Raw genomic sequence first — 255,206 nt, 5'->3', positions numbered from 1 at the left:
AGATGGGCACCCAGTCTGTCCTGCTCAGGAGAGCCCCACCCCCACCAAGTTTCCTGCTGCCCCACCTACCCCTCTTCCACCTTTTCATGAAAGGAAATGCCTCCACTGTCCTGTGCTGAGGGAGACACCCAGCACTGTTGCTGTAGGAGGAGACGGGAAGCACACTATTTTGTTGGTTTGGTTGGTTTTTACAGAGTTACGCTAAATAGCTTAGAATGGCCTGAAACTGGTTTTATAGCACAGGCTGGCCCTAAACACTATCCTCTTGCCTCCCTAGCCTGGGATTACAAGCTTGTGCCACCATGCCTGGCAGGATTCTGTGATTTTGTTTTCAGACAATCTCATTCTCTAGTCCAGGCTGACCTTGAATTCATGGCAGTCTTCCTGCCTCAGCTTCCCAAGTGCTGGAGTTACAGGTGAGGGCCACCATGCTTTGCTCCACAAGTTTTGAGAACTCAAAGCAGTTCAGTTTTCCATTCTTCAGACACATGGTGCTGCCAGGAGTGACTTCTGGGGAAGCCGCTGAGCCAGAGTTCTTCAGCCAGTGTCAGAGATGCAGCCCAGGGGCCGAAATCGCCCTTCCTCCTCCTCCTCCTCCTCCTGTTCGGCGGCTTTCGCTGCAAATCCCAGGACTCTCCACTGCAGACTGCAGCTTCTAAGCATTTGCTTGCTATCTCTGGGTCCCCACCTGGCCCTGCTCAGCCACAGTCTGGAACCCAGTCTGGAGGTCAGACCCATCCTCTGTCACTGCTCTCAGCAGAAGAATCAGACCCGCATTGCACTGCCATGTCTGTCTCATGGATCAGGCTCAAGTTGCCACCACCCGAAACAGGCAGCAGCAGAAGGGTCCTCCTGAGTGGCCCACAGGCAGAGAACGGCTGTCCCGTCCGCAGGGGCTCTACCGGCAAGGCATGTGGGCCCTCTGAAAAGGGTCCAATACAGCCCCAGTACCCACAGAAAACAGCCCCAATACCACCTTCCCACTGGATACTTCTGCTTTAGAGTCCCTTCTACCCTAAAGAAATCACAGAGGTAGTGCTAAAGGATGGAAGGAGGCAGGCAGAACGGCACAAGGGTGAGTGTGTGGGCCCTAGTCTAACACACCTAGTGCTGTGTAACCTTGAGAAAGTTCCCCAATTTCTCAGGGAGGCTTGATGACATGGATCCCAACATGTCCTCAGAGCTGATCTCTGCTATCCTACTGAATTGTTACTGCAAGCTGTGTGGCTGTGTATACCTGAAATCGTGGTGTGTGCCTCGGCTGAGGCAGGGGGATTGCCTCAAGTTTGAGGCCAAGCCTGATTATAATGTGAGACTCAAAAGACAGAAAGGGGGAGGGACAATGCAATCGGGATTGAGTGTCAAGCCTCGAAGCTGGCCCCTCAGCACTTGCTGTGCTGGCTGCCACTGAATGCCCTTCCTGCTCACTGTCTGTACCTTGTGTCCCCACCTCCTGGAAGAAACCACTAATCTCATCCAGGACAATTTCTGGAGAAAGAAACAAGGGAAGGAACAGCTGGGTCTTTTCACCAAACTAGCTGGTTACCTTGCTCAGCCATTGTTCATGGTGTATGGAGGCCCAACTGACTGGCTGTCCACAACCACCAGCCATCAGGTGAGGCAAGGCTTGAACTCCCATTTTATCCCCCATTTGTTCAGAAGATGAGGGTGGCTTTTCCCTTCGAGTGTTCTGCATTATCTGATGCCTTCAGAACCTCCAAGAGCAAAACCAGCCAGAGCCCCTTCTGGGTGGACAATGGAGAGCAATTGTACCCTTCCAGAGCCCTGGCTGTGGGGGCACTGGGGGTGCTGATGGGGAGAGGTCCTGGACTGCTGTAGAAATGGCCTTGGCCGAGATAGGTAGCTCCCATCCTGACCCAGACATGCATCTGTTTGCTACCCTAGTATCCTTAGCCTAAATTACCCCAGCAGGCATGGCAGCCCCAAGTCCCTGTCACAGATAACCAGAGAAATTAGCATCGTGGATCCAGGGCCTGAGAGCAAGCTCCAACCCAGATGGCCATGAGGCATTCTGCTTCCCAGATGGATGGCCCAGGCCTCTGTGTTCAGGTGTCCTCTGCTGTCCTCCCCATGCCCAGCCAGCACTGCCCAGCATCTCATAGTGACCCTCTTCTACAGTAACCAGAAGAGCAGGATTAGCAGAAATAGTTCTCTGTGCAGGTGAGAAACAGGACAGCAGAGCTGACACCCGTGTCACAGACTCCATGCTCCAAGAACAGCACTGTGTCTACCCACTGAATGTGCCAGGAGCCATAGCCGGGTAGTCATAGCCAGCCATCAGTCAGTTCATGATGTCAGTAACCTTCCACAAATACCTAAGCCTAAACATCTGTGGTGTGTACCTCCATGGGTGTCTAGGCAAGAAAAGTGGATGGATGGAGCATGTGGGAAGGAGCCAGGCTAGGCAAGGCAGGCATTGCCTAAGAGATCTGTTCTGGCAAGGAAAGGGGCATCATGGGGAGGTTCAAAGAGCTCAGAAGCTCCAAGGCTGGAGAGATCAGGGCAGAGGACCTGGCTATGGCTTGCTTTCCTTCTTCAGGTGGAGGCCTGTGGAAAGGCAGCAGGCTCTGAGCTCTACTATTTGAGAAGTCCTTCTAGGGCCCTGTTCTGCACCATGGAAACATCCGAAGTAGGAATAGGAGCATGGCCTCAATTTCCAGCCAATCCACCTCTGTTGCAGCATGTGTTGAGGGTAGTACCAGGGTAGCTTCTGCAATGTATACTGCTGAGTTTCAAGAAAGCGGTCATAGTGGCTTGGCCTGTCAGTAGTGTGTGGTGGCCCAAGGGTGCCTTGGACCAGATAACAGAGATGCATTTTCCAAGTCCCCTGAGATGGGTGATCACCCCTGCAAGGAGCCATCACCAGTCTCCATGTGTGCATTCCATGGTTAGTCAATCTGAAGGCCTTCCTTCCTAGTGGGGAAAATGCATGATTCCTGTTTGTGAGAGGTCTGAAGTGATGCTAGGTGGTGTCTATCTGTTGGACAGCATACACAAGGTCTTGGGTTGGGATCCATCCCTAGAAATTCTCTCTCTCTCTCTCTCTCTCTCTCTCTCTCTCTCTCTCTCTCTCTCTCTCTCTCTCTCTCATGCACACATAGAGCAAATGAGGGTTTTTTTAGGGACAAATACTCATTTTTTTTCTAATGGCATAACATGTAACCTCCATTAAAGAGTCTCCTAATCACTCAGAGCTTTGACTTGGTCCACCTGTTTTTACAAAAAAGAAAGAAAGGGAAGGAAGGAAGGAAGGAAGGAAGGAAGGAAGGAAGGGAGGGAGGGAGGGAGGGAGAGAGAAAGGAAGGAAAGAAAGAAAGAGAAAGGAAAGAAAGAAAGAAAGAAAGAAAGAAAGAAAGAAAGAAAGAAAGAAGGAAGGAAGGAAGGAAGGAAGGAAGGAAGGAAGGAAGGAAGGAAGGAAGGAAGGAAAGAAGGAAGGAAAGCCAAAAAAAAAAAAAAAAAAAAAAACCACTGTCAGTGTATTCCCTCAAAGCCCAAATATCAATGTGGGCAAGTTCCTTTTTCTTTGGGAAACTCTGTGGACACATGATTGACATATAGGAAAGAACACAGCTCATAAGCACATGGCTTGCTAAATTGTCAAAAACCAACATTCTACATCAGCGACACCCAGAAGAAAAGACTGTCAGCTGCCAGAGTCCCGTCCATCCCTCAGTTCTCACTTCTGCTGTGATACCCATGAGCTTGGTCCTCTACCAGGCTTTGAAGTCTTTCCTGGCTCCTTCAGCACAGGGCTGACAAGGGCCGTACAAAAGGAAAAGAATCAGGCAGAGTACAGTCAAGGCAGGCTGGAAGTCCCCTGTGCAGGATGTCAGGCCCCTGGGCCAAGTGGGACTTACCTTCCATGGGGCTTGGCCTTCTCACCCAGGTAGCCCCAAGAGGGACCTCCTGAGAGCCGACTACAGAAAGCCAACACCACAGCTCCCTAGGAAAAAGGGTTTTGGAGCCATGTGCCCATTTGGTAGACCAGAGAAAGTGAACATAAAGAAGGTTGTATTGTGCCTGTAGTGCATAAGGATTTGAATGTGGGATTGAGCCCCACCACCACCCACTGCCACTCACATACCCACTCACACACACATGCATACAAAGTTTTATATTTTTAACTTGAACTTAAGAGAGTCACATTCCAACAAGCCTATATCCCAGGTCCCTTTGCAGCACCCAGCCAACAAGCTTGCTCTTGCCCTGTCCTCCCAACCATAATTGCCACCATCTGTCCAGAGTAGAACCTCCTGCTTCCAGAGGTGCCTTCTGATCACTGAAGAGTGACTAGGTCACCAGCAGTAGAAAGTCCCTTGACTGTCATTCACAAGACATCTCCTCTTTGGTCAAGGACACCCCAATCCTGGCTCCAGCTCAGCTATGGATTCCATTGAGCTCACTCTTCCCCTCCATGGATGCCAGTGCCTCAGACTGTGACACATGTGAGTGTCTTCACTACTGCTGGACTGGGTGGCTGTGAGCCCCTGGGGCAAAGTCACTACCATTTGCTTCAGCCATGGATTTTGGCAGCATGCAAGACAGGCACAGGGCCATGGGGACACTTGGCCGAGAGCAGTGTGCAAGGCCTGTCCTCGTGGGCAGTGGCTTTGGCCACCTACTTGGCCAGCATCTCCCTGACTCCTGATGGCAGGAAGCAGCTGCTGGATACAAGATGTATCTGGGAGAAACTTGGTTGCTGACACCCTTTCAACCTGGCTGAGGGCAGAGCAGATTTCTAAGGGGTATCCAGATCTTCAGAGCTAGGACCAGCACCAGGAAAGGAGCTACTGGTTATTCTTCAGATGCTCCCACCCCATCAAAGCCTCACAGAATTTCTGTGGACAAGCTCCCAGAAGGGGTCCCAACCCAGGATGGGTCAGGGGCCAATCTTTGAAAACTACTGCTCTCCAAGCCTGCTTGATTGCAGGAGTCCTTCCTTGCAGGTTGGCAAAGGGTTCTACTAACTGTAGCTTACATAAAGGAGGCAGAAACAGGAGGATCTTGAGTTTGGGCCCTGCCTGGGCTACAGGGTGAGCCCCTATCACAAACCAGGCACCCTAAAAAACAAAACATAAAGGAGGACTCACATTCCCTGGCTTCAAGTTGGTTAGATGACCAGTCTAAAGCTAGTCATCCAGACCCCATGTTCTTGGCTAACAGATACACACAGGGACAGGTGGATTCGAAATGGGTGCACACTCATTGGTGTGTCCCCACAGCAGGGAGATTTAAAGGAATGGTGACGTTTGCCTGGTGGTTCACACCTTGAGTATGAGTGGGTCCTGTGGCAGGGATACCGTCCCCAAGGACATATTGCACCATGTCCTAAGCAGCTGCCACAGACTACTCACTGGCTGATGAGAAAACAGGTGTATTTGGGAGGCTCATTAAACAAGGGTCCGTTAGGAGCAGAGGGTGGCCTGTGACAAGCTGGGCCCTTGCTCTTACAACTGCAGGCAAGCAAGTTCTGCCAGCAGCGCAAATAAACTCCAAGTGGATTCTTTGTCATCGGCCCTCAGAGGAGAGGAGAACACGGCGTGGTCACACCCTGGTGGTGGTATGGGAGAGGCTCGGCCACTCAAACTCCTGACCCCCAGGAACTAAGATCACAAGTATGTGTTTATCAGGTGAGTAAGAGTGTGGTCGCTTATGATGTGGCACAGAAAATAGTACACTCCATCTGCTACACAAAACATGAACCTCCACCTTGTTTCAGAGCAGATAGAATTAGCACAAGATAAATCATAGGCCTAATGTAAACTTACAGAAAACAACAAAGACCCTGAGCACAGACTCAGTTGGACTGGTGGAGACCATGATGGGCACCATGGGCAGGTGGAGACCATGACGGGCACCATTCGAGGAAGGGAAAGGAAAGCACCAGTATGTGCAGTGGAGCTCAGACCACATCATGATGTGTCAAGTGGCGGCAGCCCCGACACCAGGACCTCTGACGGCATCCCCAGTCCCTTCTGGTCCCCTGCTTCCAGTACAGGTCCCACTTCAGTGCAGTCCTGATCTGGTTACTTTCCACCTTTGTGCATAGCAGTCAACAGCCACTTCCTGGTAGTGTTGCTCAGTGGTGGAGTGCCTGCCAATAGCCACCTCCCAGCCAAGGCTGTAGGAGGAATCCTGGACTAGGTTCTGTGACACACAAGAGCAAGGATTCCATGGTGATTCCAATGGGCTACATTTCTGTGAAAAACATAACTTTGCTCTTTGTGATGATCTCTAAAAAAACGTTGGAAGTTTTCTGTCTTGGTTAGGGTTTACTATTGCTGGGAGGAAGCACCATGACCACAGCCACTCTTATAAAGGAAAACATTTAATTGGGGTGGCTCGCTTACAGTTTCAGAGATTCTGTCCATTGTCATCACACAGGGAGCATGGCAGTGTGCAGGCCCATGTGGTGCTGGAGCAAGAGTGCTACATCTTGCAGGCAACAGGAAGTCAACTGACTGTCACACTGAGGGAAGCTTGAGAAAAAGACCTCAAAGCCCGCCCCCACAGTGACACACTTCCTCCAACAAGACCACGCCTCCTAACAGTGCCACTCCTCTATTTTCTTTCAAACCACCACATTTGCTTAGCATTCTAGTCAACCTTCCTCTCTGTATTTTAGTTTTAAACATATTTATATGTTGCTGTGGCTTCAGAGAAGCTGTTCTGGAGTAGTGTGTTTCATTGAGTTTGACTATATTTAGTTACTTAGGAACAGGATCTTGCTATGTAGACCAACTTGGTCTTCAACTTGTGATGTTCCTGCTTCAGCTTCCCAAGTGTAGGGATCTAGTTGTGTATCACCACATTGACTAATTTTTGTTTGTTTGTTTGTTTGTTGAGACAACACTCGCATACATAAAAAATAATAAAATAAAAAATAAACTTAAAAAATAGAAAACTAACTTAAAACCTAATCTTCCACAATGGGAAGGCCCAGAGACATGCTCTTCACTAATCCTATAAGGCAGAAAATGGTACTGGGGCACCAGCACATTGAAAGAGCATTGTTGACTATACAAGCTTAATCAACTCCATTAATCTAGCTGATGCCTTTTTCTCGGTACCTGTCCATAAGGACCACCGGAAGCAATTTGCTTGTAGATGGCAAGACCAGCAGCACACCTTTACAATTCTACCTCAAGGTTATATTGACTCTTCATCCCTGTTTCATAACTTGCTCAAAGGGATCCTGATCTCTTCTAAAGATGTCATATTGGTCCACTATATAGATGACATTATGCTGATTGGACCAAGTGAGCAGGAGGTAGCAACCACTTTGGACTTGTTGATAACATATGCACCAGAGGATGGCTGTACTGACTAGTTTTTTGTCAACTTGACACAAGACAGAGCCTCAGTTGAGAAAATGCCTCTGTAAGACCAGGCTGCATGCAAGCCTGTAGGGCATTTTCTTAAGGAAGCAGCTCTCCTCCATGTCCTCTGCATCAGCTCCTGCCTCTAGGTTCCTTCCCTGTCTGAGTTCCTGTACCGGCTTTCCTTTAATGATGAAATGTGATGTGGAAATGTAAGCCAAAGGAACCCTTTCCTCCCCAAGTTGCTTTGGTCATGGTGTTTCACCACAGCAATAGTAACACTAAGACAATGGGAAATAAATCCAACCAAAATTCAAGGCCTCTTCCTCAGTGTAAGTTCTAGGAGTCCTGTGCTGTGGGGCTTACAGAGATATTCCTTAAGATGAAGGATAAGTTATTGCACCTGGGCCCTCCCACCACTGTTAGGATCCTGCCCTCACTCCTCCATGTCTGCCATCTTACATCATGAGCGGGCACTGGTGATTACATACCTGCCTTATAGTCACCCAATCCCCACCTTAGAAAAAGCCAGATGCGTACCCCCACCCTCTCTCTGTACCTTCTGTTTCCTCTCTTCTCTGCTCCGCTCCCTCCCCCATCTTTCTCTCTCACCAGGCCTGGTCCCCTTCCCCCCAGCCCCTTTTCCCTCCTATAAAGCTCTAAAAACTAGCATTGGGTTCTGCCGTGACTTTTCTGCCAGTAGCCAGACCACCAACCAGCACGGTTTAACTATCATTTGGTGCCATGAAATCAGATAGGAAACTGTGTGCTCAGTGTCCGGGGCTGAATGTCTGAAGCCTAACTGAGGACCTGCGACTGCCCTGCCCACGACGCATTTGCCTGCCACCACGGTACTGCATTGGGACTATGCTCCCAAAGGCCACCTGAGCAGCCACTGCTGCATCTCGCCCTCACCGCCAATGCTGCCAGCCGCAGCTCCTACCACCACTGAGTCTCCCCAAGATTAGTGAGTCCCTGCTGCTGTAGCCTGCACTGGCAACAGTACATTCTCTCCCTTGATGAAGGGGTCAATGTTGTCAGACTCCCAGGGTGGTGGTGGGGATCCACGTGCTGCATATGCTCCCAGCCTTTACCCTTGATGAAGCGGGATGGGGGGTAACTTGTGCTGATTCATAGATCCTTCTCCTACCTCAGGGATGCCTGGGATTGGAGTCTGATCCCAGTTTATTTTAATTTTTTATTTTTCTCTCTCAGCTGCAGCCATGGGACATAGGGGCGGATACCAGTAAATTTGGCCGCATAATGGCTTCATGGGAATTAGCTTACGTAACTTCTGTCAGCAGACAGGCAAATGAAAAGAGTTACCTTATCCCCAAGCTTCCTACTGAAGCTCTGAACCCTTCTCCCTCCCCTACGGCCCCCTACCACTTTCCACTCTCCAGTAGTGGGCAGGCTTTAACTCACCTCACCTTAACTCCTGAACGAGTGGGGGGTTCTCCAGTGTTGGGTGGGCCACTTCTGCTGACTCTCACCCTAACTCACCGTAACTCCTCCCACTCATTCTCAAGCTGCCCTGAGAAGCACAGGTGGGTGGGTCTGGAAGCAGGCTAGGATACATACAAATAAATTTACAATCAAAACCTTCATGGGGATCATAGTAATCAGGATGGCTCTTTAGCCAGAGATCAGTTTACACCCTGCCTCCTGGCGGGTCTTCCTAAAGCTGTCCTCAAGCCAGCAGACATCAAGGAAGAAAAAAAATTCAAGACACAGAGTAAAATCTGTCTCTTGTTCCCCCAGACCTCCCTGGCATAGGACTAAAACTTAAGTATCTGGAGAGCAAGGCTCCTGACCCCACAGGTGAAAGTTTCATCTGTGGCATTTAAGGTATACCCAGGGAGAGATAAAAAGCCCGAGAACAAAATTGCCAAGTGCTGGCACATGCTGACTCCCAAAAGCCGTCGGGTTCCTGTTTTAAGTGAAAAAGAGAAAAGGCCACTCTGGCTAATGTGTGCCCTGCCAGGCCAGGCCATCATTTGAGCCTTGTTCAGAGGGCCACCTAGAAAGACAACCGGTCAGCTGACTGCACCCAGGCACCAAGATGGCATGGGAACATCAAGCTAAGACCTCCAGCAGACCTAGGCTTGGCCACAGGCTCACAGGGAACCCAGAATGCTGCATGGAAGTGATCTGTTTCTTTCTTTCTGGACACCAGAGCCACTGACCTGGTCCTGGGAGTTTTGGGGTTCCATCTCTCCTCATTTCCCTATTGTCGGGGTAGGGAGGACAGCCTTACCCACCTCCCCAGACTTAATTGCACTTTCAGGGTAACTTAATGGGAAAAGATTTTCCAGCTAAGACAGGAGCTTTCATTTCATTGCTCCCTCCATGGGCCTCACTCCAGACCTGTCAGCAGTGCTTCTCCTCCTCATGACACAGACAGGGCCCTGACCTCTGCCTTGTCCCCAATTACAAAGAAATAAGTTCTCATGCACCACAAGCTTTTCTCTTCCCAGTTCCCTCTCCTAACTCACTGCTCAGCTAATGGTACAGGACCACCACAGAACTAGAGTCCAGGGATCATCAAATAAGAAACTGTAACAGCTAAAAGTATTTACACCCCCAGACCCAAAGTGTCTGGGTTCTACAAACACAGACTTGAATATAACCACCTATTACTGTTAAATGCTCTCAACAATTGGTCACCTGTGTCTCCTGGATGCTAAACTAGTAAAGGAAACAGGTGCCTTAAAATAATCTGTCTTTGATAAAGCTTAAAAACATGTTCCAATCTTGCTGCCTCTCTCATTAACACTAACCAAAACTAACCAAGCTGAGTACTAAACACTACAAATGGTCACTAACTTCTCATGGCTGCTTCTTAACATGTTCAACATTTTTCCCAAGCTTCAGAAACCAGCTTAAATCCATCTGGACAGGTCGGATCTACTTCAGGCTTTTCCTGTCTTATCAGCATCCTGTCAGACACAAAAGAGGCAGGGTGCCAAGCCAAGAGGGATGCACAGCTCCAGGGCAGCAGGACAGCCCCTTCCCAGGATGCCTGTCTACCTCAGAAGACCCCCCATCTCTATCCCCCCCAAAAGCCAACCAATGCCCACCAAGTCAGCTGGAAGCAGTTTTTGGGAGAAACAATGCCCCATACCCACTTATTTGCCATCTTCTATAAAAACAAAGAGTCCAAGATGATAGGAATTCCAACCACGCCTCCATGGTTGTGCATGCCTGGCAGGATGCTTAGTCATCTCCACCTAGTCATTTCCGGGTCATAAGTCCTGCGTGACCCATGCCCCATGGTTACGTGTCATGTAGTCATGTGGACATGACCATGTGATCTGTGCGCATGTGTGGAATAGCCACGTGGGCCTGTGTGTGCAGGTGCGTCCTGGCCTTTTAAGGCATGCTCCATGTTCTCCCGCTCTCTTTCTCTCACGTGTCTTTCCACAGGCCTGATCACATCTATCCTTTTCTCTTTGTCTTGATAAAACTCTTGTTAGTGGATTCTGTTGTGTGTTGTGACTTTTCCTTGGTGGCAAGAGCACCACAAAAAAACCACCAATCGCTATGAAAGAAGTGCAGCAGTTAGTGGGCCTATTTGGATTCTGGAGACAGCACAGTCCTTACTTGGGTGTGTTACTCCAGCCCATATACTAAGTGACTTAGAAAACTGCTAGCTTTGTGTGGGGCCTGGAACAGGAGAAGGCTCTGCAACAGGTCCAGGCTGCTGTGCAGACTGCTCTACCACTTGGACCATATGATCCCGCAGATCCTATCATACTTGAGGTGTCATTGGCAGATGAAGATGCTCTTTGGAGCCTTTGGCAGTCCATATAGGTGAATCACAGAACAGACCTTTGGGATTTTGGAGCAAGGCTCTACCATCATCTGCAAATAACAATTCTTGGCCTGCTATGGGCCTTTGTGGAAACTGAACATTTGACAATGGGCCACCAAGTTACCACATGACCTGAGCCCATCATGGTATTATCAGATCCACCAACCCATAGAGTAGGACCTGCACATCAGTAATCCAGTATCAAATAGAAGTGATATATATGTGATCAAGCTCAGGGAGGTCCTGAGGACATGAGTAAGTTACAAGAAACAATAGGCCAAAATGCCTCCTATTACTGCCAAGCATGCACCTCTAACCTTATTGTGTGTGCCCCACGATCAGTTGACTAAGGAAGAGAAGATTAGGGCATAGTTTCCTGCTGGTTCTGTACAATATGTGGATAACACCAAGAAGTGGACAGCATTACAACCCCTTTCTGGGATAACCCTGAAAGATGCCAGTGAAGGGGAAGGGCAGAACTTCAGGCAGTACACATGGTCATATATTTTGTTTGGGAGGAGAAATAGCCAGATGTGGGATTGTCCACTGACTCATGGGCTGTAGCCAATGGATTGACAGGATAGGCAGAGACCTGGAAAGAGCATGATTAAAAAATGGGTGGGAAAGACATTTGGAGAAGTTTGTGGATGGATCTCTCCAAATGGATGAAGGATGTAAAGACACTCATGTCCGATGTAAATGCTCATCAAAAGGTGACTTCAGTAGAGGAATAGATCTGATGTACTATTCTATAAACCACCAACCTCTTTCCTTGGTCATCCCTGTCATTGCCCAATGGACCCATGTATAAAGTGGCCGTGGTGGAAAAGATGGAAGTTGGTTATTCATGGACTCAAGAACATAGACTTCCACTCACCAAGGCAGATCTGGCTGCAACTGCTGCTAAATGTCAGGTCTGCCAGCAAGAGAGACCAACATTGAGCCCCCAATATGGCACCATTCCCCCAGGTGACCAGCCAGCAGTCTGGTGGCGGGTTGATTCCATTGACCAATTTCTCTATGGAAAGAATAATGTTTTGTCCTTACTGGAGTAGATACTTATTCTGGTGTGGATTTGCCTTTCCTGCATATAATGCTTCTGCCAAAACCACCATCCATGGACTTACAGAATGCCTGATCCACTGACATGGTATTCCCCACAGTATTACTTCTGACCAAGGGACTCAGTTCACAGCCAGAGTAGTGCAGCAGTGAGTCCACAATCATGGCATCCACTGGTCTTACCATGTTTTGCACCATCCTGGGGCAGCTGGCCTGAGAGAATGACAAAAAGGCCTTTGGAAGACATAGTTACAACACCAATTGGATGGCAGTAGCCCAGAAGGTTGAAACAGGATTCTCCAGAAGGTGTATATGCTTTGAATCAATGTCAAATATATGATATGGTGTTGTGGGATATTTGTACACTGTGTGAAGATGCATTGCTGTGATCTCTGTAATAAAAGGCTGAATGGCCAATAGATTGGCAGGAGGTATAGGTGGGACTTCTAGGCAGAGAGAGAACTCTGTGAAGAAGAAAGGCGGAGTTGCCACCAGACATGGAGTGCTGTGGGATGTTCTGTATGTTAAATGTGTTGCTCTGATTGGTTAATAAATAAAATGCTGATTGGCCAGTAGCCAGGCAGGAAGTACAGGTGGGACAAGCAGAGAAGAGAATTCTGGGAAGTGGAAGGCTGAGGCAGAGAGACACTGCCAGCAGCCACCATGAAATGTGAGATGTAAGGTACTGGTAAGCCACAAGCCACATGGCAACTTATAGACTAATAGGTATGAGTTAATTTAAGATATAATAACTAGATAACAAGAAGCCTGCTGCAGCCATACAGTTTATAAGTAATGTAAGCCTCTGTGTGTTTACTTGCTTGGGTCTGAGGGCCACAGGAGCCAGGTAGGAACAGGATAACTTCAGCTACACATGGAGGAAGCAGGATGGGCAGTACAGAGATGAGGTAATGAACGATGTTAAGGATGAGTTTTCATAATTAATAATAAGTCTCTTTGTTATTTGTGAGCTGGCAATGCCAACAAGAAAGTACTGCTACAGTATGGTTTCTCATAGCCAGGATCCATGAGTCCAGGAATCAAGGGATAGAAATGGGATGGGTTCCACTCACTATTACTCTAAGTTACCCACTAGGAAATTTTTTGCTTCCTGATCCTGAGACCTTAAGTTCTGCTAGCCTAGATGTTTTCTTTCCAGATGAGTGATCACTCATGCCAGGGACACAACAAACATTCCATTGAACTGGATGCTCAGACTTTCCTCTCATCATTTTGGGTTTCTGGTACTTTAGATGTTCTTATCGAAAATGCTAAGAAAGGGATGACAGTGTTGGAAGGATGGTTGATTCAGATTATCAAGGAGAAATTATATTTCTTCCTCACAATGGAAGTAAGAAAGATTGTGTCTGGAGTGCAGATCCTTTGGGGGCATCTCTTGGTGCTACCATGTACTGTGATTAAAGTCAATGTGAAGCTACAACAACCTAACTGAGGCAGGATGACCAAGGGCTCAGACCCCTCAGGAATGAAGGTATAGGCCACTCCTCCAGGAAAATAACTGAGACATACCTAGCTAAATTCTTATTTAGGGTGGAGGAAATACAGAATGCATAGAAGGGGAAGGTAGTTATATCAGTTAAGACCATGTGACCAGTTGCAGAAATGAGGATTATAATTAGCATGAGTATTTCTGCATTATTTTTTAAGAATGTGTTTGTGCCAGGTGTTGGTGGTACATGCCTTTAATCCCAGCACTGAGGAGGTAGAGGTAGGCATTCCAGGATAGCCATGGAGAAACCCTTTCTCAAACAAACAAATAAACAAACAAAACAAAACAAAGAATATGTTTGTGCAGATGTTTGTGTTTGGTTTCCTCTGTCTTTATCTTATAATGTAGCATCAATTGAGATAATATCATTGCTTATCATATTTAAGTTGAGACACTAAAAGAATGTCCCTCAAGATGCATTGCCGTCTATTCTAAGATATATATTGCATTTGCAGCTGTACATGGGATAGTTATGTCATCTTAGGCATAGCTAGGACATGGTTATTGTTTACATTTGGAAATTAAACGTAACATCAAGAGGTATGATTATGCCAAGTTGGCAAGGGGTGGGCTTGTGATGGCTAATCTTGTTTGTCAACTAGACCTTATCTGGAATCAACTGAACCCCTGGCATCTTGGTATACCTGTGAGAGATCACTCTTGATTGGATCATGTGAGGTGGGCAGACCCACCCTCAGTCTGGATGATTCAAGGTTGAAAGACTTACTCTAAATCTGGGCCACACTTTTTGGTGGCAGCCAATATAAAAGAACATGGAAGAAGGGAACTATTTGCCTGCTTGCCTTCACTCCTTCTGGAAAGTTCATACAACCTGGTGCTGCAGCATTCCTTCAGTGATATTAAAATCAACTTTTTCAGGTTTCCAAAGTACCAGCAGCTCTCCAAGAATACCAGGCCTTCAATACCATACTGGGACTTCTGAGATATCTAGTCTTGTAAACTGAGTGACTACCAGATTCTTGGCTTTTCCAGGCTGAGACAGCCATGGTTGGACTACTTAGACCATACTATATACACCAACTGAATAAATTTCCCTCTAATAGCATACCCCACATGGCCTGAGAACAGAAAAAGGAGGACTGAGACATCTACTGGCATGAGGAATGCTCCCAGAAAGGCTGGGTGGGATGGAAGTAGCATGAATTTATGTGTAAAAGCCTGTACCCACCCTGCCCCCTAAAATCTGTGTGATTTGTTGAGGGATGTTTGTAAAAGTGTCTGTCAAGTCCAGACTCCTCCAAGGCACAATAAATGGTTGCTGTTTTTCTTAGCACTTATATACACCACATTTCTTACTTTTTCTAAATCAAATTCAATCTGTCTGGAGCCCCTATTTGTCAAGTTACAGAGACCCATGCTATATTCCTATTGTGGTAATTTGAATAGGTATAGACCCCATAGACTCAGGTGTTTGAGTGATTGACCCATATTGGGTGGCACTATTAGGGGGTGTGGCCTTATTGGAGGAAATGTGTCACTGTGGAGGTGGGCTTTGAGGTCTTATATGCTCAAGTCTGGCCAGTGTGACACAGTTGCTTCTGCTGCCTATGGATCAAGATGTAGGACTCTCAACTACTTTCTAGCACCATGTCTGCCTGCAGGCTGCCATGTCCCATCATGATGATAATGGACTAAACCTCTGAAACTGTAAGCCAGCCCCCAATTAAACGTTTTCCTTTATAAGAGTTGCCATGGTCTTGGTATCTCTTCACAGCAATAGAAACTCTAAGACACTTGTCATGGCCTTTTCTGCCTGGAGCTATTCAAGGATATCATGACCTTGCCACACACACAGTACACATGGCCCTACTTTCTAGCAAAGGTATCCTGGTTGGGCTCCTGCTTGGACTAGAGAGGTCACAAGAAGACAGTATTGCTGTGTCACAGCAGTTATTGTGCAGGCTACCAAAGACAAAACACCTCACCCCATGCCACTCACAGGTGTGTTCTAGATCTCCTCATCTTTCTGGAGCCAGCTCCTTGTGCTCAGTCTACCTTCTCCTAGCTAGCTGTTCAGTGCAATCCTACCAATGATGCCATGCTGACAACACTTCTCTGAGGACTTCTGCCTGAAGAAGTCACTCACTTTCCCCTGACCTTAAAGGAGCTCACAGGCCTGACCTCTGCAATCTTCAATCCCCAAGTTACATGGCTCAGGAAATCATCTTGTCATGTGTCCATAAGTGACAATTCCAATAGTAGAGGAAAAGGTGGCCTCCCTGGTCCTGGAGAGCTACTCCATCCCTGCTATTCTGATTCCTTATGCATGAACCTGTAGTCACATCAGCATACCTGCTGGGTTGGCTTGGCAGGAACTGTATCAGCAGCAGGCAGAGAGCCACTGCCCAGGTAGAGCTGGCCTTGCTTAGCTTCAGTTGTCTGCTTCCCAGACAACAGCTGCTTTTTCTTGTTTTTCCACACATCCTTTTGAAACAAAATCCAACATGCTCTTTCCAGCCCCTTGCTTGTCCTTGCAAGCTGCTCATGTGGGTGCTAGGCACAGACATTTTCCCTATAGATCATAGGGATTCTGCTAGCCTAGATCCAACTAAGAGCAGGTGTTGTTTTTTTGTTTGTTTTGTTTTGTTTTTTGCTCTTTACTCTTTTTTGGGGGCCTTCTACCCAACTCCCAAATAAATCACACACAGAGGCTTATTCTTAATTGTAAATGCCAGACCTTAGCTTGGCTTGTTTCTTGCCAGCTTTACCTAACTTAAAAGTATCCTATCTAGTTTTTGCCTTTGAGCTTTTACCTTTCTCTATTTTTGTATTCCTTTCATTATTTCTTACTCTGTGGCTTGCTGGGAAGACCAGCAGTACCTTTGCTGATAGATATCACTTGGTCTCATCTAATCAAACCTGATCCATATTAACCCTGAAGGAATCCACAGCCTCTCATCTCCTGTGGGAACAAAACTCCAAAGCATTTTTTATTTCCATTTGACAAATATATTTTTTGACTTTATTTTATTTTATTTTTTTATTTTTTGACTTTTTAAAAGTTAAGGCTTTCCTAAAGTACATAAGCTGATTTATTTCAATAGTCCCTCTTTCAGTTCAAGGTCTTTTTGCAGCTGTCCTTTGCTTTTCAACAATCAAAAAATTCAAAATCAATCCAATAACATACAGGATCCAGACTCCCTGTGTATTTCACATCTTATATGGCTTTTTTCTTTTATATTACTTTTACTCTCTCTTTAAAGACTTTATTATTTTTTAACCATTCATTTTTTTTTCTATGACTATACCTTTTTCTTTTCTTAAGCCTACACATATTGTTAAAATACACTGCAACCTGTTTAGAGGTTTTTCAGTCTGGACCTCTTTTACTGTGTGTCTTTCAGCCTGCTAACCTACACCTGGATCCTCCACAAGCAACCTTCAGCTGACTTTGCCCACTTCTTGGGTTGTGAAAACCAAGCATGAATTTGGAGGCCAGTCAGAGGTTTGTCTGACCAGGAACTACATTCAACCCTCCTAGAGCTCTAGAATACCAATGCTTGCATTGTGGTAGGCATTTTTACTTAGTTTTTTTGTTCTTACTTAATGCACTCGCTACTCAATGGCTCACTGTCTAGTAGAAACTGCCCAGCCAAAACTCTTAAAGGAGTCATATCTCCTTTTTTTTTTTTTTTAAGCTTTCTCAAGTATTATGGAAATTCAAGTGCCACATTGGTATGCCAAAATGCTGTTGGGGTTTTTACTCTTTTGGGGGGCCTGCCACCCAGCTCCAGAATAATTCACACATAGAGGTTTATTCTTGATTATTAATGACCAGCCTTAGCTTGGCTTGTTTCTTGCCAGCTTTCTTTAACTTTAAATTAACCCATCTATCTTTTGCCTCTGGGCTTTTCCCATTTTCTTACTTCTGTAAATCTTACTCTTACTCTGTGTCTTGCTGTGTAGCTAGGTGGCTGGCCTCTGGCATCCTTCTCCTTCTCTCATTCTTTCTTTTCTCCTCCCAGATTTCTCCTTCTACATATTCTCTCTGCCTGCCAGCCCCACCCATTCTTTCTCTTGCCTTGCTATTGGCGGTTCGATTCTTTGTTAGACCATCAGGTGCTTTAGACAGGCACAGTAACAGAGTTACAGAGTTAAACAAATGCAACATAAACAAAAGTAACACACCTTAAAATGATATTCTGCAACAAGAAAGGGCTGTTCTAGAGTCTGAGGATGGGAAGGCACAGGATGATCCATGCCTCTGATGGACTCTGGCCTGGTAAGGCAAATTGTTTGTCCGCATGTACACAGTGTGCTGGTGAGTGACAGACAGCTTGTGCCTCTGACTTTTTGCACTAGGTGGAAATACCACCCTCACCTCCAAGCTTGGGAAGGCATAGCGCCCCCTAGCTCTCTGCCATGATGTTAGCATAGCACTCACTTTATTGTTTTGGAAGACCTGAGAGGCAGGCAGAGCTGACTCTTGAGGGAACTCAGTATTGGGCTGTCAGCAGAAGCTGCTCCCGCTCCTTTCCTCAGGATTTCTTGTGGAAACTCTATCACCCTGGAGAAAGAGTGGTGGCCCTGCCCCTCCTGCTGGGTGCCGGCCGGTAGCCAGCCCTGGTTTTCAATAGTCTGCTGCTAAATGGGACCCAGATGTTCCTTAGGAATCTGATGTCAACAGCACTCCACAGGCAGTTGGTCCTTCCTGCTGTGGGTGGACAGAAGCCTCAGACACCCACACCCAGCAGAGCTTTGGATGGGGGGCACTTCTGGTGTAGCCAGTTGGGGGATTATTAGCTGGCCAAACTTATGGGTGATTGTCAGGTTTGTGGAATAACTGGACCAGATGATGGGTAGAGTCTCAAGCAAAGTGCTGGCATTCTAGGGATGTACAGCAGGCCCAGACAGCCTGACTCCTTGTGTTGTTAAATGTGTTTTTAATCTGAGGCCTGGTCTCCCTCAGGCTCCAGAGGGTCAGACTGGGGGAAGGAACGACCAGGAGCTGAGGCTGGTGCCGTGTCCTCCTGTTGGGCACCATACACACTCTCCCTTCTGCCCGTGTGTACTTGGAGCCAGGCATTCTAACAGCATCCAATCAGATCCCCCTGGATGCCAGCAAAGCCCACCGTCCTTGAGAGCAACTTGTAACACAGTGGTCTCAAAAGCAGAAACTGGGCAGGGGTTAGGAGGAGCCACAGTTGAGATCTGGGTCTGGCTGATTCCGAGGCATGGATTCTTTCTCCCAGACTCTGGCAGGCATGGCTCTGGGAAAGGAGATATAAACTAGAGGCTCTGTCCTGGAGGGATGCCAACATGGGATGGAGAAAAAGGAGAGAAGGAGCCAAAAGAAGGCTGGAGGGGCCAGGAGCCATCTCAGGGGGATTGGTGATGGGAACAGGGACAGGATCTCACTGACAACTTGGAGGCAGTGGCTCTGGAGGAGGCAAGGCATGCTGACTCATAGCAATATGTCTGCCCGGGCTGGTTCCTGGGCAGAAAAGAAGATTGCAAAAAAGGACATTTTAAGGGCAACTGTGATATTTAAATAGGACTGTATTTTATATACAAATAGTGTGTCAACATTACGATCTCTTTCATTGACATCTAAATTGTAGCTATGTAAGAGAATGTCTTGTTCTTAGAAAACACAGCTGAAACTAAGGCTGATGACTCACAAGGCTTTGACTTAATCTCCAATGACTCCACAAATAACACTCATCAAAGTGCAGACACACTGAGATACAGAAAACGGCAACCTGCTGACAGCTGGGGAATTCAGATGAGAGATAGAGACGGACTCATTGCATTATTAGTGCAACTCTGTTCTAAGTTGGAAAACTCTCCAAGGGGAAGGGGAGAAAGAAGTGATCTCAGGTAGAGAAGTCCAGAAGCAGGCAGCTGGCAGGTCCTGCCTCACAGAGGAAAGGGCCCTGCAGCCGACAGGGCAGGAGACAGGCTGCAGAAGACAGGCCTTGTGAGGGGTGAGCAGGTGGCTGAAGAACAGGGCAGAGGAGCTGCCAGGCTCGGGGTACAGGAGAGCTGAGGGGATTGGCAGCCATCCTTCCAAGATCTCCCTGGTGCCTGCATGGAGCCCCGACCCCTGCCTCCAAGTACAGCAGGTGTGAGAAGAGTCCTGTTAGGGTGGGAGCAGCCTTTCCTGGGAAGGCAGAAAGGATTGACAGGGACAGAGGTGACAAGGGGCAGGGGGGCCTCTTGCTCCTGTCACAGGTCTCACTGCCACGTGCCATTATCTGCTCCCCCTTCTCCCCCCCCCCCCCCCCCCCCCGCAAGCTCCCAAATGCAAAGACTCTTTGTCCCTTCTTTTTTTATTGCTTTATCCCAGCACTGGCCAAGGGCTTGACAGTGGTGCCTGGAGTCTGCAGGGTGACCCTGGGCAGAGTGTCCTTGGGCAGGGTGTCCCTGGGCAGTACTTTGTGGGACAGTAAGGCAAGAATCTTCCCTAGGTCACTCCCCTGAACTTCCTCTCTCATGCCCCTGAGCACCCCTATCACCAGCCTTAAGGCATCTTCCCTCTTTGTGTCCAAATCTCCCTACCTTTTGTGTGTATTTTATTTTATTTTCTAGACAAGGTTTCTCTGTGTGGAGTCGGCTGTCCTGGAACTAGTTATGTAGACCAGGCTGGCCTTGAACCCTTCATTCTCCTTCTTCCATCTCCCCAGCTCTAGGACTACAGATGCTGGCTATCAGGCCTGACTTCAAATTTCTTTTGATTCTAAGGATACAAGTCACTGGCTGGTGGCACACTGACAACCATCCCAGCTAACCACCTCTGCAGCAATTATATTTCTGAGTTTTTAGGGAGCCGCATTTCAACCCACAGAGAGCAGAATGAGAGAAGGAGGAGGGTGTCAGTGCAGCTCGGGCTGGGACAGTGGTGTGGGCTGGGACAGTGGTGTGGAGTGGGACAGTGGTGTGGAGTGGGACAGTGGTGTGGGCTGGGACAGTGGTGTGGAGTGGGACAGTGGTGTGGAGTGGGACAGTGGTGTGGGCTGGGACAGTGGTGTGGGCTGGGACAGTGGTGGTGTGGGCTGGGACAGTGGTGTGGAGTGGGGACAGTGGTGTGCAGTGGGACAGTGGTGTGGGCTGGGACAGTGGTGGTGTGGGCTGGGACAGTGGTGTGGGCTGGGACAGTGGTGTGGAGTGGGGACAGTGGTGTGCAGTGGGACAGTGGTGTGGGCTGGGACAGTGGTGTGGGCTGGGACAGTGGTGTGCAGTGGGACAGTGGTGTGGGCTGGGACAGTGGTGTGCAGTGGGACAGTGGTGTGGAGTGGGACAGTGGTGTGGAGTGGGACAGTGGTGTGGGCTGGGACAGTGGTGTGGAGTGGGACAGTGGTGTGGGCTGGGACAGTGGTGTGGAGTGGGACAGTGGTGTGGAGTGGGACAGTGGTGTGGGCTGGGACAGTGGTGTGGAGTGGGACAGTGGTGTGGAGTGGGACAGTGGTGTGGGCTGGGACAGTGGTGTGGAGTGGGACAGTGGTGTGGAGTGGGACAGTGGTGGGCTGGGACAGTGGTGTGGAGTGGGACAGTGGTGTGGAGTGGGACAGTGGTGTGCAGTGGGACAGTGGTGTGGGGTGGGACAGTGGTGTGCAGTGGGACAGTGGTATGGAGTGGGACAGTGGTGTGCAGTGGGATAGTGGTGTGGGGTGGGACAGTGGTGTGCAGTGGGACAGTGGTGTGGGCTGGCTCATGGCTTCTGAACCGTTGCTGTGAGCAGAGTGCCTGCAGACACAACTTAAGGGAGGAGTTTTCAGGTCATCATGGTGGGGGAGACACCAGAAGCTGGTTGGTCCACAGCAGCAGGGCCATGTGACAGGCTGCTCACATCACAGGGGCCAGGGAACAGAGGGAGGCAGGAGCTGGGTGCTGTTCCCTCTTTTGTTTTAGTGTGTGTGTGTGTGTGTGTGTGTGTGTGTGTGTGTGTGTATTACACCTACTTGTGTGTATGTGTGTATTACACTTACTTGTGTGTGTGCACGTGCATGCGTGTGTGTGTGTGTGTGTGTGTGTGTGTGTGTGTGTGTGTGTGTGTGGTGTGTGTGTTGGTTGGAAGATATCTTGCAGGAGTCAGGTTTTTTTTCACCATCTAAGTCCCTGGGATCAAACTTGTGGTCATCAGGCTTAGCACACATACCTGCTGAGCCCTCTCTTGGGCCTGTTTGTTTAAGACACTGTACCCACATACTTGTGCCTCAGCCTCCTAAGCACTAGGATTCTAGGCATGTGGTGCCAAGACAGGCCTTAGTGGCTGAGTGTGGGCTCCAGAGGTTCTCTCTTGACTTGTGTTTGTTTGAGTAAGATCAGCTCCCGTAGGGCCATAGATGTGAAGGCTTGGTCAGGAGTGGTGCTACTTGACAGGGATTTTAAATTGTGTTCTGTGGTTCTCAGCCTTCCTAACGCTGCAACCCTTTAATACAGTTCCTCATGCTGTGGTGACCCCCAACCATAAAGTTATTTTTGTTGCTACGTCATAATGGTAATTTTGCTACTGTTATAAATTGTAATGTAAATGTATGATTTGCAAGGTATCTGATACGCACCCTCTGTAAAAGAGGTCGCAACCCACAGGTTGAGAACCACTAGATTAGGAGGTGTGGCCTTGGAGGCAGTGTGCTACTGGAAATGAGCTTTGGGGTTTCAAATGCTCAAGCCAGGCCCAGTGTCTCTTTCTGCCTCCTGGCTGCAGACCTGGATGTAGAACTCGCAGCTACTCTCCAGCATCATGTCCGTCCACGTGCAACCATACTTCCTGCCATGATGATGATGAACTAAGCCTCTTAACTGTAAGCCAGCCCCAATTAAATGTTTTCCTTTATAAGAGTTGTAGTGATCCTGGTGTCTCTCCACTTCACAGCAGTAGAACACTGACTAAGAAAATCTACTTCTGCCTCCTAAATCTGCACCATAGAATCTGCTGCTGGGGAGCAAGTGTTCAGAACATGAGCCTCAGGGGTGAGGCATGCTAGGTTTAACATCAACAGCTGGGCAGTGGGTAAACTGACCCTGAGGCTGTTTGTGGGTAGAGGACACACCCATGCTGTGTGGTCCAGGACACTGAGCTAAGTCAGAGGAAGAGGTGGGACTCAGCGAATCCCTTTGGCAAGAGGCAGGACAGCTCAAAATAAAAAGAAAGTGCTTGGTAGTGGGAAATGGGGTCTCATTCTTACAGAAGAGAAGTTGGTAGCTTTACACACTCCTCTGCTGTGCCTGGGATCCTGCTTCATGTGGGCGCTGACTATAGACTGTCCAGTGTGGTCTCCACATGCCTGCTGAGGTCTCTTTGGAAGGACTGGCCACACAGCTATCCCTGCATGAAGTTAAAGGTCTGTGACCCAGGGCCCCAGAGCTGGGGAAAGGCTCTGTTTACACAGACCTGTCTGTGGGTGCCATCTGGTTGAGCTGGCTGCCAGTGGACCCCATCACTGACCCAGGCTGAATCACTCTTCCAGTTTCGTTTCTTTTGCTATGATTATATATATATATATATCTTGACAAGAAGCAATTTAGGGAAGAAAGAGTTTATTTCAGCTTCAAATGTCTGTTTATAATCCATCATGCTGGGAGTCACAGTGGCAGGAACTTGGAGCAGCTGGTTACATCACATCCACAGTTAAGAGCAGTGAGAAATGAATGCATGTATGCTTCCTGCCCAGCTAGCTGGCTTGCTTGTTCACCTATGCTCTGCTTGATTTCTGCATTCTGATACAGTCGGGTCTCTCACTGTGGGCTGGGTCTTTCCACAGCAATTAATTTAATTAAGACCAGCTCCCACAGGCATGGCCACAGGCCAACCCAATATAGAAAACCCTTCATTGAGGCTCCCTTCCCAGGTGAATCTAGGCTGTGTCAAGTTAACAGTTAAAGCTGACCATCACAACCCTTTGTAGAGGACTGGCAGCTTGCCCTTGCACGCTTTGCTTCCCTCATTTGTACAAAGGATACTCGTGGCCGTAAGATAATGCAAGGCAGACCATTGTAACAGTGGGAGCTTGGATTGTCTCAAGATAGAACTGGGGTAAGTCTGTTTCCTTACTTCCTAGTCTGTGAAATGGGCATGGTGTTGACAATGGCCCTGACACTGCCCAGCACTGTGCTGTGAGGCACTATGACATTAATAATGGTCCTTTGTGATCTCCAAGGGCAACATCATCATTAATATCAGCCATGATTAGCCATGAACTTGAACCATTTAAGAACGAAGCCTGAGGGTGGTAGCTACCCTCAGGAACCCCAACCTGGCAGTTCTGCTATCCCGGACCACTGCCAGGTCTAGGTGGTGGGGTGGGGGAAGGATAAATAAGCCCTCTCTCCAGGGGGAGCTCAGATCTGGGTTGTCCCCTCCTACTAGGTTCCTCCTCTTCTAGGGAAGCCTTGTCCCACCCCAACAAAATGATGAGAAACCCTGCCCTGGTCAATGATATGCCGGAGCTTTTCCCAGGGCAAGGAAGATCATCAAAACAAGCAGGGGTGTATTAGTTGTTTTCTAGTGCTCAGACAAACACTATGACCAAAAGCAATTTAAGGCAAAAAGTATCTATTTCAATTTAGATTACAGTTCATCTGGAAGTCAGGGCAGGAACTGAAGCAGAAGCTCTTCTTACTGTTTACTCTCCCTAGCTCTCAGCCTGCTTTCTTATACAACCCAGGACCATCTGCCCAGGAGTGGCACCGCCCACAGTGGGAGGGACCATCTCACGTCAATCACTAATCAAGAAAATATCCCCACAGACTTGCCTACAGGCCGATCTGATGGAGGCATCTTCTCAGTTGATTCCCTCTTCCCAGAGGACTCTAGCTTTCGTCAAAGTTGACACAAAACTAACCAGCAGGGTGAAAGATCATAATGGCTTAGAGACTAAGTCAGGATAATACGGAGTTCAAGTCCATGCTGGGCTGCAAAGGCAAGACCCTATTTCAAACAACTTCGCACACACACAGGGTAGTGGGGAGGGCCATTCAGCCAGCAGCCATGAGGAGCTGCAGGACACATGCTGTCTAAATGTACTTCAGCATCCTAGAACAGAAGGACCTATGGGAAACCTGTACAAGTTTGGTTCATTAGTGATGTGAGCTGAAAACAGGAATAGGGTGTGAGAGCCACAGATCTAAGTGTATCCTCAAAATTTAAGTATTTACTTAAAAATGCACACTTTGATAAATCAAGTGATCACGAAAGGCTGGTATTTCAGGAATAGCAACAGTTTAGAGATTTTAATTTTATTTTTGTTAGATTTTTTCTTTTTTATATTTTTAAAATCTTATTTTATGTGTATGAGTGTTTTGCCTGCATATATATACATATATATGTGTGTGTGTATATGTATTTATGTATATACATATATATGCACTGTGCATATGCCTGGTGCCCAAGGAGGTCAGAAGAGGCCTTTGGATTACCTGGAACTGGAGTTACAGGTGGTTGTGAGCTGCCATGTGGATACTGGGAATTGAACCTGGGTCCTTTGCAAGAGCAGCAAGTGCCCTTAACCACTGAGTCATCTCTCCAGCCCCCAAGGTTTTTATCTTTATACCTTAAGAAAAAAAAAAAAAGTATTGTTCTTTTGTCTGGAAAGATAGCTCAATGCTGAGGCGCATGTGTTCTCACAGAGGACCTGAGTTCAGTTCCTGGAAGCCATGCACCCCACACTGTCCTAACAGCACCACATATGAGTCCAGCTCCTGGGGCTACACCTGCATCTACCCGCTGCACATACGCGTAATTAAAAATAAAATAAAAGAGAGGAAGAAGGCAGACAGGGAGGCGGGGAGGAAACAGCAAACAGGAAACAGCCATACAGCTCAGAAGCAAACAGACATGACTGGCAAGCCATGACAGCTGGGTAGATACAGGGCATCCTGGGCCGTTTCTTAGGGAACAGTCTCAGAGGAGCAGAATGCTGGGATCCCCTTAGGCCTGAATCCTCGACCCTGACTCAGGACCCACTGTGTCAGTTTCTTTCCAAATACCTAACAAAGCAATTTAAGGAGGCGGGTATCCTGGTTGATGATTCAGGGGATAAAGTCCATCCTGGCAGAGGAGACATGACAGAGCAGCTAGCTCTTGCCCTGGGGTGGGAGGGCCCCAAGGCCTCTTGGTCACATTGCTGCCAATCAGAAGCACAGGCAGGGCAGGAAGCAAGGCTGCCTGTGACTCTACAGCTCCCCCCTCTGTTCAGCTGCCCTAAAGGCTCCCTCCTCGTCTCCCATTCAGCAAGAAGGCTGAATTCATTGCAGCCTGTTTGGCCTGGCCCTGTCTGTCCTTAAAACATGTTGTCCCCAACTACCATAGCCTCTCTCTGTCTGTCTCTGTCTCTGTCTCTGTCTGTCTCTGTCTCTCTGTCTGTCTCTCTCTTTCTCTGTCTCTCTCTGTCTCTCTCTCTCTCTCTCTCTCTCTCTCTCTCTCTCTTTCCCCTTCTCTCTCTCTCCCTCCCTCTCTGCCATTTCCAAATAGGCATTCTCTCTGTGTGTCTTATGTTTTTGTGTGCAAGTGCTGCCTACTGGTATGTGTTAGGATTCTGCTGCGCTCCAGCTGCATGACTGCACATGCACAGTTCAGGCACTAGACAAGGGGTCTTGTGTCTTACGTCATCAGTGTGCACTGGTGATTACATACACACCGCATGGTCATGCGATCTGTGCATGCATGGCATAGCTCTGTAAGCCCCCCTGCGCCTTAAAGAGCCATGACTTAGACCCTATCTTCTCTCTCTGTTCTGTTCTCTCTTCTCCCTCCCCCCCCACCATCTTTCTCTTTCTCTCTGCACGTGCTCCTTCCCCAGGCCTGGTTCTCTTGTCTCCCACCCTCAATAAAGCTCTGATACTGATAATGGGTATAGTGGTGACCGTGACCTTTCCACCCGGTAACCAGCACCGGTAACCAGTGCCGCTTATCATTCTTACAGTATGTATGTGCACTATGTGTATGCAGGATCTTGGGAGGCTAGAAGAAGGCATCAGATTCTGTGGAAATGGAGCTGCAGACAGTTGTGAGCCTCCATGTGGGTGCTGGAAACTGAATCTGAGTCCTCTGCAAGAGCAACAAGTGCTCTTAATCACCAAGCCAGCTCTCCAGCCTCTCTCACCCCTACCAATTGTTTCTTATTGTTTCTTTGTGCCATTGTCCTTCCTGCAAGAGGGAAATTCCTCATACAAAACAGACCTCCCTCCAATCACATTGACAATCAACATGAATTATTACACCAGCCATGCATAGAGATCAGAGACCAAGTTTCAAAGTTGCCTTGAGCCTGAGGATAGAGTTTGGGGATATTTGTGAAGCAGAATGTGAGCTGAAAAGGAAATGATGTGGCCAGTTGCCTGTGCATGTATACTCAAACCTCACAGCTCTCATAGGTCACTGATTCAGAAAATGGTGGCATTTATGTGAGGTGAGGTAGAGGTCCCCCATGGGACACTTGGTACAGGCGTAAGTGAAATGTTGATGTTTTCAACAGAGGCATCCTTCACTCCAACCCCTCAACATTAACCACCACAGATGCCCTAGAAAAGGATAAAGCATAACCATTCTGGTGTGACTAGCTTCTCAACTAAAATTTGGGGCTTAATATCCAAGAATGGGAGAGCAGTCATTGCTAAATAGAAGAATAAGCTCATGTAATTGGTATAACAGCCATCTAAGCTGGGTGTTCTTATTCCCATTTTACAGATGCATACACTGTGGCTCAGAGGGGGCTAAAGCAACCTGTTGGTAGTTGAAGGACAACCCTGCAGTCTTGGGAGGATTTGGCTCAGGTTCAGCTACTGCTTCTTCCTGTGTGTCCTGAACAATGTCTTTACCCTAAGTCTATGGGTCCTTTTAGCGCTAAACTTCTGCATTCACACAAGAAGTCTGAGGTGCCACCGCTTCAGAGATCCAGAGCCTTCTGTCACCAGCCAAGGATTACTCTAGGGTCTGTAGGAGTCTAAGTCTTTGTTAGTGGGAGCCTGGTCTCCATCACTCCCACCTACCCTGACCTCAGCCATGCCTGGCCACACTCCATTCTCACTTCCCTACAAGTCTCCACAGACTTCATCCTCCTACTCAGCATCCTATGGCCCCTGACCAGGCTCCTGGAGGGGAAGGTGGTCAGCTGTCTCAGCTGCAACTGTTGCAGGAGTGGCGTGGAAAGGAGTGGACGCTGCTGTGCTGAGTGTGGATCAAGAGGGTGGGGGGGGCAGAAGCTGCCAGGCTGTGCGTGGATCAAGAGGTCAAGAGGTCCTGAGAATGCTCACTGGTTTCTAGGTGTCTTGTCTCCACCTGGGCCATCTGTCTTCTCCTGCCTGTCTCTGACCTGAGCTGAAGACTGAGACAAAACACCTCCTTCACCTACCACCCCAGTTCAGCCACCAACACCTCCTTATGGGTTTGGGTAATCCCCAAGGAATATGGCTGTCTGGCTCCCTGGAGCACCTATGATGTCCACTCACCCAGCACAGAGCTTTCCTGTTGCCACATCTAGGACACAGATGAGGAGTCAGAACACCTCAGGCCACATTTGGGGAGGAGACTCCACAGAAGAAACCACACTCTCAAGGGCCAGCATGATCAGGAAGAGCTGCTCACTCATGCAAAGTAATTTGGACTGTAGTGTAGGCAGAGTTTTCCTGCCTGGCCCACAGTCAAGACAAATCTCTGTTACCCGCTGCCAGTCCCACAGTCGATCAGACCCAACCAAGTACGCACACAGAGACTTATATTGTTTACAAACTGTATGGCTGTGGCAGGCTTCTTGCTATCTAGTTCTTATATCTTAAATCAACCCATTTCTATTAGTCTATAAGTTGCCACTTGGTTCGTGGCTTACCTATACCTTACATCTTCCTTGTCATGGCGGTGGCTGGCAGTGTCTCCCTGCCCCAGCCTTCCACCTCCCAGAATTCTCTTCTCTCTTGTTCCACCTATACTTCCTGCCTGGCCACTGGCCAAACAGCATTTTATTTACACAGAGCGATATCCACAGCATTGTAGCCTAAGTAAGTGGGGAGCCATTGAAAGTCATTGCATAAAAGAGGGTTTATGGCCCATTGGAAAACTCTTTAGCTGGGTTGTGGAGCTGGGCTTGAGGGGGAGGGGCAGAAGGGCCACGAGAACAAGCCCATTCTCCATCTCCTGTTCCCAAATCTAGCTGAAAAGTTGAAAGCAGGATTCCTTGGCACATAGTAGGTGCTGGATAAGCATTTCTTAGCTGATTTCTGTTTGCTTAAGTCGCTGTAACGGCCAGGACACTTGGGCTGAGGATACCTTATTCAAATGCTTAGGACCGGAAACACTCCAAGTTTTAGATCTGGAATATTCTGTAAATACATGATGAGGTATCTTCAGGGAGGGTTCAAGTGTAAACATGGAATTAATTTGTTTCATGCACACCTGAAATGCATAGCCCGAGGTGGCTCTTATACAATGTGTTTAATAACTCCATGAAGCAAAGTGCTATTTCATCTCCCACTTGCGGCATGTAGTGGTCCCAGAGTTGCAGACATAGAGCATTTGGAGTGCCTGTGCTGGAGAAGGTGGGGTTGAAGCACCTGACCCTTCACCTGTCTGCATCACCAGGCCTTGCTGGAACAGCCACCTCTGCTGACTGTGGAACCACTCTTTAGCCAACATGACAGGGAAGTACAATGAGAAGCCAGCATTAAGGTAGGAGGGTCCAGGTGATGGCCTGTATTCCTGGAAGCCAACCCACCTTCCACCTGGCCAGCTGGGACAGAGGATGCAGTTTTCTGGGGTCCTGAGGGGTGGGGGGGCCTAACTGGAGAGGGCCCTGATCTCCACTTACAGAATGGAAGGAAGTCAGAGTGGAGGTTTGGAGTTGCTATCGCTGAAAGGAATCAGGCAGAATGATTTCTCATCACCTGCCCTGTGGAGCTGGGGACAGTGCAGTGCTCAGAGAGTGAGACCAGAGCAGACAGTGAGAAAGTCACCAGAAAACCCCAGACCAAATGGCTTGGGTGTCTGGCCAAAAGAGAAATGCTCCTCCTGAGACAATACCCCATGGGGTGCTGCTTTCTCCAAAGGAGCCACCTGGCCACCCAAGTCTTCCTGATCATGCAGGGTAGAGGATGATCGAGTGTAGCTTGTGGGGGAAGGGGTTGTGCTGGTTAATTTGTCAACTTAATACAAACTAGTCTCACCTGGCGAAAGGGAACCTCAAGTTGAGGAATTGCCTCCACCAGACTGCCCTCTAGACATGTCTGTGGGGCACATTCATTATTAGTGATTGATGTGGGAGGGCCCACTGTGGGCCAGCTAAGACATGTGTGTTGTACCGAAGTATATGGGTCTGAACTGTGTCTTCTTCTCTTTTTAAGTTTTGTATGGGTGTTTTGTTTACAAGTATGTCTGTGTACCATGGGTGTGCCTGGTACCCACAAGGTGTCAGAGTCCTGAGTCTGGAGTTATAGAAAGTTATGAGCTGCCATGTGGGTGCTGGAGATCAAACCTGGGTCCTCTGGAAGAGTAGCCAATGCCTTTAACATCCAGCGCCGCCCCCTCCTCGCACGTGTTCTTGATAACACTTTTACATCCCCTGAGCCTGGCTGTTCCTCTAGGTGAAGTGAGGATTCAGTAAGGCAAACGGGGGTATCCCTTGTTCCGCAGCAGCTGCCTTTGTTCTCTATTGGTTGTTGATTAAAAACCATGACCAAAAGAAACTCGGTCATGCAGGTAAGCCAAGGCAGGAGCCTTGGAGGCAGGAACTGAGGCAGAGATGATGGGGGAACTCTGTGCACTGGCTTGATCCACATGACTTTCTCAGGTTACTTTCCTACATACCCCAGGACCACCTGCCCAGGAGTGGTACCACCCCCAGTGGGCTGGACCCTCCCACATCAATCATCAATCAAGAAAATGCCCCCCAGATTGCCTATAAGCCAATCTGATGGAGGCATTTTCTCAACTGAGATTCCTCTTCCCAGATGGCCCCAGCTTGTGTCAAATTGATAAAAAGCTAGGTAGGCATCACTGCAGATATCTGTGAGGCCATGACCTCTCACGTCTGGCAAGCCCTCTATTTCTGTCCCAGCCTCTTTTTATTTTGAGACAGGGTATCGCTAAATTACTCATGTGGCCTCTGAGCTTATAAGCATCCTCTCTTAGTTTCCCAAGGAGGTGAGATTGTAGGAATATACTCACACCTTCTTTGGACCAGGACAATCCTGAGCTCCCTGCCTCATACTCAGTCCCTGTTCCTCAGGCAGGTGTATGGAAAGCCTGACCCTCCTCTGGCCACAGCAACCAGGGCAGGGATGGGCACTTGACTCAGGCCGGCCGTGGCTTCAGTTCTAAGACCGTTGCTTTGAATTGTGGGGAAGGGAAACTGCTTTGGGCAGATGCTGGCAAAGGAACAGATGAGCCTGCCTCCTGGCAGCTGCTCCCTGATGCTTGCTTCTTGGCCCCTCATCTGCAGGCCAGTGTGAAGTAGGACTGCAGAGTCTCAGCCACAGCACCTGCACCATGAGTCTGTGCCTTCCAGACAGCAAGCCGGATGCTGCTGGGAAGTGTTCAGTGGGTTCATAGCCAGATCTTTTGAGTCTTGGAACAGGAAGCAGAGGTGAGGTAGCAGGGAGGAAGGGCCAGTCTCTGGTTATGCAAGGAACTCTGAGGGCATGAGACAGTACCCAAGTCCTGCTGCCAATCTGATGGAGGCAATTCCTCAGTGGAGGTCCCCTCTTGTGGGGTATGCCTGGGTTTGTATCAGGCTGCTAACACTACCCAGCCCAGGATAAAGCTCCTATTTGAACTTCCTCTTTTCATTTTGCTTGTCACTTCAGGAGTTGTGATTGCTTTACTCTCAAATTACAGAAACCTGACCACAGGGGTTTACACAGGAGCTATATTTGTCACTTAATAAGTCCTTTTATTGTTAGTTCAGCTGTCAGAAATGTCTAAGAAGCCACCAGGCTTCCCCCCTCCTCTCTGCTCTCCTTAGTGGCTTAGCTTTTATGTGCACGGGCATCTTCTTCCTATTGCAAAAAGGCTGCTGCAGCTCCAGCCATCACTTCAACATACTAGAGAGGAAGAAGGAAACGAGAAAGAAACAGGAGGCATGTCATCCTGTACTCTAGGGCCTGGATAGATGGTTCTGTGGTTAAGAGCACTGGCTGCTCTTGGAGAGGACCTGGGTTCAATTCCCAGTATCCACGTGGTAGTTCATATACCTGCTTGTAACTCCAGTTCCAGGGGATCTGATGCCCTCTTCTGACCTCTGAGGGCACCAGGCACGCATGTGGTACACAGACATACAGACAAAACACTCATACACATAAAATAAATCTTTAAAACTTTTTAAGTGTAAGCTTTTCAGACTTCCTCCCACCAGCCCCCAGCAAAACCCCACTTCAATCTTGTTTAAGTTGAATGATCTCACATAGGTACATGGGAAGCCAAGAAAGTTATATGAAATAGGGGATTGATACCATTGGCTCAGACCGCAGGCCCTCTCCCCAGCTGTCTTCTAGGGATATTTTTAATGTACTGACTTGTACATGGTATTAGCCTAGGCTGGTATTTTTTAGTCAAGGGTGATTTGGCAAATTGGGTAGATTTTTAAAATATGTGTGTACATGTATATGTGTGTGTGTGTGAGTGTGTGTGTGTACATGTATATGTATGTGTGTGTGTACATGTATATGTATGTGTGTGTGTGTGTGTGTGTGTGTGTGTGTGTGAGTGTGTGTGTGTACATGTATATGTATGTGTGTGTGTATATGTATGTGTGTGTGTGTGTGTGCGCGAGTGCGCAGAGAGAAAGGGGGAGGAGAGGGAGAGGAGAGACATGCATGTCAGAGAACATGTGTGACGGGCAGAAGGCAACCTTGACTGTTGAGCCACATCTCCCACCTGTTGGAGACTGGGTCTCTTGTTTTCTCCCTGAGTGAGCCAGGTCAGCTGACCAGCTTTGGGGGTTCTGTTGTCTTCACCTCTGTTTTTACTGTGGGAGTGATGGGGTTATCCATGTGTGCTACCATGTCTGGATTTATGTGGGTTCTGGGGTTCCAAACTCAAGTCCACACATTTGTGTGGCAAGTAATTTACCCACTGAACCATCTCCTCAGCCCCTGGGCACATTAAAAAAAAATAAAACCTTTTAAAATAAAATGTATTTACTTAGTGTGGAGGGTGGGTAGGTTTGATTCTTTCTCTTTTTTTCTGTGGGGGGTGTTGTTTTTGAAACAGGGTCTTATGAATCCAAAGCTAGCCTCAAGTTCACTGTTTAGCTGAGGATGACCTGGAATTTCTAATCCTCCTGCCTCTGCTCCCACATGCTAAGATTACAGGCATGAACCACCAGGCCCAGTTAATGTGGTGCTGAGGGTCAAATTCAGGGCCGTGTGTGTGGCAGGCAAGGGCTCTACAGCTGAGTGCTAGCCCGTACTGTAGATTCTAAAGGTTGAGATTTAACTGATAGCATTTTACTATTTATACATTCACTGTAGAATATTTTTAAATTACTTTTTTGTTCACACTTGACCCCTGGAGCTTCAATCACCCCCTTCACCGCTTGTCTTGGACCGATTCATTCATACAGCCCCATCAGCCCCATCAGCCCCATCAGCCCCATCAGCCCCATCAGACCCATTTCTTTTTCTTTTTGGGTTTTGGGGTTTTTGTTTGTTTGTTTGTTTGTTTTTGTTTTGTTTTTTGAGACAGGGTTTCTCTGTGTAGCTTTGTGCCTTTCCTGGAATTCACTTTGTAGACCAGGCTGGCCTTGAACTCACAGAGATCCGCCTGCCTCTGCCACTCGAGTGCTGGGATTAAAGGCGTGCGCCACCACCGCCCTGCTAAGCCCCCATTTCTATAGGAATGAAAGATCTGAAAGGAAGGGATGGGAGCTAAGAGTAGACAAAGGTCCTTGGGAACTGGGAGGTTTGTCACTTGGATTAGACGGGAAGAAATACCGAGGAACCCAGCTGATTTAGGTCAGGAATATAAAGTCGAGTTCTCAGACTGCCTGTCATTCTATGCTCTTTTGCTAATCAACCAGTCAACCCAGATAGTCAAGGTTGTTAAATGTTTGCAGGGGTTTGGGAATGGTCTTAATGGAAGCTTCTGTTCCCCATCCCCGACTGCCACAGCCCTGCGCAACCAACTTGTAATTTAAAAAGAAGAAAAATCCTTCCTTTTCACTTATCAAACACACGGTGCTTTAAACACTTGGTGGTGGCAGCGGTAGCATGGATGTGAGGTCATGTGTTCAGTCAGTGATACTGTTTCTGTCTCCTCCAGCCTGTGCTTTTAAACATGTCTCTTGGCGACGAGTAGTTGTCATTATTGGCTGCTCAACAGCAGATCATGAAGGGCTTGGGTGGAAGGGAGGGGTAGAACAGAGTCTCATTCCAGAGCCCGGGTTGACCTCAAACTGGCAATCCTCCTGCCTCTGCCACTCCACCCAGCTTAAAAACTGTTAAGTGAAATTATGTGCAAGCTTCCTGGGGCTGGGAAGTAAGCCCTTGACCGCACAAACACATGGACACAGTGTGACGGGGTCACACCGTGATCTCTGTCACAGAACATCTGTCCCAATTCTAATTCCACATCTGAATCCCTCTGGAACTCTGTGGCAGTTTGAGTGACTGTGGTGTGCTTCTCAGAGCTGACGGGGGGAGGGGGGGGGAACGACGACACACACACAGCAGACAGAGGACCTGCCCCCCCCCCCCAACCAGTCCTGCTGGCAAAGAAAGATCACAAGATTCAGAGTTTCTCCTTTGTTCACCCTCCTCGACCAGCTGTTGTTTTCCTTTCCTGTTTAGAATGTGGAACTTTTTATGTCACCTCTATGCAGGGGCCACGCTAATCGCATTGTTTAGGCTTTAGGGTCTATGCTGCCAACTCAAGCCCTGATTGGCCGGTTTTTGACTGAGGTAAAATTTAGTGAAATGTTATGGACCTTTAGTACAAGTCAAAGAGTTCTGACAAACATGCACTTGTACAATTAACACTTTAGTTGGTTAATTTTCTCTTTGGGAAGGAGGGATAAATGTTAATTTGGGATAAAGCCCACATATGCCTGAATTTTTTTCTTTTGATTTCTAGGAAAACTTTTTGTGGTAAAATGTATATTGTAGCCGGGCGGTAGTGGTGCATGCCTTTAATCCCAGCACTCGGGAGGCAGAGCCAGGCGGTCTACAAAGTGAGTTCCAGGAAAGATGCAAAGCTACACAGAGAAACCCTGTCTTGAAAAACAAAAAACAAACAAACAAAAAACAAACAAACAAGTACATTGTAGAAAATATGCCATTGCTGACATCCAGCACTTTCTCATGCAACCACTATCTAGCTCTAGAACATTCTCATCAGCCCAAAAGCAAGCCATACACGTAAGTAGTCAGTTCCCAATCCCTTGACTTTTTGTTTCTTTGGTTTTTGTTTTCTTTTTTTTTTTTCTGTTGATGGCATTTCACATAAATAGCGCACACAGTACTGTCCCTTTGTCCTTGGCCTTCAGTTTTCTACCCAGCACAATGATTCCAAGGCAATGTTCGTCAGAACTTCACTTCTTCTTATGGCTCAGTAACACTCCATCAGACGGATGGCTATACCTTAGTCCATGAATCTGCTCTTTCAATGATAGCCTTCTGAGTTGTTTCTACCTCTTAGCTATTGGGAAAGTTCACGTGTGAATTTCACTTGGCCATTGATTTTCAATTCCGAAAAGGGTATTATTTCATTTAAGCAGTTCCAGTGTGGAGTGGCATGGTGTGGCATGGTGTGGCATCGAGGTAACTGTGGCATGGAGGCCTGCGGGTGCACTGCCCTCACTGGTGAAACTGTCGAGGAAAAATGTCCACGGCGCTGATGCTGTGCCAGGTCAGTACTCTGTTCTTGAGCTGACAGTTTTGCTGGGTGCTCAGGAAGGGAAATACACACAAATGAAGAACAGGAAGGAGGGGTCCATGCCTTTCCAGTTGTCAGAATCACAGACTTTGGCAGCATTGCATGTAAAAGGCTTTAATTCTGGGTTTTTGTCCAAAGCTCTGGCCATTTGACACACAGTGGCTTCTCAGTGGCTGGTTAGCATCTAGGCTGGAACGTGCAACAGTTATAAAGTGACAGCTGCCCACTGAGGAGTCTGGTGACAGCTGATACCACACTGGCTGCAGTGGGCAGACTGTAGGAGGGGATAGAAGGAGCTAGAGGGGAAGTCTGGCCTCACCAGGAGAAGTGCTGCCCACAGTGTGTATGTCTGGTAGCAGGGAGTTCCACTACCTCTCTGTCCTCAGACCTTTCAAAACAATCCCTTCCTCAAGCCCCAGAAGTCAAGCAATTCAAGAGCTCCAAGAGGTGGCAATCCTGGCTACCCATTCACTCTGGGAATGTCGTTTGTTCAGAACACAACTACAGTAGGACCTGGGATAGGCGCATGGGGGCTAGCAGCATCCTAGCTCAGCAGGTGTGTGTTGCAAGTCTTTCTCTGTCCTGCCAGCCAGCTCCCAGATCATGACATGAAGACTTCTTATTAATTATGAAAGCATGGCCGATAGCTTAGACTTGTTTCTGACTAGCCCTTACAACTTAAATTAAGCCATTTCTTTTAATCTGCTTCTTTTACATGGCTCAGTTACCTTTATTTTGTAATGCCCACGCTGCTTACTCTGTGTCCTGGTGACTCCTCCCTTCTTCTTCCCAGTGTCCTTTGTGCCAGGAAATCCAGCCTCACTATTGGCTGTTCAGCTGTTTATTAAACCAATCCTGGTGACACATCTTCACAGTGTACAAAAAGATTATTCCACATCATGGGTGTTGGCCAGCAGGAACTGTGCAGGCAACCTCCTCCATTCCTGTGGCTTTGGGCCTCCACAAACAGCTTCTTTTCTCATTGACCACCTCAGGATAGTCAATTGCATACAGTAGGCCACTGCAAAGTCACTTAGTTTCCTCAACTAAAGAACAACATTACTCAAAGGCTCTACTGTTTAGGCTAAAGAGACAATTGGTTAGTTGGTCTGAAGTATTTAGGAGGAGACCACCTGCCATCAGTAAAAAGAAAGAAAAGTATTCTTCTGCTGGCAAAGTGGGGCAGACACGCCTTACTACAGATGTAGTAACTTCCTAGGCAGGGCTAGATGAAGGAAGCTCGGTGGTAAGGCCCTTGCCTAGCATGTCCAAGACCCTGGGTTCCATCTTAGCACAGCAAATAAAAAATAGTAATAATTAACTTCCTGGCCACCCTGAGGCTCCTCTAGAAGCCCATAAATGGGAGAGATGTAAGAAGGAACAGTGTCCCCAGATGTTCGTATGTCATGGGCCATCTTGAATAGAAGATTATCTCTGCATTCTGGCTACTCTGAGTACACATGGCCTGTAGCTCACCTGGGGGACATCCTAACTACAGACTCCCTAGGTTGTAATCATTGTGTAAGTGAGATCATGTAATCATTCATTCATATACTGATCTGGAACCATTTATGGATCATCCACTGTGTTTTGTCCTTTAACCTCTTTATATATCAGCTTACAGTCCCATGAAATGGTGATGATGATGATGATGACGACGACGACGACGATGATAACGATGATGGAGTCATCGTGAGTTTTTAATGACTTGCTGTCATCAAGTACTTAGAAGAGTATAAAGAAGGCCTGTAGAGATAGTTTGGAGGGTGAAGGTGCTATTCATCCAAGCCTAGAGACCTGAGTTTGAGTTCTGGAACCCCATATAGGTAGAAGGAGTGAGAAAGTGGTCCCTTTGACTTCCATATGCACATCTTGTCATGTGGGCACATCACACACACACACACACACACACACACACACACACACACACACACACAATATACACTAATAATAAATGAGTATTTCAGTGGGAGGAGGAGGAGGAGGAGGCCCAGTACTGCATCAGCACTCTCTTCTGGTTTGGAAAAGGCTGAATGAGAAGAGACACTGTTGAGGATGAGATCAAGGGTTTCCTTCTGGAGTGGAAGATTTCCAATCTGAAGTGTCTATTAAACATCAAAGTGGAGATTGTAGATCAGGAACTCTGATACACATGCCTGGAAGTCAAGGGCTGGTGTGTATTGGAGATAGAATCTGTGGGCAAGTAGCATTTAAAGTCAGTTGCTATTTAAAGTCATGAAACTGATTGTGATTCCCAGTGGAGTGGACATGGAGAGTAGACCCATCCTGAAAAGCATCCTGGGATGGCCTGAGGTTAGGGATTGCAGATCTCAGAGTCAGATGAACAAGGAGTCTGAGCAGGTGCAGTAGAAGAGGACAAACCCTGTGGAGCAGGGTCCTGGAAGTTCAGGAAAGAAGAGCTTTGCAAGAATCAGGGAAAGAAGGCTGTCATGGGATGTGGAAACAGGAAAGTCGAGAGTTCAAGGTCAGCCTCAGCATCATAACAAGCTCAAGGTTAGCCTGAGCTACACGCAACAGTGTCTGAAACAAGACCAAAGAAGGAAAAGGACACACACACACACACACACACACACAGAGAGAGAGAGAGAGAGAGAGAGAGAGAGAGAGAGAGAGAGAGAGAGAGAGAGAGAGAAGCCAATAGTGCATGCCCCTCACGGCCAAGTAACTGCAGGAAGACTGAGTAGTGACCACAGGTTCTGTAGGAATGGTGGATACCAGTGATGTATTAGAGTGTGTTTAATAGAGAAAAGGAAGCCAGGCAGTGGTGGTGCATGCCTTTAAGGTGGGTGGATCTCTGTGAGTTCAAGGCCAGCCTGGTCTACAATGTGAGTTCCAGGACAGCTAGGACTGTTACACAGAGAAATCCTGTCTTGAAAAACAAAATATGAAAGAGAGAGAGGGGGGAGAGAGGGAGAGAGAGAGAAAGAGAGTTTGTGAATTGGAAGCTGCAGTGTGGACATCTCTTTTGAAGATATTACTGGAAAGGAGCTCAAAGAACTTGAGATTCTCCTGCTTCTGTGTCCTAAGTGCTGGGATCACAGGTGTGTGTCATTCCCTCTAAAAATCATTTTTAAAGTATTGAGTAAAGTGGGAAGCTAATTCAAGTGGCTAAGCATACAGGATTTGGTGGGGATCCCAGGTGGACAAGCAGGGGGCCCTGAGGCAACCTACAGCCAGGGAGCCAGGGCATTCTTAGAGGGTCAGGGCACTCTTAAAGGGGTTCCTCTGAGAACAGGAAGCAAGCCTGCCCATGAGAAACTCCCCACCAGGAGTTAAGGAAAGTCCTTCTCAACAAGTTTTTAATTTTTTAATTATTTATTCATTTTATTTTATGTGTGAGTATTTTATCTGCATGTGTATATATGTATTGCACCACATGCATGATTAGCACCCATGGACGTCAGAAGAGGGTATCAGTTCCGGATAGAGCGGTGTGTGCTACATGAGATCCAGTTCCAGATCTATTGGAACTGGAGTTACAAATGGTTGTGAGCCATCAAATTGTGCTGGGAATTGAAGCAAGTGCTCTTAACCTCTGAGCTATCTTTCCAGCACAATCTCAGTAGTTTTGAAGGACCTGAATCAGAAAAAATTCTCAAGCTCTGCAGAGGGAATGTTATTCAGCATTGTTTATTAGAGAAAATGCTACATATAGATTGAAGTTTTCTATGAAGATTTAGTTGGAGCAAAATGTAAGACTAATTATTACCCTACAGACCCTTAGGTATGTTCAAGTTATTTGAGTAGGAAACATACCTGAATTTCTGCAGTGTTACACTTCAAACAGGTTTCTAGGTTTTGCTTATGTCTTGAAACAGTGTTGTGTGTAGCTCCAGCCCCAGGAACTCCCCATATAATATAGACTGCCCTCTCTGGAACTTGCTGCACCCTCTGGCCTCTGCCTCCCAGGTGCTGGGTTACAGGACTGACTCTCACTGGCCAGCCTGCCGAGCCTACTCAGTGAGCTCTAAGCCAATGAGGGACAGTCTCAACAAGAAAATGGTGGATGGTATCTAAGGAACAACATCTGACCTTGTTCTTTAACTTCGGCACAAGCACACACACATGCATGCACACCCATGAACATGGGTGCACACACAGGCATACACACACACACACACACACACACACACACACACACCATCTTCCAGACCCTCAGGAGACCAGACCTGGTCCTGAAATAAGAGAGAGAGCAGTGGGACTGAAGAGTGTGGGGGCTGGGTTGTTTATCTGATGAAGGAGGAGGAAGAGGAAGAAGAAAAAAGAAGAAGAGGAAGAGGAAGAAGAAGGAGAAGCAGCAGCCTCTGTAGCTAATGTTACAGAACAAGAAATGAAAAACAGTACTCCAGGGCCTAGACTTGTTCTTGCTTCCATTATTTTACTTACATATTTAGAAAGACTTAGTCAGTGGCTGGAGAGATGTCTCTGTGTTAAGAGCACTGACTGCCTGGGTTAGATCCCCAGCACCACATAGCAGCTCACAACAATCTATGATTCCATTTCCAACGGATTTGACACCCTCTTCTGGCTTCCATGGGCACCAGCTACACACGTGGTACATACAAGCCAAACATCCACAAACATAATAACAAAATTCATTTTAAAATGCTTGGTCAATATAGAAAGTTGAACTATTGCTTAGCAACAAAATTTACTGAGAAACTTAGATCTGAAAGATCTATGACGAGGGGAACTCTGAAGGGAGGTATGAGGAAGAGAATGACCAAGCTCATGCTGACGCTGCTGAACCAACACAACCCCTAACAGTATCGGTCATTATAAACTGAACACTGTGGGAGAGAGCGTGCCGAATGTAAATGGCCAGAATCTCATTTACTCTCACTGCTTTCCTCAAAGTGAGCTGACAATCACCTCCATTTTCTCAGAGGAAAGCACATTGAAGGGAGAGGTGGACACTCCTCCGCCATATTCAGTGTGGAGGACATCCTTATTTTGGTTTCTCTTCGCATTGGTTAGACTCTGTCACATTGACTGAGTACTTGAGAAAAGCAGCATTAAGGATATGACCGTGGATATTGCCAGCCTGACAGGATCTAGAGCAGTGGTTCTCAACCTCCCCCTCGAAGCAACCTTTTAATCCAGTTCCTTGTACCGTGATCACCCCAACCATAAAATCATTTTCATTGCTACTTCATAACTGCAACTTTGTTTACCGTTATTAATTGTAATGTGAGTATCTGTGTTTTCTGATGGTCTTAGATGACCCCTGTGAAAGGGTCATTTGACCCCTGCCCCCAAAGGGGTCACTACCCACAGGTTGAGAACCACTCATCTAGAGTCACCTCTAGGCCTATCTGTGAGAGAGTTTCCAGATAAGACTAATGAAGGAAAAGACTCACCCTAAATATGGGCTGGGGTCCTGACCAAGAGGAAAGTGGGCTGATCCGCAGTGTTCATCTGTGTCTGTTTCCTGGCTATGGATGCAATGCAGCCAGCAGTCTAAGTTCTCACTGACATGGCTTCCCCGGCATGATTCATGTGCACTCTCAAATCATGACCCAGAATAAACTATTTCTTCCTTCAACTTTTCCTAATACAGGGAGAATTTATTCGGGTTCACAGTTTCAGGGGTTGAGTCAGTCATTGCTGGGTCCTATGTGCTCGGGCAGAGATCATGGTGGTGGCAGAAAAATGTGATGGAGGAAGCTGTTCACCTCATTTTGATGAGAAGCAGAGCACGGGAAAGAGACTCAGGACAAGACAGACTTCCAAACACAGACCCAAGGCTAGGGAGGTGGCTCATTTGGTAAGAGCACTTGTGCAAGGCAAGTGCTGAGGACCTCAGTTTGAATTCCCAGCATGTAAGGAAGAAGCTGAGTGTGACAAGAATCACATACTGGATCACTTTCCCTGTGTACCATCAGCCCCCAGGGGTAAGAGTGCTGTGGGATAATGCTAAATTAGAGAGCATCTTTTCCAGACCCTGATTCAAGATGAGGTTTCATCTTACAGCCTACTGTCCACCTAGAAGGGAAGTTGGGGAGAAACTCAAGGCAGAAACCTGAAGGTAGGAACTCAAGCAGAGGCTGGAGAGAAACGCTGCTCACTGGCTTGCTCCCCAGGGCTTGCTCCCCAGGGCTTGCTCAGCCTGCTTTCTTATGCACCACAGGACCACCTCCCCAGGGGTTGCACAGCTCACAATGGGCTAGGCCTGCCCAAATCAATCATTAATCAAGGAAATACCCAATAGGCTTGCCTACAGGCCAATCTTATGAGGCATTTTCTCATTAAGGTTTCTTCTCAGGTGACTCTAACTCTAACAAACATCTAGTCAATATATACCCCATCCTAAGAAGTCTGTCTGCTTTCCCATAAGCCTCAGCTCCTTTCTGGAAGGTCTGAGGAAGGATGGAAACTTTCCATCTTGGGTGACAGGAGCTTGTAATGGGACCTTTAAGTCTGGATGATGGATAGCTTTACAGACACATCCAAGCTCTGAGTTCAGCACACCCCCGCCCCCAAAGTAGAGACTTGACACATGCCCGCATAGTTGGTGGATCAGAATGCAGGCAAGGCCTGAGCTCCAACACCTCCAGCGCTGCTGCTGGAGAAAAGGGACTGTGAGAGCACACCGTCTGTGTGTGTGCAGAGCTCAAGCCTAGAGATAGGACAGGGTCCACTCTGATCAGGGAAGTGGAAAAACACTGCAAAGCCCAGCGCCTGCCTGTCTCTACAAGGCCCACCCTGGGTTCAAGGGCATCTACAGCAAGAGAAAAGGCTAATCATTTTAAGACCATAGAAGCTCTGAAATGCTATCCACCCTGGCTCTCAAAACCTTTACTGTTGATGCCACCAGCAGTTGCTAAGAGACCAAGCAGGCTCACCGGCGCCACGGAAGGGGATCCCCAGGGTGCCATGCAGAACCAGCCCTGGCAGCTGCCTGGGGCTCTGCCCACATCCTCATCTGTCTTCTGGAGCCAGAGGTCTCAGCCAGCAACCAGTGGCTGTTCTGAGAAACCACTTGCTTGGAGTGTGCTGACTGTGCTCAGCAGTCCCCAGAGAGCAGAGCAGGCTAGAGGAGGACCTCTCTGGACTTGGGCCTTCTTCTCAACAAAAGGGGGAATCACTAAACATCAATTGGCCTCCCAGGGTGATGGCGGGGAGTTAAAGTGATAATGGGCTGGGGAGAGGGCTCAGAATGTAAAAGTGCTTGCCACACAAACCTGGATATATCAGATGGTTCTGGGAGCCAACATGAAGGTGGAAGAGAGAACCAGTTCCACAAAATTGTCTTCTCACCTCCACACACGTGCCACAACACATTTACCACCACCACCACCACCCACCTCCACTACACACACAATTATGAAAAAAAAATTTTATGAAACTGATAACAAGCTGGGCAGTGGTGGTGCATGCAGTCATGTCTGGCTCTCTAGTTCCTTTACTGATTATGATGGCGACGAGGGGGCTCCCACAAATGACTCATTAAGGTCTCTTCAGCTGTTACACTAAAAAAAAAAAAAAAAAAAAACCTTTGGGGGCGGGGGAAAGCTGAGACATGGTTTCTCTAAGAAGCCCTGGCTGTCCTGAAACTTGCTTTGTATATCAGGCTAAGCTTGAACTCACACAGGTGGCCTGCCTCTATCTCCACTGGCTCTTACACCCTTTCCACTTCCTTTTCCACAGCATTCTCTGAGGGAGGGATTTGATGGAGGCATTCCCATTTAGGACTGGGTGATATGCTTGGACTCTTTTGGATGTACACCTAGGAAGTGGATCGTAGTGTAGTTCCAATTTCAGTTCTTTGAGAAGCCTCCATATGGATTCCTATACTGACTACGGTAGTTTGCTTGTTGATTCTTTTTTTTTTTTTTTTTTTTTTTGCTTGTCAGTATTCTCCCTCTTCCTTGCAATGGTTGATTGCTTGGGTGTCTCTTGTAGAACATTCTGGTAGGTCACTCTTTGGAGGTTACTCAACTCTGGTCTTATCCAAAGTCCACTGGCCAAATGACTCAGACCCTGCTGAAGTGGCCTCCCTCGGGCTGTGGTTTCCCAGCAAAATCCTTTTTCAGAGAAATCACCCAAGGAAGTTCACACTGTGATGTGAACAGGCAGAGGCAGGTGGGCTTTAGGTCAGGAGGAGAAACCTGAGGCCTCAGAAGACGCCTTCAGCCTTCACTCTGGGATGGGACACTGGTTGTTGGTTATGGGAGTCTGATGTGCTCTCTACAGAGAGGCACCGCACAAGTAGTGCCTGGTGCTGTGGATATCGCTCTGTGTAAATAAAATTCTGATTGGCCAGTGGCCAGGCAGGAAGTATAGGCAGGACAAGAGAGAAGAGAATTCTGGGAGGTGGAAGGCTGGGGCAGAGAGACACTGCCAGCTACCGCCATGAAAAGCAACATGTAAAGACACTGGTAAGCCACAAGCCATGTGGCAAAGTATAGATTAACAGAAATGGGTTAATTTAAGATAGAAGAAGTAGATAACAAGAAGCCTGCCATGGCCATACAGTTTGTAAGCAATATAAGTTTCTATGTGTTTTCTTGGTTGGGTCTGAGCAACTGTGGGACTGGCTGGTAAGAGAGATTTGTCCTGACTGTGGGCCAGGCAGGAAAACTCTGACTACAGCCTGGTTCACAGTAAATGTCCCCAAATGCTTATTACTCAATGCTTTGTAAACCAAAGAACAGAGAACTGCTTTGGCTAGAACTGTATAGCTGCCTTGGTGTTCGACAGAGACCTTGGAGGGACCTGGGACCAACGTGCACAGAACAGAGCTGGCTGAGGTGGGCACTGAGCTGTCATTCAGGTCATGGCACAAGTTGGAGAGTTGGCCTTTGGGGAGGTTTCTTTCTCTCTCTGCCCCAGCTTCTCTGCAAGCTGTCCATCAGTAGGAGGGTTGAAAACGCTGTCAGGAAGCAGGGGCAGATGCTGGCTTGTCACAGTGATAGGGTTTTGCCTGTGTTCTGCCATATCAGGGCTGTTAGGCAAGCACCCCTCCTGTGAGCTGCACCCCAGCCCTACAGGTTTATTGAGAGATTTCTTCTTGTCAGGTTTCTGACTGCTTCAAACAGCCTCAGATTATGCACTACTTAATAGCTATGTTTGATGATTCATTTTATGTAATTCTGTGTTACATACAAACACTGAATTTTTCCTTAAAACAAGATCCTCCTACCTCAGCCTCCCAAACGCTAGGAATACAGGCCTGGGCCACCACACTCTGCTCCTCTCAGATGCAGAATCCGTGGATGCAGAAGGCCACTGTAATACTTTACCATAACATTTTAGAAAATTACAACAATGACAGCAACATAGTTTATGGTATTTCTGTTGTGTTTGGTTTTGGTACAGGGACTCATTATATAGCCCAGGCTGGTTTGGAACTTGCTGTTAGGCCAAGGCTGCCCTCAAATCCTGATCTCTGTGCCTCTGCCTTTCAGGTGTTGAGATTATAGGTACACATCACCACACTGGGCTCAGCTCGTGATAGTTGACTTATCATCACGTCACAGGCTGAGACGGAAGGGTTCCCAAGAGTTCAAGGCTAACCTGAGCAGTGTATCAAGACCCTGTTTCAAATAAGAAAGAAAAAAATCAGGTAACAACACAAAAATGAAATGTGAGGTAATATACATGTTAGTTATCAGGATTTATAAGTGCCAAGGTGTACATATATTTTGAAAGCACTGTCTGATGTGGGACAGAGAAAAACCAATATTTTTATTTAAATCAGGTTGATTATAAATGTGATCTCTTTCTAAAGAAAAAAAAGGACATATGATACAGATATAATAGGATGAAAGGGTAGATTAATGAACTTACTTCTAAAGAACAACTTGTTTAAAATGTTTTACATTGGTATAGATTTTAGTCTATTGATACAAACTTACAGTTGATTTTGTTATACTGTGTATATATTTCTACTCTCGTTTGAGGTATTATGTTTATATAGCTCATTTAAAATTGTAATAGATAATTAAGAAATACAGATCAATTAGTTTTCTATGATATTCAAACTTATAGTCATGTTAAGTTTTCTAGGTATACATAGATATATTTCAGTTAGACAGGTAATCTTCAAACACTTCAAAGGTCTACAGAATATGGCATTTAAAATATTTTTAAAATTTAGACTTTCTGAACAGTGAGACATGTCTGCTCCTGGCAGCACTGGATTTACTTCAGAGAGGAGGATGGGCATTGAAGACACTTCATATGAAGTTTATCTTCACCTTGGCAAAAATAGCCATTTGGGCAAGAAACTGTTCTTGCCTGGACTGCTTGATCGGCTGAATATGCAGGACCCATAGAAAGGTGACCACTGAAATTTGCTTGGCAAAATGGTCCTTCAGGTTCCTGCTTCACAGAGGAAACTGCCAGACATTCTACAGGACATTGAGAGAAGTAACCGAGAGACTCTAGCCCTGTGGGCTGCAGACAAATGCCCCAACTTTACAAGGAACATTAGGTGACTGTCCAGGCTGCCAGCTGTCTCTGTCTACTCTTGCAAGACTCCCGAAAGTTGCTTGCATCCTTCTCCCAATTCTCAGGTAATATTATATCCTTCTGAGGTCTTTGATGTGGTTGAAGACTAGATAGTTATAATTTCCTCAGTTATGATAAAAGATAAGTTAGATAAAACCTTAGACTCACAAATATAAGATATATAAGATATCTTCTTTAATATTGTAACTGTAATTCTTGCTTGAAAATTGTTTTGTTATCTGAAATTTTACTATGTAAAAGTTAAAACCTTCCTTTCTGAAAAAAAAAGAAAAGGGGAAGTGCTATGGATAGCGCTCTGTATAAATAAAATGCTGTTTGGCCAGTGGCCAGGCAGGAAGTATAGGCGGGACAAGAGAGAAGAGAATTCTGGGAGGTGGAAGGCTGGGGCAGAGAGACACCACCAGCTACCGCCATGACAAGCAACATGTAAAGACACCAGTAAGCCACAAGCCATGTGGCAAAGTGTAGATTAATAGAAATGGGTTAATTTAAGATAGAAGAACTAGATAACAAGAAGCCTGCCACGGCCATACAGTTTGTAAACAATGTAAGTTTCTGTGTGTTTACTATGGGCCTGGGGAGTGAGAGAGATTTGTCCTGACTGTGGGCCAGGCAGGAAAACTCCAGCTACAGCACTGTACATGCCAAACATAAATAATTTTTACTTTTCAGTTAAAACATTATTTTTAAAAGAAGCTAGGCCAAGGTGGGGGCACACAACTATAATCCCAGCACTTCATAGCCTGAAGCAGGAGGGCCAGGAACTCAGGGGCAGCCTACGCTCTAAGCAATTCTATGCCAGTCAGAGGTATATGGCAAGATCTTACCACAGGAAGACAAAAGGATATAACAGAAAAGAAAAGAAAAGAAAAGAAAAGAAAAGAAAAGAAAAGAAAAGAAAAATCACATAACAGGGGCTGGAGAGATGGCTCATTGGTTTAGATCACTGACTGTTCTTCCAGAGGACCCATGTTCAATTCCCAGCACCCACATTGCAGCTCACAACCATCTGTAACTCCAGTTCTAGGGGACCCTAAACCCATGGCAAAGCACAAATACACATAAAGATTTTTTAAAAATCACATAACAAAAGAACACATACATTTAGAATAACCACACGGAGATACAAGCAGTGACTCCTTTGAGTCCGTTAATACTGCTGGGCCAGGGCTTTTACATATTAAAAACATGCTACTTTGTGTTATGTTATTATGGATTTCTTTTGTGCTTGTGTAATACTATGAAATTTAGATTGGGTCTTCCAACTTCCTGGTATGCTACTGGCAAGGGAGAGTGGTGAGCCTCATTTTGTTTTACTTGTAGTTTTTGAGTTGGCCCTGTGCCGAGAGCCTTTGTGTATAGCTTCAGGATAGGAAGGCTAAGTGTGACGGCAGTTTAGGACTTTAAACCTTGACAGGTGGAGGAGTTGATCACCAGAGACCAATACTGTGAGCAGTCGGCCCACACAAAGGAGCCTCCAGAGATCCCGACAAGATGGGGCTGGTGGAATAGCTCTTTGGGTGAAGTCCTTGCCACTAAGCCTGAGAAGATCCCTGAGACCCACATGGTAGAAGAAGAGATCCAGCTGCTAAGTTGTCCTCTGACCTGCACACACATGCACACAACCTACCCACCATACACATAGGGATAAATGTTATTAATTTGTTTAAAAACCTGCAACAGGGTATGTAGTGGGAATCTTAGCAGGTCTTATTAGTAAGAACAAACCTGAGGCCAGTTTATTGGCGTGAACGCTGGAAGATCAGAGAAGCAGAACAAGCCACAGCTACCTCACCTTGCCAGTTCCTCAGCTGATCCTGTTTTCCTCAGACTGGAAACCTCTGTGTCCTCATCCAGATGGGTCTCGGCTGAACTGTGCTGCTCCAAAGCCTAAAAGCTTAACCAGCCAAATGCTTCTAGTTTCTGGTCTTCACGCCTTATATATCTTTCTACTTTCTGCCAGGGTAGGTTGGTATTGTTAAGCACATGGAGGCCTTTGAGGATGGCTGTCTTAGAAGGGTCTGGAAGCTGTGTGTCCCTCACATGTGCCTTGCACTGGGTACTTCATCCATCTTCTTTACAACAAACCACTAGATGCGTCTCTCTGGGGTCCATGAGCTGTACAAATGAACTGATTAGCTCTGAGGAGGGATGGAGGGATGGAGTTTGTAGGCTTGTCATCAAAAGGGGGTTGTGGCCTTGGTAGCAGGAGGTGGGGGCATCAAGCACTGAGCTCTCCACCTGTGAGATCTGTCCCCATCTCCAGATGGATGGTGCCAGAACTGACTGGGTTCAAGGAAGCTGAGTAGGAAGGAATCCCACCTTTTTTTTTTTTTTTTTTTTACAGTGTTGGAGATTGAACACAGGGCTTTGTTCTACCACTGGACTGCATCCCAGGCCCTACAAATTGTGATTTTAGAGGGAAAACAGATTTACTTCTTATCTTAGGGTTTTTATTGCTATAAAGAGACACCATGACGATGGCAACTCTTATAAAGGAAAAAATTCAACTGGTGTGGAGTTCAGAGGTTTAGTTCATTATCATCATGGTGGGACACAGTGGCATTCAGGCAGACATGGTGCTGGAGAAGGAGCTGAGAGTCCTATGTCTTGATCCACAGACAACAGAAGGAGTCTGTCACACACTGTAGCTCGATGTAGCTAGATTTCTGAGACCTCAAAGCCCACCCCTCACCCCCCAGTGACACACTTCTTCCAACAAGGCCACACCTCCTAATAGTGCCACCCTCTATGAGCTTGTGGGGGCCAATTCCATTCAAACCACCATACTTCCCCACTAGGTCAGTTATGTATACATTTGACTTCAGAACAATAAAGGAGTTTTCAAAATATTTGTTAGAAAGTGGAAACATTAACAATTATGTCAAGGGTAGGAAGAGGTGGTGTGGGGTTGAGAACTTCCACTGAGGCAGAGACAGGATTTTGGATGTGAACCATATCCTGTCTTCTCTTGCCCTTGAACAAGAATCAGAAGCCATTCCTCCTACGAGCCTTGAGCCAAGCCTGAGGAGGCCACATTGGAGCCAAAGACTGCTCCCAGGAGCCTCTCAGAAACGAGGCTCCAAACCCAGTGGGATTCACCAGCTGAGAAAACCCTGTGTTCAACTGCACACTGCACACAGGGAGTCTCCTGATGATGCTATTAGCTTCAAATGGTTTCCGGGAGGGACTCAGCTCAAACCAGAGTGAGAAGGGAGGGGGAAGCATCTGCAGTGTGTCCCTGGGGTTCTGATTGCCAGGGCAACTGTGCCTACTGGAGTGTGATCTCAAGGGCCACCAGGCTTCCCTGCTGGAGCTCAGATCCTACAACAAAGCATCTCAAAAGTTGGTCCCCTGGCTGGAGGCAGTGGTGTACACTGTGGTCCCCCAAATCCAGAAGTAGAGACAAGAGAATCGGGAGTCATCGGCCACTGAGGTTACAAAGCAAGATCTCTGTGTCCTGGGGACATGTGAGGAATTCAAAGACGATCTGTATTTAAAAGTAAAATCTGACAAAATCCCTTTCTTTGAAGGGCCATCTTCAACGCTAATATCATGACCTGTCCACACTCATCTCATAGCAAAGTAGTTAGCAGTCCTCTCTGGTCCCCAAACCTGAAAGTCTTGTGATGGAAGGAAAAGACATGAAAACAGACAAGTTTCACAGTGATGCAGACACCACAGTGATGTGACCATCCGAACTCGGCACAGTGAGGCTACGGGACAAAGCTCTACCTGGAGAACTTCACCAAAGAGCTGACATTCCAGCTAAGCCTTGACCTGTCAGGGGTACTTGTGGGGGGTTGGGGGGAAGTGGAGGATGAAGATGGGGATGAGGGAAGGGCAAGACAGGACAGCCATTTTGGAAAAGTTGATATCAGAGTGCCTCCTGGGAGATGAGTCCTGGCAGACAATGATGTTGGAACAACTGAAGAAGGCCAGATAACACACGATGACCCACGAGTTCCACACACCAGAACTAATGCCCTCAGCTGCCCGTGTTTGCTGTTTGGGATGTGACACTCCAAACTGAACACAGGGAGGTGGGTGAATCATGGGGCTGTAAGTTGGGAATCCATTTCAGAAGAAGCTGTGGAGACTCCTTTAGGAAACCCTCCTGTGCTGGGTAGACACAAGTTAGTCTTCTCTAGACTCCAGGTTTATTCTGAGCCTCCCCGGGCTCCTCAAAGCAATGGTGTGTGCCCTAGACAAATGCCACCCGTGCAGGGTGACAGTGCCTGCAAACCTGGCGTCTTAGAGGAAAGACACCTGCTTCCCTAGCACCCCTGCCTCAGCCTTTGCTCATGTTGACACAGCTCTCACCTTAAAGAGAGTCAGAGATCATTTATCCGGAGCTGACTATGAGTGGCTGTGGCGCAGGTCACCCCAGACAGCAAGTTTGACATAAACGTGGTTGTGTGAGCTTTTATTAGTTACTAAAGAGAAAGTCCTAAGTCGGTGCATTAATGCCAAACAGATTGATGAGTGCTGCAGGTAGGCAGGATATAGCAAAGTAGGCAATCTCTGCTATGGTCTCGGATGCTATCTGATAACATTCTTAGCTTTGGAGCTGCTGGAAGCTGCTGACCTATAGGTTAGTGTAGTACAAAGATTTTTAACTGATAACAGGGAGAATGTTAGATCAAACACAGAAGTCAGTAATGAATGGCTGAGGGCAAGACAAAAGATAATTTGGTCCTGGATCTGCAACATTTCAACATTTCCAGCCAGGGAGTTCTAATCTGTAAGTCTGCCTATGGAATCTCCAGCACAGGTGTGGGGTTTTTGTTTGTTTGTTTGTTTGTTTTTTCTAGAAATGTAATTTTATACCACATGGCAAGAACATGACGTCAGGCAGCTTTAGGAACTCACCTCTTTCTCAGGGTTGCCTATGATTTCTGGGGTGAATGTTATCAGGTGATTGTTATCAAGGACACAATGACCGAACTGTCCTCACAGCTTGCTGTTGGGAATCCTTCTCCGGGTTCTATAGATAGAGCTCTCCTAGTGGGGGACATGAGAGTGCCCAGCAGTACCCCTCTGCTCCCCACCCTGGAAGCTTCAGGATTGTCTCTGACCTGAGGCTCGGGCAGGGTACAGGGGTCAAAGGTCTCCTCTCACACAGTCCTCTAGTCCAGGCCCCCATGTTAAGCAATGGAACAGCCCTTGATGCTTACACAAGAGTGTGGACTTTGAAGTGCAAAAGAAAAGTGACTTTTCTCCCTCACTTTCATTGCTCCTCCTGAGGCATCGGGAATTCTGGGCTTCACTGCCTGAATGAGGTCAAAGGTCAAAAATACCACAGTCTGGTCTGGATATTCCCTGATGATGAAAACAAAGCCAGACTCTAACAAAAACAAACGAACAGATCAAAGTACAGATCCCTGCGGCCCTGGCCTTGCTGCCCCCAGGCTGTGGGTCGGAATCTCCCCATGTGGCCTGGCTGCAGAGGGGACACTGCTGGACAGAGCTGGGCCCTCAGGTCAGTCTCCCTTGCTCTCACACTCCTTCCTGGAATTGTGTTCCCTTGGCCACGACCCGGCTTCCGTGCCCAGGGATGAGGGAAGATAACCAGCAGGAAAAGCGGTCTTGCTTGTAATTAGAGCCAAAATTCAAGTTGTTCTTCGAGTTCATTTCTGACACTAACAAAACAAGACAAAACAAAACAAAACAAAACAAAAAAACCACTTTCTGCAGCCACTGACAGCCGCCATCACATCTTTTAGTCAGCCACCACCCACACACCAAGAACTTCATCATCTTTCCATCCCACACTCACAAACAAGAGCTGCAGTCTGACCTCTATGTCTGGGGCAGAAGGGCCGGGTCTGCTTTTTCTGCCCCTGTACTTAAGGACTCTGGAGAGGAGATTTGTGTTCCCCTTGCTCAGCTCTTCCATCTGCAAGGCTGGGGGAACAATGCGGCTTGAGAGGACCGTGGTACTAACGGGATGAGGAAGAACTAGGTGGCAGCCCTCAGCCCTGCACACAGTCAATCCCCTAAGTGAAGCCTTGAATTATTAGGTAGCCCTGTGAATTGCAAGTAAGAAGCCAGCCCGGCTGCTTAATATGTTCGAGGTTAGCCTAGGCTACATAGTCCAAAAATAGAAAACAAATTGTTAGTGGTAGAACTATTACTTCTCAGGGGGCCTTTTGAATTTCTGAGAAATCTGACACTAAGGAACTCAATATTAAATATTTAATATTAAATATTAAAACAACAACAGACAGGTATGGTGGCCTACATCTTTAATCCTAGCACCTGGGAGTCAAAGAGAAGCAGATCTCCATAAGTTCAACACCAGCTTGGGCTACATTATAAGACTCTGTCTCAAAAACAGACAGACAGATTAAAAAAAAAACAAAAACAAAAAACACCAGAAAAATAACAAATAAATAACAAGGCTGGAGAGATGGCTCAGCAGTTAAGAGCCCTGGCTGCTCTTGCAGAGGACCCAGGTTCAGTTCCTGGCACTCACATGGCAGCTCAAAACTGCAGTTCCAGAGGATCTGACACCCACTCCAGGCCTCCACAGGCACCAGGCTTGTATATTGCATGGGTTCATACATGTAGGCAAATACTGATGCACATAAAATAAAAATAAGTAACATTTTAAAACAAACAAAAACCAAACAACTGTGCCTGGGAAGGAAAGGGGTGCGGACACTTAACTAGAAGGAGTTCTGGGGATTTGGGGCTGTAGGAAGGAAGCGGAATGATGTCACGTAATCTATAAATACCAGTGTTGCCATCAAGTCTTCCCCACCTCCACTCCCCGTCTTGCAGACAATGATCCTCTTCCCCTCCACCAGAGAAGCACGCTAGAGTCTCATCTTACATCCCCACCCACTCAGCACAGCCATAGGGAAGTGAGCAGAGCCGTGTCCACCAACATGGGACTAGGAGTGGGTAGTGAGGCCCCAGCCAGGTAAGAAAGCATTTTAGGAACCTTCCTTGGCCACTTAGAGGAAGACCCCCATGCACTTGGCTTCCAGGGACTTCACCAAGTCCCTAGACCGTCATCTGGGCTTTCAGGATTGGGCCTTTGCATCCCCTTCCAGCTGCTCAGTCTCCAGCTACTATGACAGGGAAAGGAGGGGAACTATCCCTCAAAGTCCAGAGCTGGGTCTGTTCTTAGCACTGGCCCCAAGTCTGTCTTGTGAGGCACGTTAGTTAGTCTAAGCAGCAGCAGTATACACCACCACCACTGCTGCCACTGCTGCTGCTCTGATGTTTCCACTGAGTATTTATCACCCGCCTGGCAGTCTGCTAAAGGCCAGTACCTTGTCACACCAGCGCCAAAGTCCCTGAGACTTCCTTCAAGCCCACCCTAAGGCGGTGTCTCAAGAAAGCCTCTGTTGCCTGCTGAACTTGTGGTGTCAGGCCACTGTTGCATACCTGTTCTGTGCTGTGCATGCTGTCACTGCCAATAAACATTGCAAAGCGGTTGGGAGTGAGAAAGAGAAGGTATGGACTGCCACAGAGGAGAAGATGGAACATTTCACTGGTTCCACTTTCTTTTTTTGTTTGTTTGTGTTTATGACAAGGTCTTATTGTATAATCCAGACAGGCTTCCAACTTGCCACCCTCCTGCCTTAGCTCCTCAGCACTGGGATTTACTGGCATGCGCCACCACCATTGGCAGCTGCTCCATTTCCTTGGCCATTTTGGCCCGTCAACAGATGGCCCATTCTTACCGGTGGACAGACAGTTGAGTGACTTACTGGGAACAGAGCTGTGGATGGATTCCAGATGTGTACAGGTTGTGAGTGCCTTGAGGACAAGGGCAGTCCATACACCTGCATCCAGAAGTAGACATTCAGACTTGACAAGAACTGATACAAGATAGTGCCCATGTCCTTCCTCAAAGGTGACATTACCGAAGGTTCTGGGCTACTTTCCATTCCTCTCTCATCTGTGCCCCATCTCATGGGCTCAGAGGGAGATATGCTGAGCGAATGAGTGAAGAGAGTTAGCATGATAGCGCAGACAGGGAGGGGATTTACATGCTCTAAATGGTTGACAATACATTGAAGAAGAACTTACAGGCAATTGTACACTCAACTTAGAAGGTGACCAGAAAGCTTCTTGCCCCTTATCTTCCATCAGCATTTACTGATGAGAGCAGAACGTGACTCAGTACTATAGAACTCAACACATGCAAGGCTGTGGGCTGAAACCCTAGTACCAGAAAGAAAGAAAATAAACCTCTTAGGAATGTTTACCACAGATAGGCTTTCTATAACCACACACTTGTTCGCTCTATTCTTGAAATAAAACAGCCCACAATGGGGAATGGTGGGTAGAGCCTCCTCCAGACACTTCTTATGTGAGCAGCCAAATGGACTGTAGAGCCTCCTGGTGTCTTCAGCTGAGGCAGGGGCTGCTGGAGCAAGGGGTGGGGACCAGTCTGCTCAAGAATACAGTGGCCTCAGCCATCTGCTCCCCGGGACTTACTCTTTTCTGTTTTCAACAGCATTGTCCAATTTCCTTATTTGTTCACAAAATGCAAAACAAACACCCAGATGGGTCCTTCATTGTGGGAAGGCATTTAGCTTGATTCAATAGGGCAGCTGGAGTCTGACATGAAGTTGACTCCATGGTTACAGGATACAGGAACAAGCTCCTTCATAGGCTTTGTTTCAGAATCCCATCTGTTTCAGCTTAACCCTCCATCAGAGAGTCAGAGACAGAGATGTGAGGCAGAGAAGCCTGGAGGCTGAAAGCAGGGAGGACTCTGGGCTGGGCGGCTCTTGGGGGCTCTGCTACGGCTGCCTGTCCCTCTGCTGTCATCAAGCACACTTCTCACCTCCCCTCCCCCCCCAAAGGTGATCAGGAAAATAACTTTATTTGCCACTTACCTTAGTAACTTCTGCCTTTTTACCAGGGATATTTGTGTGTGTGTGTGTGTGTGTGTGTGTGTGTGTGTGTGTGTGTGTGTTTTGTTTTTTTAAGGCCAGAGCTGGGCAGATGGCTCAGTAATTAAAAACATGTGCTTCGAAATCATGAGGACGAAAGTTCATATCCCAGTGCCCACTTAACAAGCCCGTAGTCATGTAGAAGCTTGCCTGTGGTTCCAGCTCTGAGGGATCTGATACCACCTCTGGCCTCTGAGCATGCACACATGCACACACTAATAATAATAATAATAATAATAATAATAGTAATAATAACTATTATTATTTAAAATTAAATATGTTTTGGGAGGGCGCTGAAATCTCAGTGATTAAGAACACTGGCTGTTCTTGAAGGAGGACCCAGGCTCAATTCCCAGCATATCAATGGTAGCTCACAACAGCGGATCAGGCATCTCTTCTGGCCTCTGAAAGATGGATCTTGTACTCATGTGGTGCACATACATGTACTCAGACACATATACACATAAAATAAAATAAGTAAGGCTGGCAGTGGTGGCGCACGCCTTTAATCCCAGCACTTGAGAAGCAGAGGCAAGTGGATCTCTGTGAGTTTGATACCAGCTTGGTCTACAAAGTAAGTTCTAGGATGGCCAGGACTGCACAGAGAAACCTTGTCTCAAAAAATCAAAATAATGATAGTAGTAGTAGCATTAGTAGTAGTAGTAGTAAAATATTTATTTAAACTAAGTAACTAAACCAATGAAAGGAAGGAAAAGTTTCGTTGAGCTTACAGTGTTGGAGACTGAAAGTCCCATTGCAGATGTTCCAGCTGCAATTCTCCTGAAGATCAGAGTGGGCTATGAGCAAGGAAAAGCGCCGACTCAAAAGCACAGGACTCCAGGACTCATGGCCTTTTATAGGTCATTTTCACAGCACCCTGCTCTTGGGTGGTCACATATTGTGGCCTTTCTAGTGCATGCCCTGTTAGTTACGTGTAGCCTAAGGGGAAAATGTTTCTATTCTTTTGCCATGTGTTAACTGTGGTGCACTTTTTTCTGTGCCTACTTCCCTGGCACACAGGTGGCCCTGTCACATCTAGTCGGGGTTCCCTTGGCTGTGCACACACAGACAAGCAGAGTGGCTCTGCCGTCACCAGAACAAGCTCACTGTGGGAGGCTAGCCCTCGCAATCTCAGAGCCACGTCCTTGTCACCCCATTACCTGTGCTAGTCCTGCACCTTAAATGGTCTGCCACCCCAGCCAGCATGGTCACACCAGGAACTGAGCTTCCAGCAATGAGTCTTTGGGGACAAGCCCAGCAAGCAGTTGCCACATTCTCCTTGAGGCATCAGAGGAGAAGGAGAGAACTGTGAAGTGGCCAGTTGGTCACTCGCAGGTGAACTGTTACTCCGTGTTCTGCCTGGTCTGCTTGCCACTGGCCTCAACACCTCTTGGGCAGCTCAGCCATGTGTTCCGTGCCTTGGAACTTGATGCTGTGAGGCCCCAGGCTGCCTGCCCAACTCCGCCTCTCTACAAAGGCCTCCATTTCCCAGCAATTTCATCGAGCAGCCTTACTTTCTTGGTGAGGCATGGGGTTTAGTTCTCCCTTCCTAACGCTCTGCTCTGTATTGCAAAAGGCTGCATTTCCAGATTCCCCAAAAGGGCTTTTATGTAGCTTTGCCTAATGAAGAACCTGCCTGAAGGCAGAGGGGGAGCGTCAGGGCTTTTCCCCTGCTGCTCCTTCAAGTGTGTACCGGCTTCTTTTCCATTGCTGTGATAAAATCTCATGGCTAACAGTAGCTTATAGAAGGAAGACTGTTTCAGTTTGTGGTTGCAAAGGGATGAGAGCCCATCGTGACAGGTAGGCATGGCAGTTGGAGCAGGACGCAGAGAGACCACATCTTCAATCACAAACATGAAGCAGAGAGAGAGAGAGAGAACTCAAAGTGGGATGGGACTACAAACTCTTAAAGCCTGTGCCCAGTTACCTATTTCCTCTAGCCAGCCTCCACCTCCTAAAGGTTCCATAACCTACCCCAAACAGCGCCACCAACTGGGGACCAATGTTCAAATACGTGAGTTGGGAAGACAATTTCATTCAAATCACCACATGGTGGCACATTCTACAGTGTCCACTCCTGTAGCCCAGCTCCTGATCACTCTCACCTCCACAGAGCCTGCTCCATGGGCTGCTTTTGCAGTTCTAGCCTCTGCTGGCCAGCACTACATTAGCCTGGGGATCTGGCTTCCTGCTTCCTGTGATGTGTTCTTCACTATGCCCTGTCAAACTTGCCATCTTTTCTTTCTTTCTTTCTTTTTTTTTTTTTTTTTTTTGAGACAGGGTTTCTCTGTGTAGCTTTGCACCTTTCCTGGATCTCGCTCTGTAGACCAGGCTGGCCTTGAACTCACAGAGATCCGCCTGGCTCTGCCTCCCGCGTGCTGGGATTAAGGGTGTGCGCCACCACCGCCTGGTGAACTTGCCATCTTACTTATTGTCTGCATAACCAATTCACTGGGTTCAATTTTTTCCTGTTGATAGATCAGAAACCTAAGAGTTCTTTCTTCACTACTGACTCAGAAGAAGCGAGCCAGAGCTGAGTGTGGTGGTATGAACCTATAACCCCTGCTCTCAGAAGGTCTAAGTTCAAGACCAGCCTAGGATAGAAAGTAGATTCTAGGCTAGCTTGGGCTGCCAGAAAAACTTGTCTCAAGCGAGCAACAAGCTACTTGGGGGAGCACACGTGTAGTGTACAATGTTACCTCTGAGAAGTCCTGCATACATCTATGGTAAGTCCAATGATTTGTCTGCAAAAGTCAGCTCATTGTCCCTGCTTAAGTCCTAGATATAATTCAAGTGGAGGTGGGAGAATCAACCCTTCACAGGGCTCTTGGAAACCCAGGTATGAGTTCATAGTCCTTGCTCATTCCCTTCTCTTCTTCCCTTCCTGCTGTGGCTAGTTGGGACCAATACCTTCCTGCTATTGTATTAGTCCATAACCATCTTGGCAGGAGTGAAGATATTCTCAAGAGATACATGTGTCCCTGTTTGTCTATCAGACTACTGAAACACTGGACTCTAAGAAATTGGAATTTCCTTAGGAAACTCATGCGGAGAGAAGGAAAGAGATGGGAGCCTATTGCCAGCCATGGCAAGGACTAGTCTTCCGGGAAAATATTTCACACAGTTCTAACAATCTTGGAGTAGAAACACTGATGGGTCAGTGGGTAGAAACACATCTTTACCAGGATTACTTAGTTATGCTATGGTGGTTTGAAAGTAAATGGCCCCCAAAGGGAGTGGCATATTGGGAGATGTGGCCTTGTTGGAGGAAGTGTGGCCTAGTTGGAGGAAGAGTGTCACTGTGAGGGTGGGGTCCTTTCCTTAAGCTTCACTCAGTATGTCAGTCAACTTCCTCTTGCCTGAAAAATGTAGCACTCTTGGTCCGGCACCATGCCTGCCTGCATGCTGCCATGTTCCTCATCTTGAGATAATGGACTGAACTTCTAAAACTGTAAGCAAGCCCCATCAGTTAAATGTTTTCTTTATAAGAGTTGCCATGGTCATGGTGCCTCCTCACAACAATAGTAAACCCTGAGTAAGACATATGAATACCATTGCCTTCCATTTAACGCTAAACCCATGTCTCAGCCCTGAAGATAGACTTGCAGGGGTCACTAGACCTCTACGTTTTTTTCTCTTCCCAGTGTGATGACACTGAACAAATCTTCCTTCCCTGCTCATCTCCGTCTGTTTAATTAGCCTGCCAAGGGTGGGTGATGGACGAGGCCTAGCTTGTTGGGGCTGCTGGGGCCTGGCCTCTGACCCTAACAGCTCCTTCTCTCACTGCTCTGAGAGAGCTCTTGAGACCAACTTTAAAGAGGAAGGTCTTGTTGTAGCTCCTGGTTCCATAGGACTCGGTCTGTGGCCCAAGCACTTGGACAGAGCATCATGATAGTGGGAGCATGTCAGGGCAGACAGGAAGAAGGGGCTGGGCTAAGTACCACTAAGGTCCCACATCCTGAAGGTTCCAGAACCTCTAAAATATCACCTCCATCTGAGGACCAAATCTTCAATATACTGGCCTTTGGGGACACCATATTCACACCACAGCATCTGGCTTATTAAAAAACAGACAAACAAACCATAATTTCTCACTTGCCTCACCTAGCATCTTGTTAACAGCTAGAATGTAAACAGACAGAGAGAAAACACAGTAGAACTTAATTTGAAATAACTTAAGTGGATGGTTTAATAAAGCCCAGTTCTCTCACACTGTTTCTGAGGGTACCAATGAAAAAATTCTAAAGACATATTTACTTTTGTTTTGTGCACATGAGAGGTTTGTCTGCATGCATGTATGTGCACCATGTGTGTGCAATTCCTATGGAGGCCAGAGAAAAGGTGTTGGATTCCCTGGAACTGGAGTTACAAATGGTTGTAAGTGAGTGCTAAAAACTGAACCTGGGTCCTCTGCAAGAGCAGCAAGTGCTCTTAACCGCCAAGCCATCCCTAGCCTCTGAGCTGGCTGTCCAGCCCCACCAGTGAGAATTTCACAGAGGATCTCCCTTTAACTCTACTGGTACTCTGGGTGAGCGAGTTGGGGGGAGAAAGAGAAGTTTGAGGCTGGGCCCCTGATGCTGTGCCTGCTGGGGATGTGATGCCACTTTTTCACTGAAAATGGGCTAAGATTAGAGAGAACCAGAAGGGAGTTCTGGGTGGGGAGATTGGGGGGGCAGGCCTGGGAACAGAGGAGCCAAACACTGGAGCAGCCTAGGTGCCTGGTTCAAATGTCTGTCTCCCTAGACTGATCCCAAGGCAGGCACACAAGAGAGTTTCCCAGAGAGCAGGATCTGCTCCCCTCAGGGTGGCCTCAGTTGTAACACATACTTCATTTAAGAAGTGTTGTGGAATACTACTTTAACTATGTAGAAGTGTGTTATATTTGTTTATGCTGCATTTGTTTAGCTGTGTAAAGATGTGCTGCATTTGTTTCACCTTGCCTGCCTAAGGCACCTGATTGGTCTAATAAAAAGCTGAACAGCCAAGAGCTAGTCAGTAGAGGGATAGGTGGGGCTGGCAGACAGAGAGAATGAGGAGAAGGAGGAATCTAGGCTCAAGAGAAGAGAACAAAGGAGAAAGAGGGGGAGATGCCTGGGGCCAGCCACCCAGCCAGCCAGCCGCCAGACAGACAGACACGGAGGAAGCAGGAAAGGTAGGACGTACAGAATGAAAAAAAGATAAAAAGCCCTGAGGCAAAAATAGATGAAGAGAAACAGATTAAATTAAGCTATAAGAGCTAGTGGGACAAGCCTAAGATAAGGCCAAGCATTCATAACTCATAAGAAGTCTCCATGTTATGATCTGGGAGCTGGCTGGTGGAGGCAGCATGATGACTGTGGTTTAGGATCCACTGATGCTGATGCCTGATGCTTTCCAAGTTCTGGTTTTTCCAAGAGCCAGGTTGGTCAAGGATGAGGGACACTGAAGCTTCTCCTGCCGGGGACAGCTGTAAAATTACTCCAACCAGGACTCATCAAACAGGGAAATGGAGAAAATGGCCTGGAGCCAGCCTTGACAGCATAGAGCAACAACACACGGACCGCTGGGTTTATCCCTTTCTATTTTGTGACTCTGTGTGTGTGTGTGTGTGTGTCTGTCTGTGTGTTTGTGTGTCTCTGTGTGTATTACTTTATTTACTTTATCTTTTTTTTTCTTTTTATTCAGCCCATGGGATGGTGTTGCCCACATTCAGGGTGGGTCTTCCCTTATCAACTCATCCTCTCTAGAAACACCCTTATAGACATGCTTAGAAGTGTAGCTCCTAGGCAACTACAAATGCAGTCACAATTAACCATCACAGTAAGTTCATAGAGCAGGTGTACAGAAAATGGAATCTTAGTTGCTCAGTGTATTATGAATACATACTCTGCAGAAAAATAAAGATGAGAAAGGAAAGCAGGGCACCTGTCTCCTCCAAATAGGGAGCCAAGGCAGTGATTCACAGCCCCTTTCCACGACACCCCTTAACTTCCCTAAAGTAGTGATTTGATTCAGCTGGTTCCTGAGTCTTGCAACCAATAGCAAGGTCACTCCAATCTGGTGCCTGTAGATGTTCCCTGGTTTGAAGCTAAGTATCTCCTCCACCTGCCCTTCGGATTGGTGACCACTGAAGTATGACTGTTGTTCTGGCTTCCACTACTCATGCTGCGATCCCTACCATGGTGGTTCTTCACGCAATCCAGGCCTTTGATGGTTCACGGGTTCTCTGAGTCTTCTCACTGGGACACGGAGAAACATCAGAGTCCTCGAAGGCCATACTTCAGAGAGCCACAATGTCAGACTGGTTTTTGTAGCTATCTCTGATGCTAGATCCTTGCCATCTCTCCTATGTCCCATTGACATGAATCCAAGTCACTGGACCACTTTCACAATAGCCAAGTTATAAAACTAGCCTGGATGTCTATCCACAGATGAATAAGCAGAGAAAATATCACACACACACACACACACGGTGGGGGAGTTATTCAGGAATGAAATCATATTACCCTCAGGGGAGTGATGGAACTGGAGGTCATTGTGTTAAAAAATCAGCAGCTTTAGAAAGACAAATATCAGATGTGCAGAATTATGGGGTGTGAGGGTGTGGGTAATGGGGTGAATATGTGTGAAGTGCCACATGCATGCATATATGAGTACATCATAATAAGGCTCATGTTTTCACAAATTCACTTTAAAAAAGAAAGTGAAGTTTTAAAATGGGCCAAATCAGAGAGCAGAGTTTTCCTCTGGGCCAGCAGCTTCCCCAGATCATGTCTAGAGATGACAAGCCTGGACCTTAGACTCACACCCATGCTCCCTGATCCTCACTGGAAGCGGCAAACTTCTCACACTCCCTCCCTCCAGCTTCCTTGTTTTCAGTCTTTTGTGGAGGAAAGGTGATGGATGCTTCAGGTGCACTCCTGTGCCTGTGATTTCCACTAAGCCACCTCCCCTCCAGCTCCCGGTCACAGCTTCCCTGGTGGCAGAGGAGAAAAGAGTACGTCAGTGAAGGAACCTCATAAACACTGCTTCAGAAGATTACACTGGTGTGCAGTGAGCTGAGGTAAACCTGAAAAGAAGGACCATTTATTGTCAAGAAATGTGGGTCTCACATGGCCCAGGGCAGGCAGGGAAGCAGAAGCAACAGGTCAGGGCCGACTCCACTCTCAGGTCCCTGTAATAAGGAACGTGACATTTCTAGTCTCAAATATTGATTCTCATGGAAGAAACCGTTTGCCCAGCTCAGGGCCTGCCTGGGCATGGGATCATGAGGTACAGATATGGCTTCCAGGGACACCCTCCTACGTGTGGGAGTAGATGGTGTGTGGGTAGGTCATTTAGAAAGCACAATGTTTTCTGGATTAGGCAAATACCCACTGTGGTGGGAACCAAATAATTCATGAAATAAGAAATAATCTTGTATGGGAAAAGTATCTGAAAAAATGTTTTAGCCAATAGTGTAAATATGTAGCTTTCCAAATATTTCTATATCTAATGATGTTGATTTAACTGTTAATTCTTTTGTGGTCTGTGTGCTCTGGTTCTCCTGCATAAGAGTCGGAAGGTAGCAAAAAGCGCTCATATCAACAAAGCTGAAAGCAAACAATAGATGAATGGATTAATAAAAATGAAAAGCTTTTGTGCTTCAAAGGACGTTATCAAAAAAAGTGAAAAGGTAACCTAGAGAATGAGAAATAATACACAGAAATTTAGGGAAAAAATACATAGATTTCAAACCCTGAGGTTTGGGATTCAGAATGTGTAAAGAACTCAATAAAGAAAAGAAAAACACGCCGATTAAAAGTGGGCAAAGGGAATAGGGAGATGGCTCATTGGATAGAGTGCTAGCTGTGCCAGCTTGAGGACCTGAGTTCAAATCCCCCAAATCCACATAAAAAGCCAGAAATGCAGCGTACATATGTACCCCAGCTCTGAGAGGTAGGGCATGGGGAAGCAGAGGCAAATGTGTCTTGGGGTCTTCTTGGCTTGCTGGTCTTAACCAAAACAGTGAGCTCCAGGTTCAGTAGAGACCCTATCTCAAAACCTGAGGCAATGAGCAATAGAAGACACCCAAGTTTACCTCTGTACCCCACACATGTATGCACAGGTATGTGAAACCACTTCCACATGTAGACATAAGCACATGCACACACACACACACACACACACACACACACACACACACAGAGGGTGGGGGTTGGAGAGAGAACAAAAACTTGAACAAATATTTATTCAAAGGTATAAAAATGGCCAAGATGCTCAGTAAAATTAATCACCAGGAAAAGGCAAATCAATCCACAGTGCACACCATCTCATACTTCCTAGAATAAGAACATTTTAGCTGGGCAATGGTGGCACACACCTTTAATCCCAGCAATGGAAAGGCAGAGGTAGGTGGACCTCTGTGAGTTCGAGGCCAGCCTGGTCTACAAAGCAAATTCAAGGACAGCCAGAGCTACACAAAGAAATCCTGTCTCGAAAAAAAAAAAACAATCAACCAACCAAAGGGGGGTGGGAAAGAATAAGGATTTTGAGACAGGGTCTGCCTTTGTATTTCTGGCTGTCCTGGAACTCACTATGAAGACCAGGCTGGCCTCAAACTCACAGAGATCCACCTGCCTCAAACTCACAGAGATCCACCTGCCTCTGCCTCCCAAAACTAAGATTAAAGGCACATACTGCCACACCCAATTAGAATAAGGGTTTTATAATTTAAGAACTAAGTATTGATGTAGATGTAACAGATTGGGATCCTTATGGGCTGTGGTAGTAATGTAAAATAGCACATGTGCTTTGGAAAGTATGGGATTCCTTAAAAAAAAGTTAAACACAGAATTCCCACATGACCCAGCAGCTCCACCTCTAGAACACCAGAGAACAGAACAGAGGGACTCAAACACATCACTAGAACTTCCCATGTCACTGGTCACTAGATGAGGGGATGGATGAGTGATGGACCTTGAGAACACTACACTAAGGAAAATAAACCAGTTACAGAAGGACACATGCTGGGTGGCCCACTTATGTGGCATGTCTAACCTAGGGGAATTCACACAAAATAGTCTAGAGGTCACCAGGGGCAAAAGGGAGGAACTGAGGGGTTTTTAAAAGAGGTTCAGAGTTTCTGCTCATGTAAATGGAAAAGGTCTGGAAATAGACAATGCTAACAGCTGTGCAATGTTAGGAACTTAATTAATGCCACGAAATTGTACCCTTAAAAGGAAGTAAAGTTGCTGGGCAGTGGTGGCACACGCCCTTAATCCCAGCACTCAAGAGGCAGAGGCAGGTGGATCTCTGTGAGTTCGAGGCCAACCTGGTCTTCATAGTGAGTTCCAGGACAGCCAGAGCTGTTACTCAGAGAAACCCTGTCTCAAAGAAAAGAAAATAGTAGGCAAAGTTATATGTCTTGTTGTTGTACAGAGCCTGCCAACACTGTTTAAAGAAAGAGTCCTGGCGAGGGTGGATGCTCTGTGGGGCAGGGCTGCGCTGGACGCCCACCTGTAGGGGCCAGACCTGCTACCCGAACCGTGTCTCTGGTTCTTGTTTGCTCCCTGACGAGAAGCAAGCAAGCCTGTAAAGAGGAAGGAAGGACATGTGCCCACACCCCTCTCATCCTGTAATTATTATGAAATGGAATGAGAAGCTAAGAGGAGATCACGTGGTGTGGCGAGGTTCGCTTCAAGTCATGCTAATGAGCTGGATGTGTGGATGTAGTGGCACAGGGCTGCAATCTCGGCTACTCAGAGGTTGAGGCCCAAGGGTCACAAGTTTAAGAGCAGCCTGGGCAGCTTAGGAAAACCCATGTTTCAAACTAAAAATTAACATAAAAAGGAGTGAAAGCCAGGCATGGTGGCACGTACCTATACTCCTCAGAGGACCACCCAGGAGAATCTGGAATTCAAGGGCAGCCTTCCGTGCAAGACTAGCCTGAAACACACAAGACTCTTCTACCATGAGGGTCCTATTAGGTCTCAAACCTGTACAAATGGCTAACTGAGGTGCCTATTTAACACACCAAAGTGGGCCTGGCCACCAGGTTCTCCCTGCATCCCTTAGTCCCTACCTGTTACAGGGTATGACTGGCATACCCCACCCCCTACCCTAAACTACTCCAGCCCAGGGCCTGGGCTGCCCTTCCCTGAGCTGCTCTTCCCTATATAGTCCAGCCATTTGGTCACCCAGTCCCCTTTGGTCTACCCTTTTCCTCCTGGCCCCTTAGTCTGGCTCTTCCCTCTCCTCTCCCCGATGCACACATGGCCCAGCTCAGGGTCATGTTCACTCTGGACTCTCCCAGATGTTCCTGCCTCTGGTCTATGCTCCCCCTTTTATCTACAATAAACCTTCTCCTCCACCATGCCTAGAAGCAGCCATGCCCTTCCTTTATTTATTTTTTCTTTCCATTCAGGACCCAGAGATGGATGGAGCTCAGGCTGTCAGGCTCCGAGGCAGGTTTTCGTTCCAGTATCACCCACTGAGTCACCTCTCTGGCCTGAGCTAGTTTTTAAGAAGTGATTGTTGGACTAGCATTTCTAAGATAAAAACACATGCATCAAATTAAATTAACAAGACACAAAAATCTCAATTACAGAAATCTGCGTATATCTTACAACCAAAAGATGACTGGTTTCAATGATTTATTTAGTGAGATGCCAAGAGAAAACTGCAGTGCTTGAGTTCCATTAATGCAGTCTTGGTAACAGCTGTATCGGGACCTGAGTCACACATGACACATTTCACCTATCTAGGATGTACAGTTCAGGAGTATTTATGTATTTCTTTGTGAATGTTTAGCGTATTCACAAAGTTCTGAGACCATCACCACATCCAACTCTAAAACTTCTTGTTTCCCCCATAAGAAACTCCAAATTCTTTAGCAGTCACACCTCAGGGCCCACTTCAACTCCTCCCGAAGTCTAGGCAGCCACTAACCTTTCTGTCTGTTGTAGATCTGCTGACTCCGGGCTTTTCACCTAACAGTCATGAATGTGGTATTTTGTTTCCTTAGCATAGTGTCTCTGGGTTTATGTATGCCTCAGAGTGTGGCAACGCTGTATTCTTTTTGACTCATGAATAATACCCCATTGCATGGGTAGACCACATTTTATTTATCTCTACATCAGCTGACAGGCTTACCACTTTTTGGCCATTATGAACAATGCTTCCACAAGCATCCACAAATGTGCACGTGTCAGTTCTCACGGTACATAATCAGTGAGTAGATTGCTAGCTAGGTCATGTAGAAGCTGACTTGAGGAACTTCCAGAATGATTTCCAGAGTGGCTGCACCATCACTACTCCTCACAGCAGTGAAGGAGGCTTCCAATTGTCTGCACCCTGGCCAGCACTTGTTACTTGCCTTTTTAATTATAACCATCCCTGGTGGGTATGATGTGGCATCTCATGGTAGTCTTGACTGACAGTTCATTCTCTCTCCTTTCTAACTCTCCTGCCCTCATTGGCTGGGTCATCACCATTCTCCATGGCCTGGCGTGGAGCCTCCTAATAGGTTTCTCCATTTTCTACTCTGTCCCCAGAAGTACAGTCTCAGGTGGTCACTTTCGGCCTCAAATGCCTCCCTACTGCCCACAGGCAGAGTCCGTGCTTCTGAGCATGGGATAGGAGATCCTCAACTCTATGCCTTTGTCTATTCAGCTCCCTCTGCCTACAACCCCTTCCTTGTGATGTCTACCTTGTTGACATTTACCCTTTAAATCTTAGGTCAAGAAGAATCTTCTAGCTGGGTGTGGTGGCACATGCTTGTAATCCTAGCAGCCGGAGGCTGAAGCAAGACGATATCAAGTCTGAGGCCAGTCTGGACCACAGAGCTAGACAGTTTCAGATAACTAAAATGAAATGAATCTTCTGAGGAAGCCAGCCTAATGTCACCCCCAGGCATGGCCTGAGTGCTGCATGACTCCAGGGAGACCATTTCCATGGCATTAAGTCAGGGTCACCCAAGGACAGTCCAAGGGCCAAGCCCTTGTTTGCACATTGTGTGTGGCTGTTTGAGCTGTGAGAGCTGATCTGAGTGGTTACAATAGAGCCAGACCTGGCTTGTAAACACACATTTCTTCCTACCTAGTCCTTGGCGGAAAGTCTGCTGCCCCCTGTGTGTTGGTCGGCCTGTAATTGTGATAGAATTGCTGACAGAAACATCTTAAAAGGAGGAAGGATTTATGTGGCATATTGGAGAATTGATGTTTTGGAGCATTCAGTCCATGGTCAGCTGGTTCCACCGTTTCTGGGCCTGTGATGAGGGACAGCATCATGGCAGGAGGGTGTGGCAGAATGGGCCTGGGCACCACACAACCAGGAAGTAGAAAAGATGAGAAAGGGCCAGGATAAGAGCTATCCCTCTAAAGCATGCTCCTTCCTCCAACTAGGCCCACTTCTGAAAGTTTCCACCTCCTCCCAACAGTGCTGTCAAATTAATGGAAAGATTAAGACAGCATCTTCATGGGCTACTCACCTCTGAACAGTTGGCCTCACCATTGAGGGATTAAGCCTTCAATCCCTGAGCCCTCTGGAGGACACTTCACATCTAAACAGAACACTTTGGTCTGTGTGACCAGTGCCCTGGAGTTGTACAGTGGATGATCCATGTGGATGGCCCCCAGGAGCCCCACCTACAGGTTCTTCTGGAGCTCTTTTCTAGTATTTACGGTATGGGCTTCAGCCTCTCATCTTCCCCACAGATGCTGCGTTCTAAGTCCACAAGCTTATCTTTGTATCCTCAGGATATGGCCTAGGTCTGGCCCAGAGAAGGGCCTCAATCAATGTTTGAGCCATTGCACTGAGTTATAATTTTCCTGGGTATTGCTGATAAACCCTCGAGACACTATTTCAGGATTAATACAATCTCTAGGTAAAAACAGCATTGAATCCCTGACAGTCCTCTAGACCTGCTGCTGTTGGTGTTAAAAGCATTCCACACTCGTGCATAACTGGTTTTGGTTTGGCTCCACCCATTCCTCCGTAGAGAGGTTCTACTGATTGGGGCATTTCACTGATGCTAATGTAACCCCTGGGGTTGTTGGAAGATGTTAAGGATAGCAGAGCACCCCTAAGGGATGGGACACGGAAGTAAAGCTGACAGCCTGACTCTGTGACATGGTGCCAGAAGGGCAGATGAAGTGGAGTCTGTGGAGCATAATCTCAGAGCTCTTAATGGAGAGGGAGCTTGACTGAGTTAGGATGTGGCTGCAGATTGAGTACCAGAGAACTGCCAAGTACAAAGGGCAGGCACCAGTGAAAACTGGCCTGTGCTGGGTACCATGAGACCTCTGAACTCCCTCCTCTCATTCAAGGCTGCAACAATCTAATTCAGGCCCAATAAGGTGGTGCCCTTGTCTACACCTTTCCTGGGAAAGCCCGCAATCTACTCCAAGGCTCTTAACCCTTTGATTGCAGCCTGCTCTAAGTCTTGATGAATGCTTACCAGCAACAGGGACTTCCATGACCTTCTGTGGCTCTGTAGTGTTGCTAGGCAGGCACTAAGTGAAAGTGCTCCCCCACTCCCCAGATAGGTTCTTGCTCTATAACCTAGGCTGACCTCAACCTTATAATTCTCCTACCTCAGGCCCCTAAGTGCTTAGATGACAGACATGTACCAGCACAGCTGGCTCTATAGTTTCTTCTTAACATACCCTCTACTTTGCCCAACTATATGAGTCACTCTAGATCTAAGCCAAAATATCGTCTCCTCTGGGAAGCCTTTCTGGATTCCTGCACCTTTTTGTCATGGCCCTTACAGTGCAGCATCCTCTGACAAGACCCACCCGTGGCACTTCCCACAGTTGATGAACATAGCTGTCCATCAGATTGCCAGCTCTGGGAAGCCTGGGAACATGTAGGTTTGTGTGAGCTGTGTTGCCTTGTTGTCAATATTCAGCCTGATCCAGATGAATGTCTTAGTGTCCATCTGTCTCCACAAGACCCCTCCTTGAGGTTATCCCTGATGTTAAGAGTCCAGTCAGGTTTTCCATGTGCTTGAGGGAGGTAGAGAGAACTGAGGTCCCTAGATCATTGGTGCGACTCACAAACTCGCTCTTTCTTCTGCTTCCATAAACCAGCCCCGAGAACTCACATGCTTTCAGCCAGGCATCTAAGTCACAGCTCCTCCCCTGAATGACCAGCAGTGGCATGGGCCTCCCAACCGAGCTGCTAGGATCACAGCTATGAGCAACCAGATCCTCATTCAGAATGCCACAGAGCAGCAGGTGGCTCAGCCTTTGCTGCCCATGAGGGAGAAGGAGGCCCAAGAGAGCCCGAAAAGCATGGCGCCGTCATGATCGAGAGTCATGGAGCAAAGAAGAAAGGGTCAGCAGTCAGACATATCCATATCACTGTGCTTCTAGAAGGAAACGGGGTGTTTTCCAACAGCGCTGGGACAATGACAGGGATAAAAGAATTCCTTTTTATTGCAGATGCTTTGATAAAGTTAAAGTTTGGCTCATTTGTATTTTTTTTCTTTTTTCTTTTCTTTTTTTGAGCTGAGGATTGAACCCAGGGCCTTGCGCTTGCTTGGTGAGCGCTCTACCACTGAGCTAAATCCCCAACCCTTCATTTGTATTTTTATCATGGGCATGTACTATCTAATTCCGATAGAAGTGTTGGCTTTTAGAACGGATTTTTTTTTTTTTACATTTATATATTTTTTGTTGATGAGTGTGTGTGCCCATGTGCCACAGTGCACAGGTGGAGGTCAGAGGACAACTTGCAAGAGTCAGTTCTCTCCTTCGGCTATGTGGGTTCCAGGGATTGAACACAGGTCATAAGGCTTAGCAGCAAGTGGCTTTAACCACTGAGATATCTTGCTGGCCTGAGTTTTTTATCATTTTAATATGGATCTTACCATGGAGCCTGGATTGTCCTATAACTCACTATGGAGCCTAGACACTGAATTTTTGTAGACTATTATTTTAAGATGTGTTACATTTGTTTATGCTATGGAGCATTTGCTTAATGATGTAAAGATATGTTGCATTTTTTTGTTTGTTTGTTTGGTTGGTTTTTTGAGACAGGGTTCTCTATGTAGCTTTGTGTCTTTCCTGGAACTCATTATGAAGACCAGGCTGGCCTTGAACTCACAGAGATCCACCTGCCTCTGCTTCCTGAGTGCTGGGATTAAAGGCATGTGCCACCACTGCCCGGTTTGTGTTGCGTTCTTTTATGTTGCATTTGTTTAACTCTGTGAAGCTGTGTTACTGTGCCTGTCTAAAACACCTGATGGTCTAATAAAGAGCTGATCAGCCAATAGCAAGACAGGAGGAAGGATAGGAGAGGCTGGCAGGCAGAGAGAAGGAGAAATCTGGAAGAAAAAAGAAGAAAGAGCAAGGAATAAGAGGAGGAGGAGGAGGACAGCAGGGGCCAGCCACCCAGCCACCCAGCCACACAGCCACACAGCCACCCAGCCACACAGCCACACAGCTACATAGCCAGACACAGAGTAAGAAAAGAAAAGGTATACAGGAATAGAGAAAGATAAAATCCCTGAGGCCAAAGATAGATGGAGTAATTTAAGTTAAGAAAAGTGGGCTAGAAACAAGCTAAGGCGAGACACTTATAATTAAGAATAAGCCTCCATGTGTGAGTTATTTGGGAACTGGGTGGCAGGCCCCCCAAAGAGTAAAAACAACCAGCAACACCGAATCCTCCATCCTCTTGCCTTACTCACCCAAGTGCTGGGGTTACATCTGGCTTTTTTCTTTCTTTCTTTTCTTTTTTTTTCTTTTTTTTTTTTAAAACAGTGTTCCTAGGCAGCCCAGGTTAGCCAGGATCTCAGAGCAACCCTCCCCTCCTAACATCTCACCTGTGAGGATTACAGATGTGAGTCACCATGTCCTGCTGGTTTTCAAAAATCAAAGTAAAGAGACAGGCTGGCTGCAATTTCCTTACCCAGCTCTGGCTCTGCCCTGAGCCCTGGAGGCATCTCTGGCTGATGGCCCAGCATTGCGGACCCAGCTGATTGGCTGGGCAAGCTCCTCTCTCCTGAAGCTGTGGCTTCTATACCTTCTTGGAACTTCAGGCTGTCTTAACTTTCTCCTAAGTGGCTCATGAGGGAGGAGTGTTTCCCAGCTAAGTAGCTTGCTGGCAACCTACACCCATTATTAGGGAAGAACTCACAACTCCAGGATTCCAGATGTGGTCAACAATACCACCTTGTCAAGAAGCCTGTCAGTGGAAGGGACTTCTGGCTTTCTGTTTTGATGATTTCTTTTGGGAAGTTATTGTTACTGCTATATTTTTGTATTTGAACTTTTACTATATATAAATATTTGTTTTTCAAACAAAAATGTAAAAGTATAAACAGCCTGAAAATCTATACAGAGCCAGTTCACTGGGGCTGATTCTGTACAAGTCTTGCAGAAGCCCTGGGCCTTAAGCCACAGGTTGTGTAGGAGGCATCTTGGGGTTCTGGAACACGGGCAGGCTAAACCAGTGCTGTTGGCAAGAGGCACCTCAGGAGACGTTAAGTCACAATACCCTGGTCTGCCATGCACTCACGTGTGCTTGGAGCTTCTCTTCCGCATGTGCATGAATTCCACCAATTTCTTAAGAGCATTTCAAACTTCACTGTTGATTTTTTCCAGCTCCATCCTGAGCACACATGTCTGGGTTAATTTGCCATGTCTCTTACTTTGGGTTGCTATGGCGAAGGGCCACAAAACAGATGGCTTATACATGACAAACTTATTTATCACAATTCTTGAAAGGTAGGAGGCCATGATCAGGGAACCCAGCAGGCCTGGGTTCTGGTGAGGGCCCTCTTTTGGGTGACTGACAACTTACCGTTGTATCCTTACATGTGGGAAAAAAGGGCCAATGAGAGCTTCCTGCGTCTCTTATCAAGGAATCAGTCTTTATGAGGACTCCAACCTCGTGACTGAGTAGTCACCTCCCAAAGACCCCCCCCCCCCCCCACACACACACACTCTCTCTCTCTCTCTCTTCAGAGACAGGGTTTCTCTGTGTAACTGCCCTGACAGTCCTGGAATTCACTTTATAGACCAGGCTGGCCTCAAAATCACAGAGATCCTCCTGCCTCTGCCTCCTGAGTGCTGGGATTAAAGGAGTACACCACCACCGCCCAGCAGACTCTGTCTCTTAATGTCTTATTAAGAATTAGGGTTCAGGGGCTGGGGGATTTAGCTCAGTGGTAGAGCATTTGCCTAGCAAGCACAAGGCCCTGGGTTCAATCCTCAGCTCCAGAAGGAAAAAAAAAATACCTCATAATTCTTACCTATGTTTGCCAGGTGGTGGTGGTGCATGCCTTTAATCCCAGCACTTGGGAGGCAGAGGCAGACCTGGGTTACCAAGTGAGTTCCAGGAAAGGCACAAAGCTACACAGAGAAACCCTGTCTCGAAATCCCCCCCAAAAAGAATTAGGGTTCAGTGCTGGGTGGTGGCATACTCCTTTAATCCCAGGACTCAGGAGGCAGAGACAGTCAGATCTCTGAGTTTGAGGCCAGCCTGGTCTACACAGTGAGTCCCAGGCTATCCAGAGCTATACAGAGAAATGCTGTCTCAAAAAACGAAAACCAAACAACAAGCAAAAAAACAAAACCAACAAAAAAGAATTAGAGTTTCAGCCTATACATTTGGAGAAGGGATATAATTAGTTCATTATACCATGTCAATGAATCACAGTCAGCTGGTGCTGGTGCTCAAACAAGATGTTTGTGTTGTGTGTGTATGTGAGAAGATGTATGTGTCCACACGTGTGTGGATCTACATGTAAGGAGCGCATACATGTGTGTATGTGTGGGGATGCATGCATGTGAGCATGTGTGTGGGTATATATGTGCACCTATGAACATAATTGCATGTGGAAGTCAGAGGGGTAGCCTCAGGTACACTGTACCTTTTGTTTGAGATTGGGCTTTTATGGCCTGAAACTTCACCAAGTAGGTTAGGTTACTGAGCTCCAGATCCTCTTGTCTCTGGCTCCTGTCTCAACATTGTGGAGATTACAAGCACAGGTTGCTGCACCTGCCGTTTCCCTCCCTCCCTCTCTCCCTCCCTCTCTCTCTTCCCCACTCCCCACAGCCCCAGATACTTTGATCTGGCCTCAGCTCTTCCCTCCCTATCCACACCACAGTTTGGCCCATAGCTGTCTTTTCCTACTTACCCTTCTTTCTGCGCCCAGATCGTGATCAAAACAAAGACTGTCTCATGCCTGAGTCACTGCAACAGCCCTTCCCTGGTTCCCTGAAGCCTCTCTGGCTCTCTCCAGCCCTCCAGAACTTGGTGACTAGAATGGTCTTGCCCAGACACAGCCTAGTTACTTGTTTGCTTAGGCTCTTTTGGACTCCCAATAGCTATAAGCTAAAATGGAAGCTTTGTACCATGACGTAGAAGATTCCCCAGTCACCCTGTCTCCCTCACCATCTCTCACACCTCCACGTGGATTCACACTGACACTTCGTGCTCATGTATCTCACCTGTGCTTGCTTCTCTCTGGATTTCTTCACTAGAACCAGTTTCTTCTCTATTTCCTTACCTGCTCCCCAAATGGCGCCCACCAACCCTGTCTACAACTCCTAGCAGAATGGTAAAAGTAGAGTCCATCTTCATCAAAGCCTCATCTACTTATTATTGAGGTGAATCACCATTTAATTTTTTTTTTCTGTACTGGCAATTAAGCCCAGGGCCCTGCAAATGCTAGGGAGGTGCTCTATCATTGAACTACATCCTCAGCTTCCTCTCTGTCTCAGTCTCTGTGTCTCTCTCTCCCTTCCTATCTCTCTCTAACAGCGATCTATCCATCTATCCATCCATCCATCCACCCACCCATCTATCTATCTATCTATCTATCTATCTCTATCTATCTATCTATCTATCTATCTATCTATCTATCTATCTATCTATCATCTAACAGCTATCTATCCATCTATTATCTATCTGTCATCTATTATCTATCTTCTATCTATCTATCTATCTATCTATCTATCTATCTATCTATCTATCTATCTATCTATTTACCTATCTACCTACCTATCTACCTATCTACCTACATAGAGACAGGGTCTCCTGTAACCTACTGGCCTCGAATTCCATATAGCAGAAAATGACTTTGGGATCTTCCACCTGAGCAGCAGAACTACAAGCCTGTCCTAACATGCTTGGTTTTATGTGGTGCCGAGACCTGAGCTAGGGCCTCATGCATGCCAGGCCAGCACTCCACTAAATGAACTATACCCTCAGCTCCACACTACTCTTTTATTATTTTGAGTCAGGATCTTTCAAAGTTGCCCAGACAGGCTTTGAACTCACAATCAGAATCATCCTGCTTCAATCTCTTAAGAGCACCTGGTTAGAAATTAAGTTCAAAACCAAATAGGGGCATGTTATTTGACAATGCTCGAAGGGGTCTGAGAAATGGTTCCAGCCAGTGTGGCTACTGTGGGGAAGCCCTGAAACATGCTTAGAAGGCTGCCCAATCTATCTGCCACCTCTGGAGACTAGAGCTATGACCTCAAGGCCAACACTGGGTGGAAAGAGAAGTGTTGTATTGCCCCGAGTTGATCACTTCTCAGATTGAGGGCTTTTGTGATTAGCAGTAAATAATAGGGCTTGGAAATGAGGAATGATGTTTAGCTGGTTCTCAGAACATCTCATCCACTCCACCTTTGACAACCAAGTACCTTCATTAGTCAACAATACATTTTTGATGTTTGTTGCCTAATCCCAGCTTTACAAAACTGTCAACAAATACTTGCAATTCTGAATTCTAAGGAACCCACGTTCAAATCCTTTCAGAGAAAGCTGGTGGGTATAGTCTATCTTAGTGTACTATTTAGGGATGGATAATTTTTTTTTTTTTGAGCTGGGCCAAATTGCTTTGGTTGCTAAGTAACAATTGGTTTTTAGTGGAAAAATTGGCTGAGGCAAGGATTGTGCAATGATATCCTTGCCCTGTTACCTCAAGGTATTTCCATTAGCAGAGGCTGCTGCAGAGCTGGCTGGGGAGGTTGGTCACATGTGTGGACAAACCTCTGTAATTAGTACTTAAAAGGTGTGGAGAGATGTCACAGAATTCTTGTGTGAGTGCCAAGGTGGAGCAGGACTACCATCCGACCGGGAAGGCTCCTGCTTCACTCTATGAGTTCAAGGACAAAGCCCCTTTCCTGGATGTCACCCACCCTTGAACTCTAAAACACTCTAAGGCACCTAATAGATGCCTGCTGAGAACTTGAGGCAGGAATGCTGAAGGCAGAGAACACAACCCTCACCTCAGGATTGCTCAAGAGTGTGCACCATGACCCTTGGCCTACTTCTGATGGGTTGTTGCTTGTCAGGGACTTAAGAGGTAGAGCCACAGAACTGGCTGTCAAGGGTGACAACGAAGCCTCCTTGCAACAAGTGTGGACTTGGGACAAATCATCTTGGAGAGAATGGAATGTGACATCTGCTTGTGGTCTTCCAGGCCATCCCAAAGGCGTTGCCTGGCAAGGCTCTCAAAAGTTTCACCTAGCAAACAGATTTGTCTATTTGTTTTTATTAAAAGGAGGAAGAGGGCTGGAGAGATGGTGCAGTGGTTAAGGGTACTGACTGCTCTTCCAGAGGACCCAGGTTCCATTCCCAGCAACCCACATGGCAGCTGACACCTGTCTGTAACTCCATTTCCAGGGGATTCCATGCTTTTTCCTGGCCTCTATAGTGCACATACACACAGTCAAAATTCTCATAAACACTTAAAAAAATCTTAAAAAAAAAAAAAAGAAAAGAAAAAGAAAAGAAGGAGCCATGTGTGGTATGGGACACCTGTAATCTCAGCACTTGAGAGATGGATGCAGGAAGATCATAGGTTCTAGACTATCCTGGACTGATTACATAGTGTGACACTGCCTTAAACGATAAATTCTTTAAAGCAGAGAGGAAAAAGAGGGGGAGCTGGAAGATGCGGTCTCTTCTATTTCTCTTTTGGATAGACACATTCGAGGTGCCCAATACCTCAGATTCGAATAGTTAGCTACTAAAGGGAGATCGGGTTAGATCCACGACCACAAATCCTTCCCACGTCTAACATTTTAAACGTTCATGGCTTAGCTCTGTGTCTCTCAGATCTGTTCCGAGGGCAGGATGAAGTGTGACCTTAGATGGAGGCAGCTGCACCCTCGCTGAGTCAGCCTTCTGAAGGAAGGTGGCCGAGGCCTCTGTCACTCTCTGTCTGTCACTCTCTCCACAACCAGGGCAAAGGGGAAGAGAGTTTCCCTGGGGAATTCCCTCTGGCCTCCTCCCTGTCCCCCCATCTTATCACATTTCCCTCTGCTGTGACTTTCAACCCTCCAGCACCCTGTTCTGCACATGCTGCCTTGTGTGGCCCGCCTTCTCCAGCTGGTACCTTGTGCCCACACTCCCACAGTTTACTCACTTAGTTCAAAGTTCTCCTAAAGCCACGTCTCAGTTTTTCTCCAGGTCTTGGATCCAACTTCAACTCCACCCTCTTCAGATGCACCCACTTCTCTGTGTCCCCCAAACAAGCCCCTCAGACCACGGACATTCCTTCTCCAGGCCAAAGGCAATGTGTCCCCTGCCTTAAATCCCACCTCTTCCAAGGAGTCACCTCTGCTTTGTTCCATTTCTGTGCCCAGCCACCTTCTCAGCAAGAGGCCAGAGCTCATATGCTTTTCTACTTCACTGGGTGAGTGCTCCAGCCTGGAGCTACACCTGTACCTCATTTATATGTGTGTGTGAATGTTTTATATATAGGTAACATTGTAGATAGGTAGGTAGGTAGATAGACAAATGGATAGAGCAAGTGAATGAATTTGTTTATTTTTAATGGTGCTAAGGATGATGAATGTTAAACACACTCTGCTACCACTGAGCTACACCCCCTTCCCTGATTGAATTTTTAAAGAACTTCTCTTTTCTCTTTATCTCAGTCCAATTATTGATTCCCCACAGAATAATATGCCTCAGCAATACTAATCTCTTTATAAAACAGGGGAAAGGGAACATGATATTAGAATTTATTTTTGACATTATAATGAATTACATTTTATTTTTAGTGTTTGAAATTGCTTTACCATACAACTGAGTACGGATAGTTATTACATTCTGTCCCATGAGAACAGAAATCCCCTCAATGGTGCCAGGCTACTCTGCCAGGGTTGTGGAAGAGAATTCATATGTACTGGAGCACCATAGAGTGGGCAGCAATGGGGACAGGGGTGCAGGAAAGGGCAGGACAAGGCTCCAGATGGTCCTCGCTCATCTAAGGATGAAGGGAAATCAATGAGCTCTTTCTACTTCAGAGCTTATGCAACTCAGTTCTAATGGGTCTGTCGACTGTGCCATCAAGTTGTCCTGTGATGGCCTCTGCATCCACTTCCTGGCAATGCACAGACCAGAAGCAGCATGGATTTCAGGGCTGCCTGAACTTGTGCTGGCCCTGGATGCTGGCAGTGTGAGTACACAAAAGTGTGTCACCAGAACTGAGCATGGGATGGCCTGTTGGGAAGTATGGGAAGCTTGGCATATGACCTCACCTGTAGGCTAACTGACTAATCTATAGATTCACCCAGGCCTGGGAGATACAAGAGGCAGATGTTTTTTTCAAGGTTAGCAGTGGCAGCACATCAGGATTTCCCCATCAGTTCCCCAAGCTCAGGGGACAAATGACATACACATTTGCAGCTGGTCATACCACAGAAGAGGCCCCCCAGAGGGAGGAACCTGAGGTCCTTCCCTTTGCTGGTCAGTGAGATGCATTTTCCATCTTCTGATGCTGTAAGCAACCCTGCTCTTTGAAGGAGGCATCATCTCTGTCTTCAAAGGCTGCTCACCAGACAGACCCTTGAGAAGGGTCTGGAACAAGGCAAGCAGAGCCTCTCTTCTAGTAGAGAACTGTTCTCAGAGCGGGATTGGGTTTGTGCTGATGTTTTCTGTTAGTCAAGGATCAGTGGGAGGGTTCGAGGGGACAGGATAATCAGGGTGTGACTATGAGCAAAGTGTAACACATCATAAAAATGTCATAACAAAACTCATTACTTCGAATATTAAATGAAAATAAGAAAAACACTGAGGAGTGGCAATAACTTCAGAGTGTTTTGGTTCGAGGAGGGAAGGAGGTCAGTAAGTCATTTGAGGAGACTGGAGCCAGGGCCTTCTGCACATCAGGCTAGTACTGTATCACTACGCTGCATTCCCAGCTCCGGGAACAAAATTAATAAGTAAACTAAAAGTCTTTGAGAACATAACAAATAAACCCAAGTCAGAATTATCTGGCCATGTAAAAATCAGACAAGAGGCCAGATCACCTAAGGTAAAATCCTGGACTTCGTTTAGGTGTCTGGAGATCTACTGGTAGGCTTAAATAGGTCGGGGTCATGTGATATAAAAAAAAAATAGACCTACTCAAAGGGTCACCTACCTCCCTGTCCTCATGTCCTAGGCTTTGGGTCATCATAAGAGTGGTCATATCCAGTCAGGGATCTTAAAATATAACCATAGACTGGCTCTGAAAATAGATGTGTCCCTGACATTGGCAGGGTGGGCATACAGAAAAGAGACATGGAAAGGAGCAAGTTAGACTAACATTGCTTTTTTGATGTGTGGAGTGTGAATGCTTCATAACTGATCCAGCCTGCATTATGGAGAGTGCATCAGCCTTTGGGAAGGGCCATTTCCTTTACAGGGCAGCCATTTGTCTAGTGTACGAGACAGTCACCCTCATATTCCAACCTGCTTGAGCAGTTCCCGCTGGGCTTCATGAACACTCTGGGTCTGGAGTGTGGACCACATGGTGCTCATGTCATAGACTGGTACTGAGGGTCACAGGATCACATGGTGCTCATGTCATAGACTGGTACTGAGGGTCACAGGATCGCTGGAAGAGCCCTTCACCACTAGTGCCCGGCCCAAAGCAAGTTTCAGTGTGTACTCACTGTCCCAAGATGGAGTGCACCAGGGCCTGCTGTTGAAGCCTCAACTGTGAACCCTAAATACGAGACAGAGGCTCTGAGGGGCCCAGGGAGAGCAATGGGGGTTTTGGCTGTTCTCTTCTGTCAGAGGTTTGTCAGAGCCTAGGACTTGTAATCAAAAGTGATTGGGACGGGGGCAGAAAGGCAGACACAGACCTCAATGTGAAGGGCAGCCCTATGGCCATCTAACCACAGTGGCCTTGGTACAGCATGTGACATTTCCTGAAGCACATTTCCTTACTTATGGAACAGGGAGAACAGTCCAGTGACTGCAATGTCATGGCTGCGGTGAAGGAAGGTGGCTTTTAATCTTCCTAGACCTCCCACCCCGTGAAGAAGTAAGTGCCTGTGCACACAGAACCAGGGCGAGGAAAGTTCCCTCATTTCATGGACAGAGAAACTCAGGAATAAGGTATTGGCCCTGTCCAGCTCTCTCTGCCAGCTCTCAAGACCTTGCTGGGCTCTCATCTCTGTGGGCCCCAGTGACCCACTTACTTAAGATGGAGGAAAGGCTTTGAGAGTCCCCTCCCCACTGCTGCAGGAGGATTGAGAAACTGTACCCCACCAGGAGTTTGTGAGCACCCCAGCTGGGCCTGTGTCAGTTAGTTTAACTCTTGTGCTGGCCCAGCCAGGATCCAGAGGGCACAGTAGTGACTGCCTTTCCTGCTCACCCCCTGGATTCTGTCAGTGCACATGCTTGCATTGAGTTCAAGGCCCTTAATGTCTTTCTTGCTTGCTATTCCAAGGTCCTGAAGGATGCCAGGTGCATAATACCCTGTTTTATCTCTTAACACCCAGGGGAAAATGGAGACTGTTTAGAACTTGCACTCTCTTTCGGGTGGGGTGGAAGGGGCTTTAACGTGATTCTAAGAAAGTCACACAAAGAGTTATTTGGAGTGTTCTGGGCTGGGATAGAATTCCGTGGTAGGGCCTTCCATAGCAAGCATAAGGCTCTAGTTTAATCTTTAGCACTGAAAGAAACAGAACTGAATGGAAGAGCTTCCTTAACAAGACTTTCACCTATTCTGGGCTTTTAAAACCTCCCTGCCTCAGGCCTGAATGCGCCTTGTATGGCTTTCAGGCCTTACCACATTTCCAACGCCAGCAAAGGGCTGCTATGAATCTTCCAGACCTGTCTAGACAGTTCTCTCCTCCAGTACTAAATGTTAGGGTTTAGTGCCATGGCTGTTCTTCACTGGATGCTTTGTTTTTGCTTTTGAGACAGTCGTAAGAAGCCAAGCTAACCTCAAACTCATAAGTAGTTGAGGTTGGACTTAACTCTTGATCCCCCTGCTTCTACTTTCCCAAGTGCTGGGATTACAGGCATGTACCACCATAGCTGGCTTCTTTTTTTCCTTCTTTTTAAATTTATTTTTTGTTTACTTATTTGCCTGTGTGTGTGTGTGTGTGTGTGTGTGTGTGTGTGTGTGCATGCAGTACCTGCAGAAAGCCAGAAGAGGGTGTCAGAATCCCTGGAACCGAGTTACAGGTGGTTGTAAGCCAATTTTTAAGTTCTGGGAACCAATCCTGGGTCTGCTGCGAGGATCTCTGCTCTTGGTTACTGTGCCATCTCTCCAGGTCCTCGTAGTTGGCTTCTTTGCTAAGAGTAGCTTGTTTCCTTTGGCCAAAAAACTTATTATGTCAGGGTGATGAAAAACAGTTCCAATCTGTCCACGTAAATATCTGCTTTTCTACTAAATTTTATCCTACCCAGTAGAAGTAAACAGAAGGAGGTTATGCTACTGATGAAAGACAGGAACAGTTAAACCTAGCATGAGAACCCCTAAATTCTCTGTATTTAGAAAAGGATTTTGCTGCCAGATGATGGTGGTGTACATACCTTTAATCCCAGCACTCAGGAGGCAGAGGCAGGAGGATCTCTGAGCTCCAGGCCAGCCTGGTCTACAGAGCCAGCTCCAGGACATCCAAAGCTACACACACACACACACACACACACACACACACACACACACACATACACAAACAAAAAACAAAAAACAAAAACAAAACAAAACAAAACAAAACAAAAACTGTCTCAAAGAAAAAACTGTCTCAAAGAAAAAAGGAAAGGAAGGAAGAAAAAAAATTGCCAACTGTGGAGTTCTGTTCCTCTAATCTCAGTACTCAGGAGGTAGAGTCAGGAGGAAGAGATGTTCAAAATCACCCGGAGAAATGCACGGACCCCAGCATTCTTCAAAGTCCCCACTTGCACCTGCTTGTTGTTCCTCTCTCTCTGAGATCCGAACCCCACCTCCTCCTGCTCTCCCCGCCCCTCTGCCGACTCTCCTCTTCCCACTCTCTTGCCTTTCTCTGTGGCTCTTCCCTCTACCTCTTGCCCTTTGAATTCTCACTGGCTTCCAGGAAAGCTTTTTGGTCTGATAGCAAATACTTGAGGCTATCCACCTACAGAAAGGTTCCTTTTGCTCACGGTGTTGGAAGCTTCAGTCTGTGATTGGTTTAGCACTGGTGAGTCAGCACACTACAGCAGAGGTGTCTGGGGGAGTAAAGCTTCTCTGCTTGTGGCCTGAAAGTGAAAGAGATCAAGAGGAGGTGCCCTAAGCCCTACAAGGACACACTCACAGTAACCTAGAGCCCCCTCCCTAGGCTCCTTGTGGTAAAGATTTCACCACCTCCCATCAGGCTATGCTGGCACTAAGCATTTCTAACATGGACCTTGGGGGACATTTGGCATCAAAAGTGCCTGCTATGGCTTTCAACATCTGCTCTAGGTGGATGATACCCCAAAGCACACTATCCTCTTAACTTCCATTCCATAGTTCCCTGCTGTCTGCTCCTGCAGCTCTCCACCTGAACACCCCACAGAACACTCCTGAGCCACAGCTCCATTCCTTCCCCAACCCATCACCATTCCTAGTCACCGAGATTCACAACTTGGGGTGTCTGACCTTTCTCTTGCCTTATACATCTGCTCTGCTTGAACTTAAACCCATGTCCTCACAAATTTGAAGCAAGCACTTTACCATATGGTCAAATCCCCAGTGCCCCCCTCACGTGTCTGTTTCATTAAATAAGCATTTTATTTTGTACCACCACCACTTCTGGGCTAATTTACCCTGGTCTTCTGCTTATCTATGATGTTCAGTTGGAACAGTCCGTCTTTCTGAGTTCTGATTCAGAAGGACATAATTCCCTTTCTTCGTTTTGTTCCTGATGCTGGCCAGAACCCACATATATTTTTTATTTTCCCCACCTAGCCCTTTGGAGGCTTCAGTCTGTGATTGGTTGAGTGTTGGGCCAGTGGTGAGTTGTCATATTATGGTGGGGGTGTATGGTGGGCATCCTGTGTTCTCTCTTGAGCCTCCTAGCTACCTTCCCAGCTATGTGGTTGCCTGCAACCATGCTGGCCTCCATGCTGGCTTAGCTTCTCCATTCTCTTCTTCCCTGCTTCTGTGAGAGCCTGCTTACCTTGGGGTTTTCCTCTTAAACTCTGATAAACTTTCTCAGGCTTCTGTTTGTATATATATAGTGGGAGTGTTTAATTAATGAGACTGAGAATCCTAAGAGGGGCTCCCCTTTTCCCCATTATCATATGATGGCTCTGCCAGGACTCCCCAAGTTTAATTGGAGGAGAAAACGAACCTGTTCCTGCACCCCTAGATGGCATAATATCTTCTCTGCTCAGCTTGTACAGATGAATTACTCTGTGTGGGTAACACCCCCTGCCCAGAATCTGCCAATGGATTTTTCCACAGATTGAGGGATGAACTTTTCAGCTTGGTACCATACAGGTGTCACAGTGTGTCAAATTATGGTGGGTTAATGTTTAAGTTGCAGTAGCCTTAAAATTCCAAAACCTGGTAAAAAACCCTTACAGGCGTCTTTTTCTACTGATGTGACTCTGGCTGGGCAAACTGCCTCACCTCTGTGAGCCTTTACCTTCTTACGTCAGAATGGCGTTCTATATGTAAAGTCCTTAACCTTGTTCACATTAGACCATGAGCTACTTTGTCACTGCTCTCATTAGCCCATAGAAAGAAGTTGACCTAGCCAAAGTACTGCCCTGAAGAGCGCAACAGCATTTCCCAAGGCTTCCCTAGAGGATGTACCTCTGGGTTACTTTCCTTTGAAAATGATCTCTTCTAGTTACTACTCATGTGTCCTTTGGTTTTATAATTATCTTTTCTAGTTTACTATTCATTTGTGACAAATGATAAGATTTTCAAAGGCTTGTGTCAATGTGTTTACTCTAGCAGAGGCTGGCAGGCTTTCTATAAAGAGCAAGAGAGTAAATATTTAGCTAAGGCAAGCTGTGTAGTCCAGGAAGCCAGTATTCAACTCTGCTATTGTAGCAAACTCCAGAGTGAGTGGACAGTTTGGAAATGAAGGGGTGTGGCCATGTCACAGTAAAACTTTCCTCATGAACACTAAAAACTGCACCTTAAAGTCCTTTTTATGTGTCATGACTATTTTTTCCTAACCACTTACAAATGTAAAACCTCTTCTTGGCAAGTGGGTTGTTCAAAGCTCACGAGGCCTCTTGCTAACTCCTTCTTGTCAGGAGTTTTCGTTTGAGCACAAAGCAGTGAAGTGACTCAAGAATTCTGTGAAGTAAGGAACAGTGCAGACAGTCCGTGGCTCTTCAGAATATTCTGACAGTGAGTAAAATAATCAAAAAGACCAAAGTTGGATGTGGGATGTCCCTCCACAGGAGAGTGCTCGCCTAGCATTGAAAGGCCTTGGGATTGATCTCTTACACCGCAAACCAAAGCAGAAACACCATAGGATGAAAGACCATAGGGCGATTCCTTCCTGCTCCTGATGCACAGCGCTCCCCTTCTCATGTGCAGCTGCTCTTGGTGGTGGCTGGCTGGTGCCTCCACCACTGGGCTTTCAGTGTGGTTATTTCCTGAAAATGAAGGCACTTGAGGTCGGGGCCAGACCCAGGGCTCCATAAGTGCCTGACATATAACAAACACTCGGTAAGCATTTCTTAATCTTTTTCATCATTAAACATGAGGGCTAGAGAGATAGCTGAGCAGTTAAGAGCACCTGTTGTAAGAGTTACAGAGGACCTGAGTTCAATTCCCAGAATGACACAATGATTTGCAACTATCTGTAACTCCAATTCCAGGGAATCTAACACCCTCTTCCCACCTCTAATTGTACCAGGCGTGCACGCGCGCGCGCGCGCGCGCACACACACACACACACACACACACACACACACACACAGGCAAAACACTCATACACACTAATGTCTTTTTAAAAATCTGGATGGGCTTGGTGACACAAGCCTGTAATTCCAGAACTTGAGGCTGAGGCAGAAGGACTGCCAAGAGTTCAAGGTCCACTGAACTATATAGGGAGTTCAAGACCAGGCTGGACTATATGTCAAGATAAATAATAATAATATTTGATGTCATTCCTGCCATTGTGTAACAGATCAGGTGGTGAGAATTTTAAGAACTAGACCAGGTTTTGATGCGGGTGGGGAGGGCTGTGAGAAGGCAGCCACTCCTGAACTGGGTTCCCCCCAGGCACGGCTGCTCTATTTTCGTTAGACCTTCTGCAGGAAGCAAGTCTGAATAGAGAGAAAAGTGTGGCCTGGAGCTTCCCACGCACAGGAGGTGAGCTATGAGCACGTGGAGGCCCGCTGCCGGTGCTCAGGGCCTCAGGAGAGCGGAATTCTGAGAAGAGCTGGGTTACCACGGTGCCCCAGTTCCAGCGAGTCAATCGGACTCTGATGCAATCGACCCAATCACGCGCCTTTCTCCCAGGGTCCCTACAGATGCACTTTGTATTCCTGCTCTCCCGGGAATCACTGCCCTTTCTCTTCTAGGCTCTCAGCAGCTCCCCTTGGCCCGCCAGAGTCCAAGCAGACAGCAATCCGAACCTCTCCAATTACCAGGTTTCATTAGGTAAGGGCCACTGATGCTGAGGTGGCCCAAATAACCTTCGTGGGACAGACATGGCTTTTCGAAGCCAGCAGAAGTCTTGCCAAATTGAAGAAGGTCAGGATGAAGTTCTGTGAATATCTGTGTCTTTCTCTTTGGCACCAGAGAGGATTAATTAAGTGCTCTCAAAGTGCTTTGAAGTTTTTAGCTCTTAAGAGTTATTATTCTGGGTAACGGGGGGGGGGGGGGGAGGAATAGAATTTTTGGCTCATTCAAACCATAATGATGTAAGCCTGAGCAGCATTTTCAATGTATCTCTAAGGTCTACATTTTTATTAAGAAAGGGGACAAAGACAAGGAATGCAGCACACTACTGAAAAGTCAGGCTAGTCAATACCTCCTGTTTTATACCGGGAGTTAAAGCCCGAGTCACACAGACCAGGCAGTTGCTCCACCACTTTCCCACATCCTCATATTTATTTTATTTTCTTGGGGTCTTGCTCTGTAGTTTGGGCTGGTCTCAAAAATCCCCATCCTCTTGCCTCAGCCTGCTGTTTGTTGGTACTGGGATTAGAACCCATTCAGCAGGACTGGAACCTATTCAGGGGGTATGGAGGGATGGCTCAGTGGTTAAGAGCTGGCTGTTCTTCCTGAGGACCTGGGTTTAATTCCTAGCACCCACATCAGGCAGACAGGAAATCTGACATTCTTTTCTGGTCTCTTGCAGATACCTGTACGGACATACACATATCTATGTGTAATTAAAAAATGTCTTTTAAAAATGGCTTCTGTGCTTATTTATGACTTACTCAGTAATCTCACAGACTTTATTTTGGGAGAGTATTTATTGTCCTTATTACCTTTAATTACAAAAGCAGCACAATATAAAAAACCAGGAATGGTAGAGGCAGGCCTGTAATCCCAGCACCAACATTGGAGAGACTGAGGCAGGAGGATTATTGTAAGTTCTGGGCCAGCCTGTGCTATGTTAGTGGATTCCAATCCAGCTTGGACAACAGAAGAAGAACCCCTCCATTTCCCACACACACACACCCCAAAAAGGAGAAAAAAAAAAAGGAATTCAGTATTCACCTGTATCCATGGGAGCACAGAGATATTCTTCAGACATCTGCAGGTACCAGGATGGGCAGGTGCTCATGTAGGAGATCTAATCGCATATAATCTGTGCACATTCTTCTGTGTGTTGTCAGTGTCATGCCAGGGATGGAGTCCAGGTCCTTTAAAATACTGGCAAGCACTCTATCACCGGGCTACAGCCTTAGCCCTTTTAAAATTTTATTTATTTATTTTGAGACTATGTATTCCAAACCAGCTTTAATCCCTCCACCTTCTTATCATCCCTATAGTTGAGATTACTTCCCTAATGTTTGTGGTACTGCAAGCTCACTGAGGGACTGGGTGCGCTGAGCACTCTACCACCAACTTGAAATCTTCTCTAATTTTAAATGCCTAATACAAAGAAAATGCATGTAAACAGTGTTCTACTTTATTATTTAGCAGGTAACAAGAAAACCATCCAAGCTAGGTGTGGTAGTACACACTTTTAGTCCCATCAATTAGGAGGCAATGTCAAGTGGATCAAAAGAAATTGAGACTAATTAAGGCTACAGAGTGAGACCCTATCTCAAAAACAACAACAAAATTGTAGAATCCATGATGTAGAGAACATGGATACAGAGACTCAACTACATGTGGTCAAAACAATTCAAATGAAAGCAGGAGGTGGGGACATAGCTCAGTTGAGAGTGTTTGTCTGGAATGCAAAAGCCTTCAACTCAATTCCCTGTCCCACATAATCCATGCCTGGTGGTGCAAGCCTCGAACACAGAGGTTCTCAACCTTCCTAATGTGACCCTTGAATTCAGTTCACGTTGTGACCCCCAACCATAAAATTATTTTTGTTGCTACTTTATAACTGTAGTTTAGCTACAGTTGTAATGTAAAATATCTGTTTTTCCTGATGGTCTTAGGTAACCCCTCTGAAAGGGTCATTAGATAATTAAAAAATAGAGCTTGAAAGGCAGTAATCCACATGGGAAGACAACGCTTCTAAAAGCCATTAAACAAAAGTTCTAATGTGGTATATAGGATACTTCCTATGAGTCATTGATTAAGGAGGTCCCAGAAACAATCCCCAACCCCACAAACCAAATAGGCTGTTCCCATTGCTCATGGTTACCACCAGAACTAGAAGATAAAACCCTAGTACTAAAGAGCTCTGTCTTAGTTAGGGTTTCTATTGCTGTGAAGAGACACCATGACCACAGCAACTCTTATAATGGAAAACATTTAATTAGAGAGTGTGTGTTTATCTAAGTTGTCCTATTATCAGTAAAGACTCGGGAGTCAGATATTGGGGTGAAAACCTGATAGTTCAAAGAAGCAGAGGAGGAGCAACCAGATGACCTTCTCTCCACACTTCTCAGACACCAAAAGGAAGGACAAGAAGCCCTCGAATCTCCAAGTCTCTCCCTACTCCTTCCTGTGTTACCCAATCCGTACCCTAGGTCCTCTGTATTCTCTGTGACTGATTCTTGTCAACTAGTTACTGGCTCTGCTCCCCTCTCCCCCCACATACATTCAAGGTTAAATTTATTAACACAGTCTTGGAGTTTTTACAGTGAGATCAAATATCCTGCAACAGGGGTGGCAGACAGTTTCAGAATGCAGGCAGACAAGGTGCTGGAAAAGGAGCTGAGAGTTCTACAACTTGATCTACAGGGAACAGGAGGTGAACTGTGTCATTGGCACACTTGAGCAGAGGAGACCTCAAAGTCCACCCTTACAGTGGCACTCTTCTTCCAACACAAGACCATGCCTATTCCAACAAAGTCACACCCTCTAATAGTGCCACTCCCTATGAGTTTTGGGGGGTCAATTACAATCAAACTGCCATAAGATGTACACCACCACACTGTTTGCAGGACATAGAGAAAACAAACTGGAGCTGAGCTAGAGTTGTCCTCCTGTTGCCATAATGCTCTATAGACCGATGGGGGAGAAAAGTCATCAATGGTCTGATCTAGCTGTGAACCCTGTGAGCTACAGAACCAACCTGCCAGGCAAGATATGCCCACTGATGCAATAGTAGAATGACTGTCACTGTGGTAACTGTGGTGGTTTGAAAGAAAATGGCCCCCAAAGGGAGTGGCACTAATGGGAGGTGTGGCCTTGTTGGAGTAGGTGTGGCCTTGTTGGAGGAAGTGTGTCACTTTGAGGGGTGGGCTTTGAGGTCTCTTATGCTCGAGCTACACCTAGTGAGACAGATCACTTCCTGTTGCCTGTGGGATCAAGATGAAGCTCCTTCTCTACTCTCAGTTCCTTCTTCAGCACCATGTCTGCCTGCATGCCACCATGTCCCATCATAATGATAACAGACTAATTCTCTGAAACTGTAAGCCACCCAGTTAATTAAATATTTTCCTTTATAAGAGTTGCCATGGTCATGGTGTCTCCTCACAGCAATAGAAACCCTAAGACAGTAACCAACCACTTTTCCCCCCATTGCATTCAAGGCCTCTTCCATAAGAGCCTGGTATTATAAACGTGGTCAAAAATCTCCCTATCTGGAGAGGTCACATTACTGTGATTTGCTATATGGTCATGATGTCTCTAATTGCCTTCTAAATATTTATGTTTCACTGATTAGTGTTACTCCCAGTCTTGGTGAGAGAAACTTCTGTTTGGAGTGGGCAATGGCTAATTCATGACCAATCACAGTCCTGAGGATAGGTGGCTATGAGTGCTCTGAATATCTACAACACTCCCTTCAAGGGTGGGAAACACTGTGGGAGGAGATAGGAAGAACGTAAGAGCTAAAGGACAGGAAGATATGCCACAGAGAGCTCTGTTTTGAATATGAATGGCTGTCATATTCATTAACTCATAGCAGGAGTAGCACCAGCACAAGCTTGGGTTCATCAAGATTCCATTATGGCCAGGCAGTGGAGGCGCACGCCTTTAACCCCAGCACTTGGCAGAGGCAGGCAGATCTCAGTGAGTTTGAGGCCAGTCTGGTCTACAGAGAGAGTTCCAGGACTGTTGCACAGAGAGACGCTGTCTCAAACAAACAAAAAGATTCCATTATGGATGGGGAAAAGCTTCACAAGGCCTCATTCCTGTCTGGAAAGCCATGGGCAGTTCAGGGCTGTTGGGGTAGCCACCTATTAGTTGCCCTTTCTTCAGTCTCCCATTTTGACCCTAGTTAAATGGGCTGCAAACCAACTATGGTGGTTTTAATGAGGATGGCCCCATAGGTTCATGCACTTGACTGCTTGGTTTTTAGTTGGTGGAACTGCTTGGGAAAGGTTAGGAGGTGTGGTCTTTTTGGAAGAGATATCTCACTGGGTACAAGCCTGATGCTTCAGAAGCCTCCCCCATGCCCAATACACTCTCTGGCTACTGCTTATAGATGAAGATGTGAACTCTCAGCTGATCCAGCTGCCTGCTGCCTTGCCTTCAACCCACCGTCATGGACTCCATCCCTCTGGAACCATAAACCCCAAATAAACCCATCTATAGTTTGCTTTATCACAGCAGTATAAAAGTACCTAAGACACTAACCAACCAGCCAACAAATATGAAAGCAGGCAGAGGACTTGATGAGAAGATGAAGGGGCTGGGTGGAAACATATATCATCAAGGTACATCATACATAAACATGAAATTATGAAAGAATAAAATCTCAAAACAGAGATAACTTTTCCTCTTCCCCTTTAAAAAAAAGACATTTGAAAAGTAATTGTCAATACCACTTGCCTGCCTGGGACCACCAGAATGACAATAAAAATGTAAAGGGTTTTCTTTTCTTTTTAAATTTTTTTAGATTTTTAAAAAATTCTATGTTATGTGTCAGAGTTTAATCTGCATGTATGTATGTGCACCGTGTAAATGCCTGATGCCTGCAGAGGCCAGAAGAAGGTGTCAGTTCCCCTAGAATTGGAGTTACAGGTGGTTGTAAGCCATCACTTGGGTGCTGGGAATCGAACCTGGATCCATTGCAAGAGTAACAAGTGCTCTAAACCATTGGACCATCTCTCCAGTCCCCTGTAAATGGTTTTCTAACTTCCTGTAAAATGTGTTGGTCAGCACATAACCCTTTTCCCGAAGACATAGTACAGAAAACTACAGTCAGCTACGGTCATGGGCACGTGCATTCCCTGGCCATTCAGAAACTTCTTTTGCAGCTAGTTCCATTCTTGAATACCTTAATTCTTCTTTCAACTTCCCACTTGTTAGGAGTCTTTTTCTGGATGCTGTTTAATGAGTTCTTCAATCCCAGACAGTGAGTGGCTGGGGACAGGTGTGTCTGATAAAGAAAACACTGTTTCTGCTCTGCTTCAGGCATGTCTGACAAGCCTGGGAACTGCTTTTCTTTGCAGAGCTGATAGGAATCTGGGAGGGAGGAGCACTTCCAGTTTCAGGCCAAGAAAGGCTCTGCTGTCTGGCTAGGGCACAGTGAAGTGTTGAGAGGAATGTGCTTATGTCTCTAGGACCGTCAATGTGAACTCACAGCCATACATAGATAACATAGCTGGGCCCTTACCTGTGTAATTCTAGCACTTGTGAGGCAGAGGCAGGAAGATTGCTGTGAATATGAGATCATCCTGGGCTACATGGTGTAACCGGGGCGTCAGAGCTAGAGAATAAAATCTTGTCTCAAAAGAGAAAACTCCAGCCAGTGAGGTGGTTCATTAAGAAAAGGTGTTTGCCATCAAGCTGAGGACCTGAGCTCAATCCCTGGAATCCACACGGAGACTGGGGAGAACTGGCTTCAGCAGGTTGCTCTCTGACTTGTACACATATAGCTTGCCAACTACACACTCACACACATACACAGGCACACAAAATACATTTAAAAATTAAAACAACAAAAATAGGAGAAAAAGCAAAAGTGTCTTCCAGGGCAGAAGACACTGTAACTGCCTGAAACAAGGACCACTGGTGAGAGACCTAAGCAGGACGTTGTCCTTGTGAGGGGATGTGTTGTAGTCACACGGGCATCTGGAGAACATGTGAATGGTTCGGCCAATTTGGCACCATTATAGGGCTTGGTTCTTTTGTTTTCTTACTTGCTAAAACCTAGTCTTGCTGTGTAGCCGAGGCTGGCTTCCCGCTTGATAACCTCCTGTCTCAGCCTCTCAACTGTGAGGAGGATTGGTGTGGGATACCCTGTCTGACACGGACTGCTTTAAACACATGCAGAGGACATCATGCATTGACGGTAGAAGCCAGTCACCCGGCGGACTTCGTTAAACACCAGTAATACATTCATTCCTCATAGAGTCAGTGAACCGTAGAGGCTTGATGGAGGAGAGATTGAGTAGGTTTTCTAAAAATGGAGAGTCTGCAGAGACCCTGGGAAACTGTTTGTAGCAGCAAACAGATGAATAAGGGCAAGATCTGTGCTTTGTAACAGGGTACTGCAGACTGCTGGGGTGATGGCCATGCTTGCTGAGGCACTTTGAAAGTTACTGTCACATATTGGAGGGATGAGTTTTTGGATATCTGAACTGTATACATACATGAAGCTTGAATTCACCTTTGTGTATGCTTGTGCTGAGGCAGGGTCTCATATATCCCAGGTTGTCCTTGAACTTGCTCTACAGCACGGGGGGATTAAGAGTTCTCAGTATACCTATCTAGTCAGGTTTATAGGCATCCCAGAGTTCTTGAAACTTGAATTTAAAACAGGTATGGTAGCGCACACTGATAATCCCAGCACTCAGGAGGACTGTAAGTTGGAAACTAGTGTGAGCTATTCAGTAAGACACTATCTCAGGGAAAAGGGAGGCGGGCAATGCAAGACCCAGTGTGTTTATTCTGCTTGTTCCTACTTCATTTCTTAAGAAAATCACTAGGCATCAAAAACTTCTTATGAGACAATGCCAGGAACTGTGTATCTCATCTATATTAGCTATCCCAATAAAGATACAGTCATGGATATCCGCTTTGTTCCTAAGAGGAAAGTGAGTCATTTCTGTCACTGGAGCCCTTAAAGGGTCAGTACAGGACAGGTGCTTTATATCCCATTGGAGATGTGATTGCCACTCAACAGGATCCTTATGCACTCTTATTTTGAAGTATTTCAGGACCTAAAATGCCCTCATTTACAGCATTATTGTTTACAAAATGCCTTTCTGGTCTAGAGATGCAGCTTAGTGGTGTAGTTGGGTTTTGTTTTGTTTTGTTTTTCTCTTTGCTCTTTGGGGAGCCTACCACCCAGCTCCCAAATAATCACATGGAGACTTATGCTTAATGTCCAGCCTCAGCTTGGCCTATTTCTAGTCAGCTTTTCTTAAATTATCCCATCTACCTTTTGCCTCCAGGCTTTTATCTTTATTTCTGTATATCTTTTCTTTCCTTCTTATTCCATGTCTGGCTGTGTGGCTGGCTCCCAGCATCCTCCTGTCTTCCTTTTCTTATTCTTCCTTCTTCTCTTCTTATTTATTCTCTCTGTCTGACAGCGCCACCCATTTTTCTTTTCTTTCTTTCTTTCTTTCTTTTTTTTTTTTCTTTGAGACAGGGTTTCTCTGTGTAGCTTTGCACCTTTCCTGGAATTCACTTGGTAGCCCAGGCTGGCCTCGAACTCACAGGATCTGCCTGGCTCTGCCTCCTGAGTGCTGGGATTAAAGGCGTGCGCCACCACTGCCCAGCTTTTTTTTTTTTTTTTTAATTTTTAAAATTTTTTATTTTCTTAGCGCCGCCTATTTCTATCTCATGTCTAGCTATTTATTAGACCAATCCGGTGTTTTAGACAGGCAAAGTAACACAGCTTTACAGAGTTAAATAAATGCAACATAAAAGAATGCAACACAATTTACATCATTAAACAAATATTCCACAGCATAAACGAATGTAACACATCTTCAACTAATATTCCACAGCATAGTGGCACAGTGCTTCTGTAGCAAGCAAGGGGTTCTGGGTTTAATCCCCAACGGGGCAAGTAGTAAAATAGTGCTTTTCTACAGTATCATGGAAATGCCACCATCCATGTGGCATTTTACTTTAAAATCGGAGGTCCATTAACTTTAGGACGTGAGGTTCATGTCCTACACATACCTATCACCCGGACTTAGCCAATCGGGTTTTTAAATCTCATTAAACCCCTGAGATGAAATTAGTCTGATGAAATTAGCTTTGTATAAAAAGGAATCAGAAAAAGGAAGCAGAGAATTTTGGTTGCTGGAGGAGAGGGGGCTTGAAACAGTCAAAGGGAAAAGCAACAGGTCAAGAGGGCAAGGAATGAACAAGTTCAGGAGGCGCGACCGCATCTGGGTGCTGATGTGAAAATGCCGACACCTAGAGACCTGCCTTCGTCTGGCATCTTTGGGAACGCTCTGTCCTGGGTACCCAGCAACTTCAAAGGCTGCAGTCATTTGTAAGGTGCTGTCTGTCTGTCTGTCTGGCTGTCAGTCCAGACAGCTGCTGTCATTTTCAGATGGGCAAATGCTGTTGGGAGAAAGGAGGGGTAAGGTGTGAGGGGCAGAGATGCCTGTCTTTGGGTCGGCAGGGTGTTAACAACTTTGTCTCAATGGCAGCTTCTCTTATTCATCTTGCTGTGTTCAGAAAGACCAAAAGATTGGGGGTGGGGTGGGGCTGGAGGACTATGTCCCACCCAGACGGGGTAGCGCGCTCTTTCCCAAGCCTGCATCCTTCAAAGCCTACATGCCTATGAAAATGCAAAGTTCACTCCTGAACTATCTCTATTTTCTCTTACAAAGGAACTGTAAGTTTATTGTAAAAGGTGAAAGAAAATAGCTAGTTTTAAAATGTTTTTTTCCTTACTACTGGGGATCAGAGCCCCCGGGCCTCACCAATTCTAGCAAGAGCTTTACTACTAAGCTAGAGCCTCAGATATTTCTGTAGTCTTATAAATTATTGAGACAGGGTCTCACTATATACCTCTGGCTGGTCTTGAGCTAGATATGAAGATCGGGCTGTCCTTGAACTCAGTGCTCTGACTGCCTCTGCCTTCTGAGTGCTAGGATTAACGATGTCCACTTCATCAGTCTCACTTTTGTAAGCGAAGTCTCACTAGGTAACTGAAGAACAATGGGGAGGCCACAAGCGTGAGACGCCATTCCTGGCTTGTCTCCTTTTCTATTTAATTCCGGCAGTTAGGATGAGAGTTGTAGACAGTTTGTTGTTGTTGTTGTTACTTTTGAGACAATGTTTCATTCTGTGCTGACCTGGAATTTACATTAGTCAAGGCTGGACTTGAACTCTTGCGTCAGCCATTTTATAGTATCTAGTTATGCAGTAATGATATCGATAAACCTCAAAATGTCCATTCCAAAACAAACTCTTTTTGGTCAATGTAAAATCAGTTTGCCTGTGACTCCAGAAAATCTGCCTTCATGTAGCCACACAGGGGTTCCCTAAAGGGCCAAGGGATTTGCGATCTCCTTGAATTCTCGGGGCCCGTTTCCATGCTTTCTACATGTGCTCTAAGCTCTTTCTATTTAAAGAATGTGTCTTGTGATGAGCACATGCCCTTAATCCCAGGCAGAGGCAGGTGGCTCTCTGAGTTTGAGGCCAGCCTGCCCTACAGAAGGAGTTCTACGGCAGTCAGGCTATACAGAGAAATTGAATCTTGAAAAGCAAAAACAAGGATGCATCTTGCTTTCTGCTAGAACCTTGGAATAGCAGTTAGGACACCGAAGCTGGGCTTAATTTATTTTTATTTATTTTTATTTTTTATTTTTTTTAAGACAATGTCTTCAGTGATGATTCACTTGTCTTTCTCCCAAGTACCGGGTCTACAAGCATGCTCCACTGTGCTCTACCTGGGTTGGATTTGGATCCTGACTGACATCTAGCACCTTCTAGGTTTCCTGTGCCTTACTTGCTCTAGCAGAGCAAGAATGGGAACAATAATGGTAGTTATTTCGTGAAGGTTTCTGTTTTGTTTTTGTCCCCCCCCCCCCCCCCCAGGTAGTTTCTCTGTGTAGTCCTGGCTGTCCTGGGACTCTCTGTTTAGATCAGGCTGGCTTCGAACTCAGAGATCTGCCTGCTTCTGCCTCCTGAGTGCCAAGATTAAGCCATGTACCACCACCATTCAGCTTATTTTATGGAATGTTTGTGGAACTGATGAAGTGAAACATGAATCTGGCACTGAAGTGTAGTAGCATATGATATTATTTTCATGTGCCCATCCCAGATCACCTGAAAAAGATCCTTCTTTGTGGCCACTTCCTGGTTTAGGCTTTCATTTCGTGAGTTTTCTCTCGAATTTTCCCCATTTCTTCTCGCCATCAGCTTCTCTGGCCTCCCTACCATCACATTCAGGCTCACACTGTTTTGTCATCAGGCTGAGTACTGTCCCTTAGGAACTACAAGTGAGCACCTTGGTCCTCAAAGCACAGCATGTCTGAACTCCACTGGCTTTGCAGCAGCCCAGGGCTTTATGCCCCGCCCCCCTTCCTCAGCCCACCCCCTAAGAAAAAAACCCAGTGGAGAAGTGGACAGCCACAGGGCTGTCTTTTGACATTTTCCCTACTTCATTAGTGTCCCCACAATTTCCAGGCTCCCTCCAATCTGGCTAATTCCTTATCCTTCAGCTTTGTGCCATACACCTGTGCACTCATATCTCACATCCCCATCTTTGGGGATTTTTTTCACAGCAATAGGGGTATGTTTATGAGACTGGATGTTTGTGTCTCTTACAAGACTATAAGTACTTCCTAAGTGCCCAGCCAATAGTTCTGTATTCTCAGGACTATCGTGGTGACTATCATTTGTTCAATGAATGGGAGAGTGAATGAATGTCTTCCTATTTGGTAAGGTCTGGCTAAGCACAGTATATGACAATTATTTTAGACGGCCTGTGTAAATAAATATTTGTTGAAATAAACAAGAACCCTACTAAAATCTAAAATCTTTGTGGATCTACATAACGCAAACTCTTCATCTAGCTTTTGGACGTTGAGGACCAACATATTAGGAGTATATGGTGCTTTTGGCTAAAAACATCTTTAAAAAAAAACAACTTTGACAACTGGATGTGCTAATGGTCCCAGAGGAAGGCCACAATAAGAAAAATATTAGATTGAAAACAGAAGTATCAACGCAGGCACAGACTATGTATATGCTGAGGGAAGCTGAAAATTCTGCCTTTGAGTACAATTTGGGTTCTGGCTGGGGCGGTGTTTGTGCTGATGGTTCGGCTGCGAGGAGACTTTCCTGAAACCCCATCTAAAAAGTACTTTGTTTGCACACAGCATTCCATGTCCATAGTTCTTCCCTGGAAATCCACTCAGGAACTTGGTCAGACTCAGGCACCCATCCAAAAAGTTGTAGCGGGGACTGGTAACAGGGATGGCTCAGCAGAGGCCCTGCCACCAGGGCTCACCACTTGCCTTCCAGCCCCAGAACCCACAAGCTGTCCCTCTGCCCTCCACACTCACAGCCTCACTCCACAGGGTCCAATTTAAAGGCTTCACCCCTTCACCCGCAATTGGGGAGTCTCATCCTAGGCAGGAACTCCTCACGAATACATCCCTAGCCCCGAAGAGGAGGTTTTCATTTTATCATTTTAGATACAGGGTCTCACCGTGAAGCCCTAGAACTCTCTACATAGCTATAGACCCGACTGGACCCCAAACTTGTGGCGATCCCGTTCCTGCTTCCCGAGTGCTTGGGGTCACAGGCGTGCTCCACAGTGCCTGCCCCCCCCCCCTTTTTTTTAATTTAAAGCAGCAGGATGGACAGTCCCCAACGAGGAGCTTTCTAGATGAGAGGGGATGCAGAAGAAAAGGCGTGCTTCTAACTGGCTAGCTTCCAACCAGCCTCCCCGGAGGCGCGGCCCTCTCTTCTTCCAGCGTGGGGTCGTGGCGGCCGCTACAGGCCGCGGGCCCGGGGAGAGGAGAGGCGCAAACCCAGTCAGCCCCACAGAAGGGCCGGAGACCGCACAGCCGCCTCGTGGGCATGCTCGGGGCGCAGCTCCGGTAACCGAAGCGTCCCGACGCCAACCGCCACCGCGGGAACCAGTACCGCGGCGGGCGCGCGGGCCGAAGCCGCCGGCCGCCTCTGCGCCTGCGCGGCCGTGGGAAGCCCCGCCCCAACGGGCTCTCCGCGCGCGCCCGCTCATGGCGGCCGCCGCAGTGTGTGGTGTTTAGCGGGCGCGCGCGGCGGGCTCGAGGACGCGCGGGGCGGCGGCGGCGGCGGCGGCAGGGGAGCCGGGCTGCCGGGCGGGCGCGCTCTCGAGGGCGGCGGCCCAGGGTGTCCGGTCGGTCTCGGCGCTGGGAGAGGTGGAGGCGCGGCCCGTGGCGGCGGCGGTGGCGGCGGCGGCAGCTGGCGACCGGGCGCGATAGACGGGGCCGGGGTCCGCGGCGCGCTCTCCGCCCACAGGTAAGCGGGCGGCCTGGAGGGAGGAGCCGGCGGCGGCCCGGGGAGGGCCGGCGGGTCCCTCGCGGAGCCGCGGCGCCTTTGTCTCGGCCGCCCCGGGCGGGCCCAGCCGAGAGCGGCCGTGTGAGGCGGTGGAGGGCGGGCGGGCGCGCCGAGGCTCCGGCCCCGCGCCCTCGCGCAGTCTTTGTTGTGCGGCCGGGTGTACGGCCAACATGGCGGAGGTCAGCCGCGCGCTGCGCGGGCCGCGGCCGGGCCTCGCCTCGGCGGCTTCGGGCGGGCGGCCTTCCCCCGGACCTGCGCCTTCATTGTGCGGGGAAGAACGCAGCCTCCTCCCTTGTTTATGTCGCCACGAGCGAGCGCGCGGACGCCGGGCCGGGCCGCTCCAACCTTTAAGCATAAGCCTTGCTCCGCCCAGCTTCCTTTGCGGGATAGTTGGGGTCCTTCCTCCACGCTCCCAGATGCAACTTAGTGTGCACGCCCTGGGCCGCTGCGGAGCGCCGGTTCCTGGAAAGATAGGGAATTTGTTTACCCTGGCAGGAGTCACATTGTGCATTCGCAAAATGAGGCCATGGAGTTGGTTTGTCAAAGTCATGGAAGCCCCGAGTGTGGATGTAGGACAGGGATCTTAACTGCTCTTCCTAGCGTTGAACATTTGCCATTTCTTGATAGGCGACTGTCAAGGGTGAAATGTTAACTCGTTAAAGCGTTAGGAGCACGGGCTCCGAACTCTGCTCTGCTTTGAATCAAATCCTGCCCCACCGGTTTGTGACCTTGGGCAATATTCCTAATTTCTTGGGCGCTTCATTTTCCTATTCTGCAAAATGGATCTAATGGAGAGTATTTATTTCAAGACCGTTGAGAACTGATGAGATGGGGAATAGTTGAAGTGCAGTAGTTGAAGAGCTCTTAGCAGTAAGTGCTCAGCAAATGATTACTGCTAAGGCTCTTGTCTCGTAAAATACGCTTAAGTTATGCGTTGGAAGTACGTAGACCAAAATATTTGGAATTATAAGTCGTTAGTGCTTGGGTTTTGTTGTTAAATGAAAGGATTTTAGGGGACAGAATGACATGCTTTCGGAAATGGTGCAGTTGTGGGTCTTGAGTGATGGGGATATGAATTGGTAGATACTGTACATTCTGGAATTTGGAAAGTCAAATAGATTAAAATGAAGGTTCCGTTTGGCAGTTTTAGATTATGGATCAGTTCACTTTCAAGGACTTCAGTTACCTAACTTGGAAAAGTAGGACAGTGAATCCCTTTAATTAGTGTAGTTACCTGTGGTGTCACCCTGGCTTCTTCAGAAGCTGCTGTGACAGATGGAAGGACAGTAACTGGCACGGAGAGATTGGCTCACGTGGTGGAGAGTCTATTTACCTGTGGGATAAGTTTGTGACTGGTAGATTTTCTCAAAGTGGATTACATAAATCACCCATACTTTTTTGTTTTGGAAATTTAAATAACAATACAGACTTCTGTAAATATGAATAGGTTAGGTGCGATTTTGTTCAGACCTTTTTTACTTAACATGGGTTTTGCCAGATTTGTTGTGTATTGGAATTAGTGTAAGAGACCCCTTTCAGTATCTTTGCATCATAGCTTTGTAACAGTATCTAAAACTGAAATAGAGTGTAGCAAATTTGGGGAATTGCAAATTTGTCAGGATAGTGCCTCTGTCTCTGTCTACAGTCGTCTGTCTCTCTCTCTCTCTCTCTCACACACACACACACACACACACACACACACACACACACACACACAAAGAATTACATTTAGAAACAAATGTAATTCATTTTGCATCAGAATGTCTGTTCTTTCAAGTCTTCAGGACATTCCTACACCAGAAAGCTGGGTTTGGTGGTAGAAACCTGTACTCACATTACTTGCCTAGAATTCCAACATTTGCGAGGCTGAGGCAGGAGAAAGTTTTAGGCCAGCTAGGGATACACACACACACACACACACACACACACACACACACCCCTAAAAAAATTCGCTGTATTCTTATTATCTGTAATTCAGAAAAAATATTCTATTTGGTTAAAAGTAGTAACAGGGGAAATAGCCAGATTTGCCACTGATTGGAAGAGTAGAGTTTTGTTTTCAGTGTGTAAGGTATTTTGAAAACCAGTCTTACATAATGAAGGTAACAGAACAAGTTGAGTGACTTTGCATAGTTGTAGATGACTTACATCTTACTTTATGGTAGTTAATACACTCAGTTTTAAAGACTGGACATTCTCTGTTTCAGATCTTTAAATAAAAATAGGAATTTCTATATGTAATCTGTAAAATATTTAAATGTTTGATGTATTTCATTTAGACCTTTCCTTCAACCAGATCTGTATGAGAATTTTAGAGCTCACCCTTCCCTAGAAACAGACAAATATGGGAAAGAAATTTCCTTCTTTACAGTAAGTAGTCACTGGCAGTCGTCTGATGACAGGGGCCAGAAGAGGGCAATCAGATCATCTGGAGCTGGAGTTGCAGGTAGCTGTGAGCTCCTGACATGGATGGCTGAACTGGGGTCCCCTGGAAGAGCAGCAAATGCTCTTAACAGCCGAGCTTCTCTCAAGCCCTGCTTTAGCCATCCCTGTGGCTGCCTAGGGTATCAGGGTAAATGAGCGTTCTCATTAAACCTATGAGCCTGACTTGAAAGGCCTTCAAGATGGAGTCCCAAGTTCCTTGATGTGTTCAGTAAATATAGTTAGTGCCTTGCCTGAGCTGGCCCCTACCGTTGCTTCCTTGCCTTGTTGATGGACTGTGTGCTTTCAGGCCCCTCTGCTTCTACTAAATTCATAATAGCCTAGTCATCATTAGCTGAGCTCTTCCTGGACTCCACACATTGAATTGGGTGCCATCTCCCCATATTCCCACAGTACTCTGCTTGTCTCCACTGTAGTCTCCTGAGCTGCTGTTTTTCTGTATAGTTCTTTGCTTCTCCAAATAGGCTGTGATGTCTTTGCAATTTAGCTTTGTTCGCTTGCTTGTTCAGCACTACGTTTTCATATAGTTGGTGCTCAGTAAATCAATGTGAAATGACTTACATTGACTTAAATAGACTTTTTCAGTCTTATCCCAGCATGTCATCTTTGCCCTACTTATTCAAACTAGATTATTTTGTTCTTGAATACTGTAGGTTTCTATAGTATTTGGTCGTTATGTGTAATCTTCAGTGTCTGCTTTTGCTGCTTTGGGAAGATCAGTTTCTCTGAGTCTTAGGTTCTAGTACTACAATGTGAATAGCTAGCTATTAAATATATTACTCTACCCACCGCCCAGGTCCTATTGTTGAAGTAACCATTGTAATTGTGTGATTAAAAGGACAGGCCATTAAGAGTCAGACCTGGATGTGTCTTTTTCCCTGTCATTTGTCGATGATCCTTGAGAGCAGAGATACTGCCTACATCTGCATTAAAAAACACAATGCCTATACTCACAGCTTAAATAATTAAAATGGCAGTAAGATATCTCTAAATATTAGCCTTACATTTGAGTGAAGAAATAAAATTACAAGTTATTTTATGTGCTATAAAAGGAGTCACAGTACTGAAGTAGAACGGGGTGGGAGGGACAGCTGCTGTTGGGGTGGTAACATCTAAAGGAAGATGAAGAGCTGGAGCTAGCCCTTTGAAGCAGGGGAGCAGCCTAGCAAAGGTCCTGGAGGCTGGAGAATTTGGAGTGTTTAAGAAGCTGGGAGAATGAAATGAAATGATGGATTGAGGAAGCAGGCAGGTGTGTGTGTGTGTGTGTGTGTGTGTGTGTGTGTGTGAGAGTGAGAGAGAGAGAGAGAGAGAGAGAGAGAGAGATTTTGTTGAGTCAGCAAGAAATGTGAACTTTAAGAGTCCCAAGGAAACTCCTTACAAGGTTTCCTTACAAGGATAACAAAATCCTCTGACTTTTAAAGATTGCTTTAAACTGGTAGTGGTTGTGGTGAATGCCTTTAATCCCAGCACTTGGGAGGCATTGCCAGAGGCAGGTGGATCTCTGAGTTTGAGGCCAGCCTGATCTATAGAAAGAGTTCCAGGAGAGCCAGGGCTACACAGAGAAACCCTGTCTTGAAAAACCAACACCAAAAAACAAACAAACAAAAAACAAAAAACAAAACAACAACAACAAAAGATTGCTATAAGCTGTTTGGCGACTTTCAATTTCTTATAATCCATGATAGTTGATTATGACCTGGATTAAAGTGCTGGCAGTGAAGATGAACAAAGTGGATGGATTTCAGATATATTTTGATACATAATAATAACATATCTTGCTGATGGGTTAGACGTTAGAGGTAGGAAAAGGAAGGAATGAAGATTTCTGGCTATAGTGACTATGGATTGTGTTGCCACTTGTCAAGATGAAAAAGACTGGAGGAGATGAGCCAGGATGGCAGTAAAATGCAGAGTTGTCATGTGCTTGAATTGAGATGTCTATGCAATTGGAGGGGGAAAGAACACAATAGGCCTGCAGTAGCTTAGAAGCCAGATGGGGGTTCTTAGTGTATCATTGTGTTGAAGAGACCTGGTTCAAGAGGGGAGTATAACATTTAGAAGCAAGAAGATAGCAGGCAAGGTTCTTGAATTCTCAAGGGAGGGAAGTTAGCCTGTAGGCTTGATGGAGAGAAGATAAGGTAGTTTTGACTTTGGTGGTTTCTGCTGTCTTTTCTGCAAGCAGGAGAGGTGAAACCCTCAGTGAATACAGGTCCTGTATGTTGCAGGTCAGAGGTATAGACATGGGTTGAGCATCTGTGCACGGTTGAAGGGGCTGCTTGCTGTTCAAGGAGATCCTAGGAGAATACTAAAATGATTGAATGATTATCTTTGGTTCTTAAATGTATGCTTTCTGGTTGACATTTTACATAACTACATATAGAAAGGTGCTCAAATCATGTGTAGGCCTTGAATTTTTACAGAGTGAACCCCCTGTTGTAACCATTCCCTGGGGTTAAGAACATTACCAGAACAAGAAATCCTCTTTCCTCATTTAATTACTGCTCCCGACAGGAGGCACCTCTTGTCATTGAATGCCAAAGATGGAATTTACTTGCTTTTGAGCTTTCTATGAATGGATTAATGCTGCATGTGCTCCTTCCCATCTGTTTTAGTTCTTGAGTTTGTTCCTGTCAAGGTCACCAGCCAAATGACATAGCATCCCAGTACTTACACATCCTGTGCATGCTTGCTGTAAGTCAACAGGAAGTGCAGTCTGAATGATGTTGATAAAGTCTGACCAAGTGATTCTGACTGGCAAAGACTTCATTAAGTTTGGTTTTTGTTTTTGTTTTTGTTTTTTGTAGATTTTTTGTTTGTTTGGAACAAAGGTTTGGGCACATGAACAAGAAGGAGAAAAACTAATCTATATTTATAAGCAGAGACTGCCAGTGACAATTATGTCTTTTCCTCCTTTTCCCCTCTTCTCTTTCCTTTTTGATTTTCTGTTAGATGTTCTTACTCTGTAGCTGGCTGGAACTCTTGGAACTGGAGTTATAGGTGGTTGTGAGCGCCATATGAGTGCTAGGAACCAAACTTGTGTCCTCTGTAAGAACAGTAAGTGCTTTTAAGCACTAAGCCTCTGTGCAGCTCCCAGTTTATTGAAGGTTTTCTCTTTTACAACATTTATTTATTTTCAAATTGTGTGCCTTTGTGTGGGTTTGTCTATGAGTATACTGTGCCTTCAGAGCCAGAGGAGGGCGTTGGATCTCCTGTAGTTGGAGTTGTAGGTGGTTGTGAACTGCTCAGTGTGGGTGCTGGGAGCTGAATTCAGATTCTCTGCAAGAGCAGCAGACATGCTCTTAACCATGGAGCCATCTCCATCCTCAGCCATAAATATTTTAAAGTTAACTTCGTTGACCTGACTGAAATTGGTATTTCCCCATTAAATGTTAGATACCTGTTAGTAACTGTTGAGCTGGCTATCTCAAAAGGAGTTGGTGCTTATAAGTCTTGGTATCTTACAACTTGATACTTGTGATAGTAGGTACATTTTCTCCATGCCCTCTGTGCTAATTCTATTCTAGACTTTTCTTCCCTCTACTTGTTATTGTTGCTGTTGTTTGGGGTACTGGGGAGAAGTCTAGAGCCCCAGGCATGCTAGGAAAGTGCTCTACCACTGAGTTTTGTTCCCAGACACCTTACCAATTTTAGCAGTAGATTCACATTTAAACCACTTTTTTTTTTCTTTTTGAGACAGGGTTTCTTTGTGTAGCCCTGGCTGTGTGGAACTGTATGGAACTCAATCTATAGACTAGGCTGGTCTTGAACTTACAGAGATCCACCTGCCTCTGGCTCTTGAGTGCTGGGACTGAATGTGTGCTTCACCATGCCCCGTTTAAACCACTTTCTTAAGGAAGAGCTGCTTTTAGCTTATTCCCTTTTATACATGTTGTAGGCGTTTGTGTTCATATACTTTTGCCAACATGTAAATCAGAAGAAAGGCCCTTGGAAGAAAATGTGCTAGATCACAGAGATATACAATTAACATTGTGGTATAAACTGCTTAATTGTGAGCACCTTTTACATAAGTATCTCCCAAAGAGTTGGAAAATTCCCTACATTTTTGCTAAGAGTTAAGACAAAAGTCTTTGAAAACAAATTTTCGTATGTCATTTCTTTACTTTTTGAACTTTCCCTTTGGTTGAAAAGTTTTATATATAATGTAGAATTCACAAGGTTTTTGTGTGTTTCTGTTTTGTTATGAGACAGAGTCTTACCATGTAGCCCAGATTGGAACTCACTGTATAGTCCTGTCTGGCTAACTTACAGCAACTCCCCTGCCTCTGCTTCCCAGTCACTGAGATAGCAGGTGTGAGCCACTATGTCTAACTTCTCAAGAGTTTTGTTTTGCTGTATTTGGGATAGAACTTAGGGCCTCTCAAATGCTAGGCAAATGTTTTGTCACTGAGCTTTGTAGAAGCCTACTCACAGCTCCCCACAAGGGTCTTTGATGTTTTGCCTGCATGCACTAGGTACATGTCTACTGCCTTAGGAGACCAAAAGAGGGCATTGGATCCCCTGGAACTGGAGTTACAGTTGTGAGCTGTGCTATGTGGGTGCTGGGAGCCCAGGTCCCCAGGAAGAAAAGCCTGTGCTCTTAACCCTGAGCCATTTCTCCAGCTCTCTACAAGGTTTTAAAAGAAGGATGATTCCCCATTTCTTTTTCAGAAGCAGCTAGGTTTAGCTGATTATTTTTGTACTTACTATTGTCTATTGATTTCCTTCTGTGTATGAAGTGAGAGTTCCCCCCGCCTCCCCCAGCCAGGCTGGAAAGGTTGCTTATAATTGTATCTCCATAGCAGATGATGATTTTCCCCTTGCGCTCTTAAAGTTGTATTTCTTACAGCGAAAACCCTCTCTTTATTTTATGCCTTACGCTTTTTCTGTGCTCTACCGTAACCGTCACCACATCTCTTGCTAATTCTCTAAACATTCAAGTTACTTGCAGGCTGCAGACTGTAGGTCACTGCCTTCTCCAGGCTAAGTTGTCATTCTTAGAGCCCCTTTATTGCACTGAATTTATTTTAGGCTCTGTTTACTGCAACCCCTGTTCCTTCTTGCTTCATTTCCTTGAATTTGAAGAGCTTGTGCAGTTTCCTGAGAACATATGTAGAAGAGATCGTATTTCAAAACGTTGCATCATTATTTTGCTCTCAATGCTTCCAGCATAGTTTGATCTGGATAATTATTTTCTTCAAGAATTTAAAAAGCAATACCATATTGCTTTGTAACTGGATATTCAAAAGTGCAATGCTTCTGTGCTTTCTGCTTACCCATCCAACAAATTTATTTTGAGGTGATGCTGTGTGTACTAAGTCTTGTTTTAAGTATTTGAGGTACATCATTGAACTAGACAAATTCCACCTTCCAAATAAGGGTGGATGGCCCTGGAGCAATTAACATAAGTAAATTGTATAGTATATAGAAAGTAATGCAGTCTAAGGAATAAACATTAGAGACCCCTGGGAAGTAAGGAGAGAAGAAAAGAGGGTTAAGGAGTTGAATAAACTTAGAGGTTTTAGGAGTGCACAAAACTCGAGGCACAGGGTTGCTTTTTTTTTTTTTTTTTGGTTAAAAATCTTTTTTATTACATTTTAGTATGGGGATTTACACATGTCCATGTGGCATGATAATGTGTGTGTAAGCAAGAGCCATCTTTCCAGCCTGCTTGAATGAAGTTCTTGCTGCCTCATCATCCTGAGGTACAGACATGCCCCACCATGCTCAGATGAGGTTACAATTTAAAATAGAGAAGCAAGGTTGGTCTCATCGAGGAGGTAATGTATGAATGAAGATTTGAATCTAGGAGAAAAGTGTTTGAAGACAGAAGGTCCACTGAAATAACCTAGCCTTGTCATGGAAGAGTGAGGAAAAGAAGTGATTGATAGAGTATTGCAAACACATCATTATATCGTTTAGGGCCTTACAGGCCATTTATAAGATTTTAGTTTTCAGTCTGTATGTGTGAATCGGAGGACTAAGCTTGCTGTGCTTGAACATATTAGTGGATAAATGTGGGAGACAAAGACGGAAAGAGAGGAAGGCTGGATTAGGAAGATGTAATCTTCCAGGTGAGAAATAGTGTCTTAGGCCAGATGGTAGTGTAGAGATGTTGAGGAACAGTTTGATTTTTACATGACTTTTAAGGAGATACAATAAGATTGACTGGTTGTTCTAGGTATATGGTATAAAAGAGGGGTGACTTAAGTCTCCTGATCTTATGCCTCTTCCTCCCATGTGCTGATATTACAGACAGCTGGGCTTTGTTTGTTTGTTTGTTTGTTTTTTAATTTGGGCTAGGGATATACTTTTTTAAAGTTATTTTTTTAACTTATAAATAACATAATTTCCCCCTTTCTCTTCTCCCTCAACCCTTCTGTGCACCCTTCACTTACTTTCAAACTCATGGCCTCTTTTTCTTTGTTTAGTTGTGTGCATTACATAATATATAAATAAAACATGCTCAGTTTGAATAATGCTAACTGTGTATGATCTCAAGAGTTGACCACTTGGTATTGGATAGTCAATTGTGGGAGAGGCTTCTTTCCCCTCTCAGCACTTCCCCATTTGCCTGTAGTTCTAGGATTGAGGCTCCCTGTGAGTTTTCCCACTTCCATGTTAGCATGTCCATTGGTGGTGTCATTGTTCGGATCTTGTTTAGGTAGCCATGGTTGCTGAGACTTCATGGGTGTAGCTTCTGACATTTCTAGGAGATACATTGTCTCAGAAGAATGACAAACTGTTGTTCTTTGTCTTTGAATTTTTCCACCCCTCTTTCCCTCTTATCTGGTGATCTTGAGCTTTAGGTTCAGGAGTTCTGTTATAGATGTGTCTGTTGGGACTGGCACCATACAATCTCTTGTTCTCTGGATTTTGGTTGGTTTTAGTTTTCTGTAATGGTCAGTTGCAAAGAGAATTTCCTTTGATGAGGGGTGAGAATGCTTATCTATGTATAAGGATAAATACTTAGAATGTAATTATGTTGGTTTAGTAAAGTGGCACTGTAGGTTCTTCTCCAAGATCCACGACTTTACTAGCCCTAGGTGATTGGCTAGGTTTCCAGTCCCAGACATGATTTCTCTCTTGTTGAGCGAGTCTTAAGTCCAATTAGAGAGCTGTTGGTTACTGCCAAGGTAGTCATGCCACTGCACTCTGTGGTTACTGTGGTTCATGGCTTTCATAGCTGTGTGGGAGTATTGAATACTTCCTCCCTTTGGAAGCCTGCATGGCATCTTCTGGTACCATGAATGCTAGTCCTCAGAGGAGACTTTCAGGTCAGATCTAGTTCAGATCCTCTGGGTCCTCTGTCCAAAGTATATGGTGTCTTCAAAAATAGGGATTTAACCTTGCACCTCTGTGAGGCAGCCAAGGATAATAGCAATGGCCTGTAATATTTTGGGAGTCTATTGAACAACCCTGACCAACAACTCAAAAGGTTTTATGCATGGTGTCGGGATTTTTGCTAGATACACTATGGCTCTTGTGGGAGCATTGTCACCCCAGAAGAAAAAATTTCATTTAAACTATATATGTATATTTATACACAGATTTATATGTATTATGTATAATTTCAGTAGATAATAAATGATTCCTTATGACTTTCTGACAGATTTCCTGTTATTTCACCCTCCTGTAGTTTTTCTTCCTCCTCCTCCATAATTAAAACTCCTCCCTGTTTTTACCATTTCTTCCACAAAATCACTTATAATGTGTCTCCTCTTTGTTGTTCTTCCTCCCTCTCCACAGTCCCTTCTACTTTCCTAGTTTCTGAGGTTACTCCAGGTTTTATACTCACATCTGAAGATTTGAAGCCTCAGATGGAGAGAACTTGTAGTTCACCCCTCTCAATGTGATCTTTTCTAGTTCTATCCATTTACCTGTCTAGACTGGTGAAGGATGTACCTAGAGATACAAATTAAAATTCTTGGAGAATTTAAAGAATCATACACATTACCAGTGTAAGAAAAGGTGGCTGTGGGCAACTCTGAAGTTCAGAAGTTAGGAAAGAAAATGAGTAATCAAAGGATGATGAAAAGGATAGAAAGTCATCAGTTAGTGATTAAAGTTTATAAGACAGGAGGCTGATCTGTAAACTGTCACATGTTGGTGACAGTTCACAACTTGCAAACAAATGTCCTGAAATATTGGGTACTGTGTTCTAAATTTATGTCTTAAGGCAGTTATGGAATGAGCTGGTCAGCATGCTGGCAGTTGGTTCTGGAGGTCAGAATAACTGGCTGGGGATCCAGTTTAGTTGATAGTATTTTTGCCTAGCATGAAGCTCTGAGTTCAATCCACAGAACTTTATAAAATTGGGCATGTTGGCAAGAGGTTCAAGAGTTTACATAGTGAGTTAGAGACTAGTCTGGACTACATGAAACTCTGTCTCTTACACACACACACACACACACACACACACACACACACACATTTAGAGAGCTAAATATCTAGGCCAATTTGTCTCATTGAACCCAGAGAAATAGTTCAAATTCTGGTGTTTCTTTGGATTTGGGGATATTGAGTAACTTTGTGAGTTAAGCATTTCTCATCTAGAAATCTGAAATGCCTCAAAATTAAAAAGCATTTAAGTGTCATATCATTTTGGATTTTGGATTTATTGATGCTTTGTGTGTCTAGACAGCTTGTTGGGGGTGAAGACTACCTAAAATCAACCTATATTGCATTTCATGTGTGTCACTAAATATCAGAACACAGCAGAGAGTTCACATAGCATAAGTGGAACAGGCAAGACCTTCAGATGCCAAGAGTTGTCTGACTTCTCAAAACTTTCTTGAGATACTGTGGTTGTAACAGAAAAGGTACCACGTTTATTTTCCCTGGTATTTCCCTATATCTGTCATTTTAGTTACTGAAGTTTCATTTATCTGTGATCACATGTCCCAAAAATACATGGAAAATTCTGGAGAGAATATATGAATTTCATAATCACTTGAGTCATGAATTACCCTCATCTAGTGTGTCCATGTTGTATGTGCTACCTGCAGCCAACTAAGTTATTGTACCATCTACCAACAAGATAGACTGTCATGGCACTACAGTGAGTAAGTCTGAATAGTCCTTGTTTTACTTAAAGAGCGGCTCAGGAGGGCTAGAAAGAGAGCTTAGGACCCAGGTTTGAGTCCCAGCACCCACATGGTAGCTTCTGGCAGTCACTCCAGCTCCATGATATCTGAAATCCTCTCCTGGCCTCCATAGGCAATAGATATACACATGATGCAGAGACATACACACAAGCACAACATTTATACACACAGAATTTTAAGAAAAAGAAAAATTAAACACTAGCTCAGAAATCTAAGAGTTTTATTACTGGTGATTAAGATCTTGAGAGGTTAGAAACAGCTTTCTTTAAGTGAAAAGATCAAGCTCTTGATTTAATAGGGAAGAAACGTTATCAGAGAACACATAGAGTAAATTACTGGTAGTCTCTTAATTGTGCCTAATTTTAAATTAAACTTTGTCATAAGTTTGTATATAATATATATGCATATATGTATATGTACTACCCCAAACCACAGTATATGTAGTGTGCACTACTGTCTGCAATCTCTGCAATCAGTTGGGTTTTGGACTTGCTCATGAATAAGGAAGGAACAGTACTTGCTCTATAGGGATGGTAAAGTGTTTTGTTTGGGGGATGCTAATACTTCGTTTTTGACAGTATGTAAACAAATTGTGTGTGCTGTGTAGCAGAACTGCCTACAGTGGTGAAGTTAGGACTGTACCATTCTTACAGTGAAGTCTGAGGTTTGCAGGGCTCCGCGTACTTAAAGCACTCAGTCCTGCTGACAGTCATCTAGTTCTCCTTGGTATAAGCTAATGACAGATCACGTTTCCTTTGACTAAGAAAGACAGTAGGAAGAGGTGTAGAGGATTCACATGATGTAACATTTAGCAGGCTTATTCTGTCTACAATGCCCTCTTTGGTTGGTTGAGTTTTTGTTTATTTGTTTTTGAGACAGGGTCTCTATGTAGCTCTGGCTGGCTGAGAACTCACTTGCTTCTGCTTGCTGGGATTAAAGGCACAAGTTGTTATGATGCCTGGTTTACATGCTCTTTTGTTGTTTCAAAGGGATTCCTTAAAACTTAACTCTGTCTTTCTCATCACCCATTCCCCTCCCCCAAGAGAGGGTGACTATGCTTCCTTTACAAGGAAAATGGAAATCTTGTATTTCCTTAGCCTTCTCCAGCTTGGCTATATGTATATACTTTCTTCTGTTGATGCAGAAGAAGTTCCTTTATTTTCTCAGGTACTGAGAGTTGTGCACAGGGGCCTGTACCTGCTCAACCTGTCTTTTTAGTTTTTGAGACAGGATCTCACTAAGTTGCCTAGGCTGGCCTTGAACTCACTTTTCTTGTCCTTTTGCTCAGCCTCCCATGTACCTGGGATTACTGGCCAGACCCACCAGGCCTGGATACATGGGGGAAGTTCTCTCTTCCAATAGTCTGGTTCTGACTAAGAATGTTCCTGCTTTGCTGTTTCTTGTGCTCTCTCTCCTCCCCTGTTTACTGGACTCTAATGCTTGCAGTATTCTGGTATCCCCTATTTAAAGATAGAAAAGAAGTTTAAAGTTTCATCCTTCCAGCTACCATGCACTTGTTACTTCTCTTTATGGTCTCCTTCTTAAGTGCTACTCTCAGACCACACCCTCCTCAATCTTCTGTGTGACTTTACCCTATTGTATCTCCAAGGCTGCTTTTGATGAAGTCTGCTCTAGGTGGCCTGGATTGGGGCTATTTCCTTACCATGTGATTACTACCTTGCTGAAGGAAGTAGGGTGAAAGACCTCTTTTGCTTTACTTTTAAGAACTTTAACCTCAGCTGGGTGGTGGTGGCCCACACCTTTAGTCCCAGCACTGGAGGCAGAGGCAGGCGAATCTCTTTGTGTTTGAATCCAGCCTGGCCTACAGAAAGACTTCCGGGAGAGCCAGGGCTACACAGAGAAATCTTATCGCAAAAAACAAGCCAAACCAAACCAACCAACCAACCAACCAACCAACCAACAACAACAACAACAAAAAAAACCCAAACAAACAAAAAACAAAAACAAACAACAAGAACAACGAAAACCCCAACAAGCCCTTAACCTCGATAGGTAGGGTTTCATACCTACCAAGATCTCCTGCCAGCACCAGTTGGGTTTCCTGTAATTCAGTTCTGTGCGCTGTCTCAAGTTTGACCCTACAGGTTAAGCTCTGGGTCTAGAGGTTCGAAAGTCATTCTCAGATTGTAATTTACACTTGTGACCAACAATACATTATGGATGGATATAAAGTAGGGTTTACAGGACTACTTTCTCTGATTTGGTAGTTAGCTAGGGTGGATCATTGGGACTCTTACATATTTTGCTGATGTTCATTTGTTGTAAATGATACAAATAACATACGATGAGCAGCCAAGTAGAAGAAATGAATAAAGCAAGTTAGGAAGGAAAGGGCTCTGTGTCTTCTTGTGTATATACCCTCCAGATACTTCTCCCTGATCCTCTTTCTGGAAACTAAGCCCTATCCTGGGATTTTTATGGAGGCTTCATTATTTACACATAGTTGATTAAATAATCTCTAGCCCTTTGCAGTCAACCTTACCTTTAGCCAAGAAAGTCCTTTCTTTGAAAAGTCAAGGGTTTTTTTTTTTTTTTAAGTCAAGTTTTTGAGTGACAGAATTGTATCCATGGCCACCAGCTCTGTCCTCTAGCAAACCTGTAACCCCAGATATCAGCCATTCATTAGCATACAAAGATTTCAAGGATTTTGGCTCTCCCCTCTTCCCTCTCCAAAGTGCTGATTAGGGCTTGAATCCCTGTGCTGGGCTAAGACTTCATTTCTTGTTAATCAGTTGATTAGTTTGATTATTTCAGGAGTAGTTTTCTTAAAGGTTCCTTCCATCACTGATATTTGGGTCCTTGCATAGTTATATCTGCTTATTATCATTTTACTATTTTTTAAAAAATATGAATAATAGGAATTTCTTAAATTTAAGGAAGATAATTTGTCCTAACAATGATGTACATGTGAGGTTTTTTTGTTTGTTTGTTTTTGAGGTAGAGGTTCTCTGGGTAGCCCTGGCTATCCTGGAACTCTCTCTGTAGATTAGGCTGGCCTTCTGAGTGCTGGGATTAAAGGCAGTGCATCAATACTGCCTGGCTCCTTTTCAGTGTTTATACTTTGTTATGGCTTCCATCTTAGGGTTTTCCATGTGACTAGTAGAACTGGCTATACTTAGGAGTTCTTCTGTGAAAATACAGAAGGCCTGCAGGTGGAACACTTTCCTGGCATATTTGAGAGCCCTGTGTTGCTGGACTCAGGTTCATAGAATATATCCCATTACACCAGGTTTGGCCACCCATCCTCAATAAACCAATGAAAAGAGCCAAATTAATAATGAAAAGCAGGGGCTCAGAGGTTAAGAACACTGGCTGCTCTTCCAGGGGACCTCAGTTCAATTCCCAGCAACCACATGATGGCTCACAACCATCTCTAATGAGATCGGGTACCTTCTTCTGGCCTTAAGGCATACATGCAGACAGAACACTGTATACATAAAAAATAAGTAAATCTTTAAAAAATAATGAAAAGCAGAAAGGGGGATTTGTTCAATGTAGCCACATTGGGAAGAGGGATAAAGATAAGTGATGCCTGTCTGCAATTAGAGTTTAAAGGGAAGGGGACAGATATACCTAATTAAGCAGTGTGGCCAAGGTATTGCCTTACCATTGCCTCTATTCCCTGTCTTTCCTGCAAGGTCATTTGACAAGTTGTAAATCTTTCTGTTGGAGACAAGAGTCTTCTTTGGTTGTACCTCAGTGCCTCAGGCAATTCCTGAGGAATTCTCATTTTGGGGGATCAGTTTCAGTAAGAGAGGCACAAGCATGTCTTTAGACCTGTCAGGCAGGCTGGTTATATGTGGGCTAGATCCCCAGTAGTACAACATATAAAACCAAATGAAACCCAAAAGATAGAGTCCAGCTTCAGACCTTGAAAATGAAAATCTATGTTTTTTCCAAGACCCCTAGATGGTTAGTAAGCTCAGTGGGCTTGAGAACCATTGTGGTGTAGGGACGGACTCTTCTTTAATGAACACTTCAGATGCTGGGATGTCTAATTGCTTAGATGACTTACTCTTAGTTTGTATTTTATTTATTAACCATATTGCAGGATCTCTTTTACATAGTACCTATGAGGTTCTGATCAGGTATTTTTCTGAAGTGGAAGCCTCAGTAGGGACTCTTGGAAGAAGCAGATGCTTCACAGATTTGAGTTGCCTTGCAAGTCACTGCCTGTGTTCTTTTTCCATAGCAGCTTCCTGTCAGGTCCTTTTCTTGACACATACAGAGAGACTCAAGGACAAACCCATGTCTTCAGAAACACCTCCTATGAGAATGAGTCTCGTTGGCCTGAAATGCACCATTTTTGCTAGAATGACTGGCCCTGGAGCTCCAGGAATCCTCCTTTCTTCATTTCCCAGTGCTGGAATAACAAGTACTCCCCTACACTTGGCTTTTTATGTGTGTGAGGGGTTGGATTAGGTCTTCATGCTTGCAGAAGTGAGCTATCTCCAGCATGTTTAAATGTTCTAATTCAAACCTATAATATAAAGTATAAATTCATAATTGGATAGTTGTAATTTTATTAGCATTTTTTGCCACTTAGAATTTGAACTCAAGGTCTTGCTCCTGGTAGTTAGGCATAAGATCTACCATTTGAATGAAAAAGGAAATAAAAAAGGAAGGCCATGAGTACTCGTAGGCATGGTGGAGAAGGTTTATTGTAGATAAAAGAGAGCATAACCAGAGGCAGGAACATCTGGGAGAGTCCAGAGTGAATATTACCCTAAGCCAGGCCATATGAGAAGGGGAGAGGGGAAAGCCAGGAGGGTAAAGAGTAGACAAGGGGCGGGCGCAGGGTGGAGGGCAGGGGATCAACATGGCTGGATTATGTAGAGAAGGGCAGCTCAGCCCCTGGGCTGGAGAAATTTAGGGTAGTGGGGCTGGGGTATGCCAGCCATATCCTGTAACAGGTTGGGACTGAGGGATGCAGGGAGAACCTGGCAGCCATGTCCATTTGATATGTTAAATAGGCACCTCAGTTAGCCATTTGTCTGGAGTTTGAGACCTAACATCCCCTCCAGTCTCTTTGTTGCTAATCAGTGATAAGGGAGGGGGCACAATCTCTTCTATGACCACTTCCTACTAACATTGGGGTGTTGGGGACCCAAGACAGCTGGAATATTGGCCAAGGCCAGGAAGAGCAGGGTGCTTCACTTGCTGTCCAGGCTCTATGGGACCATCTGGGGCTAAGGAAGTGCACGCCACATTGGAGCAGTCTGTGAGGCTGGACCATCTGGGGCCAGCTGCTTTGGAGCTGTCTAGGATGCAGAGGCTCAGGCTGATTGGAAAGTCTGTCTGAATGAAGCACATGGGGCTGGTGAGTTTGGAGTAGTTTGCAGTATTTAGTTCATTTGGAAATTTGCTGGAACAGATAAAATATATTAGGGACAGAAGGTAAAGTTAAGGATTTTAGGGAGAATTTTTTAAAATAATTTATTTTTATGAGTATTGATTGGTGTTTTGCCTTCATGTATGTCTGTGCGAGGGTGTCAGATCCTCTGGATCTGGAGTTACAGACAGTTGTAGGCTGCTATGTGGGTGCTCGGAATTGAACTTGTGTCCTCTGGAAGAGTAGTCAATGTTCGTAACAGCTAAGCCATCTCTCCAGCCCCTAGGGGAAAATTTTTTATCTAGGGTATACATTTGAAACTTCCAGACCCATGGTCCTGGTAGTTGGAGGACTGGATTCCCAAGACCAGGGGGGAGAGAGAGAGGTCCCACTCTCAGGAATAGGCAGGTAGAGGGAATTAAGGAGTACTTGAGTCTGTTTGGCCTGCAAGAGGTGGATTCGAGTCAATTCCCTGAAGCCACTACCTAGATGGTTGCCCTAGGCTCCTGTGGTCTCAGTGTTCATAGTTCTTTGACTGTCATATAGGACAGCATTTAATCTGTAACTGCCACATAGAGCAGCCTTGGCCAGACCCAGGTCTGAAAGATGTTCCTTTGGAGAAAGACTTGGAGGATGACTTACTTTGACCAGGCAGAGTAGAGCAGTCAACCTAGAAGTGTCTCTGGCAGCATCAAAATAAAAATTAAGCCATAAATACAGCCCATAGGGAGACTGGGAACTTTTCTGATCCCATATACTATAAAAGTATGTTGTTATAGAAAATCAGTTTTTGTATCCAGATAGGTAAAGCTTAACAAGGTGAGCATAGACAAAGAAGCTAGACAGATATTACTGTGATCCCAAGTAGACCTTAGGAATTTATAAACCTTATTTGTCAAATATACCTTATTTATCAAACATATGTTGTTACTTACCTAAATTTTCTAGAAGCCTGGGGTTGAACAGTTAGCAAAGACATAAGTAGTTAGGTGTAAACTTCCAAGTCAGCTTTTGTTAATCTGAGTAGACCTTTATAACCTTAAAGTTTTATCATCATAATCCATACCAGTCCAAAATATTTTTAGAGACCTGTTATTTCATTAGAAAGGGGAAGCAGAAGGCTCAATAGGACTAAAACGTTATATAGGTGTTGCCTTAGTCGGTTTATATTATGTGCTCATCATAAGATGGTGGATAAGTCCCATGGCATGTACTTAACCTTCATAAAGATGGCTGCCAGCCACATAGCTGTTACTTAAAGATTTATTTATTTATTATGTATACATACAGTGTTCTGTCTGCATCTATGCATGCAGGCCAGAAGAAGGAACCAGATCTCATTACAGATGGTTGTGAGCCACCATGAGGTTGCTGGGAATTGAACTCAGGACCTCTGGAAGAATAGCTAGTTCTGTTAACCACTGAACCATCTCTTTAGCCCTTAAAGATCTTTTTTTTTTTTTTTTAAGGTCTGTGTGTCTGTGTCTGCCTGTCTGTCTCTGTCTCTCTCTCTAAACAAGAATTGATTCCAACTAGGCGGTGATGGTGCACACCTTTAATCCCAGTACTTGGGAAGCAGAGGCAGGTGGATCTCTGTGAGTTCCAGGACATCCAAAGCTACACATAGAAACCTTCTGTTTCAAAACAAACAAACAAACAAACAAACAAACAAACAAGAGTTGAATCCAAGTTGCATATACAGTATATTCTAAACAAGAGTTGATCCACATATGTATAGTAAGTTGTAGCAAATTAAGATTGCTTATGTATAGATTTTTAATTATAAGCCTTTTGTTAAAGTCTAAAGCCAGGTTTTGTTACAGTTTTATAGATTTTTTTTAAACTATCCCCAAAGAACTTACAAATCCTGAGATATGATTTACAGCAGTTTTAAGAGATTTTTTTTTTTGAGAGCAGAGCAAAGAGAAATTATAGAGATAAAGGTTTTAAGAGTAGGAAATAGAAGGGTAGAGCAGAGCTAGTTTAGATATAAGAGATTTGAGGATCATTTGTTTATGCTGTGGCAGATGTTAAGATTGGTGAGAATTTGGAAATCAAGTGTGCCAGTTTTGGGCCATTGATCTGTACTGAGGCCAAGCTGTTTATAGTCGGAGGACAGGAGGGTGGTGGATGTTGAAAAATGAAACTCCTCTGGAGGAAATTTCCAAGAGGAGCTGAGAGAGAGAGTAGTGGCCCAGATGGGCATGGGTTTAGAGGGCTTAGAGAATGTGTGGGGGAGGAGGAGGAGAGGCCTGGGAGGCTTAAGGAAGAGACAGAGCAGGCAGCTGGATGGGAGAGGAAACTTTAGGAGGGAGCTGAGAGCAGAAGCTGTGGACTGTAGACAGTGAGAGACAGCAGGTAGGGCTGGATGAAGTTCCTCAGGGGAGGTGAGAAAGCCTGCTGAGCTGCGGTGGATAAAGAGTCTTTGTGACAAGAATTTCCACCCAGGGCATCCTCAAGGGGAATGGGAAACTTGTCAAAGAGGAAAGTGTTCCAAATCACGAGGAAAAATGTCTCTTCCCATGTGACTGGGGCCCAAGTAGGGCGAGAGGAGCCACTGGTGTGGCTTTTGTAGTAATTGTTACGATAGAGCATGCGGGAGGCCTTGGTGGGAGAGCCAGGGTATCCCATGGTAGGTGAGAGACAGAGATGCCATGCAGACAGAGCTCAATGAAGAGTTTTATTTGGTGGGGGGAAAAGACAGGGGAGAGATAGGGAGCGGGGAGCACACCTTGTCAGCATAGAGAGAAAGAGAGAGTGAAGGAGGAGGAGAGGTTTTCTTTTTTAAGGGGACTTTGCATCAGGATACAGGGCAGCCTCAAGGGGCGGGTGAGAATACTAACAGTAATAGTAGACACAGCAGGCATCTTGGGGTGCACTTACCTGGTAGAGAGATGAGAGAGCAGGGAGAGGGAGATGCTAAGTATCTTTAGTAGAGACCCAGGTGGATGTAGCAGGCCAGAGCCGAGAGGCAAGTGCCCAGGTAGGTGGGTACCCATCCCAAGGATGTAGAAGGCTCTAGGAGTCAGAGATTCATTTATGGCGTAGACAAGGAGAGGCATGGTTAGAGCATGTAGGGTGGGGAGAAGTAGTGAGAAGGCAGACTGTAGATGTGGGGTCAAATTTGATGGGTGACAGGAGCCAGCGGAAACAAATGATCCATACATCATAACGTAGGAGAATCAGGTCGGCAGCCTGGTTCAGAGCAGCCGAGTTCCTTGGAAGGGAGCTCATGTATGCCAGTCCTGGCTTTTGGTACCAGATGAATGAGAAAAGAAATAAAAGGAAGGACATGATTGCTCCTAGGTATGGTGGAGGAGAAGGTTTGTTGTAGATAAAAGGGGGAGCATAGACCAGAGGTAGGAACATCTGGGAGAGTCCAGAGTGAACATGAACCTGAGCCTGGCCATGTAAAGGAAGGGGAGAGCCAGGAGAGTAAAGGGTAGATGGAATGGGTGTAGGGTTGGTGGGGAGTAACTAAAATGACTGGATTGTATAGGGAAGTGCAGTTCAGCCCCTGGGCTGGAGAAATTTAGAGAAGGGGGTGGGGTATGCCAGCCATACCCTGTAACAGGTAGGGATTGTGGGATACAGGGAGAACCTGGCAGCCAGGTCCACTTTTGTATGCTAAATAGGCACCTCAGCCATCCATTTGTTCTGGGTTTGAGACCTCACACCATCGTCCTATACCCTCATTATTATAGCTTTATAGTAAACATGTACTTTCTGAGAAGAATTTTAGGGAATTAAGAAGAGGTGAATAGTCTTTGCATTCTATCAGGGCTTGGAGAGATGGCTCAACAGATAAGAACACTTGCTGCTCTTGCAATGGATTGATTGTTTTCCAGCACTCACGTGGTGGTTCACAACTCTCTAAACTCCAGTTCCAGGGGATCCTATGCCCTCTACTGGCCTCTGCTGGCACCATGCATGCAGGTAGTGTACATATACACATGCAGGCAAGGCACTACTGATACACATTAACAAAGTGTATGAGCTGGAGACAGAGCTCAGTTGGTGGAGTGCTTGCTTAGTTTTTGCAAACGCATGACACCACATAAAAGTAGGTGTGGTGCTGAGCAGTCCCAGGACTCACTAGGAGGTGGTAGAAGATGGATGATCAGAAGTTCAAGGTCATTTTCAGGCTCTTAAAGTTCAGTGGCAGTCTAGGATTAATGAGTGAGTCCTAACTCAACAAACAATCAAAAAAAAAAAAAATCCAAAACAACAACAAAAAACCCCAACAGTGGCTAAATGCCCTGAAAATATTAAGAGAAAATTAAAGGCATTAATACTGTTTTCTTCCCTGTAGATAATAGCTATTTAAGCTTTCTGCCAAAAATGGGCTTGATGTACAATTTAGAAAGTATAGGTTGTATTTCTGTTCTTAAAGATGTTTATTGTAGTCTAGTATTAAAGTTAGGTGGAAGTAATTGAATGCAGTAAAGGTGGGCAAGTGATTGGAGAGTTGAAGTTGCTGAAAGTGGGTAAAACCTATTGTATTGGAGGTACTCACTGCCAGTTTTTGGTTGAAGGTTGTCCTAAAGCATGATGTAATACCAGCGGAAACCTTTGAAGCTTCAGCTGACACCATCCAGGCCTGAAGGACTTTATGGGGCAAGGATAATGTTTGTTTAAAAACAAGGCAAGCTACTCCAGATTAATGAGGCCAGTTAAGAAAACTTTCCCAGAGTGGGATGAGAATATAATCTCAATTGGAGGTAGAAGTAGAGTCTTATGTGTCCTGAGTATGTTACTGCACTGGAGGGGGACATTTGAAATAGGCTGGCACACAAGTGGCAGAGTTAGAATTGAGGAAAATAGTAGTTGAGGTCTGTTTGGGGAGAATGTCTTTCATTCCATGCAAACTTGAGAATTCATAGGATAAAGTTGACTTTAGGAGTGATTGCCTGGCTGCACACTTGCCATAGTCCCTGTATGTTTCCTACCCTGGAGCCTTAAGAAAGCACTGAGATCCTGATCTCCGGAAACATGTTCTACCAGACTTCAGTGCTGCCAAGTGCACAGGCTTTATGTTGCGGGGTGGCGCCTGCCAGAGCTGCTCAGGTGGTCTGTGGGGCGGGGCTTGGGGCAAAGTCCGCCCTTTTGCTAGGCCTGCCAGGTGTTGGAGCCTAAGCAGCAGGACACCAGAGCCACAGGCTGCCTTCTGCTGACCACCCAGTTTAGAGTTCATTGGAGTTGTTGTCCCTCCTGGGGACAGGCCACCCTTGAGCTACTTTAAGACTGAATGGAAGTGAGCAGCCTTCTATGCTCAGGAGCCAAGAACCTAAGAGGGTCCTCTGGTGCAGCCTGGCTTTGTGGGTTGCAGGAACCTGACACCTTGCCTCTCATGACCTGGAAGCCACCTGCACCCTTTCTGCATTCCTGGAAGGGAGTCCTGCTCACATGCTTGCCAACAGTTAGGACCAGGACCAGGAAGAGGAAAGGTACCGGCATAAAAGCATCTGTTTTCAAGACAGAAACTGGACTGTGTGAATCCGTAGATTCTGGTTTAGGCCACAGGGCTGTGTCTGGCTGTGGGGTGGGCAGTGAGGGTTCAGTGGAGCTTTGGCAACTCCGAGTTTAAATCTAGCTTACTTCTGCAGACTTGTCCTTGGTTTCTACCTTGGGCTGCTGCCTGATTGAGAGCCTTTGTGGCTCAAGATGGAGCCACATTCTACTCTTCTAACTTGGGAATGGTGGAGCAGTTTTCTGTACTTCCAACCACATTTTGTTTATCATGCCAGTAAAAATCAGTGTGCTTTCTCCAATGTTTGGAAGGTAATAAAAATATGTTGTAACATGACCTGAACTTATGCAGATAAGCTAGAGGAATTTTGCCAGGTCAAAGCACTGGGCTAGTGTTTTTCTTCTGAACTTGGCTATATTGTGTTTAAATATAAACTGAGCTCTTTGATGTGACCGAGGCTGGTTTCAAGAAATCACTTTCCAATTACTGTGTTCCTTTAAGTGAGCCTCACACACACTTACCACGGTGGAGTAGATAGGAAACTGATGGCTTTGGTAATGTCAAGCCCGTTGTTTTACAAGTGACCTAAAATGGATTAATCATCTGCATAAAGAATTTGCTCAGATGGAAAGTAGATTACAGAGCGCCCTTTTTATTGTGGCACCTGGATCACAGGGCTTCAGATGATGGGAGTTGATTCATGTTATATTCTTCCATAGCAGAGCTGTTGTGATGAGTTTTGTTATACTTTATGTATGTGTTGGAGATGAAACCCGAGGGACATGGGCAAGCTAAACACTTTTTAGACTTTTTTGTCCTTTACACTTAAGATTATGCTTTAGTAACAAAAGAAAAAAAAAAAAAAAAAACGCTCCAAAAGAAAATTAAACCTCCAATGCTGCTCTCTTAGCTCCTTTATTTACAATGTCCACTGTCTACTGCAATCCAGAAATCCATTTGTATTGACTTGGTTACATTTATAACTATGGTTGTTTTTGAAACTTAAAGGTCTTTACCACAGGATGTTTATAACTAGGAGGAATTACCATATTAAGTATTTAGTGTAGTCTCTGAGAGTGCACTGTTAGGACATTGATCTTTTGTCAACTTCTGAGATAAATTATGGCCTGCCATATCCCTCAGAGGCAGAGTCCTGGAGAAAGGAGCTTATTGTGCTTGATGCTCACTCACTGGTCCTTTCCAGATGACTGACACCGTGTGTATATTGGTGTGTGCTGCAGCCACACAAGGGGAGCGAAGAGTGCAGTGTTCTTTGCTTGTGGAGTCTGCCCCTCATCCCCATCCAGTGTTTGTGTTTCTGTGGTTGCTTTTACCCTTATTTCCTCCTATCTTGCTGAGTTCCCCTTCCCCTTGTGCGTTATATGAGATTTGTGCTGCAGAATGGAAGCAGAATAAGGACTTTCTTAAATACCAGAGCAGTAACTTACTGAAGGATGCCTCTCCACTTCTCCCTGTTTCTCCAGCCTGGAGGTGGGCACTGATTGACAGGAAACAAAATGATGCTTAGCTAATTCAAATGAAGACCTAGTAGATAGCTGCAGGTGGATAACGGGATGATAGCTCTTCCTTTCCCTGGGCCCTCTGAGCCCCATTCCCAGAACATACCTCTCCAGAAGATGCTGTTCACTGCTGGGAAGAGTTGGTTTGGCTCTGATAGTCTTTGGCATATGAAGAATCAAGCTGTAGGTCTGAAAGTTGAGAAAAATAGACAGAGAGGGAGACTGAGGAGAAAAAGTCAGGCCAAGTAAGTCTTCTATTATATTTAAGGTCTTCTTTTAAAAAAGATTTATTTCCATTTTATTAGTATGGGTGTAATGCCTGCATGTATTTCTGTGCACCACATGTATGCAGTGCCTTGGAGGCCTCTCTTGAACTTCCATTTGGGTACTACGATTTGAACCCTGGTCCCCTGGAAGAGCAACCAATGTTCTTAACTGCTGGAGCATCTCTCTCTCCAGCCTTGTATTTATGTTCTGTTTGTTTGTTTGTTTGTTTGTTTCTTTCTTTCTTTCTTTCTTTCTCTCTTCCTCCCTCCCTCCCTCTTTCCCTCCCTCCCTCTCTCTCTTTATTTCTTTCATCCCAAAATGGGATTTTTCTGTGTAGCCCTGTATGTCTTGTTACTTTCTCTATAGTCCCAGCTGGCCTCAAACTCAGAAATCCATGTGCTTCTGCCTCCTGAGTGCTGGGCTTAAAGATGTGCACCACCCTGCCTGGTTATATTTACATTTTTTGTTTGTTTGCGTATTTTGTGTGTTTTTTTGCTTTGAGACAGGGTTCCTCTGTATAGTCCTGGCTGTCCTGAAACTCCATCTGTAGACTAGGCTGGTCTCAAACTCACTAAGATCCACCTGACTCTTATTTCCAAGTGCTGTGCCAACACAGCCTGGTTGCGATTCTTATCTTATGTAGTCCACTCGAAGGTTTTCAGTACTTGTTTTAAACAGAAAGGTATTTTAAGTGTGCTATAGAACATTTTGGAAATATTATTATATAACTCTAATAAAACTCACCTTTAACATTAATTTTTATTTTATTTGTATATAGTTTTAAAACCATATTTATTTAACTTTATTCTTTTGCTCATGATAATTTTGTGGGATGTTTTACAAGTGTTTATGACATATATACATTATTTATAAATGTGTTATAGTTATAACTTTTTCTCCTGCCTCCTTTTATTTTCTTGTGTTTTATTACAGAAATGAGCCGTCAGACTGCTACAGCATTACCCACTGGCACCTCAAAGTGTCCGCCATCCCAGAGGGTACCTGCCCTGACTGGCACAACTGCATCCAACAATGACTTGGCGAGTCTTTTTGAGTGTCCTGTCTGCTTTGACTATGTGTTGCCACCCATTCTTCAGTGTCAGAGTGGCCATCTTGTTTGTAGCAACTGTCGCCCCAAACTCACATGTTGTCCGACCTGCCGGGGCCCATTGGGATCCATTCGCAACTTGGCTATGGAGAAAGTGGCCAATTCAGTACTTTTCCCTTGTAAATATGCCTCTTCTGGATGTGAAATAACTCTGCCGCACACAGAGAAGGCAGAGCATGAGGAGCTCTGTGAGTTCAGGCCTTACTCCTGCCCCTGCCCTGGTGCTTCCTGTAAGTGGCAAGGCTCCTTGGATGCTGTCATGCCCCACCTGATGCATCAGCACAAGTCCATTACAACCCTGCAAGGAGAAGACATAGTTTTCCTTGCTACAGACATTAACCTTCCTGGTGCTGTTGACTGGGTGATGATGCAGTCTTGTTTTGGCTTTCATTTCATGTTAGTCTTGGAGAAACAGGAAAAGTACGATGGTCACCAGCAGTTCTTCGCAATTGTACAGCTGATAGGAACACGCAAGCAAGCTGAAAATTTTGCTTATCGACTTGAGCTAAATGGTCATAGGCGGCGATTGACTTGGGAAGCGACTCCTCGATCTATTCATGAGGGAATTGCAACAGCCATTATGAATAGTGACTGCCTAGTGTTTGATACCAGCATTGCACAGCTTTTTGCAGAAAATGGCAATTTAGGCATCAATGTAACTATTTCCATGTGTTGAAACGGCAATCAAATATTTCTGGCCAGTGTTTAAAATTTGCATTTGACTTCACAGAGAATAAGGCACCCATCTGCTTGCCAACCTAAAACTCTCCTGGTAGGTAGAAGCTAGACACATGAAGGTAAATAAAAAGAAAGGCTGTTAATACAGGAAACAGTTGCATGTAGTAACACTAATATATTTAAAAATAATTCAACAGTAAACCACTGAAAAAAATATATATACCCAAGATGGGCATCTTTTGTATTAAGAAAGGAAACATTGTAAAATATTTCTGAACTTTGTGTTTGTTGTAGATCGATTGTATTGTTGACGACAATTTTTTTTGGGGGGTGTGTGTGTGTGTCTGTGCACACATGCGTGCACATGTGTGGTTGGTTTTCCTTTAACTGACAAGCCATCTGCGTGGTCATAGACCACTGCTTTCCCCTTGTGAGTCAATACATAGTGCTGCTGTGTTTTTTGTTTTGTTGTTTTTTTTCTCCTTTTTTTTTGTGTGTGTATTTGCTAATTTTTATTCTAGTTTTTCATGAAATAAATTTGACTTTCTTTTCTGTAATTCAGGTTTTTCTCACTTTTGTACCTTTTAAGTTAGTGTCTTTTTTGATATTCATAATTGCTTATGTCAAAAGTTTGTGTTCAGTACATACTTTCTTTTCCTTCAGTCAATTTACTAGAAGTATTTTTAATTAAGCCCTTTTGTGAAAATAGGAATTCCAGAAAGGAAAGGTAGCATGAGAGCAGCCGTCACAGCTGCAGCAGGTATAAGATGGTCTTGTCTGTGTGAGTCACACCATCAGGCTTACTCTTTGAAAGGTTAGGTTAGGGAGTAAACCCTGATTTATATAAATAAATATTTAAAAAAATCAGGCTTTTCCTCTCTTCAAATGTCTTGGGGCAAATCACATGTTTAAATTGGTTCTTGCATTTATTGGTTTTGCAAAAGAGTGCATTATCATACACAGTATTTGTAATTAAAGTAAATCATTTGTTTTTTAAAAAAAGGCAGTTTGCAAAAAATGTTTTTGGTCTTTTATAATTCTCATTAAAAGATTATCTGGCAAATTAAAAAAAATCTTAATGTGTTTACTTTAGCTCTAGGTTGGTTGGTTTTTTTCTCCTGGAGCTGAGGACAGAACTGAGGTCTAATACTTGCTAAGCAAGCACTCTACCACTGGGCTATATCCCCAATCCCTGGCTCTAATAAATAGAGCTCTTTGATAAAGTCCAAAATTTCCTGTTCCAGTCTGTATTTTAGAGCAGAAGATTGTATGCCACCGTTTGAAGTGCATTAGTTTTATTCTGAAGCACAGGCATCCATATCCTCCTCCCCCCCCCCCCCCCCCCCGTTTTGATTCCCAAAAGGACATTCGGAGTATGGCTAATTAATGCCGATCACAATTTTCCTTTATGAAAAGTAAGTTGTTTTATTATTTCATACTTCCAGTGGTAGAATCTTGACTGTATGGCCTGATTGCCAAGTTCCTGTGTACTAGTTTACCTTTACCCAACTTAGCCAGCTGTCTGACCTTGGGCTCAGTTTCCTAATGTGTTAAATTATGATGAGTATGTGAAGGGTTAAATGAGGAAGTAGTACGTTAGCCTGAAACACACAACATAAGCATCTAGCCAATGTGGGGCCCTGGATTTTGCCTTTAGTGTCATGTTCTTAGTTACACTCAGGCACACAGCAGAAATCTGCCATTGATAATTTTGTGTATCCTAAGTGGGTATCCTAAGCTTAGAAAGTCATTGAGGATTAATTTGTGTTTCTCCTTTATCCTATTTCCAATTCTGGATTATGGAGCTTGGTTCTGTTAGCCATTTTCAGTACAGGTAAGCCTTCTAGTGAATTGGTTGTCATGTGCTTATATAGCTATATTTGGGGTGAAAGGAATAGCTTAGCCCAGATTACAACCAGACTTTTATTTGCATGAAAGTTTAGAAAAGCAGCTTGTGTGTGTGTTGAGACAAGGTCTTGCTAGCCCTGGGAAGGCCCTGAATCCTACATCTCACTTCACTCCCCCAAATTCTAAGATGGCCGAAAAGCAACTGAGTCTGGGGGAATGTCATTTTGTGGTTTCACTGTATTTTGCCCAGACTTTAACATCTCAAACGGCATATCCAGTAGAAATCCATATTCTCCTCCATGAAATTAGAGCTAACTAACATTTTTATTTTACTGGTTAAATGCATATGCACATTCTTATATACAACATTTTGAGAATGTTGATTGGTTATTTCTGTAACCCTTAACACATACATCGATCACCTAGACTTCACCATTTTGATGGGAAGGCTGGTCATGGTTCATGCTTATAACTCAGAGCTTGCAGGCCAAGGCAGACTCAAGAGTTTTGCTCTACACAGCAAGGCTTTGTCTGGAAAACAGAAAAAAAACAAAACTTAGACTTTTTTTTGGTTATTGTTATTGGGCTTGAACCTAGGGCCTCTGCATAACCCACAAGCAAGCATTCCACTGAGCTGAATCCCTAGCAAAAACGTTTTAGTAACTTGATCACTCACTGTAATCTTAGCTGATATTTTGTTGTGTAATATGTCAATATTTTTTATTTTTGCTACTTATAAATTAGCATATACATTCTAGTATCTGTCTATCCATCTATCTATCTTAATATTGTTTTGAGCATTAATATTTTAAAAGTTTTGACATTTTTAGCAATGCTTTCTGGAGAGGCTTCAGTGGGACCCACAGTTGTGAAGGACTTGGTTTACCTTCTGGTTTTGCTAATTTAACAAGTGAAGGCATATTTTATGTATATTTAGCAGCAGGTAAGGTTGACACATTAACATTTATTAGCTATTAAGACTTCATATTCTTGACCCCCACAGATGAGAAATGTAGCTTCTTTGTTCCTTTTGTAATTTGGCATACAGAAGTGAACTCTTGTCTTTATATTGTTTGTTAGAATGGATAATTTCTGTTGTGCCCTTGACCCTCTTGGTGTCTTTCAGGAGTTTTATGGGTAGGTATACATGATCCTCCTTGACTTTGTTCTTTTGCTTTTAATACTTCTGTTTGTGTTGCTCTGGATCAAACTAGGGCCTCTCATGCTCCACCCCTACCTCTTAAGCTTGAGTTTGTCATATTGAATTAAGTCCTGGGCCAGTTTAGTGTGTATCAGTGGTTGGTGGAAGTTTACCTTTGCTTTAATTTTTTAAACTGTGTGTACGACTTGAAAGCTCACATTTATGCCATGTACACTTAGGTGAGTTTAATTCAGAAAAAGTGACGCTCATTTCTCATTTCTGTCCTCAAAGAATTCCAGAGCTTTTCAAGTTCAGGAACATCTACAACAATGATAAATAAAATGTAGAATTTTATTCAGATTCCTGAAAGGAAAATCTAGTAAGTAATCCAAATTGAAAAAAAGTGGGCCGGAGAGAGGAGTCAGTGGCTAAGAGCACTAGCTGCTCTTCCAAAGGACCTGGGTTCAGTTCCCAATGTGCTTGTGGCAGCTTACAACTGTCTGTAAATCCAGTTTCAGGGGGTCTGATGCCTTCTAGCCTCCATGAGCACCAGACATGCACACGGTACTCAGGTATATATACAGGTAAAATACCTGTCCACATAACAAATTGAAACATTATTTTTTTAAGTTAACAAAACAAAATACGACCAACCCAACACTGGATCAAACTAAATATACCTGGGGTCAGTTTGCGACCATCTTGTTAGTTGGACAGAAATAAGATCAGAATGTAACAGAGTGAGTAGAGCATATTACTTCCTGGTCCTGCCACTGTTTGTATGCATTATCTAAAAAAGGTGATCCCAAACCAGCACTTGGGAGGCTGTAGGAGGAGGATCATAACTTACCACTGCATAGGCAGTTAAGCAGCATGCCTGGGCTACACAGCAAGACCCTGTCTCAAAAGAAAAGGTGTGGATAGTGTGGAAGCCTATAGACTGAAACACACAAGAGTTCTCAGTGTCTGACTTGCCCAGGTAAGCTGGTTACATCATTTACCAAAAGAAACTCATATTTTTCAAGCTGGCTTTACCCAAACAAAAGTTAGCTTTCATACAAAGTACTATAGTATATCTGAATTATTATTGAAGACAAAATATTCCTAGAATTAAAATCCTTTTAATACCTCTTTTATGGAGTCAGGTCTTGAAGTACAGCTCTGCAGCATTGGCTAGCTTGGAACTTTCTCTGTAAGACTTTGGATTCTCAACATTTGGCAGCGATTAAAACCATGCCCAGCTCATTTGTTGTTTTAAATAAAGAATAATTTTCATTGTAAGGCACACTGTATGTTAATACAAGAAGTGCTTTAGTGTTGGATCTTAACTATCAAATCAGGGACTGAATAAGCCTACTACTTCTCTTGTCTGAAGGAGCTGCTAGGGGTTTCCTGGGGAGGGCTTCATACCTTTGGGTCTGAGTAATGTGATGAACATGTTATTTCATTAAACAAAACTAGTGAATAATCCCAGCTGAATTTTGTATTTGGAAGAATTGTCAAAATTAATACGTTTGTGTGACTTACTGTCAAGACTCTTACTAATAGTGTGGTTTACTTCATGTAAATTTCATAGGGGAAGACACTAAGTGCTTTTGTCCTCTGCAGGTGACGACCTGATTTGCGTTGGTTTTGGTGGGGGAGATGTGTCTTGACATGAAGCATCCTCCAAAATGGCTGGTGTCAAAGGCTTGACCCTGATGATGGTATTGAAAAGTGGGTCACTGATAACTTCATCAGTGGATATGTTGATGGCTGAATAGACTGGGGAGGGCTAGTTGGAGGAAGTTATGTCACTGGGGAATATATTGGAAAGATGTATCTTGTCTTTAGATCTTCCTCTCTGGCTCTTCTGCTTCCAGCTGCCATGAGGTGAACAGCTTTATTCTGGCATGCCTTCCCTTCCCACCATGGTGTTCTCCTTCAACGCAAGCCCACAGCGATAGGGCGGGCAGCTCAGCTGTGGATGGAAACCTGAAACCATAAGCCCAAAGAAGTCTTTTTCTCAGGTTATTCTGTTACAGCAATGAAAAGTGACTGTTCCTTCATCTAGTATTGGAAATGAATGATAGACATCACTAACCACCGCGCCCAGATGGGAATCGATGTACTGTAGCTCAAGCAGTGACTGCCTCTGACTTGGGAGTTGGTGCTGTAAATGAGACCCCTTGTGTCCCCACTTTTATGAAGAGGGTATGTGGTATGGCCACAAGTTGGTTTGTATTTTAGAGATTGAAGCCATAGCCTCTCCAGTGCTAAGCAAGCATTCTACTGTATTATACCTCTAGTCCAGAATACAAATTTTAATTGTTATCAGGGAAGAGGAAAGAAAATGTTTTAGTATATACACTGACCTGGTGTTTTTTAAAGATTCATGTATGTTTTATATCACTCATAATCTGGTATCTTACTTATAGTCACTGATTTACCAATTGCTATTAAATATTTTAGGGACAACTAAAACAGAAGGCATTTGCCCCTAAATTTGCATATAGATTATTATGTGACTCAGGACCTCAGAGTCTTATTTGTAGTACATAGAAAAATCCAGAGGAATGATAAATGGGCAGAACCAATTGAAACTGTCCTATAAAGTTGACAACCAAGGTACTTACAGCTTTGTTGGACTTTGATACCTGAAAACTTACGTGCATGTGAGAATTCCAAATGGTATGGCCAAGGTAGAAAAGCTGGGGCTGGGGCTGGAGTTGGGGTTGAGTGCGGTTTAGAATTTAGTATTTTTATTTAGTTCCTAGTGCATGTACACACATATGCATGCAGAGTCAGAAAGTTGGACAGACTGTCTCAGTTGTTTGTGGTTAGTAAGGGACAAAAGCATTTCTCACAGATCTGGAGGCAGAAGTTGGAGGTCAGGCGACATGTAAGTTTTCGCCTCAGTGCTGACCTGGTAGAGAAGTATGCCCATACAAAACAACTAGCTAGTTCTCTTGAGCCCTTTCCTAGTGAGAGTGGAACATATGCATTTTGGGAGGGCATTCTGATCAGAGCACCACCACAGAAGTTCTACTTCTTTGCACACATCCCAAAAAAATTAGAAAAGCAAGGATTTGTACCTTCCTGCTTATAGCTAACAGTCACAAAACAGTAGAGGAATGGATACACAAAATGTGCTATGTGTATACAGTGGCTTGTTCAGCCACAAAAACCATGATACATGATCTAGGGATAAACTTGACCACTTGGTGAGATGTCAGACGAGGAAAACAACAACAACAAAGCAAACAAAACACCTTCAAAGCCCTTAGAATAAGGACATTGGAAGAATGGTTACCAGGTCTGCAATTGGGGGAATGAGTTCAGTTGTTTGTGCTGAAAAAATCATGGATAGTGGGAACACTGAATGTCACAGAGGTCCCTGAATTAAATACTTGTAAGTGGTTATAGTGGTGAATTTTATGCACATTTTCTCAGATCAAAAACTCCTCGTTAGCAAACCAAAAACAGTGTTAGAAAAACAAAGACCATACTGTTAAATCCCAAATGGCTCCTTTCAAAAGGAAAGATGGGTTGGAGAGCCAGCTCTCCAGTTGAGAATGCTGTTCTTGCTGAAGACCTAAATTCAGTTTCCAGCACTCACACCAGGCAGCTCACAACCACTTGTAACTCCACCTCCAGGGGATGTGACTCACTCTTTTGGCCTCTTCAGTGCCTATATGCACACGCACACAAAGATGGGCACAAATCTTTTTTAAAAAAAGAAATACATACTTCAAACAGCACAGAAGATGGCCTGTGAAGTGTCCTGTGCAGGTCAGTGCTGATGTCTAGGACCCAGAGAAGCTGGAGCTTTAACATGTTCTGTCAACACCTCAGGCAGGTATGAGGCAGAGCTCGGTGTTCCTTCACTCCTTGTGTAAGATTACAGCTTGGTGCCTCATCAAGTGCTGTGAGTGCCCCAAGTAGTCCTGGTTTGGCATTTCCTCCAGAGATTTTATTAGCAGGCCATTCTCACCCAGGAAGTATCAAAAGTATCTCTATACTTCTTATAGTTCTTACATTTTGTAATGTAAGATTCTGACTCCAGAATTAAAATTGCATTGTTTACATTGTATTCTGTTGAATCAGAATAATACTATTATTTCATACATGTATGAATCAGATGCAGAAAGCCAGTAAGTACAAGGGGCCTTCATCTTGGTGCCTTGGGCTGAGCCATAGGAGAGGACAGGTGTGGGAAGTTGACATACTTGGGATTTGGCATAAACAAATGATTCCAAGTTTAGGGATTATCCCAGAACACAGCTGCTCCCTTGGGCCTGTAGTTTTTTTGAGTTACAGGCACCCGAAGCCCTTGTGTTCCTGTAATGACTGCCAACACATGCCTCAGCTTAGGACCTGTATTGTCATGTGTGGGCCTCATCTTAGACTCTTAACAAGAATAGTTGCCTAGAGTTTTGTCTTGGCTAGTTTTCCTTCTAAGTGATTGGTTACAGAATCCAAGTGTATGTGGGTCTCCAGAGTTGAGTCTATGTCAACTGTTACTTACTTTGAGACAGGGTCTCCCTGTGTAGTCCTGGCTGTCCTGAAACTTGGTGTGTAGACCAGGCTGGCTTTAAACGTCAAGAGATCCACCTGCTTCTGCCTCCTAAGTGCATGTACTACCACACTTGACTCACCCAGTTATCAAGCACACCAGACACATCAGAGGAATTCCTGGCTCTCCACATCCCTGAGTTGGATTCAGGTCTGTAGTAGGCCCCGATGGTTGATATTTCTAGCAAGGTTTTTTTTTTTTTTTTGTTCTGGGACCACAGAGAACCTCTGTTGTGTATATTTTCCAGGGACACCAATCCCACTGAAGACAATACTTCAAGTTTTAATTCTTTATTAAACTAACATTGCTGTAATAAACATCAACAGCTACTTGAACAGACCCATTGCTATTTTGATTATGTCCACAAATTAGAGATATTTTGCTTACTCTTACTGGTGCCTAAAACCAGCCTTACCAGGACCTCCTGGCACCTCATAATTGAAATTCTAACAGAAGTTGGGGCCTAAAGTTTGCTGTCAATGAGACCAGGTCTGGCCTTGACAGTAAAGCCACCATCAAAAGCTGCATTTAGAACTTCATCCAAGCAGCTTGCTGTGACGAAACCAAGATCCTGTCTGATGTTGCTTGGGATTTCTTCAAGGTCTTTCTCATTCCTCTTGGGAATTATGACATGCTTCAGCCCTGCTCGGTGTGCTGCCAGTACCTTGTCTTTAATTCCACCCACCTGTCAGTGAGAGAAGACAGCTGTCAGGGGTTATTGTCTGCCAAAGGGATCTCCTTTTCACTGAACTATCACTGGCTTAGATATTCAGCCCACCTCCCATTTGTTAATAGTATGAGTTCGGATGCCACTAAAAAGGCTTAATGGTAGCCTATTTTAAGAATGTTTGTGTTACTTCCATATTAAATATTTTAATGAGAGAAAATCTGAAATTATGATGGCTATGGATACCTTGATTCCGTGGCAGCAGTACATTAGCTTTGTTATACTATTCTTAGCTAGAAGAAAGGATTTTGGAGATTTTCGCCATAAAGAAATGACAAATGGAGGAAATAAATATGTTGATTTAAATGTTATATAATGTGACCTGTATCTTAATATATACAATTTTGTTTTTATAAAATAAAGTTTTAAAAGTTAAATGAACAAACAGAACTGGTCTTACAGAAGAAGTTCAATTGTGTTATGAGATCATTGCCTTCATTACCACAAAGCAAAGACCTTTGTACCACCTAAAAATGAGAAAACTCCAAACTAGCTCTGGTGGGTTTTTTGTTGTTTTGTGACAAAATCACTGTAGATTACCCTGGCCTTTACTCATAGAGATCTTTCTGTTTCTGTTTCCTGCTCTCAAGTGCTGGGATTAAAGGCATGTGCCACCACGGCTGGCCCCTCTTGTGATTTTAAAAACAAACAGAAAGCTGTGCCCACAATGGTTCCTTCAGAAATGGTGGGGTCTGATTCTCCTTACCCCCAATGTGAACCTGGCTTTGTAACCTGTCTGTAAGAAGCATATGGAAGTGATGCTATGAGTTTCAACACTAAGGCATAAAAAGAAAGCTCCTGCCTAGATTGTTATCTTGGACCACTTGCCCTAGAGGTAGCAAGGTATCATGTTTGAAGTTATCTACACAGCCTGGGAAAACCTGCAAGGTGAGGACTGGGGCTGCCTATGCACCATACAGAAGCAGGTCCTCCTGTTGAGTCACCAGGTGACTGTGGCCTGCAGTCAAGACCCTGAACCAGAAAAGGGCTAAGTTCCCTGGGCCTTCCCACATGGCTCCAGTCTAACTGGCTAACTTCCCTGGGCCTTCCCCCACGGCTCCAGTCTAACTGGCTAGCTGTAGGCCTTCTTACACAGCTGTCACCCTGTCCCAGACTGTACTTTTCTGGAGTGCCTTCTTCAGAGAAAATTCTGAGACAGACTGCTTCCTTCCAGTGTGAAATGTCTGTTTTTACACTCACATTTGATGGACACAGACATGATATATAATCCCGTTACACTGTATATCTGCTGTTACTCAGTGAGCTGATCTATAATCCTGTTACACTGTATATCCAGTTACTCAGTGAGCTGATCTATAATCCCGTTACACTGTATATCCGCTGTTACTCAGTGAGCTGATCTATAATCCCATTACAGTGTATATCCACTGTTACTCAGTGAGCTGATCTATAATCACATTACAATGTATATCCAGTTACTCAGCTGATCTATAATCCCATTACAGTGTATATCCACTGTTACTCTGTGAGCTGATCTATAATCCCGTTACACTGTATATCCGCTGTTACTCAGTGAGCTGATCTATAATCCCATTACAGTGTATATCCACTGTTACTCAGTGAGCTGATCTATAATCCCATTACAATGTATATCCAGTTACTCAGCTGATCTATAATCCCATTACAGTGTATATCCACTGTTACTCTGTGAGCTGATCTATAATCCCGTTGCACTGTATATCTAGTTACTCAGTGAGCTGATCTATAATCCCATTACACTGTATATCTGCTGTTACTCAGTGAGCTGATCTATAATCCTGTTACAATGTATATCCAGTTACTCAGCTGATCTATAATCCCGTTACACTGTATATCTGCTGTTAACTCAGTGAGCTGATCTATAATCCTGTAACACTGTATATCCACTGTTACTCAGTGAGCTGATCTATAATCCCATTACACTGTATATCTACTGTTACTCAGTGAGCTGATCTATAATCCCGTAACACTGTATATCCACTGTTACTCAGTGAGCTGATCTATAATTCCATTACACTGAATATCCACTGTTACTCAGTGAGCTGATCTATAATCCCGTTACACTGTATATCCAGTTACTCAGTGAGCTGATCTATAATTCCGTTACACTGAATATCCACTGTTACTCAGTGAGCTGATCTATAATCCCGTTACACTGTATATCCAGTTACTCAGTGAGCTGATCTATAATCCCGTTACACTGTATATCCGCTGTTACTCAGTGAGCTGAGAAGTCCTGAGAATATCTTGGCTGCATGGTGTAGTCTTTCCACTTCAGGACATGCTGTTATTTTTTGGTTATTTGTTCTAGTCCATCTTGCCGTTTGCTCTAATTCCTGTTAGGTGTTGGACATGTTGACTGATTAGACTGTATATTATGTTCCTGGTCATTCTTTAACCACACGCCACCCATAGGGTTCCCTTTTATTTCAGCCTGAGCAATTTTTTTTTTTTTTTAAGTTCTACCACTTCATACTTGCATGGTTGAATGAGAATCTTGGGGTACAATAATTTCAGTGGTTTTCCAATATTGGGAATCAAGCTGAGTCTTACATGCAAGACTAAGGAAGTCCTCTGCTACTGAGGCCTGTCCCTGCCTCCTTTTTCCTTTGAGACAGGGTCTCACTAAGTTGCTCACACTGCTTCAGTCTTCCTGAGTTGCTGGGGTTTTAGGTGTGTGTGCCTGGCCCCTTTAGTGTTCTTAACTGGCAATCCTATAATCTACTTTCATTCATATTTTGCAGAGTAAAGAACATTAGCTCTTTGCTTTTTTCCTATAGATCTGTCAATCTTTTGTTTTTTTGTTTTTGTTTTGTTTGTTTGTTTTTGGAGACAGAGTTTCTCTGTGTAACAGCCCTGGCTGTCCTGGAACTCACTTTAATTCAGTTCCCATTTCTATGCAGCTAGTTTTGGTATAAATCTTGCCAATTATGGTAATCTAAGATTTTTACAAGGTTCTAGAATGTCTCAAATGAACTTCAAGAAGTATGGATTGAGCTTAAAAGTAACCATCTGGCTTTATGTACACGCAAGGTACTTTAACTGCTAAGTAGAGAGACTGCAGACCTTGATCTTCCTGTCAACCACACTAATAAATCTTTGTAGATGACAAGGAAGCATGGGAGAGTCAGGTTTTCTTTTACTTGACCCAAAGTTTAAAATATAAATTAGTTACAGATTACATTTTTAATGTCTATTTTCAACCAAAGATCTTACAAAAACAAGGCAAACTACTATTCATGTAAATTCAAAAATATTAATTTGAGTAAAAATTACAAGCACATGAATGTTTTCTATACTTACTGGGAGAACAAGCCCTCTCAGAGTAATTTCTCCAGTCATGGCTACATCTGAACGCACCAGCCGCCCACTGAAAAGTGAGGCGAGACAAGTTACTATGGTAACACCAGCAGATGGTCCATCTTTTGTGACAGCTCCAGCTGGGAAGTGCAGATGGATGTCTGTGTTGTCAAGAAGCTCAAAACTTCCAAAAGCTTTAAAAGGAAAAAAAAAAAGGGGGGGGGGGGATTTTAATATAGAAAAATTAAACACATTTTTTCTCTGAATAAAACCAAACACAAAAATGGATGTTTTGTGTAAATGGATCCTTCAAAAATATTAATGGATAGAGTACTTAGAGTGAGATTACTTACTCAGTAAGTAAGCAAGATAGAGTACTTACAGAAAGATTCACTCTACTCTAAGTATGATTTAAAACAAACCTTTGTTCTTGTTTCTAGTTTAGGCACTAAGCCAGATAGCTCTAACAAGATCACAAGATCTCCATGGACATTCAGAAGCCAAGCCCTATACTTTATACTCCAAGATGCTTCCTGGATCCTGATCTCGGTGCCCTCCTGCCCAGCTGGGTCCCCACAGCGGCTAGGCCATGCACCATTAGTCAGGTGGTATTTCTTTGCATTGCTTCGAAGCCAGCTAATGGCGAGATGGGCAGACTCCTTCATGACATCCCCGAGCTGGCCGGTCAGTGTCAGCTGGCCTTCGCCGTCCATCCGACTTGCCTCCACGAACATGATTTTGCCACCCAAGGGGGTCCATGCCAATCCTATTGCCACTCCAGGCTGGCTCAAACGCTCAGAGACCTCGAAGGAAAGAAAAGTCATCAGCTACAGCAACATGAAGACATTGTTTCTGGGGCATTTAATTGTATTGTCTTCTAAGACTCTGCCTTCCCAGGGCAAGCTTAAGCACTAATCTCTGAGCACTCTGTACCTGGCATTATTTGGAGTCATACCTCTTACTGTTTTCTGCCACAGAGATACGTACACTTCTTATTTAGTATTTACCAGATGCAGTTTAGCCCTAGAACATGGGTGAGTCACTGACTTCCAGAGCTGGATCCAGGTGTCTATGCCTTGACTTTCAGGAAACAGCCCTTCTATCAGTGCACATGCCTCAGGGAGCAGCACTCCTCTCCCTGACACTCAGCTCTCGAAGGCTTTCTGTTGCTACTGCAGAAACACTGCCACTCCTTAGTGATGCCCTAGACTCGGCATGGGACAGCCCTGTGCTGCGTGGCTGCAGTTTAAGTAGAGAGGGCTGCTTAGCTGGGATTATGAGTCCAGGTGGTAAACTATAGGTTAACACATCCTGGGTATGGAAATGCAGAGTAACAGCTGAAAGACAGCAGTGCTAACTTTGCTGCAGCCCATGTCTCCAGACTGCCCATTCTGTTGTGTTACCCGAGTCAGAGGAAGTAAGTACAGTATGTCACTCAGTACCAAACCACTGTCAGGTTCCTGTGTCACTCTGGGACAGCAGAGACTGGCTTGCTTCTGGTAGAAGACTGGGTGCGCAGTCATTCTCTAGCGGGAGTGTGCAGAGAAAACTGGAGTCGCTGGGTAGTCACCTACATTAAGAGCTAACTCTGGCCTTCCACTTCACAGGGAGACAGCAGATTTAGCTAGCCATGGGCACCAGCCCTGCTCACCCACGGTCACTTCCTCTAGCACCGGCACCTGCTCTGTGCTGTATCTAATGAGAAAGATGGGGAGAAAGGCCAGTGCTGTTTAAGAAGATAAATAGATGGTAAAACTGTTCACAGCCTTAAAAAATTAGTACAGGATCAATTTTCTTATTCTTTTTATTACTTCTTTATGGTTTCTTTCCTGGGCTGGATGAACTAACCCTAAAGAATAATCTTAAGAATGCAAAGTCATCTTTAACACAGTAAGCCACAATTACTAAAATTTTATTATCTGTCAATTACATTCTTACAGCTGAGTCCTTAAAACTCTTAACCACGTTGCTTCAAGAAACCAGGCAAGGGGATGGAGAAGTGAGTCAGCAGTCAAGGTCACTTAGTGATCTTGTAGAGGATCCAGGTTCAGCTACTGGCACTCACATGGCAGCTCACAGCCAGCTGCCTGTTAACTCCAGTTTCAGGGCATCCCATCCCCTCTTCTGGCCTCCATGGGCACCAAGGAAAAAGTGGGACATAAACAAACATTCAGGCAAAACACCCATACACATAAAATTTAAAAAGAAAGATACCAGACTGGGAAGGTGATGTGGTAGGTAAAAGAACTTGCTCTGTAAATCTGTAAATTGACCTGAGTTCAATCCCAGGCTCAAGTAAGAGGCCGAGCATGGCAATGTGCATTTAATCTCAGCATTCCTACAGGCAATTGGGGGCAAAGATGGAGAATCATGGAAGCTTGCATACCAGTTTGTAGCTGGAGATTTTGCCAGTCCTGCCAGGCCCACAGCCGCTCAGGCCCAAGTAAAGACACGGAGACTTATATTACTTATAAAGTGTATGGCCATGGCAGGCTTCTTGTTATCTAGTTCTTATATCTTAAATTAACCCATTTCTAATTAATCTATAAATTGCCACATGGCTTGTGGCTTACCAGTACTTTTATATCTCACTTCTCATGGCGGCAGCTGGCAGTGTCTCCTGATTCAGCCTTCCACTTCCCAGCATTCTCCTCTCTCTTTGTCTTGCCTATACTTCCTGCCTGGCTACTGGCAAATCAGCACTGTATTTATTAACCAATCAGAGCAACACATTCATAGCATACAGATATCCACAGCACCAGTTAGCCTGATATACATGGTGTCAAAACCAAGAAGGACCCTGCTATAGTGTAGGTGGGACGAGAGAGGAGAATGTGGGGTAGAAGGCTGAGTGAGGAGACGCTGCCAGCCGCCACCTTGAAAGATACTGGTAAGCCACAAGCCATGTGGCAAGGTATAGATTTATAAAAATGGGTTAATTTAAGATATAAGAACTAGGGGGGCTGGAGAGATGGCTCAGAGGTTAAGAGCACCGACTGCTCTTACAGAGGTCCTGAGTTCAATTCCCAGCAACCACATGGTGGCTCACAACCATCTGTAATGAGATCTGGTGCCTTCTTCTGTATACATAATAAATAAATAAATATTTAAGATATAAGAACTAGATACCAAGAAGCCTGCCATGGCCATACAGTTTATAAAATAATACGTGTCTCTGTGTGTTTACTTGGCTGCAGGACTGGCGGGTGAGAGAGATTTGTCTTGCCCTTGGGCCAGGCAGGACCAGGAAAACTTCAGCAACACCCTGCCTCAAAAACGAGGTGGGAAGGCAGTTACCCTCTTACTTCCACATGTATATCATGGCATGCAAGTGAACTGGCATGTGTACATATGTGCGCACAGGCACATGCAGGCTACTTTTCTAACACTGTCTGCTTAAGAATCTTGGTATTCTAGGCAGGAGACTGGGAGACTGTTACCTGGAAGAGTGGATGGGCCAGGCTGAAAGTGTCAAGACTCATAGTAAGTGGAGATTGACCTGAGGCAAAAAGCAGTGACAGCCTGCATGCCATACACAAGCAGGAGAATGAAATGATAATCAAACAGAGGATCTCTGTGGTCAAGGTTAATAAAAGGAAAGAACCTGGCATTCTTAGCTTTGGGGTCCTGAGGTTCTGTATTCTCACATAAAACTCAACAACCAAGCTCATAGGGAGCCCAAACATCTCTTAAATGCAATCCTAAATCCTAGCCCCTCTACAGAGCAAGCTGTGTTTTATAGCACTTTCTTTTTTTCTTTTTTCTTTTTCCTTTTTTTTTCCGAGACAGGGTTTCTCTGTGTAGCTTTGCATCTTTCCTGGAACTCGCTTTGTAGACCAAGCTAGCCTTGAACTCACAGAGATCCGCCTGCCTCTGCCTCCCGAGTGCTGGGATTAAAGGTGTGCGTCACCACTGCCTGGCTTACAGTGTTTCTTAAGAAGTGACTCAACAAAACAATTCAAACCCTGTTTACCCATTATTACTAACAATTTGTGGAGTCAGCAGTTCTATCAGCTAAGACAAGTGGACGCTTGAGGTTTAGACTGTTTTCTAGGGCTGGAGAGATGTCTCAGCTGGTATAGGTGCCTACTGCCAAGCCTCATGTCCTGAGTTTGATTCACAGAAGAACCCATATGGTGAAAGGAGAGAACTGACTCCCAAAATATGTCCCCTGACCTCCACATGCATACTGTGACATGTGCCTGTGCACAAACACACACAAACCTTTAAGAATGATTTCCTCACTGGGCGGTGGTGGCGCACACCTTTGGCTCCAGTACTCGGGAGACAGAGGCAGGCGGATCTCTGAGTTTGAGGTCAGTTTGGTCTATAGAGCGAGTTCCAAGAGAGCCAAGGGCAGTTAAAGCTACACAGAGAAACCCTGTCTCAAACCAACCAACCAACCAACCAACCAACCAACCAAGAATGTTTTTCTCACTGTGTGTCAAAGTAGAAAAGTATCTCAGGTTCATCCCCATCCTCCAATGCCTTGTGCATGTTAGGCCAACAGTGTACCTCTGAACTCTAACCTCAGCCCTCAAGGAGATTTTTGTTATTTTCCCACTCATACTGCCAATTATGCTACATGCTGAACAAGGAAACATTTAACATGTTTAAAGAAAAGGTTATCGGACACTAGACTGGGTCTCTTAGTGGCATTTCTGCTGAGTTGTTTCTTCAGCCCTATTGGTTTTAAAATGTCAAATATCAACATTTAAGAAGCATTTGCATATCTAATTATGGGCAAGTTGATATTGCTCACACGACTAAAATAATGGCATCTGCAATGTGCAGAGTTCTCTGTGCCTCCTTTAGTCTAGAGGAAGACTTGTGGACCTGCCGAGATTTTACAGTCCCTCCACTCCTTTCACAAAGAGCCAGGGTGTCCTAGTAAGGCCTGGCAAACATTACAGAAGTATAAATGGGAATGTGCCCAGGGCTGACGGACCACGGACAGATGAAGAACGTGGAGCAAGTGGAGCAAGCCACAAGTGCATCCACAAAGTGCCTGTTCTGTAGGAGCCCTGGAGAGGCGAGGTCCCTGTCTGGGAGAGGGACAGTGTCAGAGCAGACTCTTAGAACCAGAGTGGGCTTTGCAAACCGCCTGCTGGAGTCCTCCTTCCCATTCAACTGGGAAAGCTGTAGTCACATGTAACAGCTAAGGAGCTGTTAGGGGAGAAAGCGACACCAAGGATCACTGCTAAGGCATCTGTACAGCTTCTCCTTTCTGCTTTCCTGCTCTGTCTCTGCCAGGGCTCTTGGAATGGCAGAGATTCAACATCAGCTGAGAAGGGTTATGACAGAAACAAGTATCAACTCTTTGTTTCAATAGTTTAAATTCTCAGAGAACTGCTAGAATGAGCTTTTTCTGAAGTCTAGAGAAAGTGGAACATGGGGTCAGAACCCTGTCTTCACTCACAAACTCACTGACTCTAACAGCGAGAAAGATTACTTTTCTCAACGAAAATTAACCTCAATTTCTTTAAACACTTTAAATTCAAATCCATGGTATCTTAAGAATTCAAACAGCCCATATGCCTTGGTTGTATGGTTCCAGTTCAGATTTGCTGGCAAGAATAAACAAGGCCAGTTCTGGTGACTGGGAGCTTTGTCGGGTTTAGCTTCAACAGCCAGTTAAAAAATTACTACGTGAGCAAGGTAGATGGGTGCAGGGAGTGTTCTTCTCCCCTTTGTTTGTGAGCCCTTGGGAAAAACCATCATCATTGGTAATGATTTTGAATTTTTGCTAGAGACTGCCTTATGCATGTTTTAACAGATTCATTTTCTAGACATCTTTACAAAGCTTTCCTAGGAACGCACCCTGAACATCTAAACACCCCCAAACATGTCATAATGCCTTCAACATCTCCTATTCTATAACCTATGTCCATCTGCTGCCTCAGCTCGCCCTGGCTCTTGGGCCTTCTGTGAAGTCGGAAAGGGAAAAACAGAAAAGAACAGTAATAGGGGGAGCCCAGTACTCGGTTTAACCCCAAAGTTATTATCCATGGGTCAACAGGCTCCTGAAAGACACTAGCAGCTGGGTTCTTGCTTTCAGACAGCGGGGACTAGACAGATTCCCTGCCTCTTTCCCAAGTCCTCAGTGGCACAAGACATCCCTGATTAAAATCCATACACTAGAAGACGGGATTCTCTGTAGCAGCAAATCTACAAGCATGAGCCACTCCTGAGATGGAGCGGATGACTAAATCAAGCCAGCCTGGCTGCCCAGAAGAGGACATGACTAGGGTCTCTTCCCTTACAGAGCCACACTATCACATGTAACAGTTTACAGGGAAATTTCCCATTTAAGACAGAACTTCAGCCTCAGAAACCACAATTCTACTTGCCCGATACCAAGTAAGCATCCATGTAAACACAGTTATGAGAATTATCACCTCTAGCTCATATAGTGGTGGCCCCAGAATATCTTTCAGAGCATGGACGTCGATCAGAATCGGCATTTCTGGTGGCAGGGCCAGGTCTGCAGTGTCAGTGATGGATTCAGGCTTCACATCTTCCAGCACGTGCTCTTTGCAACCTAAGAGAAACATTTCTTTACAATTCTGAGAGAGCTGCTGGTTTGAAAATTCATTAGTAGTAAAGTGCAATTGGAGGCATGGTGGATGCCACCAGTTCAGTCCCTTATGCACTTATGGGCACAGCCTTCCTTTACCTGCGCACAAGTGGAGACTCAGTCTTTCAGAGCCTTTAAGGGAGGATCTGCAGTGCCTTTACTTGTTTACTGTCTCTGCCCCCTCACAAGAGGCAAACCGGGCTGTCTTCTTTTAAAATATAACTTCTCTCACTGGGAATAATGTTTGGTTGAGTGTGGTGGCTCAAACTGTCCAGCAATTGGGAAGCCAGGAAGGAGGGCTGCTGAAAATCCCAGGTTAACCTGGTATACAAAATAAGACCCTGTCTACAAACAACAAACACCTTCCAAGGTAGTAATGTTGAGGTGGGTTAGGTAAAATGGACTATATCCCAGCACTTGGGAGGTTCAGGCAGGAGGATCACAGGTTCAAAGCTTGCCTGGGCTATAGAGGAATTTAAGAGCAAGCTAGGAAACTTAGTGAGACTGCCTCAAAAATAAAGTCAGGCCTGATGGCACACACCTTTAATCTCAGGACTTAGGAGGTGGCAGGCAGACCTCTGTGAATTTGAGGCCATCCTGGTCAGGACAACAAAGTGAGACCCTGAATAATGTAAATAGATAAGTAAATAAGAAAGGAAAAGCAGCTGGGGCTATTTTCACTGGACGTGTGCTTGCTTAGCTTATATGAGGACTTAGTCTTAAAACTCGCACACTAGGAAACAAAACAACAATGAGCATCAGGCACAATTCAACTACTGGCCCCAGAGACCAGAGGCTGAAGGTGTAGACACAACATCACTTAGTACAATTCTGTTGGCTCAGTAGAGCCTGGGCCATAGGACAAACTCAACTCCCTCTTGAGGAGTTTGGTATGGTGTCCCATTTTCTTATATGTTTTTAGAGATAGGATTTTATTATATAGAATAAACTGGCCTCAAATATTCATTCTCCTGCCTCAACCTCCTGAGTGCTGCCATTATAGAATCGTGCCACCATTCCTGTCCAGGTGTCCTACCTCACTTTCTAATGGGCAATGTGAGCCTGAAAATGATAGAGCCCTGATGGTCTATGTATGGGTTTTGTTTGTTTTGTTTGGTTTTTAAACACAGGGCCTTGCCTTGTAGCTTGGCTGGCTTCCAATTCATGATCCTTTTGCTTCACTCTTGAGTGCTGGGGTTGCGGGCATGTGCCATGGTACCTAGCCAGAAATGGCTCTTCTGTATGGATAAAGCTCAACTTTAAAGTTATTACCTGCCCATAAAGAATGGGGCATGCTACAGCAGAAGATGCAGAAGCCTAGTTTGAGGTACTTCTTCCATTGGAGCATGCTGCTTGATGATAAAGTAAAAAGTACTTATTTTCATCTGGGTTTAGCACATGGGGGCTGGGCCATGTTGAGCTCAGAGATTACCTCTCCTATCAGTTTTTTATAACTCCTCAGGTGAAAGATATTACATGACCTGCAATCACACCTAAAAGGAGTTGAGGTTTAAAACTGTAAGGGTCAGGGGAGCTGGAGAGATGGCTCAGCAGTTAAGAGTACTTGCTGCTCTTGCAGAGGACCTGGGTTGGTTCCCATCACCCATATGGCAGCTTACAACTTTCTGTAACTGCAGTTTCAAGGGACCCAATGCCTCTTCTTGCCTCCTTAAGTGCCAGCCACATATGCAGTGCACAGACATACATGTAGGCAAAAAAGGCAAGAACATTCATACACATAAAAAACGAAGCAAACAAAACAGAAATCACCCCCCACCCCAATGTGTATGGGCTGGAGAAACAGCTTCATGGGTAAAGGCGCTGCAGCCAATTCTGACAGATTCGATTTCTGGACCCCCACATGGTCGTCTGACTTATGTATGCTTGCAGGTGCACATGGACACACCCACAATTTTTAAATCAGTACACATATTTTAGACAGGTTCTCACTGTGTAGCTCTGGCTGGTGTGGAACTCACTATATCGACTAGGTGGCTTCTCCCTGAGTGCTGGGAGTAGTGGATGGTACGTGTCACCATGCTGGGCACACACATGGTTTAAACACTGCAGGAAATCGGGCCTCTGCTTCGTCTCATGGCTATTGCACTGCCAGAGTCACCTGGAAGGGAACTGTCAACTGAGGAACTGCCTGCATCTGACTGGCCTGTAGGCATGTCTGTGGGTTTGGGTTTGTTAGGTCTCAAACCAGGGACAAGTGGCCAAGGTGCCCATTTAACATAACAAAGCTGGCCTGACAGCAGGTTCTCCCAGCATCCCTCAGTCCCTACCTGTAACAGGGCCCTCCTGGTTGGCACACCCTTCCCCCTTACCCCCTTACCCTAAACTTCCCTGGCCCAGGACCTGGGCTGCCCTTCCGTAGATAATCCAACTATTTTGGTTACCTAGTCCACTCTGTCTGCTCTTTGGGCCTCCTGGCTGCTGCACCTGGTCCCCGTCTCTTCCTTCCCCTTCTCCTCACATGGCTCAGGGTGTGTCCTCTCTGGACTCTCCCAGAAGTCCCTGCCTCTGACTATGCTCTCCCACATATCTACAATAAACTCTACCACCATACCTAGGGGAGTCATGTTCCTTTTTTATTTATTTCCCTTTTTTTCATTCTGTTTTCCTTATTAATGATCGATGTGGGAGGGCCCAGCCCACTGTGAGTGATGCCACCCCTGGGCAAGTAGCCATGGATTGTGTAAGAAAGCAACTTGAGCAAGCCCTGGAGAAGACCCAGTGGGCAGCATTCCTCCACAGTATCTGCTTCAGTTCCTGCCTTGACTTCCCTTGAAGATGGGCTGTGATGTGCAAGTATAAGCCAAATAAACCCTTTCCTCCCTCAAGCTGATTATGTCATGGTGTTTATTACCACAAGAGGAAGCAAACTAAGACACAGCCTTGTGCTCCTTTTGGTCTTGCGTTGATTTCCTCTGCTATCTATGATGTACTTAAATTGTCTCATCCCCCCCCCCCCCCCGTGATAGTGATTACTGTGCACACAATTAGAAAGATACAGTGAGTACAGTCAGTGAAAATCCTGTTTATATATTTTCATTTGTTACAATTTTCCCATTTTCTTTCTTTTACTCTTACACGTCATAACATTAAGACTTTTTGTTTCATTAACTTCTTTTCTTCCAAAAGTGATTACCAAGTATGCGTAACAGCAGCAAAGCCTGAATTTAGTCTCTAATGCTAACTGGAGTCATTATGAGGGGACCATTAAATGACACAGTGTGACCTGAAGGGTAAAGGCTCTTCTGGCCTTCTCTTTACAAATGAATCATGGGTAACAGAGGAAAGAAAATAAGACTTGTTGGCAAGTTGATAAGAGAACAAGCTGAGTTATGCAAGGCCCTCACTACCTATTTCTATGGGGTTCTAAGAATTAAAAAGAAAATCTTTCTAGATTCCACAGTGTGATGGACATGTGTTGGAAGTGTGGAGTCTTACATACATGCTCATAACTATGCCTGTAATGCACAGGATCTTCCAAGGTTTGGCTCAATATATACTACAAAGTCTTTTTGATCTTCCTAACTTCCTTCACAGTACTTCTTAACACACACACACACACACACACACACACACACACACACACACACGAGCGACTGTTGGCTTCTCTGAGGCTGGTGAAATGGCAGACTTTCTGCATGTGACTGTTTTCAGCTGCATTTGATCTTTGAGGAGAAGAGAAAGCAGGTGTCCCTGTTAGCTGCAGGAGACAAGCACTCCCTGCTTCAGGTTAGTGCACCCAAGAGTGCAAGGAAGTGCCTCAGACAGCTGTCAGCTGCCTGGAAGTGCTCTGTGGGCTCTGCTGGGATGGAATTGCTGTTGTTGGATTTTCACAGAGGGGATAAGGCCACACGAGGTGGTGGTGGGGGATCAAGAGACCATTATGGAGGTACTGCCTTGGGACAGCCGACCTTTGACAAGTGTAGCCTTGGACTCAAGGTTTTGTACACAGTGGAAGGAGGCCTTTCTACAGAAAGGATGGCCCTTTATGCATCAGCAGCTATTATAAAAATCCAGTGAGCTCAGAGCTAATCTATAGTAAAAATGTTCCATAATTAAAACATCCGGCTTTGGTCACCAGCACTGGTCTCTCTCCTTTCTGACCAGTAGAAGATGGAACCAGCCACTCCTGCTGCCTTGGAGCCGTCTCCTCCAACTGTGAGCCAGAACAAACCTCTGCTCCTTTAAATTGCTTCTTGTCGGGTACCTAAAATAAAACTGGTCTAGCCAAGTTGAGCTGTTGGGATAAACATGACTATATGGTTTGTAGCTTTTTATAACTGGCTTGTAGAAGAAATCTGGAAGAGTTTGGGGTAGTGGCCTAGAGATACTGTAGAATGCTGAAAGCAGAGGCACATGGGCTATTCTGATGGACTCTTGGGAACTAGAATGTTAAAAGGAATGTGGAGAGAGCGAGCTGGGCTCATGGGGTTTCAGAAAAGGTCAAAGGCTACTGGGAACTGCACTAGAGGCCATCAGTGTTACATTCTGGTAAAGAATGTGACTGTGTTCTGTCTGTGTCCTGAAACTTTGAGTAAGGCTAAAGTAATGAACAGTTTTTGGTGGAGAAGATTCAGGAACAGCGTGACATCCAGGCCATGGCACAGTTAATACTTATGGTCTTTGCTAGATTTATAACCAGACAAGCAGGATGATAATTCTAAAACCATGCAGTTTGGTGTGAGAAGGAATATGAGTAAGTTTAAAGTTGTGAACAGAGTTAAAGCTGTGGCCAGGGATGGTGCTGGCAAAGTGTGCACAGTGGTTATAGAGATGAGCGCCACAGAAGAGAACGGAGGGACTTGGCACTTACATGGTACTGAGAAGATGTCTTGAGGTAAGACCTCACCCACAGAGCTCCAGCATGTATCAGTGCAGACTCATCTGAAAAGAGAATGACTGAACAAAGGAGCTTCTAGGACATTGTACAGGACCAGGACTACTTAGAGAACTAGTCCTGGGCAGAGGCCACTAAAGCTGTGGTCCAACGGAGCTAGGTTAAACTAGTGGTACAACTTGGCATCATCTATATGGCACTTGTCTTGCAGGCATGCAAAATGTAAGAATTAGAGGATCATGGAGGCTTACACCAAGGTTCCAGAAAGCCACCAAAGCCAGATTCCCTGCATGGAGCTCCTGAGTAGGCTGTGTGTGAAGCTGTGTAAGTGAAACCTAAGTTGTAACAGAGACCTCAAGATACCAAAGACACAGAAACATTAAACTAAGGAAAGCTGCTCTCAGAGACTAATGAAACTGTGGTCAAGCTAGCTGTACAACTTGGCAATGGCACACAAATAGCACTCATATAGCAAGTATTGATTGCATTACTGAGGAGGTCATGTGGGTGTGCATCAAAGGTCCAGAAAGCTGCTACACCCAGGCAACATGTATTAAGGCTGGATAATGAACTCTAACCTGTAAGACTTCACTTCCTAAGTATTCCTGTACAAGAAGAAACCCTTTCCTCCCCAAGTTGTTTATGTTGTTTATCATAGCAACAGAAAGCCAACCATCACAACACCTATGCTCCTAAGGAGGCCAAGAATTCTAAACCAGCCTAGGTTACATGGCAGTTTGAGGCCAGCCATGATGGCTACATAGTAAGAGTCTATCTTAACAAACAAAACTAAATAAACAAAATCCCCACAACTCCTTCTAATAAACAATCTGACACAATTTAAAATTGTTTTCAAAGTGTCTGAAAGTAGTGTACAAAAGGTTTTTTGAAACAAGATTTAGGTGGGAAATGAGGGGAGGGTGTACTTCATACAGCACAACACCCCCCCCCCCCCCCCCCCCACACGCCATAGTCCTATCTTTGGCTTCCAAGTCACCCTTGAACAAAATTACCTTACCTCCTTGTATTTGTTTTTCTAATCAAACAAAACAAAAGCAGCCACAGTGCCTCCAGAAGTAAGACAGGTACTGAATGACACTATTAGGGGCTTTTCAGAGTCACAATCATGACATATTTCTAGAACTCAAGTGTTCCTACCCCATTACCCCCTCATTACAACCACAGAAAGTGCTCTCCACAACTTAATTCTATCTGGGAACAAATAGGGCTCTGATCACAATCACACAATTGTTTCCAATTATGTAAATTAAACATATGTAAGAAAACAAGATGTTAATACTCAAGACACATCTATACTTATTATATACTGCCCAATATTTAATATGAATGGTATCTATTAAAGTTCTCTAAAATGACTTAGGAGCATATTATTGAAAATATCAGAGTATTCTGTATTAAAGTGCTACTAAGAGCAAAGAAAGAGTATGAAAAAAAAGTGACCTTTCAACTTAGTGCAGCTGTGCCCACAATTCACTTCCTAAGTATTCCTTTCTTATTTTCTATTATGTAATGTTTGCGCTTGCATATTATGTATCATGATGGTTTTGCTTTTGTTGGTATTGTTCAGTTAGGTTTAAGAACTGGTATTGATGTTCGTCCACTTAGGTTTTTCTCCTCTCTCTTATCCTTAACCCTCCTCTTTTTCCTTAATTAAAACACTCTATAGCTTTAACAATCCCTAATAGCTGTGCTTTAACAGTATCCCAACTTTCTCTCCCTAGCTACTTTATCCACGTCTCTCTTTTAAATGTAATACTTAACCTCCATCTTTACCCACCCTCTCCTGATCCTTACACCTCCTCCCACTCCTAGTCTAATATCTGAGTACACTCCATACTGTCCTGGGCTCTTCATCTTCTAGCATCGACTGAGGTCATATGAGCTGCTGTCACTAACTGGTTTGCACCATTACATATACAGAGTGGGAGTATTAAACAGCTGGGGTTGACCTCACAGTTACTATTCCACTTAGGGAACAATAAAGAGGTTCCACCAGGTACCCTGAGCTCTTGGAGTAAGGAACCATTTTCTGAACCAAACACTCTATTCCACCACATTAAAGTCCCTCATGAACACTGTAAATATGTCAACTGAAAGAATATAGCTGATAAAAATAAAACAAGCAAATAAACAACTCCATATGTGTACATCCCTAGGCAATAACATAACATGAAAACTCAAGCCAACTCCAAAAATTACCAATCCAATAGTAATGGTGAGAGTGAGTTAGATGAAATGCCAGCTAACGACCTCAAAAGAATGACCATACTAATTATAAGGCTGTTCAATAAAATAAAAGAAGAAAATAAGTACCTGTTTGAGAGCCAAACAGCTGAATGAGACAAGGAAGGTGGCACAGCCAGGAAAGAGGAGTTGTACAAAGAACTGAAGACAGACCGTGTGACAGATGGAAATGAAGAAAAACCAGTTAGTCAAATAAAAGTTTCTGTGGAAAGTATCACCAATAGACTGGATCAAGGAATGGACAGAATACAAGGTAGAGAAACTGGAACCATCCAACAAGGACAAAGATAAAACAATAACAAGGTGCCAGCAGGAATTCCAAATATACATGGCATGCAGAAAAGACTGAATCTATGGATAATAGACAAAGATTTAGAACAGAATATAATTTTGTTATGTTCTTGTATATTATAGAAGATGAATATAATTCTAGGGACACAGAAAATCTTAAAAAATCATAACAGGTCAGGCATGGTGGTATATATCCTTAATCCCAGCACTTGGGAGGCAGAGGCAGGTGGATCTCTGTAAGACTCAGGCCATTCTGGTCTACATAGCAAGTTCTAAGTCAGCCAGGACTATACAGTGAGACTCTTTCTGTCCAAACAAACAAACAATCACCACAACAAAATTTCTCAGAGTTTGGAAGAAATGCCAATCCAGACACAGGAGGCATTTAGGACAGCAAACAGTTAAGATCAGAAAAGAATCCCTTCTTTCATATTACAATTGAAACACTAAATATATAAAACAAAAAGTATACAGAAAGAAGCAAGCAAGAAACACCAAGCCACACAGAGGCAGGTCCATCAGAATAGCAGCAGCAGATTAATTAGCTAAAACTTTGAAAGCCACAAGAGCCTAGACAGATGTATTTCAAGTTCTGAAAGAAAATAACTACCAACCCAGACTACTATACCTATCAATTCTATCTGTTATAATTGAAGGAAAAATAAAAACTTTCCATGATAAAAATAGGCTAAAGGAATGTATGAGCATTACACCATCTGTACAGAAGTTACCTAAAGGGATCATTTGGACTGAAGAAAGAGAGAAAAAAATCCACCTACAAGGTCACAGGAAACAACAAGCCATGCTAGAATAATAGTTAAGGAAGGAAATAAAAGGAATAAAAACCCAAATACTACAAAAATCTACAAAATAACAGAAATCAATACATAATAGAAGTTTTAATGGTGTTAATTCCCCAATCAAAGACAGGCCAGTGGAATGGCTCAAAAGGCAGGAACCATCTCTTTGCTGCCTCCAAGAACATATCTAACCATAGAAGATAGATACTACCCCAGGGTGAAAGACTGGACAAAAGTATTCCAAGTGAATGGACCTAGGGAACAAGCAGGTGTGCCACTGTCTCATATGTGACGAGACAGTCTTCAAATCCAAACTAGGAAGAAAAGATAGCCACTCAATACTGATTATAGGAGCATTATGATTCTAAACGTATGCCCCCAAACAGGTGGACTCAATTTCAAGGAACAATTATAGTAGACATAAAGCCACAGATTAAACCTTGCACAAAAATAGTGGGTGACTTTAGTACCTCATTCTCATGAACTGACAAGTCCTCCCAACAAAAAATAAATAGAGGGACAGGAGAGATAGCTCAGCAGTTAAGAAAACTGGCTGCTCTTCCAAAGGACCCAGGTTTGATCCCAGCAACCACATAATAGCTCATAACCCTGTATAATAACTCCAGTTTCAGGAGATCTGACACCTTTTTCTGGCCTCTATGGGCACCAGGCACACATATTGTTTACACTATATATGCTGGCGAAACACTCATACACATTAAGTAATATACATTTTTAAAATTAAAAATAAATACATGAATTAAACAATTATAGATCAAGTGTACTTAACAGCCATTCTAGAACATTCTATGGAAGCACTGCAGGATATACACTCAGAAGCCCATGGAACTTTCTCTAAAATAAATCATGTTTTAGGACACAAAGCAACTTTCAACAAAGACAGGGAAATTGAAATTATTCCTCATATTCATGACAATGGAATAAGACTACAATTCTACAGCAGGAGAAACCCCAGAACACAAACTCCTGCAGATTACTACCCTACTGAATGATGAGCAGGTCCCTAAAGAAATCAAGAACATAACAAAACAAAACAAAATCTTAGAATCAAATGACAATGAAAACACAACATTCCAAAGCCTATGAGATACAACAAAAGCAGCCCTAGGAAAAGAGGTTTACAGCTCTACATTAAGAAATCAGAGAGATTACACATAAATAACATAATGAATGATCCACCTTAGGGCCCTGGGAGAACAACAGGATAACCCCCAAATCAGTCAATAGAAAGAAATCATTAAGATCAGGGCCCAAACTAATGATATGGAAATGAACAAAAGTACAAAGAATCAATGGAACAAAAACTGATTCTTTGGAAATATTGACAAACCCTTAGCCAAACAAACCAAAAGAGAGAGAGAGCAGACCCACATTAATACAATTAGGGATGAAAAGGGAGCCATTATTTGAAATACCAGTGGAATTCAAAAATCATTTGGTCTTACTTTGAAAGCATATATTCTACTAGAATGGAAAAATCTCTAAGCAATGAGATTTTGAATTTCTAGATGCATATGACCTATAAAAACTAAGCCAAGTTGAGATGAACAATTTAAACAAATCTGTAGCAAGCAGTGAGACTGAAGTAGTAATTAAATCTCTCTACACTGAAAAAAGTCCAGGCCCCAATGGAGTCATAGGTGGACTTTCCCAGACCTTGAAAGAAGAACTAACAATAACATGTCTAAAACTAGTCAATAAAATAGCAAAGAAAGGAATATCACCCAATTCCTTTTATAAAGCTAATATTACCCTGATACTAAAGATAGATAAAAAAGAAAAAAAAAAGGGAAATTTCTCTGATGCACTTAGATGCAAACCTTTTCAACAAAATACTTGCAAACTGAATTCAAGAACACATCAAAAAGATCATTCATTACCTTGCTCAGCCTTGATATAATGGGGAGGGGCTAGGCTCTCCTTCAACTTGGTATGCCAGACTTTGTTGACTACCATGGGAGGCCTTACCCACTCTAAGGAGTGGATGGGGGTAGAGTGGGAGGGAGGTGAGGAGGCGGGAGAAGGGGAGGGAGGAGGAACTGGGGTTGGTATGTAAAATGAAAAAAAAATTTAATAAATAAATATATTTTTTAAAAAAGATCATTCACCATGATCAAGTTGGATTTAACTTTAACTATATGCTGGGATGTTTCAATACATGTAATCAATAAATGTTATAAATTATATAAGGTCAAACATGGCTGTCTCAATAGATGCAGAAAATTAGACATCCCTTCATGTTAAAAATTCTGAAAAAACTCAAGCCGGTTGGTAGTAAAGCACGCCTTTAATCCTAGCACTCAGGAGACAGAAACAGGTGGATCATTTGAGGCCAGTCTGGTCTACAAAGTGAGATCCATGACAGACTCTAAAGCTATACAGAAAAACCCTATCTCGAAAAAAAAAATCTGAAAAAACTCAGAATAGAAGAAACATATATGACAAACCTACAGCCAACATCACATGGAATTGGGGAAAACACAAAGTAGTTCCTCTAAAACCAAGAACAAAGGAGGTTATCCATGTTCCCCACTCTCATACAATATAGTACTGGAAGTCTTAGCTACAGCAGTAAGACAAGAGAAGAATAAACAGATACAAATGGGCAAAGAAGAAGTCAAAAGTGCCTTTCTATTTGTAGGTGATATGATTCTATGTATTCTGTATATAAGACCCCATGCTCCAAAGACTCTACTAGAAGAACTCTTCAAACTGATAGACACCTAGAGCAGAGTGGCCAGATACAAAATAAACACACAAAAATAATTAGCCTTCAGACACACCAATGGCAAACAAACTGAAAAGAAAACAGAAAAACAATCCCATTTAACAACAGTCTTAAAAAATACCTTGGAATAAACCTAACAAAGTATGTGAAAGACCTCTACAGTAAAAACTTTAAAACACAGTTGAAAGAAATTGAAGAGAACTGGACATAGTGGCGCATGCCTTTAATTCCAGCATTGGCAAGGAAGAGGCAGGTGGATCTCTATGGGTTTAAGGTCAGCCTGTCTACAGAATGAGTTCCAGGACAGTCAGAGCTATATAGTGAGACCTGTCAAATAATATTGTGAAAATGACCATACTATCAAAGCAACATACAAATTCAATGCAATCTCCAACAAAATTATAATGCCATTCTTCACAGAATAGGAAAAACAATCTTAAAATTAATATAGAACCAACCACAGAGAATAGCCAAAGTAATCCTGAGCAAGAAGACTGCTGGAGTTAACACCATACCTCATTTCAAGTTGAATTACAGAGTTGTAATTATAATAAAGCATGGCTAGTCAGGTGAGATAGCTCATCTGCCACTTCAGTCCCTACATTCAGGACCTACATAGTGGAAGGGGAGAACCAAACCCTATAAGTTGTCCTCTGACTTCTACACATGCCTCATAGCATATGTGTACCCACATATATACACACAAAACAAACACAGGAAAATAAATTTTTAAAAAACACAGTTCTGTCACAAAAAGAGACATATAGATTAATGAGTAGATTGAGGCCTAAGATGTAAGGTCATTAAGCTATAGCCACCTGGTTTTTGACAAAAAGGCCAAAAAGCTAGCATCTTCAATAAATGATGCTGGGAAACTGGATACATATGTAGAAGGATGAAACCAAATCCTTATCTCTCACCCTGCACAAAATCAACTCTAAGTGGATTAAGGGCTTCAGCATAAGACTTGAAACTGAAACTGCTACAGGACAAAGTAGGAAGTACATTTCAAGACACTGGCTTAAGGTAAGGACTTTCTGAATAGGACTGATCGCTCTGGAAGTACATCCAACAATCAACAAATAGGATCTTAAAAATTCCAGAGCTTTTGTACAGCAAAGGAAACTAATAATCAAGAGAAGAGACAGCTTACTGGGTGGAAGAAAATCTTTTTCAGCTTTGTATTTGACAAAAGATTAGTGTCTAGAACATACAAAGATCTCAAGAAACTAAACAAACAACTCAACAAAATACTCGGCCACAGAACTGCTAACCTGGAAAGATACTCCTAAGGATGCAATAGTAGCACTTATATCTTGGCAGCAACCAGCAGCTGACTAGACTAAAGACCTGCTCAACATTACTGTAGACCTAGCTGACTACCTGTGGCTGGTAAGGTCAGGACCCTGGAGGAGAACCTACTACTCCTACTTTTTTGAACCAGTTCAATTTCTAACTGCATTCTAAATATTTATTCTTATATGCCTAAAAGAGTGTAGCTCTCACCCTCATCAAAGAAGCTGCTGCTTCTTTTTTTTAAAGATTTATTTATTTATTATGTATACAGTGTTCTGTCTGCATGTATACCTGTAGACCAGAAGAGGGCACCAGATCTCATTACAGATGGTTGTGAGCCACCATGTGGTTGCTGGGAATTGAACTCAGAACCTCTGGAAGAGCAGTCAGTGCTCTTAACCTCTGAGCCATCTCTCCAGCTGAAGCTTCTTTTTGCAGCAGATGGAGACTATTACAAAAATCCACAATTGGTCAAAATGTAGAGACCATCTGACTATGGGGTGCCCGACTAGTAGATACATTTATAATACAACCTGTATACCTAAGGCTAAGGGGAACATTGAAGAGGAGGGAATAGAAAGATTGTAGGAGCCAGAAGACCAGGGTGTCTTCAGTGAAGAGTGTCTTCTATATGAGACAGGGCAGTTGCACCTATGAAATCTCAAAAGTATGGGTGCCTAAACAAGACCTGCACAACATCACCAGTTAGCATGCCAACATGGATGGGTGCTGTCTCCCAAGGCCCCACCCCTAGATGAAGAGCTATAAGCAATTAATGTCTCAGAGAAGAAGAATCAGTCTTCTCTAAAAATGAGTCCCTTGATAGGTTACCCAATCCCAAGAAGTCAGTTAAACACACACACACACACACACACACACACACACACACACACACACGAACAACACTAAAAGGACTCAGGATGTATTTATATATTTATATATTCATATGTATGTATACACACACACACACACACACACACACGAACAACACTAAAAGGACTCAGGATGTATTTATATATTTATATATTCATATGTATGTATACACACACACACACACACACACACACACACACAGAGGATCTTATGTGGATCCTAGCTTCAAACTTTTATATCTGACTGATTCATAAAGGTCAGGAAGCTTTAAAAAAGAAAAGAAAAGGTCCATGAGATAGGAAGGGAAGAGGCCTTAAGGGATAAAGAGACAGCACACACATGTGCTGTGGAAGTAACAGAGGGAAGACTGGGGGGTTAAAGGTTTAAGCAGATATGGGGGAGGAGAGTTGGGAAGCTAGTCAACACTAAGGATTTATGAGAAATCTTTATGGAAAGAACTACTTTGTAAGCAAATTAAAAATATAATTATAAAAAGGAGTTTGAAGACAGATGCACTACATAGATGGACAATGCAGAGGACGCCAGAAGACATGGGCTACTAAAATCAAAATTGCAGTGTCAGCCAGATGTGGGATACCTCCCTTTGAGTTAACTGTTAGGGAAGACTTAGAGATTCCCCCCCCCCCCTCCAAACAACACAGGCTATTGTTATTGCTCATGGTTGCCCACCATAACTAGATGATATGATGTATTTTTGTTCTAAGACAGAAAAATCAAGCTGGAACTAATCTGAAAACTTCCTCCCTGTTAGCTAGTTTACATAGTGCCAGTAGATGCTAGGCAGGCTGCTGGGGGAGAAAAGTCACCAATAATATTATCTAATGGTGAACTCTGAAAGCTGCAATACTGGCCTGGTTAATACTTTGCCAATGGGATGCAAGCGAGAGTCATTAGGGAAGAGGGTACATCAATTGAGAAAATACTCTCACCAGATTGGCTTATAGGCAAGCCTGTGGGGATTTTTCTTGATTAATGACTGATGTGGGAGGGTTCATCCCATTGCAACAGTACCATCTTTGCGCAGGTGGTCCTGAGTTGTATAAGAAAACAGGATGAGCAAACCACAGGAGCAAGCCAGTAAGAAGTGTTCTTCCATGGCCTCTGCTTCAGTTCCTGCCTCTGGATTCCTACCTTGAGATCCTGCCAGGATGTCCTTTGATGATGGACTGTGATATGAAAGTGGAAGTGAATTAACCCTTTCTTCCCTAAATCGCTTTAGGTCATGGTTTTTATCAGAGTAATAGAGAGCCCAACTAAGGCTACCAGGAGAATTGTTTGTCAGCGCAATAGTGGCACAGAAGTTATGGGGTGACCAGGGACTTTCTGACTGGATTTGAGGCCTGCTTCACAGGAAGGAATTTATGCCTGATACCGTAAACCTAATCAGAAGTCCATGGCTTGGGCAGTGATAGGCCTAATAGGTAACCTACCACTGTTGTTTTATTAAATGGACATATTGTCAAACTTATTTTTACATTCACAGATCCGGGCTTTTCTCAACCTTGGCCAGAGGAGCTTCTTTTGCAATGGGTAGCAGTTAATACAGAAACTCAAGACTGGTCAAAGTGCTGAGCATAGTGATTGTTGCATGCTCAGCCCTAAACTGAACATATGTATTAATCTCTTCTACTCAAGACTCAGGGAACACTAGGTAATGGAAGTGGAAAGAGTGTAAGAGTCAGAGGAAGGGAGAAGTGCTGTGAAATGCTGTCCTGTGGATATGACATGGCCACGGCACTCTTGAACACACTGCAGCCATGGTTACCCTCACAAGATCAAGCCCAAGAGACTGGTCATCGGTCCAGCAGGCAGTACTGATTAGACTCCATGGGGTAAAGAAGAGGATGTGAAAACAGGAAGAGGATGTGTTGGAGGATGCTCTAGAGGGTTAGAGAGGAGAGTTGGGGAGGATATGGTCAAGATACATTGTATACACATATGAAACTGTCAACAAATAAAAGATGTTTAAAAAAAACAACGTGAGTAGCAGAAAAGCTAGGTCAATCCCGTCCCACAACTTTTTCCTCCCTGCTTCAGTTGGTTTGAAACCAACAGTTTCAGAGTCTAGCTCCAACCTGTCAAAGGGTTCTTGGGGAGAGGAGAGAAGAATGAGGAAGTATTAGATAGAAATATAGACCTAGACAGAGAGAGAGAGGGAGACCACAGGAAAGCTTCAGGAGGGCCCTGGGTCAATACCCAGCCGCCTAGAGATTTAGTCTAATGGGCTTTTTATACACTGCCAAGGGGAGAGGCAAAAGACCTCCCCCTTTCAAGATCAAAGCACAATGTGCAGCCAAGTAGACTCTTTCAAAATACCTGGTAAACACACCTGTGGCCAAATTATCCCATTATGCAACCCTGCTGGGTAAAGCAAGCTCAGATTTTCTGGCCTTGAGTAAGGACTTACTAGGGAGCCTCTGTGGGCCCTCACACAAAAGGAAGTTGAAGTTTTTAAAAACTGACTTACTATCTTCAGAGAATCTTCAAGCCCTTCTGGTAGGTAATACAGCCAAGATGGTCAGAGGAAAATCAAGGTACTGAACTGCATGCACTAAGGTAACAGGGAAGCACACCCCACAGTGTGCTCCATTATGGATGCTGGGAGCTACAGATGCAAGGCAGAGTTGGAGGTGGGTGAATTTCTCAGAGACCAGGCACACTCTTGAGCTATCTCTAGCTACAGACCCCTCAGCAAGAGAGGTGAGTTTTTCCTTGAGCAGCTGTCAGCTACTGAGAGACTTGCAGGTGTCCCTTCCACCTTTTCCATCACTGAATATGATTTTGATGAAAGCAGGTCCCAGAGCTATTGAGAAGTCATGAGAAGGGCAAAGAAGGTTCTAGAAACTGAGGAAGAGGCTGACAATGTAACTTAGTTGGTAGGGTGCTTGTTTATCATGCATGTGCCCCTGGCTTTGATCCTAGCACATTAAAAAGAAAAAGTAGTGACACATGCCTGTAATCCCAGCACAGGGGGCAAAGGCAGAGGTAGCCAAAATTCAAGGATTCATACTTGAAGGGACCAGGAATATAGAAATACAAAATTGTAAAAAAATAAAAGCTGACAGTTATCAGCTCGAAAGGTTAACTTCTAACAATGACTCTGTTTACAGTCAGCTCCTTTGTCAACAGGCAGGGGTTAACTTTTAACCCACTTGCCCCTGATAGCCAAAACCCTGTCTGGACCAAACTTAACTTTTAATAGACGTTTCTATGTAACTCCGAGAGTGCATCCCGTGCTTGATGTCTTTCCCCTTACTATAAAAAGGGGGCCAGAATCTGCTTCTATTGCCACAGCCTAAGAATCCTGAACAATGTGCTGGGGATTTAGCTCAGCGGTAGAGTGCTTGCCTAGCAAGCGCAAGGCCCTGGGTTCGGTCCTCAGCTAAAAAAAAAAAAAAAAAGAATCCTGAACACTGGCTGTAGTCTCAGCTAACTGATAAGCTTTTGTGCCCCGTGGTGATTTTTTTCCCCTTTGTTTTTTTGTTTTGTTTTGTTTGTTTGTTTGTTTTTTTCTGTAATAAAGTTTGCGTTTGGTTTAATAGACTTTGGTGGTCTGTCCCCATTATTATGTGAGCCCAGACCCAACATTTTGGTGCCGAAAACCAGGATTTCTCACAATACTGGGTTTCGGGGGGGGGGGGCACCCCAGTCTCTGACAAATTTTATTCTACTGATTTCGGTCAAAAGGTAAGTTTTCTGTACCTGGTGTCTAGACAAAACTGGAGCTAAATAAGAGTAGGTGGATGCACCAAAGACCACTGAGCTGGAGGGGATGAAGGATGCTTCAACCGCTCTTCTGGCCGTTTGGCACTGCGTTGGGACTGGTTGGGACCCCAAGCTCCCTGCACACAGTGTTCTTCCTTCTGAATGTCTCATCTATTCTGTTTTTCCTGTTGCCTGTTGTCAATCTCTGTGTGGTGATTGTCAATAAATTAATGTTTACCCTGGGCCCCTTTCAAGTGTTCTCCCATTTCCAAGATTCCAGTAGCAAGACAGTAGTTCTTATCAGCCTTCTCTGCCCTTCTCCATCTCAGGAGTCAAGGCTCCCCAAGGCAGTCTGTGCTCCAGTCTGTGTGAGCAGCCTGCAGTGAAGGAGCAGACCCCCTGCTCCCTGCAGATACCACAGTCTCTTGCCTAAGGAGAAGCACCTCGGGTGGCCACTTCTCCCAGATGCAGCAGGCTCTGGGGACAGAAGGGGCTTGGCAGACTAAGCCCTGCATTGTCATAGCTGCTCTCTGGGGCCAGCAGCTTCTCCGTGGGCTGAAGCTCAGGGAAGAGGAGCATGGCAGGATGTATTCGGCCATGCAGGAGTGGGGCAGCCACAGTCATAAGTCCAGACTGGTGATGGTATGGAGGCCCGTGTGCTGGATGGGCTAGGCTGGTGGTCCGGAGTGCAGCGAGGCCCGTGACTGGGTGCAGGAGCTCCAAAGTTTGAATGAGCACAGCAAGGAAAGCTGTGGGCACCTGGGCAGAGAGGTGGTGGTCCTGGGAGCATCCCCCGCCAGTCTTGCCTTATACAGATTACGAGTACATCATGTTTTTTCCCCTCTTAAAGTAAAAGAGGGAGATATTGCAGGAAGACATTTGAGAGATTTTAACCTTTTTAAAAAGGAAGTTTTTAAAATATTTAAATTTATAAGGCTATGGGACTGATGTAATTAATTACAGGGATAAGCTTTACTTAGTCCCTTGCATGTGTTTTCAGGGTAGAAACAAATTTGTCTATTCAGATATACCTGAACATCACTCAAATACTTCAGAGATCTGCAGAATATGACATTTAAAATGTTGATTAAAAAGCTTATTATATCAGACAGAGATTCCCAGATTCTAGCAATGGCCCAAGGTCTCCAAAGAATATCACAGGGTGCCATGATGTCTCCACCTGGATTATGGCAATGCTGACCACAGGGTGAGATGCCCTGATGCAACACCTGCCACGAGGACCCGGGCCAAACTGTGGACAAGCAGCAGGACACTGGAGAACTGATTGCAACCCTTTTGCCTAGACAAAGTGAGCTCAGTCTTCCTAATGGCCCTCTTCCATGGAAAAAACTTTCCCCTTATGGGCCTGGCAGCCAAAGATTGATGCTGTTCTGATACTTCTGCCTCCAACGCCATGGAGACCTGGGTATGGCTAACTGAGTACAGACTAGTCTCTGTCATTTTTTATAGCTTCGGAAGCTGCTTGGTCTGCACTCAGGTATAATTTATCCTTCTCAGATCTCTGACAGTAATTGACAGCTAGGTTAATTATAACTTTGCCAGCTTAGCAGCATCAGACAACCAGTTTCTTCCACAAGGCTATAGCCAGTTTGTTAACTCATTTTATATATATAAATCAAGCCTTGCTTTTCCTAAAGCTACGAGGTCTCTTTATTAAAACAACAACAACAACAACAACAACAACAACAAAACAAACAAACACGCGGGTTGGCCTTACTTCATAGTAAGGGACAAACAGGTTTCAAATATAATTTGAAATGACTGTTCTCAATAGTAGCTGCTTATATGCCTGATCAATGATTAAATGTAAACTTAAAGATGCTTCTCATCAGGCCAAAGACATCCAATAGTACCTGGCTCTCAGGACAGAAGAAAAATGTACATGCTTTTAAAAGTTCCAATTATTTTTCCTTAAATTCCTAAATTTTAATTTCTGTCTCTAGTCTATATCTGTTTTAGCAGATTTCCACTTGACTGTCTGACACATCCAGGCATCAGCTGCTGACTTCATCTTGTGAGTCATGGATATGCTAAAAGCTGATATGGACCAACCCAGCTGATATGAATGCTCCTTGTCTCCAGATGAGTCAAATCAGAGGCTTCTGATAAATGCACCATTGCCCAAATTCACTCCTTTCCTTTGATTAGCCTTTTAGCTTTCCTGGGCCCTGATCATCTACATCCTGTTTCAGCTTAAAACAGCTATAAAGGAGAATACATCATCTCTGCTCCCAAAGCAGGCTAAAAAGGCCAAGTCAAAGGAAAACTCCCTGGCATGGTGGGTGGGGGGTGCAGAGAGGGATGGCTAACTAAAATGCCCATTGATATGCCCAGGAGAATGGGCCTAGAGTTATCAATTGATAGATTCATTAATGTTTCTACAATAAGATGATTCTACAGTAAGATGCTTAACTTTCTTTATACAAAACCATTTATTATATGGCTTAAATGTAGATGAATAGCTAAACGGACTTATTAAATAAAAAAATATGGAGCCATATATTGGGGTTAAAACCTGAGAGATAAGAGGAATAGGAAAAGCCACAAGCCAACCTCACCTCACTGACACCCCAGCTTCCAAAGAGACCTACTTCCTGTATACCCACCCTGTGTGCCTTTTTTGTTCTGCTATTCATTTGTTCTCTCTGTCCAGCTACATCACTTCCTATCTGTCTGTACAGACCTCCAAACCTTTATGGTTAACTAGTGTTGGAATTTAAGGCATGTGCCACCACATCTGGCTCTGTTCCCAGTGTGGCCTTGAACTCACAGAGAACCGGAAGACTCTCTGTCTCCAGAATGCCAGAATTAAAAGCGTGTGCTACCACTGACTCTATGTTTACTATAGTGGCTGGCTTTTCCCTCTGATCTTCAGATACATTTTATTAGGGGACACAAATAAAATATCACCACACTTAAAAATTATTATTCTTATATAAACCACTCAAGATTATAATCTGGCTCATATTTAGACCTAGAAGAATCAAAAGTTTGATTCTGGTTATAAATCAAGGGGAATAAAGGGTCCAGGAATATAGAAATATAAGATAGTAAACATAAAAAAATAAAAGCTGACAGTCATCAGCTCTAAAGGTTAACTTCTAACAATGACTCTCTGTTTACAGCCAGCTACTCTGTCAACAGGCAGGGGTTAACTTTTAACCCACTTGCCCCTGATAGGCAAAACCCTGCCTGGACCAAACTTAACTTTTAATAGACGTTTCTCCTTGACTTCTAGCATACATCCCATTTCTGAAGTTCCTACGTTAGTCCTAGCATGCACCCTGAGCCTGATGCCTTCCCCATGGCCATAAAAGGGGGGCCAGAATCCACCTCCATTGCCACAACCTCAGAATCGCGAACACTAGCTGTGGTCTCAGGTAGCTGATAAACTTTTGCGCACCACAGTGATTTTTTTCTCCTCTTTTGTTTTTTTTTTTCCTGGAATTAAGTTTGCTTTTGGTTTAATAGACTTTGGTGGTCTGTCCACCATACTAAGTCTGAGGCTAGCCTGTATTACATTAGACTCTGTCATTAAAAAAAAAAAATAGGTGAGGTAAAGAGAAAGATTATAAGGTATAAAACCTCAGGAAAGTGTAGCAGGTCTCTAAATGCCCAGAGAATCGCCTTTCAAAGAAATCTTTCATTACAATGGTGCCTCCTTAAGGTGATCTGTCCAAGCAGGTGGCCTGTCTTGGGGCTGGGAATCAAACCCACGAATGCTAGGCAATTGCTTCACCACTGAGCTACACACTGAATTGTCCAACACCTGTGAACAAAATTCCTGAAAAGAAGCTGTGTCTGGCTATGAACAAAAACCTCCTGGAAGGCATTTCTGTGTCTGCAGAGATCTGTGGGCTGATCAGAATTTCAGTGCTGTGAAGATGGGAATTTTGTAGGTTCAGAGGCTAATTACTTTATCTTGAGCTAGTTTTTGTATCTGCAACAGCCATTCCTCACCCGACTCCGTGTCTGAACTAACATCTTGTGATATTAAAACAGCAACAATAAAACAAAACAAAAAACAAACCACCACCACCAGAAAATCGGTAGAAGCTGTTAACAGCAAACACTAGCTTCCACCAATCCAAGAGCTAAGAATGTCATCAGATAACATCTTGGGCCTATAGAAAAGTTTCCCCTGTTGTAGAATATTATTTTAAGAGGTGTTACTTTTGCTTATGTTCTTGAATGTTTGTTTAATGATGCAAATATATGTTACATTTGTTTGATTAAATAATATTCACCTACAGTCAGCAGGCTGAGTCGGCAACTAGCTCACAGGAAGTGGTAGGGAGGAGCCAGGGAGAGAAGGGCTTTTCAGTGGGGGCTGGGAGAAGGTCGGGGGCTTTTTGGGAGATGCTAGCAGGGAGAGGAGGTGAATGCCTTGCTATTCAGCCTCTCTGAGGGGCAGAATTACACCTCAACTTTTGAATCTTAGTTCTTTAGAGAGAGTGAGATTTAGATAAATTCCCTTGGTAGCTTTGAAAGAGCCTTTGCAGGGAACTGCTGCTGGTAGTGGCAGAGTTGCAGTTGCTGATTAGCCAGCGGCGGCTTAAAAGGCAGCAACAGTTAGAAAGACAACACCCCCACTTGATGGATCTGTCCTGTGATGTAACCGCAGTGGATTTTAAAGTTGGCTTGATTATGACTCCCTTTGTTCTATACAACTATAAAAACCCCATGAAACTGCTTCTACATTGGAACATAGGATTTAGGGCAACATAATCTGTGTTCATGGTCACTCATAATGGCTCTAGAATAAACTATCTCTTATTCCCTTTAAGATAAAAGCTGTGTTTTTTTAAAAAAAATTAATTTGTTTATTTTTAACACACCTAAAGACAAGCTCTAGGATGCATACCTATACCTGCACTCCATCCTTGCTGGGGCAGAAAATCCTAGTTACCATTTTTTTATTCTCTACACTGCTTACCCAGCCCCAGTTCTATAAGTTTAAAAGCTACATTTTGCGGTCTTTGGGCATAACCTTCCAGAGATTATGAAAGGTATATCTGTTTCCAAAGAAAGCAGAATTCTAATGGCTGTTGGGCAGGCGAGGGCTGAAACAATAGAATGTATAAGAGTACTGGACACAGTTAACTACAGCTAATAAGAGAGTCCATAGACGAAGGCAATTTCCATAGAAATGTTACTGTTTGTGTCATACTAACATGATGTCCTTAGGTGACAACTTTCTGATAACATCTAGGTCACTCCTGAGGTTAGGGAATTTAGGAAGAACTGGGAACTCAAGAAGCACACAAGAGAAGCATATTTAAAATCTTAAAATTTGGGCTGAGCTGGTCCAATTCTCCATTTTGTGTCCAGGGAGACAAACCCTGGGAGATGAAACATATCACCCAAATCCAGAGCAATCACAGATGTATCAGGCCTGGACTCCCAGCCAGACTGATTTTCACAGTCCAGTCTAGAAAAGACACCTGTAGCCCAGGAGTTCCTTGTCAAGGCAAAGAGCAGCAAATCTAGAGACTAGACTATCTGAGCTGAATGCGGCAGTGTGTATCTATACTCTACCTACTTACAAAGCTGAGGCAGTAAAACCACTTCAAGCCATGAGTCAGAAACCAGTCTGAGCAACACAGACAGAATGCCAGTTGAGCAAGAGAGAAGACGGGAGACTGCAGGAAAGATTTTTTTTCTTATTGTGCTGGGAATTGAACTTAATGCCCCATGAATGCTAGGCAATTGCTTCACCACTGAGCCACACCCCCCAATATAAAAGTCTTTCTATAAAGAAGACTGTCTATAAATGAAGACACGATGGGAATAGGGAGCAGCAGAGCGCTAGGGAGGAATCCACAAAGACGACTCCACCATAGACTACTGGCAATGGTCGAGAGGGTGCCTGGGCTGACCTATTCTGGTGATTGGATGGCTGCACACCCTAACTGTCATGACAGAACACTCATCCAGTGACTGATGGAAGCAGATGCAGAGATCCATGGCCAGGTCCCAGGCGGAGCTCCAGGAGCCCAATCAACAAGAAAGAGAAGGGATTCTATGATTGGAAAAAGTACAGAGTCAACTTGCCAAACTAGTGGAAACCCATGAACTGTGAACCAAGAGCTGAGGAGCCCCCATAGTACTGGACTAGGCCCTCTGGATAAGTGAGGCAGTTGTTTAGCTTGAACTGTTTAGGGGGCCCCCAAGCAGTGGGATCGGGACCTGTTCCTAGTGCCTAGTGAGTCAGCTTTTTGGAACCTACTGCCTATGGTGAGACACAGCACAGCCTTGGTATAGGAAGGAGGGGCTTGGACCTGCCTCAGCTGAATGCACCAGGCTAGCTGACTCCCCATGGGAGGCCTTGCTTTGGAGGAGATGGGACTGGGGGTGGGTGGGGGGAGGGGTGAGAGGAGAGAGGACAGGGGAATCTGAGGTTGATATGTAAAATGAATAGGAAATCTCTTAATAATTTTTTTAAAAAGACCTTTTTAACTGAAAATAACCAGAACAAGTGGTATCAAAACATACCTCTGCGCCAGGTGGTGGCACATGCCTTTAATCCCAGCACTCTGGAAGGCAGAGGCAGGAGATCTCTGTGAATTTGAGGGCAGCCTGGTCTACAAAACGAGTTCCAGGACAGCCAGGGCTGGCTGTTACAGAGAAACCCTGTTTCTAAAAACCAAAAAAACAAAACAAGTAGTGTATATCTATTCTATCTATGACCTTGAAGTACCTGCCCTGCTGGGGGCTATCTTTCTGTACACTGTGAATATATGTTGTTTCCATTGGTTCATATATAAGCTGCTTTGGCCTATGGTAAGGCAGCTACAGGCAGGCAGGAAATCCAAGGAGAGAATCAGGAAATAGAAAGGTGGAGAGTCTGGAGAGACACCAGCCTGCCGCCCAAGGATCAACATGCCAGCACACTGGTAAAGCCATGGAACACATGGCAAAACACAGATTAATAGAAATGGGTTAATTTAAGATATAAGAGCTAGCTAGCAAGAGGTCTGCCATAGACCATATAGTTTGTAAAATAATATAAGCCTCTGTTTGTTTACTCGGGACTGTGGGTAAGAGATTTGTCTGGACTGTGGGGGTGGGAGTTGGGGAGGGATGAGGGTTGGAATAGGGGTGGGGAGCCCCAGAAATTTACAGCTACACTGCCCCTGGGGCGTGGCCCTGGGGCTATCCCTAAGACCTGAGATGCACTTAAGCATCCCTCTTCTCTCCTTTGTGGGCTTGGATGCTGGGACAGACTCAGGTGGAAGAATAGCATGGGACTGTATCTCAGCCTTCCAGGTCCCTACAATAAATCTCCCATGCTGTAGTGAGTCTTCCTCCCCAATAAATTCCTTTACCCTTTAAGCAGGCTCCCTGGATTTCTTGTAATACTATACCTCCACACTCCTTTGACTATCACTAGGTAAAACCAGGAAAGACTTAGAAATAAGAGAAGGGTTTGTGGGGGTTGGGGATTTAGCTCAGTGGTAGAGTGTTTGCCTAGCAAGTGCAAGGCCCTGGGTTCGATCCTCAGCTCTGGGGAAAAAAAGACAATACAACAAAAAAGAGAAGGGTTTGTGGTCTGTGTACCCTCAAGCTATCTACAGCTTTCCATCTATCTTCCAATTCTGTTAAGCTGCATAAATTGTTAGTAATAAAAATAAATTGTGTCTGTGGGATACAGGTGGCCCCTCCAGGAAGTAGGCTTTGTTAACAAAATTATTCCTGGTTTCAGCACTCCCAACTCCCAACTGCAAATAAATTGTTTTTTGTTTTGTTTTTTGGTTCTCTACTGAACCAGAGTGAAAAACCTTACAGGTTCTCTCAACCAATAAGTTGTTTACATCTTCAACACATCAACCTATTTATATGCTAGTAATGACTTTATTTGTTAAATTACTGTACAGGAAACATTTTTTTCCTCAAAGAGGGGTAGATTTTTCTGGGTAGACTGCTGAGGGATAATCTTTTTGTACACTGTAAAGATGTATCTCTCTAAAGCACCTTCTGATTGGTTTAATAAAGAGCTGAATGGCCAACAGCTAGGCAGGAGAGGACAGGTGGGACTTGCGAGAGAGACAGGAACTTGGAGAGGAATCTGAGCCATGGGAATTTGCCAGCCAGCCATGGAAGAAGTGGGACACATTTACACTGAGCAGAGGCAATGAGCCATGTGGCAGTATGTAGATGAATATAAATGGGTTAATTTAAGTTTTAAGAGCTAGTTTGGAACAAGCCTAAGCTAAGACCATGCTATCATAATAAATAAGAGGTGTCCATGTCATTATTGGGAGCTGGTGGTCCAAAGAAAGGCCTATTAAGGAAGTCCGGCTACAGTAAGCACTTTTTAACTTCTGAGAACAATGGATGTAGTTTGGGTTTTAAAAATTTAGGGGATTGTTGACATGGTAGCACACTGATTCCAACACTCAGTAGGTAGAGGCAGGAACAAGTCCTCTGGGAGCTTGAGGGCAGCCTAGTCTACATGGTGAGTTCCAGGCCAGCCAAGACTACATGGTGAGGCCCTGTCTCCAAAGAGGGTTGCAGTTGGGGAGAAGGCTCAGGGAGTAAAGTGCTCACTGTGCAAGCCTGACAACTGGGTTCAAATCTGCAGAACCCACATAAAAGCCAGACTCACCAAGTAACCATCTGTAGCCCTGCATATCCCTTTGAGGAAATGGGAGGAGAGACAGGAGAATTGTGCATAGAGTAGTGAACAATGAACGAGACCTTGCCTCAAACAATGTGGAAGGCAAGGACCAATACCCAAGGTTTTGGGTAAAATTCTCCAAAATGTTCAGCAGAGGTACAATTGCTTTTTCACTCCACCTTCAAGATGCTTCATGGTCAGACAACCTGGCGTAGAAGTCCAGCTCGTTCATTTGGAAACAGACATTAGGAAAGTTCCTTTGCACTTTTTGCTAGAAGCTGCTTTTATTAGAGTAAAATGTGTAGCTCAGTACCTACCATTTTAACCAGCAAATGAACAATCTGGACACATCAAATACACCCACAGTGATGATACAACATCATCATTATCTATACCCAAACTTCCCATCATCTTTAGCATAAGTGAACCTGTTAAACAAGTGGTTCTCAACCTTCCTAATGCTGTGATCTTTTAGAACAGTTTCTCATAGTGTGGTGAGGAACCATAAAATTATTTTCATTGCTACTTCAAAAACCATTACATTTACATATCATATTGTTTCTCAATTCACTTGATGATAGACACTTGGACTGTTTTTGCCTTTTAGCTTATGGAAATAATTCTGCTATGAACATGACAATATATGTATCTGTGTTCTTCCTTTCAGGTATATACAGTGCCCAGGAACAGAACTGCTGGATTACTTTAGTTCTATTTTTAATTTTTTTGAAGAACTGCCATGTTCTTTTCAAAGTGGCTGCACCATCTGACAAAAATGCAGAGTTTTCCTAATTTTTCCACATTCCTGCCAACACTAACATGTCCTTTAAAAATTATCACAATGACCCTACTAAGCATGAAGTGGATCCCACTGTAGTTCTGATGTGCATTTCCCAGTGAATTATGGTATTATGCATCTTTTCATGTGCTCATAGACCATTTGCACAACTTCTTTAGAGGAATATCCACTCAAATACTTGGCATTTTTAATTGGGTTGTTTCTATGAATTATTTATTTTGTTGTTCTTTATATGCTCTGGGTATTAATTCTTAATCATATATAGCTTACAAGTATTTTCTTCCACTGTGTAGACTTTGTTCACTTTCATTATTAATTTTAAAAATTTATTTTTATGTGTGGATATGTGCAGATAAATGCATGTCATGGTGCCTGTATGGAGGTCAGCGGACAGCTAGCAGGAGTCAGGAGTTGAACTCAGGTTGTCAGGCTTGGTAGCAAGAACCTTTACCCACTGAGCCACACCAGCCCTTCTTTCACTTTGTGTAATTTTTATATACAAATTTCTAAAAATTGCAGCTACTTCATGTACCATTTATTTATTTATTTATTTATTTGTGTGTGTGTGTGTGTGTGTGTGTGTGTGTGTGTGTGTGTGTGTGTTTACCATACTGCATACATGAGGCTCAGAGGACAACTTGCAGGAATCAGTTGCAGGAGTAGCAGCAAGCGTCTTTACTCCCAAGCCACCTTCCCAGTCCAATACACAAAATGTTAACTGTGATGATGGTCAGTTCATTTTGTTTCCTGTTTCTGGTGTCAGGTCCACAAACCCAGTGTCAACTATAATATCATTAAAAGTCCTACCAGGGTTCTTTAAAAAATACGGTTATAGCATTAGTTTTTCAGCTTAGAGCTTGGTCTATTTCTAGTTAACATCAGTGTTAAACATCCAAGTCAAACTTTATTCTTTGGTGGCATGTGGACATCAAGTTTGAACATCACTTGTTGAACAGAGTCCTCTCCTAATTGAATGGGCTTGGATCCCTTGCTAAAATACAGTACATCTCATTAGCATTTATTCTTTGTGTCTCCATTCCATCCATCTGTACTTCTGTTCCTAGGCCAGTATCATACTATCTCCACTACTACAGCAGTGTGGCAAGCTTTGAAGTCAGCAAGCCTAAGTCAGAAAAACTGCAACGTGAAGTACAGTACATCTCGCAATTCCATTCGTACACACAGTGCAAATCTAAGGAACTGTATGTGGGGACTTCACGTGCATGGCAGCATCACTCTCACAAGCCCAAAGATGAAAAACCACTTTTTTCTTCTTCCCCAAGACTTAGCTAATCCTTCTTTCAAGTCTATGTGATCTGAGCACTATCTTTTTCATTTCTTTTAAATAGGCTATTGCACCAGGTATGGTGGTACATGCTTATAACCCCAGCAATTGGGGGACTGAGGCAGGAGAATTATAAGTCTGAGGCTAGCCTCAGTTGCAGAGTGAGATAGTAAACAGTTTCAAAATCAAAATCCCAAACCAAGGCAAATTGGAGTTTGGAAAGAACTACATTGAATGTGTGTATCACTGAGGCATCCTAACAATGTTATGTTTCCTGAGCACAAGACTCTTCAAACGTCTTTTTAGAATAACTCACTAAACCTGTCTGGGCCACACTCACTCTGTAGTAACCCCTATCAATTGCTGGTGGTTTATCCAGTAGAGCGGCTGTGCTGAAGAGTTTCTGTCAAGGTGATACAAACTAGAGTTGCCTGGGAAGAGGAACCTCAACTGAGGAACTGCCTTGATCAGACTGGTCTGTGGGCATTTTCTTGATTGTGAGTGATGCCACCCCTGGACAGATGGGCCTGAAATGTTTGAGCAAGCCATACAAGGCAATTCAGTAAGCAGCATTCCTCCATGGTCTCTGCTTCGTTTCCTGCCTCCAGATGCCTTCTTTGAGTTCTTGCCTTGGCTTCCTTCAATGATGGACTGTGATGTGGAAACATAAGCCAAATAAATCTCTTCCTCCCTCAAATTGTTTTTGGTCATGGTGACCATGTTTTTGGGGAAGATTGTGGAAGGATTTGGAACTTTGGGCTGGAAAAGCTATTGCTCAAAGCTTAATGAGCTGTTACAGGAGCCTGAAAGAAACACTGAGAGATGTAGGATAACGGAGCGCTGGCTGGTGAAGTTTCAGAGGGAAGCAAAGGCTCTAGCAGGGCCTTTCACGTGGTATTCTGTAACGGGAACCCTTGCTTTCTTGCGACACAAGATGCTGCATAACTGGGGCTGAACAATAAGCTGAAATTAATGAGACCACAATAAGTGAGGTGAAATCTTCTGGGGAGTGTTTCTTCAGGGTCAGCACAGAGAAGGTGTGATCCAGAGTGGGTCATGGATTCATCCCAAGATGGCATGTGAACTTGGTCATGTGTACAAATCTCCCACATGGTACTGTTCTCGGCAGCATGAAAGCTTCAGGACCGAATGGGTTATAGAGAGCCACTGAGGCTTGGCACTTGAAGTGATCAGAGATGCCATTGATGAAGATGCAGCTGTCATTGCAGTGGATACCCTAGCATACTGGAGATGCCAGGACCATGCAATGACCATCAAAGACAGTGACCGGTATGGAGCAGAACTCTTGACACAAGCTGTGTATGCTGTGATGACTGACTCTGAGAAGTGGAACTGCCCCAGCCTTTTGAAGCTCAGAAGACAGTGAGTCCAGGCTGTTAGGCACTGTGCTGTTTCCATGGTTGGGTTTGTTTTGGTTTGATCTGATTAACTACACTCTGGTTCTTCTGTTTTAAAGTAAGTATGTAACTTACTTTGGATTTTACAAGAAATCATAGTTAAGAGCCTGGAGTTTTAAAGAGGACTTAGGACTTTTACATCACTGGAAAAATTTAAAGACCATGGGACTTTTAAAAGTTGGTCTGTGTTTTATATTATGATATTAACATAAACATGAGATCTTGGGGACAAAGACAGAAAATATTAAGGCTTAACAGTGTGTGTCAAGTGGTTAAGGAGTCAGTTGTTAGTTTTTGTCATCTTGAGACGAACTGGAAAGAGAGAATCTCGATTGAAGAACTGCCTTTTATCAAACTGGTCTGTGGGGGCACTTTCTTGATTAATGCTTGATGTGAGTGGTGACACCCCTGGGCAGGTAATCCTGGATTGTATAAGCAAGCAAGCTGTGCAAGCCACAGAAAGTAGACCGGTAAGCAGTGTTCCTCTGTGGTCTCTGCTTCAGCACCTGCCTTGAGTTCCTGTCTGGCTTCCCTGGATGATGGACTATGACATGGAAGTGGAAGCCAAATAAACCCCTCCCCTCCAAGTGCTTTTAGTCACCATGTTTTGTTGGAGCCCACTACGTTTCCTAGTGGCTTTACCCAGCAGGACTGCATAAGAGGTTGATTGGACCACAGGCTTGGGTACCAGGTGTTTGTAAGGGTCTAACTAGCAAGGGGGAGGTCTTTTGCTCTACCCTTTGGCATTGTTATAAATAGACCCTTGAAATAAAGCTCTGGGACCATTTGGATAAGGATCCAGGCCCACCTGAGTCTATCCTGTGTTTTCTCTCTGCTTCTTTACTATTTCTAACTAATTCTCTTATCCCTCAATCCTCAAGAGTTACTGGGGCAAATAAGTGTGGGGGCTTGTCTCCCACAGTTTGTCATGGTAACAGAAAGCAGCTAGGACAGTAGCCGCCCTAGAGCTGAGGGTGTCATTCTAGGACTTCAGGGAGTCAGCAATAGCCTTTTGGTTTGGGGATATGATTGCCCCAAAAGCTATTCAACTCATGGTTTTAGAGCAAGTTTCCACTCGGCTGTCTTTTGACCCTTCACTCACCCTGGTAGCATACTTAGGTCTACATGAATTTAGATCTTGTTTTGGCATGGAGAGAAGGATATACATGGCAGCTATAAAATCAACTAAGTCTTTCAAAGATAGTTTAATCAACCCTGTTGTTGGTTGTTTTTACTGTTTTGGGGGGCCCACCACCTAGCTTCCAAATAAATCACTCATGGAGGCTTATTCTTAGTTATGAATGTCCAGCCTTAGGTTGGCTTAGTTTCTAGCTAGCTTTTCATAACTTAGATTATCCCTGCCTACCTTTAGCCTCTGGGCTTTTCCTTTTCTATCCCTGTATACCTTTCTTCATTTCTTACTCCGATGCTTGCTATGTAGCTGAGTGGCTGACCCCTGGGGTCCTCCTCCTTCTCTGGCTCCTCAATCTCCCTCTCCCAGATTTCTCCTTCTATATATTCTACCTGCTAGCCCTGCCTATCCTTTCTCCTGCCTTGCTATTGGCTGTTCAGTTCTTTATTAGACCATCAGGTGTTTTACACAGGCACAGTAACACAACTTTACAGAGTTAAACAAATGCAACATAAACAAAAGTAACATATCTTAAAATAATACTCTATTACACAACCCTGCTTTAAAAAGTGAGATAATGGGGGCTAGAGAGATGGCTAAGTAGCTAAGAGCACATACTGCTTTCGAAGAAGTTCAGCTCCCAGCACCCACATGGGGGTAACTCCCAACAGTCTGTAACTCCAGCTCAAGAGATCTGAAAACTTCTTCAGACCTCCATGGGTACCATCACACATGTGACATTTACTAACACAGACACATAAAAATAAAAAATAGTTCTTTTAAGCCCAGCCTGGTCTACATAGTGCGTTCTAGGGCAGCTGAAGCTATCTAATAGAGAGACCCTGTCTCAAGGCTCCCCCCATGAATCTTTAAAAATTGAAATGATTAGAACACTTCTCTAGAATGCTGGAGAAGAAAGAGGGAAGGGACTGGGAAGATGGCTTAGTTAGTTCAGACCTTGTTTCACAACCAGGACAACCTGAGTTTATATTCTTAACACCCATGCAAAGCTGGGTGTGGTGGAGCATCTGTAATTCCAGCAGACAGGATCTAGCCAATTGGTGAACTCTAGGTTCGGTGAGAGGCTCTGTCTCAAAAAATAAGGTGGAGAGCAACAGGAGAGACCTGATGTTGACCTCTGGCTTCCACAGACACACGTATCAGCAACACCCCTTCTTTTCTCTCTCTCACACACATGTGCACACACACAATTTTAAAAAAATAGGATATAAGTACCTTTGTTATTTTATAAGACAGAAGAATTAGATCTCTTAAAACTAGACCATTAAATACAGGAGATATGAGAGGCTTCTCAGTGGAATCTAGAAAGGGCAAAACTGAATATTTTTAAAAATCAGAAAAACCAGAATATATCCAACTGCATAATTTGGACTGTCAATTTCAGGTTAATCTTTTCCAGAAAACCCTTTTCACAACTGAAGGAAGCATGCCAAAGGGAATGAGAGTTAAGTTCCTAAGAAGGGCAGCCTAAGATTTGAGCCTGCACACTTTCAGACTTTCCTCTCCCCTTTCCTTTCCCCTTTTCTTTCCCCTTTCCTTTCCTCCCCCCCCCCTACTTTCTTTTGAGACAGGGTTTACTCTATGTAGCCCTGGCTGTCCTGAACCTTGCTCTGTAAACAAGGCTGGCCTGGCCTGGAGGATCCTCCTGCTTCTGCCTCCCTAGTGCTGGGATTAAGGCCATGAACCCTAACACTGGCTTTTTTTTTTTTTTTTTTTTTTTTTTAAAGGAAACAAGCTAGCCATAGGGCCTGGGACATAGTTTGATGGAGAGCTTAGCAAGCAAGGCCCGAGTTCCACAATCACACAGAAATGATAATTATGATCACGATAAACAACTTAAAAGGCTGGAGAGATGGCTCACAGGTGGATGTGCTTGTCTCCAAGCCCGATGACCCGAGTTTGCTCCCCAGACCCATGAAAGATGGAGACAACAATTCTCTCAGATTGTCCTCTGATCTCCACTGGCACACAGGGGCATGCACGTATGTATGCACCCAAAAATATAGTGCAATAAAAATAAAAAAAATCTTTAAAAACTAGCAGTAAATGGAGGAATCTGTGGATTAGATAGCGAAAGAATCTTCATGCTCATAATAATTTATTTTCTTTCTGTCAATATTTTCTTCATTATTTTGGGGTGGTAATACAACCTAAATATTACAAAGTATGTTTTATTTCTGCTTGCTCACTAAGCATCTGACACAATAATCACTGTAGTACAGAAGAAACTTATGACTGTGAGTCACATTTCAATCTGAGTAACAATTATGAATATAAAAATATCTGTAACTTTCCCTTTTCATTCATATGAATTTAGATATCAAAGTAAATTAATTTTTGTTTCAATTTATTAAAAGCATTTTTTAAAGCCACAGTAGCTACAAAAACTGAAGGAATGCTGGTGGGAATGTAAATTAGGCCAGAGAGTATGGAAATCAAGATGGGGTTCCTCCAACATGAAGAGCAGAACTCCTACATGACACAGGTCCGCCCTGCCTGGATGTTTACCAGAACCCAAGTCAACACCCCACAGAGGCACTTGCACACCCTTGCTGCCGCACTGTTCACAATGGCCAAGACATGGAATCAACCGAGGTGTTGTCAACAGACGGATGGATCAAGGTGGAGGAAGTTGAAGAAAAGTGAAACTGTGTGGTTTACTGGAAAATGGATCAACATGAGGTCATGATATTAAGTGAAATCATCCAGACTCAGGAAGAGGGGAGGGGGAAGGAGAGGAAAAGGGATGGCACAGGTGGGGGGTATACTTAAAATATAAGCACACCTGAAATGAACCATCCTTATGAAACTCAGCACTCCCTGTGACGCCAATAGATGACTCTTTATGTGTCTGCTTCAACTGTAGACGATGTTCTTCGTGCTTGTCACAAGTCAGTTTGCACAGCACACAGCAAGCGTTCAGCAGTGCTGGCTAACCCAGTGACTAAATGACAACATACTCTAAGCCCTATGATCCTGTCTGGCACCAGAGGAATCTGTACCCCAGTTTTTCAAAGAGTTTACAGGAGTTACTTAACAAAACTCATTTTCCATAGTGGAGATTCAGAAAATATTCTCGGACAATTATTTAGATTAGTTTAGCTGCAAAGACCATGCACAGTATTTAAAAATTCCCAGTAGAACCTTGAGTATTCTTGGAGCTGAGAGAGGCTGGGTTTCCTTTCATTGCAGTGCCCTATATATCCCATCTGCATATATAGGTAAACACTGTGCTCCTGGGCCAGGCCAGTACCCACACAGGAACAACTGGTAAATCAGTGTAAGCGTCACCCTCAGAAGGAAATACTTAGTACATCTTCACGATATTGGCCAGTGTGAATAACATTTTTCACTTCAACCTTAGAATTCCGTCTGATTTTAGATGCTTAGACACAACTTGCTGCCACTAAACACAAAGGATTTACTATAAGAAGCTATCAATACTGGGCTTAAATTTTATCATTTTAGTTTGTAGAAGGCCACAAAAGTCCTAACGCTTTACCAGCCAGCCAAGTGACTTGAAAAGTGTCCCTGAAATCCATATTGTCCAACAATAACCTCAGGCCCTTGACAGTGGCAGATTTCAATTGTTCTGAATTACCAATATAATCAAAGAGCAGGAAAGAATTGACAAGATGAGGAACACTCTCAACACTGAAAATGTGAACAGAATCCACACTTCCACGCCCTGCATGTATAACTTGGGTCTTGAGTAAGAAACTTCAGTGTTGGCTAAAACATTTTCCTGATAATTAAAATGTCTCAGATTACAATGACTGTTGACTCTTATAGCTTTTCAATGGCCAAACTTGACGGGAACAGGCAGAGTTCAAGCTATATAGTCTGAAGATTAGGAAAATGGAGGTCAGCTTTATTCAGCCCCTGTCACACAGAAATTGTGACTTGTCACAACCTTACCATCAGATCTAAGCACAACTTTAGAAACTAAAGCTCACTCTGAGTCCTGCAGCAATCCAAAACAAGTAGCCAAGGCATGTGCTTTGTGGTTTTGGCCGATAGAGGTAGATACACAAATTATTCTCTTTATTCTAAATCTAACCAGAAAGAAAGGCATGAAAGGTAGGTTAAAACACTTGAGGACTTTTCTGTGTAACTAGAAGCCTTCCAATTAATTTCACTTCACTAAAAATAATGAAGAAAGGTGTTTTTAAAAATAGATTTATTACTTTTATGTGTAGCTGGAGAGCTTTTCTCCAAGTCCCACTAAGCCCCAGCAGTCCAGTATCTGTGGGATGTTCAAGTATGTCAAATGTGTTGCTCTGATTGGTTAAAATAAAACACTGAGGGGTTGCGGATTTAGCTCAGTGGTAGAGTGCCTGGGTTTGGTCCTCAGCTCTGGCAAAATCAAACAAACAAACAAAAAACAAAATAAATAAATAAAACCCCACTGATTGGCCATTAGCCAGGCAGGAAGTTTAGGTGGGACAAGCAGAGAAGAGAATTCTGGGAAGTGGAAGGTGAAGGCGGAGAGAGAGCTGCCAGCTGCCACCATGACAAGCGAGATGTAAGGTACAGGTAAGCCATGAGCCATGTGGCAACTTATAGATTAATAGAAATAGGTTAATTTATGATAAAAGAAGTAGATAACAAGAAGCCTGCCATGGCCATACAGTTTATAAGTAATATAAGCGTCTGAGTGATTATTTTATATGTGGGTTGTGGGACTGTGGGGGCTTGGTGGCACCTGGAGAGAAGCTCTCCAACTACATTTATGTGTATATGAGTGTTTTGCTTACATATGTCTGTCTACTATGTGTGTGCCTGGTGCCTACAGAAGTCAGAGGGCAGATCTTCTAGATTGGAATTACAGATGGCTATGAGTGACCTTGGACAATGGTCCAAACCTATTCCTACTGTGTCACAGAAATTTCTACTCTCTATTAACACCCAAACACAGGATTTCTTTAGAATTCTAAACAAACTAATTAATCTCTGGGAAATGGGGCCATATAAATAGAAATGAAATGTATCAAAACCTCAAAACAGCAATAAACTGTGCTCCCTGGCAACACATACACTAACTGGATTAGAAAAGACTAGCATGGTCTCTTACTAAAATCCCTTCTCAGAGGGAGAAATAGCAGAGTCTACCATTTCTCCTGTGGTTCCAATGACAAACCAAGTTCACTCCCACCCAAGGTCACTCTGGGAAGCCAATGAGGCTGCTGGGCTTCCTTACAGAGCCTGGTTACTTACAGGGTGTACATGTTCCTACCCTGCCAAGCCACCACTGGAAAACCTTCATCCAGCAGAGATGAAGGCTCCCTGCATCTGCACCCCTTCCCCTAGTCCTCCCTGCCTATGTACTCTGGCCCTTCCTCCAGGCCACATGCAGTTCAGGCAGAGTTGCACACAAAAGAGAGCAGGAAGCAAGGAGGTATGGCTGAATGTCTCAAGATGGTGGCTGCTTGGCTTGGAGGACAGTCTCTCTCTCTCTCTCTCTCTCTCTGGTTTCTTGAGACAGGGTTTCTCTGTGTAACAGTCCTGGCTATCCTGAAACTTTGAAGACCAGGCTGGCCTCGAAACTCACAGAGGTCCACCTGCCTCTGTCTCCTGAGTACTGGGATGAAAGATGTGTGCCACTGTGGGTGACTGCATTATTTGGGGTTAACCTATGTGAATTCAGATGCATGAGTTGTTTGCTCTATGATCCTCAACAGGCCATCTCCCTGATAGCCAATTCCTCTTTCATAAAATATGGCAGGTATACTTCACTTTGTGAAGTTTTTATGATGTGTGGAGATAAGGCATGTAAACTGAGTAGCACACAGTAGATGCTAAAAAAAAAAAAAAAAAAAAAAAGGTATTTAAACCTGGCCTTCATACACAGTTCAATGCTAGAGTGCTTACACCTAGAATGTATGAGTTTCTAAGTTCAATTTCCAGCACCAAATAAAGAAAAACAAAAAGTCTACAAAGGGAGGGAGGCAATAAAGCAAACAAGTAAGTTGGTGGCAGAGGGTCTGGTGGATGGTTCCCAAACAGCCTATCCCCACCAGCTAGCGCTCACATCTTTATGAAGTCAGCTCCCTTTCATTGCCTATAAAAGAGTGTGGTACCAGTATTAGGAAAGGTTACCCATTCTGCCTCTGGCTTTTCCTACCTCTCTCACGTAACATATGACACTGTGAGAAGCCAGCTGCCATGTCCTAAGCCCAGGGAGAGGCCCCTGTGGAAAGAAAAGAACTCTAGCCAACAGTCAGCAGGGAAGTGGGCTCTGTTAACAACTGTGAGTGAGCAGATATCCCCAAGGTGAGCTTGCAGCCTCACTACAAAGCTTCAGGACAAGCCTGGGCCACAACTACTCAACTACCCTCCCTGCTCCTGAATTCCTCATCCACAGAAACCTTAAAATAAATACTTGGTAAATAGTTTCAGTTTGCTGAGTTTACAGGGTAATTTGCTACAAAGAAACTGCTAAGTAATTGGAAATTCAAAAGACAAATCTTGCAACAAGTAGAAGTTTGCTACAAGAAAATAAAAAGGATTTAGCAAAAAGCTGCCCAAAGCACAAACCTTACCACCTCCAAGTATCATATATACTATGTTTTTATTTACTTTATGTTCTGAGACAAGATCTCACACTATTGCCTAGGCTAGCCTCCAATTCCTGTTCACCTCTGGCTTCCCTCCTCTTAAGCATTGGGATTACGGATGTGAGCCAAGGCACCTGACTATATTCACTATCTTCATTACCACATAACACACTTATGCAATACACAGGAGGATGGAAATCTTCAAATTTGGAGACTAGTCAGAAAGGAAGTTGGAAACCGTCCCTGATTTTCCTGCAGGAGCAGCTTCCTGTTCTGGTTAGGAAGGAGCTGGACTTAGAACACCCAGCACAGCATGTTTTCACCTGAGAAGTCAACAGCAGGGGACCGCCACAAAGAACTCTGACAGCTAGCAGCCCTCCAGAGGACCAACTCTTCCTGCAGAACTGGAGCCTGAGAGGAGTGACACAGAGCAGCGCTCCTTGAGGCCATCTGGACCTGCCCGAAGAGTTCAGGGGTGGGTTACCTTCCCGTCACCCGCTCCATTCCTGCTTATAGGCAAGAATTAAAGTGCATGAACAAGAAGTCGTAAGGTACAGAATTAAAATCTTTTATTCTGATGAATTTTAAACTGTGATGGTGCCTAGAAAGGATGTGGTAAGGCATCAGATATAGTATTTACCTTAGGCTGAGTCACTGTAGGTACACCTTCTAGAGGACAGTGGGACTAATACAAGGGAAATAATACAAATCAAAATGCACCTCAGGCAAAACAGGATCTACACTGAACTACACAGCCTGTCCTCAACAGTCCAGGATTCTGTGCCCAGCATAGGGCTCAGAGGTTTATTATGGGAGGACAAGGCTGTCTTCATGGAAATGAAACCCAACCACCAGGTTTTTTCTCTATCCTCCTGTGGCCCGGGAGGTCAGCTGTTAAGTGGATGAAGGAGGTGAGCTCAGTGTCAGCTGAGGAGCACTGTGATGGGACTTGAGAATCAAATCAGGGTCACTCACATACTCAGTGGTGGTGGGCGCCCCACGTCTGTCTTTTGGCCAAGTGTGCACTCTCAGCACTGAGCTACAACTCTCCAGACTCAGATGTATTTCTCTCTTGCTTTCCTCACTTGGGGGTGTGGGCTAGAATTGCCATACCTCGGAATGCTCAAAAGACAGCTGTGCTTTCAGTCTCGAAGGGACTTCGTTAAAGTAACTATGAGAAGTCGAGTTTGTCAAAACAGAGTTGACATCATTGACAAAGAAGCTACAAAACTTGCACTGAAGTCCTTCCCTAATGTAACTAGCTCCTAACTGGAGCACGTTCAGGGTGGGATTTCAGAAGCTCAGGAGAAAGAATAACCAAAAAGTAAAGACCCAACCAAACTCGGAATTGAGAACTCACAAGTAAGGGGTCCCACATCAGCAGTCAGAACTGCATTTTTAGAGAATCACACTCCAGAAGATAACAGTTTAGGGAAAAAGCTGAATAAGAAATGGAGTACTACTAAGTCTAAAATGAAGTCTTGGCAGTATCAAAAGTGGCCTGCTGGTCCCTAGTGATTTGTGAGAAGAAAATATCCCCCTTTTTAGAGGACAGTGATTGCTATAGCCTTTATATTTTCCATTATAAGGAAGGGAGAAAACAAACCAAAAAGAAAAAAGGAATCGTAAGAAACACAATAAATTATAGAAGGAGGAGGATGACGATGAGGAGGAGGAACAAGAGGAAGAGGAGGAAGAGGAGGAAGAGGAAGAAGAGGAGGAGCAGGAGGCACAGGAGGAGGAAGAGGAGCAGAAAGCACGGGAGAAGAATAAGCAGCAACAGGGTTGGGGACAGAACTCAGTGGGAGAAGCGCTTGCTTAGGATGTGAGATCCTAGGTTCAACCTGCAGCTCTGTACAAACAGAAGATGTGAAATCAAGTAAAACAAAACAGAAACAGAAGACAACAACTCCCCTCCCCCCAACAATAGCAGCAGCAGCAGCAGCAGCCATAACGGGCAGGTGACACAGACAGACTCACAGCTGGATCAGATGACAGACTGATCAAAGGTACCCTAAACCCATGCTGAGTATCCAAGAAAACAGAGAAAAATGGACGGAAGATGAAAAGCTGCTGGGGGTGGGTGGGGCACACCTTTGACCCCAGTACTTGGGAGGCAGGAGCAGGAAGATTTCTGAGTTCAAGGTCAGCCAGGCCTATAGAGCAAATTCCAGGACAGCCAGAGCTACACAGAGAAACCCTGTCTTGAGAAACCAAAAGAGAGAGAGAGAGAGAGAGATAGATAGATGAAGAATCCACTATGTGAAAAAAAAATATATATATAACATATATATATATATATATATATATATATTATATATAATTAAATGGACATTCCATTGGGACAAATATATGTATATATACATATTCACACATTTGTAATTAAATGGTCATTTAAAAAGCAGAAAGCACAATTTATGAAAACAATAATTTCATATGTTTAAATAGCAGAAGTCAGTAATTATAAACTGGAATAGAGGGCAACAAAAAGTATACAAACTGAATTAGACAGCTAAATTAATGGGAAAAGAAGGAGTTAAGAGAAATATAGTTTTTCCTTAGACTCCCAGTGGGGAAGGGAAAAACAAATACGAAAGAACAACTGTCATAAATTTTCTAAAACTGATGAAAAAATTAGTTCCCACATTCCAAAAGGTTGGGAAATCCTAAGATGAGCAAACATAAATAATATCTATTAGACCTGGTGGTACAAGCCTGAAATTCCAGTATCTCAGGAGGCTGAGGCAGGAGAATCGAAGGTTCAAGGGCAGTCTGGGTAACTCAATAAGACCTTGTCTAAAAACAAACAAAAACTGAAAAGAAAAAAGAAAACGAGGCAAGATGTAGCTCAGAAAGAGAACTTGCCTAGTGTGTGCATGGCTCTATGTCCAACCTCCAGACTTGCAAACAAATGGACAAGTCACACTTTGTCACACGTCTGATATATGTCTGTTCCCAGAATCCGACGGCCAAGGCAAAGTGTTTACTGGAGAACACGGGAAAGATTTATGAATGGAATCAGGATCAAGAAGGGCAACTTCTCTGCTAAGAAAAGCCTTACCAGGTACGTATGTCATTGAGCTCACATGACACGTAAGAATAAGCAGGCACTTGTCTAGCTCCACAGAGAAATACCTAAGCATGTAAAGCTGAACACATGGGATATTTGTCTTAGCAAAAGACAGGCAAATAGCAGAATAAAACTTCAGTCATGTGTTTTTATTCTTCAACCAATACCCCAGGAAGGAAAAAAAAAAAAAAACCCTGAATTTGGAATGTCCTAATACCATGTAGAAAAACAGGCAATGCTTTCATGAATGAAATGCTTGCACAGCCGACTGAAGCATCAATATTCTTCTTCTATCACTAATCAACTCTATCTCTCATCTGCCTCCTCAGATCCCCCATTGCTATGTGGCCAGTTTAATCGGCTAAACAATCCCACAAACATAAAGATGCTGCTGCTCACAGACCAGCAATGCTGGGTCTGCTCCAGAAGCTTGTTAAAAACACTGCCAGTTTCTGCCTGTTTTGAAGCTCGTGGCCCAAAGTTACTTTTCTTCCTGGCAATAACTCTGAGTCCAGCATTATTTCTAACATTAAAAATAACACACCCATGGAATTGCTTGAAATTTCTGAAACAACTGTTTTAAGCAAATAACTCCTACTTTAAATAAATCACTTTCTAATAAAAAACAGTTATTGAGCTCCATTTGAACTTTCTGGCATGAAACCCTCATGCAGATTCTTTTGCAGAAATGTTCCTTTTGGTTTGTTTGAGATCATAAATACCATTTGTTGTAATTATTTTATATACTATATATGCTATAATTATAATATTCCTTACAATTATTCTATTAAGTCTGGAGGATAGTCATTTCTAGTAACTCTATGTTTCATGATATCAGAACCACCCAGGGCTGTGTCTGTGCTTCTAATAAGAATTGTAGCCCAAGTATTTGAAATATAAATGTCTTCTTAATTATGAAGACACATAGGTACCTTAGGTGACAGCTTAACTACTCAATTTTGTTTAGCTACCTGATCATGTATAAGAAGACCTGTAATTAAAGAAAATAACAACAACAAAACCCAAAGGAATATTTAGCAGGTTAGAGAAAGCAGAAACCTCAGTGTCTACAGCATTAGGCAGGGTGATCAACAACAAACTGACTTGAGCCATGCAATTCTAAAAAGACACAGGAATTTGGGAAATGCCGTAAAGTATGGGTGAGAACTGATTTTGCCTGTTTATGCTGCTATAACAGAATGCACAGACTAGGTCATTTATAGTGGATAGAAATGTGTTTGACTCCTAATTTTGGAGACTGAGAAGTCTAAAAGCAAAGAACTATGTCAAGGAAGGCCTATGTGCAACATGGCAGGAAGGATCACATGACAGAGAGCTCCTGAGAGACAGAGGTGAAGGAAACCCAAATTTATCCATTCACCAGGAATCTACAACTGTGAAATGGAATATACACTTTGTCAAAATAATGCAAACGTCCCCATAAGGGAAGAGCCCTTATAACTCAACCAGGATAGAATTCGGAGTTTGTGGATCCTATGCAAGTGTACCACCACTGAGCTACGTCCTAGCTCCTCATCATCTCTTAAAAGCCCTACCTCAGAACACTTGTTAGAGGTGAAGTTTCCAATATATGAACTTGGGAGACACAAATCATACAAAGGACAACAGAAGTCTTCCGTCCTTAAAAGAAACAATTAGACTTCAATATCCATAGTCTACATACCATAACTATATTGCTCCAATTCAGCTGAAGTGGAGGTTATTCTCAAGTGAGGTCCCAGGTCAGATTACACAGAACCAAGAGGGTCACGTGGGTACCCACTCTTCCATGTCTACCACAACTACCACAGAGTGCAGCTACTCTCTCCCAGTCACCTACCTGCATTCTGGAAAGAGTTCTGGAAATGGTAGAACTCTAATATATCTGTTTCCTATGCAGCAATTTTCAAGTCCTTATTGCTACATGTTCACAAAAGCAAGTTTTGGGGAATTACATAACAACATACTGTGATGAACTGAAGCTTAAGCTTCTTAAAGTTCCGGGGTAAGAGAACACACATTTTAACCCAGAAGCAAAGGAAACATGTACATTTGGATAACTACAGTAGAACAACTCCCCTTAGAGTACCACTTCCAGAATTTACTGGAGGGAAGTTTATATTACATTTAATTGTGTGCCTATAAAGGAAGCTGTGTGAGAAAAACACGTGAATCTCTTCTAATGTACAGGTATGTGTTGGCAGACTTGAACAGCTTATGGTTTTTTAAAAAAAGATGTAACATCATCATCATATCATCGGCAGGTTCTTGCTATGTAGACCAGGATGGCTTTGATCTTGCGTCAGCCTCAGGAGTGCTGGGATTACAGGGGTGTGTCATCATATTTGGGTTCTAACAACTTTATCAAAAGAATTAACCAATTGCCTGCACTTGTCCAAAAAGAGAACAGCAAACCATGTGTAAAGTGCATGCTATAGCAACCTGGAGAAGGTTACTTTAACATTAAAGTAGTAGCACTGAAGAATATTGAAGAAGAGTTAACTCCTTGTTATGTGCAAAAAAAAAAAAAATCTCGAGACCCACCATGTCTTATGTCATTCCAGCTTCACTTGCACACCGCCATTTCGAGGACTATCTGACACACTCAACTGATAGCACCATTTACTGTGCTCTGCCCGACTGAGAAACCAGGACCAGGCCACAAACCTTCCCCGTCAGCCACATCGGAACGGTCCAGCTTGGCCTCCTTATGCTGTCCTTCCGCGACTTTCACAGCCACAGCCCGGCAAATGGCCCCAAACTTCCTGTCCAGAGAACGGACTCCTGCCTCCCTGGTGTATCTGTTACAAAGGGAGACATTTTACTTTTGGATAAACCCCACCTGTAAGTAAGTAAAACAGAAGCAACCCCTTCACTAAAGAAACAATGCAGATGTGAAAGTTAATTTTTTTAAAAATGCTAACTTCTCCACACATAGCACATTTCATTAAAATTAGTATTTTTTAACTATTAAGGTATCTTTTTGGCCACAGTTATTTCCCTTACATACATTATCTTAAACTGTATCCTTTATCTAAAAGCATACCTTTGGCCCTGCAAGCTTACACACCTAAAGTGAACCGGCAGTACATTACCACTTGTTTCTTGGTGTATTTTAAGGAGCTTACTAGCTACAACTTGTCAGTGTAATTTGGTTCCAAATGTACTATTCTTGAACTATTGCTGAAAGGATCAGAGAAACTGGCCAGAGCTTGGTGACACCTGCAATCCCAGCACTTGGAAGGTAAAAGTAGAGCGACCAAGAGTCATCCGCATGGGCCGGAGGGCAGCCTGGGCTAACTGGTATACAACAAACATACAAACCCTCTAAAACCTAAGACAGAAATAAAACCAACCAACCAACCAACCAACCAACCAACCAACCAACCAACCAACCCACCCCCTCCAAATCATAAATCAAGAAAAGGTTAATGAATTGAATAGACAGTTCTCTCCTAAAGGAAGAAACACAAATGGCTAATAAAGATGTAAAAAGTGTTCAACATTCTCAGTCACCAGGAAATGCAAATTGAAACTGCACTGAGACTCCATTCCACCCAATTTGAATAGCTGTTATTACGAAACAACAGATGCTAGTGAGGATATAGGGATGCTGATGAGAAAGTAAACTGTATGGAAGTCAGTGTACTCTAGTGGTTCTCAACCTTCCTAATGCTGAAACCCTTTAATACAGTTCCTCATGTTGGGATGACCTCCAACCATAAAATTATTTTGTTGGTACTTCATAACTGTAATCTTGCTACTGTTATGAATTGCAATGTCAGTACCTACTATGCAGGATATTTGATATCTGACCCCTGTGAGAGGGGTCAGAACCCACAAGTTGAGAACCACTGGTGTAGAGGGCCCTTATAAAATCCAAACCAGATGATCCAGCTATATTCCTCCTGGGTGGATGCTGGCAGGTCTGTAAGTCAGCATGCCACAGAGATGCTTACACATCCTGTTGATTGCTGTTCTACTAACAGTAGCCGAAACATGAAAACAGCCTAGGTGTCCATTAACAGACAAAGAAAATGTGGTACACAGACACAGTAGAATTTTATTGATTGGTTAAAAAAAAATTAAATTTTGACACAGGAGAAATCACTCAAATTAAATGAAATAAACCATACACAAAAGAATAATATGTTTTCCTCAAATATAGAATCTAGATTTGAGTCTGCGTGTGACATGGAACAGAGGAGGGGGGGAGAGGACTCTGAGAAGGGGAAGGGAGAACAAGAGGGGAGTATGGACACCAAGGGCCATAACAATAGTGCCCAGCAGCAGATGAAAAGGTCTGCCGTGTCTCCTGTGTCTGGTAACTCAGTGCCTGGAGCTTAAAAGGAGCAGTGTCCACTGCACTGTCTGGGTTGTGCTCTGTTTTTAAGTATTAAAACAGTAAGACTGCTCAAAAGAGTCCCGAATGTCTACAGTGTTTACCATCTCATGTTTTGAGCTAACAAGTATGTAAGGGGCAGTGACTGGGAACTACAAATGATGAACTCTTCAGCATCATTCTCAGAAGTAGGTAAGCCAAGTATCTTCTCACTCATTCCCCCTTTTCATATATAGACACTATCATAAAGGTTCAAGTGGCTTGTGAAAAGTCCAGAGTGATGTCACTCCTGGAAGACTTTGGGTAATCACTCAATTTATTTCTTCTGGCATTATCCACATAGTCTATGTCAAAACAAATTAAGGAAAGGAACTCTTGGGTTAGACTTAGTCCTGCTTCCTGTAAATAACTAAACAGACCCAGAAGAAAGTTGGCACAGAGCATAAAGCAGTCAGAGAGGCCATGCATGGAGAGAAATTTCACATTTCCTGAAAACAAGTTACTAGGAAAGAGTTGCTGGAGTTCTTGGCAGACTTAAGATGTTGGATGATGCAATCAATCTGTAATAGTGAGCCAGGAAAAGTGTAAGAGGCTATGGCCAATATAAATTCCCAACAGGGTCTATTTTTCACTCAAACACATGACCTATAAAAGAGATGAAGCAATACTCTACTCTTTTCGGGGGAGGTGGGAAAGAGACAGGGTCTCTCTACATAGCCCTGGCTGTCCTGGAACTCACTCTGTAGACCAGACTGGCCTCAAACTCAGAGATCTGCCTGCCTCTGCCTTCCAGTGCTGGGATTAACGTTCCCATGGCAGCCTCTACTCAGGAAATGTATGTGGTATTTGTCACAGGCTTAAGCACTCTGGAGCAGACTTGGGAAAGCACATTCTCTATTGCTCCAGTGTGAAGTCTCAGCATCAAAACCTCCAAAGATTAATATTATTATTTTAGTCTATCAGAGAAGAAAAGAAGAAGATGAACAACATAAAATGGTTGTCTGAAAGGAGCAGCTTGACTTGTTTTTGTTTGTTTGTCCCCACCCTGAGACAGGGTTTCTCTGTATAGCCCTGGCTGTACTGGAACTTGTTCAGCAGACCAAGCTAGAACTGGCCTAGGACTAAGGGATCCACCTGCCTCTACTTCCCTACTGGGATTAAAGGTGTGAGCCACCACTCCTGGCTTTGACTCTAGTTTTTAATGTGCATAAAGGAGCACTTCTATATTTTTCATGAGTTTGGTTCTTAATCTAGTAAATCAACCCTTAGTTTGCTATTGTGGCAAAGTCGAAGTTCTGGCTCTAGGAAGACCTTTACAATGAAGACAATTCTACATGGTTTCGCGGTGAAATTCCTCCTCATGCAGAGCTAGTCACAGCTACAGCAATGCTTTCCATTGTTAGAGGAATTCATGTTCTAGGATGATAGTTAAACATTTCTTCAATGCATAGACTTTCAGCAAATTATTGTCATGGGAAAAAAATCCCATCTTTAAGATGACTAACCTGGTAATGATGGCCAGAGTGGTAAGTTGAGGGATCTGAATTTGCTGAGGAGTCAGGCCATGTTGTTCCAGCTGCTTAGGGATCAGGTGCCTGTGGGCAATCTCTATCTTCTCCTCCTGTGTATATCCTGGAGAAGAAGAGACCTGGTCTGTAATTATCTGCCAGGCTTCCACAATGTCACGTCTTGTTTGGTTTTTAAGCTTAATTTACTTTATGTGTGTGAATGTTTTGGCTGCATGTATGCTGGTGCCTCATGTGCATGCCTGGTGTTCATGGATATCAGAAGGGGGTGTAGGAGCCTTTGAAATTGTTGTTAGAGTTGGTGGTGAGCCACTACATGGGTGTTGAGAACAAACACAGGTCATCTGTAAGAGCAACAAGTGCCCTAAACTGCTGAACCATCTTTGTAGTACCTGCCACAAAATTTAATGAATCAAATGCAGATTCAGTAGACCTGAGATTTAGAATGAGATTAAGTATTACTTCTACTAATACTGTAGCAGAATAAGGAAATTTATACTAAATCAGTTTTGATTTTTATCTTCACATTTTATAAAAATATATTACATATTTAAGAGACTATATTCTTATTGACTAAGAAGCCCCAATGAGCTTAAATTCTGTAAGAAAAAGAATCCCACCTAAACTAACATATCCTCTCTGTCTAATAAACATGGGCTGATAAAGCATCTTTCGGTTAGGAAGAAGAGGCTTGAAAGCATCACACAGGCTAGAGGACAGGACCACATCTATCGGAGGAAGAGGCAGCATCACAGAGCCCAGCTCTGAGGCCACTGTCTTTATCACCTCATTCACATCAGTACAGTGGACTGGCTGCCTCATGTGTAGATTCTGGACTACTGAATCTCCTGTTTACTTTAGTCTTATGAATACACAAAAGCAACATTTCACTTCACTACATTTTAAAACTAAAAGAATCTACAAGGTTTGTAGGTAATTGAGAATTTCAATGATCATTTACTGAAGAGTAAAACATATTTAGAATGTAAAGTATATTGCTACATTTACATTTTGAATATATTTAGAATGTAAAGTATATTGCTACATTTACATTTTGAATACATTTAGAGTCTTCCCTATTCTCACCGGAGTGAGTACTCCTTGATGTTGGATCTCTTTTAAGACAAAAATAATTCTGAGTAATTAAATAAAGTGAAAAGGTTAGGATCTGAGTCTAACTAAAAAGAAAAAAACATGGCTGAAAAACACAAACAACCGTGCAACTGTTTGACATAATCAACTGAAGGGAAGAGAGTGTCTGAAAGTGCCATGAGGTTTGAGATAAGAGTGGGGCCAGCGTCATCCAGGAGGAGTGACTACAGTCAATTACTGTGTAATATATTCCCAGAAAAAAGGGAGAGCCTTCAAAACCTTACAGCGAGGTAAAGCTGTATCTGGGTCTAAGACATTGGCTTTGTGGAAATGAATCCTTTGCACCTGTAATTTTGAGAATTGATTCAGAAAATAACGTCTGACATTCTAAGAAGTAATCATCCCTGAAAGCAGCATTGGAGCCGAGTGTGAAGTCAACACTAACTCTTGCTGGATGTCTTCTAGAACACACACTGACTCTACCTGTCATGGTACAAACAAACAAACTCCTGTTTGACTCTGGAGCTACAGAAAAGACGGTCTATACACTCTGTGCAGAACTTTGGAAGATTAAATAGTGACGAACTTTTAGACAAATGAAACACAACCAATTTTAAAGGGTATGCTCCAAAGTGTGTGTGTGTCTGTGTGTCTGTGTGTCTGTGTGTATATATTTATGAATGAAGTACCTGGAACCTGAATGATCTCCATCCTGTCCAACAAAGCAGGTGGAATAGTAGCAGTAGTGTTGGCAGTAGCTATGAAAAGAACTTGGGAAAGGTCAAAGGCCACATTTAGATAGTGATCTGTGAAGTTATGGTTTTGTTCAGGATCCAACACCTAGGAAAAAATGATTGACATTTAAACAAACTTAGTTACAACAGAAAGTTCCACAATCTAAAACCCAGTCAACGTATCAGCAAGGTTGACATTTCTGTTCAATAGAGTTAGCTGATTAACACTGGGATAACAAAAAACCCTGATCTCCCCATATCCTACATCCTTTAAAAAAAAAAAAAAAGTCACAGTTCTACTGTCAAAATAACAGGAAGCACAGGTGGGCACACCCACAAAAAGCCACAAACACTGCACTGCAGGGTTCTGTCCGCAGACCTCTCTCCTACCAGCTTCCGTGGATCACAAGCTACCTACCCTGCAGAACCACTTTTACTATTGGTGACACAGCTGTCTTAGTCACTATGGAACATAAAGTAAATATGCAGATTATTTTGAAATTCTTAGGTAAATTAATAATCAGTAGATATCTCTTCAGACATTATCTGAATGTCTGGTATAAATTCTTTGCCTGGAAGGGGAAAGTCAAATGAAACAAACTTATACAAACTGTCACTGTATCTGATGTAGCACAATGAGAAACTGACTTTTTTTTTTGTTTTTTGTTTTTTCCCAGAGCTGAGGACCAAACCCAGGGCCTCGCGCTTGCTAGGCAAGCGCTCTACCACTGAGCTAAATCTCCAACCCCGAGAAACTAACTTCTTAGACCTAAAAAGAAATAGTTAATCTGATGCAATAGCTAATTTAATAACTAGTATTAATTATGTGGTTTAATTTTTTATTTTGGATATGTGTACACTTGCATGCATGTGCACCACAGCATGCTTATGGAGGTCAGAAGACTGCCTGTGGGAATGAATTCTCCCCTTTCATTACATGGGTCCAGGTGGCAGCAGGTGTCTTTACCAGCTCAGCCATCTCTGTGGCCTCCTTAGTAATTAGTTTCTTAAAATTAACCACTTTGTATTAAAGAGATAACCTTCAGGTTATTGCTCATGTACGTCAAGTTACACGCACTCACATTCACAAGTTACACATGACTATAAGCTAGTTAAACCCTCAGGCATGTCCTAAACCTTCATCATATTTTCACTCAGAACTCTCTAAGGTTGATATACATATTCAAAATGGAAATTGCATGACTTAATATTCATCACAGGCCAGGTATGGTGGTGCACGTCTTTAATCCCAGCACTTATGAGGCAGAGACAGGCACATCTCTGAATTCGAGGCCAGCCTAGTCTACAGAGTGAGTTCCCAGAAAGCCAGGGCAACACAGAAGAAACAAACAAACAAACAAAACAAAAGAAAAAAAACCCAATCAAACAAACAAAAAATAACACAAACCCAAAATATCAAATTTTGTCTCTTAAAATATTCATTGTAAGTTCACCATAAAATAGCTTTTTCTTGCTTATGATTTTCTTCTTAAAGTCACACACACACACCAGTTAATTTTAATTCAAAGCCTTTTACTTAGTTAGAATCCTGAATTTCAGAAACTCATTGTATCTCTCTAGACTGCATTTCCCAAAAGATCCTAATTTCACATTTTTATAAAAGACAATAATGTTTAATATTATAAAAACAATAAAGTACTTTCAATTCCCCAAAGAAATCTCTAATAATATTCTTGGTGAAGTATAACCACTCTTTCAGATTGTTCAGATGAAGTAATAGTTTACCCTTTAAAAATAAGACAATGTGTGTGATGGCTATTATTGGTGTCAACCTGACTGGATCTGTAACAAACTAAAGGCAAACCACCAGGTATGCCTGTGGGGATTTTCTTGATCAGATTAAGGGGGCAGCAGCTCTGGCCATGAAAGAAGGAAGCTTTGCTTTGGGCTGCTTGCCCTCAGTCTTGATGGCAAGCTCATCTATCCTGGTACTGCATTTCTTCATTGACACTGGGATGAGTGTCTTTGGGTTCCAATCTAAAATGAAGGCCAGCAGCTCCCCAGGGATGTTCCAGGTCTTCAGTGCCAGACTGAGACTAAGTGCTCAGACAACTGGCCTTGTGGGCTGAACAACTATTGGATTCTTGGCTTCTCTAGTGTGAGACAGACATTGTTGGACTATCTAGACCATGTCTGTAAACTAATTTGATAAATCCTCTTGTAATATATATAAAATATTACATATGGGTATGGTGGCAAGTGTCTTGTAAACCTAGGCTAAGTGGGAAGATCACTGGAGTCTAGGAAAGGAAAGGGATTATAAGGGATTTAGGCGATGAGAAGAGAAAGTTAGTAGTCTTCAATCTTTTATTCAAGAAAAATACCAAGGGAGGTGCAGGCTTTTTAAAAGCTCCAGAAATACTAATCAATAACATAGCAGAAAAGAATTTCTAGTAACTACTTCTCAGAGTAAGCGTCAGGGCAAAGTGATGAACACACAAGAGAACAGCATTGCCCTTTGCTCTTGGTCACCACAAAACCTCTGCTTCTTAGCCTACTTTAGCGCCAGGGCTATCTGTCCCTGCAGCTCAGCTGCTTACATGGTTGGCTTTCCCGGCTGATCAGAGCAATCTCTTCCCTTTCTTCCAACTTCTATATCAGCGCTATGAACAGAATTCCTGTCTAACATGGCATGCCTGGGAAGTATGGAAGAAGCTGAGATTCAATACTTTATTCCTTGGAGGGAGACAGGGATGTGACCTGTGTGTGTGGAGAGTGAGGTATCCATTGAGAAGTGTTCTTCAATAATGTTTTCTGAAAAGAGGTAAACTATATTTTTACAGGCAACATTACACTGACCAGCGATGCCTAGGTAATCACCATATTGAGATATGATGGTATAGTTACCCATCTATTACCATTTATAAAAAGCTATTCCTTTTAGAGATAGGAACTGAAATATTTAGAAAAAGACACAATGCCTGGATTTTGCTTTAAGATCATCAAAATCCTGAATTCACAGAAAATATGTAACACATCTAAGATAAAAGGTTAACAAAGAGACCACTGTGAGTCCTCTACCCAGGTGGGTACACATTTGTTTTAGATGTTTAGATCAGTAGTTACAGAGTAGGAAATGACCCTCCTACAAAGTACAAGCAGAAACCTTGACACTCATCTTATTTATATGAAGATACTAGGAAGAAATTGGCTTTCAAAACAATATATAAACTGAAATGATGCCCTCACTCAATAGCACACCAAGTATGTTAAAGTGAGCAGAAAGCCAGTGGGCAAAGCTAGTTATGGTGTAACTGTAATTTGCCTCACCTACTTTCATTGTAATTTATGCATCTGGCACATGTGTGCCAGGTTAAGCATTGCTAGAAACTAAAACAAATATGCAGAGTAGTTTTAAAAGATTACTACAACATACCATTAAAGACAAAGATTTGAAGAAGAAAATAACAGAGTTGGCGTGTTTCTTTTTGAAATAAGTTTTCATGATAACATTATGAATTCAAAAACAATTATTTAATTAAAACACATTGGTTTTACTAAAAATGCATCATATATACAAGACACACACACACACACACACACACACACACACACACACACACACACAGTGATTATTTGAACATAGAACTTTTAAGGAGAGAGTAAGGTTAAGAGAGGTTGGGCATAAGGTCCTAATGTTATCTAACTGGTATCTTTTTAAGAACAGGAAGTCCCTAGCAATGCATATACACAGAAGACAGAACTTCAAAAGCCACAGAAGCTCTGGGAGGAGCGCAACCTATCAACATCCGATTTTAGACTTCCAGCCTTCAAAGCTGTCAACTACACTAGTATTTTGTGTGGTGACCTTAACAGATGACCCATCCTTGTTTTATGTAACATTTCTACGTGTGCATGTATGTGAGGACATAATTTTAACATGTTGTATGAACAGGACACATAGAAGCGAATAGCACAGATAACACAGAGGCTGCAAATGTGAAAGGGCTCAAAACAGCTCAAAGACCAATCTTTGAAAAAGGTAGTCTGAAGATATATGTTATCTAAACAGGAGATAAACCACAGTAAAACTGTCAAAAGCAAGCACCCAAATCATTTAAAACTCCAACGGGATGCAGCAGAGCCAGGAACTCCAAAAATCTGCTCCTCCACAAAAGCAATGAGTCGTCCCTCCAGCAAAATGGTCCAAATTGACCTCCTTAGATGTTCCATTCCGACCTGGAATCACCCAAACAGTGTATATTCCAGAAAAACGCTGGATCCCGGCAAGTGGCTCAAGTGCTGTGATATTTAAACTTGTTTTAACTCCACCTTCCTTTCCAGATTGACAGACGCCTGGGAAACCAGTGTTGTGACTAGGAAAGTGTGAAAACCTGTAGCCTAGCAACCACCATAGGGCAGAGCAGAATTAGAGCTCTCTAGCCTCAGCCCTGGAGAATTGTCGGTATTTGGCCCACATGGCATGTTCTTGGAAAAGCTCTCCATGTTTTACCTAAGAAAATGCTCATGCAACCAGTTCTCCCCCAGCAATCAGTGGCAACTGTTTAACACTGCAGCTGTTTGATGCAATAACACCAGCTAGGACTAACATGGCGACCTAAAGGAAAAACCACCTACAAAGGGGTGGTGGTGGTGGTGGTGGTGGTGGTGGTGGTGGTGGTGGTGGTGGTGGTAGTGGGAGTGAGTAGCAGAAGCTTGTACAGCATGTGCAAGGTCCTGAATTCTATCCTTGGCATCACACACACAAAACAAAACAAAACACTGAAAACAAATGAGGGGATAAGATGCACATTGGTTGTTTTGTTTTTGTTTTAAAAGCCTGGTGTATTTATTATTGGCAATCAAGAAAGCCATGACTGTGCCACATAAAGGCCCACAAAGACCCTTCTTATTGCTTCCTTTAAAGTGGCCATTCAGGCACTTGACTCTAAAGTGGCCCACAGCTATTCCTCTGCAAACTGTCAGTTGACTGTCTCCCTTCTTGCCTGCTACTTCATGTGACCCAGGCCAAGACTGCCCTCCTGTCTCATGGTGCCCTCCTTGCCCTCAATTTGTTAGCAAAAGCTCAACTTATTCTTACTGTGGTGGTATATAAGCTTTGTGCCTTTCAGTTAAAGGAGCTAGCCCAGTGTGGCTTTTCCCAAAGACACCACTGGGAAGAACCCAAGTCGGTTCCCCAGGGCCAGAGGGTTGGATATTTAAGGAGGCACAAACTGGTTACAGGTCAAACAAGAGCCAGAGTGTCTGCCAGTGCCAGGCTTCCTGCGAGGGGTACTGTGGGGGTCAGTGAGCTGGGTCGCAGGCCACCCCCCAGACCAGAAGTGTTCTGTGGAAGGTATTACACAAACACTTGCATCCAGCTTACTGAAGTTTTTTTTTTTTTTTTTGTCAGGACCCTTAATTCAGCTAGAGGATCTCAAAACACTAGCTTTTCCAAAATGTAATTATTTATAAAAAAAAAAAAAAGGACTCTAATAACACCAAATTTAAGAAATAGTTTAAATAATAGTCTAGGATACTCTACTAAGCTCTGTTGAGGATAAGTGCTGAGAACATGGGTCTAGTGTCTACTAGACACACATGCTTTGCTGTTTCCTTTTTCATTCATTTTACACGACTTTCCAATTTCTCTTGCATCTTCTTTGGTTCACTGGTTATGCAGGAATGTGTAATTTCCATGTATTTGTGACTTCTTCCAATTCCCATTGTTGATTTCTAGTTGCTGTGATGCTTTAGGAGAACACATCTTATGCTTTCATCCCTCTAATTACATTGTGGCCTTTTTCGTGGTGTGGCATGTAATCTATCCTAGAGAAGGTTCCATGTGAGCTTGAGAAGATGTGGATGCTGCTGCTGGTAGGAAGTGTTCCATAGATGGCTGCAAGGTTTTCTATTCCTCCCGTGTCTAATTGGTTTCCAGCAATTTCATCAAAACTGAAGGTAGGGTGGTGATGCCACTATCCATTACTGGTCAACTGTCTACTTCTGTCTATCAGTTTTGTTCCGAGTATCTTGGGGCTCTGTTGTGTGTAGCGGGGGCGGCGGGGGGAGACCACTGTAACTTCCTGGTAGATTTCCCTTGTTAGGAAATACTACTCTTTACAACCTATTTTGTTTAATGTTAGTATAGCTACTCCAGCCTTCTTTGTTGCTACCTGCTTGTAGGTCTTTGTTTAGTTCTGCTTCCTGCTGCCTTGTGTTTCTGATTAGTCACTTCCTTACCCCAGTAAAGAACAGCTTTGCTTCCTCCTACCCCCCCCCCCTGCTTTCTATAGAACTGCTTTTTAAACCCGTGAGGAGAAAAAGCCTTTCTCCTCTCTTCACTAAGGTAATCCCTTCACTGGTGCTTTTGCTTGTCCTTCTGAGCAGCTCACTCTCCATCCAAAATTCTCCTTTTGTGTTTCCTGTAGGGTGCATTTGCTTAAAGTCAATTCTTACTCTTTATTTGGGAATGCTTTTATTTTACTTTTATGTTTGAAATACAGTTTTGTTAGGTTATAAAAATACAAAAGGTAGGAGGATGTAGGAGGATAGGACTGGATTTAGGAGGTTCGAGGGAGGAGTGGGGGCTGAATATGATCAAGATACGTCTCAGCTGTGCCCAGTGTCTCATGGGCAAACAAACAGAAGAGAAACAAAACAACACTGTTTTTTTTTTTTTTTTTTTAAGAAAATAAACCTCTGGTGTTGGGAGGGATGTGTGTAAGTGAAGGGGCACACGTATAAGTTCTAGAAGTTGCTCCAGTAATGGTCTTACAAGGGAAGTTCAGAAGATGATGCATGCTTGCTTTTTCTAACTTTCTCTTCATTGAGACAGTGTTGAACAGCCAAACTAAACTCACTTAGAGAAACAAGGTCTTCTGTTGTCAATTCTTAATTTTCAATGCCAACAATCCTTGTTTCCAATTCATAAAGCATCCTTGAAAACTAGACAAAAAAAAAAAAAAAGTCATGCTGTTCTTATTAGCCTGTTGCTTTTCTTTCTCTCTCTCTCCTCTCTCCCTTCCTCTCTCTCTCTCTCTCTTTTTCGGTTTGGTTTGGTTTGGTTTTTCAAGACAGGATTTCTCTGTGTAGCCCTGTCTGTCCTGGAATTCACTCTGTAGACCAAGCTGGCCTGGAACTCAGAGATCTACCTGCCTCTGCGCCCCCTCCCCCAGTGCTGGGATCAGAAGTGTGTTCCACTGCTTGTTCTAGTGTCCGAAGGCTCAGGAATCACACACACATAGATGCTGGATACAGTGATACCCTAGACCATCTCTTATGTTTCCTAGTGTTGGCTTTCATGCTCCAGGGAGCCAAAGAGTTTTCTGAGGGAAAGGAAATCCGGGAAGAAAGACCTCACTGGGGCTGGAGAGATGGCTCAGTGCTTAAGAACTTGCTGCTGGCCAGCACTTGGAAAGTAGAAGGTGGATTTCTGAGAGCTTGCGGCCAGCCTGGTCTACAAAGTGAGTTCCACAGAGAAATACTCTCTTGAAAAACCAAAAACCAAAAAACAAAAAACAAAAAAAAAAAAAAGAAAAAAAGAAAAAGAAAAGACAAGACAAGATAAAGAACTTACTGCTCATATAGAAGACTGATTCCTAGTGCCCATGTCAAATACTTATAATTGCCTGTAACCCCAGCTCATGAACTCCAATGCCCCCTTTGAGTCTCCAAACATGTGCATACACACATACAGATAAATTAAAAAGTAAAATAAATCTTAAGGGGGGGAAAAACCCATAGCACAGCAGATGACCCCAACATGACTGCAGTCAACATACTCGATTCCTGTGTCCACAGCTCTCTAATCAGCCTTTTCATCTTTTGCTACTAAATATGAATGAAGAACTGAAACTTTACAGACATCCAATGAAAGACTCTAACACAGTGTGTGTGTGTGTGTGTGTGTGTGTGTGTGTGTGTGTGTGTATCTCAAATAGTTTAAGGAGAAGGAAAATTATTTTTTAAAAATATGTATCAATATCTTTTTCACAGAATTGCCTCTATATATCAAAATCAAGATGCTAGAAAAGAATATGTTGAGATGTTTTTGAAATGACTAATAAATGAAAAGTTTCACTTTTTAAAAGATAAAGTTGGGTTGGGCAGTGGTGGCACATGCCTTTAATCCCAGCACTCTGGACACAGAGGCAGGTAGATCCCTGTGAGTTCGAGGCCAGCCTGGTCTACAGAGTGAGTTCCAGGACAACCAGGGCTGATATACAGAGAAACCCTGTTTTGAAAAAGACCAAAAAGAACCCCCTCCTCCAAAAAAAGATAAAGCTGGAGAAGTTCTCACAGAAAGTAGAACAAAAAATAAAGGGAGTGAATACCAGGAAAGAAAAGACCTGACAATTAAAGACCCAACGTCTCTGGGGCTGGAGAGACGGCTCGGTAGTTAAGCCCACTGGCTGCACTTGCAGAGAGGATCCAGATTCCCTTCCCAGCACCCGCATGGCAGCTCACAACCATCTGTAACTCCAAGTACAGGCATCCAATGCCCTCTTGTGGGTACCAGGCACAAACATCGTATATGAACGTATGTTCAAAACTCATACACATGAAATAGAAATAAAAATTTGAGCTCTAACAAAAGGATGGAAAAGTTATCAATAAAGGAATTAAGAAAATCTTCCAAAGTGAAGGACAAGAAAAAGTCAAGGGTTCTTTAAAGAATCAGCAAAAATGTTTGGGAAGAGACCCACAACAGGCAGGTTATTTTATATATACTATATATATATACATATATAGTATATATATAAATAAATAAAATGTATATAAGGTTATTATATATGTGTGTTAATACATACATATGATATATATTATAAAACTGGGGGTTGGAGATTTAGCTCAGTGGTAGAGCGCTGGGTTCGATCCTCAGCTCCAAAAAAAAAAAAAAAACACTGAAATAAAGAGAAGATTCTGAGTTTTTGTAGAGAGCAAAAGCCTTGTGCACACAGATAAGCACTGGAGAAGCCAGGAAAGTTAAACTCACACTCCTTCCTCAAAGGAAAGAGATGCTTAGCCTCCTCCTGGAATGCTGGGAATAGATGTAGTTTACAACCTGGTGATTCTTTGCTGTCTGAAGGGCCGGCCTCTACTTATATCCCCCCAGAATTTATGTTTTACTCATCCCAGACCCTCTCTCCGTAGAAACTTGAGCATAGGCCATAAAACTCATCCTTGTGAGGGATGTAACTTGTACTCTACAAGCTCTTAAGTGACTTCTATGTTATTTTATGGCCAGGCCAAATCCTCACTGCCACAAGGATTCCGTTGACCTCAGTCATCCTTCCTAGACGTGTGGTTCTCAGGCTGGGGGTTGAACGACCCTTTCACAGGGATTGCCTAAGACTATGTAAACACAGGTATTTACATTATATTCATGACAGTAGCAAAATTATAGTTTTGAAGTAACAACAAAATAATGTTATGGTTGGGGGTTCCCACAACTGAGGAACTGTGTTAAAATGTTGCAGCATTAGGAATGTTGAGAACCACTTGCCTTGAGCATTGTTCCTAAGTCAACAAGAACCCTTCTTACAGAAGAAGCCATAAATTCTTTGTAAAGATCCTCAATGTAAACATGTCTTAGGCCTTGCACTCACCGGGCTGAGTTAATTGCCATCTGAAGACATTTCCCAAAAATTGTGCTATGCTTAAATATGGCAAAAGCAAACGAGCTGAGGCTAGACTTGAAGTCTTGACTCAGCGCTGGTTTTCTCCCTCGGGCTGACAAGTTTCACTCTTACCTCACCCTGACCGTTTGCGCCCGCTGACTGTGCTTCCTCAAGTCTTCAGACAGTAAAGCAGGATGGAACAGGGTGACTTCAGACTTACCAGGGGCAACACTAGAGCCCAGAAGTCCCTGGGACAAAGGAAAACCCTTCAAAGAAATTATTCCCAACCAGAATTCCATGCGTGGTCAAATTATCAAGTAAGTCTGAGGAAAACATGAAGATGCTTTTAAATTTACATTAGAAACACCACCCAGATGAGCTTTCTCCAGAAACTCCTGTTGAATTAACAACACTGAGTGAGGTAGGCCAAAACACGGCCTAGGGAGGCAGGAAATTCAACATGGTGGGAGTGAAGGACAACACGGGAAGCTACATGTACCACAGGTAGCAAACAGTTGGTTCCGACTGAAGACTAACAATGGTAAAACCTAGACACCTCAAGTGCCCGACTGTCTCGAGAGCGGGGCACAAATTGTGAAAGTCAACAGACAGACTCTAGAACAGCAGAAGAACACAGAGGACAGGTGCTGGGCTAACTGCATGGTCAGCGGGAGAAGCACCACACGGTGTATGAACTGGAGAGCCAATCAGGAGCTAACCAAAGAGAACACCTATAAAGGAAGAAGTGGGATCCAAGGAGTAAAGGCGGACTCTCAATTTGCTATAGCAGTCTGCACAGAGGAATGAGCTGCTCTGCAGGTCTGAACCCCCTCTTTGCCCCTCCCTGTCCTCTACTTCTGTCTTTAGGATCTTGCTCTACAGCCTAGCCTGACAGTGAATTCAGTCTTTTTACCTTCGTCTCCTGAGTAGCTAGAATTACAGGCATCACCACTGTGCCCGGCTAGGTCAAGCGATTTAGAAAATGGAGCAAATTAACAAAGCCTTTTAGAGGCTAAAGTACAGGAATGGGATGGGACCCAGGGAAAGGGGACTTCATCCCTTTTTCCTGCAATAAACTTACCACTTAAGTCTGTGAACAACAAGCATGATGTAGGAATAATCCTTTTGAATGTTGTGAATATGTATTACTCTCATTGGTTAATAATAAAGCTGTTTGGCCTATAGCAAGGCAGGATAAAGTTATGCAGGGCAATCAAACTGAGGACTTGGATGAAGAAGGGCAGAATGGAGGGAGATGAGAGTGAGTCACCCAAGAAGCAGATGCTAGAGGACCAGTAAAGCCACAGCCACATGGCAATACTTAGATGAATAGGAATCTTTGATTTTTATGTAGCTGTTAACCAGCTTCAGACTTTGGTCTGTGCTCCACCATTTTTCTTATAAGCAACTACTCACCAATATATATGTGTCTTGGGTATGGCCTATGCTCATTCATTCATACTCAAGTATGATTTCATAGGGAATTTTCTAGACCTTACCTCAAGCAGAGCTGCTGCGGGATCACCCTGTAGGCTTTTACCCAGCTTGTCAACTTCATCCAACAGGAACACTGGATTGTTAACTCCCACAGTCTTCAAGCCATTGATGATTCGACCAGGCATACTGCCCACATAGGTGCGCCTGGAGAGAGAGGGAGCAGCAAGGTCACAGAATGATGAGGCAAAGGGCAACACCACTGAGGAGGGAGACTTTGGGACTGGGATGTCCTCAGTTCTCACCAGCATGGGAAGAAAGCTCTATGTACACAAAAGCATTACCATAATTATGATGTGTCAAAAGATATTCGATTCAATTCAAATCTTCTGCTTGATTCTAATTGCGAATTGCCCATGACATAGGAAGAACTTAAAGTCACATAGTTTTGCTTGAGGGAGAGAGATGGAGAGAGATCCAAATCTCTAGGTTTTGTTTTTGTTGTTGTTTGTTTGTTTGTTTGTTTGTTTGTTTTTCAAGACAGGGTTTCTCTGTGTAGCTTTGTGCCTTTCCTGGATCTTGCTCTGTAGACCAGGCTGGCCTCGAACTCACAGAGATCCGCCTGCCTCTGCCTCCCCGAGTGCTGGGATTAAAGGCATGTGCCCCCACCGCCCGGCCCAAATCTCTAGTTTTTAAATGCAGTAATCTGAGGTAAACAGTACTTCTATCAGGACTCCATTGCCCTGGCCTATTCCTGCCCCACATGCACTAAATGGCATAACTCAGTTCAGACCAGTATAACTAAGTGAAAATGCCAAAGGCTGCGCATCCCATGTGAATCAGAATCATTATGTAAGCATGCCAGATGTAAACATGTTCACACAACACAGAGGCCTTGGCCCGGGGGCGGGCGAGCTTTCCGCAGCACTCTATGTATTTTACTGCAGCCTTGGTGCTCCCACTGAGCAGATTCTGCTCTGAAGGGCTTCAAGGGCAGTCTGCCTGGAAGAAAATGCTCAGCACTAAGTGGAGCAGCAGCACTTACATCATGACCCACACAACCACAAAGCCCATTTACAGAGCAAGCCTCAGCTCTGCCACATGACTGCACAAAGTAGGGCAGAACAAACAGAGTGACCTTTGAAAAAAACAAGAAAGCCGGAAAAACTGTCATGGGAACGGCTTTTTTTCCGGGGGAGGTGAACAGTACTGAAGTGAGAAACAATAATGCTCCTTTACAATAAGAAATTAGCACATTTGAGGTTTCAGAATGGAGGTCTGGGGATGCAGAGAACTTGACTAGCAATGCACAAGGCCCTGGGTTTGATCCTTAGCACTACCTAAGCCAGGCAGGAGGATCAGAAGTTCAAGGTCATCCTTGGCTCTATAGCAAGTGAGGCTGGCCTGAGATACACGAGACATTGTCTTAAAAAAAATAATAATCTCTGTAAGAGGCAGCGGTAATGGATGACTCCAAGGGAATAGTGTCTTCCAGACACAACTGGATTGAAGCACATATGAACTCATAGAGACTTGAACAAGTTCAAGCCAGCTCCGAGGGGAAGTGGGCATGGGCTACCACACGTAAGTAACTAAGAAGCTACTGCAATTGATACCCACTGGAAAAGGGAGAGTCAGTTTTCTCTAATGGAGTCTCCCTCGGTATAGTGACCATACCTCAGGGCAGGCTCCATGCCCAGGAGTAGTTAGCCAACACAAAATGAACTCAATAGTATTTTTGGAGACCTTTTGTCTCATTATGCTCTGTTTGGGCATTTTTGTCTCAGTCTTTTTGGTCTTTTGTTTGTTTATGCTGATTTTCATGTTTGGGGTTTGGTGGGGTTTGGATTGTTCCTTTTTTGTTTTGTTTTTGTCTTTGTTTTGAGAGGGAGAGAGAGCGAGAGCATTAAGTAGGTGGGTACAGAGGTAAGGAGGATTTGGGAAGAATTAAAGTAGGGGAAAAACACAATTAAAATATATTGTGTAGGGAAAAATTTAACAAAAAGTTTAAATAGTAATAATAAAAATAATAAATTTGAGAATGGAGTACAAAAAGGAAAACATGAGAAACCACTGAACTTTTTCAAATTCCCTCTCTCTCTCTCTCTCTCTCTCTCTCTCTCGTTTGGTTTTTCAAGTCAGGGTTTCTCTGTGTAGCTTTGTGCCTTTTCTGGAACTCACTTGGTAGCCCAGGCTGGCCTCGAACTCACAGAGATCAACCTGCCTCTGCCTCCTGAGTGCTGGGATTAAAGGCGTGCGCTACCACCACCCAGCCTCAAATTCTTTCTCTAGTGAACATAGACTTGTCCCTACTCTGATTGTTTAAATGTAGTAGAAAAGAAAATTATTAAAATTTCAAATTCTCTATGGGCCATTTCTTGTTTTTCTGGCTTTGATAAGACTTACAATTCTATAGCTAAAGACAGCAGAGAAAATGATATCCCAGGACTCCTTCTAGAGCAATCCAACAGGATCGTGCTATGGCTCACTTTCCCCCAAAGCCCACAGAAAAGATCCAAACCCGTCATCACAGTCTACCTGCCAGCAACTTTGCCAACAGTGCCAGCCTCTCTCCCTTCATTCATAAACAAGACCCACAAGACCTGTGGGTCCTTTACAGTCTTAGCATCATGCTCTCTGCTGTGGTATAGACATGGTTTGAGTGTCCTTCCAGGACCCATGTAGTAAAGCTTTGGTCCCCAGGTGGCAGTATCAGGAGTTAGTGAAACTTTTTAAGTAGGGTCTACTGCGAGGGATGATATTTCTAACACAGGGATTAAGATATCTGTAATAAATTATGATTGGTTCTTAAAAGACAGCTATTAGAATAGAGTACACTGTCTTCAAACTTGTGACGCAGCCAAAGAAAAGCCCCTGAAAGAGGCTGTCCAGTGCTGTTTGGATTTTCAACTTTAAAAACTTTCCTTGACTGGTTGCTTGCCTCAGGTACTTCATTATAAAAATGATTTTTTTTTTATATCCAGTATATCCAATTTACTATGTACCCTAGAGTACATAGCCTTGAATTTGGGCTAGTTCTTCTGCCTTATCCTCCTGAGTTACAGGCATGGGCTGCCACCATGCTGAATTTCCAAGAGTTCTCAGAGACCTCTCCTGAACGCGTCTCCCACAGTAATCTTCAATAATGCCATGCCTACAGCGCTGACCGGCTCCACAACTCATCTGATTCTCATTTATGACCTCGTTCAGTCTGCATGCTGTATCCTCTGAGCCCCAAGCAGGCTGCTGACAGAGCACAGCTGATACACAGCAGTCACATTCTGCTCCTCAGATACTCCAAACCACCACTGGTAAGGTAGTACTTTGGGCAAATTATTTGACCTAAGATTCAGTTTCCTCACCTATAAAATAGGAACAACAGTCCCAATGCCAATCTCATGAAAACTTGGAAAGAAGCATCAGACTTTGATCAGGAACCATGACTTAAAGCAGAAATCAGGATAACTGAATTTGAGCCTGACTTTAATTTCTGCTTTGTGAAAACAACTCCAAAAACGTCTTTTGAATAGCACCAGGCACACACAGTATTGTTACTGTTGAAAGTAACATCTCCAGACTTTGGGTCACTAGTCTAAAATGAAGCCAAGAAGATAACCATCACTATCAGATCAAACAGGTAGGGATCCAGTCATCACTATTAGGGTGACAAGTCTGAATGACACTATAAAGCTCATAGGCCACTGCAAATGTCTATGTGACTTTACATCAAAGTAGAGAACCCCCACATTACACAACACCCAAATCTGCCGAAATTACTGACACTCTGAGTCTAAGGCTCGGGCTTCACTGGAAAGTATATTCCTTTCTATGAGCAGAGAAAAGCCAAGATTTAACACGAACTGGTTAGATAAATGATTACTTGGTGGAATTACTCTTCTAGTTATTAGAGGAGGAAACTTCTAACTTTTTAAAAGTACCATAGAAATGTAGCACTCAAGTGTCTATATATGCTCAATTTGTTTGCACATGTTTTTCTAGTCAGGACCGACTTTTGTCATGTAAAACATTATGGCAGGAAAAGTAATTCACCAACTGAAGATGCAGAATATACTTTGTTCTAAGAAGCCTGGGGAATATGGACTTGGATAGTGAGAATTCAGACATACACAAAATAAAGATATTCTCTCTCAAACCCACCAAACAGTAGTCATTTCTCAGTAAATCAAACATATGAAAGTGTCCTCTGTAGAAACCAGAGGCAGGAAATAAGTGGAAGCTGCAAAGGCTAGCCTTGCCTTCCTGCTACGTCCCCAGCATGGTGTGTAAGTGTGTATGGAACAGCACTCCCTGTACATGCCCACAGTGTGTAAGTGTGTACGGAACAGCACTCCCTGCTGTGTCCCCACAGTGTGTAAGTGTGTACAAACATCACTCCCTGCTGTGTCCCCACAGTGTGTAAGTGTGTACAAACATCACTCCCACAACCAGCTCAGCCTCAGAGCACTACGAGAATGAAGCAAACACATTCATTAAAACCTGAACTCTGGCTGGAGACAAACCTCAATGGCAAAGAGCTTGCCTAGCATGTGGAAGACCCTGCATCCAACCCCTCACCACAATAAATAAGGTAATAAAACACAGGGTTCTGCGGAAACACTGCATAGCACCCCACTACAAATTTTGTGCTTATGTGTTAACTAAAAATCAAATTTGAAGACTGCCTGGCCCACTCTCTCCTTTTTATTCATTCCAAATAATGTTGCCTGCATTTAGATTGGGGCTTTTCTCCTGAATTGACCCAATTGAAAACCTCCTTTGTACACATACCCAGAGGTTTGTCTTCTAGATGATCTAGAGCTTGTCAAGGTGACAGTCAGTATTAAACATGGGGGCAGGGGGAGGGATACAGTAAATCTCTTGTGGGAGAGCTATATGCAGAGGCAGGTGGTAAGGAGGATATGAGCACACCAGAATATGTCTAATGTACTTCAGCAAAAAAAAAAAAAAAAAAAAAAAAAAAGAACTTACTGATATGGCTATTTTTACTTCATAGAAGAATAGATGGCTTATTTATAACTTATATTTCAGTTACAGATGGAAATTTATCATCATTAGAAGTTACAAGATTCTTTTCATCTTGTTTTAAAACTGAGCCATTCGTACCTTGCAATGACAGACCTTTATTACCTGTACATGTAGGAAGCAGAGTTATTTCAAAGACTCAATAATATCAACAGTGATTTGAGATATAATGTAGGGATAAGTTGTTTTTAATCAAAGAACAACAAATAAGAAACAGACTTATGAGCTGTGAGTTGGCTGGGTTGTTAAAGTGCTTGCTGAGCAGACAAGAGGACCAGAGCTCATGTCCCTAGAAGCCATGCAAATGCCAGGTAGCAGGGCAGGTTGTCTGTAACCCCAGCCTCAGAAGGTAGAGACAGATCGCTGAAGCAAGCTAGCTAACAAAACTAGCTCAACTGGCAAGCTCTGCTCCAGGTCTGAGAGATCCTGCCTCAAAGAACAAGGTGGAAGGGCAACCAAAAAAAGATTCCTGACAACAACCTGGGGTCTCTACATGCACATGCACTTATACACATGTGCCCATACATGAGAACACACAGAGAGAGAGAGAGAGGAGAGAGAGAGAGAGAGAGAGAGAGAGAGAGAGAAGTACAGATCTATGCAAACACAATTTCATAAACTTCATCCTTTATACTTTTATACTACATTGTTGATAACTCATTTATTTAAACATAAGAACTCATCTGCAGTAATGGGCATTTTGTGGCTCATAGACAGAAAACTATGCACAGAGATAAAACTGCATGAGTGAATTAATGGCTACGGTTTACTTCGTTCTTCCTTTAATCCACTAAAAATAATATGAAGAAAACAATGGGCTCCTTTGTAGTGGGTAGCTGTTCTAGCTTTGACCTTGAAACCTGCCACACCTGCCTATGACCTGCCCCTGGGGTGTGGCCAAGAGGAGACCCTTTAAGACCTGGGATGCGTACATGTTCACTCTCTAAGCTCCTTATGGTACTGGAGTCTGGATTTGCATATCAAGTCAGAGTTCCCCAGAGAACTACGTTGGACTGTACCTTATCTCTCCCAGATCCTTTAATCGACCCCTTATTGGTTGTAAGTTACCCCTGAAATAAACCTCTTTTAATTACCATATAAAGTATGTGGAATTGCCTCATTAATTATAGCAATACTCCTTTTCATCAGATCATTATTTTAAGATAAATGTAAGTCAAATCTTTCTTTTTCTCCCCTACCTCCCTCTCACCTTTTCAACTATTAAAAATACAGTCTTTGGTTGTTTTGAACAACCGGTCCCTGACTTACTAGTACCTCTCTTTCCTATAAACAGGTAATACTAGCAAACGGTCGGAGTCCCATGCAGGGGACAACAGTGACTAAGTGAGGGAGACAACCCAAAGCAGCTGTGTTTCCGCTTCTCAGACTGCAGAGCAGTGGCGCCCACTTGGAGGCTACGGAAGAAAAACTTCCCATCAATGCTGATTGAGTGCACGTGACCAATACTCAAATGCCAAACCCCAGGTGCTTCCTAAAGGCTTCCACTGTCACATGGATTACATGTTCTCAGGGGACACCCAGAGCTGTGTTCTACCCTGGACTGTTCCTTCTGCCCCCTTAGTCACATCCAGTTCATAACTGGGCTGTGGACTCACACTCTGTCCTCACATTCTCCATTCCTTAGCAAGCACACCCCACTTTCCATGAGCTTCAACAGGTTTTCAGAGAAAAGCTGTCATTGGGTTTTAGTGCTTTACATTTGTCCCCAGCAGCACAAGAAGAGATTGCTGTGTTGTTAAAAAAAAAAAAAACTACAGAAGATACATGCCTAGAACATAGTTAAAGTCAGACTGAATTCATAACCAAACCTGAATATCTTTTGGAGGAGGGGACAGCAATCACATTCTCTATCTGTACCATCCATTTATAAATGAACTGATAGCTACAAATATCTTAGGCAATGGAGACCATGAATTTTAATTTTCAGTAGATTTATCTTTCAATACAGTCATACAACACACAAAGTATATTCGCTTGAAAATTAATGACAAATTTTATTTGCGAGCAAAAATTTAGAACTGAGATGTGTTTAAATTCAACAATGCTGTTAAGAAATGATGAGACCCTGCATGTCTGCAGTATCAGCATCTGGGAAGTGGAGGCAGAAGGCTCTTCAGTTTAAGGCCAGCCTTACTACATAGTAAGTCCAAGGCCATACTGATTTATATGAAACCCGGATCTCAAAACATGCAAAATAATAATAATAATAATAATAATAATTAGTTGCAAGACCCATGATAGTATAATCACTACTAGGCAAGAGACATTTTTTCATAATTCTGCAATATAAATAATAATACCGAGAATAGGACAAATGGTTTGAATGCAATTTTAAAATCAGATTAAAGTTTATAAGAAGTCATATTGAAGCTTATAAACTTATACTCAGCCTCCTGAGAATTTACATTTAAAATAATAACAAAGCTAGGGTCTGAAGTAAAAATTCAGAACAGAGATGTGTTTAAATCCAGCAAAGTCTGTAAAAAGTGATGAGACCTTGCACACCTGTGTGCCAGGCACTGAACATTACAGAATTACCATCACCAATGGAGGAAGAAACAAAGACAAACTCCGTATCAACCATGTACGTGCGACAATGTCTAAGCCCATCAGACATAGTATTGTGCTGTACTAAGAGAGAAAATAATCTAAATGAGAGAGCACAAATCAAGTCACTGGAAAGGGGTAAGCCTGGGGGTTTGAGGTCAAATTCAGACTTCAGCCTCCAAATTCTCTGCTGTTGGTCCACAAGTGACGGTGCAATTCATTATGAGAGTGAATTACAGCCTCTAGTGGCACCAGTGAGAACTGTAGGCAACAAAAGCATCCTTTGAAATTGTCAGAAAAGTGACCCAAATCAATTCTCTGGCCTGATGGGCACTTTCAGTCCTTATTAGAACCTTGCAGGCTTTTTCTTTTATGCATATTCTTATTTATGAACAAATAAAAGAGAATAATTTTCTCAAACAGCCCCAGGTTAGTCTAGAACTTCGTATATAGCCATGGTTGGCCTTGATCTCCTGGCCTTTCCGCGTCCACCTCCCAAGTGGTAAGATTACAGGCATGGGCCACTCAGAAAATAATCATTTCCCAGAGCAAAGTTTCCCATCATTACCGAATGTCAGTGATCCCTGTGAAAAGGCTACTGGGAAAGCAAGGTGTTAAAAATGCGTCACAGTCTTTCACATGCAGTTCAGGATATCCATGTTTCACACTCTCTTCACGCCAGGCTCTACCACTAAGGCACACTGCAGGTACACACATATTCTGGGTGTGTTCTTACAGTTTGCAAGTGCCACGGAGCCCTCTGACCACAGAGTACAGATCTGGGCTTCCCAAAGCCTCTTCCAATCAGGTCAGCAGGGAGAACCACAGAGCCAAATAATGGAAAGGAAAGATAAATCTGATTATAATAATGTAGGTTAGTCAAATATAACACTGTTTTAGTCTTTTTTTTTTTTTTTTAACAGAAAGTGGGTCCAGTGTGTAGGGTAATCTGTGATGGTTATGCTAACTTTTTTCCTTAGTGAAGCCTGGTTTTCATAAAAGGAAGACTGAAGCCAGAGCAAATTTGCTCTCAAAGATTACTCACCTCCTCATATCTGACCATAGCACTACAATTATTCTTCTAAAGGCCAAAAAGTTACTGTTGTTACTGAGGTAATGTTCTGAGGCCAAAGTAAATGTAAAGGCAGCTAATGTCCAATCACATTCAAGTAAGACTGTAGAAAGCTGAGGCATACACTAGTTAGCCCACTGTACAAATGCCAGTTAAATCATCAAGCAGAATCAGAGCTGAGGCTGAGGGAAGTGTTTTACCTGTGTCCTCGAATGTCAGACTGGTCACACACGCCCCCAAGTGCAATCCTGTGGAACTCTCGACCCAGAGTCTTGGCCACTGATCTCCCCACACTTGTTTTGCCTACTCCAGGAGGGCCAACAAAACAGAGGATTGGGCCCTTCAGGTTGTTTTTCAGCTGTCTGACAGCCAAGTATTCCAGAACCCTCCTCTTCAATTTTTCCATAGCATAATGGTCATTGTCCAGAAGAATCCGGGCTGCCCGAATGTCCAGGCGGTCTGCCAAACAATCCAACAGAAGTCATTTTGGACTTGAACTTTTAAGTGAAAGAACTCTTTTCAAGCTTTGCAAGAGCTTAAATATTATTCAGAAAGAAAACGATAAAAAACAGACTGGATCCCTCTAAGTCTTCAAATAGATTATGCCAGCTAGGTTTTTTAGAATTTTTAGTTTTTTTTTTTTGTTTTTTTTTTTTCCAACTTGGCACAACCTGGAGTCATCTAAGAGGAGGGAACCTCAATTGAGAAGATGCCTCCCTAAAGGAACTAAAGACAAGCCCGTGCTGCATTTTCTTGACCGACGACTGATGTGGGAGGGCCCAGTCCATTGTGGGTGGTGCCACCCTTCAGCTGGTGGTCCTGACTACTATAAGGAAGCAGAATGAGCAAGCATGAGGAGCAAGCCAGTAAGCAAAACTTCTCCATTGCCTCTGCATCAGCTCCTTCCTCCAGGCTCCTGCCTGAATAACCTGGATGGATAATGGACTACCGGCTGTAAAATGAAATAAGCCATTTCCTCTCCAAGTAATTTTTAGTCATGGTGTTTATCACAGCAATAGAAAACAAGACAGAGCCCTCCACTGTGTTTGGTTATTCTATTTAAGATTTAGAGAGACACTAAAAAAAGAGAGACCCCCTACTCAAATCACAAAATTTGCAATGATTTCCACAGATACATTATTTCTTTGGGGGATACGGTTTCTATATTGTGCTGGCATTTTTCCTTCATGGGAAAGAGGGGTGTGGGCAGAAGGATGGCTCAGGGGATAAAAGCATTTGCTGCACAGCCTGACAACCCAGAACCTACATAAAGGTGAAAGTGGAGAACCAACTCCACACAGTTGTCCATTGACATCATCCCCTCCAGGTAATAACAAAAACTTTAAAACTTAAAGAGTATTTTTCTCATTTCAGCAGTAATATCATATATGCCCTCCCCCAATTTAGAAACTAATAAAAATGAAGAAAGCAGTTACCTCTAATCTATTCTCCTAACAGTCTGGTGCGTTGTCTCAGGTGGTATGAGTGTAAGCTTACATACATATTTTTCAAAATGAGATTTTATGAGGACTTCTGTAAAATGCTTTTCTTTTCTTCCCCATTTAATGTTAAGCAACTTTTAATAGCATATGTACATTTCACCAACACTCTGGCTACTTTGTAGTGTATTATTTAATTATCCATATTCATTTAACCATTCCTATACTGAACTGGGCTCAAAAACACATTAAAAGACTCATATGCATAACCATGTAGGATTTTTTTACTGAGACTACACAGGTAGTTTAACATACATAAATCAATAAATGTACTACATTACATTAGCAGAAAAGTCATATGATCGTCTCAATAAATACAGAAAAGCTTTTGACAAAATTCACTTTCTTTTTATGATAAGAATTCAGCAAACTTTGGGGTAGAAGCTGATGACTAAGGAGGAGGCCAGAACTGACTCGGGATAAGGCACCCAGAGGCAGCCAGCCCCACAACACATGGGCCAAGCTATGGAAGCAGGGAGGAGGCTGGAACTAACCCAAGTTAAGGCGCCCAGAGGTACTAAGAGAAGAAGTATAATTTTTTTCTTGGGGTTGTGGCCACTGGTATGTTGTCAATACTTCAGTGGATGGCCCCACACTCATGTGCACAGGGGCAACGCTAAGCCAGTTCAGTGGGTTATACAATAATCACAAAGTATAGCTTGGGTATAAAAATATTCACAACACTGGAACAGAACAGAGCCCAGTAATAAATCCATCCAGCCATATATAGCCAACTCATTTTCAGTAAGGCTGTCAAGATGTATACTAGGGAAGGATAGTCTCTTCAAACAGATGCTGTAGAGAGAACTGGATAGAGCATGCAGATGAAAGACAATTTCTAGAGTTGTTTTTGGCAATGATAAGTTTGAAAATGACATCAACAGCAAGTCATAAAATGCAAAATCAAGAGTTGGGCATGGTGTGCATGCTTGCAATCCTAATACTGGACAGGGAGAAGGCAGGAGGATCCTCCCCAGCTATATAATGAGTTCCAGGCCAACCTGGCCTACATGGGACCCTGTCTCAAACAAGCAACAAAACAAATTATAACAAGTGATACTGAGACTGTGGAGAAATGGGAGCCCTCATACACCGCTACAGGAATGTGAAATGGTATGTCAGACATTTCTCTTCTTTTGGGGGGTGGTTATTTCAGCTTACACTTTCACATCTCATCTACCACTCAAGGCAGTCAGGCAGGAACTCACAGGAACTAATTCAGAGGCCATGGGGGAGTGTTGCCTAATGGCTTGCTCTCCTCAGCTTGCTCAGCCCGCTGTCTCACATACCCAGGACCACCAGCCCAGGGGTGGCACCACTCACAATGGGCTGGCCTCCACATCAATCACTAATTAAGAAAATGCCTCACAGGCCTGCCAGTCTTATATGAAAGCATTTTCTCACCTGTGGTTACTAATTCTAAAATCACTTTAGCTTTTGTCAAGTTGGAAAAACAAAAACAAAAACTGGGACAGCCTGAAAATAATAAACACCTGAGAAATAAAAAAAATAGTTTTGGGGATTTTTTGTTTGTTTGTTTCTTTTTTTGAATCAGGGTCTCATGCAGCATAGATTTGCCTTGAACCTGCCATATGGACCTTGAGCTATTATCTTTTGGCTGCTGCTTACCAGATGCTGTGACTACAGGAGTGTATGCCATGCCTAGTACCGGAAGACGTTTCTAACCCTTTCCTTTCCTCTCACTTCTGGGCTCCTGGAAACGTTTTCAGTAACAGCTGTGTTCTTAGATGATACAGAGGGTTCTTAACAATTAAAAAATAAACCTATGAGCCAGGGAGTGGTGGTTCACTCCTTTAATCCTACCAGTTGGGAGGCAGAGGCAGGTGGCTCTCTGAGTTCGAGGCCAGGACAGTCAAAGCTACACACAGAGAAACACTATTTCAAGAAACTAAAAACAAACAAATAAACAAGCAAATAAATAAACCTATCATATAACTAAGCAGCTCCACTTCTGGGTGTATGAATAAATGATTGAAATCAGGACCTTGGCTACATGCTGACATAAAATGCAATATGATATTATTTACAATATCCAAGAAATGAAAGCTGTTCAAATGTCCACTAAGATGAACAGATAAAGAAAATGTGGTATATCATGTAACTATTATATTTAACCTTAAAACAAGGAAATCTCATTACTTTCAACACAGAGTTCATTAACTAAAAGAAATGAGCCAGAAGCTGACACATATTGTATGCTTTCATTTAAAATGTGGAATTTAAAACTCTTAGAAGCAGAGTATGATGGCTGTCAGGATCTTGAGGAAGAGGGTGTAGGAGGGTGATGGAAAGAGTCTCAATTTTCAGTTAGACAAGTGTACATTCTGGAGTTCGACTACACGGCACAGTGCCTAAACCTAACAACACTGTATGTACTCTTCAATTTGCTAAACGGCAGAGGCAGGAGGATCTCTGTAAGTCTGAGGCCAGCCTGGTTGACACAGTGAATTCTAGGATAACCAGAGCTGCACAGTGAGACATTGTCTCCAAAACCAACCCAAACCAAACTAAACCAAAATTTGTTAAGAGGGCTGGAGAAATGGCTCTGCAGTTAAAGGCACTGGTCACATTACCAGATGACCCAGGTTCAATGCCCAGCACCCACACGGCTTTTCATGACTGTCCATAATCCTAGTTTCAGGTGACTAACAAACCTCTTCTGGTCTCCTTGGCACTGCGAGCAAGTGATACACAGACATACACATAAAATATTGCTAAGAGCAGTTATCACATTTTTTTAACCACCTCTCCCTCTCCGATTCTGCTTCTCTATCACACACATGCCAACTAGAAGAGCACAATGAATGGGAGTCGACTTTGGGAAGTGATAGGTATATTTATAGTATAGGTGATAGTGATAATTTCATGAATGGTATTTTGATTTTCAACTTAATGTGTGTGCAACTTCTTCTATGCCACAACATCTCAATAAAGTGGTTTCAAAATGACAAAGTAAAAATCTGTTGCTGTTCGTTTTTTGAGATAGAGGTTCCCAGTATAGCCCAGGCTGGCCTTGAGTCCAGAACCCTCCTGAGTGTAGGAATACAGCATGTACCATCTTGTCCTGCTGTGCTGTGTAAAATGAAAATCGGCATCAGCTTTCTGAGTGGCCCTGAGACTGATGGACAGGTGTCACTGTGAGCTCACCGGTTGTGCTTTTGTTCCACGGAAGCTCCACCATAAGTTCCAAATAATTTCTGGTCAGAGCATATTCAGGCATTGACTGAGGCATTTTTTTGAGTCTGTGGGGAAAAAAATATGTAGCCAACAGGTTCAAGAACACAATAATTCCACAAAAACAGAAAAACCAAGCATGTTTCCCTTATCATGTATAATTGAAAACCCTGAACAAAGGTTTTAAAAAGCTAGTTCACACAGACACACACTCGATATATATATCAGAAAATGGATACTCTATTAAACTCCAGGGTTATCCTGATTGTACAGTCCACTGCATGTATGTACAGACTAAATACCCATACAAGTAAAAAATTAATAAAATATATCCTATTTTGTTGTTGAGGTTTTCCTTTAATTTGCCTATATAAGGAAAAACTGACAGTCCCCATCCCCTGGAGTTAATTAACTAATTAATGCACTGCAGTACTGGGGACAGAACCTGGAGCCTTATATGTGATAGGCAAGCATGCTGCTTCTGAACTACAGCCCCAGCTTTCCTCTGGCTTTATAATCTAATGAGAAAATGAAATAACAGAACTAGGATACACCTCGGCAGCAGAGCGCATGCTTACTGTCTACAAGGTCCTGGGTTAAACTCTTAGAACCACAAATAAACAGACTCCTGACATGTGAACCATGTGAACAGCATTGTAAATAAAGAAATTTGGCCAATTCTTTTAGACATTGAAAAGGCAGCTACAATAGTTAAGTGTGATAGCAGAATACAAGCAGAACAGATAAATCATCCCATAGTCTTTGAAGAAAAGGTTAGTGAAAGTGGTGTTAGTTTAGGAGTATTAATGTTTTCACAGCTGAGCATGGTGGTACATGCCTATGGTCTATTCACTTAGAAGGCTGAGACAGGAGAATTGGGTTCAAAGTCAAGTCCAGTCTGACCTATACAGAGAGATCATTTCCAAAGAAGCTGATTCCAAAAAAGCTGAGAGAAAGAAATATTTCAAGATGTAAGCTACACAAAACAATGAAGAAAGAGGGTGAATTCCACCAATCACAGCTGCAAGTTAAGAGTTAGGGAGGTCGGGTTGGAGAGATGGCTTAGTAGTTAAGAGCATTTGCTATCCTCACAGAGGAGCAGGGTTTGATTCCCAGCACCCACACGGTGGCTCACAACCATCTGTAACTCCAATCTCTCTTCCAATGCTCTCTTCTGGCTCCTTAGGCACTGCATGTATGTACAGGCTAAATACATATACAAGTGAAAAAATAAATTAAAAGAAAGAAAAGAATTAGGAAGGTCAGAAAGACAAAAGCTGGCAATGAAGTTATGCATAGGTAGCCTAACAACTGATCAAGCATAAGAAAATGATCAGTGAATAAACAATATGCAGCTTTTAGTCTGTGACTCAAGGTAGCATAATCAAGTTTCCACAAGCAGTAATTTTTAACATTAGCAAGCAAAGTGAAAATACTAATGAACTTTTACCTTTTTATCTCTTTGACACAGACTTTATGAGCCTGCTCTGGCATACTTGATGTTTTTATTTTTTTCTCCAGCATGACAATGTCATCATTATCTTCTTCCTCATCCTCATCTTCTAAAGTACCTGGGATATGTGTAATCCTTCTGAGGGGGCGTATTGCTATAACCTAAGTAGAAAGGATACATCAAATCAAACTGGAGCTGAGGCAGGAGGGCTAAGAATTAAAGGGCAACCTAGGCTACAAAGTCAGCCCTGTCTCCAAAATATTAATAAAACAAGAAAGACAAGAAAGGAGAGAAAAAAGGAGCAGTGAGGGGGAGGAAAAGGGGCTGTGAGAAAGAATGGGAGGGAGAGGAGGGGAGAGGAGAGAAGTACTAGGCTAAGGTAGGCCAGGATGGGTGCTGCACAGACACTTTTATGTTTTTGGTTTTTTTTTGTTTGTTTGTTTTTGGTATCTTTAGGAAATAAGGTTCAGAACTATTGGGAGGCAGGTGCACACATTCATACTGTAGATCTTAAAAAGCAGACCAGCATAATGTGGGCAGACTGTCAGTGCACACAACAGCTAAAAAGTGTCTGCAAGAAACACCGGGAAGCACAGGTGTCTTCTGCACCTACCTGCCCGGCTGTTTTCTCACATGCATCCCCACTTACATCAGTAACTGCCATCGTTCTCCTGCATGCAAATGTCTCTTAGCACTGCCAACCTTTCCACAGTAATTCAACTTCACCTGTCCCGTGACCCATCCTGGGTGAGTCAACCTTGCTTACTTCCTTCTTGTGATGGTCTGCTCCTCCAGCAAGGGGCTGTTAACCCCCCCACCCCCATCAGTTACACTGCTTCAGTAACTTCTGGCTTCTATTCCATCATGCTCAAATTGTTCTTTTTCCAATCCAAACTCTTTTCTGTGCCAATTCGAACAGCCTTTCCCTTCTCAAATGGTTTTTATTTATGTTTTCTCTTCTCATGATCTTCTCCCCTCCCCAGAACAAGAGAACAAGAGAGGCACCTTCAGACACAGACACTGCCTACATGGAGCAGAGGAAGAGATGAGTAGATGGCAGTGCAAAAATACAGGCAACAACATAAAGACCTATATGACAACATCAGAACCTAGTGATTCTAAACCTGCAAGACCTGAACATACCAAGGTAGAAGAAGCAGAAGAAATCAATCCTAAAAATTGCTTTAAGAAGATGATAGAGGCCCTTAAAGAGGAAATGAAAAACTCCCTTAAAGAGGAAATAAAAAATTTCCTTAAAGAAATGGAAGAAAAAACAAACAAAAAATTGGAAGAAATCAAAGGAAGCCAAGAAAAAGTAATTAAACAGATGAAGAAAACAGTTCAAGATTTGAAAATTGAAATTGAGACAATAAAGAAGACAAACTGAGGAAATGCTGGAAATAGAAATTCTGACTAAACCAACAGGAACTACAGAAGCAAGCATAACCAAACTGAATGCAGGAGATGAAACAGAGAATCTCTGACCTTGAAGACACAATAGAGAAAACAGAGTTGTTGGTCAAAGAAAACACTAAAAACAAAAAAGTCTTAACACAAAACGTCGAAGAAATTTGGAACACCATTTAAAAAAAAAAAAAAAAAAAAACACACCTAAGAATAATAGGGGTAGAAGAAGAAGAATACCAACTCAAAGGCTCAGAAAATATATTCAACAAAATCATAGAAGAAAACTTTCCTAACCTAAAGAAAGAAATACCTATAAATATACAAGAATCTTACAGAACACCAAATAGGCTGGATCCAAAACAAACAAACAAACAAACAAACAAAACAAAACAAAACCAAAAAAGTCCCCTTGCCACATAATAATCAAAACACTAAACATACAGAACAAAGAAAAAATATTAAGAGCCACAAAGGAAAAAGAGCAAGTAACATATAAAGGCAGACCCATCAGAATAACACCAGACTTCTCAATAGAGACTATGAAAGCTAGAAGGTCCTGGACAAATGTTATGCAGACACTAAGAGACCACAGATGCCAACCCAGACTATTATACCCAGCAAAACTCTCAATCACCATAGACAGAGTAAACAAAATATTCCATGATAAAACCAGATTTAAACAATACCTATCCACAAATCCAGCCTTACAGAAAGCACTAGAAGGAAAAAATACAACCTAAAAAAACTAAACACACCCATGAAAACTCAGGCAATAGATAATCCCACATGAACAAACACCAAAGAAGGACAACACAACACGACCACAAAAATAACAGGAACTAACAATCACTGGTCACTAATCAATATCAATGGTCTCAACTCACCTGTAAAAAGACACAGGCTAACAGAATAAACAGGATCCATCCTTCTGCTGCATAAAAGAAACACACCTTAACTTCAAAGACAAACACTACCTCAGAGTAAAGGACTGGGAAAAGGCTTTCCAATCATGGACTTAAGAAGCAAGCTGGTGTAGCTACCACAATATCTAATAAAATAGATTTCAAACTAAAATCAATCGAAAGAGATCAGGATGGACATTACATATTTATCACAGGAAAAATACACCAGGATGAAGTCTCGATCCTAAACATTTATGCCCCAAATACAAAGGCACTCACATTTATAAAAGAAACATTACTAAATCTTAAATCGCACATCAAACCCCATACATTAGTAGTGGGAGATTTCAACACACCACTGTCACCAAAAGACAGATCTACCAGACTGAAACTTAACTAAGAAATAAAGGACCTAACAGATGCTATGACTCAAATGGACGTAACAGATATCTATGAACATTCCATCCTAACACAAAAGAATATACCTTCTTCTCAGCACCCCATGGAACCTTCTCAAAAATTGACCACATGCTTGGTCACAAAACAAATCTCAACAGATACAGAAACACTGGAATAACCTCTTGAATCTTATCAGACCAACATGACTTAAAGTTAGACTTCAACAATAACAAAAATTATAGAAAGCCTACAATCTCATGGAAACTGAATAATACCCACCTAAAACACCAATGGGTAAAGTAAGAAATAAAAAGAAATTAAAGATTTCCTAGAATTCAATGAAAATGAAAGTACAACATACCCAAACTTATGGGACACTATGAAAGCAGTGCTAAGAGGAAAATTCATAGCTCTAACTGCACACATAAAGAAGATGGAGAAGTCTCACACTAGTGACTTAACAGCACACTGAAAGCTCTAGAACAAGAAGAAGCAAAGTCACCCAGGGGAAATAGACACCAGGAAATAATCAAATTGAGGGCTGAAATCAATGAAATAGAAACCAAAAGAAAAATACAAAGAATCAATGAAACAAAGAGTTTTTCTTTGAAAAAAAAAAATCAACAAGATAGACAAACCCCTAGCCAAATTAATCAAAAGGCAAAGAGAGCACCCAAATTAACAAAATCAGAAATGAAAAGGGAGACATAACAACAGACAGTGAGAAAATCCAGAGAACCATCAGGTCATACTTCAAAAACCTGTACTCCATAAAATTGAAAAATCTGGAAGAAATGGACAATTTTCTGGATAGATACCACATACCAAAGTTAAATCAAGACCAGATAAATTATTTAAATAGACCAATAACCCCTAAAGAAATAGAAACAGTAATTAAAAGTCTCCCAACCCCCCACCCTCACCCCCAAAAAAGCAAGCCCAGGACCAGATGGTTTCAGCGCAGAATTCTACCAGATTTTCAAAGAAGAACTAATTCCAATACTCTTCAAATTATTCCACACAATAGAAACAGAAGGAACATTACCAAACTCTTTTTATGAGTCTACAATTACCCTGATACCCAAACCACACAAAGATGCAACAAAGAAAAAGAATTACAAACCAATATCCCTCATGAACATTGATGCAAAAATACTCAACAAAATATTGGCAAACCAAATCTAAGAACACATCAAAAAATTTATCCACCAAGATCAAGTAGGTTTCATCCCAGGGATGCAAGGATGGTTCAACATATGAAAACCTGTCAATGTAATATACCAAATAAACAAACTGAAAGAAAAAAACCACATGATCATCTCATTAGATGCTGAAAAAGCCTTTGACAAGATCTAACACCCCTTCATGATAAAGGTCTTAGAGAGATCAGGGATACAAGGAACATTCTTAAACATAATAAAGGCAATTTACAGCAAGCCAATAGCCACCATCAAATTAAACAGAGAGAAACTCAAAGTGATTCCACTAAAATCAGGAACAAGACAAGGCTGTCCACTCTCTCCATATTTATTCAATATAGTACTTGAAGTTCTAGCTAGAGCAATAAGACAACAAAAGATCAAGGGGATACAAATTGGAAAGGAAGAAGTCAAACTTTCACTATTTGCAGATGATATGATAGTATACATAAATGACCCCAAAAATTCTACTAGGGAACTCCTATATCTGATAAATTCCTTCAGTAAAGTGGCAGGATACAAGATCAACTCAAAAATATCAGTAGCCCTTCTATACACAAATGATTAAAAAGGCTGAGAAGGAAGTCAGAGAAACATCACCCTTTACAATAGCCACAAATAATATAAAATACCTTGGGATAACACTAACTAAACAAGTGAAGGACCTGTTTGATAAGAACTTTAAGTCTCCAAAGAAAGAAAATGAAGAAGATATCAGAAAATGGAAGGATCTCCCATGCTCATGGATAGGTAGGATTAACATATTAAAAATGGCAATCTTACCAAAAGCAATCTACAGATTCAATGCAATCCCCATCAAAATCCCAACACAATTCTTCACAGACTTGGAAAGAAAAATACTCAACTTCATATGGAAAAACAAAAGACCTAGGATAGCTAAAAGAATCCTGTTGCAACCTCTGGAGGCATCACCATCCCTGACCTCAAGCTCTACTATAGAGCTACAGTAATAAAAACAGCTTGGTACTGGCACAAAAACCAACATACAGACCAATGGAATCAAATTGAAGACCCTGACATTAATCCACACACATATGAACACCTGATTTTTGACAAAGAAGCCAAAACTATACAATGGAAAAAAAGAAAGTATCTTCAACACACTACTGGCATAACTGGATGTCAATATATAAAAGATCACAAATAGATCCCTATCTGTCACTATGCACAAAACTCAAGTCCAAGTGGATCAAAGACCTCAACATAAATCCAGTTACACTGAACTTGAGAGAAGAGACAGTAGAAAGTACTCTTGAACACATTGGCACAGGAGATTACTTCCTAAATATAACACCAGCAGCACAGACACTGAGCACAATTAATAAATAGGACCTCTTAAAACTGAGAAGCTTTTGTAGGGCAAAAGACATGGTCAATAAGACAAAAAGACAGCCTACAGAATGGGAAAGGACCTTCATCAACCCCACATCTGACAGAGGACTGATCTCCAAAGTATATAAAGAACTCAAGAAACTAGACATCAAAATACTGAACAATCCAATTAAAAAATGGGCTAAAGAGCTAAGCAGAGAATTCTCAAAAGAAGAATCTCAAATGGCTGAAAGGCATTTAAAGAAATGCTCAACATTCTAAATCATCAGAGAAATGCAAATCAAAATGACTCTGAGATACCACCTTATACCTGTCAGAATGGCTATGATCAAAAACACTAATGACAGTCTATGTTAGAGAGGATGCAGAGCAAAGAGAACACTCCTCCACTGTTGGTAGGAATGCAAACTTGGACAACTACTGTGGAAATCAGTATGGTGGTTTCTTAGAAAATTGGGAATCAATCTACCTCAAGACCTAGCCATACTACTTTTGGGCATATACCCAAGGAATGCTCAATCATACCACAAAGATACATGTTCAACTATGTTCATAGCAGCACTATTCATAGTAGCCAGAACCTGGAAACAACCCAGATGCCCGTCAACTGAAGAATGGATTAAGAAAATATGGTACATATACACAATGGAGTACTACTCAGCAGAGAAAAACAATGACAACATGAAATTTGCAGGCAAATGGATGGAACTAGAAAATATCATCCTGAGTGAGGTAACCCAAACCTAGAAGGACAAACATAGTATGTACTCACTCATAAGCAGATACTAGACACAAAGCAAAGAACAATCAGAACCCACAGAACCAGGAAGGCTATATAGCAGGGGGGACCCTAGGATGACTGTGACTTATAATAAGTTTTAGTTTTACTCAATTACTGGGCAATCCTCAATGAAACATTTCACTATTAGGATAAGAATTTATACTGTATCAAGCTGATAATAGAAAAATAAATAAATAAAATTTAAAAAAAGAGCTAGCTAGTGAGATGCTTGAGCCATAGGCCATCTAATTTATAAATAATATAAGCCTCTGTTTGTTTATTTGGGACTAAGCAGCTTCTGGACACAAGTGGGAGAGATCTGTCCTGACTGTGAGCCAGGTGGGACACAGGAAAACGTCTGACTACAGCTATGGGTATTTTCCCCATTGCTTGTGTGTTTATCTCATGAATATATTTTCATCTACTGGGCACACATATAGCTATGGATGGTCAGGAAGATGATTTCTGTTTAAGCTATAAAATTCTGATGAATAGAAATAATACTCAGATATTTTTAATAATTAAGACCGAAATAGGAAAACAACAGTACAGCTACAAAGCAGCTTTTTAAAATCCAAAATAGACTAGTTGCCCCTGGAGATGAACTGTATAAGGACAACTTCCCAAGTGTCTGTTTGTTGAATCAAAGTCAGGCACAAAGCAACATCAATAGACATAATCCTTTCAGCAACTGCCTTTTTTAGCGTACTCCTAACTTCAGGGTCCAGCCAACTAACTGTTTATTGTTTGAATCCTGAATTTCAATGTCACTCTGTCTGGGAGCCCTGACCACTTAGAGCATCGTGCCTGCTTTACTCACCATGCCTGGTCAGTGTGACCTCCCTAACCTGAAAGAAACTGTGTGTGACTTATCATGTGTTATTAGAATGGGTCAGATCCTGTATATGTAACTCATATTTGTTCAGATGTTAGCTGTTACAGGTAGTGTGATGTGGGTGCAGAGAGAGGTGTGTAGAGGAGAGAGATGTGTGTACAGGGGAGAGATGTGTGTGTAAAGAGGGGTGTATGGAGAGAAGAGATGTAGCTGTTGAAGGAAGAATGTGTAGAAAGAGCTGTGTAAAGAGCTGTGTAGAAGATGAATAGCTATGTAAAAGAGAGAGCTTGTGTAGCTATGTAAAAATGAGATGTAACTATGTATAGAGATGTGTGACTATGTAGAAGGTAGATGTAGTTGGGGAGAGAGATGTAACTGTATGAAAAGAGATGTAACTGTGTGTAGAGATGTATGACTGTACAGAAAATAGACATATGTATGTAAAGAGAGATATGTAGCTATATGTAAAGAGAGATAGCTGTGTGGAGACAGAGAGATTTTCAGAAATAGATTTTTTTTAAGATGAAGTAAAAGAGAAAGTTACCATCAGAAAATATGTGTTTCTTTACTACCCTTCAGATAGAAAAAGTCTAGCTGACATCACATTCATGGATTTTTTTTTTTTTTTTTTTTTTTTTTTGCATACCCTGGGTGCTACCTGGAGGCTGGTCCTCTGGGAAGCATTATCAGTCCATGTCTATAATCTTACAAAAAAGAAGGAGAATGTAATAAAAGAGTGAGCTTGGTATGGAAGCACATGTCTATAATCCTGGTACTCTTGAAGCTAGAGAAAGATAACTGTTGTGAGTTCAAGTTCAGCCTGGGTGACAAAGCAAGACCCTGTCAAGAAAGAAAGAAAAAAAAAAAAGGAAAGAAAAGGAAGATATTTACCCGCTTGTCATCATCTTGTTTGGGTTTCCGGGTTTTCTGAAGTAATTTCAAGCCTTCAATCTGTCTGACAAGCAGAGGTATGGTCATCTTGAACCGATCCTCCAGGCTCACAGCATCTAAGATCTAGGAAATTTGAGTCAATTTATAGCACCTATCTCAGAAGCACATACTCTAAACACAGCAGGTAGAACCATGACTTGAGTCCTTAAATTACTAGAAGGGCAAAACTATAATTCGAATGGCCCTGGCCCTGCTAGGACCCTACCAGGGTGGTGTGGCAGTGCCTGGGCAGTTGCCACTGAGCTGCTGAGGCAAAGCTGTCTAAGGAGCAGATCTGAGGCACTCTGTGTTGTTGTGTGCCTCACCTCTAGTCCATCCTGAATCTCTTACCTCCCTGCCACTTAGGGACCTTGGCCACATTGGGCCAGTGAGTCTCCTCCAGGAAGCTATGGGATGCAGCCACCCTGCCAATTTTCAATGTATGCTCCTCTAAACTAAGAGAACCTCAACAATTCCATTAACAATCATGATAGGAATCATGCTATAGCATAATTAACTATATTATCAGTCAAGTGGAAATGAGAATTGTAAAAAGACACAACCAAAATATTGATTTTTATTTGAAAATGTCATATATCCCATGATCAAGAACTAAACATATAGCTGGGCTTGTTAAATCAGGCCTGTAATCCTAGCTACTTGGCAGACTGAGGGACAGGGATGTCAAGTTCAAGGCCTTCCTAGACTAGAGTGAGTTCAAGGCCAGCCTGAGCAACTTAATGAGACACTGTCTCATAACACAAAGTAGAAAAATAGGGCTGAGCATATAGAATGGTAGTAGAATGTTTGCCTGGTATGTTTAAGACCTTGGATTCAATCCTAGTACTGAAAAGAAAAAAGATAACCGAACATAATTGATTTCAACTGTTTCTGAAAATTAGTCTATGTATATTTTGGGTCTCAGCAAATTCTAGGTACAAAATATTAACTTAATGTATGTGTCTGTGTACGTATGCATGGTGTGTGTGTGTGTGTGTGTGTGTATGGTGTACATACACACATGTACATGGAGGCCAAAGGGGTCAATGTCAGATGTCTTCCTTTATCTCTTCCCAACTTATCTTTTGAGACAGGATTTCTCAGTGAATCCAGCACTCGCCAAGTTTGGCTAGACACTCACTAGCCAGTGAGCCCCCAGGATCCACAGTCTCCTGAACTGCTGGAGTTGTAAATGCACACTTACTCCATGCCTGGGTTTAACATGAGTGCTAAAGCTCTGACTCAGGTCCCCATCCTTGCATAGCAAGCAAGCGCTTTACCCACTGAGCAATCTCCCCAGCCCCAAATATTAAATTTTTCTATAGCTAATTAACAGATCTCAGGGACAGCCTGATTTGGCAGCTGCTCCACCCCACTCCCTCAGGACAGTGTGCTCACTAAGGCTCCAGCCAGGTGATTCCAAAGCATGCCTGCTTTCTCCCGCTTCTACCTTTTGAATCTGTATCAACCAGTGCCTACCAGTTGAGGACCTGAGTTTGGATTTCCAGGAACCTATAAAAGCTGGGTGTGCTGGCTCACCTCCATAACCTTAATACTTGGAGGGTAGGGGAAGAGCCAGGCAGATAGATGTCCCACAGTTCACTGTCAGCCAGTTTGGCCAACCAGAGAGCTCCAGGCTCAATGAGAGACCCTGACTAAAGAAGTAAGGTGTAAAGTGATGAAGAAAGACATCCAATATCAATCTCTGACTAACTCCCCATACACCCAAATATGTGAAATTTAAAGAAAAAATAAATTTAAATAAAAATTAAATATTTACTTTAAAAAATCATTTTTGCTTTCTCTGTTTTCATAAACTGACCATTACTACTACTGATTGTACCCCAAGCACTGGTTGTGTAAACACCAATGTAAACTCTGTTTTCTCTGCTTTTGGTCATGAGATACAGTCTGGCTGTGAAGTCTAAACTAGCCTTGAACTGCTGATCCAGAATGCTGAGATTACAGGTGTGTGCCACCAGGCCTGGTAAAAATAACCACCTTCGAAAGTCAATTTGTATTCTTTCTTTCCACCCCCACTTCCTCCTCCTCTTTTCTTGAGAGAGGGTCTCATGTAGCTAAAGTTGGCTTTGAAATCCTTATGCAGCCAAGGATGACCCCGAACTTCTGATCTATTTGCACTTACCTCCAAATGCTTAAATGACAGGCATGTGCCATAATGCCTGGCAAAGGTCAATTTTTTAAAGTAAAAGCATTTTAGCTACTTCCTTGAACCTCCAGAAAGTATTTATGAAGGTGAAAGTGTGAGCGCTACCCAGTTCTAGTCAAGAAGGGCACAGTACCTGGAGCTTCTCTTTGTTGCTTGTCCGAATAATTGAAGTTAGAATGTCTGGCAGAGCTTCCCTTGGCAGACTATCTAAAAGACGTCTCAGTTTAGCAACGGCGGGGACTGACATATCCAACATTTCCACCAACTAAATGAGGAAAGAGAGTCTAAGAAATCAAGCAGTGGCATTTATGAACCAAAATAATCAGATTTTCAGCAGGTTTAATGTTGGGTCTGCATCTTTTGTTTTGAAAGATGGCAAGCATTTCACAGGCCACAGAAGAAACAAGTACTTCATAGAATGCATATCAGAGGGCCTGAGAGGTGTCTCATCAGATACAGGTGCCACTCTCCAAGCTCGATGACCTGAGTCTGACCCCCAGGGTCCATGGTAGAAAGAGAAAACTGACTTCTGAAAGTTGTCCTCTGACCCCACACACATGCACAAAAAATAAGCAAATAATAAAATTTTTTAAATGTCTATGAATGAAAAGCAAAAATGGCTAGTAAGTATTTATACTAAAATTTATACACGGCTTTATAAATTTGTTCTATGACTTTAAAATCAAATGTATAACAAAGTTGCAAGAAGATTATGATGAACCCCTTGTATTCCTCATCTCGATTCACTAATTCTTCCTATTTTGTGACATTGCTTTCTCTCTGTGCACTTCCCAGACATACTACATGTAAGCTGCAGGCATCATGACTCATGTTCTTAACAAAAGAACACTCTCTTACATAACTACAATATAATAATTAGATTCTGGAAATTGATAGCACAGTTGATACTAATATGACAGCCAATTACTAGTTGAAATCCTGATTTTTTTTTTTTAAGATTTATTTATTATATATACAGTATTCTGCCTGCATGTGTCCCTGCAGGCCAGAAGTGGGCACCAGATCTCATTAGAAGTGGTTGTGAGCCACCATGTGGTTGCTGGGAATTGAACTCAGGACCTCTGGAAGGGCAGTCTGTGCTATAAACCACTAAGCCGTCTCTCCAGCCCTGAAATTCTGATTTTTAATGTACTATTTGGATTAATTAGTCTGCACACTGATAATTTAGTTGGTGAGTACACACAAAACAAACAAAACTTCCAGGCTAGAATACTGCAATAGATCAAGCTGAAGATAAGCTTCCAGCAATTGTCACAGTCATCAGGACAAATAACAGTGATTCCCTTTTCTTATGGGCACACAGCAGGCCTGCTCTTCCTCACCTCCTCTGAATACAGAGGCAGCTGCAGTCTTGTGCTGATCTTTGAAAGGTAAGAGTTGTATCAACATTCCTTTTGGGCAGAAACACTAAGTCACTGAAGATGTACCAGATTTTCTTTTTCTGCCTCAACATAAGGAGACCATCTCAAGATTAAATCCAGCCTACCTTTTTTTTTTTCTTTTATTATGTATATAGTATTTTGGCTGCATGTATGCCTGCAGACCAGAAGATGGCGCCAGATCTCATTACCGATGGTTGAGAGCCATCATGTGGTTGCTGGCAATTGAATTCAGGACTTCTGGAAGGACAAACAGTGCTCTTAACCTCTGAGCCATCTTTCCAGCACCCCTACCTTGGTTCTTAAGTGACATGAAAAGACAGACCATTACACCTATAGCTTTAGACATGAAGACATAGCAAAAAATAAACCTTTATTATTTGAGTTCTGTTTTGTGGCTAATTAGAAAACTTGGTTCATACTAACTAATTTATAAATGATATATCAATCCTCATGTAACCAACTCTAATAAGATTTCATAGGCCAGTAATAATCAAACAGCTCTGAAAATGCTGTAATTTGGAGAACTACCCATTACTTTCCAAGAATCAAGGGGATTAAAGTACAACTATATACAGATGGTTAGGGGAAAAAAAATCCATTAAAAAACACACAAAAATTTAAAAAAAAAATCTTGTTCCCAGGAATTTATTGGTAGAAAACAAAAATTAAAATTCATCCCCCGGTCTTGTAACTTGAAGCTATTTGCCAAGCACAGTGTGCTGCTCACGCAGGACGGCCAGCACAGTGTGGAGTAGGGGTCTGTGGGAGAAACAAGACTGTAAGACATTTTCACACAAGACAAGCACTGATGGCACACGACTGAGCATCAGGGGGAGGAACAGCAACACCACACAGCAGTTGGGAAGCACATGGGGCCTAAAATTCAGAGAAGAAAGCGGGAACAAAAAGCAAAAGTCACAAGAAATAAGGCAGGGCTTTTCTGTTATTCAGTGTGGCCAGAATTATTGATCGCTACATAGTAACCATAGCTGAGGCAAGACAGGACTAAGATACGGTATGAGGGGCCTTAGCATTACTAGGAAATCTGAGGTTCGCCTTATGTGTTTTTCTGAAGAGAACCCACCCTGCCTTGGACACACTGAGACAGCTCTACCATTGAGACATACTCTCAGCCTGTTTGGCTGTTGTTTTGAAAGAAAGACTCAGCAAGTAGACTGAGTCAGAGATAGGACTAAGAGGAGGCAGGTCTCCTTGTACAAGCTAGAAAGGAAGGTATTGAAGGGAAGCCAAAAGAAGCACTCACTAAACATACTCTCACAGTCTAACAAGGACAGTAAAGCCAGTGACTTTACTGCATGTACTTAGTTAAAAGTACATAACACAAAAATAAAACACTGATATAAAAATGAAACAAAGTGGAATATAGAACAATCCAGGAAAAAAAAAAGGCAGAAACTAAATCTGATTTTCTGACAAAAGTTCTTCTAATATCATTGTAGAATCTTCCCAAGTTTAACAGGTTTTGTGGACTCAAACTGGAGAGAAGTAAAAGCCAGAGATGAAGCTACAGAGCTGCATGCTCATGTGAAATGGAAGCCATTTTACCCCCATCCCCTCTGCACATCAGGAGTATATGATCTGCCTGTACCAGCTCACATCCTGGAGGTTCTTTCTTCCAGTACATTCTTCCTTCAGCCCTGAAGTTACAACTCCAAACCTCCCAGATTTCTACTCCTGTTCCCCACATCAGGGGTGCATATTACTTTGAATGACCATCAGATGCAAATGCTACAGGCTCTTCACATCTGCTCTATACCAGTGGTGTCTGAAATCAAGACCTTAGACACCAGCTAGTCCTCACAGATAGAAAAGTAAAAAACTACATTTATGATGCAATTTTGCATTTTTATTATAGTTTTAAGTAAAACAAGGTAGAGAGAATAAGTTTTTAACCTAGGGTTGACCAAAAAACTGACACCTAGAATTACGGAGTACAATCTTCATGCATAGTCAAAGCATGCGTCCCTCCTGGCATTCTAGCTAGACAAAAGTGCAACCATTCTTGAAACTGGTTCACTATGGCTTCACCCTTCCACAGTCACTAACCTGTACAGTAGGACTGGACCTGAAACAATATAACTTCTATTATTCTGACTGGGATTTTAGTGGCAACTCTGTGTTATTTTCATTTTAACAATAAGCACTTAGGTTTGGTTGGGAGGCACTGGGAATTATTAAGAAACTGTGGTCATATGGTTTGTAACACGTTTAGAAAGAGTTGGTCAATATGTCCAGGATGATTTAAGTACAAACCTAAGCAAAAGAAAACTGGAATACACTATCAAAATACCACAAACTATTTCAATATACACAGCTTTACAGCCCTACAGCTGCCCCACCTACCAGTCACCTGATCTCAGGACAGCAAAGAAGCACAGGGAAAGGCTTTAAGGGGAAGTGGAAGCCACCCACTTGTACTGCGTATCTGTAGAATTGCTCCGACAGCTCTCCCAGCTCCTCCCTGGTTTTGCAGGTGTTGGGAAATTCCTCAAGTCGGTCCAGCTGCTCCACTTCAGCCACAGGATATGGCTTCTCTTTTAAGACCTGCACAATCTGGAACCGGCACAGGCCTGTGATCAGCAAAGTATAGTGTGGCTTAGGCCAATTACTGCCCACAACCTGAATTGCCAGGGCAGCCGTTCCAATCCTGAAAAATACACAAAACATTGGCATTATTTTTAACATGACAAAACAGAAATTCCTTTCAAAAAGTGCTGATGTAGCCAGGAGGCAGACAGGGGGATCACTGAGTTCAAGGTCAGCCTGGTCTAAAGAGTAAGTTCTAGAACAACCAGGACTACCCTGGAAAAACCTCCAACTCTGACAAAAGTGCTGACTTTCCCAGACTCAGAAAGAAAAATATCATGCTTTATTTCACATACAAAATACAGACTTAAACTTATAGATATATGTGTACACCTATCTCTATAGCACACAAAAGCAGAAAGTGAACATTGAAGGGGAGAAAGAAGGCCAAGAAAGGGAGCGAGGGGGGAAGAGCAAATAAGAACAAAATATAGTTATATGCTGTGGAATGGTCTTTCTGTATGCTGTGAATATATGTTGTTCCAGTTGGATAATAAATAAGGCTGCTTTGGCCTATGGTAGGGCAGGATAAGAGCCAGGTAGGAAATCCAAGCAGAGAGACAAGGAGAAGGGTGGAGTTAGGGGCAGATACCATCAAGCTACCCCAAAAGCAACATGTCAGCACACCAGTAATGCTATGGCCACATGGTAAAATGTAGATTAATAGACATGGGTTAATTTAAGATGTAAGAGCTAGCTAGCAATGAGCCTGAGCCACAGACCAAACCATTTGTAATTAACATAAGCCTCTGGGTGTTTATTTGGGACTGAATGGTTGCGGGACACAGGACAACTTCTAGCTACAGTTATATGCATGTATGAGATGACAATGTCACAACGAGTCAGGCATGGTGGCGCACACCTTTAATCTCAGCACTCGGGAGGCAGAGGCAGACAGATCTCTAATTTGAGGACAGCCTGGTCTACAGAGTGAATTCCAGGGCAGCCAGGGCTACACAAAGAAACCCTGGCTCAAAAAAAAAAAAAAAAAAAAAAAAAAAAACAAAAGGAAAGAAAAGAAAATTTCACGAGACCCATTACTTCATAATCTAACTAAAAAAATCAGCAAAAGATAAAACTCTAGAAATGTCTGCTTTCCTGACAAATTCTTTTAATAACAAAGAGGATCTAAAGTATGAATTTAGTATTTCTATACTTAAAATATCATTTGGTATGTGGTCTTTTAGACTGCTACCATCTAGTGAGGTACAAAGCACATAATCTTACTTGGTACTTCTTTTAAAAATGAAGTATAAATTCTGCTGCAGGATATTTGATCATACTGTGTGAAAATGTGTCTGTTTTATCTCACTTGCCTAAGGCATCTGATTGGTTTAATAAATAGCTGAATGGCCAATAGCTAGGCAGGAGAGAATAGGAAAGACTTCCAAGCAGATAGAGGAACTCAGGCATGAGATGCAAGTGAGACACAGAGGGAGTCTGATGTATAGAATCAAGGAGAGCTAAAGAGCCACATGACAGAACATAGATTAATAGAAACAGGTTAACTTAAATTATAAGAGCTAATCAGGAACAACTCTAAGCTAAAGGCCAAGCCTTCATAATTAATAATAAGTCTCCATGTCATTATTTGGGGGCTGGCAGTCCAAAGAAAGTTCAACAAGAAAGACTTGTTACAGAATCCCATATATTTGGATTATTTAAATATAAAAATGTAGGAATAAAAGTTGTTGGCAATTATTTAACTCAATTACACCAAGTAGGAATATCTGAATACCATTCTGAAAGGCAAACACATAAACAGTACAAATGAATGTCCAAATCAGTTCCAGTATCACCTCTGCTGACATCAAGCCAATTATCTCCAATATCAACCTGGCATTTAGATTTATATGCACTTAATCTTGAACTGCTACACCTGGAATACTCCCAAGTACACACTGCAGGACTTAAGAGGACTAAAGGCAAGTACCCTAAGAATCCTTAAGCCTAGTTACAAGTGGCAAAACCCCCACTGAATAAATTGAAAGGTTTTAAGTTTTAGCTCCTTATCAGATATATTTTTGATCAATTCATATGTACATGTAATACACAGAAAGAAAGTCTTTTTTTTTTTTTTTTTTTTTGGTTTTTCGAGACAGGGTTTCTCTGTGTAGTTTTGGTGCCTTTCCTGGAACTTGATTTGTAGACCAGGCTGGCCTCGAACTCACAGAGATCTGCCTGGTTCTGCCTCTGGAGTGCTGGGATTTAAGGCGTGCACCACCACTGCCCGGCCTTAAAGGATTGTCTTTTTTTCTTTTTTTTTAAATAATTTTTTTTTCTTTTGTTAAGATTTATTTATTTATTATATATACAGTGAGTGTTCAGCCTGCAGGCCAGAAGAGGGCACCAGATCTCTTATTGTAGATGGTTGTGAGCCACCATGTGGCTGCTGGGAATTGAATTCAGGACCTCTGAAAGAACAGCCAGTGCTCTTAACTTCTGAGCCATCTCTCCAGCCCTAGAAAGAAAATCTTATCTGCAGGGCCAGGAAAATAGCTCAGTGGGTAAAGGATCCTGCTACCAAATCTGCCAAACCTGAGCTCCATTTCCAGGACTCACAAGGTAGAAGGAGAGGACCGATTTCTGTGGGCTATTCTCTGACCTTCAAAAGAACACTGTGGTGTATGTACAAAATTCCCTCTAACACACAAAATAAATGAAAAAAAAAAATTACCCAAAATAAAGCAAAAAGCTTCCAGATCCCAAGCTAGAATATTTTATCCTCTCAGGGAAAGTGGAAATCTCAAAACAAAGCTAAAATTAACATGGCATGCTGTCTTGACATGCTGTGGTAAAGCATCATGACCAAACAAAACTTGGGGAGGAAAGGGTTTATTTTATCTTACAGCTTGTAGCCCATCACCCAGGGAAGCCACTGCAGGAAAACCAAGGCAGGAACAGATGCAGAAGCCATGGAAAAGTGCTGTTTACTGCCTTGTTCCCCATGGCTTTCTCAGCTTGCTTTCTTATACATCCCAGAATCACCAGCCCAGGGGAGGTACCACTCCCAGTGAGCTGAGCCCTTTCACATTAATTAAGAAAATGCACTTCCCTTGGGCCAATTTGGTGGGGATATTTTCTCAATTGAAGTTCCTCTTTTCCAAATGATCCTAGCCTATGTTCAGTTGACATAAAACCAGCCAGCACACCTGTACTCTGGGAAAATAGAACACTAGACTTCTGTGCCTACTTATCTCAAATGTAATTAATCACACACAAATATGGTGACTATCTCAGTAAACTTGCTGACTTGTATATACAGCAGATTCCCTATTACTTCTTATAAACTCTACCGGATTATATATAACATTCAGTCATCTAGCTTGCCTCTCTCTACTTTATATAACAAAGCAAAACTAAAGAGATGAGCCAAATTGAAACCCCCAGATTGAAAGACAAATTTAATTATTTTGTCTAGGTCACTGATAAAATTTTACACTAAAAATGAATTTTCTTACAAAGAATTTATATATATATATTGAAAGGAATGTGTTACAAAAAAAAAAAAAAACCAACAAGTTTAAGCTGGACTTATATTATACCCCTCAGGCTCCTAAAGGGACAAAGATTTAAATGTGTTAATTGGTTCTTTCTTGAACTCACAGAGTTGACAAGAACATTTTTAGAAATTATTGAGATAATGCCTCTTAGTTTCCTTCCCAGGAGCCCAGAAGAGACGCTACTAATGGTGGGAATAATCTGCAAGAAAATAATCTAAGTATAGCAAGTTCTTTCACCCGTCAACTTTATTCCTGAGATTAATTTCTAGCTATACATCTTCAGTTCCGTACTTATACTTAGCTCCCTCTGTCCTTTCTCCTCCTGTACTCTCATAACTCTTATTTCCATCTCCGTCCTCATCTTCATCCTTGTTCTTCTCCATCATCATTCCTTCCCACTCCTCTCCCAGAACCGGTTTCTCCCTTTCCAGCAGCCTCTTACAATACAATGCAAAGCTTCCAAGGTCCCTACAAGAGCTGTGATAGCCAGCTTCATTTGCAACCCAAAAGGGGTGTGAATAGAGGAGATGGGATCAGATAAGGCCTGGAATAAGTCAGAAAAGGAATTTATGTGCTCAAAATACATCCTTATAAGTGGTTAGGTGAAACATTACAAATCTATCATAAATGTGTTCAAACTACAATCTTACAAATGGTTAGGTAAAAGAGTCCATAAGTCATTAAAATAAAACTGCCTCTGTTTTCCTATGCTGCTATATACTGGGAGGGCAGGTAATTCTGCTGGGAGCCACAAAAACTGCCTCATAGCTACACTGCACCTGGTATGCAAAAAAACTCTTTTGTTCTGAGTCAATTGCTCTGGAATGCCATTTGGGCTGCGAGAGAAAGGAGGGTATAAGCTTCATTTGCACAAGAAACAAAGCTATGCACCTGTCTCCTAGGCTGGTGTCTCTGGAAGGGTGTTTACCTTAACACAGGAGACTGTTGTTTTGGCCTAGGATGCTTGAGAAGAATTTCAGGTAAAATACACTGTTAAAAGATCTTGGGGAAGTTATGAGCACACAAGAATTTCATAGTAGGAAACAGCTGCTATATTAAAAGCTGAATAACACCAAATACTCCTTGATAGTTGGCTTAATCCTCTGGAAGAATGCCTTGATTTTTCCAGGTATCATATTCAGCTGAATTCTTACTACAATCCTGCAGCTTGTAACAGAACATATGCTTTTTTATTACATTTATTTGTTTGTTCATTTATTTATTCATTCATTCATTCATTCATTCCATCATTTATTTATTTATTTAGTGTGTGATAGAAAATTACAACATGTCCATACCGTTGGGCTTGCCCGGCGGACCGCCTATTTCCGGTTCAAAATAGCCATTTCCGGGTCAGACATCTCATAGGACCGGGACTCTGTGGCTTTACGTGATTGCGTAAAGCGTGCACGCAGCCATGTAATCTACACGCATGTGTGGAGTACCCACACAAGTTCCCGTACGCATGCAGGCCCAACCTTTATAAAACCAGTGCCATCTTGCATGAACCCCCCTTGTCTCCTCACCCACGTGTGTTTTACACAGGCCTGTCACATTTCTGTCCTCTTTAATAAAAACTCTTCTGTGGTCTTGTCGTGTTCGGGACGTGTTCCTCTCAGGTAAGAGCGCCGCCTAAATAACTAACAGTGTGTCTGCATGTATACATTTGCAGAAGTCAGAGAACTTACAGTAGTACCATTATGTGTGTCCAGAACTGAACTCAGATTGTCAGGTTTGGACGCAAGCACCTTTACCCACTGAGCGATCTTCACAGTCCTGAATATATGCCTTTCAAAGAAAAACATGACTTGTGACATGATTAGACCCTAAGGTATTATTAAACATGATACCTAATAGAGACACTTTCTGATAAAGAGTACTGTGGAAAGTTTAATTCTATTCTAGGCAGGTTGTAGCATCTTTCTGCAGTAGCCTTCGTAAGATGTTCCACGTGTCCTTGGGCATTTGTACTTAGTCCCCAGTTGATGAGGACACTCCTAGGTATGGCATTGCCAGAAGTGTGTTACTTGGGGCAGACTTTGAGGTTTCAAAGCCTCCTGCCACCCCCAGTGTTTCCTCTCTGTATCTCAAACCTGCTTGTTGTTTGAGATAATGAGCATTCAGTTGTTTCTGCCACCACGCCTGGGGCTTGCTGCCACACTTTCCCATATGATGGTGATAGACTATTATCCCTCTGGAACCATAAGCCAAAATAAACCCTTCCTTCTATAAGTCACCTTGGTTATGGTGTTTCTATAAGGATTCTGTCCTTAATAACGTCATCAGCCTGGGACGGCGGCCCAGCCTAAAATGCGGGCAGGCCCTCTGTGCGTCCCTTTTCTATTTCCACTCTCTTCCCTCCTCGTGGTCTCTGTTTCTCTGGTCCTTTCTTCCTCTCTCCCTCTCCCTCTTCCCCTTCTCTCTCTCCCAATAGAGTGCTAAAAGGTAACTACGGCTAGTGACTTTCCTCCAGCACTCACTTCTGTCGGCATGGCCGCTGCAGGTGGCAGCCAGCCATGAGCAGCGCCGATTTAACCAACATTTGATACACTAACCGAGGACCTGCTGACTGCTGCCACTTGACGCCTCCTCCCCTGTCCAGCTCGCCTCTGCTGGACCCCTATACAACTACCCTACTGCCATGATTCTTCATAGTGAGTCCGCCGTTCTCGTGGCTGTAGTCTGAGCTATATTCTTTGCAATGGACATCCCAGGAGTTGTCCTTGGGCTGTGCTGGCAACGACGGCACATTTTCGTTCCTGAGGGGGGAGGGGGGTGTCAATGTCATCTCGGGTCTACTGGGTGGACCAACTGCAGCACAGCTGCAGCCCTCACGTTCCCTTGACAAAGAGGAATGGTGACTTGAGCTGATTCTTAGATCTCTCTCCACTCTTCGGGGATGCCAAGGATTAGAGTCTGATTCTAGTTTGTTATTTTAATTTTTTATTTTTCTCTTGGCTACAGCCATGGGACAAAGGGGAGGATACATTTACCACCTACATTGGCGTATAGGGGCAGGCACCGATAAACCTGGCCACATAACAGCATAAATCTGGTTACCTAACAGAGTCATGGGAACTTCTGCCAGCAAATGGGCAAATAAGAGTTACTTTATCTCCAAGCTTTCTGCTAAAGCTCTAAACCCTTCTCCTTCCCCACTTCTGAGTCTGCCATGTGCAACCTTTTCTGTCTGACTTCCTACGGCAGTGGGCAGGCTCAAATGCACAGGCTTGGGCGGCTTCTAAGACTCTCACCCTAACTCACCTTAACTCCACCCACTCATTCTCAAACTGCCTTGGGAGACACAGACAGGTCTGGAAGCGGCTGAGATCCATACAAATAAGTTTGCAGTAGTCAGGATGGCTCCTAAGCCAAGAAATCAGCTTATTGCCTCAAATAAGTCTTCCAAAGGGATTGGTTTACAGTCTGCCTATGGACAGATCTTCCAAAAGCTGTCCTTAAGCCACCAATCATCAGGAAAAAAATCCAGGACACAGAGTAAAATCCGTCTCTTGTTCCCCAGACCTCCCTGACTAAAACTCAAGGATCTGGAGAGCAAGCCTCCTGACCCTACAGGCAAAAGAGTCATCTTTGGCATTTAAGGTGTGGCAGGGAAGAGACAAAAGCCCGAAAACAAAATTGCCAAGTGCTGGCACGCGCTGACTCCCAAAAGCTGTTGGGTCCCTGTTTTAAGTGAGAAAAAGGCCATGGGCTAGGGAATGCTCTGCCAGGCCACTAACAGTCTTGTTAAAAGTGACACCTAGAAAGACAACCAGTCAGCTGACTGCCCCCAGGCGCCAAGACACATGGGTACACCAAGCTAAGACCTCCAACAAACCTCGGCTTGCCTACAGACATGGCAGGAAACCCAGAATGCAGCAGGGAAGAGATCCATTTCTTTCCTTCTGGACACCAGAGCCACTGACCCAGTCCTGGGAGTTTTGGGATGTCACTTCTCCTTTGTATCGTCGGGTACAGAGGACAGCCTTATTCACTCACCAGATTTAATTGCACTTTCAGAGTTACTTAATGAAAAAAGATTTCCAACTAAAATAAGAGCTCATTGTCTTACTTCAAAGTTACTGCCTGTGTTTCTCTTGTGCATACAGACAGGGCCATGATCTTTGCCTTGCCCCTAATTAAAAAAAAAAAAAAAATTCTCATGTACCATAAGCTTTTCTCTTCCCAGTTCCCTGTTCTAACTCACTGTTCAGCTAATGGTACAGGACCACCACAGAACCGGAGTCCAGAGATCATCAAGTAAGAAACTGTAACAACTAAAAGGTATTTATATCCCCAGACCCAAAAGTGTCTGAGCACTACAAAAAGACTTTAATATAAACATCTATTACTGTGAGATGCTTTTAACAATTGATCACCTGTCTCCCGGATGCTGAACTAGTAAAGGAAACAGGTGCTTTAAAATAATCTGTCTCTGATAAAGCTTAACATGTTTCAAAATCCATCTGGACAGGCCAGACTACCAACGTAAAATAATAATGATTGTTTTCTCTCTAAGCTTTTTTCTATGTCACCAACACCTTGTCAGACAGAAGATTCCCAGCCACAGCCAAGAGGGATACATGTCTCCATAACAAACAGATGACAGACAGCATCCCACAATACCTGTCTACCTCGGAAGACTCCTCTTCTCCATTCCCCCAAGAACCAACCGACATCCAAAAATCAGCTGGAAGCAGTTTTTGATCTATCTGCTTTTTTATAATAAGTGAAAGTCTGGGATGTAAGGATTCTGTCCTTAATTACATCATCAGCCTGGGATGGCGGCCCAGCTTAAAAAGCAGGCGGGCCCTCTGTGTGTCTCCCTTTTCTCTTTCCGCTCTCTTCCCTCCACATGATCTCTCTGTTTCTCTGGTGTTCTCCCTCCCTCCCTCCCTCCCTCTCTCCCTCTCTCCCTCCCTCCCTCCCTCCCTCCCTCCCTCCCTCCCTCCCTCCTTTTGTCTCCCAATAAAGCTCTAAAAGGTAACTATGCTGCACTGACTCTTCAGTCCAGCACTCTCGGCTGGAGGCCAGCCACAAGCGACCCCCCCCCCCACCAAGAGCACCAAGGCGCCACCGCCTTAACCAACAGTTTCATCACAACAGTAAGGATATAACTGAACAGAAATTGGTACCAAGGAATGGGCTATTGCTGTGACAGACTTGACCATATTGTTTTTTGCTTTGGGCAAATGGTAAAGAACCTAGAAATTTAGACTAGGAAAACAGTTGAACATTGTAAGCAGAAATCAAGGTGCCATCCTAGTAGGACTTAGAAAACAGCAGTGCTGAGTGATGAAGACTGTGGAGGCCCAACTCAAGAAACTGTAGAGGGACAATATTAGCAACAGGGATAGTGGACTGTTGTTGATATTGGCAAAAAGAGTGGCTCTTTTTTGCCTACATTGTAAGAACTTTCCTGAAGCTAAATTAAAAAGTAATGGACTATTTCTTTGGTGGAGAAGATATCAAGGTAGCCTAGTATTGACTCTGTCACACGGTCATTAGTAAACATACTTATGCAGGATTACAATGAAGAAAGAGCAAGTGGGACAGAAATAATACAAAAAATGTATAGTTTGGAGAGAAAAAGGCCACTGGAAAGCTTATACAGCCAAGGCTTGTGCTGGAAGAGAGGCTGAACACTGTTAAGGTTAGTGTCATTAAGGATGGCCCAAAGCTGCACTGGAATAAAGGGAGGAGCATCCTCAGGACAAGATTCCACTCAGGTAAGTTTCCAACTTGTAGAAGGAGAAGACCTAAGGAATATCCTGCTCTTAGAAAGGAACAAGAAATAAAAGCTGCCACAATTGTGATTTAAGAAGCCAGGGTACATCCCAAGCTGGCAGCTGAAGTTTGGAAGTGTTCACGGGCTCTGGATTTATAGTTATGAGGGATAAATGAGTAAAGAGGTTGTGGAGCCTTCCTCTGTGGAATCAGAGAACCACTGAAGCCAGATATATGACAGAGGAGTCCATGATTGAAGGCCCTGAGAGGCTATCTCATGAAGCTGTGAAGCTGAAACCTGAGTTTCAGTGGAGACCTCAAAATGTTGACGATGCCAGGGCTGTGTGGTATCTCCAAGGAGAGCTGCATACAGGGTGAAGAACCAGCCTAGGAGAGTTTAGAAGTGTGTTGAAGGCAGCAAAGTTGGAAGGACAGAGCCATCTAAGCCCTGGATAGGAAGCTAGAGACTTTGGTGTTTACCCTGCTGGGTTTTGGTTCAGTATTTCCTCACTATGCCCTAATTTCTCCCTATTGGAAGGTAATATGTATCCCCTGCCATTGTATGTTGGAATTATTTAATTAGCTTTTTGATTTCACAAGGCATTGAAGTTAAGAGATTTCCTTGAGTCTTAAGAAATTTCAGTCTTTGGACTTTAAAACTGATTTTGAGACTGTTAAAGACTACAGGGAATTTTCAAGTTGAACTGGAAGCACTTTGCATGACATGGCCATGAGCCTCTGGGTGCTGCGGAGAAGAAGGGGGTGGTTTGAGTAAGATGTCCCTCACATTCTTGGGCATTTGAATATTTGAACCCCAGTTGGTGATGCTATCTGGGGAGGCTTAGCAGGTATGCCCTTGCGGGGTAAGTGTATTACTGGGGGTGGGCTTGTAACTTTCAAAGCCTCCTGCCATCCCTGGTGTGCTCTTGCTGTTTCCTTGTAGCAGGCTTTCTTTGGGGCCACTAACCAGTTCCAATTGTGACACAGAGACTTCTTATTAGTTATGAATGCTTGGCCTTGTTCTAACGCTTGTTCCACTAGCTCTTGTAACTTAATTTAACCTGTTTCTTTTTATCTACAAAGAAATTTTGAAGCTCCCAGTTGTCATATACCTTCAGGGCTTGTAAAACATCACAGAATGTCATTCCACAGGAAGTCTGAGTAGGAGGGCTATGGTTTGTATAATCTGGAAACTGCCTTGGGCAATCCAGGAGTTCCAAAACTATCTGAAAACCCCTGTACAGTGGTAGAAAAGGCAGTTTTCTACGGTGAGAGCAGAAGGGAATTATCTAAACTGTGCCCTATCTACCAAACACGTGATCTTTGTTGTCACTGCTATTTCCACTTTACTAAAAAGTCCACTATTCATATTGGAATTCACAACCCTCCAAGTCTTTTCTATAATGACGCTAGTTCAGTTTTGCCCATGCTGAGGAAATATAGGGATCTCCTCTCCCCTCCTCAATCCTTTTCTATGAAATCTATGCTTAAAACTACCTATTCAGAGTGCCTGTCCGCCCCTGCCATTGGACCATGGAGACCGTGGCCCAGTAGAGACCTTAGTTCGAGACTTGCAGGGGCAGTGCACATGGAGGCGGTGCTGACCGAGCTGCTGTCTGTGGAGGATCTGAAGAATTTTGAAAGGAAATTTCAGTCTGAGCAGGCAGCAGGCTCTGTTTCCAAAAGCACAGTTTGAGTATGCCTGGTGCCTGGTTCGAAGCAAATAACAATGACAACATCCATAAAGGCATCTTGCTCCTGGAGAAGCTGTTGCCCAAAGGGAACAAAGAGGAACAGCGAGATTATGTCTTCTACCTGGCAGTGGGCAACTATCGTCTCAAGGAATATGAAAAAGCTTTAAAGTATGTGTGAGGATTGCTGCATACTGAGCCCCACAACAACCAGGCCAAGGAGCTGGAACATCTCATTGACAAGGCCATGAAGAAAGATGGGCTAGTAGGCATGGCCATTGTTGGTGGCATGGTCCTGAGTGTGGCAGGAGTAGCTGGACTCATTGGACTACCTGTCTCCAAGTTCAAATCCTGAAGATAGCCTCACCCGCTCTCTGCCCTGGCATACCTGGGAGCCTGGGACACTGGAAGAGGGTCCTGTCCATCCTCATCATGGCCTTCCCTTGTCTTCCCCAAACCTTGTCATCCACCTCTACAGCCTCCTCCGTGACCTTCAACCTCCCATCCCTGACACCTGTTGTTTAGTCCTAAGTCATGCTTTGCAATGAGTATAAATAAAATTGGGCTGTGGCTTGGGGGGAAAAAAAACTACCTATTCAGAGAGCAATACCTCCATGAGGGTATAGGTGTTTTCCAGCAATAAAAAGCTTCCCTGAGTATTATTTTGCTATGTTCCTTTTACAACTAAGAAGGTTCCAATATCTCAATGTGCAAAATGAGTAACTGAGATTCAAAACTGGGAAAATAAAGTGGATACCCATAGTTACAAAGATATTTGCTAGCAATGGAGTTCCTGGCTTAGGTCCTATGACAGCTGTCACTCTATCTCACCACAATGGATGATATGAATTTCTACTATCAGGGATTATAAAAATGAATACTTATTAGTGTTGTTGGTTGTTTTTTACTCTTTTGGGGGGTTCACCACCCAGCTCCCAAATAAACTATACATAGAACCTTATTCTTATTTATAAATGCCTGGCCTTACCTTGGCTTGTTTCTTGCTAGCTTTCCTTAACTTAAATTATCCCATTTACCTTTTGCTTCTGGGCTTTTATCTTTTTTTTTGTTCCTGTATACCTTACTCTGTGGCTTGCTGTGTAGCTGGGTGGCTGGTCCCTGGAGTCCTTCTCCTTCTCTGGCTACTTTTTTTTCCCCTCCCAGATTTCTCTTTCTATTTATTCTCTCTGCCTGCTAGCCCCGCCTATCCTTTTTTCCTGCCTTGCTCTTGGCTGTTCAGTTATTTATTAGACTATCAGGTGTTTTAGACACAGGCAAAGTAACACAACTTCACAGAGTTAAACAAATGCAACATCAGCAGAAGTAACACACCTTAAAATAATATTCCCTAACATATTAGCATAGTGTCCTGGGTAGTTTTATGTCAACTTGATAAAAGCTAGAATCATCTGAAAGGAGGGAACCTCAGTTGAGAAAATGCCTCCATATGATCAGGGTGTGGGCAAGCCTGTATAACATTTTTTTAAATTAGTGATTGATATGGGAGGGCCCAGCCCATTGTGGGTGGTGCCACATCTGGGCTGGCAGTCTTGGGTTCTATAAAAGACAGGCTGACCAAACTATGTTGAACAAACCAGTAAGCAGCTCTCCTCCATTACTTCTGCATCAGCTCCTGCCTCCAGGTTCCTTCCCTATTTGAGTTCCTGCCCTGACTTCCTTTGATGATGAACAGTAATATTGGAAATGTAAGCCAAATAAACCCTTTCCTTCCCAAGTTGCTTTGGTCATGGTGTTTCATCATAGCAATAGTAACCCTAACTTGGACAGGTAGCTTCTGACTAGGTAAGATACAGAAAACACAGCTTTAATGACACAGTGAAGACAGTTACACATCTCTGGGGAACATGATTTTACTTTTGTCTTAGTGGCACACTCTTAGCTTTGTTGCCAGTGATGATTTCTTGAAAAATTTATTATTATTAATAACTAGTTAGAAACAAGGCAGGATTCTATTAGAACAATCCCAAGTTGTATAAACTAGAAAAGATATCTGTTGCTACAGGATAGTTTATTGTCATCTTCTCCTAAAACATTATTTCCAAATGTGAGACATCCAACTTGCAAACAGACCTTTCGTAGGAAAGCAGATAAAGACTCCCAAGATTAGAAGATTTAAGTGGACTCTTCAGTACACACCTGTTAATATAAAACATTAAATCTAATTTTTTCATTATTATCAGATAGTACTTCTTGGTGTCTAAGAATATTGATAGGTACAAATAGGAATGACATATGGGCAATGGATCCTTCCAGCTGTGGATTTGTATTTGTTGAAGTCTGTATACTTTGTTATATAAATCTCAAAGAAACTAATTTAGGGCCCCATAGATGAGCAAGAAAGCCAACTAATGAACAGGGGTTAAGGGATTAGCACTCTGAAGAAAGGCATCCATGGACCCTGAACAAAGTTAAGTTTTTTGTTTTACTCTTTTGCTCTTTGGCTCTTTGTTCTTTGGGGGCCCGCAGTCCCCTCCCCAAAAATCATACAAAGGCTTATTCTTTCTTATGAATGCCTGGCCTTAGCTGGGCTTATTTCTAGCCAACTTTCCTTAACTTATATTTACCTTTTGCCTCTGGGCTTTCACATTTCTCTATTTCTACATATCTTTTCTTTCCTTCTCACTACGTGTCTGGCTGTGTAGCTGGATGACTGGTCCCTGATATCCTCCTCTCCTTCTCCTCTTCTCTTTCCTTGATCCTATATCTCCCCCTCCTGCCTGCCAGCCCCATCTATCCTTTCTTCTGCCTTGCCGTTCAGCTCTTTATTAAACCAATCAGGTGTTTTAGTCAGGCAAAATAACACAGCTTCACAGAGTTAAACAAATTTAACATAAAAGAATGCAACACATCTTTTCATCACTAAACAAATATTCAAGAGCATAAACAAATGTAACATATCTTCAACTAATATTCCACAACAGTCAGGTAGTGAGATGGCTCAGGGGTAAGGGTGCCTGCTGCCAAGCCTTGTAGAAGTGCATTAAATTCCAGGGATCTATAAGGTGGAAGGTGAGAAATGACTCTCCAAGCTGTTTGATCTCCACAGGTGCTGCACGGAGTACGTGTTCATCCCCAGTCTCTCTCTCTCTCTCTCTCTCTCTCTCTCTCTCTCTCTCTCTCTCTCTCACTCACACACACACACACACACACACAAGCTTTTAAAATGTGAGGCTAAAGAATGAATGACATTGTGAAAATGGTATTAAATGATTGCCTATTTTCACTAATGAGACAGGTAATCACACAGGGGCCACTATTATACAATTCAGCTAAGCAAAGAAATATAAGCTGTCCTTAGGTGACATGGAAGCCAAGTTCCGCATTCCTTTTTAAAAGCCTCCTATGCAGTAACATGCCTATATACTAAACATCAAAGAAGAGACTGTGCTACATAGAGAAGCCAGCAAACAGATGGTAAGAAACATGGGAAAGCAAAGTCCTTGGGTCCTGGGGCTGGTCACCAGGAGACTGTAAAGGAAATCAGGCAGGAGCAGAGCCCTCCATTCTCCTCTGGGCATTACTAGCATCCAGAAAAGGAGGTAACTGGGAAGGACAGATCTGTGTGAAGAAGCAAGTGAACACTAGATAGCTCAGTGTTCATACTATTAAAGCACAAAGTGTGTTGAAAGCCATGATAGAGAAAAGACTCCAGCATCTACTCTGAGGAATATAGTACAATCTTTCTGAATGTAAACTTCTCAAGTAACAAACAATATTTCTGATATAGCTATGGCATAGTGAGTTCTTACAATGCAGAATCTCTGTGAAGGCTTTTACAGACACATTCTAATCTAAATGATTGGACTGGGTATGGCTTAGTGGTATAGTGCTTTCCTTAGCATGCTAAGACCCCAGATTCAATTCCCCCAGCAATGTAAGCAAACAAACCAACAGCACTGCCAGTTAATTTTAAATCACCTAAACAAAGGCACATATGAATGCTAAGACTGCACATCACTTGTCCTATTACTTAGTTTTAGGCAAGGAGAATTTAGTTATTGTTATCTGCAGTTATTTATGAGAAAGCAATTAGTAATCCTCAAAAACCTTGCCAGAATAAAACCTAAAATATGACTAACTCTACTTTTTAAAAGATTTTCTTTTTAACTTACAAGTACATGTGTGTATTTGTGTGTATGTGGGGAGGGGTATGTGCACATGTTAGGTGTATGCCAGTGCCTGTAGTAGCCAAAGAGGACATTAGATCCCCTCAAGCTGGAGTTACAGGTAGTTGTGAGTGACCCAACCTGGTGCTGCATAAGAACTGGTAAGCCACCAATCAGTAACTAAGAAAATGCTCTATAGCATGCTCTTATATAGAGGCATTTTCTCAATTGAGGTTCCCTCCTTTCAGAGGACTCTAGCTTGTTTCAAGTTGACATAAAACTAGCCAGTACAACTGACCTCTTGTCAACTGACACACAAATATATCACTGTTAAGCCATAGCCTTTTGTTCATCCCCAAGATTACACATTAACAACAAAATCACAATATAGAACATTTTACAAACTTTAGAAGTCCCAGTCTTTACAAATTCAAACACTTTAAAATTAAGTCCCTTTAAAAATCCAAAGTTTTGGGTTGGGGATTTAGCTCAGTGGTAGAGCACTCACCTAGCAAACACAAGGCCCTGGGTTTGATCCTCAGCTCAAAAACAAACGAACAAACAAACAAACAAAAAAATCCAAAGTTTCTTTTAATACCTAAATTCTCTTTAAAAATTAGTCGTTTGACTGTGGGCTCCTGTAAAATCAAATATAAGTTAAATACATTCTTACTTCAAGAGGGAAGAACCAGGGCAGTCACAATTTGAACAAAGCAACACTAATCTCCAAAGGTATAAATAGCACAATGTCTAATTATCTAGGATTCACTCGTGATCTTCCAGGCTCCTCAGGAGCCTGAGTCACTTCTCAAGCACTGCCCTCTGCAGCACACACAGCTAGTCTTGTATGTTTCCAATGGTTCCATACTACTGTTGCTGCTGTTCTTGGTGGTCACCCCATGGTACTGGCATCTCCAAAATGCTGGGGTCTCTTGTCCATCTGGGTCCACTTTCACCAATAGCTTCTCCTGGGCTCTCTTCAGGTACTCCAACCCTGCCACACAGTGCCAAGTCTTAGCTGCTCTCTATGAACCCTTCATGCCTTCAAAACTAGTAATACCTGGCTGACACTTAAACTACCAAGTTCAGTTGCCAGACCAAGGTAAAACCTTGGTCACCTCTGGAACACAGCTTATATGTTCTGACTCTAAGGAAGCACTTCCTAGAAGATTTCACCTTAATGATGCTAGCCTCTTCCTTATCACAACTGACTCTTCAGCCCCAGCTGGCCAGCATCCATTGTCCCAGAAAAGCAAAGGTTTTAGTTTAATGGTTCTGGTCTCTTGTTAATTGCATCCAGTTCCTCAGCTGCAGCTAAGCAGAAATCACAGATTCTTTACACAGAAGGCCTGGTAGAGTTTTGCTTTCCTCTGAAACTTCATAAGCCAGATCTCCACTATCTGCAATGCTCTCAACATTCTAATCTTCCAAATTCCCACAGAAAAGTTTACCAAACTTTGAACACTCAATGCCCTTTCTAGCCCCAAGTTCCAAAGTCCTTCCACATGAAACACCATGGCCAAAAGCAACTTGGGGAGGAAAGGGTTTATTTACTTACACTTCTATATACCAGTTTATCATCAAAAGCAGTTAGGGCAGGAACTCAAGCAGGGCAGGGACCTGAATCAGGAGCTGATTCAGAGGCCATGGAGGGGTGCTACTTATTGGCTTGCTCCCTGTGACTTGCTCATCCTGCTTTCTTACAGAACCCAGGACCACCATCCCCAGGGTGGTACCACCTACAATGGTCTGGGCTCTCCCACATCAATTATTAAATAAGAAGGCTCTACAAGTTTGCCTACAACCTGATTTTATAGAGGCATTTTCTCAATTGCAGTTCTCTCCTCCCAGATGGTACGGTGGTTTGAAAGAAAATGACCCCCAAAAGAGTGGCAATAGTAGGAGGTGTGGCCTTGCTGGAGAAGTATGATCTTGTTGGAGGAAGTGTGTCACTGTGGAGTCGGGCTTGGAGGTCTTGTATATGCTCAAGATACTGCCCAGTGCCTCAGACCACTTCCTGTTGCCTGTGCCTCACCTCCTTCTCCAGCATGATTGCCTGCACACCACCATGATGACAACAGACTAAACCTCTGAAATTGTAAGCCAACCCAATTAAATGTTTTTCCTTTATAAGGGTTGCTGTGGTCATGATGTCCCTTCACAGCAAGAGAAACCCTAACTAAGACAGAAGTCTATAGCTTGTGTCAAAGTGACATAAAACTATCCAACACAGATTAGAAATAAATCAAGCTAGACCTGGTAGCACAGGCATATGATCCTGACTACTTGAAGGGCCAGGAGGATCACCAGTTCAATACTTGATTGAGCTACAGAAGAGTTCAAAAGCCTGTAGGTGAAGTTTTTCCTGGGGACTACCGATCAACTCTGTTCTGCCAGCTGCTCTCAAATAACCACACAGAGACTTAATATTAATTATAAATGCTCAGCCAGTAGCCTAGGCTCGTTTTTAGCTTGCTCTTATAACTTAAATTAACCCATTTCTATTCATCTATGTGCTGCCTTAGGCTTGTTTACCTTACTACACACTTCCCTTCCTGCTCACTGAGTCTCATGGCATTTCCTTCTAACTCCCGAGACTCTACCCTTCTTCCCAGCATTCTCTCTCCCCCAAAAATCCTGCCTCCATCTCAGCCGATCGGATTTTATTAACAATGAGAGAGAAACACATCTTCACAGAGTATAGGTTTATTCTACAGCAAAAGCCAGGACAGAGTACTTCGTGAGACTCAGTACCAAAAAGAAAGTAAAAAAAAAGGGCTGAGGATATAGCTTAATGGTACTTACTTAGCAAGCAGGAGAACCAAAGGTTCAATCCCTAAAGCACTCCACCCAGAAGAAATAAAACAACGAAAAAAATCTAATCATGAGAACTTCTGCCTCAGCTAAGTGGTTGAACACAGAATGTAAAATTATATGGGAAAAATAAGCAGAAGTTTAAGGAATGAAGTAATATGTTGAGAAATTAGTGTCAAATATAAATATTTGAATAAAGTATTGAAACTTCAGGGTCCAACCCTATTTAGGCAACAGCCAAAACAGATCAAATGAAGACAAAATATTTTCATGATGATACAATGTTAACTACCATTATTTAGTTGTTGTGGATTAACAAATGTTAATGTCATGTTTTACTGTTTGCTTTGCTTTTAGGGAGCTATCAGTCTCCTTTGTCAAAGTAATGTAGTCCCATTTAAGTAAAAATAAGGCATTCTAACCCTTATCAAAATCCATTCAGAGTCAGGAGCCCATAATTTGAAAATAAAGAGGGGAAGGAGGCTCTCCAAACTGGAGAAATGCCTTCAGTACAATATATAGAGCATGAACTTGAGAGAAGAACTTGAAGATAACATCTGCTAAGACATACTATTTATACGATAGTACTGTCCAATGAAAATATGAGCCACATCTGTGATTTTAGTATCCACAAATAAAGTAATAACAGGTGAAATGGCCAAAATATTAGCATTCCAACATTTACTCTTTGTAACATTAATCAACATCTTTCATGCTTTCTCAAAGTTTAGTGTGCACTGCACATTTACGACACATTTAGTGTGACCAACTGCCCTAAGCTGCCTGAGGCTGAGAGCCTTTCTGGGACACAGCCACTCTAGTGCTAAAACTCATGTTAGACCAGCTACACTTCAAGTGCTCTAGATCCATAATCACTGTACAGTACAGTCCAGGGAAGCAAAGCCATCCATCAAGCATGGTGCAAAGCAGTCTACACAAACAGACCTTCCTATCACACCTATGAGATAGATGCAGTTTCAAAGACGCAGAGGAAGAGTCAAACAACGGTGAAATCTATCACCAAGTCTCAACTAGGGCCAGTGCACAGGGCAATTCTGTAACATTACAATCATGTAATCCTGTAACAAGCCCGGGGGCCTAGGATAAAAATGCTAGGAAGGAGCAAAGGGGAGATGAAAGGCTAGAAAGGTTGAAGGGGGAGACACCCAAGGAAAATGCGGGCAGGAAAGGCCCTTCAAAGAAGAGGCCACTGGGGGTGGAGTAAATAAAGTGTAAAGCAAAACTGCACAGAAAGTTAACTGCGCAGTTTAGGCATGGCAGTAAAAAAAAGAAATCTCTAGGCTTATAGTGTTTCAACTGGAGAACATGACAGGTGGCCGGTTAAAAGGAAAGAAAGGGCACAGGGTGAAAGGTGGATGGGGGAAGGGAGCAACACCCAGGGAGAAGGGAGGGGCCTGGGAAGTAAACATCACTGGCCTATGGCGCTGAAGGAGGCCGGCCGGGTAGGACCAGGATTCGAATCAGATTATCAACAGCAGAGTTTCTACCCATGTCAGGTATTGCTCCTTGAGTTATCTAGCTCACTAACGGTCCCCGGCTAAAAGCATCACTTTTCACGAGAGGAGACTGAGACACAAACCATGCACGCAGGCCTCCAGGGCGCGGGTGGGGAGGCCTCCGGGTGCCCGGCGTACCTGTGCAAAGGCGGCAGGTCCTGCACGTCGCTGGCCGGGTCGGGCGTGTTGGGGATGACTCCTAGGATGGTGCTCTGCAACGACGTACCCTTGAGCAGGCGGCTCCGCACCAGCTGCAAGTTGCGGGCCGTGTCCACACTCGTGCGCATGGTGGAGCCGGGCAGCAACACACCTTCGTGGGTCAACAGCAGTGGAAGGCGGCTGGGGATCTGGATGGGGCTCACGGACGACATGGCGACCGCTGTTAGCACCAGGACTGTCAGGAGGGCTCTAAGCGTCTTGAGCCTAGGCCACTGGAGCGCACCACAGACAGCGCACTACGGCCCGCCCGCCCGCCTGAGTGCCGACGCTTCCGGCCCCGCCCCCCGCCCCTTCCCCAGGCCCCTAGGCTCAAGCCCCGCAGCTTCGGCCCCGCCCCCAGACCCATGTGCCGCCGCTTCCGGCCCCGCCCACAACCCTGCCAGAGGCCTGAGCGACTAGGCTTCCGTATGGCCCGCCCCCAGGCCTAAGCGTAGGGCTTCTGGCCCCGCCCCCAGACCTGGGTCCCTCAATTTCTGGCCGCACCCCTAGGCTGGTCCCTACACCGGAACGCCTCCGCTTCCGGCTAGCGGACTGCCGCTGCGTTCTGCAGAGTACCCGTGTCAGGTGTTGCTCGGTGAGTTATCTAGCTCACTAACGGTCATTGGTTAAAAGCGTCACTCCCACTTTTCACAGGAGGGGACTGAGACACAACCATGCACGCAGGCCGTGATGTGGTGCCAGAATTTGAATTCGGTATGCAATCAGCGCGAACTGTGCCTACATTTAGATTCAAAAGGAGTGTTGAGAAGGAGCGTATGTGAACGGTGTATACCAGAAGTATTTTTTAACCTGTTAAATAGATGTTAGATTTTAACAAGTTTCATACACCTTTCACCCGGTTTTCCCTGTTGTATTACACAATCCGGGTTCATTATCAAAACCAGGAAGTTAGTATTACCATTACCTAATCCAGAGACTTTACCTCAGCCTTCTGGCTTTTACTATTGTCCTTAATTTTTCACTTTGCCTATCTCTGAGATCTCCTAAGTCTGTAACATTGTTTCCATTTTGCTTTATCTTATTAGTATTTTAAACAGATACTTTGAAAATATAGAGATGGCTCTTTATTTTAAAATCATGTCACATGATACAGTGAGCCTGAAGCTTCACAGAAATCCAATATTATTGTCATTTGTAAATGAGGTAAATTCCAAAGAGGCCAACTAGTCACTCTTTTTTTTTCTAGAGACAGGGTTTCTCTGTGTAGTTTTGGTGCCTGGCCTGGATCTCGCTCTGTAGACCAGGCTGGCCTCGGACTCACAGAGATCCACCTGGCACTGCCTCCCGAGTGCTGAGATTAAAGGCATGCGCCACCACCGCCCGGCCTAGTCACTCTTAATAACACAGTTCAGTGAAGGTTGAAGTTGGTTTCTTTTAAGCAGCCTTGCAGATTGACTGACATACTGTAGATATTAACAGCATAGGATTTGATAACATTTGGCATATGTATAGACTAATGGAGCCATCACCTTGATAAAGATAGAAACATACAGATCATCTCCTGAATTTCCATTATCTTTTCCACTTGAGCCGCACCCTGGCTCCTGACACCTTGTAGTTATGGTATTGTAAAACATTTTTGTATATTCTTATATATGAATTCTTTTTTCAAAAACCATAACTTCTTTATTGATTCTTTGGGAATTTCACATCATGCACCCTAATTCCATTCACCTCCCTGTCCCCCATATCCTCCCCTCACCCATGCAGCGCTCCACAATGAAAATTAGGAAAAAAAAAAAAGTCAAACTAAACCAAACCAACCAAACAAAAAAACTTTTTTGCTCCTCCATCTTTCCTGCCTCTCCAACACCTCTTCATTTGTCCTGATGGCATTGAGAGCTACACTGTGTCACACAGTCTACCCTTTTGTCCAATTAGCTTTACTAGCAAATGTTCACTGTAATGAGTCATTGGTCTGGGTCAAGGCCTCTGGTTTCTGGTACACCATCGTCATTGAATCTTCATTGAAACTCCTCTGGCATGTTCCAAGGCTGCCCCAAGTCATGGAAATCCTTTAGGTATCGTTCCATAGGACAAGTCCCTTTAAGAGCTCCAGCAGGTCCTAGATGGGGTAGATGTTCGGGTGAGCCTGTGTGGTAGTTGAGCTGGTCAGTGCAGGCCACTGGGGCTGCCCCCGTCAGGTGACTGGTGGAGCCAGCTCACCTATGCCATCAGCGTCAGTTCTCCCTCACCTGTGATGAGGGGTGGGGCCATCTATCCCGAGTATGTGTGTGGTGGGCAGCTCTCCTGTCAGGGTTGGGGCCAGCTGTCTTGCTACAGTGTTCAGGGAAAGGCAGGGACAGCTTTCCCTGGGCCAACAAAGGGTAGGGCCAGCTCAGCATGGCCCTCTGATTTCATCTCCCAGGGTTCCTATGGCTTCCTGAGGTAACACAGGCCACAGACATCAACACAGACCCCAGCTGCAACTGGACCTCAGACCCAGACATGGCCCTTGGCAGCAGCTCCAGCCTAGACAACATCCTGGCTCCAGGTAGAAGCACTGGCCACTCAGATCAGGAGGCTCTGGTGGTGGCATGGCCCCTGGACCCCAACAAGGCCACAGGTTGAAGCCTGGACTTCAACACAGACGCCAGCTGTGGTAGGACCACAGACCCAGACATGGTTCTCAGCAGCAGCCAGGTCTGGATGTCACTATTGCCCCAGGTGGTAGTGCAGGCCACTCAAGATTGGCACAGCCCCAGTGGTAGTGCAGCTCTCAGACACTAACATGGCCCCAGACATGGCCCAGACTAACATGGGCATCCTCATGGCCTTCGATGATAACAGGAGCCTCGAACATCAACCCAGACCCTGGCTACAGTAGAGTTATGGACCTAGACATGGCCTTCAACTGCAGCTCTGGCCCGGACATCACCATGGCATTAAGTAGATACTTTTTAAAGGGCATTGAATTATTTTGTAGAAGGTCTCAATTTGGGTGTTAGATTCTAGGCTTAGTCACCGAGGTCAAGGAAGGATAAACTGGTAGCTGGTGATCTAGATTGGACTTGATGGACACACAGATCCTGGAGCGTGCCTCTGGGTATGCATTGTGTAGTATATCTTGAGATAGACTCTGAGAGTGATTGGAAGACAGAATTTGCATGGCCCGGGTCCATAAGAGCTTACCTTTTCATTAAGAGTCTCTCCTAGATAGTAGAGGGCCCATACTCTCTGAGACTTCTGGTCATCTTTTTAAAAATAGTACTGGGACTGGACCAACGGCTTTACACATGCTAGGTATTTTAATGAGGAATCTCTGTGACCATCTTAAAATCCTAGGACCTATTTTAAAAACACTTGTTTAATGCTTTCTACTGTGCACACATATCCTAAAAGCAACAAACATGTAAGTGTTTTCTTGGCATACTAATTGCTGGACTTATTTTATGATTAATTATTGGTGAAATTATTAAGGACACTCCACGTAGTTAAAAGGGAGGTTTATTTTGTGGGGTAACTTACAGGTGAAAGGATAGGTAGGTTGTAGGGTCTGAGAAAGGTATGGTGCAGTCTGGTGGTGTTCTCTGGAGAACTCTGCTCTGTCTACCTCCAGCGTCCAGAGTCCAGGCACCAAGAGAGACCTCTCCTCTCTATCCTGGGTCTTCAGCGTCCTCTCTCAGCCCTGACTTGTAGGCATGACCATTACCGAAGCCTCAATGGGGGTTGGAACTTCCAGGTCAAAGCTGGAATGGCTACCCACTACAATTAGTACATTAATTATATTTATTTTTATTATGTATTTATTTATTTTGGTTTTTCAAGACAGAGTTTCTCTGTGTAACAGCCCTAGCTGTCCTGTAATTCACTCTGTAGACCAACCTGGCCTTGAACTCACAGAGATCTGCCTACCTCTGCCCCCTGAGTGCTGAGACTAAAGGCATGTGCCACCATGCCCGGCTTTATTAGTTTCTTGGTTTTTTGAGACCCTTCTCCTAAGAAAAACCCCAATAGAATAAATAAAAAGACTCCAAACCAAATTGCCTAAAAATTAGGGTTTCAGTTGGCTGAAAGATTCTAAAGAAACAGTGGCTGGGGTGGGTGAGGGAGGAAACATGTCAGAGGCCTCTGTGCCTCAGCAAGTACCCTAAGTGGAAGGAAAAACCATCTAGAAATCCAGACCCACTTGAAGGAGTAAACAGCGGTGCCATGGTTACCTTTTTAGAGCTTTATTGGGAGAGAGACAGACAGACAGACAGACAGAGAGAGAGAGAGAGAGAGCTGTAGAGACAGAGCATGCGCAGAGAGAGTACACAGAGAGGAAATACATGGGAATGCATGTCTGCTTTTTTGGCTGGGATGCAGTTGCAAGCTGATGATGTAATAAAGGACAGAATCCTTATACCACTGTCCCAGGCCCCGGGCATGCATGCCATGGAGAACAAGGTAAAGTATTTCACAGCTTTACTGTGGAAAGAGTCAGTGACAACATCTTAAATAAGGTGAAAGGGGGTTCTATGTGTGAGATTTCATTCCCCATTTCATTATAAAGAAAAAGAAGAGACTGGTAGTTTGAAGTAAAGAAGAAAACAGATTTTCACTTAATGAGGAAAACACCTAGAAACGACAGACAGCCCCCCAAAAAGGGCCAAGTCAAGTTGCAAGCAGATGGCTGTGAGGTGCCAACCTTGGGGGCTATAACTTTCTAGTGAATGCAGCTCCAGAGATAAAGAGGAGGAGGAGGCACAGACAGGGGAAGAGCAGCCTGAGGGAAGATCCCAGGTGCTGACTCCCTGCTGCTGGTGGGACTCTGGAGTGGAGAGACCAGGACTGTTCTGAGGCCGGATGTAAGAGAAATCTGCATGCTAGTACAGCAAAATAAACAACCAAAAAACAAAAAGAATCCCTTCTCCATAATGGCTCCCTTTCTAGTTCCACATCTCACACACACACACACACACACACACACACACACACACACACACACACAAAAGTTTTTTAAAGTGCATGGCCCTCATAAACATCTTCAGAGCTGGCAGGAAGTCCTGCTGCCACTTGCCCTGGGTACTTTTCTCACCCTGTGGTAGACCCATTTTTCAGAACTATACTCTGCTGAGGAAGGGCAATATGGTAAGGAGGAAATAAGTAATGTTCTTAAGAAAACTTAAGCTGCAGATTGCCTGGCTCAAATTTGTAATCCTTACCTTTGCCCCTCCCCTCACCCCCCATCATGGGGATGGGAGAACATGGTGCTGAAAACAACTGCTTCCTCTCTGTTCTATCCCCAGTCACAGACTTCGGCTCCGGCTTCTTCCTGAGAGGAAGTTAGGAAGCCAGGGAACTTTTCAGAGTCCCAGAGACTGAAACTCCAGGGGGATTTCTGTAGCTGGTCCAGGAAGCTGGACCGTACTGAAATGCAAGGAGATGGGCCAATTCCAGTCAGGAAAAGATGAGCAGTTCACCTTCTAGAAACAAGATCATTATCCACACTTGCACTTCATCATTGTTTATTTGGATTATTTCCTGTACAGTTAGTTTCTTGAAAAAACCTGTAGAGGAAAGAGTCACACACATATGAAACTCTTAGAGCATTGCAGGTGTGTGTGTGTGTGTGTGTGTGTGTGTGTGTGTGTGTGTGTGTGTGTGTGTGTGTTGCTGTTTTGAGATAAGGTTTTACTGGAGTTCATGCCTTCCTGCCTCAGCCCCCAAGCACTGAGATTACAGGCATGAACCATCATTTGTGGCTGTCACTGCTGGTGGTATGACTATATCAAGCCACCAAATTATGTTTCAACTAAAAAGCAAAGGAAACTCTTAATTTACTTGGTCTCTTAGAATCTGTTCTTATGGGCTGTCACTTGCTGATTAATGCAAAGAAGGGAAATGTGCAAGCTTACCACTCTAGGATCTTTTCTGGTTCAGTGATAGAATTAGCTTTGTTAAATGTGAGCAAAGGTTCAGGCTCAGAGCAGCCAGGGTCCTGTGCTTTTTCTACTGTTCTAGGCTTTTGCAGGCAATGACTGTGTTTACTTGGCCACTGCCTTCACTGTTATTTGGAGTATCATATGTAAGTTTTCAGGTATGTTTTTTGGCTCACTCACCTGATTAGTGCTGTGCCTCACCTGTCCCACTTCTGCTGGAAGTTTACCCCCTCCAAGACATTCCTATGATCCCAGGTGTTCACAGCCTGGGAAATTCCCTAGGTTCACCCACACTTCTATCTTCTTTCATTCTCTCTGGTTGTGTTTGAGAGAGGGTCCCCTGTAATCCAGGCTGGCTTCAAGCTTGCTGTGTGGTCTAGGATGACCTTGATCTTGCCATCTCCCAAGAGCTAGAATAAACCACCATGACTAGTGGCTTATTTCCATCTACACCACAGGAAAGCTAGCAGCCACACAGGCACAGCAATATCAGTGCATAGAACACCTAGGAGCAAATTGTGAAGGATGCCTTAGTGGAAGGAACACTTAGGAAAAAACTCACCATTACTTTCTTTTTAATTAAAAAAAATTACTGGTGTGTGTGTGTGTGTGTGTGTGTGTGTGTGTGTGTGTGTAGCTGGAAGTTTTCCTGTGTCCTGCCTGGTCTGTAGTTGCTCAGACCCAAGTAAACACACAGAGGCTTATATTAATTAAAACTGCTCAGGCATACTACTGACTAGCTCTTATACTTAAACTCAGCCCATTTCTGTTAATCTATACGTTGCCACATGTTCTGTGGCTTTACCTGTGTGCCATTACATGCTGCTCCCTGGATGGCGGGCTGGCATCTCTTGGCTCAGCCTTCCTCTTCCCAGAATTCTCCTCATGTGTTTATCCTGCCTATACTTCCTGCCTGGCTACTGGCCAATCAATGTTTTATTAAACCAGTGTACAAAAGCATTATTCCACACATGTGTGTGTGATGTGATGTCAGCAAGCATGCCTCCACACTCATGCAGGGGTCAGAAGGTAACTTTTAGGAGTCAGTTCTTGCTTTTCACTTAGCTCAGACAGGGCCTCTCTCATCTCTGTCACTGTGATGCATACTGCAGGCTAGGTAGCCTGCAAGCTTCTGGGTGAGTCTTCTGTTTCTGGTTCCCATCTTGAAGCAAGAGTGCTGGGATTACAGATGCATGCTGCTTCATC

General features: G+C 43.8%; 3 protein-coding genes, 1 non-coding gene and 1 pseudogene across 6 annotated transcripts; 3 read left to right on the top strand and 2 right to left on the bottom strand.

The window, feature by feature from the left end:
* Positions 1-72,080: 72,080 nt before the first annotated feature.
* On the top strand, positions 72,081-72,156 carry Trnaa-agc. The gene has a single exon. It is a non-coding gene; the product is annotated as a tRNA-Ala (tRNA).
* Positions 72,157-95,254: 23,098 nt separating this feature from the next.
* Positions 95,255-99,898, bottom strand: LOC118583894 (serine/arginine repetitive matrix protein 3-like). Its single transcript, XM_036187640.1, has 2 exons — positions 99,834-99,898; positions 95,255-97,400 (listed from the first exon to the last, which is right to left on the bottom strand). Exons 1-2 carry the CDS (start codon positions 99,896-99,898, stop codon positions 96,527-96,529), a joined length of 939 nt encoding a protein of 312 aa, XP_036043533.1. The 3' UTR covers positions 95,255-96,526.
* On the top strand, positions 96,923-123,639 carry Siah1 (siah E3 ubiquitin protein ligase 1). 2 transcript variants are annotated; one of them, XM_036187622.1, is made up of 2 exons: positions 96,923-97,103; positions 122,232-123,639. In XM_036187622.1, the coding sequence occupies exon 2, from the start codon at positions 122,234-122,236 to the stop codon at positions 123,080-123,082; it is 849 nt and encodes a 282-aa protein (XP_036043515.1). In that variant the 5' UTR covers positions 96,923-97,103; positions 122,232-122,233; the 3' UTR covers positions 123,083-123,639. The 2 variants fall into 2 exon arrangements, with proteins under 2 accessions (XP_036043515.1, XP_036043516.1); XM_036187623.1 differs by lacking the exon at positions 96,923-97,103 and adding an exon at positions 119,377-119,488.
* Positions 123,640-130,902: 7,263 nt separating this feature from the next.
* Lonp2 (lon peptidase 2, peroxisomal) lies at positions 130,903-248,420 on the bottom strand. Of its 2 annotated transcripts, none has more exons than XM_036187620.1 (15): positions 248,056-248,420; positions 228,365-228,599; positions 224,662-224,793; positions 222,320-222,442; positions 214,550-214,713; positions 213,073-213,167; positions 208,606-208,864; positions 199,788-199,929; positions 188,660-188,810; positions 186,858-186,984; positions 183,678-183,811; positions 141,054-141,196; positions 135,251-135,458; positions 134,659-134,849; positions 130,903-131,313 (listed from the first exon to the last, which is right to left on the bottom strand). In XM_036187620.1, the coding sequence occupies exons 1-15, from the start codon at positions 248,286-248,288 to the stop codon at positions 131,092-131,094; spliced, it is 2,559 nt and encodes an 852-aa protein (XP_036043513.1). In that variant the 5' UTR covers positions 248,289-248,420; the 3' UTR covers positions 130,903-131,091. The 2 variants fall into 2 exon arrangements, with proteins under 2 accessions (XP_036043513.1, XP_036043514.1); XM_036187621.1 differs by having other exon boundaries at positions 131,250-131,313; positions 134,659-134,725; positions 248,056-248,412.
* LOC118583879 lies at positions 239,357-239,829 on the top strand (annotated as a pseudogene).
* Positions 248,421-255,206: the final 6,786 nt, after the last annotated feature.

Source organism: Onychomys torridus, chromosome 5 (genome assembly GCF_903995425.1).
Source record: "Onychomys torridus chromosome 5, mOncTor1.1, whole genome shotgun sequence".
Taxonomy (NCBI): domain Eukaryota; kingdom Metazoa; phylum Chordata; class Mammalia; order Rodentia; family Cricetidae; genus Onychomys; species Onychomys torridus.
This window is presented reverse-complemented; position numbering and strand designations above follow the sequence as displayed.

Bases quoted from the DNA above. Each gene is read 5' to 3' on its own strand.
- LOC118583894 (XM_036187640.1), bottom strand. From the start codon at position 99,898: ATGAATTTAGTAGAAGCAGAGGGGCCTGAAAGCACACAGTCCATCAAC. The intron at 97,401-99,833 runs GTAGGGGCCAGC...CGCACAATGAAG, and splicing joins AACAAGGCAAGGAAGCAACG to GCGCAGGTCCGGGGGAAGGC.
- Siah1 (XM_036187623.1), top strand. From the start codon at position 119,392: ATGACCTGGAAGCCACCTGCACCCTTTCTGCATTCCTGGAAGGGAGTC. The intron at 119,489-122,231 runs GTACCGGCATAA...GTTTTATTACAG, and splicing joins CAGGACCAGGAAGAGGAAAG to AAATGAGCCGTCAGACTGCT.
- Lonp2 (XM_036187620.1), bottom strand. From the start codon at position 248,288: ATGTCGTCCGTGAGCCCCATCCAGATCCCCAGCCGCCTTCCACTGCTG. The intron at 199,930-208,605 runs GTAAAACACTTC...CTCTCTCTCCAG, and splicing joins TCTGACATTCGAGGACACAG to GCGCACCTATGTGGGCAGTA. The intron at 134,850-135,250 runs GTGCATGGCCTA...TTCCTTTTAAAG, and splicing joins GAAATACCACCTGACTAATG to CTTTTGGAAGTTTTGAGCTT.